Source organism: Scyliorhinus canicula, chromosome 9 (assembly GCF_902713615.1).
Source record: "Scyliorhinus canicula chromosome 9, sScyCan1.1, whole genome shotgun sequence".
Classification (NCBI taxonomy): domain Eukaryota; kingdom Metazoa; phylum Chordata; class Chondrichthyes; order Carcharhiniformes; family Scyliorhinidae; genus Scyliorhinus; species Scyliorhinus canicula.
Window position 1 is genome coordinate 43,913,329 of NC_052154.1, and position 288,358 is coordinate 44,201,686.

Here is a 288,358-nt window from a genome sequence, read left to right on the forward strand (position 1 = left end):
TCATCCCAAATGGTTATGGAGACTGGATCAATCAAAATTTTCAGGAATGAAATCAATTGACTTTTTTTGCAGCGTAAAGGCATCAAGAGCTAAAGAGAAAATGTGGGCAAACTGAGTTAAGATACAGATCAGTCATGATCTTATTGAATGGCAGAACATCGAGGGACTGTATGGCCTATTCCTGCGATCCAAAGTTCGCAGTTTTTGTAGTAATTTGTTGTAAAACTGTCACTTTTTGGAATGCTTTTGGATTCATTTCTTTGCAGAACAGATTTGGAATTCAGTGAAATTTGAATGGTCATGCACACCCTAAATTCCCTTCACAACTATATGTGCTGTGGTTTCTGGGGCAAAAGGTTGAATGGCCAATGGGCCAGATGGTCAAGATGCACTGTACAGTTGGAATTGACCCATTGGAGAATGTTGTGGCTCCTGAATGATTTCAAACTGAAACAATTAAGAGCCAATTAACTCACCAAGTCAGGTAGGTTGCCCGTCAGTTTGAGATAGCAGTAAATTATTTCTGAGGGCTCTCTCCTCAAGGGAGACAGGACGATGGTGGCCAATTTTATTCATGGTCCAGCTGGGAAACAATTGAACAAGAAAGAAGTTAGCGAAGCAACCTTCCGCGATGATGCCCCAAATCAGGCTGGATAACTGCAGAAAATAGGGGGAAATTGGGTGGCCCAAATTAATACTTTTTCTCCCAATCCCAACTAGGAAGGATGCTTGCTGCCTGTTCACTGCCCAGGAATGCCAGATGAAAGTAAAATTCAGATCAATCATTTCGATAGGGATAGTTCAACTTGCTCCCAGAAAATAATGTCTGATCAATTAATTCTGACAAGCTCTGCCCACAATTGACTTAAAAACTGAGATCAATAGATTTTGGTTAACCAAAGTATTAAGGGATATGGGCAAAAGCCATGGGGTTGGATCACAGGTCAGTCATGATCTCATTGAACGGTGGGCAACACTCAAGGGAATAATTAGCATACTCATATTCCTATGTGCCTATGTTCCTATTAATACTAATGTTCTTCCAGTCACAGTGGTGCCATTTAAAACAGCTTTGCTTCTTCGTCAGACTTCTTTGAAAATAGACTGTTAAGAAAAGTTGCTCACAGTATAAGTAATTTGCAAATTGCAGTATTTTCAGCAATGTTGTTTACTGTCTCCCAAATACTCATATTGTGCATATTTAATGGATGTCTTATTCTCTGCAGCCTGGGGGAAAATGTTTGTGAAATATGGAACATAAAAACTTGTAATATTGTGAAAGGTAATTATGAGGTAATTATAAAATTGAGTGAAAGTGTATTCCTATTATAGTCCATGACACCTCAAAGTTGCAGAATAGTTTCCATCTAATAATTGCATTACTAAAGGAATCTGATGGGTTTTTACAATTAATGTTCGATTGAAAATATTGTTGGGTTTTTACAGCAATCAACGGTGACCATCACAGGCTAACTTTCAATTCCGGATTTTTATTAATTGAATTTAAATTCCATCGGCTGTCCTGGTAGGTTTTGAAGCTATATCCCCCAGCGCATTAGCCTGCACCTCTGAATTACTCACGCAGTGATATTGCCACTACACCATCATCTTCTCCCTCCATTTGAAGTGGATACATTTCCCACTTGTTACATCGGCATTAATTACAATGGAATTGGGAATCTGGAGGTTTCTAAAATGAGTGGTCAATCTGTTTATACTGGGGTGTAAGCTAAAAACCTAGATCATGGTATAAATAGATTTTCCAAGGTGTTTCATGACATGTGTATAAGAAACCAGTTGATGAAATGAAGGCACACATTCGGTTAGAAATGTGATAAATGACAGGAAACAGATCAGTGGTCAATGGCTAATTTTTTTGGATTCAAGGAATGAAAGTAACGCTGGAACCTATGGATCAATATTGGAGGCATTGATGTTTTCAAATTATAAAAGCAATTTTACTTGGGTGTGGGTAGAAGATTTACAGAAGATACAAAAACAGGAAATGGTTAACTGTGAAGAAGATTGATCAGTCTTAGAAGGAAATAGACAATTTTCTAGATCAGGCAGATGTCAGAAGAAAATTAATACAAAGCAATGCACGATGATACATTTTGGGAGGATAGTTACGGGGAGGATACGTCATGTGAAACATTAAAAGGAGTACAGGAACAAAACATTAATTTTCAAAATTGTGAGGACAAATTACAAAACAAGGAAAGAAGTACATAAAGGGCGCAATTCTCCACACTCACGACGGTGCGGAGAATAGCGGGGGTCGTAAATTTTTACGGCCACGCTAGTCTGACGCCCTCCCGCTATTCTACCCCCCCCCACGCCCGACTCCCGACACGAATCGCTGCCGCCGTTTTTTTACGGCGAGCAGCGATTCTCAGCTGGCCGATGGGCCGAAGTCCAAGCCCTTTACGGCCGTTTTTACGAACGGCAAACAGACCTGGTCTGGCCATTCGTAAAAACGGCCGTAAAGTTCGGATCTTGGCAACCATGGCACCGATTGGCTCGGCAGTACCACGGCCGTGCCAAGGGTGCCATGGGCCCGCGATCGGTGCCCACCGATCGCGGGCAGCGGGTCCGATTCCAGCGCACTCTTTGTCCTTCCGCCGCCCCGATGTATCAATTCGCGGGGCGGCTGAGGGGCATCCCGGCCCGCGCATGCGTGGGTTTCGCGCAAATGCGCGATGACGTCCTCCGCGAATGCGCGGGTTGGAGTCTTCCAAATTCGCGCATGCGCGGCTGACGTCATGTGACGCGTCAGCTGTCGCAAACTCTGGCAAGCGGGCTTAACGAAATTCGTTAAGCCCGCGATGCCGGAGTTCACGGCCGCGGCATGCTAGCCCCGACCGGGGACCAGAATCGGTTCCCGGTCGGGGGGGGGGGGGGGGGGGGGGTGGGAGGCTGGCGTCAAACCCGCCCGTTTTTGGACGCCAGCCTTACGATTTCTCCCTGTTTGGGAGAATCGCGCCCATAGTATCTGTGATTTTTAAAAATAAGAGTCTAGAGATCAAAAGAAAAGATGCCTCATTCTATGTTGTGTGACAAGCCTCAAATTTCACTGTTTTCATTTACCATCAATGGTATATTTTTCATGTTGTGAGGATTAGCCCAAGGACAGATCCTCTGCTCATTTTTACACACCTCAAAATCCTACCCTTTCCTCTTCAGTTGCTCATAAGCGACCCTGATTTGCAGCTTCAATGAGCAACATGACTGGGGAATGAAACCATGAGGTGGTTCCTTATTGCCTTCCTCCTGTGTGCTTAAAGGAAATATGACTCCTCGCCCCAAAGGATCCCCTGCCCAATAACAGGAGCAACTATAGTTGTCCCACTGAACAGCTCTAGGGCTGATCCCTGTCCATAGTACTATGGTGCAGGTCCCTTTAACTCCCCCTGACTGTGCCTCTGTTTGCAGAGCTGAAGACTATTGCTAATAGGGTATTGGCAATGTTAGTTATGTGAGCACTTCACAGCTCTCAAGTAGTGCTGCAGGATGTGTTTGTTTCTTGCTCTTGCTGTTATTTGAAAATGCCTGGAGGCTGCTGCTGCTGTTTCTTTCTTTTTCTGTAGCCAGGAGTAAGGAAAGGGAGGATCGAAGATGTCCTGCTATTGGGTTGGAGAATGGGGAAGGATGCTCTTTTCTCTTCTGGCATTCTCTGGGTCAGCATGACACTCCACTACTGAGGAGTCTACCTCTGGGAGCTGCAAGAGGGGAGAGAGAGGTAGATTGATTCAAATGAGTGTTGTTTGCTGCTTGTTGCTGCTTGCAACTGAAGCTGCCTGGAGGCTGTGTATTTGTTTGCTGCCATCCATTTGCTTTTGTGGCCCGGAATAATGAAATGGCAGATGGTAAGATGACCTGCTGCCAGCAGTAGGGAAGGGGAAGGGAGCTCCTTCTCTCTTCTGGTGTGCTCTGCGTCGGTGTGATTTTTTTTCCTGCTGAGGAATCTATTGCTCGGAGCTTCAAGAGAGAGATAGGCGGATTGACCTGAATGAGAAACTTGTTGAAGGTGTTGAAGAAATGCTTTTTCAGATTGCTGGTGACTTTATTGTATTGCTGATGGTCAAATGCCTGGAAGCTGTGTGTTAGTTTGCTGCCGCCCATTTCCTTTTGTGGTCTGGAGTAAGTAAAGGGAGAATGGTAACATTATCTGCTGCCAGTGCTGGAGACGGGGAGGGGGAGTTCTTTCTCTCTTCTGGTGTGCTCTGCATCAGTGTGATTTTTCCCTGCTGAGAAGCATCCTGCTGAGGGCTGCAGGAGGGAGAGAGAAAGACGGATCGAACCGACTGAGCAACTTCATGAAGGTTTGAAGAAATGCTTTTGCAGTTTGCTGGTGCTTTTATTGTGAGTGCAGTGAGTGGTGCATGTCAACGAGCACATCGCCGCAAGTCAAACACACTGGACAGCCATGCTGTATTACTGCACCTTGAACACCAGTGGAACACATGGGGCAGGATTCTCCGACCCTCGGTGCCGAAATCGCGCTCGGCGCAGGGGTGGACAATTACCCAAAATAGGCTCCAACGCCGGCACGCGGTTCTCAGTGACCTGAGAATTGCCGTCAGTCACACGTGTGCGATCAACACGGCGCCGGTCGGGGACCATTGAAAGTGGCTCCAGTGGTGAATCTCAGCACTCAATGGGCCGAGTGCCTGCCGAGTCCTGTCGAGTCCCACCAGTGTGGTTCACAGGTGGTCCCACCTAGTGGGACCTCGATGTTCTGGCTGCGGGGCCGTCCTTGTGGGGGGGGGGGGATGGGACCCGACTCCGGGGGGTCCTCCATGGTGGCTACCGATCGGCGGGCGCGCTCATTCCGGGGGGGGGTCTATATTGCTACGCGCCAGACCCCTGTAGGGCTCCGCCATCTTGCGCGGGAGCTGGTGCGAAGGCAGCCGCTGCGCACATGCGCAGCCCCGCGGCACGGACATGTGGTGTAACTGCAGGGGTCTGCCGGCAGTCGAAGCTACGGGACACACACCGGTGTCCTGCTAGTCCCCTTGACGACGTAGAATCACCCTGGACTTTCTAGGAAAAAGTCTGGAGAGATTCCTGCCCGTTTTCCGGAGGGCTACGGGACTTAGTCCCCAGAAGGGTGAATCCCGCCCCGGATACTGAGCTTTGGTTCCAATTAAATTAGGCCATATAAGAAAGCCTTTGCAACGGAGTTTCATGGACAGAAACTAACAACTGCACATCAAGGATCGTCCATTCTGTTGAGGACCTGTGTGGGATGATACAGTGTGTTTGGTTTTCTTTGTACTAATAAACTGTTGTGGCTTTTTGTTTGTACTGATTTTCTGCAATGCAGTGTTTCTTAAACGTTTTTTCCAGGGACCCATTTTTACCAACCCGCCAACCTCCGGGACCCAACGCGGCCGACCATCGCGACCCACGCCGGCTGACCTTTGTGGCCCACGGCGGCCGACCTGCGTGACTCACCATTTTCTCTTACCTTGTTTGTTGCTGACAAAAATGGAGGAAATGGTTTTGGGTCCCTTTGGCCCCAATGGTCCCTTTGTCTCTTTGGTCCCTTTGGCCCCCCCGAACCTGGAAAAAAAAGGCTGAGACCATATTAAAAAAATGCGGCCGCACTGCGCATGCATGCCCGATCATTGGTGCGCATGCGCATAGTTTTGCGCATGCGCACCAATGATCGGGCACGCATGCGCAGTGCGGCCGATTAAAAAAAATCTGTTCCTGGCCATTTTGAAGGCCGCTCTCAGCCAGCATTATTAAAAGCTGTCAGCTGTGGCTGTTGTGCGTGTATTTGCGCAATCGGGAGTGCCACGACGGATGGCTCCGCGACCCTCCCGCCACCTGCCCGCGACTCACCCGCGGGTCGCACCCCTGAGTTTGACAGTGCCTGCTGTAATGGAAACGTACTTGTCGGTGTATGGAATGATGCTTTTTCCTTTTTGATTAATGGATGGTGTGATTTATGGACTGTTAAGTAGTTGGTTTTCATCTTTTTTACGTGAAGGTTCTGTTGACCATTTAATAAACAAAATATTCTCCCATGGTGCTGCGGGTTGTGTTGGCTGCTTGCTGTTGCTTGTAGCTGCCAATGCCTGGAGATCGCTGCTGCTGTTTCCTTCTTTTTCTGTAGCCTGAAAGAAGGACAATTTTTTCTAACATACCTGGTCCTGGAACACTGGGCTCAGGGGGACCAATGAGCCCAGAAGGCAATCAGGTTTGAAGCAAGAAGATGCTGCGGGGTCTGGTGTGCGACATTGATGCACATGGGCAACCTGATGAAGATCTTGAAGAAATGCTTTCGCCGATTGTTGTGCTTTTGTTACTGATGTGGTGACCGCAGGTCATGCATGCTGGAAGTCAAAGATGTTCAATTGCAGGTTGAGCTTCAGTGGAATCTATGGATGCCAAGATTTGGTTCCGGTGAGATTGGGCCGTGTGGGATGGTCTGCATAGCTGCAGCTTCTGGATGGAGAATGGCACTGATACGTGGAACAAATAACACATTGATGGACAGATCATTTCTACGACAAAGTTCTGGACATGATAACACATTCTCAGGCTTATCCTTCAGTTCTGTTGAGGAACCTGTGAGGGGTGATAGCGTATGGGATTTTCTTGTGAAAATGAGCTGAGAAATACCAATATGAAACGGTCATAGATCATAGAATTTACATTGCAGAAGGAGGCCATTTGGCCCATCGAATCTGCACCGGCTCCTGGAAAGAGCACCGTACCAAAGGTTAACATCTCCACCCTATCCCCATAACCCAGTAACCCCACCCAACACCAAGGGCAATTTTGGACACTAATGGCAATTTATCATGTACAATCCACCTAGCCTGCACATCTTTGGACTGTGGGAGGAAACCGGAGCACCCGGAGGAAACCCACGCACACACGGGGAGGAAGTGCAGACTCCGCACAGGCAGTGACCCAAGCCGGAATCGAACCTGGGACCCTGGAGCTGTGAAGCGATTGTGCTATCCACAATGCAACCGTGCTGCCTAGGTGATGTTTCCTTGTTGGTTAATGGTCAGTGTAATATGTGGAATTACCAAATATTTGTTAATGTTGACCGTTTTTGCCAATAAAATATTACTCAAGTGATTCTTGTGGATACACGTACCATCTCTCAGATGAGTGTTATTGCTGAGCATTCCAATCAAATTGTGAGGTCTAGACGTCTGCCCTGGATCCTGGGAGTGTCAGGACCACAGAGACAGCAGCCAATGATCAAAACAGTCTTCAGCACTGGAGATATCCCCGCAACAAGAGGGATCAGGGGAGGGTACCTGTGCTTGATCCCCCTAATGTTCCTGGCAGGGCTCGGGGCTCTAGGGGCCCTACCAGTGACTGGGGAGTGCGTGTGTAGGGCAAGGTTCCCAAGCACAACCAGCTCAGTGGATGCCACTAGAAGAGAAGATGAGGCAGTAAGGTTGAGGGAGGCTTGGGGGCTTTGATGATCCCTGGGTGGAAGCCACACGTGATGGTTGGTGTCTCACCTTCTCCACTTCCTTACAGTTAGAACAATATGGAATGTGTTATCAACCCGCAATGGCATCCTTCAAGTGCTGGTGGAAACCGAGGTGGTCAGATGCCAGGGAAGTTGGCAGCAGCATTGGCACAGGCTCGAGGTGGCACGTGATGTGCAGGGGGACGCTGCTCACCCTGCAGACCCAGCCGCTCATCAGGCCGAGGAGAGACCTGGAGGGAGAGGTCTGTGACGGCCCAAGGCGTACATCCATTGTTGGTTATTTGAGGAGATGTAGGGCAGCATGTACTGCAGGAGGCTCCGTTTCAACAAGGGAACCGTGCAGCATTTGTGCCACGTCACCTCAGCCCTCAACCTTTATGCCACTGGTTCATTCCAGGGCTCGAGCGGGAACTTGTGTGGCATATCACAACTGACAGCCCATATGTGGATCCTTGAGGTCACAGATGCTCCGTATGCTTGGACAGCTGACTATATAAACTTTGAGCTGGACCAAGCCCACCAGGATTCTCCGGCATCACTGGGATGGCCCAGGTTCAGAGGGTAATTGATGGCACGCATGTTTACCTTGGGGCTTCAGGGAACGCCCTTCAGTAATGTTCCACTCCCTGAATATTTAACTTGTATGCGACTACCACCTCCGGACCATGCACGTGTGTGCCTGCTTCCCAGGGAGTGTCCATGACAGCTACATCGTGGGACACTCGAAGTTTCCCGGCACCTTCGAGGACCACCCCAGAATGTCACGTTGGCTCTTCGGGGATAAGGGGTACCGCTGAGCTCCAGCTGATGATGCCAATGCGGAGACTGGTGACCGATGTTGAGACCCTGTATAACGAGGCCCATGTTGCCACCCATGCAGTCATTGAGCGCTGCATTAGACTGTTATAAATGCGGCTCCAATGTCTGGACCACTCTAGTGGTGCCCTGCAGTTCACCCCCCCGGAGGACTGCCTGTTTTGTGGTGGTCTGCTATGCCCTCCACAACCTGGCACAGCAATGGGGTGAAGTGCTAGAGGTGGAGGAGGAGGGACATGCTGCCATCTGAGGAGAAGGACGAGGAGGGGCTTGGAAATTAGCCTGGGGGGCACCCGTGGGACCAGCCGGCGGCAAGGGTCCTGCATGCCCGGAGGGCCAGGGATGCCCCCATACTCACCCACTTCTCATGGGATGAGGCTCCATCTGTTATCCCCACCCCACGTACCCGCCTGGGTCCCCCTTCCCCCCATAGCGCCTCCCCCCTGGGTCAACCCCCTTCCCTCATTGGCCAATCCCCCCCCCCCACCCCCCCCCCCCCCCCCCCCCCCCACCCCCCTCCCCTCAATACCCTGTTCCACCCTCCCAGGGTCTGTGTAACATCACTCCAGGACTTTGTTGGCACGGTCGTTTTTAAAAATAAATTTAGAGTACTCATTTCTTTTTTTTTCAGTTAAGCGACAATTTAGCGTGGCCAATCCACCCACCCTGTACATCTTTGGGTTGTGGGGTTGAGACCCACACAGACATGGGGAGAATGTGCAAACTCCACACAGACAGTAACCTGGGACCGGAATCGAACCCAGGACCTCGGCGCCACCATGCCAACGTTTGTCGGCACTGTCAGCGGGTCATTATACAATGCAGGAGGGTGATGATAACCTGCTGTGCACCGAGCGCCGGTGCACCTCAATCTATGCCATTGCCTGACTCCTGTCTTTCTGCTGACACCTGCACGTGGTATGCATCAGTCTTGATCTAGGACCACTCTGCCTGGGAGGCAGGGGGTGGGAGTGTGCAGACAGCATCAGGGATCGGGGTGCAAGCTGATCCACTATGCGGAATAATGTGACAGAGGCTTCACATATACTAGATATAGAACGTTTAATTCTGCACCTACAAAACACTAACTGTCCCAAGGTAAGAATGGTGCCCCACCCCCTTCCTCCCTCTGCCCACTCAGTTATCCTCAATTTTCTCAAGCTTCCGGTACCCTGCCACTATGTCTCGGTCTATCCCCAGGATGCACAGCAGAGGTGGAGGCAGCCTGCTACTTTCCGCACCATCTGGCAGGCGTCACCTGGAGGGCTTGGAGCCGGACGGCCTGCTGCTTTACCTGTGAGACTGCCATTGCCGTTCCACCTTGTTCTGCCCGCTGACTTTGAGATGCGCCAGGGTAAGGTGGGGGGCGGGGGGCGGAGTTGGACCAGTTGGAGACCGCCGTTGTCTCCCTGCTGGAAGGCCCTGGGTTGGCCTTCAGCTCTCCCTCCTCCTGGATGGTGTCCGTGGGACCCTGGAGAATCCATGGATGGAGTGGCAGCTGAAATGAACTCCAAAGGCCCCTGCGTCATCCATCCTCGTCAGTTCTGGCACCTCACCACTGTTTGCACCATGGTGTTGTCGCCCTCAATGATGCTCCTAAATGTCTGGGCCATGCTCTGCAGTGCCTTGACAATGTCCACCTGCATCTGGGACATTTCCCTTAGCGACTGGGACATGCTGTCGAGGCTATCAGCCATGGCCGTCACTGACTGAGCCATACCTTGGACATCATCAGGTTTTCCACAGCGGTCATCACCCTAGCAGTGTTGGCCTCGTGCCATACATTTCCGACACCATTTCCTGCATCCTATCCTTTGGGATTCTTCCAATCAACTATGCACACACTGGAATGTCTCTAACATCCCCTCCTGTATCCCACGGCTGTGTCCTAGCGTCTGCATCAGCCTCGGTAACCTCGGCATCTAACTGGGACTCAATTTAGTTTTGGGATCCAACAGAACTCCGACTGCTAACTCGTTCAATTATTCCTGCCTCCGCCTGATGTGCATCAGCAACTGTGTGGTGCTCACCAGATTGTGTCCCAGAGGCCTGTCCACTAGTGTCACCCGCCGAGGTGTGTGTCTGTGAGCTTGTGGAGAGTGGGGGTGGCCGCTGTGATGCAACAATGGTGGTCTCCACAGAGCTTTCCTCCAAGGTGTTCTCTATGGTGGTGGGCGGGCACCCAGCATGGCCTAGCCCCATCCAATGGAGATCCTGCGAGAGAAAGGACATGTGGTCAGTGAGAGGGAGGGATCATTTTGTCTGACATGCACAACTCATTTGAGACAGTCTGGGTGAAGGGGCAGTGGATCCTCACGTCTGCAGCACAGGCCAACCTTGCTGTCGGTGAGTGTTCTATCTTCAGTCAGTCCCGCTATCTCCAGGGCCCGCTCCTCATAGGGAGTGAGGACTCTAATGTCCGGCACCCCATCGCTCGTCTGGGCCCTTTCCCTCCTATTATCTGCCAACTTCTCCTGCGGGAACAGAAGCCACACCTTATGCATCGGGTGGGGGGGGGGGGGGGGGGGGGGGGGGGGAGGTGGGGGGTCGATGGCAGGCAACATGTGTGGGCACCACTGCTGGGCAGGGGTGGGTTGTTCTGGTTGGATGCCAGGTTGTGCTGGGGCACAGGCGCGGTAATATGCTCGGGTGGTATGTGTTGTGAGGTATCAGCCATCGACCCATTAGGGAGTGTAGGGTGGTGGTCAGGGGCTGGCAGGCGGGACTGATGCCAGTGGGCCGGTGTCAACATACCCTTGCGACCCAGTGGAGGTTGTTGGTCTTCTTCCTGCACTTGACTGAGGTCCTCCTGGTCACGCTGCCCAAATTGATGGCGCTGCCACTGCCACACAGGTGGCATTGTCGGGCCTTCAGCTGATCCTCCGACCCCTTTGAGGATCATGGTGTCCTATCTCATCTTCCCTGCATCCTGCAGCCTGACCAGGTTGGCACCCCCAAAGTGCAGACCAGGTCTCCGTGTTGGCATGGATCTGTGCTGAGTAGAGTGTGTTCAGAGCGAGCGGTTTATGCGCTGCCCCCCCCTTTTTTTTATAAATTTAGATTACCCAATTATTTTTTCCAATTAAGGGGCAATTTAGTGTGGCCAATCCACCTACTCTGCACATTTTTAGGTTGTGGGGGCGAAACCCACGCAGACACGGGGAGAATGTGCAAACTCCACACGGACAGTGACCCAGAGCCGGGATCGAACCTGGGACCTCGGCGCCATGAGGCGGTTGTGCTAACCACTAGGCCACCGTGCTGCCCCTGCCCCCCCCTTTTTAACGAAGAGTTGCCAGGTGTGGTCCAGGCGAATCAGCTGGCGGGGCGGCAATTTCCACTGTGAAGCCCGTGAGGGATCATTTCCGTCTGCAATGGACGTTAGATACCGGCCTCGGTCTGGCCGGGTTGGCCATCAGTAAGCACTCGGGAAGTCGTGCCCGTTACCACACTCAGTGCTTTGTTCGTTAAATCGTGTCCCAGACCTCTATTTTGCTTTGTGACTCAGAAACCTGAGTATTTAAGTCATGGGTGAATATATCCTATTTGCAATGTGATCTGCTGTTTGTCCTCATCATATATGTGTTAGATATTTAGAAAACAGATGCAGAGGTATGCTTTTGAGGCTGTAATCTCTTGGGGAATTGAAAGGAGTTCAATAAAAAGCAAAGATCAGGCAGGTTTTAATGTTAATATAACCTCTTCAATGAGAATGTGTATGGTACCATGCCTTGCGAGCCATTATTTTTAAACATAATTGCAGAATCTACATCAATTACAAAGTGATTAAGATGCTGTTCAATAAATTTTTATGCGCCGTCAAATTGATGTTATTGAAAGCTTCATAAATATAAAACATGAAACAACCACTTTACCCAAGGTCTGATGGCCATGATAACACACAGATTAAAGGACTTGTATTTATCTCCACAGGAAGCTTGGCTTATTTCTGTGGAGTAGATTCTCAACTTGTTGCCCAGACAAGAATTTAGCTTTGTCGACCGGCCCATCTGCTACCGAAACCATCAAAGTCAATGGATGCCGAGGAGCAACTTTTCAAGAAAAAAAGTAAACTTACTACACAAGGTCAAAAGATAAAACAACTTCGAATATTTTTGTGAGGGCCACGAAGAATCCAGCACGAGTTGAAGGTTAGAAAGAAATAACATTTATTTACAATAACATATCAGCAGCAGCAACTTCCCTTTCTGCTCGCTCTGCTCTCGCTGGTTCCAAACTGGCCAGCTTTATTTATGCAAGGAATCTGCTAATAATTTCTCCGCCCCCCTCATTGAGGAAGCTCATACTCCCAAAGGATTGTGGGATTGCCACTAGTCCCCAACCAGTGGTAAGCAGGCAGGTTATAACATCCCTCCCCCCACAAAGTCCAAGGAATCCACCGAAGATCCTGGTGAAGGAGGGCGTCGGACGCGTTTTGCATGAAGCGCTGGATCGGGCGGCGTGTAACGAGACGGCTTCCGTGATGAATGGCGTAACGGTTGTACCCTGGCCATTCCCAGTGATGTAGGGGTGGGGCCGGTGGAAGCTTCTGATCCTCCTGGCAAATGGAGCAGCTTTGGGCCACCTTCGCAATGTCGGTGTCGAGGCCTGGCCACCAGACATAACTCCGGGCCAACATTTTCATTTTGGTCACGCCTGGATGCCCATTGTGCAAGTTTCTCAGTATCAGCTCCTGTCCTTTTTCCAGGACAATCACACGCGTCCCCCACAAAAGGATGCCGTCTTCCATTTATTTACAATAACATATATATACACAACAGCAGCAGCAACTTCCCTTTCTGCTCGCTCTGCTCTCGCTGGTTCCAAACTGGCCAGCTTTATTTATGCAGGGAATCTGCAAATGATTTCTCCTTCAATTCATTGGGGAAGCTCATAGTCCCAAAGGATTGTGGGATTGCCATTAGTTCCCAGCCAGTGGTAAGCAGGCAGGTTATAACAAATATCTATCTTACACTCTAATATTCGAGTACATGTGAATTAACAGGTAAACTGTGGTCGAACACATCAAACGGTGCAATAAACAGCAAATGTGACCAAGGTAGATCCCACAGATATTTCAGCAACCCACTCAGATGTCAGCATAAACTGTGAGCCAACCAGTCTCATTAAAACACTGTCTCTCTCATTCGGGACTCGAAATATTTCACTTTCAAAGATCAAGGGAGCGATTCTCCGCTGCCCACGACGGGTCGGAGAATAGCGGGAGGGCCTTCCCAACATTTTTCCCGCCCTCCCGCTATTCTCCCCCCCCCCCCCCCACGGCCGCCCCACGACACGAATCGTGGGCAGCGGGTCCGATACCCGCACACTATTTGTTCCTCCGCCGCCCCACAGGATCAGTCCGGAGAATCGCGCCCCTTGGGCAAATGCGGCGAGTCGTAAAGGCTGCCGTGAAAGTGGCCGTGTTTCACAGCAGCCTCCGCGCCCCCTCCTGGGACCTGATTCTCCCCCCCGGGCGGGGCTAGCAGAGCGGCCCCGTGAAGCACGGCATCGCGGGCTTAGCGACCGTCGCTAAGCCTGCGCGCCAAGCGTCACGGCGGCTGACGCGCACGATGACGTCAGCCGCGCATGCGCGGGTTGGACGGTTCCAACCCGCGCATGCGCGGATGACGTCATCACACAGATGCATCAAACCCGTGCATGCGCGGGCCGTCATGCCCCTCAGCCGCCCCACAGACTGACCCTGCGGGGTGGCGGAGGAACAAATAGTGCGCGGGTATCGGACCTGCTGCCCACGATCAGTGCCCACCGATCGCAGGCCCATGCCACCCTTGGCATGGCCGTGGTGCGGCCGTGTCAATCGGTGCCATGGTTGTCCGGGACGGCACTTTGCGGCCGTTTTCACGAACGGTGAGAGCAGGTGTGATTGCGTTCGTGAAAACGGCCGTAAAGGCCTGGGAACTCGGCCCATCGGCCTGGGGAGAATCGCTGTTCGTAAAAAACGGCGAGCAGCGATTCGTGTCGTGGGGCGGCCGTGGGGTGGGGGGGGGGGGGGGGAGAATAGCGGGTGGTCGGGAAAAATGTCGGGAATGCCCTCCCGCTATTCTCCGACCCGTCGTGGGCAGCGGAGAATCGCGCCCATAGTCTCTGAATTCCCTCTAAACTGCTCCAACCCGGACTGCCTGAATGATTGTAATCCTCCCAGGGTTTCAGGCTTGTCTCCAGACTCCATTCCCCTGGATTACCATGCCTACATTCCTGCCGCTACTTCATTATGAAAGGACAGCTCTTTAATAGCCTTCTAGATTCACATGGCTGGCATTTTCCTGGGATTTCACCAAACTCTGGGTAGTTTAGATGGATGAGCGGGGGTCTCACTGAAACTTACAGAATACTGAGAGGCATGGATAGAGTGGTAGTGGAGAAGATGTTTCCACTAGTACATGAGACTAGAAAACGAGGGCACAGCCTGAGACTGAATAGATGATCCTTTAAAACTGAGATGAAGTGGAATTTTTTGAGCCGGGGGTGGTGAATCTGTGGAACTCGTTGCCGCAGAAGGCTGTGGAGGCCAAGTCACTGAGTCATTTAAGACAGAGAAAGGTTCTTGATTAGAGGGAGGAGGTGGTGGTGTAGTAGTATTGTCCCTGGACTAGTAAGCCAGAAACCCAGAGTAATACTCTGGGGATCCAGGTTCAAATCCCGCTACAGCAGATGGTGAAAATTGAATTCAATAAAAATCTGGACTTAAAAGTATAATTTACTGTTGATTGTCGTAAAAAACATTGGGTTCACTAATGTCCTTCAGGGAAGGAAATAGGCATTGCTGGCCTACATGTGACTCCAGACCCACAGCAATGTGGTTTACTCTTCACTGCACCCTCAAGGGCAATTACGGATGGGCAATAAATGCCAGCAATGCCCACGTTCCGTGAACAAAAAAAAACAAAGGATCATGGAGCCAGTGGTCTAACCATCGCCATGACTTCTTCTGAGCCCCAAACACAGAGCTATCAAACAGTGACACTTTTTCCTGTCTGGAACCTGCTAACCTGGTATGACCCTTTCTCCTGCTGCAGAGCTCGTCCCTTCCAGCAAATGCACAGATAAATTGAAACCCTAGAACATTTTTAAGCTCCACCTATCTGCATGCCAATGTAGCATTCCAGGCACACTGAATATTTTTCAATAAATAAATTAAAAGAATTAACTCCCAAAACAAAACAATTCCTTAGTGTTATGAGCCAGGGGTTAGAGAATCCCAAAGTGTACCATGGAGTTCACATGACCCACAACTTTTAATAGATTGTGGTATGGGCAGCACACGGCTTACTCTACAGGTATGGTACAGCAGAAAATGGACCACTGTTTTTTAAAACAAAACAATTTTTATTCTATGAACTCAAGTTAACCTTTTTGAAACACACAGCGAATATTGTTATGGGAGAGCTGTTTTCAGAACCTAACATGGAGTCCAGCCAACCCTCCCCCCCTTTAATGGATTGTTCCTTTTGAAGCACACGGCTTGTTCCCGAGGTGTGGTATTACAATTATGAACACGTGGTTTTTAAAACAAAACAATGTTTATTCCATGAACTCAACTTAACCTTTTAAAATAAACATTGGATCTCTTAACACCCCTTACTTAAAAGATAACCCCAAAAATAATACAACACTACCCAATCCTGCAAACTGTTCTTTTATACATCCAAAACACTTCAACCCTTCAAAAATAGGAGCACAACAGGTTACATTCAATATATTTATAGTCTTTGGATTTGCAGAAATCACCAGACCAGCTCTTTTCCTTCCTGCAGCTCTCAGCAAACCAGCCAGGCACTTTTCAACTGCTCTCTCAAACTGAAACTAAAAACTTCAAAACGGCTGAGCTAAAACTCACCTCCACCCACACTCTGACATCACTGCATTTCTTAAAGGTACATTGCTTAAACATCCATTTCTTAAAGGCGCTCTCACATGACACCTCCCCCCAAGAAAAAAAATAAACCATCAACTTCAAGATGGTTTAATTTTTTCACTTTTGCACCATCCACTAAGAAATGCACACAATAAATATACAGTTTAATTTAAAGAAAACAACACACTCAAACAGGCATAATAATAAAGTCAATTTTCCCTTTCTTCTTCCTTCAACCGAAAACCTTCTCGATTGACAGTCTCTTTGAACAAGAAAATCTCTGCACGATCCATCCATTCCTCTACTCCTCTCACCCTGAATTCCATATATCACCACCTTTTCTGGCAACATTCTTCCCAAACTACATAATACCTCATCTCTTACCATTAAAGATTGACTAGCCCCTGTATCTCTTAAAATTATGACTTATTTACCTGCTCCTCCTGATACACATGAGTGAACTTTACCCACACAAGTAAATTCTTTAAAGATGTCTGGCACCTTCTTAACAATTATTTCTTGAACCGGCTGTACAATTGTTTGCACCTCCTTTGTTTCCCTTGGGCTTTCCTTTACCACTCTAACAAATTCCACTGTCTTATCCTGTTTTACCACATCAGCCTTTCCAGTGCTTTTCTTCAACCACCAACACTGTGACTTTACATGGCCTAGTTTATTACAGTGAAAACATTTGAAACTTTTCGTTTCTTTTCCACCCTCCTCGATTTCTTTTTTAATCTGAGGTACACTATCTTTATTGTCTCCCATCAGATCACCTTTACCTTTCCCACTTGAGTATTTCTCATGTCCCCAGTTACTATCCCTCACTGGCTGAAACTGATGTTGGACACCAATCTTTGATTTATGAACTAATTCATAATCATCTGCCATTTCTGCTGCTAATCTCGCAGTTTTAACCCTCTGTTCTTCCACATGAGTTCTCACTACAACAGGAATTGAATTTTTAAACTCCTCCAAAAGTTTAATTTCTCTGAGAGCTTCATACGTTTGATCTATTTTCAAAGCCCTTATCCACCTATCAAAATTACTCTGTTTGACCCTTTCAAACTCCATGTATGTTTGACCAAATTCTTTCCTTAAACTTCTAAACCTTTGTCTGTAAGCTTCAGGCACTAGCTCATATGCACTTAAGATGGATTTCTGCACCTGCTCATGCGTTTCAGATACCTCCTCCTGTAGTGATGCAAACACTTCACAAGCTCTACCTACCAGCTTTGTTTGAATCAGTAACACCCACATGTCCTGTGGCCATTTCATTTGTTTAGCTACCTTCTCAAATGAAATAAAAAAGGCTTCCACTTCCTTCTCGTCAAACTTTGGCAATGCTTGGACATATTTAAATAGATCCCCACAAAGCCTTCGACTATGACGCTCTTTCTCACTATCCTCATCACTATATCCAACTGTATGTTTCCTTTATGTCTGCCAATTTTAACTGATTGTCATGTTTCATGGCCATTTTCTGAAGTTCAAACTCCCTCTCTTTATCTTTTTCCCTGATCTGTATCTCCCTTTCTTTTTGTTCTGCTAGGGTTATTCTTTCTTTTCTCCTTTCTTCTCTCTCCTCTCTCTCTCTTTCTCTTTCTCTTTCCTCTCTCTCTCTTTCTTCTCAAGCCACTTTAATTGTTTCTCATGTTCCATTTGTTTAATTTGCAACTGAATTTTTGCCATTTCCAAACTCTATCTCAGGCAACTTTAAATGCTTAACCACCGGCATAATTACCTCATCTTTTCGCATTTTGTCAGGTAATGTTAACTGCAATGTTTTTGCCAAACCTAACAGTCTGCTTTTAGTCTCTGTGCGTAAGGTACTGCATGTGATCGTCTCCACCCCCAAAAACTTCTGAGCCTCTGAAAGAGCCATTGTCCACAACACACTCCCCACTTAAACTAAAATACCACACCGGAAAAGCAACAATCCTTCACTGTCTTTAAGTTCACAAAAGCCAATCCAATAGATAGACTTTTATCCCAGACGAGCCCCTAATTGTTATGGGTTAGATGTTTTCAGAACCCCAAAATGTATCATGGAGTCCAACCAACTCCATGAGAATGGATTGTTGCTTTTGAAGTTCATGGCTTGTTCCCGAGGTGTGATATTACAATTATGGACACGTGGTTTTTAAAACAAAACAATGTTTATTTCATGAACTCAACTTAACCTTTTAAAATAAACATTGGATCACTTAACACCCCTTACTTAAAAGATAACCCCAAAAATAATACAACACTACCCAATCCTGCAAACTGTTCTTTTATACATCCAAAACACTTCAACCCTTCAAAAATAAGAGCACAACAGGTTACATTCAATATATTTATAGTCTTTCGATTTGCAGAAATCACCAGACCAGCTCTTTTCCTCCCTGCAGCTCTCAGCAAACCAGCCAGGCACTTTTCAACTGCTCTCTCAAACTGAAACTAAAAACTTCAAAATGGCTGAGCTAAAACTCACCTCCACCCACATTCTGACATCATTGCATTTCTTAAAGGTACATGCTTAAACATCCATTTCTTAAAGGCACTCTCACATGACAATATCTTAAATCAAATCAAATACACCCCCCCCCAAAGAATACAACACTAAATAACCTGCATGCTGTCCTTTTTACCATCCAAAAGACTTAACAAACCTTCAAAATAGGAACACATTTTATACTGAGACCTTTTTACAATTCTGAGTTTGCCAAATGATCCATAGATAGTCTTTGGGTAGCATAGATTAACAGGAGTGCAGCTCACAGACACACCCAAGCTTTTCTGAAACTGAAACTAAAAAAGCAGAACCAGAGCTCAGCTCCAACCACACTCTGACAACACTGCAGTAACATGAGCAGCTCCATTTCTTCTGGGTACATTTCTTACACACCCATTTCTTAAAGGCTACTCTCACATGACACTTAGGTTGTGTTTCCTTCCAAGCAGTTTAGACACGTGATCTCCAATTATCTAGCTAAATAAACCCACATGCTGTTTTATGATCTTACCTTTCCAGTTGTTCACCAGTTCAGTCAACATGGCCTCAACCTTTGAAGTGGGATGGTCTTTAAGCTGCTTTAGTTACATTTATTCCATTTTCTACAGTTAAATTTAACCTTCCTAGAACTAAAAGTTACCTCAAAAATATTACTATGAACCATGAATTAGATATTTATAACAACCAAATGCATGGGAAGCAAGACTTGTAAAAGCTGATTTTCAATGCGAGTGAAATTGTTTGGCAGTAATTAAGACGTAACATTGTTAAATATTCCCAATATATGAATAGACAAGCCCTATATTTTCTGTTATATTTAATGGGTAGTTATAACTATCTAAACTTGAAAATATTAAAATCATTCTTTGTGCAACAGTGTAGACTCGCACTCATTTACGATGATCTGAATTCAGAAGCAATCTTTAAGCCATCATTTGATATCTAATGGCAATCAAGTAAAATCACTGACCTGAAATAGAATAGAATAGAATTTACAGTGCAGACGGACGCCATTCAGCCCATCTAGTCTGCACCGGTTCTTGGAAAGAGCACCCTACCCAAGTCCACACCCCCACCCTATCCCCATAACCCAGTAAGCCCACCCAACACAATGAAATCACATGACACTCAAACTACACCAATTGCTAACATTCAAAATGGTCAGAAGCATTTTGTGTTCAATTGACATCTCTGGTGTTCAACTGACATGAAAAGGCGTTCGCTGACACCTTAAAGTTGTTTGTGGAAATTTTGGTAAATACAAATTCCAATGCTAAGTCTATTGGTGAGAAACTGTTGGATTGAAGCTTGTGGGACAACAAGGATATCAGCCAACCTCTGTATTTACTGCGTGTGTACAGACACCAGAAGTTGTTTTCCAAATTATTCTTTAATAGCAGTGAGCACTGATAGCCTCACCTTTATTTTTACCTCAAAATCTGGGGCGGGATTCTCTCAGCCCGGGCCGGGCCGGAGAATCCCCGCAACCGGGCCATGCTGCTCCGACTCTGCGGAGATTCGGCGCCATTGGCGCCGGCGTGTTTGGAGCGCCACCGGTCGCGGGCTGCTCTACACGGCCGCCCGCCGATTCTCGGGCCGAGCGGCCGTCGTGTAAATGCAGAGTCCCGTCGGCGCCATTCTAACCTGCTGTCAGCCGGCGGGATCTCAGCGTGGAAGGGTCGGGTGGCGGCCTGTGGGGGGGTTCTGATGTGGCCTGGCCTGTGACCGGGGCCCACCAATTGGCGGGCCGGCCTCTCTGGCTGTGCCTTCTTTCCTACGCGCCGGCCCTTGTAGTCCTGCACCATGTTGCGTCGGGGCCGGCGCATTGAAGGAGGTCACTGCGCATGTGCGGATCCCGCGGCGCCCAGTTCGTGCCGGGATCGGCAGCTGGAGCGGCGCAAACCGATCCATTGCTTTCCCCCTGTAGGGGCCAGAATTAGTCCTGGCAGCAGCCCGTTCGCGCCGTTGGAAAACAAGACGGTGTTTACGATGGCGTGGACACTCTGCCGCGGGCTGAGAGAATCCCACCTCTGGCTCCAAGTCTTTGCACCATGACCTTCGCATTATGACTTTTACCATATCTTGGTTGGTCTCACATTGGCCAAGGTGTCCATAAGACCATAAGGAATAGGAGCAGAAGTAAGCCATTTGGCCCATCGAGTCCACTCCGCCTTTCAACGGTATCATGACTAATCTGATATGATAATCCTCAACTCCACTTTCCCGCCTTATCCCCAATACCCTTAATTCCCTTAAAAATCTGTCCATCTCAACCTTGACCTACTTAACCACCCAGCCGCCAGAGCACTCTGCGGTAAGGAATTCCACATATTTACTTTCCTTGTAGCAAAATAACATGCTATTATCACTTTTTAACCAAAAAACAAAGAGATAATATGGAAATTCTGCAAAATATTATTGCCCCTTTATTATAATTATGGATTTATGGTCAAATAAACAAAATGTTTATTAGTTCTCTCTATCTGCTGTTCCATATCATTTTTCTGTGCCTTTCCATTATCTGCTATCGTATTGTCTTTAAGTTTTTTCTTATTTAGTTCTATCTCATTTTGTTATCCTCTTCTTTAATACTGTGCATTTACCGTTTCCAATTTCTAGTTACTTTTAAATAAATACTATTGCAGCTCCTGCTTATAATGTTATCTCCTCCTCCTTCACCCCCACTGACAACATTCCCCGTTCCCAGTTGAATCATCCTTCCCTTGGGAAAATGTCACTCGAGTATATGTCGTCTTCCACGGTGACTCTGCAGCAATCTGCAACTCATGCAATGTTTGTGGAGTGTCAAATTCCTTCTTTTCAGTTTTTCTTTCTTTGTTCGCTCCTCCAGCTTGCCTTCGCTTTTTCTAACTACCCATTCAATCTCTTTCATATTTATTTTTTTCCGCTTATTCATTATTCAATACCCCATAATCACAGATATTTTTCTTCCCTCGTCAGTGACCCCATCCTTCTTTTCAGTCTTTCTCTGTCTCCCAATTCTGTCGCTTTGCTTCTGTAATTTCTTTGCATTGGTTCTAAGGTTTACTTTTAATATTTTACTGTAAGTGCGAAGTTACTAATTTCCGCTAATATGACTTCCACCATTGTAATTTCCATTGTGTTACACTGAGGTAAATTTTCATACTTAATATGCAGGTTATTTGGAGCTAAAATGCCTGAATTGTTACAATTCCCTGTTATTAGCTCAACCAAATACTCAATTAATTCTCATTTTTTTCTCCCTCTGCTCGATGTGCCCCAAGCCGCCTTTAATTGGATTGACTCCAGCTGAATCATCAGGCAACTCCTCCCCACTGAGTACAACTCAATTGTGCAGACTATTTAAGATCCTCAGTGTATCTATCTGAAAATGCTGTGTGATCTGCATTTTTAACATGTATCACAGAATTACCTGGGAATGTATATAAACCTTTGCATAATATGATAATTGACTTTAAATAAGACCACTTTGGTGATTCATCAGATGACTCCAGTTATCTTTAGAACCATAACGAATAATTTTGTTATGGAAGATGGGGAGTGGAGAAAATACTGCAGGCATCTACGATTGCTTAGAAATCAATCTGTTGGCCAGACAAAATATGAATTTCGTTGAAGGGTCAAAGCAGGCTTATGAAAAGCTTCTCTTTTACTTGTGTTAAACGTCTTGTGTGCTAAATTGGGTAAGGCCTGAAATGGACATGGGGGTTGGAGTTTGTGACTAACACCCACTCATTCATTGGGATATAGGCAGCATGGTAGCACAGTGGTTAGCACAGTTGCTTCACAGCTTCAGGGTCCCAGGTTCGATTCCTAGCTTGGGTCATTCTCTGTGCGGAGTCTGCATGCCCACCCCAGTGTCTGCATGGGGATGCTCTGGTTTCCTCCCAAAGTCCAAAGATGTGCAGGTTAGGTGGATTAGCCGTGTTAAATATCCCTTATTGTCCAAAAGGTTAGTTTGAGTTGTGGGGATAGGGTGGAGGCGTGGGCTTAATTAGGGTGCTCTTTCCAAGGGCTGGTGTAGATCTGATGGGCCGAATGGCCTCCTTCTGCACTGTAAATAATATGATACCTGCAGAATGGTAAATTCATGCTGCCTGTTGTTTGCCTGCTTATTGTGTGCAGCGTTGCTATCTGAGCTGTTCATTGGTTGCATGCACTAACAGGATCGTTGATATCATGGGTGGCTTGTGCAGCCTGCAGCTCTTCTAGGTGAAGTGCATTCCAGCTGCAAGAAGTGATGGGAGTCATTTAAAAACTGATTGTGTGCTCTGAAATTTTGAGCAATTGCTGAATAAGTGAGAAAATGTGCAATCGGGCCTTCACACACTGCATGGAGATTTTGAGGGAAGAGGTGGATAGGAGGAGAAAAGACCTCTGGCTGCTAGGTTAGAAGGGGAGGGTGCAGGTGGTCCTCCAGACAAATGTGCAGGAGGTAATGGAAAATAAAGTAGCAGTGGAAGTTAAAGTAATTGGTTTTAGAACATAGAGGCAGTGTACAAAGAGGTTCAGTGATCTCACATGAGTTCAGGTGGATGACTTCATCTTCAAAAAGCATATCTTATCAACTACGCCACTAGCCTGGCCCATTTCTCTATTTACTGCACCCACATTGCACATCTGCTAACAGTCAGGACCTAACTCTAAATTTCAGATGCTTTACATCGCCCTCCCACACCGAAAAATGTTGCAAACCTCACGGCCACATCTCAGCAGTCACATACACTGAGAGTCACATCCTATCAGAAAACACACACTGACGCTACACTTTTCTTGTAGAAAAAGGGGTGTATGACAGTGGGCAGTAGGCAAGAACACCAAAAAAGACGTGTGACTGCATGTTTTAAAATCCATGAAGGAAACAGTGCTGGTCATCCAGGGCAGAGGCAGTGATGAGGCTATGGATACTGGCAGGGCTGAAAGCAGAGAATTTTTTTTAATTGATTTTTCTTATGGGATGTGGGCATCACTGGCTGGGTCAGCATTTATTGCCCAATCCAAATTGCCCCTGAGAAGGTGGTGGTGAGCTGCCTTCTTGAACTGCTGCAGTACATATGGTGTACTTACACCCATAATGCTGTTATGGAGAGACTTCCAGGATATTGAACCAGCAACAGTGAAGGAACGGTGATATATTTCCAAGTCAGGATGGCAAGTGACTTGGAGGGGAACCTTCAGGTGATGGTGCCCCTGTCCTAATAGATGGTAGCAGTCGTGGTCTTGGAAGGTGCTGCCTAAGAAGCCTTGGTGAGTTACTGCAGTGCATCTTGTGAATAATACACACAGTTGCCACTGTTGTCAGTGGTGGAGGAAGAGACTGTTTGTGAAAGGGGTGCCAATCAAGCAGGCTGCTTTGTCCTGGATTGGATTGAGCTTCTTGAGTGTTGATGGTGTTGCACTACTCCAGGCAAGTGGAGAGTATTCCAACACACTCCTGATTATGCCTAATAGATGGTGGAGGGCTTTGGTGAATCAGGAGGTGAGTTACTTGCCACAGGATCCCAGCCTCTGACCTATTCTTGTAGCCACAGTATTTATATGGCTAGTCCAGTTCAGTTTCTGGTCAATGTAGGGATTCAGCAATGGTACTGCCATTGAATGTCAAAGGTTGATGGTTAGATTATCTCTTCATGGAGATGGTCATTGCCTGGCATTTGTGTATTGTGAATGTTACTTGCCACTTGTCAGCCCAGGCCTGGATAATGTCAAGGTCATGCTGCATTAGGACATGGACTGATTCATTATCTGCGAGATTAAAACTGGTGCTGAACAATGTGTGGTCAGCAGCGAACATCCCCACTTCTGACCTTGTGCTGGAAGGAATGTCATTGATGAAGCAGCTGAAGGTGGTTGTGCCTAGGACACTATCCTGAGGAACTCCTGCAGTGATGTCCTGGAATTGAGATGAATGACCTCCACCCATGACAACCATCTTCCTTTGTGCCAGGTATGACTCCAACCAATGGAGTGTTTCCCCCCTGATTCCAATTGACTCCAGTTTTGCTAGGGTTCCTTGATGCCATGCCCCATCAAATGCTGCATTGACGTCAAGGGCAGTCACTCTTGCCTCACCTCTGACATTCAGCTATTTTGTCTGTTGAACAAAGGCTGTAATGAGGTCAGGAGTGGAGGGACACTGGTGGAACACAAACAAAGCATCAGTGAGCAGGTTATTGCTGAGTAAGTACCACTTGATAGCGCTGTTGATGACCCCTTCCATCACTTGAAATGATCGAGAGTAAACTGATGGGGTAGTAATTGGTCGGGTTGGATTTGTCCTTATTTTTGTGTACAGGACATACCTGGGCAATTTTCCACATTTTTGGGTACAAACTAGTCATAGCTTTACTGGAATAACGTGGCAAGGGCGCAGCAAGTTCTTCAGTACTATTGCTAGAATAGTGCCAGGGATGAGGGTAATAGAGCAAAATATAGCTGACGTTGGAAATTTGAAATAAAAACAAAGTGCAGAATGCAGGTCCGGCAGCATCTGTGGAGAGAGAAACAGTGTTCATGTTTCGGGTCCAATATACCAGCTGTTTGGCACTGAACAGAGGTAAAAATATGATGAGTGTGAAGCTGTTGAAAAGGGAGAGGGGGAGGTAGAACAAGAGGGAAGGTCCGAGAAAGGGTAGGAGAGATTAAATAACTAACAAGGAACAAAGAAAGGTACAGCACAGGAACAGGCCCTTTGGCCCTCCAAGCCTGCGCCGACCATGCTGCCCGTCTAAACTAAAATCTTTGACACTTCCAGGATCCGTATCCCTCTATTCCCATCCTATTCATGTATTTGTCAAGATGCCCCTTAAATGTCACTATCGTCCCTGCTTCCACCACCTCCTCCGGTAGCGAGTTCCAGGCACCCACTATCCTCTGTGTAAAAAAACTTGCCTCGTACATCTCCTCTAAAGCTTGCCCCTCGTACCTTAAACCTATGCCCCCCTAGCAATTGACCCCTCTACCTGGGAACAGGACAAAGAGGTGATGAGGGTATCTGCAAACCTTATCTATTCTCTCAATCCACTTCAGCCTTCACTCATTTCTGATTTAAAATCTGGAAATAGAGCAAGAATCCACTTCTTATTTTCATCTTTCCCCTCACCAAAACCCAATCCTCGGGCGGAATTCTCCGCAAAGGCCGACGCCCTTGTGAAACCCGGAGTGATTCACGATGGCGTCGGAGGCCGCTCCTCGCCCCCCCATACCCCCCCCCCCCCCCCCCCCCTTAGGGGGCTGGGAGCGGCGTTCCGTAAATCTCGGCCGCCGGGCCTTGACGCTGGCGTCAAGGCGGTGCGCCGAGAATGACGCGGCCGGCGGCGCCTATTGACGTCAACCGTGCATGCGCAGGTTGGTCGGCTCCAACCCGCGCATGCGCGGTTGCTGTCTTCCCCTCCGCTGCCCTGCAAGACGTGGCAGCTTGATCTTGCGGGGCGGCGGAGGGGAAAGAGTGCGTCTCTTGGAGACGCCGGCCCGACGACGGTGGGCACCGATTGCGGGCCAGTCCCCTCCCGAGCATGGCCGTGGTGCTCAATCCCCTCTCCGCCCCCCCACAGGCGCCATACTCACCTTTTGCGCTGTGTTCACGCCGGCAGCGACCAGGTGTGGTTGCCGCCGGCGTGAACAGGTCGGGAACGTCAGGCCGCTTGGCCCATCCGGGCCAGAGAATCGCGGGTCACCGTGATAAACGGCGATCCGCGATTCTCCGAGCGGCGTGTTGCAACACGCGACGTGCCATTTTGGGGGGGTGGGAGAATCGCGGGGGGTGCCAGAGCGACCCTCCCGCGATTCTCCCACCCGGCGTGGGAGCGGAGAATCGCGCCCCTTGACTTTTTCATTTCAGATAACCAAGATCTGGAACCTTAATGATCAGTGGAGGAACAGGAAGAAGACAGTGAAGATCAATCCCCAATCTCAGACAAGGACACTATGTATATAGAAGCTAGGAGAGGAGGGATCTGTATGTAGTGAGACATCAGGCCTAGGAGCACAGGAATCAGAGTAAAGGTAACATAGATTCCAGCACACTAGAGGGTGCAGTCATACACTTGCTTCACTATAGAGGATTTGATGAGGACTTCAATGGACAAGGAAGGATTCAGAAGGCTTGTCACCAAATGCGTGTCACAATGAGAAGCCTTCTCAAAACTCTGCACTTAATATCAAGAAGCACAGAGGAATCTAGTTCCTATTTGGTCCAGGATTTGAACAGAGCTAGGAACTCATCCTTTTCAACATGGGAAGGTAGTCCCCTCCATCAGCACTCCTGGAACTCACAGTGATGCAGCGTCTGATGGCCCATATTGCAGCACAGACATTTTCCAGCAAAGATCTGACTACTGATTGTGAACTGAAATTGTTGGCATAGGGTACCACTCTTCAAGGCATCATAACAAACTATCCCTATATTCTCTAACAGACATGTATGAGTGCTGTGGTGGGTTAGTGGAGTGATAAAGACTCCCTAAAGCCCAAACCTGCTTTCTTCTAACAGGCTGCTGGTATTTCTGCTCCTACCCGTCACTTCTCAAGTCCCCTTGTTTATGTCTGTCAGCCAGCCACCCTAGACTGCTGCAGTCCAGGCAGAGATGGTACAGAAGAAACTGGGGCCCTTGGGCATAGAGTTACTTGACCTCATCTTCCAAGGCCACCTGCAATATCCTTCCATTACCCATGCCATGGAAGCACCTTGTAGGAGCAAGGGTACAGGTAAAGACAGGTACTAAGTGAATGTACAAAGGTGGTTGGTTCATTTCTGTTTGCATTATGCGTTGATTGAAATTATAAATTGGATTGGAATATGCAATTTTTGGCGGCATTTATTTTGTGTTGTAAGGAGGATGAGGTGATGACAAGTGATAGAGCAAAGGAAATAAATATGGGACTATTGGTGAATGATAATAATGGAGAAATGTGATTGAGGTTCCTGTTATATTGCTCAATAATTATTTAATCACCCACAACCCAGGCAGAAAGGGACTGTCAATCTTGTAGTCTCTCTTCATCTTCTCTTCCTTCTTCTCGCCCTATCCTCTTCCCCATGCTCCTGCTCTGCAATTTCTTGCTTGATAGGGGGTGATGTTTCATATGTTAGTCGTGTGATCTATGTTATCTGAGTTACTGTGGTCCGATTCAGGAGGCTATCCTTCAAACTGCTTTATTTACAAATGATCAGCTACTAAAGGGGCACATCTTTTTTGAGTACAGACTATTACAGCTGCTGTACAGAACCCTGAGCACCTGACTGCCGATGTCACTGTTACATCATGATATACATCACTAACTCTTTATTATAACTTTCTATTAACCCTTTATCCCCCAGGTGATGAATGTGGATCTTTCATAACGGCCAGGTTGTGTGGAATGCAGCGTACTACCACAAAGTTTGATACCCATCCAAACTCGTCCAGCGAGCCCCAGGCCTCTGATGCATTGTATTGCTTGAAGATACAGATGGTAATATTGCTAATGTTCCTTGTGGCAGCATGGCTCTTACTGTAGGCCCGCTGTGAACATGTGTGTGGGCTGTGGAGCAGAGTCCTAAGTCATGTGATGAATGGTTAACCCTTGTCACCTGGCAGCCAGCTTTTGACTTCCTGTGGCAGATCAAATGCAGGTGGCATAGAATGGAGGAATTGTGACAACTGCCAGGATAATGGGTACTCTCTGGCATGATGTACTTACTGCCTGTGGTTGCACATCAGCTGCACAATGAGCGAGTGAAATCCTGTTCAGTTCTGGAAGAGTTCACATGTGGCGCACAAAAGTGTTTGTTGCTAATAATTGTACATGCCGGCTGCAGCATTTAAATGGAAGCTTCACCAAAGATATTCTACAATGATCAAAAATGCAAGCTCTCAACCAAATCATAAACTTACTTTCAAAGTACATTATTAACGCTTTTCAGTTACCATGGTGATGTATCAGCTTTTACTGCAAAATGCGACATGACTTCACTGGCAAGTCGTTGTAAAGCTTCATGTAACTGATATAATCAGCTGAACTGTCCCAATGATTTTCAATTAAGGATCATGCGAATAACCCATTGCAAGTTTATTTCTGAAATTTGGGTGGATTTTAATGTTCCACCACAGCATGTGAGTTTGATCTGGCGAGTGAGGAGCCTGCCACCTACCCCCATCAAATTCAGAGTGGGAAGAGTGAAAGGCAGATTCTCACATAGAGGCCAGTTGAGTCCCTTAAGTAGCAATTTAATGATTCTTCAAGGCCTCACTCCACTGCAGCTAGTATTCAACCATGCAGAGAAACAAAGCAGCAGACCCTGTCTGTGATTGAGTGCGAGATCTCGTGTCGGGAAGGGGGTGGCCTGCTGAAAACGCTTCCCTTAGCCTTGCATCTCACCCCCATCTGTTGCCCTCTCTGCCACCCCCACTCTGCCCACACTCGCCTCTATCTGGGGATCCAACAGCAATCCTCAAAGGTACTGTACTGGTAGTGGCCACTGCTTCTGGTGCATTGCTGGTACTTAAGAGCTGCCATCCTCTGGTTGGTAAGTCTCAGGCAGAATTTCCACCATCATTCCCCTACCCTGCTGGCCTCCGAGAACTCCACAGACTGAAGATCTACTTCCTCCTCAAAAAACAACCTTCTTAGTCTTCAGGGAAGTCTATATGGCATTAGTGCGTCATGTCGCCTCACATCTTTGGTCAGTGCACAAGAGAACACGGTAATCGAGCCCATATCCCTCCATAAATGTACATCTCCATAATTGAGTCTCACTCACCCAGGCAGATTGTAAAAGGTTTTTGAGGTACTTTCTGAACTATATCCAAGTCCTCTCGACTTGACCAAGGCTAGTGACCTCTGCTTCGACCTCCGCACAGGCTGCTTTGATCAGGCTGAGAGGGATCTCTGGCTTGAGGACCACCCTAAGGTGTGCTCACAGAGGGGTGACATTGCACCTTGGGACAGTCCTTAAACTTCTGCCCTAGTATTCACCTCGCTAACTTCTCCCGGCCACCTGTAGCGAGACAATGGGAATAACTGCCTGATATTCAATATCTCCTGCCAATGATTAGGATTATAACAAAGAATTGTACAGCATAGGAACAGGCCCTTCAGCCCTCCAATCCATTTCCGGTCATGCTTCAAATTCTTTTTTATGCCTGCTAAAATTTCTACAATCTTCCCATCCGTAAATAAGCAGACAAATAAAAATTGGCATTTTATCAATGCTTCAGTAAATTTATCAGCAGCATGAAATCTTCCTTCATGAACACTCACACCCCTCATGTGCCTGGCACAGCCTTTCCTCCTTCCAGGTCACAGCCCGCGAGCAGAATGCTGGACATCCCACGCTCAATGGCCATTGGGTGAGCAGTGAATACTCGAGAAACCCAGTTATGAGAACCTGGTAATAGGCCGGTGTGCATATCAGAGTAAGTCTTTCAAGGGAGGGAGTGGGAGAGTGTATACAAACCTCGGAGTCAGCTTCCTGCCCATTACAATGCAACAAAAATTCAGCCCATGGAGTGAGTTGGAGCTACTTTTCTTTGATGGTAAAATTTGCTGGAAAGGGGGGAGTGGCCAGGAAGCTTTGCAGTACAGGTTGAGTGGCAGAGGAAGGCTGGTAGCTAAGAGAAGAAAGGTCAAGGTTGATCAAGCGCAGGTCAGGGGTACCTGGCTTCTGTCCGGTTTCTGGAGGCTACATGGATCTCCTGGGGCCTGGGGCAGAGGAGGAAAGGAATGGGGTGAAGATGTCCTTGGATGCCAAATATCAACAGCCAGAAGGTCAACAAACGTTGGCTGCTGACATGGTCTGCTAACATAAAGGCTGGGGAACCAGGGGCCACTGCAATGATGAGTACAGGTACATCGTAGAGTCTTCCATTAGCACACTAACTACCTGCAGATGACTAAGGAAATGTCAAAGCTGGCAGAGATTGCCCAGGGAAGCTGTCACTGACTCATTTGCATTCCTTCAGAATGATCTGCAGTTCCATGGACTGGGAGGTAACCCACTTCCGGTGTCATTGAAGATGACAGCGGCATTGAATTTTTTCACTCATGAATCCTTCCAGGGTTCCACTGGGGACTTGTGTGGCATATCTCAGGCAACCGCATCTCAGTGCATCAGAGAGGTTATCAATGCTCTATTTAAAAGGGCTGGGGTGTATGTGCGATTCATTTTTAATAATTCATTTACGGGTTGTGGATGTCACTAGCTAGGCCAGCATTTATTGCTCTCCAGGTAGTGGTGTTCCCAGGTATCTGCTGCCCTTATCCAACTAGATCAGTGATAGGCAACCTTTGCTAGTGAATGGGGCGCATAAGATGCCCTCCTTTATCTCAGTGGCCGCAAAGTTGAAATGCCAAATATTTCATAACGAGTTACAAAAAATGCTTAATTATTCATATATTAATAGATAATTAATCAATGTCAAATGGCAAAATCAAAAGAAATATATTCATCTTGGAAGAAGAATGAGCACACGGCACTCTCCATCAATATTGTGTGCAGTCAGCATGCACCTCACTTCATGTCCTCTTGCTGTATGTGTATACGTATCACTTCAATCATACCGGTAGGAAAAGAACGACGCAGACAGAAATGAGCAGAATGTTGCAATCCTGCATGTGGGTAACAGTCAACAAAATGTCTCCTGGGCTGCACACAGAACTCTGATGGGCTGCAGGTTTCCACTGAAAACACAGCTACTTACATCAGTCTGGAACATGTGGATCTCATCCAAGAAGTACAATGCTTCTCGTAGCTCCACAGGGCTCCACAAGGGCAAGAATTAAACAGATGATTGATTTGTTAAAGATGAAGTCTCAATGCCTTGACCGGTCCGATGGTCGCCACAGAAATTGTCTCAGAGTGTCAAGGATTATTGTGGTCTGCTGTGCACTATGAAAATGAAATGAAATGAAAATCGCTTATTGTCACGAGTAGGCTTCAATGAAGTTACTGTGAAAAGCCCCTAGTCGCCACATTCCGGCGCCTGTCCGGGGAGGCTGGTATGGGAATCGAACCGTACTGCTGGCCTGCTTGGTCTGCTTTAAAAGCCAGCGATTTAGCCCAGTGAGCTAAACCAGCCCCTACACAACCTTCCACAACAGATGGACGAGGACCTACCAGCCACTGAGATGGAGAAGCCGCAATGCTCATTGGATGAGGATGATGGGAATATACAAATAAGCAGGAAGGCTTGCACGTTGAGGCTCCAATTTTAGATACCGAGGCCATAGAGAGTTGTGGGATGGAGTCTGAATAGGTTCCAGCAAGGATAATGCTCATGAAAGCCTCGATGTTCTGTGACACTCAGATGAGCTCTACATCTTCACCCAGCTCACCAAGCCTCTTTCAAGACATCCTCCAGCCCCTAGATTATACAACCTTAGGACGATAAGGGCAGCCGGCTTATGGGGACACCATCATCATCTAGAAAATCTCCATCAAGCCACACACCATCCTGCCCTAGAATTAGGCTGCCAATCCTTCACTGTTACAAGGTCAAGATCCTGGAAGTCCCTTCCTAGCAGCAATATCAATGCACGCACACAAAATGCAAAGTAACTGTTTATAGAATGGCGGCACTGCAAATTTGTAAGGACATTAGTGATGTGCCACAAATATAGTCCTTGCCAGTGATACCTACAACCCATGAAAGAGTAAAGGATGAATAAAATAAGAACATCTAATCTACAATGAAAACATCCTTGACACACCATTAAATAAGGTATCACAAATTCCCCTTCATCCATACATGATTTGCACCAAAGACTGAAATGGCAATTCCTGTTGATTCCCTTCCTTCCTATTTCTTTTATTTTGTCTTTATTGTTTTTGGTCCATGGATAGTTAACGGAGCTATACCTTTAAGTCGAGCAGAGGAAGTAAGGAACTCAAAGTATCAAAATCTCCTTTCTGCCCAGTGGTCCTCCTAAATAACTTTTCTCTGCACTCCTGCCTCACCATTGGCAATTGCCTGACCAGCCTGCTCTCCGACCAGATTCACTGTCTCCTCCTCTATAGGGGTGAGAATCCTTAAGTCGGGTACTCCTTCAGCAATCATTGCCCATTCCTTGGCACATGGATTTTCCCATGTGGACAGAAGGGGAGAATGAGTCTCAGGTCATTGCACATCAAATCCCTCATCAGCATGTATCCCTCTGATAGATCATGGTACTCCATGGTTAACCAGCAACAATCCCACTCTCATGCAACTTGCTGTATAATGGCAGTAAGAGCCAGTTACTAGTAGCCCACTAACATTCAGGACTCATGATACATCTGCACATATGTCTGACCTTTCATTCACCTCCTTGCCCATTCTGTCTTATTGCTGTGACACATTGCTTGTTGCCCTGTGAGTCGTATTTATGTACCTGCACCTTTCCACTCACCCTTATGTATGAAGTACACTGTTGACACCTTTCCTGAATTTGAACAAGTTGCCTGTGGATCCCTTGCTCCATAACTTTGCGGCACTCTCCTGCAGGTTTCCTTGGTCAGAAAGGAGGGTTCCCTAATACCACTGATGGCAAAGAGCACCTCCAACTATTCCCAGATAACCTGGAGGAGAACCTGCAGGCAAACATTGCTGAACCATGAGGCCACGTGTTGTCTGAACTGAGACATTTGTCCAGAGAGGAATACAGAGTTAATGCTGCTGGGGTCTCTTTAAGCTGCGGCCAGACCAATGCAGCAGTAGGCACCGAGGTATTGTCCAGGTGCCATTTTAAAGTGGCCCCTTGTCCTCCAAATTTGTCAGCTGAGGGTGGGTGGGGCATTTTTCTGCCCATCCCTGCCATGTCTCATTGGTGCAAATCATTTATGGATAAAAGGGAATTTGTGACACCTTATTTAATGATGTCAAGGATGTTTTCACTGTAGATTAGATATTCTTATTTTATTCATTCTTTACTCTTTCATGGGTTGTAGGTATCAATAGCAAGGCCTGTATTTGTTGCACATCACTAATGTTCCTTTGGTCTCTTACTTGCAGCTTTAGCTCTTCTTGCACTCTGTCGCTCTCTGTCAACTTCTTGCTTTTTTGCACTAGCCTCTTCAACTTCCCTGGCTCTGGGTGCCTCCTGTCATTTTCCCTTACCAATCACCAACGTTCTCAGGACATAGTGTACATGAAACAAATAAAGTATGAGGAAAAAAAAGCAAATGAAATCTGAAAGAAAGTTATGGCTTTACGATATAAATTTATCACATTCTTTCTTGTAATGTGTGGTTCAGGTTGGTTCAGGCATGTCTGAGTGACAGTGTCAGCTGGGACACAGTGCAGACAGGACTGTGAGAACCCTGCTCGAAGGCCACAGCTAGCCCCTGATGGGGGTCTGATTAGATGTCAACTTCCCTACAACATGCCTCTTGGTCTAAGCTCTAAGGTATCATTGCACCAAGTTTGATTGAGAGTGGCCCAAAGATCATGGTAGAGTTTTTCAACAAGCAAATAGTCCAATCTTTTGCTTTTATATACGTAGATTCCGCACATTGTTATTCAATTAAGGTAATACGACCAAACGGATACTGACAGCATTGCCCAAGACTGTAATAAAAATGGAGTGATGATTTATTTTTCTAATAAAACCTCGAGTGGTTGTTGCTCAATATAACAGTGTACTCATTTGGCTTTATCTTCATAATCTTGTAATATTGAGAAACTAAATTGAATTTGAAGCGATGGTGAAAATGAAAAGACTTATTAGATCCATGCTACTCATTGTGAAAGATTACCTGTGAGCTGTGCATCAAATGATAAGACATGATTTCATGCTATTAATTCCTGAATTGAAGTGTTGTCAATCTACACACTGCTGTTACAAAGAGGGACTCTGTTTTCTTTAGGAGTACAAATCAACTTCTGAAAGCAGAGTGGCTGTTTGCCATGATGATACTGCCTTCTCACACAGCTCTTGAAATGGAGAAAGAAAAACATCATGCACTTTAAACACCAAAAGGTGGTTCTGAATATTAGATGCTGACTGCACAGAACATATTGACTCAGAATTTGCAGTCCGAACTTTGCCACTGAAGAAGATGCCCTCAAAGATCAGTTGAGTTCTGCGGAGTGAATTTTAATATTCTTAATGTTAATTTCATTCCAATGCCAGCTATCGTGTATATTTGGTATGAATCAACAGTGATGTTACCTGCAGCTAAATAGCCAATCACATTGAAGAATTCTCACAGACAACAAACCAAGAAATAATAAGCAGTTTGTGAAGTAACAAGCAGGTTGTACCATTTCATTTTTTATAATTTTACTGTAAGTGTGATAAAGATTTGTATATACACATGGGATTAAGCTTAAAATTAAATATCAGAAATAAACTTAGGTTTTTATATCATTTTATGGTGGCAGAATGCCACAAATAAACATTGCCGCCGCTGACCAGAGTTTCTTCGAGAGCACCTTACAAATCCGTGACCTCTATCACCTAGAAGAACAAGGGAAACAGATGCATGGTAACACCACAATCTGCATATTCTCCTCGAAGCCAAACACCATCCTGACTTGGAACGGTATCACCATTCTTTCATTGTTGCTGGCCAAAATCTTGGCAATCCCTCCCTAATAGCACTGTGGGTGTACCTACACCACTTGCACTGCAGAGGTTCAAGAAGGCGACTCACCACCAGCTTCTCAAGGGCAATTAGAGATGGGCAATGGATGCTGGCCTAGCCAATGGTGTCCATATATCATTAAAAAAAATAAATGAAACAGGCAGCATGAAGTTTGCTTGCTTGCTGCAATTCCTGCACCAGTTTTTGAGCCCTGCCCACTTTCGTGCCCATGGCATGAAATGTGGAATTTCACGCCAACACAGTGATCTCATGTTGATTTCCATCTGCAAGGACTTCAGTGGATAAACAGATAATCACTGTCAGCAACTTGTGGATTTCCACCTTTTACCACACACGTGCAGTTGCCAGAATTTGCTCAGTTTCACAAATTAACGATGATGAATGGTGATAGTTTCACCTTCTATACAACTGTAAAAGTTTCGGAAATAGATCGACATGTGTGAAATGGAAGTGTTTTTATTTTTCAGCAGAACACTGTTTCATTCTCAACTAAATCTGTTACAAATTTTAGTTTTACCAAGATGAAAATCTCTTTCTCTTTATCACATGGTGGAAAACTACATCACAAAATTTGGGAGTCAAAACCGCAAAGGTCAGTCCTGGCAAGGAAGGAATGGCAGGAATAACCAGAACCTAGAGACTGAGGTCGAACCTGAATAACTGCCCTCACAAATTGATGAAATGCCAAAACTGTAACACATGCCTCCGGCAGTACTTTGCAGAACTTCAGTAAATAAAAACTACTTCTGCAGCAGGTGACAAGCTGACAGTTTCAGTGGAAGCTGTTCTTCCCTCAGTCTCAGTTTTTCCACATTAAACATAAGTAATGTTGCCCATTGTACAAATATACTGGTGAATAAAGATTTGCTATATTACTGTTTGTCACAACACTGAGATACACTCAGGCACAATAGAACCTTATCAAAATGTCTGTGAAATGAAATACATCAAAGGTCAAATGCAGAATTAATTTGATATTGCACTTTAGATTAGTACTGATGGAAAGCTTGCTTGATAATCGTGGGTTGTTGTATTGCATTGTCGAGTGCAGTAAGCCGGCAGTATAATTGTTCTGTGATTCTCTCCCTGAGGAGGCGAAAAAATCATACACGATAGTACAAAGGAGGGTGGGAGCACAATACTGCCTCATCCAATTTTTCAATTGTTATTCTGCTCCCAAGTAACTCGCACAAATTTCAATGTATTTAATGATCTAAGATTTTGAATATTATTTGATGCGTCTTTCAAAAGTACTGATTTTACAGTGAACCAAGGACGTCAAAGAATGATTAAAGACGAGGATGAGCTGCAGAGTATGATTGAATCAATGCTTCACAGAATGCAACATGTCTCCAATCCTCAGTCTGAGTTTGCAGTGTCTGTATTAATGAAGGACCTATGTTAATATTCAGAAATGGAGCTTTTGAAAATAGATATACATGAATGAAATATTGGGGCATTTATCTGTAGAGAGGATGGGGGTGTAGGCATAAATTTATCGTTCTGAAGAGAAAGATCAAGGCTGCAGGGCACAATTGTGATTTGGGTAAAATCAAGCAGTATTGCCAAGCACGCGACAAGTTATTTTGATAAAAAGGTCAAAACTGTGCTAATTTAATGCTGTGCGAATAAGATACATCTGCTTCAAAGTCTAGTTTTAGCGTGCAACTTTGGAGTTAATTGATTGTCACGATTTTAATGTGCCACCAGGTATGAAAACATACACCTTCAGGTTTTACACACGAGTGCTGATTAAAAGCAATTTTTGTGGAGCTGCTTATGTGAACACCTTGCACCTACTTCCACTGAAGGTGCGGATTGTCATGGTTGGCACATGGCTACATATTATAGGATGGTTCAGAGACTGAGGGAGAGGGCACAAAGGCACTCGGATATGAAACTGGAGGATTTTAAAATAACGGGCTGCAGAGATGATGCATCTTCCAAGATTCCCTTGATTTTTAAAATGTATTTGTGGTAGTCACCACTGTTGTATATAGTGCACGTATGAGATGTAATACAGTAAGGCTCCTGTACTACAGGTACGGGGGAGATCACTGCCTGCTGGCTCTGCCCAGTAGGCGGAGTATAAATGTGTGTGCTCACCGAGCTGCAGCCATTTCAGCAGCAGCTGTAGGAGGCAACACATCTCTGCTTAATAAAGCCTCGATTACTCTCTACTCTCGTCTCGTCGTAATTGATAGTGCATCAATTTATTACGCAGAGATTTTGCAGCGATGGACCTTCGCATTAAGCCAGATCGCCTGCATCTGCACCTTCAAGCAGACAACACCACGTCGGCCTTCGACCACTGGCTAGTTTGCTTTGAAACCTACATAGGATCAGCGACAGAACCACCCTCAGAGGCACAGAAACTACAGATCCTGTACACACGGTTGAGCTCTGATATCTTTCCTCTTATCCGGGATGCACCCAACTACACTGAGGCCATGGCGCTTCTGAAAGAGAACTACACATGGCCGATCAACAAACTCTACGCCAGGTACCTCCTGTCCACGTGGCACAACTCCCCGGTGAGTTATTGGACGATTTCTGGCGTGCCCTGCACGCCCTGGCGAGAAACTGCGATTGCCAGGCAGTTTCGGCCATTCAGTATTCCGAGCTCCTAATCAGGGACGCTTTCGTTACGGGCATAGGGTCGGCGTACATCTGACAGCAGCTCTTAGAAGGAGGTACGCTCGACCTCGCGGCAATCAAGAAACTCGCGACCTCGCTAATGGTAGCCTCCCGTAATGTACAAGCGTACACCCCCAACCGCATGGCGACCCCCTCCTGGACATCATGGACCCTACCAATGACCGCCCCCAGCCAACCCCAAGCCTGCGCCGCGCGGCAGCCAGCCAACCCCAGGGGGTCCAAGTGCCACTTCTGCGGGCAGACTAAACACCCCCAGCAGTACTGCCCGGAGCGGAGCGCACCCTGCAAGGCCTGTGAGAAGAAAGGACATTTGGCTGCGGTGTGCCAGGCCTGGTCAATCGCCGCTGTAACCAGCCATTGTTCCTGCACCCCCACGTGCGACCCGTGGGTGCCGCCATTTTTGCCCCCGCAACCCATGTGCGGCCCGTGGGCACCGCCATCTTCCCCTCATCAGACCTCGTGCGGCCCATAGGCGCCGCCATCTTGCCCCCATCTGATCTCGTGCAGCCCGTGGGCGCCGCCATCTTTAACGCCACCATCTTCGGCGCCATTTTGGATTGCGCCTCAGGACCCCTGCTCGACAGACACCTCATCGGGCTACTCATCGCCCGCAACCGCCGCTGGCCAGCCCGGGGCCCACCAACACCAGCAACCTCCAAAGTCTAACTCTGAAATTCGGTGGGCCCCTACCACCCCTTACTGTATGCGGCCTCAGGACCCTTAAGGTTGACCCACCTTCCCTGTTTGCGAACCTCAGTCCAGATTGCAAACCCGTCGGCACCAGGAGCAGATGGTACAGTGCCCAGGACAGGACGTTCATCAGGTCTGAGGTCCAGCGGCGACTGTGGGAAGGCATCATCGAGGCCAGCAACAGCCCCTGGAGAGCCCAGGTGGTAGTTGTCAAGACTGGAGAGAAACAGAGGATGGTCAGTGACTACAGTCAGACCATCAATCGGTACACGCAGCTTGACGCGCACCCCCTCCCACGCATATCTGATATGGTCAATCAGATTGCACAGTACCGGGTCTTCAGTACAGTGGACCTGAAATCTGCCTACCACCAGCTCCCCATCCGCAAGGCGGACCGTCAATGTACGGCGTTTGAAGCAGACGGCCGCCTTTACCACTTCTTTAGGGTTCCCTTCGATGTCACTAATGGGGGTCTCAGTCTTCCAACGGGAGATGGACCGAATGGTTGATCGGTACGGACTGCAGGCCACCTTTCCGTACCTGGATAACATCACCATCTGTGGCCATAACCAGCAGGGCTACAACGTTAACCTTTTCAAATTTCTCCACACCGCCAAACTCCTGAACCTGACATATAACAAGGAGAAGTGTGTGTTCAGCACCAACCGCTTAGCCCTCCTTGGCTATGTGGTGCAAAATGGAGTTCTAAGGCCCGACCACGATCGCATGCGCCCCCTCATGGAACTGCCTTTCCCCCACTTCCCCAAGGCCCTCAAACGATGCCTGGGGTTCTTCTCATACTATGCCCAGTGGGTCCTTAACTATGCGGACAAGGCCCACCCACTCATCCACTCCACAATTTTCCCCCTGACGGCCGAGGCTCACCAGGCCTTCAACCGTATCAAGGCCGATATCGCCAAGGCCGCGATGCACGCGGTCGACGAGACCCTCCCCTTTCAAGTTGAGAGCGATGCATCAGACGTCGCTCTAGCCGCCATCCTCAACCAGACAGGCAGACCCGTGGCATTCTTTTCCAGCACCCTCCACGCCTCCAAAATCCGGCACTCCTCCATCAAAAAGGAGGCCCAAGCCATCGTTGAAGCTGTGCGGCATTTGAGGCATTACCTGGCCGGCAGGAGATTCACTCTCCTCATTGACCAACAGTCGGTTGCCTTCATGTTCAATAACACACTGCGGGGCAAGATCAAAAATGATAAAATCTTGAGGTGGAGGATCAAGCTCTCCACCTACAATTACGAGATTTTGTATCGCCCCGGTAAGCTCAATGAGCCCCCGAATGCCCTATCCCGAGGTACATGTGCCAGCGCACAAGTGGACCGACTCCGGGCCCTACACAATGATCTCTGTCACCCAGGATTCACCCGGTTCTTTCACTTCATAAAGGCCCACAACCTATCCTACTACATTGCGGAAGTCAGGGCGATCACCAAAGACTGCCAGGTCTGTGCGGAGTGCAAACCGCACTTCTACCGGCCAGACAGGGCCCATCTCGTGAAGGCCTCCCATCCCTTTGAACGCTTCAGCATTTACTTCAAAGGGCCCCGTCCCTCCACCGACTGAAAAACGTGCTTCCTTAACGTGGTCGACGAATACTCCAGATTCCCCTTCGCCATTCCATGCCCCGATATGCCATCTGCCACAGTCATCAAAGTCCTCAATAGCATCTTCACTCTGTTCGGCTTCTCCGCTTACGTCCACAGCGAACGGGGATCCTCCTTTATGAGTGATGAGCTGCGTCAATTCCTGCTCAGCAAGGGCATTGCCTCGAGCAGGACAACCAGCTACAACCCCCCACAGAAACGGGCAGGTGGAGAGGGAGAACGGGACGGTCTGGAGGGCCGTCCTGCTGGCCGTATGGTCTAAAAATCTCCTGGTCTCCCGTTGGCAGGAGATCCTCCCCAACGGCCTCCACTCTATCTGATCCCTACTTTGCACTGCGGCTAATGCAACCCCCCATGAACGTCTCCTTGCCTTCCCCAGGAAGACCACCTCCGGGGTTTCGCTCCCAACATGGCTGGCAGCTCCAGGACCCATTCTCCTCCGCAAACACGTGTGGCTCCACAAGGCGGACCCATTGGTCGAGAGGGTACAATTACTCCATGCAAACCCTCAGTACGCCTACGTGGCGTACCCCGACAGCCACCAAGACACAGTCTCCCTCAGGCACCTGGCACCAGCTGGGTTCCCACCACCCCACCAACTGCCCCGGCGCCACCCATCCTCCCCCCAGCGCACCTGACCACAGCCCCTGCTCCAGGACGATCCGTCCTCCCATTGGTTCCACCTGGGGATGAAGATGAGGACTAGACGCTCCCGGAGTCACCGGTGACTACGTCAGCGCCTGCATCACCACCGGGACTGCGGCACTCACAACGGAGAATCAAGGCACCCAACCAGCTGAATTTGTGAACTTTTCCAGAACTGTACACCTTAAAAAATGCTCAATTACATGTAAATAGTTTTCCACCCCCCCCCCCCCCCCCCGCTGGACTCTTTTTTAACAGGGGGTGAATGTGGTAGTCACCACTGTTGTATATAGTGCACGTATGAGATGTAATACGGTAAGGCTCCTGCACTACAGGTACGAGGGTAGATCCCTGTCTGCTGGCTCCGCCCAGTAGGCAGAGTATAAATGTGTGTGCTCACCGAGCTGCAGCCATTTCAGCAGCAGCTGTAGGAGGCTACACATCTCTGCATAATAAAGCCTCGATTACTCTCTACTCTCGTCTCGTAATTTTTTTTAATAAATTTTTTTCATTCAGTTTTTATGTTTTATATTGAACAAATTACAAATTGTTAGAGAGAGAGAAAAAAAAAAGAACACGCAAAAATCAACATATATATTTACAGGTAAGCATCTTCGTAGTAATAACTGTGGCCTCCCCCCCCTTTAGCCGGCATACATTTTTTACATTCGCCAACATGTTTATTGGCATTTATTTAGTTTGGTTTTGGGCCTTAGCTAGCCATCAAACCCCCGTAACGAGCCCGTAGCCCCCCCGCCCCCCCCCCCCCCCCCCCCCCCCCCCGGCTACCTTCCCCCGACTATTCTTCCTCTTGTACGTTGGCCACAAACAGGTCCCGGAACAGTTGCATGAATGGCTCCCACGTTCTGTGGAAGCCGTCGTCCGACCCTTGGATGGCGAATTTGATTTTCTCCATTTGGAGAGAATCCGAGAGGTCGGACAGCCAGTCTGCAGCTCTGGGCGGTGCTGCTGACCGCCAGCCAAACAGGATTCTACGGCGGGCGATCAGGGAGGCAAAGGCAAGGGCGTCCGCCCTCCTCCCCAGGAATAGATCTGGCTGGTCTGAAACCCCGAAGACAGCCACTATCGGGCATGGCTCCACCCTCACCCCCACCACTTTGGACATGGCCTCGAAGAAGGCTGTCCAGTACTCCACAAGTCTGGGGCAAGACCAGAACATGTGAGCGTGGTAGGCCGGGCCTCTTTGGCACCGTTCACATCTGTCCTCCACCTCCGGGAAGAACCTACTCATACGGTTTCTCGTTAAGTGGGCTCTATGTACCACTTTTAGTTGCGTCAGGCTGAGCCTTGCGCACGTGGAGGTGGAGTTGACCCTATGCAGTGCTTCGCTCCAGAGTCCCCACCCTATCTCCATCCCCAAGTCGTCCTCCCATTTCCTTCTTGTTGCGTCCAGTACGGTGTCGTCCCTTTCTACCAGTCGGTCATACATGTCGCTACAGTTCCCTTTCTCTAGGATACTTGCGTCCAGTAGGTCTTCCAGTAGTGTCTGTCGTGGCGGTTGTGGGTACGTCCTTGTCTCCTTTCGTAGGAAGTTTTTGGGCTGCAGGTACCGTAGCTCGTTCCTCCCGGCTAGCCGAAATTTCTCTGTCAGTTCGTCCAGTGTTGCGATCCTGTCGTCCGTGTATAGGTCCCTGACTGTCAGTCCCCCCCCCGTCCTGCCTCCACCTTTTGAAGGTGGCGTCAGTCAGTGCTGGTTTGAACCTATGGTTGTTGCAGATGGGAGCCTTGTCCGACATTTTGTTCAGGCCAAATTGCTGCCGCAGTTGGTTCCAGGATTGGAGGGTGGCTGTCACCACTGGGCTGCTGGAGTGTTTTTTGGGTGGGGATGGGAGTGCTGCCGTGGCGAGGGCCCGGAGGGAGGTCCCCATGCAGGAGGCCTCCTCCGCACGCACCCACTCGGCTTCTGGCTCCTGGATCCATCCCCTTACTCGCTCGGCTGTTGCCGCCCAGTGGTAGAATTGTAGATTCGGGAGGGCTAGCCCCCCCCTGGATTTTGTTTTCTGTAGGACCTTCTTTGGGATCCTAGCATTTTTACCCCCCCATACGAACGCCATGATAAGTTTGTCCAGCGCTTTGAAGAAGGCCTTGGGGATGTAGATCGGAATGGATCTAAACAGGAAGAGGAACCTGGGCAATACGTTCATTTTGATTGTCTGGAGGGAAAGTGGGAGTGTGTTCCATCTTTGCAGGTCCTTTTTTACTTCCTCCGCCAGGCTGGTGAGGTTCCATTTGTGGATCCCTTTCCAGTCATGGGCTATTTGGATCCCCAGGTAGCGGAATTTATGTCGGGCTTGTTTGAACGGCAGCCCCTTTAGTGCTGCCCCCCCCCCCCTCCCCCCCCTGCTGGTGTACTGGGAAGATCTCGCTTTTGCTCATGTTGAGTTTGTACCCCGAGAAGGCTCCAAACTCTTTCAGAAGCGCGATGATTCCGTCCATGCTGCTTTGTTGGTCCGAGATGTAGAGGAGCAGATCATCTGCATAGAGTGAGACTCTGTGCTCTCTGCCTCCCCTTCGGATCCCCCTCCAATTTTTTGCTGCCCTGAGCGCAATTGCTAGCGGTTCGATTGCTAGTGCGAACAGCAGCGGGGACAGTGGGCATCCTTGTCTGGTGCCCCTGTGCAGCTAGAAGTATTGGGAGTTGGTATTGTTGGTCCGTACACTCGCCATGGGAGCGTTGTATAGGAGCTTTACCCAAGCGGTGAACCCTGTTCCAAGCCCGAACCGCTCCAGTACCTCTATGAGGTATTTCCATTCGACTCTGTCGAAGGCCTTTTCTGCGTCCAGGGAGACGATCACCTCTTGTGTTCTCTCCCCGGAGGGGGTCATTATCACGTTCAGCAGGCGCCTGATGTTCGAGGTGAGCTGTCTACCTTTGACGAAGCCCGTCTGGTCCTCTGTGACCACCTCAGGTGCACAGTCTTCTAGCCTTTTGGCTAGGATTTTGGCCAGTATTTTGGCGTCTGCGTTCAGCAGAGATATGGGTCTGTATGACCCACATGCTGTTGGGTCTTTGTCTTTCTTAGGTATCAGCGAGATTGAGGCCTGTGCTAACGTGGGTGGCAGTGTGCCCCTAGCTAGCGAGTCTGTGAACATCTCCCGCAGGTGCGGGGCCAGCGCTGTCGCAAATTGTTTGTAGAAGTCCGCCGGGAATCCGTCCGGTCCCGGCGCCTTCCCCGTCTGCATGGAGCTAATACTGTCCATGATCTCTCCCAGTGCTAGTGGTGCTTCCAGGTCCCATTTCCTGCCCTCTCCCACGACTGGTATGTCCAGTCCATCAAGGAACCGGTTCATCCCAGCCTTCCCCGTTGGGGGCTCTGAGGTGTACAGCTCTTGGTAGAAGGCCTTGAAGGTTTTGTTAATGCTCTCTGGTTCTGTTTCCAACATGCCTCTGGTACCCCTGATTTGCCCAATTTCTCTGCTGGCTGCCTGCTTTCTCAGCTGGTGTGCCAACAGGCGGCTGGCTTTGTCTCCGTGTTCGTACAGGGTCCCGCGCGCCTGGCGGAGTTGGTGCACTGCTTTCCTGGTGGAGAGCAGGTCAAAGTTCCTTTGTAGTTCTTTTCTCTCCGCCAGGAGCTCTACGGTCGGGGCCTCGGAGTATTTACGGTCTACCTCCAGTATGGAGTCGACCAGCTTCTGCCCAGCCACCCTTTCCTCCCTATCTCTTTGCGCTTTGAAGGCAATGATTTCCCCTCTTAGTACGGCCTTAAGTGCTTCCCAGAACGTGGAGGATACCTCCCTGTTTTGGTTGTTCTCCGTGTACTCCGCTATGGCCCGCGCTATCATTTCGCTGAAGGCCTTGTCAGCTAGTAAGGCACCGTCCAACCTCCATGTGGGGCGTTGGGCCCTGCCCGTCTCCAGCCGCACGTCCATGTAGTGTGGGGCGTGGTCTGATATCACAATTGCGGAGTATTCCACTTTGTCTATCCCTGGAAGCACCGTTTTCCCCACCACAAAGAAGTCAATTCTGGTGAACACGTTGTGTACTGGGGAGAAGAAGGAGAATTCTTTCTCCCCCGGGTGGGCGAACCTCCAGGGGTCCACAGTTCCCATCTGCTCCATAAAGTGACTGAGTTCCCTTGCCATGTTTGAGGTTTTCCCCGTTTTGGAGTTTGATCTGTCCGTCTTTGGGTCCTGTACACAGTTGAAGTCCCCCCCATGATTAGTCGATGCGTCGCTATGTCTGGGATTTCTGCCATGGTCTTTTGGATGAAGCTCGTGTCGTCCCAGTTGGGCGCGTACACGTTGACTAGGACTACCGGCGCCCCATCCAGGGCCCCGCTGACCATGACATACCGCCCCCTGGGTCTGTAACCGTCTTTGTCGCCCTAAACATTGTCCTCTTGCCGATCAGTATCGCCACCCCCCTGGCCCTTGTCCCATAGCAGGAATGGTAGGTTTGTCCCACCCAGCCCTTTCTTACCCGCAGTTGGTCCTGCTCCCTCAGGTGCGTCTCTTGGAGGAAGACTATGTCGGCCCTCACGTTTCTGAGGTGGGTGAGGACTCTAGATCTCTTCACTGGGCCGTTAAGTCCCCTTACGTTCCAGGTGATTATCCTGGTGGGGGGCTTCTGCCCCCTCGTTCCTGTGGGATTAACCATGTTTGTCTGGTGGACGAGCCCCTACCCTCCAGGGTTTCCCTTTGTTAGGGGGCCGTCCAGGATGGCCGCTACCACTGCTCTCCCCATGCGGTCGGGTCTCTGCGCTCCGGGGTTTCCCCTTGTCCTGGGGGCACCCGCCATGGCCGTCCACTGTGTGTCCGCCACGCGGGTAGTCCCCTGCACTCTGGGGGGCCCCTTTGCCCACAGACCGTACTGGGTGGGTGCTTGCAGCGGTTCCTTGTTCCGAGCCCTTGGTTGTGGTACTTTGTAGCCCTGATCCTTTTCTGGCCTCTTTTGTCCTTTTGTCCCTACCTTTCCCCTCCCTGGTCTCTCCCTCCCTGTGTGCCCCCCCCCCCCCCCCCCCCCCTGGTCTCTCCCTCTACCCTCCTCCCCTGTATACCCCTCCTTTGCTCCTTTGCTATTCCTGTCCCCGTTTGCTCTCCCGACTTTGGTGGGTGATCTCCCCCCTCCCCTGCCTGGCGCCTTCCCCCCTGTTGGGGGTGCGCTGCGGCCCTGCTTTGTTGCGTGCACCCGGCGCTAGCTTTCCTGCTATTACGGTAGCTCCCCTCTCGGAGGTTGTTGTCTCGCTTCTCCTCTACCTGGCCTCTACGGTTTTCTGCCCGCTCTTCCCCCATCCTACCCACGTCTCGTCGTAATTGATAGTGCATCAGTATTCACAGGTCGTGAATGCTGCTGTCAATGCCTACATTTATTGCCCATCTCTAGTTATCCTTGAGCGGGTGGCAATGTGTTGCATTTTTTAACTGTTGCAGTCTATGTGGTAAGCTTGGTTGTAGCAGTTTAGTACAACTAAGAGACTTATGAAACCCTAAGTTAAGAATCAACCATATTGTTAAGGCTCAGGAATCACATATAGGCCAGACCAGGTAAGGAAGGCAGATGCCCTTCCCAAAAGGACATTCGTGAACAGAGATGGAGTTTTATGACTATTTGGTAGTTTATTGCTTACCATTACTGATGGATACATATATATATGTTTGTGGACATTCAAATTAAGAGCTGAGTAGGCCATTTGGCCCTCGGACCTGTTCCGTCATTTGATAAGGTCATGACTGATCTGATTGTGGCTTCAACTCTACTTTCCTGTCTGCTCTCTGTAGCCTCTAATCCCTTGTTAATCAAGAATCTATCTCACGGAGTCTTAAAAATATTCAATGACCCAGCCACCACTGCTCTCTGGGGAGGATAATACCACAGACCAATGACCATCTGAGCAGATAATTCTCCTCATCTTCATGTTAAATGGAACACCCCTTATCTTTAATTGTGTCCCTTAGTTCTAGACTCTCTCATAAGGGGAAACATCCTCTCAGCATCCACCCTGTCTAGTCTCCTCAGTTTCTTTTTATTCTCAATGCGATCACCTCTTATTCTTCTGAACTAAAAATGGGTACAGGCACAACCTGTCCAGCCTTTCCTCATAGGATACCCCCTTCCCATCCCAGAAAGCAGTTGTGTGAACTGCCTCTGAACTGCTTCTAATGCAAATATATCCTTTATTAAGTAAGGAAACCAAAACTGTACATAATTCTCAGGATGTGGTCTCACCAACATTCTGTACGACTGCCCAGACTTTTATATTCCTTGCAATAAAAGGCAGCATTCCATTTGCCTTCCTAAACACTTGTTGGACCTAGATACTAGTTTTTTGTGATTTATGTACTAGGACATCCAGATCCCGCTGCACTGCAGAGTTCTGCTATATATTTATATTTAAATAATCTACTCATTTTTTATTCTTCTTGCCAAAGTGGACAACCTCATATTTTCAAGGTATTGTGGTGGGATTTGAACTTTTAAAATGTATTCTTTCATGGAGTGTGGGAGTCACTGGCTAGGCTAGTATTTGTTACCCTTGAGAAGATGGTGGTGAACAGCATTAATGACCTGGTGCAGTACATATGGTGGAGATGCACCCACAGCAATGGAGTTCCAAATTTTTGACTCAGCGATAGTGAAGGAATGGCATTCCAAGTAAGGATCATGTGTGGCTTGGAAGGGAACTTACAGCTGGTGGTGTTACCATTCATTGGCTGCCCTTGGCCTTCCAGGTGTTGGAGGTTGTAGATTTAGGAGGTGCTGCTGAAGGAGCCTTGGTGAGTTGCTGCAATGCATCTTGTAGGTGGTGTATTCTGCTGCCACTGTTTGCTGGTGGTGGAGCGAGTGAATGTTGAAGGTGGCGGATTGGGTGGATTGGGTGCCAATCAAGTGGTTTGCTTTGTCCTGGGTGGTGTCAAATCTTGAGTTGGAGCTGCATTCATCCAGGCAATTGGAGAGTCTTCCGTCTCACTCCTGACATGTGCCTTGTTGATTGTGAACAGGCTTTGGGGAGTCAGGAGGTCAGTTACTCGCCATAGAATTCCCAGCCTCTGACCTGCTCTTGAAGTTACAATATTTATCTGGCTGGTCAAATTCAGTTTCTGGACAATGCTAACCCTCAGGATGTTGATAGTGGAGGATGGGGATGTCAATGGGGAGTAGGTTGGATTCTCTCTTATTAGAGATGGTCATTACCTGGAACTTTTATGGCACAAATGCCACTTGCCACTTATTCCAAGCTTTGCCCAGGTTATGCTGCAAATGGGCATGGACTGCTTGAGTGTTAGAGGAGCCATGAATGATGCTGAACATTGAGTAGCCATCAATGAACATCCCAATTCCTGACCATGATGGAGGGAAGGTCATTGATGAAGCAGCTGAAGATGGTTGGACCTAGGACACTACCCTGAGTAACTCCTAGTGATGTCCCAGGACTGAGATGATTGACCTCCAACCACCACAACCATCTTCCTTTGTACCATGCATGACTCCAATCAGTGGAGGGTTTTCCGCCTGATTCCCATTGACTCCAGTTTTACTTGAGTTCCTTGATGCCACATTCCGTCAAATGCTGTCTTGATGTCAAGGGCAGTCACTCTCACCTCACTTCTTGAGCTCAGCTGTTTTGTTCATGTTTTGACCAAGGTAGTCAGGAGCTGAGTGTCACTGAAGGAACCCAAACTGAGCCTCAGTGAGCAGGTTATTGCTGAGTAAGTGCTGTTTGATAGCGTTGCTGATGACCCCTTACTGATGATTGAAATTAGACTGATCTGGTCGTCATTGACAGGAAGGGTTTGTCCTGGTTTTTCTGAACAGGACACACTTGGGCAATTTTCCTCTTTGCCGGGTAGATGCCAATGTTGTGGATGTATTGGAACATCTTGGCTAGCGGCGTGGCTAGTTTCAGAACACATATTTTGTAAGTACAGGGGCTGTTTAGCACAGGGCTAAATCGCTAGCTTTGAAAGCAGACAAAACAGGCCAGCAGCACGGTTCAATTCCCGTAACAGCCTCCCCGGACAGGCGCCGGAATGTGGCGACTTGGGGCTTTTCACAGTAACTTCATTTGAAGCCTACTCGTGACAATAAGCGATTTTCAATTCATTCTCGGGGCTGGTTTAGCTCACAAAGCTAAATCGCTGGCTTTTAAAGCAGACCAAAAGGCCAGCAGCACGGTTCGATTCCCGTACCAGCCTCCCCGGACAGGCGCTGGAATGTGGCTTTTCACAGTAACTTCATTGAAGCCTACTCGTGACAATAAGCGATTTTCATTTCATTTCATTTTAATTTGCCAGAATGTGATCAGGGTCCATAGCATTTGTCCAATGCTTTCAGCTGTTCTTTGATATCATGTGGAGTGAATTGAATTGGCTGAAGACAGACATCTGTGATGTTGGGGCCTCCTCCTGAGTTGATTATCCACTCGGCACTTCTGACCAAAGAATGGTGCAAATGATTCTGCCTTGTTTTTTGCATGAATATGCTGGGCTCTCCTGTCATTGAGGGTCAGGATATTTGTGGAGCCTCCTTCTCCAGTGAGTTGTTTAATTGCCCATCACCATTCACGACTGATTGTGACCGGACTGCAGAGCTTGGACCTGATTCATTGGTTGTGGTATTGCTTAGCTCTGTCTATCGCTTGCTACTTTCACTGTTTGGCAAGCAAGTAGTCCTGAGTTGTAACTTCACCAGAGCGTCCCCTCATTTTTAGGCATGCCTGTTGTTGCTCCTCCCATGCCCTCCTACTCTCTTCATTGAACCCAGATTGATTCCGTGACTTGATGATAACGGTAGGGTTGCGGAGTTGCTGGGCCATGAAGTTACAGGTTGTGGTTGTATACAATTCTGTTCCTGCTGGTGGTCCACAGTGCCTCATAGATGCCCAGTTTTGTTTTGCTAGATCAGTTTGAAATCCATCACATTTATCATGGAGTGCAGCAAACTACCCAGCCTTCAGAACAGCGACCACGACACCACACAACCCTGCCACGGCAATCTCTGAATGACGTGCCAGATCATCGACATGGATACAGTAGTCCCCCGTTATACCGCGCTCCGCAATACCGCGGTTCGCGATATACTGCGGGGGGGGCTTATGGACCCCAACTGTCAGTTGTGTCAATTTTAGCGGCCGGCTGATTATTTCAGTGAGAGCAGCTTCCCTCTCTGGATCAAAGTGAGCCGGCCGCTGAAATTGACACTGCCGGCTGCTCTCTCCCTCCAATCAGAAACATTAAAACTTAAAAGGTGGATTGGAGGGAGAGAGCAGCCGGCAGTGTCAATTTCAGCGGCCGGCTCACTTTGATCCGGAGAGGGAAGCTGCTCTCTCACGGAAACAATCAGCCGGCCGCTGAAATTGACACTGCCGAGGGGGGGGGGGGGGGGGGGTGTTGGGGGGGAGAAGAGGGGGGGCGGGTGTTGGGGGGGGGGAGAAGAGGGGGGGCGGGTGTTGGGGGGGGAGAAGAGGGGGGCGGGTGTTGGGGGGGGAGAGGAGGGGGGCGGGTGTTGGGGGGGGAGAGGAGGGGGGCGGGTGTCGGGGAGACCCCCCTGTGGGTGTGGGGGAGACCCCCCTGGGGGTGTGGGGGAGAGAGGGTGGACCTGCGGGTGTTGGGGGAGAGAGGAGGGCCCTGCGGGTGTTGGGGGAGAGAGGGGGGCCCTGCGGGTGTTGAGGGGGGGAGAGAAGGGGGCGGGTGTTGGGGGGAGAGAGGAGGGGGGCGGGTGTGGGGGAGACCCCCCTGTGGGTGTGGGGGAGACCCCCCTGGGGGTGTGGGGGAGAGAGGGGGGCCCTGCGGGTGTTGCGGGAGAGAGGGGGGCCCTGCGGGTGTTGGGGGGGGAGAGGTGGGGGGGCGGGTGTTGGGGGGGAGCGGGTGTGGGCGGGTGTGGGGGAGACCCCCCTGTGGGTGTGGGGGAGACCCCCCCTGGGGGTGTGGGGGAGAGAGGGTGGACCTGCGGGTGTTGGGGGAGAGAGGGGGGCCCTGCGGGTGTTGGGGGACGGGGGAGGAGAGGGGGGGGGAGGGGGCGAGCCGGAGGGTGTGGGGAGGGGGCGAGCCGGAGGGTGTGGGGGGACAGGGGGCGAGCTGGACGCTGTGGGGGAGAGCAGGAGGGTGTGGGGGAGAGGGGGAGAGGGAGCGAGCCGGAAGGTGTGGGGGGAGAGGGGGCGAGCTGGACGCTGTGGGGGAGAGCAGGAGGGTGTGAGGGAGAGGGGGAGAGGGAGCGAGCCGGAGGGTGTGGGGGGAGAGGGGTCTAGTGGAGGATGTGGGGGGAGAGGGGGCGAACCGGAGGGTGTGAGGAGGAGAGGGGGCGAACTGGAGGGTGTGGGGGGGAGAGGGGTCTAGTTGGAGGATGTGGGGGGAGAGGGGGCGGGCCGGAGGGTGTGGGGGGGAGAGGGGTCTAGTTGGAGGATGTGGGGGGAGAGGGGGCGGGCCGGAGGGTGTGGGGTCTGGTTGGAGGATGTGGGGGGAGAGGGGGCGAACCGGAGGGTGTGGGGGGGAGAGGGGTCTAGTTGGAGGATGTGGGGGGAGAGGGGGCGAACCGGAGGGTGTGAGGGGGAGAGGGGTCTAGTTGGAGGATGTGGGGGGAGAGGGGGCGAACCGGAGGGTGTGAGGGGGAGAGGGGTCTAGTTGGAGGATGTGGGGGGAGAGGGGGCAAGCCGGAGAAAAAAAAAAGAAATTGACACTGCCGGCTGCTCTCTCCCTCCAATCAGAAACATTAAAACTAAAAGTTGGATTGGAGGGAGAGAGCAGCGGGCAGTGTCAATTTCAGCGGCCGGCTGATTGTTTCAGTGAGAGCAGCTTCCCTCTCCGGATCAAAGTGAGCCGGCCGCTGAAATTTTAATTGGATCCACGATGGGGGTTTTAAATTTATTTAAAAATCTATGCTAGCGCTTCCCATTGTGAGTCTACGGGGGTCTGACCTCTCCCCCCGCCCCCCCGTAGACTCACAATGGGAAGCGCATGCATAGATTTTTAAATAAATTTAAAACCCCCATCATGGATATCCGCGGCTCGGATTCAACGCGGGTGGCTGTCTTGGACCCCAACACCCGCGTTATAAAGGGGGACTACTGTACCACCATTACACATGAGAACACCACCCACCAGGTACGAGGTACATACTTGTGCGACTGGCCAACGTCTACCTCATACGCTGCAGGAAAGGATGTCCCGAAGAGTGGTACATTGGCGAGACCATGCAGACGCTGTGACAATGAATGAACGGACATCGTGCGATAATCACCAGGCAGGAATGTTCCCTTCCAGTTGGGGAACTTCAGCAGTCAAGGGCATTCAGCCTCTGATCTCCGGGTAAGCGTTCTCCAAGGCGGCCTTCAGGACGCGGGACAATGTAGAATCGTCGAGCAGAAACTTATAGCCAAGTTCCGCACAGATGACTGCGGCCTCAACCGGGACCTGGGATCCATGTCGCATTACATTCATCCCCCACCATCTGGCCTGGGCTTGAGAAATCCTCCCAACTGTCCTGGTTTGAGACAATTCACACCTCTTTAACCTGGGGTTACCCCTCTCTCTGGATCTGTAAAGACTTGATTATCTGAAAATGCCCTCATTCTAAGCATTGTCTGGCATCTTTGAATTTGTCTATATATATATGTTTCTGGAACATACCTCTTCATTCACCTGAGGAAGGAGCAGTGCTCCGAAAGCTAGTGTTTGAAACAAACCTATCGGACTTTAACCTGCTTTTGTAAGACTTCTTACTGATTTATCATGGAGTCAGTGCCACACAAAATGATGGCGGGTATTCTCAATATCAATACATGACTTGCGTCTCCACAAGGACTGTGAGGCGGTCACTGCTTCTGAAAGAGCCTTCCTGTTTATTTACTTTGTTCCCATTTACTTTTCTTTTATTATTTTTGGTCTGTGGACCTATATTTGGAATGTGCCTTTAAGTAGAGGAATCAATCTGAAGCAGCCTGCTTGTCAGGACATTGGGAGCGATTTCATGGCAAAATTTCTAAGTGTCATTTTGGACACGATGGTTAGGGTGTTTGTCAACGGGCATGTTGGTGAGGTCGTGGCCCATACTTAATGGCACCTAATGCTGGAAATGAGTTGCCAGGAGCTTCTCGCCATTACTGGCTGTCTAGCTGCCGGATTCGCCAGAATTGCGCCTCAGTGTCTCGCCGCTAACAAGAGGGAGCTGCTTTTAAACGCTCCCTCACCACTCACTCCCAGTCCACACACAAGCATGGCAGTGCACAGGCCTGCTCCTTGCTTTGGGGATACTGACCTGACCAGGCTACTCTGGGGCATCCTATTCCCTCGTGGGAACCGGCAGCAGGGTCACCCATACCTGCTGGGAGGCAGTGGCAGCGGCTGTCAGTGCGGGCAGCATGACAAGGAGGACTGCTGTCCAATGTCAGAAGAAGGCCAACGATCTCCACCGAGCTGTCAGGGTAAGTTACCATCACGCTCCTGGCAGCAGTTCTGCCTGCCACCCCAAAAATTCACAACCCTCTTTCCACAAATCACTGGCAGATACCTCACACCCTCCCCACGTTCGAACTTTGTGGTTGCTCCTCAGAACCCCTGGTACCCACCAGCAAAACCCCTTAATTCCCAGGTGTGGTTCCCTCACATGCCATCTGCTATGTATCCCCCCCCCTCCCCCCCCACCCCCGATAATCAGGCATGTGGTTCACACTGCCCTCTCTTAGTCCCGGCAGGAGAAGATAGCCCATAATAAGCAGGAAAGGACCAAGATGGGGGAGAATGCTAGAGATTCAAGTCCTCAGCCCCTATGAGGAATGGGCACTGGAAATCACTGGGCTACCCAAGGCGAGAGCAGTCACTAACACTGAGGTGGGTCTGTGCCGCAGAGGTGAGGATCCATTGCCCTTTCAACCAGATGACATGTCTCATGAGTTTTTCATGTCAGACAAAATGATTCTTCCCTCTCACTGACTACATGCCCATTGTCTTGCAGGATTGCCCTCTGATGGAGCAGTGCCATCCGGAGCCGTTACCCCCCCCCCTCCCCGTGCCGCCCAAGAGACCACCTCGGATGAGAGCTCAGAGGAGATCACCATTGAGGCATCACAGCTATCACTCCCACCTTCTACCAGTGCAGAGACACACACCTTGGTGGGTGACATTAGTGGACAGGCGGCTGGGGCACAATCTGGTGAGTGCCACTAAATTGCTGATGCACATTGGGTGGAGGCAGAAACATCCAGGGGAGTCAGCAGTCGGAGGTCTGCTGGATCCCAGGAATCAGCTGAGCCCCAATTAGATGCCGAGCCTCTGGACAAGGTTCTCCCAGAGCTGATGCAGGTGATAGGCCAGAGCCGTGAGATTTCGGGGCTGGTTTAGCACAGTGGGCTAAACAGCTGGCTTGTAATGCAGAACAAGGCCAGCAGCATGGTTTCAATTCCTGTACCGGCCTCCACGAACAGGCGCCGGAATGTGGCGACTAGGGGCTTTTCACAGTAACTTCATTAAAGCCTACTTATGACAATAAGCGATTATTATTATTCAGGAGGGGATGTTAGGGACATTCCAGCGAGTGCATAGCCGATTGGTGGAGTCCCAAAGGCTATGTGTCCTGGAGATGATGTTGACACTGCGTGACCCGACCCACCCCCTCAGGGAGATCTGTAATAAGGGGAGACCCCCCCCCCCCAGGACCCCTGTCATAGTGGGACACCAACAGGGACCCCCTGCCAAAAGGAAACCCTTCCACAGACCCCCGCACACACACAGACCTCCCCACCCCACCCACACAGACTTCCCTCCCCCAGAAAAGACCCCCCCATTTGGGAGCTACAGAGCAGTCAGATTTGGGCAGTGGGAAACATTATAGCTGCGGTACTTACCTCGCAGCTCCACGTGTCCATTCCTGGAAGCAGAGTAGCTGTGCCTGCGTCTGAGTCCCGCAGATGCATTATCTGCAAGACATTCATTGCTTTCTAGTAGAGGTCTGTGATTAACTGCACGTAAAAACTTTCTGCAGCTTTGATCCATTCATATCCTTTCACACTTCAGTGGCCGAAGTGCTGAAACCCCAATGTTTGTAAACATTGACCACATCAAAGAGATATAAGTGCAGTAAACCACACTTGAGTGATTGTTGAGACCACCAATGATCCACGGAGACCAGAGAATCATCGGCGGTCAGAGCATAGGGCGCCAGGCCCACATTGTGGACCTCATTCACGCCGCCAACGGTGAGTCGAAGCATCGCGTTCAGGCGCCAATCTGGATTCCCCCCGACGCCCGATTCTCTGTCCCATCGGGGAACATATTTGAGGCATCATGGAATGGAGAATCCCGTCCCATGTTTGGCACCCTGGTAGTGACACTTAGACCTGGGATCAATTTCAAAGCAGAGCTTGTTTTCAATGCAGTTCATCCTCAAATTGTTCAAAATAGTGACATGCATGCCTTGTTATTGTGTTAAAATAATTTTTGCTTGTCACTTATTTTTATTCTTGTGATAGTGACAAAGTTCCCATCGAGAAGGCACTAAATGCTCTTCATAACCTACAGCGAATGTAGGGCCAACATCAGTTAAAAAGAACAGAACCATGGAAACGGGAGTCGGATTCGGATTTAATGGGTGATCAATTGCTATAGATCTGATCAATAGTTTTGTGAGTTTCCAGGTAACCCTCAGGATCCATTCTGGATGTTACATTATTACTGGAGAACTGGAAGAAGCATTGGAATAAAGATGGTACTCATCACTAAAGCTGTGTTCGTTGACAATAGTTGTCTATGCATTTTGTACTTGTAAAAATATTAACTAATTAATAAAACGGACTATAATTGTCTGCATGTGACATGGAAATAGAGCACTGATTTGACTGTTTCCTCAACGTGATATAAAATGATAAAGTTAGCTGATGGGAAACATTTCCAAATAACTGAATAAAGCAGTGGACATTTCTCTTGTTAATGTTGAATCTAGGGTTGGCGCTGCCCAATCTTTTGTGTTATTATTGGGCGGCTAATTTAAAGAAGATTCGGCAATGGTGGAAAGAGGAAGAAGCGGAATGAGTGCAGATGGAGGAAGCATCATGTAAGGGGGCCAGATGATGCCTTTAGCTGCGCCCCCACTCCCATTTACCCCGGGGAAGTTTACAGTAAGTCCAGTAGAGGCATCGTCCTCAAAAATCTGAGCCAATTGAGACGGCATTTTGGTTTGGGAAACATGTCGGTGCTAACCCCTATTTATGGAAACCACCATGGCAAGATTGGATACACCATTTAAACTGCGGCATAAAGAGGGGCTGAGACAGATCAAAATAATTATTCTAGGCAGCTAGATTTGCAATACTTCGAAGAATTGAGGAAGAGACACAAATGCAGAGGGAGAAGTTTAAATATCTTCAATTACTAAATTTGGTGAAAAGGAGTTGTCCTCTTTCCCTCGACTACTAGATAACAACCTCCTTGATAAATTGCTCTTGCCAGGTGAGTTGGGAGATGGGAAAATGACTAACATTTATCGATGGCTGATGGACACAAAGAAAACATTGATTGAAGAAATAAAACAAAAGTGGGAGGAAGAGTGGATGTGGAATTGGAATGGGGACTATGGAGTGCAATTATGCACAGGGTCAATACTACATCTTCATGTGCTAGGTTGAGTTTAATACAATTCAAGAAAGTACATATTGTCCACATGAAACAGGAAAGAATGAGCAGATTCTTCACAGAGGAAGTAGATAAATGTGAGAGGTGTTAAGGAGGACCAGCTAACCATGCCCACATGTTCTGGTCATTGCCACGATTAATGGGGTTTTGGTCCTCAGTATTAAAAAAATTATCAAAAATTGTGGTGGTGGAATATTACCAGGACCTCTTGAGGCAGTTGAGGAAGTATCAGGACTAATAGAAAGGGAAGGGTCTATGTGGTGGCCTTTGCCACGTTGATCATCCAGAGGTGAACTTTATTAGAATGAAAGTTAGTAGATCCGCCAAAAATATCGACAAGATTAGGGGATCTTGCAGAACTCCTTAAACTTGAGAAAATTAAGCTTGCCCTTTGTGGCTCATATAGAAAATTCTGGACGAGATGGAAGACATTCTTGTCTCTATTTACAGATCTGTTTGTTGCCAGCGGGTAAAGGGAAGGGGGCAGGGGAGATGGAATGGGAGGGGGATGGGGGGGGGGGGGGGGGGGGGGGGGGCGGGGGGGGGGGTCAAGGAGGGGAAAAGGAAAAGGCTTAATGGAAAAAAGAAAAAAAAATCTCAAATTAGGAGACGTGTATTTCATTATTGACTGATTATATGTTGTTATGTATATCCTTATTTGAATAAAAATATTTTAAAGAAATAATTTGAGTTTTGGGGGTGCTCTTTTTAAAGGAACAACTGCCTTGAGTAGTTTAGCTAAAATGAGATTAGCGTTGGATTGTAGGTTAGATTAAGGAATTATTGGGAAAGGGTGGGGAGTGAGCTTGGGTGCAGTGCTCTTTCAGAGGGCCGGTGCAGACCGATGGGCCAAATGGCCTCCTTCTGTACATAGATCATACATACAATTTACAGTGCAGAAGGAGGCCATTCGGCCCAACGCGTCTGCATCGGCCCATGGAAAGATCACCCGACCTAAGGCCACACCTCCACCCTATCCTCGTAACCCAGTAAGCCCATCTAACCTTTTTTTGGACACTAAGGGCAACTTAGCATGGCCAATCCACCGAACACGCACATCTTTGGACTGGAAACTGGAGCACCCGGAGGAAACCCACAGACACGGGGAGAACATGCAGACTCCGCACAGCCAGTGACCCAAGTCGGGAATCGAACCTGGGACCCTGGAGCTGCGAAGCAACTGTGCTAACCACTGTGCTACCCTGCTGCCCATACTGAACTCGAGGGATTCTATAATTCTATGATTGGCTTGACCACACAAAGTTTTTTCTGTTTTGAGCTATTCACTACAGGGTATATTTTAACGTTTTATACATATTGTTTCGCATTATCAGTCATCTATGGACATCATATGAGTTCTACAGGATAGTGTCCTAAGCCAACCATCTTCAGCTGCTTCATTAATGAACTTTCCTTTATCATAAGGTCAGAAGTCGAGATGTTCACTATTGATTGCAATGTTCAGTACCATTTGCCATTCGTCAGATACTGAAGCAATTTGTGCCCGACAGTAAGATCTGAACAGTTGTCAGGCTTGGGCTGATAAGTGACAAACAACATTCGTACCAAGCGAATGCCAGGCAATGACCATCTCCAACAAGAGAATTTAACCATCTTCTCTTCGCAATCTAAGGCATTACCATTGCTGAATCCCCCACTATCAACATCAGAAATCAGCTAATGTTGACTGGAAATGTAATTGGATGAGCTAGAAGCACAGGTCAGAGGTTGGGATTTGTGTTTTGGGTAATTTACCTCCTGATTCCCCAAAGCCTGTCCACCATCGACAAGATACTAGTCACGAATGTGATGGAATATGCTTGACTTGCTTGGATGAATGAAGCTCCAACTATGCTCCCAACACCACCCAAGAAAAGGTCAGTCTGCTTGTTCAACACCACCTTAAACAATCAATCCCTCCACCACTAGAGCACAGTAGCAGCATTGCATACCGTGCACAAGATGCACTGAGCCTCCTTCGACAGACTCTTCCAAGCCTCTACCACCTGGAAAAACAAAGGTAGCAGTCACATGGAAACACCCAGTTCCATTTCAGGTCACACACCTTCCTGATTTGGCGCTATATCACTGTTCCTACACTGTCATGGGTCAAACTTTTTTTTTCTAACCTCTCAACACCTACAGCACATGGACTGCAGCAGTTCAAGAAGGCAGCTCCCCCCTCTCCCCCCCCCCCCCCCCCCCAAACACACACACATATTCCCCAGGGAAATTGGGATGGGCAACAAATGTTGGCCTTGCCAACAACTCATATCTCATGAAAGTATTTTTAAAAAATCAACTTCCAAAGCAGGCGTGCAAAATGTTAGATTTTGGGGCAGCAGGGTAGCATAGTGGTTAGCATAAATGCTTCACAGCTCCAGGGTCCCAGGTTCGATTCCTGGCTGGGTCACTGTCTGTGTGGAATCTGCACGTCCTCCCCCTGTGTGCGTGGGTTTCCTCCGGGTGCTCCGGTTTCCTCCCACAGTCCAAAGATGTGCGGGTTAGGTGGATTGGACATGCTAAATTGCCCGTAGTGTCCTAATAAAAGTAAGGTTAGGGGGGGTTGTTGGGTTACGGGTATAGGGTGGATACGTGGGTTTGAGTAGGGTGATCATGGTTCGGCACAACATTGAGGGCCGAAGGGCCTGTTCTGTGCTGTACTGTTCTATGTTAGATACTTAGGACAAATTATATTTTCCATATAGCCTAAATTGAAAGGCTAGAGACGTATGTTGCCACATTCCATGTGGAAAATGCACAAGAAAAACGGCAATTTTTTTTATTATCAAGAACAAATAATTCAATTAAAGGTGCTCATGCTTAATCATGCCATGGACTTAGGATCGGCTAATATCTTATCCTACATCATGACTACATAAATCCTTGCAGTCGCAACTGCAGGCATACCTGTCCTAGACATCTATTTAGCAGGCACACATATACCAAGTAAATTTGTAGATATCTGTACTTGACATCTATACTGTCAAGGTACACTCTTTAACATAAACCCCAGCCAACTGGAAGAGCATCAGAAAATCAGAAATGCACTGCCCCCAATTTTCCATGCTACTTAATCTTGGATCCGACTGAATTCAAACTGTTCAATCTGTAGTAGTCTCATAAATATTTAAAGGTTTACCATCTCTTTCAGAGAGAGCCGAGGAGTACAAGAGTGGACCTGGAATTTCTTGCTATGTGCTTCTTTGTTTAGTCACCACACCAGGGGCGGGATTCTCCGACCCCACGCAGGGTCGGAGAATTGGCGGGAAGCGGCGTGATTTCCGCTCCCGCAGGTCTCCTAATTCTCCCGCCGGTAAAAAACCGGCGTTGTGCAAATCCCGCCGGCAGCCTGTGAAAACAGCTGGCGCCGGCGGGATTTCTTTTTTTAACAACTAACCTTAAATCTCCGGCCCGGATGGGCCGAAGTCCCGCCGCTGGGAGGCCTTCTCCCGCCGCCGAGGTGTACACCACCTCGGAAACGGCGGACTCAGCGGCGCGAGCGGGCCCCCGGGGTCCTGGGGGGGGAGGGGGGCGATCGGACCCGGGGGGGTGCCCCCACGGAGGCCTGGCCCGCGATCGGGGCCCCCCGCTCACTCCGCGGGGCAGTGCCGTGGGGGCACTCTTTCTCCTTCCGCGCCGCCACGGCCTCCGCCATGGCGGACGCGGAGGAGAACCCCGCATCGCGCATGCGCCGGCAGTGAGGTCAGCGGCCAGCTGCCGCTGACGTCACTGCCGGCGCATGCGCCGACCGCCGAAAGCCTTTCGGCCAGCCCCGCTTCCGACTGCGCCGGGTGTTTGCGCCAGTCTACCGGTGCAAACTGCTCCGGCGCGGGGCTGGCCCCCAAAGGTGGGGAGAATTCCCCACCTTTGGAGGAGGCGCGACCCCTGAGTGGTTGGCGCCACTCCCCTACGCCGGCACCCTCCGTCACACCGGGTAGGGGAGAATCCCGCCCCAGATGCGTGCATTTGTAACATCGGACCAATAGCTTTAACGAAAAGTAATGTAATGAATCTGCCATTTTTGTGTTAAGATTGAGATGCACACCAATACAGCTATTGAAGACATTATTTGAAAATTCTTTATTCCAACTTATTTTCAGCAATATATCAATACAATTTATAAATGAATGTCTTACCTTATTTTCCATCTTTATTAAAAATAAATATTGTTGGTGCTAAGTGATATTTATGATGGGATGTGTTGTATCTACTTAAAATTCTCAAAGGGAATCAAATCTAAATACCATAGAATAAAACGGCAGAATGAACAAAGGGATCAATCTAAAATATTCAAATTTCATTATCCTGCGTTATCGCATTAGAATATTGAGAACTGATAGGTGGCTATGGAACAAATTGTGCAGGAAACAAGCAGGTGCAATTTGTTACGAAGAAAATAATCTTATTAATAACAATTGCCATGCTATATTCAGCAAGGCTTTACATTGTGTTTATCGGGAAATTAATTTACCACGTCGAAAACATTTAGAATGTGCAACATTGGACTGCTGAAAATGTTTGAAGTTCATTCTTGGATAAACATTTTATTTCCCTCTTATGCCTTCAATTGCTTCCTTTGCAATTTTTGAAAGGCAATTTGATCAAACCAGTTTTTAAATTCTTCACTCTTCATAGTCTTTTTTTGTGCGTCTCCACGGCACATTTTCTTTGTTGGCTTGAGAAAGGTTACTTTCGGAGAAATCAGTCAAGGTTTACTAATATGTGCAGAGCCTTTGTAAGATCAGCAGAGAGATAAACAGGAATGGGTGAGTTCCAGAAAGTGGTTCAAAACCTGCAGGCAAAATAAGATATTGTTTGTACAGCACTTCAGTTTGAACAGCTGTGAATAACATTTCCTGATCATTGCAATCAATGTACAAAAATTAGGTTGGGTACTATCCCACAATGCTACTGTTGTCTTCTGACTGATCTGTGCAGAACATGGAAATTGCCCTCGTTGCTTTTAAGCTGAAAATATTCTGAACTGAAATTGGGTGCGATTCTCCGCTCCCCACGCCAGGTGGGAGAATCGCGTGAGGGCCGGGCAACTCATGACACGCCGCCCTGGCACCCCCCGCGATTCTCCCAACCCCGCTCGGATGAATCGCCGCTCGCTGTTTTTCACGGCGACCGGCGATTCTCCGGCCCAGATGGGCCGAGCGGCCTGATGTTCCCGACCGGTTGACGACGGCGGCAATCACACCTGGTCGCTGCCATCATGAACATGGGCGGCAAATGCTCATTTGTGGATTGTGGGGGGCGGAGAGGGGAGTGAGCACCAAGGCCGTGCTCGGGAGGGGACTGGCCCGCGATCAGTGCCCACCGATCGTCGGGCCGGCGTCTCCAAGCAATGCACTCTTTCCCCTCCGCCGACCCGCAAGATCAAGCTGCCACGTCTTGCGGGGCAGCGGAGGGGAAGACGGCAACCGTGCATGCGCGGGTTGGAGCCGTCAGCTGTCGTGACGTCAGCCGCGCATGCGCGGGTTGGAGCCGGCCAACCTGCGCATGCGCGGCTGACGTCACTTAGGCGCCGCCGTCGCGTCATTCTCGGCCGCCAGGCCTTGACGCTTACCGAGCGCCGCTCCTAGCCCCCGGGGGGGGGGGGGGGGGGGGGGGGGGTGAATAGGGTGCGAGGAGCGGCCTCCGAGGCTGTCGTGAAACTCGGCCAAGTTCACGACGGTCTTCCCGATTCCGCGCGGGAGCGGAGAATTCCGCCCATAGTGTCAGATCCAAAGTGCTGGACTATCGAACAAGTACAATGGAATATGTGGTAAAGAAATGGAATGGCTGTACTTGGATCAGAGTTAAACTACTGAATGTGATTCGAACCGGTCACCAATTAAAATTCATTAATATATTTAGAGTTGCCAAATCTTCCTTCTGGCCACTGCATCATAGAAACGAACTCCTCCAGCGTTGCTGCTAACATAGCAGTTTGATAAACGAAAAGAGAAAGATATGAATTTACATGGTATCTTTCACAATCTGAAAAGATTCCAGAATATTTTACAGCCAGATAATATTGAAGTGAAGTCACTGCTGCAACGTAGGAAGCAAAGTATTTCATGAATTTGTTTTTCAGAGATAGTCCTCCCATAAACACCCCCAATAATCTGGGATGTGATCCATCACTGAGGTGGGTTTCTCCAGCACAAGTGACAATTCAAAACTTCAGCACTTGGGTTATTTTCTCCGCAAAGTTGGATTTATTTTGTTATAATATCTACTGTATGACAGCCATAGCCTATGGCTAAATGCACTGTGGCTAGCAACAGCTTTTCTCTGACTCTGAACGTACACAAAACAGAAAAATATTTTTGTTGGACTCATTCATTTCTATGTACGGGATACGTGTTCTGTGCACTAATTGAAGATTTCTGCTTTCCTATTTTGTTTTTGTCAGAGAAACTGCTTCAGGTTCTTATTATCAAAACTAACAGCCCCTCAGCCTGACCTTCAGAGAGATGGTTGGGGGAAGGTTATTTAAGCTCTGTTACCTCAGGTACCTATTCATCTGTTAAACCAAATTGTCTCTGCTACCCACAGGCTCACCACTGCAGGAAATTACTGAAAATAAAGCTCTTCCCTAATAGATGCAGGGGTCAGCTCCTGCTCTCTGTGGGATGTCTTTGATTTTTACCATTTAAATTCTTAACTGTTGCTTTCTCTGGTGCTTATGTTTGCAAACCATTCCTGTGTGAAGTCTATTAGCTGGGAACATTCCATTGTGCCAGGAATTGACATCATTTTCTGCTCAGAATGAAAATAACTTCAGTCAAGGTTCTGCAGATGAAAGAATTGTTTTGAATTATTTTTTCTGATTGAATTATGCTGTTTTCGTCTCCATATGCTGGCATTTAAAAATGGTTTAAAAATTACAGACGGCACCTCCATGTTTGGCTAATCCACTCAACACAGTTTACACTGAAATAGCTGGGGAAAGAAACTGGAGATTGCCCAGTATTTGGGAATTGAACCTCACCAAGGAGTTAATGGCAACAGGATGGGAGAGTGGAGAGAAAATGGATAAGAGAGAATAACAAAGTGGGTTTCACCATAATGATACTTCAGTTGGTAGTAGGTATCCCATTAAATGACAATAATCTTTTTATTTCTGACTTGCCTGGGAAGCCAGGGGTACAAGATGTGAAGCACAATTTTTTTTAGCCTTGTCATTTCTGTTAATTCATCTCCCTCACACTAATGGGCTCAGTAACTCTTGTAAAGTAGTTCTCCCAGTAATGTCATTGACCGTCACCCTTTAAATAAATTTAAAATGTCAATCGGTTCAGCTTTGTTTTAATGTAAGCAGTTTAATTACTGTCTGACATAGTTGCCAAAGTTGCCTGAAAAGGGCTCGACGGAATATCGACTTTAGGCAACCTTCGGGTGTGAGGCATTGGTCCCAAAAATTATTGTTTGTTGTGCCCATTTTATGTCCTTGAAGCAATGCAATGAAACCAGGCCAGATCTTATTGAGGCAACGAAGGTCTCAGTCGCAGTATAGTGAGCTGGCAAGATGCCTGCGTCACCTCTTCCCAGGAAGGCCTGCTGCATCTTCTAGCACTCAGGTCAGCGATGGGCCTCCCTCCCCGCCCCCGGATCAAGGATCCTGGGGCGACACTCTCACCTGCCTGCTGGTCAGAGGCTGGCAGCTCTTTTGAACGGGAAGGCCAGTACCATTAGAGAGGTGGAGGCTACTCCCAGTACAACACCCTCCAGAGGGCTAGGATCATTGCTGGATCTCAGACCAAAGGTGGTGGCATGGGTTCGGAATCATGAAGTAAGGTTCCGGTATCAGCAGCAAAGACAGGAAAGTGGTCCTCAGCATTTCCCCCGCCCCTCTCCCTCACCCCTTCCCGATGCCAGATCCCTTGATCAGGCACTGTGCCTACGAACAAGAGGCCAACCCCCCACCCCAGAAGCCTGCAAGTAATCTGCACAGGTTTCCTTGTCGACTTCCCAATTGGCAACTTGCCACTGGGTTCATATGAGTGGTGGCTCGATTAAATCCTTAAGTGGGCATTAATTTCCCATTTAACGGCCTAAATTGGCAGCGGGGCACGAAGGCTGTGCTTGGCCCTTCCCGCTACAGATTTAATCGGGGTGCAGGCCGGAAGGTGGAGCGGTCCACAACCGCCACCCTCCCAAATTGATTAAATGCCTCCCTGCTACCAGCTCAGCATGAAGGAGGACACAAATTTCCAACCCCAATTTCTACCCCATTTTGTTTAAGTCAAAAAATATGATCCATGGACATAGGGACACAGCACTTTCATTATTTTGTATTATTACTTGAGAATAAATTGCATAGAGTGTACGAAGAGACTTTGATCCAAACTACTGCTGTGTGTGTTCTTTTGCAGTGAAATAAGTCAGCTTAAAATTAATATCTGGCTTTGTCTTACCAGGTATTTTCTTGACTCACTTTGAAGATGATTGGAGAAACATGAAGAGGTATGATTCAAAGACATGTATGTGTGGTTCAGATCATAAAGGGAATTACTCGTGTTACTGCTTCAGCTAACGCTGTTGTTTGGTTAAAAATCAGACAATAAGTACACAGCTGTAAATGTAAAATGAACAGACCATTAACAGGAACGACTAGCACTGTTGTATCTGACAATTTTAAGGCTAGACCAAAATTTGTCAGCAACGTATTAACTGGTGAACAAAGCACAATTATCAAAAATATAGGATACTGCATATTGATGAATCATTGTTTCTTTCACAGTTGTCAACATTTCAGGACTTGATGTATTAGTAAGACTGTGTCATAAGTGGAAGTGTGATCAAAATGCCATTGGATACAATAAGCTCTGAATCACGTGGACAGTACTGGCCTTGGAGCTTACACTAGGTCAAGACACACAAGTTCTAGGTAGCATTTTCAGGTAAAAGTAACATGGTTTTTATTATCACTGATGTGAAATATGAGAGTAGATTTTTTAAACTTGCAATTTAAACAAAACACCAATGCTGACCATCTGTTATGGGAATGAAAATTGTAATGCCAGTTGTATGCCTTAGAAGCAAGTTGAAATTCTACTCCGTAGTCTCTGAAGGTAAAAAAAATATAAACCCCAAAATGAAAACACCAATTGGCTAATATAATTGACAAACAAGCTGGTATTGCATGAGACTGTACAATAACAACAACATGCATTTATATTGCTCCTTTAATGGAGCAACACCACCCGAGGTGCCTCACAGAAGCAGCATCAAACAAAATTTGACAGTGAGAAACGTAAGGACGTGCAGTGCAATGTTTCAAATCTAACTGTCCATAAACCAGAGTTGTCCAAAAGAATGGATATTTTTAGAATGTGCCATGCATCAATTTTAAATGAGTAAAGAAAATTCACCGGGGCAATTTGCCCAGGTGCTGCATTGGTGCAATGTGGCGCCTGACTAGCTATCCTCTTTGCCGCTTTTGTACCGGTCTCTTCCTGTGCTCCGAGCGACCCTTGCCTACCTGACCCAGCTTGACCTGAACCATCCATTGCTCCAACTGCACCTGACCCAAAATCTGGCAAGATCTGAAACCTGGCATGTCCTCAGTCCTGTGGTTGCCAGCTGTGAGACACTGTACCTGTAACAGGACAGATGACTAAAATTTTGGTCAAAGATGTAGGTATTAAGCAGAATCATAAAGGAGGAGGGAGAGGCAGAGAGGCTTCAGGAGGGAATTCCAGAATTTTGGACCTCAGCAGCTGAAGGTATGGCTACTAATGGTGAAGCGCTTAAATACAGATGATATGATCCTTCAGACCTTGGGCGGGATTCTCCCCTACCCGGCGTGACCGGGGGACCCGGCGTAGGGGAGTGGCGCCAACCACTCCGGGGTCGGGCCTCCCCAAAGGTGGGGAATTCTCTGCACCTTTGGGGGCTAGCCCCGCGCCGGAGCGGTTGGCACCAGAAGACTGGCGCAAAAAACCAGCGCCAGCGGCAGCGGGGCTGGCTGAAAGGCTTTCGCCGATTGGCGCATGCGCCGGCGGTGACGTCAGCGGCCAGCTGCCGCTGACGTCACCACCGGCGCATGCGCGATGTGGGTTTCTCTTCCGCTTCCACCATGGCGGAGGCCGTGGCGGCCGCGGAGGAGAAAGAGTGCCCCCAGGGCACTGGCCCGGAGTCTGATCACGGGCCTGGTCACCGTGGGGGCACCCTCCGGGGTCCGATCACCCCGCGCCCCCCCCAGGACCCCGGGGGCCCGGTCGCGCATCCGATCCCACCGCTACCAGAGGTGGTTCAAACCTCGGCGGCGGGAGAGGCCTCCCAGCGGCGGGACTTCGGCCCATCGCGGGCCGGAGAATCGCCGCAGGGGCCTCGCCGATCGGAGTGGCGAGATTCCCGCCACCGCCACTTCCCGGGTGGCGGAGAATCTCTGCCACGGCGGCGGCGGGATTTCCGGCGGCCCCAGGCGATTCTCCGACCCTCCTGGGGGTCGGAGAATTTCGCCCCGATAAGGGGCGAAATTCTCCGATGTTCGTCGCAATGCCCGGGACCGGCGGGCAAAATCGGGGTTGATGTCTCAGGCGTCGGGGTCCGCTAAACAGCGCGTATTCTCCAGTCCCGAAAGGGCCAGCAGTGGAGTAACATTTTTCGCGTCGGTTTCAGAGAGAGATGACAAACTGCGAGCGCAGGTGGGTTGGGGTTGGGGGGGGGGGTGTGGGAAGAGAGAGAGAGAGAGATTACAAACTGCGAGTGCAGGTGGGTGGGGGTTGGGGGGGGGAAGAGAAAGAGAGAGACGGAAATGACTAACTGCGAGTGCAGGTGGGTTGGGGTTGGGGGTGTGGGAAGAGAGAGAGAGAGAGATGACAAACTGCGAGTGCAGGTGGGTTGGGGTTGGGGGGGATGAAAGAGAAAGAAATGACAAACTGCGAGTGCCAGTGGGTTGGAGGGAGGGGGGGAGAGAGAGAGATGACAAACTGCGAGTGCAGGTGGGTTGGGGTTGGGGGGGGGGGGGGTGGGAAAAGAGAGAGAGAGACGGAAATGACTAACTGCGAGTGCAGGTGGGTTGGGTGGGTTGGGGGGGGTGATAAGGGCAAGGATTACATGTTGTCTTCCCCACCACCACCACCCCCCCAACCCCCCTGCACTCGCAGTTAGTCATTTCTCTCTCTCTCTCTCCCCCCCCCCCCCCCCAACCCCAACCCACCTGCACTCGCAGTTTGTCATCTCTCTCTCTCTCTCTCTTCCCACCCCGCCCCCCCCCCCCCCCCCCCTCCCGGCACTCGAAGTTAGTCATTTATCTCTCTCTCTCTCTTCCCCCCCCCCAACCCCAGCCCCGCTGCACTCGCAGTTTGTCATTTCTCTCTCTCTCTCTTCCCCCCGCCCAACCCCAACCCACCTGCACTCGCAGTTTGTCATCTCTCTCTCTCTCTCTCTCTCTTCCCACCCGCCCCCCCCCCCCCCCCCCCCCCCCCCCCCACCTTCCCGGCACTCGAAGTTAGTCATTTCGCTCTCTCTCTTCCCACCCCCCCCCCCTCACGCCTCCAGAGATCTCCCTATTTCCCGATGGCAAGACGTTATCCCCGATGCCCTACGTTCTATCCACTCACTCCTCTGTACCGCAACAAATCAGACACCTCATGAACGTCTTCTTGTTTTCCCCAGGAAGTCGTCGTCCGGATCCCCTCTCCCCACGTGGCTGGTCACTCCCGGACCCATCTTGTTCCGGAAGCACGTGCGGGTGCACAAGTCCGACCCGTTGGTGGAACAAGTCCAGTTACTCCACGCCAACCCGCAGTATGCGTATGTGGAGTACCCCGACGTTCGGCAGGACACGGTCTCCCTCCAGGACCTGGCACCCGCCGACGTGCGGCCTTCCCCCCCTTCACCACAGACCCCCCCCCTGTTTTTTTCCCCCAGCGCCCCACCCTGGCCACCCCTTCCCCATCCATGGCGTCTCCACAGCCAGCTCGGGTGACGGAGACTGTTCAAGGACCATCGCTCCCGGACTCCAGGACGTCAGCGGAACCACCACCATCGGCTGAACCGACGTCACCTACTCCATTGCGGCGGTCTGCCAGAACATCACGGGCCACGAAAAGACTGATCGAGTTGATTTAATTTACAACAACTCCATGGACCTTGTTGGGACATTTTGTACTATTGTTAATTGTCTGGGTCAGTGGGAAGCCAAATAAATTTAAAAAAAAGAATTTTTTTTCTCCCTTCTCTGGCTGCTACTCATACCACCAGTCCCCCCCCCCCCCCCCCCCCCCCGGCTTCTTTCTCCGCAAGGGGTGAATGTGGTGGTATGATTTGCATAGCTGTCTGCCATTGGTGCAGAACACTGGCTTACCATTGGCCCTGGTCAGTCATGTGCCTCTCGACCGATTGGTTAAGACCAGTCATGTGACGGCTCTCCGATTGGTCGAGAGGCTGAGTTAACCACGCCTCCAGATCCAGGTATAAATAGCCAGAACGCCCGGCGGTTGTCCATTTACTGTAGTCGACCGCAGGGCTAACTTCTAGCTTATTAAAGCCTAACTTTTGTACAGCAACTCGTCTCACGTTCGATTGATGGTTCATCACATAGTTTCAGTAACAAAACAAGTGATTCCCTTATTTACTTTTAGTTTTTAGATTAGTAGCCAAGGAATTGACTCTGTACTGTTGGAAAGATTTAATCTGAATGAGACATGTGTTGCTTATATCATTAATTTTATAGTTGTATGATCATCTAGCATAGTAATACTGGGAGGTCAAGATCAGGTTCAAAATCCTTACTTTAATAGTTGATACTAATGTGAGATTATATACTAAATATTCTCTGTTCAGATATAAATTTAATGGATTGGCACGGCACTAAAAATCAGTAACCATCACTATAATTCTCTCGCATTCAAATCTGTTATCATTCTGAGACACAAGACAAAGTTACCCCTGCACGTTTCGGTTTCGCCCTGCAACATCATTAACCAATAATCCTAACATGATTTACCAATGTCAGATAATTCTTACAAGCTCAAATCAAAGCATGAATTTAAGGGATTTACAATAGGTTCTGTCAACATACAGATTAATGCAACAAAATAGAACTACATTTGAACTCTTTCAGGTTTTCAGCCAAATACTTACCAACTGCAAAGAACACAAAAAATAATTCATAGTCATGGCCAAAGATTCAACGGACTGGAAACCAGCTGACTTCATGCTGGAGTGGAGAAGGGATACAACAATGCAGCACCAGCTGAGAATGTAGCATTTTAGTTCTCTCGGTTTTGACATTTCAGCATTAAACCTGCTTGAATATATTCCATAGCCATCAGAGGAACATGAACTACTTTTATATATTGTTTGAGTGAGCATTTTTATTTCTGATATTGGTTTAAAAACATTTCTTACAATTTTGCTTCTGTCTTCTGCAGTCTGTTGATGAGGAATTTAGATATGTTCAGAGATCAAAACACTTTTATTCGGAGTTATTGATTGTTGACAATACAATCAGAATTAGAGATTTTATATGACCATGGATTAGTGTGTCAGTAATGGGTGATTTATGCTGAAATGGAGGACAAAGAACTGATTAAGACTGGAAACACTTTAAACACCATGGTGTTCTGTGTTAGCATGAAAGATCATTGTTTATTTCTTCATTACCAGATCGATGACACTGTCTAAAAATACAGTAATCTTTTCATATAATTCAGTTGACAAAATATAATACCATCACTAAAGAAGAGAAAATGGGGAAGCAATAGGTATCGGCATGGTTGCACGATGGTTCGTACTGCTACCTCAAGGTGCCAGGGATCCGGGTTCGATTCCGACTTCAGGTGACTGTCTGTGTGGAGTTTGCACTTTCTCCCTGTGTCTGTGTGGTTTCTTCCAGGTGCTCTGGTTTCCTCCCACAGTCCTAAGATGTGCAGTTTAAGTAGATTGGCCATGATAAAAAAAATTGCTCGTTAGTGTCCAGGGATGTGCAGATTAGCTGTGGATATGGGGGTAGGGTGGGGAATGGGCCGAGTTAGGGTGCTCTTACAGAGGGTCAGTGCAGACCTGATGGGCTGAATGGCCTCCTTCTGCACTGTAGGGATTCTATGGTAACTAAAGAGCATGTGGTCCCTTCTGCATTCATGAACATAAAAGCGAAAGTTACTATAGGCAGTTCTCCTATTTGAGATAGAGCTGATTGGTGGTGATTCAACCTGAGGGTTACCACACCTCAGGTGAAAGACAAGGTTGAGAAGGCAGGGCCTTCACAGATAACCTCAGCCAGTACAGGAATTGGCATCTCTCCGCAACTGAGCTAACTGATCCTCTGGTTTCATAATTAGCTGTTCAACATATATACAGCATAAACAAATTTATTCCCCTCTGCTTACTAACTACACTTTTGACTGTCCAAAAATGTGATGTGGACTGTAGATCATTCAGATAACATAGCAAAAGCAAGAAAAAAATGAGCGGCTTTTACAATGGCGCCTTTTAGCACACTAAACCTCAGAAAGGAAACATTATTCCTTTGACTTTAGAAGTTTGAGGGGTGACTAACCTGTTTGAGGTCTTTAAGGTAATAAACGATAGACACACAGAAAATATATACCATCTGACAAAGAGCCAAAAGGACCATTAACTTTGGACTAAATTCACTGGTCCCCCAGCCCCGTGTTTCTGGGCATTGCGCCGTTTGTTGGCGCCGGGATTCACTACTCCTGCCACTTGTCAATGGGATTTCCCATTGATGCTGCCCCATGCTGCTGGGGAACCAGCGGTCTGGCGTGCTCTGCCAGCGGGAACAGTAAATTGCAATGGCTGGCGAATTCCAGCCTCTGTCTTGCTCCTCACAGATACCGGCAGTCCTGATGAGTTCTTGTTTTAGATCCTAGCATCCTCAGTTTTTGCTTATTTTAAACTATATGGTAAAGTCAACATAGTCCCGCATGACCATAGGCTGCTTTCCCCTTTGAAAGGGACTGATGGTGATTAAACCTGAGGATCACCACACCTCAGGTGAGGGTCAAAGTTGAGAAGGCAAGGCCTTTATGAATAACATCAACCAGTATGGGAATTGAACCTGCCTCACTCTGCATCATGAACCAGCTGTCTAGTCAACTGAGCTAAACCAGCGTCATTTAAAACTTTGCACCAAAGTGGGGAAATCGAGAACAAGGGGTTCTTTAAAATTAAAGCTCGGCTTTTTAGCAGTGAAATCAGGAAGAAAGTTTTGCACAAAGTATAGTGGAACCCTGTCCTCCAGGGATGCAGATTCAATTGAACATTTTCAAACTGAATTTTTATGTTCGTATCCAGTTGTTATTCCTCTCTTCTTGATGTTATATTCTGCAGAAACTTGGACAACAGCTTCGCTCCCATAACTGCCTTGTCCATTCTTCCTTTCAGTTTCAGTGATACTTTTCTATCACATAAAACACCACTGCACTTCTTCCATTTACTCCAAACAGAGCTAATCTGCTGCTTAATTTCCATTTCAGTACTTCCATCATTTGTCACCACTGATCCCAGGCACTTCAAACAACTCACTTTCTCCACGCCTTTACCCATAATCTTTAGATCTTCACGATGAACCCCTTCACCAGGCTCATTCTGACATTCAGCACGGTAGCATGGTGGTTAGCATAAATGCTTCACAGCTCCAGGGTCCCAGGTTCGATTCCCGGCTGATTCACTGTCTGTGCGGAGTCTGCACGTCCTCCCCGTGTGTGCGTGGGTTTCTTCTGGGTGCTCCGGTTTCCTCCCACAGTCCAAAGATGTGCGGGTTAGGTGGATTGGCCATGATAAATTGCCCGTAGTGTCCTAAAAGTAAGGTTGGGGGGGGGGGGTTGTTGGGTTACGGGTATAGGGTGGATACGTGGGTTTGAGTGGGGTGATCATTGCTCGGCACAACATCGAGGGCTGAAGGGCCTGTTCTGTGCTGTACTGTTCTATGTTCTATTCCATATCTTCATCCCCTTCTTCTAGTGCTTTTTTCCAGGTACTCTAGTTATTTTCTCATCACCCCCACCACACACCTCAATGTCTTCTATAAACACCAGTAATCCATAGTACTTGCCATTTTACTTGCTCAGTTTGAACATCCATGATGATTGGGAAGAGGAAGGGGCTCAGTGCAGATCCTTGGTGCAATACAACTTTGTATTATGGGCAGCACGGTAGCATGGTGGTTAGCATAAATGCTTCACAGCTCCAGGGTCCCAGGTTCAGTTCCCGGCTGGGTCACTGTCTGTGTGGAGTCTGCACGTCCTTCCCGTGTGTGCGTGGGTTTCCTCCGGGTGCTCCGGTTTCCTCCCACAGCCCAAAGATGTGCGGGTTAGGTGGATTGGCCATGCTCAATTGCCCGTAGTGTCCTAAAAAGTAAGGTTAAGGTGGGGGGTGGGGGGGTGGAGGGGGGTTGTTGGGTTACGGGTATAGGGTGGATACGTGGGTTTGAGTAGGGGGATCATTGCTCGGCACAACATCGAGGGCCGAAGGGCCTGTTCTGTGCTGTACTGTTCTATGTTCTATGTCTTTGAAACCCACACAGCCTCTTACTCTTGACTGGCACTCTTGTCCATGTCAGTACCTCTCAGGGACTCCATGAATTCTAGCACATGGTCAGACTTTGTCTCGAGGCATTCAAGCTTAAGCCTTCTCTAGATTGATAAATATAACCTTCATGTCGCATCGGCATTCCTAATATTCCTCTATATTCCCCTGCCCCTTTCCATCAAGGGATATGGAGCAAAGGAGAATAAGTGGAGTTGAGGTAATGGTGCTGAGTTGAGTTGAACTATAAAAAGCAGATAATATCTACTTTGATTTATATATGTCATTGGCAGAATATGTTTTCATTCATGATGTAGGAAGAAAAAAGCCCAGAGTGAAATGATTCTGAAAACGGAAGCTGTAAAAGTCACTGATCCTTATAAAAAAACTAAATAAAGCAAATATCAACAAAATAAAGATATCTTCCTTGCAGACCTACTGCAAATTGTTCCATTTCCTTGACTATGCTGTATTGCAAAATATGAATTTTATTTTACTTAATTTTTTCCACATGTATTAAATAAATTTCCAATGACATCAACGCATTAAATATAGATTTGTTTCTACGGCTGTTTAAGAATTCTGGCAAGAATATTGATTTAATACTCATGAAGTATTATTTAGTTTCTCATACACATTCTGCTTATGCCGATTTCCCTGAAGGAGAACATTGAATTATATATTGCTTTATTTGAGTTCTAAATAATTCATGTTTTTCGGCATTGAATCAGATAAGATGAACGTACTTTCTTTATACTCAGGATTTAATACTTCAGCATCAAACTATACCTTTCCTATTTTCCATTTCCACAATATATATGATGTAATGAATAACCCATCTCAGGATAAGTTTGCAACATTCTCCCATAGGTAAAATAGGCAATAATGTGTGTTTGCTTATGCGAAAACACATCACAGAATAGATACTTTTGCTTGTACCATATGTGGCCTATTTTCCAAAAGGTGAGTTTCCTGCAGCATTGCCGGTAACTGGTTGTAGAAATTGTGGGTAATTTTCAACTTCACTGCCTGGGTAGTAATGTCAGTGTGGATTGTCTGCTTGTTATAAAACTCACCCAACTTTCATCCCATCACAAACAAAACTTCAGCAAATTCTAAAACGAATGGACGATCTGCTCCACTCCATTACCACCACTCAGGTGGTGAAGCGGTCCATTTGCTCCCTGGTGTGCAGGCCAATAGAGATTAATACTCTTTTTTTCATATAAATTGAGAGAGTCAAGCATCCAGCAGGGGGCAGCAGAGCAGAGCTTCTGATTGGCTGTTCCGGGGAGATTTGCATACGTGCAGTGCGGTCAGCGTAAGTTGAAGGTGGTTTGTGAAGGGGCTGTTCTCGAGTGACAGCTTTACCCGAAACACTACTTACGTAGTGTCTCCCACCCATCCTCCTCCTCTAACCAAAAAAAAAGTTCTGTCCGTTGGATTGCTAGACTATTTTTCAGTAGTTGGGAAGTTAGTTCAGTGGGAATGGAGGCTAGGGCAGTTGAATGTTCCTCCTGCAGAATGTGGGAGGAAAGGGTCACCTCTAGTGTCCCTTCTGACTACATCTGCGGGAAGTGCACCCAACTCCAGCTCCTCGAGAGCTGCGTTAGGGACCTGGAGCTGGAGCTGGATGAACTTCGGATCATTCGGGAGGCGGAGGAGGTTATTGAGAGGAGTTATAGGGAGGTAGTCACACCTCAGGCAAAAGAAGAAGGTAGATGGGTTACCATCAGGGGAGGGAGAGGGAACCGGCAGGCAGTGCAGGGATCCCCTGTGGTCGTTCCCCTCTATAACAAGTATACCGTTTTGGATACTGTTGCGGGGGACGACTTACCAGGGGTAAGCAATAGGGCACAGGTCTCTGGCACAGAGTCTGTCCCTGTTGCTCAGAAGGGAAGGGAGAAGAGGAACAGAGCACTTATCATTGGGGACTCCATAGTTAGAGGAACAGACAGGAGGTTCTGTGGGAACGAAAGAGACTCACGGTTGGTGTGTTGCCTCCCAGGTGCCAGGGTCCGTGATGTCTCTGATTGTGTTTTTGGGATCCTTAAGGGGGAGGGGGAGCAGCCCCAAGTCATGGTCCACATAGGTACCAATGACATAGGTAGGAAGAGAGATGGGGATTTGAGACAGAAATTCAGGGAGCTAGGGTGGAAGCTGAGAGCTAGAACAAACAGAGTTGTTATCTCTGGGTTGTTACCCGTGCCACGTGCTAGTGAAGTGAGAAATAAGGAGAGAGAGGAGTTGAACACGTGGCTACAGGGATGGTGCAGGAGGGAGGGTTTTGGTTTCCTGGATAATTGGGGCTCATTCTGGGGTAGGTGGGACCTCTACAAACAGGATGGTCTTCACCTGAACCAGAGGGGTACCAATATCGTGGGGGGGAGATTTGCTAGTGCTCTTCGGGGGGGTTTAAACTAATTCAGCAGGGGGATGGGAACCTAAATTGTAGTCCCAGTGTACAGGATGTTGAGAGTAGTGAGGTCAGGGATAGGGTTAAAAGTTCGAAAGAGGGCACCGGCAAGCAGGACGCTGGTTTGAAGTGTGTCTACTTCAACGCCAGGAGCATCCGGAATAAGGTGGGTGAGCTTGCAGCATGGGTTGGTACCTGGGATCTCGATGTTGTGGCGATTTCGGAGACATGGGTAGAGCAGGGACAGGAATGGTTGTTGCAGGTTCCAGGATTTAGATGTTTCTGTAAGAACAGAAAAGATGGTAAAAGAGGGGGGGGTGTGGCATTGTTAATCAAGGAAAGTATTACGGCGGTAGAAAGGACGCTTGAGGACTCGTCTACTGAGGTAGTATGGGCCGAGGTTAGGAACAGTAGAGGAGAGGTCACCCTGTTGGGAGTTGTCTATAGACCTCCGAATAGTTCCAGAGATGTAGAGGAAAGGATTGCAAAGATGATTCTCGACAGGAGCGAGAGTAACAGGGTAGTTGTTATGGGGGACTTTAACTTTCCAAATATTGACTGGAAATACTATAGTTCGAGTACTATAGATGGGTCAGTTTTTGTGCAGTGTGTGCAGGAGGGTTTTCTGACACAGTATGTAGACAGGCCAACAAGGGGCAAGGCCACATTGGATTTGGTACTAGGTAATGAACCCGGCCAGGTGTTAGATTTAGATGTAGGTGAGCACTTTGGTGATAGTGATCACAACTCGGTTATGTTTACTTTAGCAATGGGCAGGGATAGGTATATACCGCAAGGCAAGAATTATAGCTGGGGGAAAGGCAATTATGATGCTATTCGGCAAGATTTAGGATGTATAGGATGGGGAAGGAAACTGCAGGGGATGGGTACAATCGAAATGTGGAGCTTTTTCAAGGAACAGCTACTGCGTGTCCTTGATAAGTATGTACCTGTCAGGCAGGGAGGAAGTTGTCGAGCAAGGGAACCGTGGTTTACTAAGGAAGTTGAAGCACTTGTCAAGAGGAAGAAGAAGGCTTATGTTAGGATGAGACATGAAGGCTCAGTTAGGGCACTTGAGAGTTACAAGTTAGCCAGGAAGGACCTAAAGGGAGAGTTAAGAAGAGCGAGGAGAGGACACGAAAAGTCATTGGCGGATAGGATCAAGGAAAACCCTAAGGCTTTCTATAGGTATATCAGGAACAAAAGAATGACTTGAGTAAGATTAGGGCCAATCAAGGATAGTAGTGGAAAGTTGTGTGTGGAATCAGAGGAGATAGGGGAAGCGTTAAATGGATATTTTTCGTCAGTGTTTACACTGGAGAAAGACAATGTTGTCGAGGAGAACACTCAGGTTCAGTCGACCAGGCTAGATGGAATTGAGTTTCAAAAGGAGGAGGTGTTAGCAATTTTGGAAAATGTCAAAATAGATAAGTCCCCTGGGCCAGATGGGATTTATCCTAGGATTCTCTGGGAAGCCAGGGAGGAGATTGGAGAGCCTTTGTCCTTGATCTTTATGTCGTCTTTGTCGACAGGAATAGTGCCGGAAGACTGGAGGATAGCAAATGTTGTCCCCTTGTTCAAGAAGGGGAGTAGAGACAACCCTGGTAATTATAGACCTGTGAGCCTTACTTCGGTCGTGGGTAAAATGTTGGAAAAGGTTATAAGAGATAGGGTTTATAATCATCTTGAAAAGAACAAGTTGATTAGCGATAGTCAACACGGTTTTGTGAAGGGTAGGGCATGCCTCACAAACCTTATTGAGTTTTTTGAGAAGGTGACCAAACAGGTGGATCAGGGTAAAGCTGTTGATGTGGTGTATATGGATTTCAGTAAGGCGTTTGATAAGGTTCCCCACGGTAGGCTATTGCAGAAAATAAGGAAGTATGGAATTGAAGGTGATTTAGCGGTTTGGATCAGTAATTGGCTAGCTGAAAGAAGACAGATGGTGGTGGTTGATGGCAAATGTTCATCCTGGAGTTCAGTTACTAGTGGTGTACCGCAAGGATCTGTTTTGGGGCCACTGCTGTATGTCATTTTTATAAATGACCTGGAAGAGGGTGTAGAAGGATGGGTTAGTAAATTTGCAGATGACACGAAGGTCGGTGGAGTTGTGGATAGTGCTGAAGGATGTTATAGGATACAGAGGGACATAGATAAGCTGCAGAGCTGGGCTGAGAGGTGGCAGATGGAGTTTAATGCGGAAAAGTGTGAGGTGGTTCACTTTGGAAGGAGTAACAGGAATGCAGAGTACTGGGCTAATGGCAAGATTCTTGGTAGTGTAGATGAACAGAGAGATCTCGGCATCCAGGTACATAAATCCCTGAAAGTTGCCACCCAGGTTAATAGGGCTGTTAAGAAGGCATATGGTGTGCTAGCCTTTATAAGCAGGGGGATTGAGTTTCGGAACCACAAGGTCATGCTGCAGCTGTACATAACTCTGGTGCGGCCGCACCTGGAGTACTGCGTGCAGTTCTGGTCACCACATTATAGGAAGGATGTGGAAGCTTTGGAAAGGGTTCAGAGGAGATTTACTAGGATGTTGCCTGGTATGGAGGGAAGGTCTTACTAGGAAAGGCTCAGGGAATTGAGGTTGTTTTCGTTAGAGAGGAGAAGGCTGAGAGGTGACTTAATAGAGACATATAAGATAGTAAGAGGGTTAGATAAGGTGGACAGTGAGAGTCTTTTTCCTCGGATGGTGATGACCAATACGAGGGGACATAGCTTTAAATTGAGGGGTGATAGATATAGGACAGATGTCAGAGGCAGTTTCTTTACTCAGAGAGTAGTAGGGGTGTGGAACGCCCTGCCTGCAACAGTAGTAGACTCGCCAACTTTAAGGGCATTTAAGTGGTCACTGGATAGACATATGGATGAAAATGGAATAGTGTAGGTCAGATAGGCTTCAGATGGTTTCACAGGTCGGCGCAACATCGAGGGCCGAAGGGCCCGTACTGCGCTGTAGTGTTCTATGTTCTATGTTCTATAGGATTGATGGAAATCCTCAAACTACTGATTTCATATTTGGCGAGATCTACCGGATGTATTGCAACCGAAAGCAGCGCAGTGCAGCTGGTAGATGGTGGGAGATCCCTCTAGTTTCACTCTAATATGCAAACCTGAAATCTAATCAAGGTGTGGGATCTAACCCCCTCGTCTTGGAGACCTCGGGCGAGCGCCATTCAGTACTGGTCTCCACAAATGGGGATTAGATGGAATGGCACTCATGGGGGTCTCCCAGGGGATCACAGGCCCCCAGATGCTTGCCCCCTGGATCGGGTGGCACCCTGGTACTGCCAAGGCACCAGACAGGCATTTTTCACATAATGGGGATCGGGTCTGGTGGGTGCACTGCATGGGTGTGGAAGGGGGTGTCAAGGCTGGGGCTGGGGGGCTGGGGTTGGGGTTGTGGCTTGGAATTGAGAGATTGTGACACCAATTACAAATGGTGCCCCAAACTCTCTCTGCACTGAGGGGTTCCGGAAAGTGGAGCTCCTCAGTGCTGAAAACGGGCCTAAGTGAGGCCTCGGCTGTGCATTCCGCACTGGCCCTGGTTCGACCCAAATGGTTATTTTTCTACCCCTTCTGGCTTGAAGTCATTGGCTCTGGGCTCCCTCCAATACGTTGTCAAATAGCTGCTATTGATTTGTGAATATTGGCAGTGAATGTTTGCATTCAACCATGGGGGGCATCACAACGTGGTACTATTCTGATTCTGACATCCCTTGTACAGCAGGGAATGTAGCATTGGAACCATGAGCAGATATCTGCTCAATCTTTCTGTTCCCTAACCTGAGTGTCATTTTATCTAAGATCAGCACAGATCAGGGATCTGGAATTGTATTGAAATGGCTCAACTGTTCACTGACTAAACCCATGGCCAAATCCAGGGAGCTCCAGTGAACTTGTAATAATGCACAGAGTACTTAGAATTTAGTTTCAGATTAAAACTCATCAAAATTTCAGCAGAGATCTGGGGCGGAATTCTCCCCCCCCACGCCGGGGGGAGAATCGCCGGGGCGCCGAGCGAGTCCCACCACGCCGCCCCGGCACCCGCATGCGATTCTCCCACCCCCCCCAAACCGGCATGTCGAGGTTTGTAACGGGCGAGCGGCGATTCTCCGGCCCGCATGGGCCGAGCGGCCTGCCCAACACGACTGGTTCCCGCAGGCGCTGTCCGCACCTGGTCGTTGCCGGCGGGAACAGCGCGGGAACGCTCTGGAGGCGGCCTGTGTGGGGGGGGGGGGGATCCTGCACCCGGGGGGGGGGCCTCAGAAGGGGTCTGGCCCGTGATCGGTGCCCGCCGATTGGCGGGCCGGCCTCTCTGAAGGAGGACCTCCTTTCCTGCGCCGCCCCGCAAGATCCATCCAACATCTTCTTGCGAGGCGGCAGCAGAGAGGATGGCAACCGCGCACGTGTAATTTATGTGGCGCCAAGGCCCGGCACTCGTAAATGATACGGCGCCGCTCCTAGCCCCCCCGGGGTGGGAGAATAGGGGGCAGGGAGCGGCCTCCGACGCCGGAGTGAAACACTCTGGTTTTCCCTCCGGTGTCAGGACGTAGGGCGCAATTCTCCACTCCCGGGAAAAATCGTGAAGGCCGTCGTGAACTCGGCCGAGTTTCATGACGGCCTCAGAGCCCGCTCCTCTCACCGAATTTACCCTCACCCGGGGGGCTAGGAGCGGCGCTCCGTTATTCTCGGCCGCCGGGCCTTAACGCTTGCGTCAAGGAGGCGCGACGAAAATTACGCGACGGCGGCGCCTATGTGACGTCAGCCGCGCATGCGCAGGTTGGCCAGCTCCAACCCGCGCATGCGCGGCTGACGTCACGACGGCTGACAGCTCGAACCCACGCATGTGTGGTGGCCGTCTTCCCCTTAGCCACCCGGCAAGACGTGGCGGTTTGATCTTGCGGGGCGGCGGAGGGGAAATAGTGCGTCCGATTGAGACGCCGGCCCAACGATCGGTGGGCACCGATCGCGGGCCTGTCCCCTCCCGAGCACAGTCATGGTGCTCATTCCCCACCAGGCCCTCTACAAGCCCCAAAACGGGCAACTCATGGCGATTTCACGACGGCAGCGACCAGGTATGGTTGCCGCCGTCGTGAAACGGTCGCGAACGACAGGCCGCTCAGCCCATCCGGGTCGGAGAATCGGCGGTCGCCGTGAAAAACGGCGAGCGGCGATTCTTCCGAGCGGGGGGTGGGAGAATCGCGGGTGGCACCATGGGGTCGTGAAATTAGTCAGGGGGCCCTCCCGCGATTCTCCCACCCGGCGTGAGGAGCGGAGAATCGCACCCGTCTCCCGATGGGAGAATTGCTCCCCTAGTTGTTTGAATATTGTCAATTGGTTCCAATGCTGGAAAAAAGTCATCCAAGTCCAAATATTCTGCCCTCAGCTTCATGGACTGTATGCTAACCTGCAGTTGTGTATGGGTTCGGGAGTGCACAGGGGAATAAGCCAAAAATTAATCCACTGACTTCCAGGTTTTAGCGCAGCGCATTCGTCTGCATGGGAGCAACAACCTCTGGAGAAGCAAGTTCTCAATTAATATATATTAGTTGCTCAATCAGAGGAATATTGGCATGGATTTTTAGTTTGATTTTGAACTCATCTGTGAAAGCAAGAATTAAACCTTAATCGATGGGGCAAAATCAATCTCAGGAAAAGGACTTGCTCACAGTGCTCGTACTGAAAGATTACTTTATGCACTTTGGAGGTTTCTGCCACTTTTTAGTTATTTGGTGTTCTGACCTGTATTTGGGACTTTGATCCATCGATGCTGCTAATGCTGCTTTAGATTAGACTTCAGATGAAGGCCAAGATGATCATCAGCAGCAAGAAGCACCAGAAAAGATGGCAGCAGTAGGATGAGAGTGGAGCAGTAATTAGCTGCAGCTATCAGGAGGCCATGTCACTGAGGACATGTAGGCAGAGGATACACAGCTTCTCGGACATATCTGAACACCAGTACCTCAGGATGTTCAGTGTGTTATGTCAGATGGTGGCAGCCATTCGCCACCTGCTGGAACATGACCTGCTGCCAAATGGACCTGGTGGTCATGTTTTACCGCACCGGTCAAAGCCACCACGTCCTATACTTTCTTTCCCACAGGATTCCTCCAGGGCTCTGCTTTAGACAGTGGGATCTTGAAATCACACACATCAATGCATAAGACAGCCTGCTGATGGCTTGTTTGCCAGGCTCACCAACTATGTCAACTTTTCCTACAACCATGTCAGTCAGAATGAGTGGATGCTTGGCTTTGTGGCTCTGGCTGGCAGCACGGTAGCATAGTGGTAAGCACAATTGCTTCACAGCTCCAGGGTCCCAGGTTCGATTCCCTGCTGGGTCACTGTCTGTGCGGAGTCTGCAGGTTCTCCCCGTATGTGCGTGGGTTTCCTTTGGGTGCTCCGGTTTCCTCCCACAGTCCATAGATGTGCAGGTTAAGTGGATTGGCCATGCTAAATTGCCCCTTAGTGTCCAAAATTGCCCTTCGTGTTGGGTGGGGTTACTGGGTTATAGGGATAGGGTGGAGGTGTGGGCTTGGGTAGGGTGCTCTTTCCAAGTGCCAGCGCAGACTCGATGGGCCGAATGGCCTCCATCTGCACTGTAAATTCTATGATTCTACAGCCGTACGGTGTCAATGAATACACGCATGTGGCAATTAAGGCACCTTTGAGTGTTTGACAAATACACAGGTTTTCACTCCTATGTTGCTCATGTTCAATCACAAGAACATCTTCATGCAAGTGCCTGTAGGTTTTCCAGGCATCTGCCATAATGGTTTCATCCTGTGCAGTCCACTCTCCCTGAGCCCTTCACATTCAGAAGCAGTGTTAATAGGTGGCTCCTCAGAGAAAAGGGGTATCTAGTAAAATGTGGATGATGACACCTCTCAGATTGCTGAGGAATGAGGAGCATGACAATTAATTCAATCCAACAACCAGATGTGTCATTGAGCAAGACATTGGTATGTTGAACAGAAACTTCAGTCGCTTGGACTGGAGGCAGCCTTCAGTGTATACCAGCCAGGATACCCAGAATAGTCACGGTGCACTACACTGTGCATAATATTGTCCAGCAGCCAGGCTTGAATCGGCAGCAAGACCAAAGCACAGGGCACAGAGACACGCAGGAGGATTTCAAGGAGAAGGGTAAAAATGAGGAAGGGGAGGATGACAATGGGGAGGTTGAGTGTAACAAATGGTGCATATAGTTAACTGGGATGTCCTGATCATTGTGAGGTTCACTTGTATTCCACCCATGTATCCAACTCACAACCCACGAACACAATGCAGTCCTGTAAACAAGAAATCCTTCATTTCGTACTTTCCATCAGTCATCATCAAATCAGGTCTTTCTATTCGGCATCAACAACTGAAAAATGCACTCGACAACCAGCTCTCAACCAAGAATGTGTAAAACAGGAATCAATAATATTCATGTGCTTCATGTGAAGAATAGATGTCTCACTGTAAAAAATACGTACCAATATACTTATCCTCGTGACAATGCAAATCTTAATTCTTTCTTTTGTTACTGCTTCTACATGGTGCAAAACTTGTTTCAGCACAGGTGGAGACAAGCTGCTCACATCCCTGCTCTGACTTTTGAGATGCTCTTGGTTGATGTCCTTTTAGTGACAGGCTCCATGAAAAATTGCTGCCCTTCACCTGTGCAGAGGCAGATTTGACGTTGGGACACAGGCAGCATGGCGAGTACTAACTGTCCAACAGGTGAGGAATGGAAGAGCTTTGAGTAAAGCCCGCACTTCCTTGTCCCCTATCCCACTCATTGCCTAGATGCACGTCCCTGCCACCACTTCAATGGACAGCATTTTTCCAAAAGTAAATAGGGTACCACAAGGTTAAAGTTAAAATATCAGTCATTCAAAATAAGGTGGCAGCCAAAGTCAGCAAGCCCTTGTCAAAGGCCTGTGTGCACTTGGTTGATTGTTGTGTTTGAAATTCCATGCATCTAGCATCTCTATCCATGGAAGAAGACATTATCACAATGGACTGTAACAGGAACTCATTCTTGATGTGGATTCCTGAGATCTGTTTGCAATTGTGGACAGTGTGCTTGGAATGCACAACCTCTGCTACTTCTCAATGATTATCTTTTATATCGATGGTCTTCAGGGTAGAGTTTGGAGAGGCCTGTGTCCTCTGGCATGGACTCTTCACTGCTGTACCCAACTCCATTATCTGCTCTTGTTCACTTGTGAAGTGCAGTTCACAGTGTGACATCCCAACGATCTCACTAACCTGTCCCACAGAATTGTGAGTATTTGAGCTGGTGCAAATTCTGAATGAGTCCTGTGATGATGCACATTCAGAGTGATTGTTTTTCTCTGAGGAATCATCATCAGGGAACTCTTCCACCTCCTGTGGATGCCCAAACCCCATGGATGCATATTGTCAAGGTAAGTATGGTGGAAGTTATCAATATGAACATGATGATATTTCACTCGTTGTTGATGCCAAGTTTACATGACGGACAGTTGTACATCATATGGCTGTGTGATATTTAATACTGTCCTAATCTCTCTATCTTCAATGGCTAGGCACATCAAGACTCCACTGGTCTCCACATTTCTTCCTCTACACTTCTGCGTTATGAGATCAGTGGTGGGCAATCGTTGGTTCTCTCCCTGGTGGTCTCAGTTCTAATTCCCTACAGGATGGAAAAGAAGAGACCTATGAGAGTATTTTTTTTTTAATTTGGTGTATCCAATTGTTTCTTTTCCAATTAAGGGGCAATTTATTGTGGCCAGTCCACCTTCACTGTGCATCTTTGTGTTGTGGGGGTGAGACTCACGCAGACATGGGGAGACCGATGAGAGTAATGGCATTTGTCTACCTGCTAAATGGACAGCCTATGCTGAGGGTGAGTATGAGGGACAACGATGACATTGCATAAGGAAGAGATTGAGTCAGTGGTGGATGTGTAGTTGCAGATGTAAGATGGCGCATTGACAGAGAGAAATGTTTGTACCTTTAAGGTAAATGGGTGTGATGCAAAATAAACTGAGGTCAGCTTGAAAGGTCAGAGTGATGCAGTTGGGGCGATACATGCATGAGGACGTAGGTGAAGTGTCACTGCTCTTACCTTTCCTGCCCTGGCTAGATCATTAAACTGCTTCCTGCATGGCACTACGGACCTACTGCTGGCCTCTTCTGCCACCTCCAAACACACCTTCTTGGTTTGCTCAACAGCCTTCTTCCATCCATTTCTAGAGAATAGCCTCTCACCTCCTACTGTTCAGAGTCTCTAGCAGCACATTCACAGGGGAGTCCATGAATTAGGGCACAGTCTTCGGCCAGCTACATTTCATTGCAACACGCCTTGCTCTCTCCTTCCCAAAATCAGCTACTTCCACTTGCATTAAATACGGGAGTTGAGATTGTGTCATGCGTGTCATCATCATGCCTGCTGCATTCGTTGAATGGGAAACCCGGTCATGAAACAATCATGAGTTGGCCGGGTCAAACGTGTTATCGGGCATCCCAAACCATGTGTGTCAGTGCATAAAAACCCAGCCCCTTGTTTCCATTTACCATTACTGACAGTGGAGCCAAAATTAATTCCTACAAAGGGGTAAATTTAAATAATTAAATTATATTAAATGACACAGAAAACCCACATACACATCCAGACTTACTTTTTCGAGTGGCAGGGCCTTGCAGCCACTCAGACAGAAACAACCCTTGAACATAATGGATGGCAATAATTTCAGGAAACAAAAAGTAATAAGCTTGAAGGTAAAGTCACTAATCGGTATCAAATTGTATCTAAAACAACAAATGGCAGTGAGCAAGTTCTAAGGGGCCACACAAATCCTAGGTTCTTGGCATACATTGCTTGAGATATGCTCTTGTGATTCATGATGCTATCAGAATCTCTCACCCATGTAACTACTTTGAAATTTATTTGTAACCATTTATTATCAGAGTGGTAGTCCCAAAACAAATTTCTATTTCCTTATATTTAGCGGCATGGTGTTCTATAAAATTATGGTGCACTGCGTGTTTCGTCAAAATTGTAATCAATAGACAGTGCAGCATTCTTTTGAATTATTGTCTCAAGCTGTAGATGGAAGACGTTACAGTGGATGACTTATCAGAATTAAATGGTGCAATGTCTCAATTTTTATTGAATTAATAATGATCTAAGAATAAACAAAATCATTATCATCAATCTGCATATGATGGGATGTTGTCTTAAGATATGACAGACTGCTTTATTGTGATGAACAATCTGGACATTAGTGAATTTACATCTGCTAAATTCAAATGAATATTTCTCAGTGGCTCCAACTTGACTTGAAAGTGAGGAAACAACACAAAATTTAACGGGGCCGGGATTCACTGTTCGAAATTGTGTTCGGCAATCGGACGGAGAATCTCCATTCACAACTGAATCGGGGGCGGGGCCACTTTCGTGATGCTCCGCCCCTTTGAAAACGGGAGTGCTCGGAGAGTATGCCGCAAGTCGTATCGACGGCCTCAGGACGTTGCCTGACGCCCAACCCCCGATGCCACGCTCCGACATGCCGAGTTCCCGACGGCGTTGATCGCCTGTGGTTTCATCTGTCGGGAACTTGGCGTGGCGGCTGCAGACTCAGTCCAGCACCACACAGCCGGGGGAGGGCCGATCCACGGGCAGGGGAGACTTTGCCAGGGTTTGGGGGCATTGTTGGGGGGGTGGTCCGGGGCATGCGAGCCGGCCAAATGGGGAGCCATTGCACGGCATGGCCGCTGCAGGTCACTGCTGTGTGCATGCGTAGCCACGGACCCGGAAATTCTTCAGGCTTTAGAGCCGGGCACTCGACGCTGCTTGAGACTTTGGGCAGCACGGTAGCACAGTGGCTAACACTGTGGTTTCACAGCATCCCAGGTTCGATTCCCGGCTTGGGTCACTGTCTCTGCAGAGTCTGCACGTTCTCCCCGTGTCTGCGTGGGTTTCCTCCGGGTGCTCTGGTTTCGTCCCATGAGTCCCGAAAGATGTGGGGCGCGATTCTCCGCACCCACGGAAAATCGCCACGGCCGACTTTTGCGACGGCCTGACATGGCCCAGTTCCCGACGTATTCATGTCCGGGAAATGGGCTAGGAACGGGGCCGCGTCAATGACGTGCGCGATGACGCTGGAACGCGGCGACGATACAAACACGCCCACGTGACGCCGTCCGACGCCGTAAAAAGGCGCGGGCGAGCACAGAAACTAGGCCAGGATGTCGGAGCTCAGGAGAGCAGCCCCACGATTCGTGGAGGCTGACGTGGAGACGCTGCTCGAATCAATCGAGCAGAGAAGGGGCATCATCTGCCCGCGTAGAGGGCATCGCCATGCTGCCAGCGCAGTGTGCCAGGCCTGGCGTGAGGTGGCTGCTGCCGTCAGTGCTGTGGGGCAGACCCCTCGCTCTGCAGAGCAATGTCGGAAGAAGATGCACGACCTCACCAGGGCTGCCAGGGTAAGTGCCAAGAGGGTGCCCCCGGGTCACAACCAACCCTTTACTTAATCACCCATCTCCCCCTCCCCCCCCCCCCCCCACCCCCCGGCACGGAGGGTGGAGGGGGATTGGGGCAGAGTGAGTGGAGGGTGGTTCACTAAGTAGTCACAGACCCAGCGCTCTGGCCCCCCTGGAGAGATGCAATGGTCTTATTACAACTTGACCCCCAAACTGTGCCAGTATCTGAACGGCCTGCTGATACCTGCCGTATTGTAATGATCTACCTATGCCCCCTCCCCCAACAGGACAAGACCGCTCACAACACTCGTGAGCGGAACAAGACTGGAGGGGGTTCGCCCATCCTGCACCCCCTCACCATGTTTGAGCAGAGGGCACTGGACCTTGTTGGGGGATCTGCCACCCGGGAGATCGCACAATGCGAGGTTGGCGGAGCAGCAACAAGTGAGACAACCCTGCATGACAAACACCCCCCCTCCCCCATCCTCTGTCCCTTCACACTCTGCTCACTGGGACACCTCCCCCATCCTCTGTCCCTTCACACCCTGCCCACTGGGACACCTCCCCCATCCTCTGTCCCTTCACACCCTGCCCACTGGGACATCTCCCTCATCCTCTGTCCCTTCACACTCTGCTCGCTGGGACATCTCCCTCATCCTCTGTCCCTTCACATCCTGCCCACTGGGACACCTCCCCCATCCTCTCTCCCTTCACACCCTGCCCACTGAGACACCTCCCCCATCCTCTGTCCCTTCACATCCTGCCCACTGGGACACCTCCCCCATCCTCTCTCCCTTCACACCCTGCCCACTGGGACCGTCCAGCACCTGGCCGAGCGTATCTAAATAACCCGTTTCATTTTCTTCCCTAGGACGTGATGCCGAACGACCAGGGCCGTCTGCCTCCAGGCGGACACAGGCATCTGCCCCCACCTCACCCAGGGCCGCACAACAGAGGGTGCCCGATCAGCGGGGAGTCCCATCCTCCCCAACCGAATCTGTGGAGCAGGACGCCCAGAGGACGGCGAGAGAGCAAGAGAGAGAAATGGCCCGCGAACGCCCTGCGGCCTCTCAGAGGGTCGCTGACATAGAGGAGGCGTCAACCCAAGACGACCTCGAGCTTGCGGCACAGCTATCTCACACACCATCCACCATCCCAGGGACACTCACCCCGGTTGGCCTATTTAGTGATGAGGCTCCTGGGTCACAGTCTGGGTCGCACATCACAGCTGAGCAGGTACAGCAGGTGGAGGTCAGAGCAGCCGAGGGCCCGGACTAGCGGAGGCCAGGCCAGGCCCAGCATGCAGCTGGCTCCCAGACGTTTTCCGAGTTCCTGGACTTTCTCAACCCACCCGCACAGCCTATGCATCAAGAAACCCAGGGACACAATGACGGGATGAGGGCTGTCTTCCAGACTCTGCAGACGCTGTTAGAGGAGTCGAACCGCGTCCACGAGCAGGGAGTGGTGCCGCTCATGGCAGCAACCCAGGCCGACACTGCACGGGTGGCATCCGCCGTGGAGGCAATGGGTCAGGTTATGCAAGGCGTTGGGCTTAATGTGCACGCGTCATCCTCGGCCCTGGACAGGGTTGCCCTCTCACAGGCAGCAATGCGCCAGAGCCAACACGACATTGCCGGCGCGCTGCGGGCCTTGGCCGAGTCTCAGCAGGTCATGGCCCAGTCGCAGCACGCCATGGCACAGTCACAGCAGTCGATGGCACAGTCCCAGCAGTCAGTCGCGGAGAGCATCAACCGCCTGACACATGTGCTGGATGGCGTCGTGCACTCACAGGTTGAGATCGCACAGTCCCTGGTGGGAATGTCTAACTCCCTGGACTCCATCTCTGCAAACCTTCGGATCCTGGTGGATACCGTTGCAGGCCTCCAGGACTGGCAGCGCCACATGTCGGTGGCGCAACGGGACACCTCCCCGCTTGCACCTCTGTCCCAAAGTGAGGCCCGGGGGCCACTGGGCTCCCCGAGGGAGGAGGAGGTTTCGGGGCCTGTCCCATTAACTCCATCACGGGACGTCCCGGAATTCTCGGCCTCCCACCGTCCCATCCCTGGTGCATCGGGTGGGCAGCAGGCAGAGCAGGGTGGCACAACGTCACCCGAGACGCCCGCAGAGCAGCCTGGCCCATCAAGGCCGGGTCGCCCCAGGAAACGCTTGCTGAAGGAGAAACAAGTCGAAGGGGGCGATTCGCAGCAGTCCTCCTCCACTCCTGCTGTATCATCTGGGGAATCACTTAGACGTAGTGGTAGGGCCCGTAAGGCAACAAAGAGAGACACTGAGTAAGTTGGCACGGGTGAAGGGCACAGTTTAGTTGTAGGGGCTAGGGCACCTGTAAATTATTGTTCACATTAAACGCACTGTTCCACCTTACTTGCAATACCGTGTGATTGTTCCACAGCCACAGGAAGCGTGATGGTGACCGAGTGTCGCTGGGGTTGACGAGCGGTGAAACTTCGGTGCCGGGTGTGCAGTCCCTTCCCCCCCACCTCCTCCACAGCTAGCCCACGCGGGCATGTGATGGAGTGTCCGTGACGAACTCAGCGGCCACCAAGGTGGATGGTTCAGCTATTGCCATGGGTCAGACTCTCTCTAACGATTCTGAGCTCACAGATCATCGCAGAGCGGGCTGTCAACATTCCACATGGCACTGATCACAACCGCTGACACAGCCATCAATGTTGTGCCATACCTTCTGGACCCAGTGGTAAGGGTGATGTCGAAGTGGAGCAGTGTACACTGAGAGGGTTTGGGGGGGGTTGGGGGGGGGGGGGGGCTGTGGTGGTGGCAGTTGTGTGTTGACCCTCTGCACGACTAGCGATGCAGGTGGTGGTTTGGTGTTCAGCGGGGACGTCGCATACGACGCGTGAACCGTGCTGCCACCAAGGCGTCGCGTGCCCGCCGTCCTCGCCGGGTCCGTCGTGCCGCCTCCTGGACATCACCAGCACCTGGGTCGTGTCTGCGTGCTGCGCCCGCCACTCCGCCAGCCTCCTCCTCCTCCTCCCTCCTCCCTCTCCTCCTCCTCCTCCTCCTCCTCCTCTGTGCTGGCACCACTGCCACTGGCTTCTTCCTCCGCCTCCTGCAGCAGTTCATCTCCCCTCTGCATCGCGATGTTGTGCAGCGCACAGCAGACCACAACAATGCGAGCGACCCTGTCGGCCTGGTACTGCAGGGCCCCTCCGGAGCGGTCCAGGCACCTGAATCTCATCTTCAGGAGGCCAAGGCAGCGCTCCACCACACCCCTGGTTGCTGCATGGGCCTCATTGTATTGGGTTTCCGCATTGGTCTGAGGCCTCCGTATAGGCGTCATCAGCCAAGACCTCAGCGGATAACCCCTGTCGCCTAGCAACCAGCCCCTCAGCCGGGGGGGGACGTCCCTCAAACATCGCAGGGATGTATGACTGCGCCAGTATGTAGGAATCATGCACATGCGGTCCGCGATGGCATAGAGGGCGTCGGTCACATCCCGGATGCACCTGTGGACCAATGACTGGGAGATCCCGGAGATCTTGTCCTGTGTAATGAGACAGGATTGATTCATGATCTCATAGTTAGGGATCCTCTCGGAAGGAGCGATCACAATATGGTGGAATTTAAAATACAGATGGAGGGTGAGAAAGTAAAATCAAATACTAGTGTTTTGTGTTTAAACAAAGGAGATTACAAGGGGATGAGAGAAGAACTAGCTAAGGTAGACTGGGAGCTAAGACTTTATGGTGGAACAGTTGAGGAACAGTGGAGAACCTTCCAAGCGATTTTTCACAGTGCTCAGCAAAGGTTTATACCAACAAAAAGGAAGGACGGAAGAAAGAGGGAAAATCGACCGTGGATATCTAAGGAAATAAGGGAGAGTATCAAATTGAAGGAAAAAGCATATAAAGTGGCAAAGATTGCTGGGAGATTAGAGGACTGGGAAATCTTTAGGGGGCAACAGAAAGCTACTAAAAAAGCTATAAAGAAGAGTAAGATAGAGTATGAGAGTAAACTTGCTCAAAATATAAAAACAGACAGTAAAAGTTTTTACAAATATATAAGACAAAAAAGAGTGGCTAAGGTAAATATTGGTCCTTTAGAGGATGAGAAGGGAGTTTTAATAATGGGAAATGAGGAAATGGCTGAGGAACTGAACAGGTTTTTTGGGTCGGTCTTCACAGTGGAAGACACAAATAACATGCCAGCGACTGATAGAAATGAGGCTATGACAGGTGAGGACCTTGAGACGATTGTTATCACTAAGGAGGGAGTGATGGGCAAGCTAATGGGGCTAAAGGTAGACAAGTCTCCTGGCCCTGATGGAATGCATCCCAGAGTGCTAAAAGAGATGGCTAGGGAAATTGCAGATGCACTAGTGATAATTTACCGAAATTCACTAGACTCTGGGGTGGTCCCGGTGGATTGGAAATTAGCAAACGTGACGCCACTGTTTTTAAAAAAGGAGGTAGGCAGAAAGCAGGAAATTATAGGCCAGTGAGTTTAACTTCGGTAATAGGGAAGATGCTGGAATCTATCATCAAGGAAGAAATTGCGAGGCATCTGGATAGAAATTGTCCCATTGGGCAGACGCAGCATGGGTTCGTAAAAGGCAGGTCGTGCCTAACTAATTTAGTGGAATTTTTTGAGGACATTACCAGTGCAGTAGATAACGGGGAGCCGATGGATGTGGTATATCTGGATTTCCAGAAAGCCTTTGACAAGGTGCCACACAAAAGGTTGCTGCATAAGATAAAGATGCATGGCATTAAGGGTAAAGTAGTAGCATGGATAGAGGATTGGTTAATTAATAGAAAGCAAAGAGTTGGGATAAATGGGTGTTTCTCTGGTTGGCAATCAGTAGCTAGTGGTGTCCCTCAGGGATCCGTGTTGGGCCCACAATTGTTCACAATTTACATTGATGATTTGGAGTTGGGGACCAAGGGCAATGTGTCCAAGTTTGCAGATGACACTAAGATGAGTGGTAAAGCGAAAAGTGCAGAGGATACTGGAAGTCTGCAGAGGGATTTGGATAGGTTAAGTGAATGGGCTCGGGTCTGGCAGATGGAATACAATGTTGACAAATGTGAGGTTATCCATTTTGGTAGGAATAACAGCAAACGGGATTATTATTTAAACGATAAAATATTAAAGCATGCCGCTGTTCAGAGAGACTTGGGTGTGCTAGTGCATGAGTCACAGAAGGTTGGTTTACAAGTGCAACAGGTGATTAAGAAGGCAAATGGAATTTTGTCCTTCATTGCTAGAGGGATGGAGTTTAAGACTAGGGAGGTTATGTTGCAATTGTATAAGGTGTTAGTGCGGCCACACCTGGAGTATTGTGTTCAGTTTTGGTCTCCTTACTTGAGAAAGGATGTACTGGCGCTGGAGGGTGTGCAGAGGAGATTCACTAGGTTAATCCCAGAGCTGAAGGGGTTGGATTATGAGGAGAGGTTGAGTAGACTGGGACTGTACTCGTTGGAATTTAGAAGGATGAGGGGGGATCTTATAGAAACATTTAAAATTATGAAGGGAATAGATAGGATAGATGCGGGCAGGTTGTTTCCACTGGCGGGTGACAGCAGAACTAGGGGGCATAGCCTCAAAATAAGGGGAAGTAGATTTAGAACTGAGTTTAGGAGGAACTTCTTCACCCAAAGGGTTGTGAATCTATGGAATTCCTTGCCCAGTGAAGCAGTTGAGGCTCCTTCATTACAAGTTTTTAAGGTAAAGATAGATAGTTTTTTGAAGAATAAAGGGATTAAGGGTTATGGTGTTCGGGCCGGAAAGTGGAGCTGAGTCCACAAAAGATCAGCCATGATCTCATTGAATGGCGGAGCAGGCTCGAGGGGCCAGATGGCCTACTCCTGCTCCTAGTTCTTATGTTCTTATGTTCTTATGTCCCCGCTCGGAGACTGGAAGGAGCCGGTCGCTTAGAAGTTAAGAGTGACCGTCACCTTGATGGCAACCGGGATCGCGTGTCCTCCCCCAGTTCCACGTGGGGCGAGGTGCGCCACGAGGTGACAGATATGTATCACCGTCCGCTTACTCAGCCGGAGTCTCCTCCTGCAGGTGATGTCCGTCATTGTTAAGAAAGAGATCCGGACACGGTACACCCTCGGCCTTGGTCGTCGCCTCTGGCGCTGTGGCTGCACCCTCACTCTCTCCTCCTCCCCCCCTCCTCCCCCCCATGCTGCTCGACGACTGGCAACTCCTCGGCCCTTCCCTCTGCTGCTGCAGCTGGCCCTTCATCCACTGCGAGTTGTGGCTGTGGACGCTGCTCCATCTCCAAATGCAGTGCAGCGGCCCCAACCACTGCGCAGAACATAGCCGTTCTGTTCGCAAACATTGTGCTAACCTACAGAAGGGTGGTGGGGGGCAGAGAAACGGGACATGTTAGACGGAGGTTAGTCGACACCTCGGCAGCCGCCTGCCATGGGATACCTGTGTGTCCCGGTGGCCTGGTCTCGCTGCTGACACACGGGCAGCCTAACCCCTGGTCACTTTCTGCATCCAACGGGCAGTTAACTACGTCCTCTTCACCGGTGCGTCAGTGGCCTGTGGCCATAAACCACAGGGCAACCAGCGGCCTTGTCCTCGTGACCAGCACGCCATGGCATGGTGGCAGACATTTTGTAACCGGGGTTGGACGGGTCACTCGCTCACTCTCTCCCTACCCCCCCCACTCCCACTCCCCCCTCCGTCTCCCCCACTCCCCCCTCCGTCTCCCACACTCCCCCCTCCGTCCCCCACACTCCCCCCTCCGTCTCCCACACTCCCCCCTCCGTCTCCCACACTCCCCCCTCCGTTTCCCCCACTCCCCCCTCGTCTCCCACACCCCCATCAGTCTCCCCCACTCCCCCCTCCGTCTCCCCCACTCCCCCCTCAGTCTCCCACACTCCCCCACTCCCCCTCCGTCTCCCCCACTCCCCCCTCAGTCTCCCCACTCCCCCCTTCCATCTCCCCCACTCCCCCCTCAGTCTCCCCCACTCCCCCCTCCATCTCCCCCACTCCCCCCTCCGTCTCCCCCACTCCCCCCTCAGTCTCCCCCACTCCCCCCCTCAGTCTCCCCCTCTCCCCCCCTCAGTCTCCCCCACTCCCCCCTCCGTCTCCCCCACTCCCCCCCTCAGTCTCCCCCACTCCCCCCTCCATCTCTCACACTCCCCCCCCCCCCCCCGCTCTGGACCCCCCTCCCGTTCCCGGGGATGCCTTCCCCGTTGTGGCCAGACACCAGCAGTGAGCTGAGCGTTGCGCTGAGCAGTGCGCCCACCTACACGAAGCTCTCGTCAGCCAGCACGACTGGTTGACGAACTTGAAAAGCAGGTGTGTTGGCCGGCGTGAAAACATGGCGTGATGACGACGGGACTTCGGCCCATCCGGGTCGGAGAATAGTGGGGGGCCAATAAGTTGCGATTCTTGTCGTGTCGGGGGGGCTTTCGAGCCCTTTGCCGGGAATGCCGACGTGTAGTTTGTGCGGGGTTCGGAGAATAGCGGGAGGGCGTCGGACCGGCGTCGCCGTGAAAATATGCGCGGCCCACTATTCTCCGAACCGGCGTGAGAGCGGAGAATCGCGCCCGTGCTGTTAGGTAATTTGGACATTCTGAATTCTCCCTCTGTACCCGTACAAGCTTCGGAATATGTAACCTCATTGCAATGTAAGCCTACTTGTGACAATAAATATTATTATTTTAGCCCCCAGCCAAACGGAGGATCGGTGGCCGTTATACGCCATTTTTCCTGCCGTAAAATGCCACTGTTCACACACTGGCGTGGGGACTTTGCCTCACAATCAGAGAATCCAGCTGCATATATTCAAATGAGATTGTCCGGAATTCTCCGATCGTCGGGATTCACTTTTCCCGCTGGTAGCGCATCCCCCGCCAGTGGATTTCGCGGCAGCGTAGACTGGTTTCAATGGGAATTCCCGTTGACAAGCGGTGGGAAGATAGAATCCCGCCTCCAGCGAATGGGGCGCTGCAGAGAAACACGCTCCTGGGGGACCGTACAATCCTGCCCATCATGTTTGACATTTGCAAAAGGGAAGCAGCAGGTTTGATTGTGAAGAAATGTTTCCATTATTACAAGAAGAACTTTTAGGCTGACACAAACAGCAATTTTGTATTCAGATGAAAATAATGAAAGACGATTTTACAAGTAAGCTTGTGCATTTGACTAATGTTGTTTGCACTGCAATTTCCAACAATTTCAACGTTGAAATATTGAATAGAGCAGGAGACATGGAAAGGGAGAGAGATGTTTAAAGCACAGCACGATAATTTGCTCCTTTGGCAAGTTTTATATTTCCCATTCCAGAATTGAACTTGCTGGAGTGTGCTGCCATCATTGGTTGAGGGGTGACAGTACAATGGCAAATAAAACTGTTTTGCAAATCAAAGCACGGGCCTGGAAATGACTGCAGGGGAATAAATAATGGACGTGATCTCTCAGCTCGTCCCAGCTTGGCTCAGTTGGTGACACTCCCACTTCTAACCTCATGAGTCAGAAATTGTGGAATGGGATTCTTGTTCCTCTGAGAGGTAGAATCAAAACTGTTAAAGATCTACTTGAAAAGAACCAGGAAATTCATCCAGTCATCTGGACAATATTCTTTCTTCAACCAACACCTGTACAAATAGATTAATTGTGCCATATATCTCGCTGCTGTGAATGGGATTGTGCTGTGCGCAGTTGGCTGGATCCTCCGCCGACGGCATTCTACGTTGCGCAGGCAGCTCACCCACGCCCGCGGGTTTCCCGGTGGCATGGGTTGGCCACAATTGTAAATCCCATTGGCAGGAACGGAGAATCCCACTGCCGGCGAGAATGCACCGCCCAGTAAAATGCACCTGGCGGACCGGACAGCCCCGCTCAGTGACTGTGCACACTTCAGAAAAAATCCTTGTCAGTGAATCAGTTTGAGACAGCAACGTGGAAACGTCTTTAACACAGCAAAATGTAGCAAGGTGCTTCACAGGATTATGAGCAAATAAAATTTGACAATCTGAGACACATTATTAACTGCAATATTTATGCATATTCTTTATTTCTTATTCTCTTTTCAACTATTTTAAAATAATGGAGAAGCGAATGAGTATATTATTTTTCGTATGTTAATATTGCAAATAATAATTTATATGCTAATGTTTTTGAAATGATTTATTGGATGGGTGACCTGAATACACAAATTTATCCTCGAGAAATATCAGAAACAGTGATGGAATGGATTAGGAAGCAAGCAGATTCGTAAGGTTTCAAAGGAGGCTCAGTCCTCAGAGGATTAATTACTATCCAGTCAGCTTCAAGGAACCTCAGAGAGCGTGCAATGTTTTTTTCTCTGTCAAGGCAGTGTTTTTTTCAGCCAAGAACAATTAGTTGCTTTTCTTCGAAGAATCGTAAATTATGCACTGTTGGGATGGGCTACTTAGCATTTACATTACTAATTGCTTCCTTTGGTTCCTAACATAACGTTTTTGCCCATCTTATATTTTTTCCACATCTATTCCCCTTTTACTTCCTCCTCTCCGCAGGGTGCTGCCTTATACTGCAACATGGTTCAAAGGGTGATGGCACTGAGACCAAAAGGTCATAAGATGTAGGAGCAGAATTAGGCCACTCGGCCCATTCTATCTGGGCGTCTCTGTATTCTGTAAATTTCAATGAGATCCCGCCTCATCCTTCTGAACTCCACCAAGTACAGACCCAGAGTCCTCAACCACTCTTCATATGACAAGTCCTTCATTCCAGGGATAATTCTTGTGAACCTCCTCAGGGCCCTCTCCAAAGCCAACACATCCTTTCTTAGATACGGGGTCCAAAACTCACTGGGCACGATTCTCCGCTTCCCACGCGGCGTGGGAAAATCGCGGGAGGGCCCCCCGACAAAATTCACGCCACCTGGCGCCCCCCGCGATTCTCCCCCCCCCCACCCCCTCCACTCAGAAGAATCGGCGCACGCCATTTTTCACGGCGAATGGCGATTCTCCGACCCGGATGGGCCGAGCAGCCTGCCGTTCGCGACCGTTTCACGACGGTGGCAGCCACACTTGGTCGCTGCCGTCGTAAAACGGGTGAGATATGCCCGATAGGGGGAGTACAGGGGAAAGAGCACCACGACAGTGCTTGGGAGGGGACAGGCCCGCGATCGGTGGCCACCGATCGTCAGGCCGGCGTCTCAATCGGACGCACTATTTCCCCTCCACCGCCCCGCAAGATCAAGCCGCCGCGTCTTGCGGGGCGGCTGAGGGGAAAGACGGCCACCGCGCATGCGCGGATTCGAGCTGTCAGCGTCGTGACGTCAGCCGCGCATGCGCGGGTTGGAGCCGGCCAACCTGCGCATGCGCGGCGGACATCATTACGCGCCAGCCGCGTCATTCGCGGCACGACGCCCCTGCGGCCGAGATTTACGGAGCGCCGCTCCTAGCCCCGCCGGGAGGGGAGAATAGGGGGCGAGGAGCGGCCTCCGAGGCCGTCGTGAAGCTCGGCCGAGTTCACAACGGCCCTCCCGATTTTTCCCGGGAGCGGAGAATTCCGTCCTCTATATTCCAAATGGGGTCTGACCAGAGCCTTACACAGCCTCAGTTGTACAACCCTACTGTTGTACATTAGCCCTCTTGAAATGAATGCTAACATTGCATTTGCCTTCCTAACTGCCAAGTGAACTTGCAGAGAATCCTGAACTATGACTCCTCAGTCCTTTTGTGCTTCAGACCCCACCCGCTCTGCCCATCTGTCTGCCCTTTCGATAGGACACATATCCTTGGATATTTAGATCCCAGCCCTGATCCCCTTGCAGCCACGTCTCTGTGATGCCCACAACATGGTACCGACCAATTTCAACGTGTGCCACAAGCACATTTAATTTGTTTCGTATACTGTGTGCATTTAGCTACAACACCCTCAGTCCTGCTTACTTGTTGTGCCTGAAGTTAGATTCCTGCCGTTTTCCATACTCTATTCTATTACTTGTTCTGGAAACTTTACTAACCTGTCCTGAGCCCTCCCCCCTTTGATTGGTTAAGTTCTCATCATTGCCCTGCACTCCTACCTTCTCCTTTATCTTTGATTTTCTAATTTTCCATACAACTGAACCCACCCTCCCCCATTTAGTTTAAAGTCCCATCTAAAGACCTAGTTATGCAATTCACCAGGATTCTGATCCCAGCAGGTGAAGCCCGTCCCATCAGAACAGCTCCCTGCTTCCTCAGTACTGGTGCCAATGTCCCATGAATTCAAACCCACTTCTCCCACACCAATCTTTAAGCCACAAATTTACCTCTTTCATTTTATTGACCCTGTGCCAATTAGCTCGTGGCTGAGGTAGTAATCCAGAGATTATTACCTATTTGGTGTTGCTTTTTAATTTAACTCCGAGCTACTCATATTCCTTCAGCAAAACCTCTATCCTTGTTCTGCCTATGTCATTGGTACATACGTGGACCAAGACAACTGGATCTTTACCCTCCCACTCCAAGTTCCTCTGCATCCCAGAGGAGGAGATCCCGAACCCTAGCACCAGGTAGGCAACACAACCTTCGGAACTCTTGATCCTGGTCACCGGGAACAGTGTGCATGTCCCTAACTATACTATCCTTGATTACAACTATATTTATTTTATCTCTCCCCACTTGAATGGTTCCTGCTGTGGTCAGTTTGCTTATCCTCCCCACAGTCCATGCTCTCCTCCACAAGGGAGCAAGAATCTCAAACCTGTCGGACAAGGTCAAGGGCTGAGGCTCCTGTAACTCTACCTCCTGGATCCCTCTACCTACTTAACACATAATCATACCCTATTGTCCCTGGCCACCGGCTGAATTCAAGGTAGTTAATTTAAGGTCTGTGGCTGTCTCTTGAAACACAGCAACGAAATAACTCTCCCCTCCCTGATGTGTCGCAGCGTCCAAAGTTCACACTTCAGCTGATCAACTCTGGGCTAGATTTGCTCAAGCAACCAACACCTGCTATAGTGTTCACTAGGAACCACAAGAGGGTCTACCAACTCCCACGTCATGCAGGTACAACACATCTGGCCTTTCATCTCTATTATATTTTATTTGTTTCCAATATGATTTTTTTAAATTTCCAGCTAGTTTTTAGTATCTCTGATGTCTAAAATTTTTCTCGTTATACTTTCAATCTGAAAGTCTATTTAGAATAGGTAATGCTAATGAGCAGTTACTTACCAGCCAATGTACATACCGTTTTCCGATGACACATTGTTTTCCCCACTCTGCTTATGGTGAAGTCCTCACTCTACCTGCCGGCCCGCCCCTCTCCCCGCTGTTAGAAACTCACCAGCCCCACCTCTCTCCCCGTTAGAAACTCACTGGCCCCGCCTCTCTCCCCATTAGAAACTCACTGGCCCCGCCTCTCTCCCCATTAGAAACTCACTGGCCCCGCCTCTCTCCCCATTAGAAACTCACCAGCCCCACCTCTCTCCCCGTTAGAAACTCACTGGCCCCGCCTCGCTCCCCATTAGAAACTCACTGGCCCCGCCTCTCTCCCCGTTAGAAACTCGCCGGCCCCGCCCCTCTCCCCGCTGTTAGAATCTCACCGGCCCCGCCTCTCTCCCCCTGTTAGAAAATCACTGGCCCCGCCTCTTTCCCCGTTAGAAACTCACCGGCCCCGCCTCTCCCCCTGTTAGAAACTCAGCGGCCCCGCCTCTCTCCCCCTGTTAGAAACTCACCGGCCCCGCCTTTCTCCCCGTTAGAAACTCACCGGCCCCGCCTCTCCCCCTGTTAGAAACGCCACTGCCCCGCCTCTCTCCCCGTTAGAAACTCACCAGCCCTGCATCTCTCCCGTTAGAAACTCACCGGCCCCGCCTCCCTCCCCGTTAGAAACTCACTGGCCCCGCCTCTCTCCCCGTTAGAAACTCACTGGCCCCGCCTCTCTCCCCGTTAGAAACTCACCGGCCCCGCCTCTCTCCCCGTTAGAAACTCACCAGCCCCGCCTCTCTCCCGTTAGAAATGCCCCGGCCCCACCTCTCTCCCCGTTAGAAACTCACCGGCCCCGCCTCTTTCCCCGTTAGAAACTCACCAGCCCCGCCTCTCTCCCGTTAGAAATGCCCCGGCCCCGCCTCTCTCCCCGTTAGAAACTCACCGGCCCCGCCTCGCTCCCCGTTAGAAACTCACCAGCCCTGCATCTCTCCCGTTAGAAACTCACCGGCCCCGCCTCCCTCCCTGTTAGAAACTCACTGGCCCCGCCTCTCTCCCCGTTAGAAACTCACCAGCCCCGCCTCTCTCCCCGTTAGAAACTCACCGGCCCCGCCTCTCTCCCCGTTAGAAACTCACCGGCCCCGCCTCGCTCCCCATTAGAAACTCACCGGCCCCGCCTCTCTCCCCCTGTTAGAAACTCACCGGCCCCGCCTCTCTCCCCGTTATAAACTCACCGGCCCCGCCTCTCTCCCCCTGTTAGAAACTCACCGGCTCCGCCTCTCTCCCCCTGTTAGAATCGCCCCGGCCCCGCCTCTCTCCCCCCATAAGAAACTCACCGGCCCCGCCTCTCTCCCCGTTAGAAATGTCCCGGCCCCGCCTCTCATCCGTTAGAAACTCACCAGCCCCGCCTCTCTCCCCCTTTTAGAAACTCACCGGCCCCGCCTCTCTCCCGTTATAAACTCACTGGCCCCGCCTCTCTCCCCGTTAGAAACTCACCGGCCCCGCCCCTCTCCCCGTTAGAAACTCACCGGCCCCGCCTCTCTCCCCGTTATAAACTCACCGGCCCCGCCTCTCTCCCCCTGTTAGAAACTCACCAGCCCCGCCTCTCTCCCCGTTAGAAACTCACCGGCCCCGCCTCTTTCCCCGTTAGAAACTCACCAGCCCCGCCTCTCTCCCGTTAGAAATGCCCCGGCCCCGCCTCTCTCCCCGTTAGAAACTCACCGGCCCCGCCTCGCTCCCCGTTAGAAACTCACCAGCCCTGCATCTCTCCCGTTAGAAACTCACCGGCCCCGCCTCCCTCCCCGTTAGAAACTCACTGGCCCCGCCTCTCTCCCCGTTAGAAACTCACCAGCCCCGCCTCTCTCCCCGTTAGAAACTCACCGGCCCCGCCTCTCTCCCCGTTAGAAACTCACCGGCCCCGCCTCGCTCCCCGTTAGAAACTCACCGGCCCCGCCTCTCTCCCCCTGTTAGAAACTCACCGGCCCCGCCTCTCTCCCCGTTATAAACTCACCGGCCCCGCCTCTCTCCCCCTGTTAGAAACTCACCGGCCCCGCCTCTCTCCCCCTGTTAGAATCGCCCCGGCCCCGCCTCTCTCCCCCCATAAGAAACTCACCGGCCCCGCCTCTCTCCCCGTTAGAAATGTCCCGGCCCCGCCTCTCATCCGTTAGAAACTCACCAGCCCCGCCTCTCTCCCCCTTTTAGAAACTCACCGGCCCCCGCCTCTCTCCCGTTATAAACTCACTGGCCCCGCCTCTCTCCCCGTTAGAAACTCACCGGCCCCGCCCCTCTCCCCGTTAGAAACTCACCGGCCCCGCCTCTCTCCCCGTTATAAACTCACCGGCCCCGCCTCTCTCCCCCTGTTAGAAACTCACCAGCCCCGCCTCTCTCCCCGTTATAAACTCACCGGCCCCGCCTCCCTCCCCGTTAGAAACGCCCCGGCCCCGCCTCTCTCTCCGTTAGAAACGCCACTGCCCCGCCTCTCTCATCCGTTAGAAACTCACCGGCCCCGCCTCTCTCTCCGTTAGAAACGCCACTGCCCCGCCTCACTCCCCTGTTAGAAACTCACCGGCCCCGCCTCTCTCCCCGTTAGAAACTCAACGGCCCCGCCTCTCTCCCCGTTAGAAACTCACCGGCCCCGCCTCACTCCCCTGTTAGAAACTCACTGGCCCCGCCTCTCTCCCCGTTAGAAACTCACCGGCCCCGCCTCTCTCCCCCTGTTAGAAACTCACCGGTCCCGCCTCTCTCCCCATTAGAAACGCCCCGGCCCCGCCTCTCTCCCCAATAGAAACTCACCGGCCCCGCCTCTCTCCCCAATAGAAACGCCCCGGCCCCGCCTCTCCCCCCGTTAGAAACGCCTCGGCCCCGCCCCTCTCCCCATTAGAAACTCACCGGCCCCGCCTCTCTCCCCTTGTTAGAAACTCACCGGCCCCGCCTCTCTCCCCTTGTTAGAAACTCACCGGCCCCGCCTCTCTCCCCCTGTTAGAAACTCACCGGTCCCGCCTCTCTCCCCATTAGAAACGCCCCGGCCCCGCCTCTCTCCCCAATAGAAACTCACCGGCCCCGCCTCTCTCCCCAATAGAAACGCCCCGGCCCCGCCTCTCCCCCTGTCAGAAACGCCTCGGCCCCGCCCCTCTCCCCATTAGAAACTCACCGGCCCCGCCTCTCTCCCCTTGTTAGAAACTCACCGGCCCCGCCTCTCTCCCCGTTAGAAACTCACCGGCCCCGCCTCTCTCCCCGTTAGAAACTCACCGGCCCCGCCTCTCTCCCTGTTAGAAACTCACCGGCCCCGCATCTCTCTCCGTTAGAAACTCACCGGCCCCGCCTCTCTCCCCGTTAGAAACTCACCGGCCCCGCCTCTCTCCCCGTTAGAAATGCCCCAGCCCCGCCTCTCTCCCATTTAAAACTCACCGGCCCCACCTCTCTCCCCTGTTAGAAACTCACCGGCCCCGCATCTCTCCCCATTAGAAACTCACCAGCCCCGCCTCTCTCCCCCGTTAGAAACTCAACAGCCCCGCCTCTTTCCCCATTAGAAACTCACCGGCCCCGCCTCTCTCCTCGTTAGAAACTCACCAGCCCCGCCACTCTCCCCGTTAGAAACTCACCGGCCCCGCCTCTCTCCCCGTTAGAAACTCACCAGCCCCGCCTCTCTCCCCGTTAGAAACTCACCAGCCCCGCCACTCTCCCCGTTAGAAACTCACCGGCCCCGCATCTCTCCCCGTTAGAAACTCACCAGCCCCGCCTCTCTCCCCGTTAGAAACTCACCGGCCCCGCCTCTCTCCCCGTTAGAAACTCACCGGCCCCGCCTCTCTCCCCGTTAGAAACTCACCGGCCCCGCCTCTCTCCCCGTTAGAAACGCCCCGGCCCCGCCTCTCTCCCCCTGTTAGAAACTCACCGGCCCCGCCTCTCTACCCTGTTTTCTCTCTCTACCTGCCGGGTCTGTCTCTCTCTCTGCTGTTTCGCACTCTGAAATTCCTCTCTCTACCCGCTGGGTCCGTCTCTCTTTCCGCTGTTTCTCACTCTGAAGCTGCTCTCTCTTCCCGCCGGGTCTGTCTCTCTCTCTGCTGTTTCTCACTCTGAAATTCCTCTCTCCTCCCGCCGGGTCTGTCTCTCTCTCCGCTGTTTCTCACTCTGAAGCTGCTCTCTCTACCCGCTGGGTCTGTCTCTCTCTCCGCTGTTTCTCACTCTGAAGCTGCTCTCTCCTCCCGCTGGGTCTGTCTCTCTCTCCGCTGTTTCTCACTCTGAAGCTGCTCTCTCTACCCGCTGGGTCTGTCTCTCTCTCCGCTGTTTCTCACTCTGAAATTCCTCTCTCTTCCCACCGTGTCTGTCTCTCTCTCTGCTGTTTCTCACTCTGAAGCTGCTCTCTCCTCCCGCCGTGTCCGTCTCTCTCTCCGCTGTTTCTCACTCTGAAGCTGCTCTCTCTTCCCGCCGGGTCTGTCTCTCTCTCCACTGTTTCTCACTCTGAAGCTGCTCTCTCTACCCGCTGGGTCTGTCTCTCTCTGTCCGCTGTTTCTCACTCTGAAGCTGCTCTCTCCTCCCGCTGGGTCCGTCTCTCTCTCCGCTGTTTCTCACTCTGAAGCTGCTCTCTCTCTTCCCACCGTGTCTGTCTCTCTCTCCGCTGTTTCTCACTCTGAAGCTGCTCTCTCCTCCCGCTGGGTCCATCTCTCTCTCCGCTGTTTCTCACTCTGAAGCTGCTCTCTCTACCCACCGTGTCTGTCTCTCTCTCCGCTGTTTCTCACTCTGAAGCTGCTCTCTCTTCCCGCTGGGTCCGTCTCTCTCTCCGCGCTGTTTCTCACTCTGAAGCTGCTCTCTCTTACCGCCGTGTCCGTCTCTCTCTCCGCTGTTTCTCACTCTGAAGCTGCTCTCTCTTCCCGCTGGGTCTGTCTCTCTCTCCGCTGTTTCTCATCTGAAGCTGCTCTCTCTACCCGCCGGGTCTGTCTCTCACTCCGCTGTTTCTCACTCTGAAGCTGCTCTCTCTCCTCCCGCTGGGTCCGTCTCTCTCTCTGCTGTTTCTCACTCTGAAGCTGCTCTCTCCTCCCGCTGGGTCTGTCTCTCTCTCCGCTGTTTCTCACTCTGAAGCTGCTCTCTCTCTACCCGCCGGGTCTGTCTCTCTCTCCGCTGTTTCGCACTCTGAAGCTGCTCTCTCCTCCCGCCGTGTCCGTCTCTCTCTCCGCTGTTTCTCACTCTGAAGCTGCTCTCTCTTCCCGCCGGGTCTGTCTCTCTCTCCACTGTTTCTCACTCTGAAGCTGCTCTCTCTACCCGCTGGGTCTGTCTCTCTCTGTCCGCTGTTTCTCACTCTGAAGCTGCTCTCTCTTCCCGCCGTGTTCGTCTCTCTCTCCGCTGTTTCTCACTCTGAAGCTGCTCTCTCTCTTCCCACCGTGTCTGTCTCTCTCTCCGCTGTTTCTCACTCTGAAGCTGCTCTCTCCTCCCGCTGGGTCCATCTCTCTCTCCGCTGTTTCTCACTCTGAAGCTGCTCTCTCTACCCACCGTGTCTGTCTCTCTCTCCGCTGTTTGTCACTCTGAAGCTGCTCTCTCTTCCCGCTGGGTCCGTCTCTCTCTCCGCGCTGTTTCTCACTCTGAAGCTGCTCTCTCTTACCGCCGTGTCCGTCTCTCTCTCCGCTGTTTCTCACTCTGAAGCTGCTCTCTCTTCCCGCTGGGTCTGTCTCTCTCTCCGCTGTTTCTCATCTGAAGCTGCTCTCTCTACCCGCCGGGTCTGTCTCTCACTCCGCTGTTTCTCACTCTGAAGCTGCTCTCTCTCCTCCCGCTGGGTCCGTCTCTCTCTCTGCTGTTTCTCACTCTGAAGCTGCTCTCTCCTCCCGCTGGGTCTGTCTCTCTCTCCGCTGTTTCTCACTCTGAAGCTGCTCTCTCTCTACCCGCCGGGTCTGTCTCTCTCTCCGCTGTTTCGCACTCTGAAGCTGCTCTCTCCTCCCGCTGGGTCCGTCTCTCTCTCTGCTGTTTCACACTCTGAAGCTGCTCTCTCTCTACCCACCGTGTCTGTCTCTCTCTCCGCTGTTTCGCACTCTGATATTCCTCTCTCTACCCGCCGGGTCTGTCTCTCTCTCTGCTGTTTCTTACTCTGAAATTCCTCTCTCTTCCCGCCGGGTCTGTCTCTCTCTCCGCTGTTTCTCACTCTGAAGCTGCTCTGTCTTCCCGCTGGATCCGTCTCTCTCTCCGCTGTTTCTCACTCTGAAGCTGCTCTCTCTTCCCGCCGTGTTCGTCTCTCTCTCTCCGCTGTTTCTCACTCTGAAGCTGCTCTCTCTTCCCGCTGGGTCCGTTTCTCTCTCTGCTGTTTCACACTCTGAAGCTGCTCTCTCTCTTCCCGCCATGTTCGTCTCTCTCTCTCCGCTGTTTCGCACTCTGATATTCCTCTCTCTACCCGCCGGGTCTGTCTCTCTCTCTCCGCTGTTTGTCACACTGAAGCTGCTCTCTCTACCCGCTGGGTCTGTCTCTCACTCCGCTGTTTCTCACTCTGAAGCTGCTCTCTCTTACCGCCGTGTCCGTCTCTCTCTCCGCTGTTTCTCACTCTGAAGCTGCTCTCTCTTCCCGCTGGGTCTGTCTCTCTCTCCGCTGTTTCTCACTCTGAAGCTGCTCTCTCTACCCGCCGGGTCTGTCTGTCTCTCCGCTGTTTCTCACTCCGAAGCTGCTCTCTCTCCTCCCGCTGGGTCCGTCTCTCTCTCTGCTGTTTCTCACTCGTAAGCTGCTCTCTCTCTACCTGCCGTGTCTGTCTCTCTCTCTGCTGTTTCGCACTCTGAAATTCCTCTCTCTTCCCGCCGGGTCTGTCTCTCTCTCTGCTGTTTCTCACTCTGAAATTCCTCTCTCTTCCCGCCGGGTCTGTCTCTCTCTCCGCTGTTTCTCACTCTGAAGCTGCTCTGTCTTCCCGCTAGGTCCGTCTCTCTCTCCGCTGTTTCTCACTCTGAAGCTGCTCTCTCTTCCCGCTGGGTCTGTCTCTCTCTCCGCTGTTTCTCACTCTGAAACTGCTCTCTCTTCCCGCTGGGTCTGTCTCTCTCTCCGCTGTTTCTCACTCTGAAACTGCTCTCTCTTCCCGCCGTGTTCGTCTCTCTCCGCGCTGTTTCTCACTCTGAAGCTGCTCTCTCTTCCCGCCGGGTCTGTCTCTCTCTCCGCGCTATTTCTCACTCTGAAGCTGCTCTCTCTACCTGCCGGGTCTGTCTCTCTCTCCGCTGTTTCTCACTCTGAAGCTGCTCTGTCTTCCCGCCGGGTCTGTCTCTCTCTCCGCTGTTTCTCACTCTGAAGCTACTCTCACTCTACCCGCCGGGTCTGTCTGTCTCTCCGCGCTGTTTCTCACTCTGAAGCTGCTCTCTCTCCCCCCGCTGTGTCCGTCTCTCTCGCTGCTGTTTCTCACTCTGAAGCTGCTCTCTCTCTACCCGCCGTGTCTGTCTCTCTCTCCGCTGTTTCTCACTCTGAAGCTGCTCTCTCTCCCCCCGCTGTGTCCGTCTCTCTCGCTGCTGTTTCTCACTCTGAAGCTGCTCTCTCCTCCCGCCGTGTCCGTCTCTCTCTCCGCTGTTTCTCACTCTGAAGCTGCTCTCTCTTCCCGCCGGGTCTGTCTCTCTCTCCGCTGTTTCTCACTCTGAAGCTGCTCTCTCTACCCACTGGGTCTGTCTCTCTCTCCGCTGTTTCTCACTCTGAAGCTGCTCTCTCCTCCCGCTGGGTCCGTCTCTCTCTCCGCTGTTTCTCACTCTGAAGTTGCTCTCTCTCTTCCCACCGTGTCTGTCTCTCTCTCCGCTGTTTCTCACTCTGAAGCTGCTCTCTCCTCCCGCTGGTGCCATCTCTCTCTCCGCTGTTTCTCACTCTGAAGCTGCTGTCTCTATCCACCGTGTCTGTCTCTCTCTCCGCTGTTTCTCACTCTGAAGCTGCTCTCTCTTCCCGCTGGGTCCGTCTCTCTCTCCGCGCTGTTTCTCACTCTAAAGCAGCTCTCTCCTCCCGCCGTGTCCGTCTATCTCTCTGCAGTTTCTCACTCTGAAGCTGCTCTCTCCTCCCGCTGGGTCTGTCTCTCTCTCCGCTGTTTCTCACTCTGAAGCTGCTCTCTCCTCCCGCTGGGTCTGTCTCTCTCTCCGCTGTTTCTCACTCTGAAGCTGCTCTCTCTACCCGTCGGGTCTGTCTCTCACTCCGCTGTTTCTCACTCTGAAGCTGCTCTCTCTCCTCCCGCTGGGTCCGTCTCTCTCTCTGCTGTTTCTCACTCTGAAGCTGCTCTCTCCTCCCGCTGGGTCTGTCTCTCTCTCCGCTGTTTCTCACTCTGAAGCTGCTCTCTCTCTACCCGCCGGGTCTGTCTCTCTCTCCGCTGTTTCGCACTCTGAAGCTGCTCTCTCCTCCCGCTGGGTCCGTCTCTCTCTCTGCTGTTTCTCACTCTGAAGCTGCTCTCTCTCTACCCACCGTGTCTGTCTCTCCGCTGTTTCGCACTCTGAAATTCCTCTCTCTACCCGCCGGGTCTGTCTCTCTCTCTGCTGTTTCTCACTCTGAAATTCCTCTCTCTTCCCGCCGGGTCTGTCTCTCTCTCTGCTGTTTCTCACTCTGAAATTCCTCTCTCTTCCCGCCGGGTCTGTCTCTCTCTCCGCTGTTTCTCACTCTGAAGCTGCTCTGTCTTCCCGCTGGATCTGTCTCTCTCTCCGCTGTTTCTCACTCTGAAGCTGCTCTCTCTTCCCGCCGTGTTCGTCTCTCTCTCTCCGCTGTTTCTCACTCTGAAGCTGCTCTCTCTTCCCGCTGGGTCCGTTTCTCTCTCTGCTGTTTCTCACTCTGAAGCTGCTCTCTCTCTTCCCGCCGTGTTCGTCTCTCTCTCTCCGCTGTTTCGCACTCTGATATTCCTCTCTCTACCCGCCGGGTCTGTCTCTCTCTCTCCGCTGTTTGTCACACTGAAGCTGCTCTCTCTACCCGCCGGGTCTGTCTCTCACTCCGCTGTTTCTCACTCTGAAGCTGCTCTCTCTTACCGCCGTGTCCGTCTCTCTCTCCGCTGTTTCTCACTCTGAAGCTGCTCTCTCTTCCCGCTGGGTCTGTCTCTCTCTCCGCTGTTTCTCACTCTGAAGCTGCTCTCTCTACCCGCCGGGTCTGTCTGTCTCTCCGCTGTTTCTCACTCTGAAGCTGCTCTCTCTCCTCCCGCTGGGTCCGTCTCTCTCTCTGCTGTTTCTCACTCTGAAGCTGCTCTCTCTCTACCTGCCGTGTCTGTCTCTCTCTCTGCTGTTTCGCACTCTGAAATTTCTCTCTCTTCCCGCTGGGTCTGTCTCTCTCTCTGCTGTTTCTCACTCTGAAATTCCTCTCTCTTCCCGCCGGGTCTGTCTCTCTCTCCGCTGTTTCTCACTCTGAAGCTGCTCTGTCTTCCCGCTAGGTCCGTCTCTCTCTCCGCTGTTTCTCACTCTGAAGCTGCTCTCTCTTCCCGCTGGGTCTGTCTCTCTCTCCGCTGTTTCTCACTCTGAAACTGCTCTCTCTTCCCGCTGGGTCTGTCTCTCTCTCCGCTGTTTCTCACTCTGAAACTGCTCTGTCTTCCCGCCGGGTCTGTCTCTCTCTCCGCTGTTTCTCACTCTGAAGCTACTCTCACTCTACCCGCCGGGTCTGTCTGTCTCTCCGCGCTGTTTCTCACTCTGAAGCTGCTCTCTCTCCCCCCGCTGTGTCCGTCTCTCTCGCTGCTGTTTCTCACTCTGAAGCTGCTCTCTCTCTACCCGCCGTGTCTGTCTCTCTCTCTGCTGTTTCGCACTCTGAAATTCCTCTCTCTTCCCGCCGGGTCTGTCTCTCTCCGCGCTGTTTCTCACTCTGAAATTCCTCTCTCTTCCCGCCGGGTCTGTCTTTCTCTCCGCTGTTTCTCACTCTGAAATTCCTCTCTCTTCCCGCCGGGTTTGTCTCTCTCTCCGCTGTTTCTCACTCTGAAGCTGCTCTCTCTCCCCCCGCTGGGTCCGTCTCTCTCTCCGCGGTTTCTCACTCTGAAGCTGCTCTCTCCTCCCGCCGGGTCTGTCTCTCTCTCCGCGGTTTCTCACTCTGAAGCTGCTCTCTCTACCCGCCGGGTCTGTCTCTCTCTCCGCTGTTTCTCACTCTGAAGCTGCTCTCTCCTCCCGCCGGGTCTGTCTCTCTCTCCGCGGTTTCTCACTCTGAAGCTGCTCTCTCTACCCGCCGGGTCTGTCTCTCACTCCGCTGTTTCTCACTCTGAAATTCCTCTCTCTTCCCGCCGTGTCCGTCTCTCTCTCCGCTGTTTCTCACTCTGAAGCTGCTCTCTCTTCCCGCTGGGTCCGTTTCTCTCTCTGCTGTTTCTCACTCTGAAGCTGCTCTCTCTTCCAGCAGGGTCCGTCTCTCTCTCCGCTGTTTCTCACTCTGAAGCTGCTCTCTCTTCCCGCTGGGTCCGTTTCTCTCACTGCTGTTTCTCACTCTGAAATTCCTCTCTCTACCCGCCGGGTCTGTCTCTCTCTCTGCTATTTCTCACTCTGAAGCTGCTCTGTCTTCCCGCCGGGTCTGTCTCTCTCTCCGCGCTGTTTCTCACTCTGAAGCTGCTCTCTCCTCCCGCTGGGTCCGTCTCTCTGTCCGCTGTTTCTCACTCTGAAATTCCTCTTTCTTCCCGCTGGGTCTGTCTCTCTCTCCGCAGTTTCTCACTCTGAAGCTGCTCTCTCTTCCCGCTGGGTCTGTCTCTCTCTCCACAGTTTCTCACTCTGAAATTCCTCTCTCTTCCCACTGGATCTGTCTCTCCTCCCTCCCCACTATTTCTCATTCTGAAGCTGCTCTATTTTCTCCTGCAGTTTTTTTTAATACAAATTCAGAGTACCCAATTTTTTCTTCCAATTAAGGGGCAACTTAGTGTGGCCAATCCATCTAGCCTGCACGTTTTTGGGTTGCGTGGGTGAGACACATGCAGACACCTGGAGAATGTCCAAACTCCACATGGACAATGACCCGGAATCGGGATCAATCCTGGGTCCTGGGTGCCGTGAGGCAGCAATGCTAACCACTGCGCCCGTGCCGCCCTATGCCCCGCTGATTTAACTCTCCTGGTCCACCTCTCTCCGCGCTGTTTCTCACTCTCCACTTCTCCACTTCCTTGCCCCGGTTCTCCATTTATCAGGAATATATTGAACAAGGAAGCATTAGTGGACTGTTTCACTAAAAGAGAGTATCACCGCTGAGCCTATTGCTGACATCATCAATGTTCACAAGTTCACAGCTTCAAGCAAAAGTCACTTGACAATAACCCCACTAATTCCCGTACCAGCCTCCCCGAACAGGCGCCAGAATGTGGCAACTAGGGACTTTTCACAGTAACTTAATTGAAGCTTACTTGTGACAATAAGCAATTATTATTATTAATACCTCCCTTTCCCACTCTGGAGATATTGTCGTTAACTATAATAACTCAGTACTGCTCCAACTGAAATTAGATCAACTCATCACAGGTAAGAAATCAAAAAAATTGATACCTTTCTGTTGTGTACTGTGTGGTGATCCACTGTGTGCACCTGTATTAGGGGATGTAAGGTAGGACCTGCACTACAGGTTCGCCGGTAGCCCCTGCCGGCTAGCTCCGCCCACAAGGAGCCGTATAAATATGCATGACCTCCTCCTGATCTGCCATTTCGCCAGCTGCAGCAGGAGGCCACGCATCTGACTGTAATAAAGCCACACTTGTACCAATCTGAGTCTTTTGTGCAATTGATGGTGTATCATACTGATCATTATTTTCATAGAATCATGGAATATTGGATCACAATATGGGAGTATTTTATTGGCTCTGAATCACTTTGGGATATCGTGAAAGATGCAGTAGCAATGTAAGTTCTTTCTCTTTAAAAATTGGTCACATACTGATTCATTAATGGAAACTCTAATTCACAAGCTCAAACTAGTGACCTTGGGGCTAGAATTCAACTTGGGCAGGGATATAAGATGAGTAATTTCCCAGTGGTCACTGCTTAAGTGCCCTGCTCAAACTTCAATTTCATTCATTTCGATGGAATTGAACATCAGGTGGTGCATTGTGTTACCTGCTCTTGTCGAAGTTAATGTTATTCTTGGCCACAACAATACTTCAGGAATCAATTCACAAAAGGTTTTGCATTGAGTTGAATTATATAAATTCTTTAAACTCTCAGTAGACTGTACAGTAACATAAACAGCTTATTCATTGATTAATTTAAAATAGATATAAATCTCCCTGCAGTGTACATGGAAACTATTTAGTGCAGGATGCTATTCTTATTCTTAACAAAACTAGAAAATATCATCAATTTTCACTTCAGTTTTCTAACATGCAATAACATATTAAACTTCACAGTTTTACTTGATATTCAACATTTCTTCCATTTTCCTGTTATGTGTTTCTCTGTGAAGAACAGAGTGCCGTAGGAAATAATAGCTTCAAATATAATGGATGGGATTCTCCGTCAGCCAACGGTGAAATTGGGAAAGGTGATTGGGGAGAGAATCGGTTCCAACGCCAAAATCGTGGCAGGAGACGAGTTGACGCCAAATCGCTATTCTCTGTCATCTTGAAAACGGCGTCAATGCGTTTCACGCTGCATGTACAATAGGCACCGTTTGTATATCATTAGTGGGCCCGACCCAGTACTCTCCAGGGCATCCACGATTCTCCGCCTCTGATGGGCCGAGGTCCAACGGCGTGGTTCACTTATGCTTTTAAAAATCATGAAACCGGCATGGGGGATGCTGAGGGAGAGGGAGTACAGAAGGTGTCCAACATCGCCAGAGTTTGCTGACAGTTGTGCTGCTGGCCGGGGGGGGGGGCTTCTTCCGGGGCTGGTGGGAGTAGTGGGGGGTGACCAGGAGCTCTGCTGGAGGGTCGGGATGGATGGGTATGGAGTACCACTGCCACAGCCGGCAAGGCAGCCGTGCAGCTGCGCACATCGCTAACAGCCCACTTCCAATCTGGTGCCATGGGTTGTATAGGACCCCATGCCATGGGTTGTATAGGACCCCCCCCCCCCCCCCCCAGGGCATCCTCCTGAGTCCCCTCTGGCCCCAGACGGCCCATCAGCTGTATGGGTGCAGTCCAGCACAACCAGTGCCATCTTCTTGGCTGGGATAAGTGTGTGTCGGGAATGTAATGTGAATATGCGGCAGCAGCTTGCCAGCCTCCCGAGTGTCGATCACGGACCCGGCGAATCCTGCACTGTTTTTCATTGGAATCGATTGTGTTCCATGCGGCACCGGTTCTTGACCCTCAACGGTAGCGGAATCGGACTAGGTGCAGCGCTGGTTTTTCTGTCGTAAAAGTCCACGGATTCTCCGTTGGCGTCAACACTTGGTCTCAGAAACAGAGAATACCAACCAATCTTTTTGAAAAAAACAATCAAAATAACTGTGAAAGAACTTGGCCAGGATTCTCCGGTATCCGGCGGGCTGGGCTGTACCGGCGCCGAGGACTGGCGTGAACCACTCCGGCATCGGCCCGTCCGGAAGGAGCAAAATCCTCCACACCTTCAGGCGCTAGGCTGGCACCGGCAGGGTTGGCACCATGCCAACTGGCGCCGAAGGGCCTCTGCCAGCTGGTGCAAGTTGGCGCATGCGCAGAACCGCTGGCGTGATCCCAGCGCATGCGCAGGGGGTTTCTTCTCCGTGCCGACCATGGCGGAGCTTCACAGTGGCCGGCGTGGAGGGAAAGAGTGCCCCCACGGCACAGGCCCGCCCGCAGATTGGTGGGCCCAGATCATGGGCCAGGCCACGTGGGGGCACCCCCCCCCCCCCCTCCCGAGGACTCCTCAGGCCGCCCGCAGAGCCAGGTCCCGTCGGCAAGAACATTGTGTAATTTACGGCGGCGGGACTGGCCAAAAACGGGCGGCCACTCGGCCCAACGCGGAGCGGAGAATCACCGGGGGGGCCGCTGCCAACGGCCCCCAGCCGGCGCGATTCCCGCCCCCGGCAAAAATCCAGCACCGGAGAATTCAGCAGCCAGCAGCGGGGCAGCGGGACGGGATTCACGCCGTTCCCCCCCCCCCCCCCCCCCGCCAACTCTCCTGCCTGGCGGGGGGTCGGAGAATCCCGCCCTTTATCTTAATTTCCAAAGAAGACTGATGTTATAACCCCCACGAGACTCATGTGGACAACCCAAGTAATCTCCCTGTGAGCCTCGTGGAGTAAGGGCTCCCCACTGAAGGGTAGAGGACCATCAGCTGGCTCATTGATTCATGGCCATAAATGCCGGCCCAGGTAGGAGCTGGGTTGCAGAGTAGTCCCGGCTAGGTGTAAGCTGTTGAATGTGATTGCTTTCCTTGTGGAAATGAACTATTTTCTAACTCTCCTTTCTGGACTCCTCCTTGACTACTAAATTGGCGATGAGGATAAAGTGGAACTTCATTTGGCGCTGCTAGCAGTTTGGAACACAGCCACTTCTCTTTATGACAGAATAAAGTTTGCACCGTTTTGAAAATGCCGTTCTTTAGCAGACTCGATACATTCGATGTAGGTATAGAGGACTGGGCTCAGTAAGTGGAGCGTGTATGCTATTTTTTTTTACGGTGAATGCTATCATTAGGGATGATCATCAGAGAATAATTCTTCTGACCATCTGTGGGGCTTCCACTTTCCACGTCATAAAGAGCCTAACATCCCATGGCCCCAGACACCAAGATGTTTGCTCATGACAAATCACCAAGACCCTATGCTATCTGTCATTATACAGAGGTACTGATTTATTATAGCTGAGAGAATCCCAGGAGAGTCCATTGCCGGGTTTGTGGCCCGATCGTGCAAACTGGTGTAGTTTTGCAACTATGGGCCATCCCTACCCATAATGCTATGGGACTGCCTGGGATGCGGAGGAAATATTATGACGACCCAGCAGAAATTACTGGCCAAGCCGTTGCTGGATCTGAAAATAGCCATTGAGAGCTTCCTCTCACAGGAGAGCGCAGAGAAGGGAGTCCAAGAACTCCAGGGGATGTCAGTGATGGAGGTAAACAACGTAGGATGCTCCCATTCTGGCCAACAGCCCATTAAGGACTGGAACCTTTGATACTCCAACCTGGCCCAAACACCGCAGGGATCAGGCCTGTTGGCCAGAGGCTGCTGAACCAGGCGGGATACTTTCCCGGAACCGATGGGGGATGATTCAAGGCGGTGTGGCACTAGTGGCCAGTGAAACCACAGGGATAGGAAACCACAGGAGATGCCAGCCCAGAACCAGGACCCTCCACTTAGAAAAACCTGAAGATGAGGAATGTATACAATTGCATTGCCACATCACGAGTTGCATTCATTAGGATTACGGTCCAGATGAACGGCCACCCATTCGAGATGGAGTTGGACATGGGGGCCACAGTTTCAGTAATAGAGAGGCAAACCTTCGAGAAAATCAGGACTGGAGTTCAACAGCTAGGTTTGCGGGACAACACAAGGCTAGCGACCTATATGGAGGAATCCCTAACCATAGCAGGCACGACAATGACCCCAGTTACTTATGGACAGCAGTCCGTTAAGCTCTGGCAGTGCGCGGCCCTGCACCAAGTCTGCTGAATTGCGATTGGCAACAGATCTTAACGATGGCCACTAGAGAACTTCATGAGGTCTTGGGAAAGTACCCAGAAACCTTCTAGGAGGGCCTGGGAAAAATTATCTGGGCCCTGGCCAAGATATATGTAGACCTGGAGGCCCAACCAAAATATTTCCGGCCCCGCCCGATTCCCACTGCATTGCTGGCGAAAGTCGAGGGCCAGCTGATTGGGAGGGCTTGACATTATCCGGCTAGTACGATCTGCTGATTGAGCAGTGCCAGTGGTCCCGATACTGAAATCTGACAAAACTGTACACCTGCACGAAGATTATAAGTTGACCCTTAACAAAGCCTCCCCTCTGGACAGATACGCTATGCTGCGGATAGAAGATCTATACGCAAAGTTAGCTGGGGGCCATTCCTTTTCCAAGCTTGACATGAGTCATGCCTATCACCAGCTGGAGCTGAATGCCAATTCCGATGTTAATTCATCAGTAATATTCACAGGGGCCTCTTTGAGTATCCGAGGTTGCCATTTAGAGTGTCATCGGTTTACGCAGTTTTTCAGCACATTATGGAGAACCTCCTGAGAGGGCTACTGCATGTGGCAGTCTACCTGGTCACTGGAACCACAGAAAGGGAGCACCTGAGCAACCTGGAGGACATCCTCTGATGGCTTTCTGAGATGGACATCCACCTCAAAAGGGGAAAGTGTGTTTTCTACACCAAGGACGTACCCTACTTGGGATATCACGGATCGAAACGGCCAACATCTGCTTGAGGAGAAGGTGCGGGCAATTAAGCAAGCACCCACTCTGGTAAATGCGACAGAGTTGTGGTCGTTCTTACTTTCCTGAAGAATTGCGGCAAATTTATTCCTAACCTGGTGACCATCCTCTCCCCACTACACACATTGCTGAAGAGGCACCAAGAATGGGTGTGGAGATGGCGTCAGAAGGAAGCCTTCACCAGGTTAAAGCAGCAGCTAACATTGAAGGGTTTGTTGACACATTATGAGCCCTCCAAGCCCCTACTGGTGACGTACAAGGCCTTGCCTTACTGAATCGGGGCAGTGTTATGCCACCACAGGCCCAGAGACCTGGCTGAAGGACGGGACAGGCCAATATGGACTTCAGGCGCTGCGCAACACAATTACGACCAAATCGGAAAAGGGCTGGCCATCGAACTTTGGGTAAAGAAATATCATCAGTATGCGTATGGGTGTCAATTCATGATTGTGGTGGACTCCAAGCCATTGCAAGGGATTTCTAAGGAGGACACGGCGATCCGACCCATAGTGTCCTCCCGAGTACACCGTTGGGCCCTATTGCTAGCGGCTTAGGAATGTCTTCGAGCATCACCCAGGCACGCAGATCGCGAATGCGAATTCACTGACTCTGCACCCACTGCTGGCATGATCCTCATCCCCTCCAAGGGCTAGTGAAGTCATTTTGATGATTAACTTCATGGACACCTTGCCGGTCAATGCCACCCAGATATGTGACTGGACGCAAAAAGACTCCACATTGGCAAAAGTACGCGACATTGTCTTGCACGGGGGCCAGAAAGGGGAGCTGCCCAAAGAGCTACAGACCTTTGATGCCAAGATGCAGGATCTCAGTGTGGAAGATGGCATCCTCCTGTGGGAAGTTCGCATCGTGGTCCCAATCCAGGGCAGACAGACTATTCTCCAGGATCTGCAGAAACCCAGGGGTGTTGAAAATTAAAATACTGGCCAGAAGCCATGTGTGGTGGCCAGGCCTGGATGCCATGACCGACCGACTAGCCCAAAAATGTTCCACATGCCAGGAGCATCAGAAGCTCCTGCTAGCTGCACCGCTATGCCAGCTGAATGGCCAGGCTGGTCTTGGATGCATTTGCAAGCCGATTTCTCCGGGCCTGTCCAAGGGTCCATGTTTTTGCTCATGGCAGACACCCATTCCGAGTGGCTGGAAGCCCTTCAGATGTCTCCCACCACGTCGAAGGCTACTGTGGAGAAGCTACGGCTCTCCTTGAGCACCCACTGCATCGCGGAGGTACTCGTCACTGGCAATGGTATCCCGTTCACCAATGACAAGTTTGAGCACTTTGTGAAAGCAAACTGGGTGAGACACATCCACTCAGCCCCGTATCACCCTTCCTCGAACGGGCTGGCTGAGTGAGCGGTGCAGACCTTCAACAGAGGGATGAAGAAACAGAACACGGGATCCGTGGAAATGAGATGATGCACAATTTGTATTTAGCTACCAGACCCTGCTGCATGCCATGACCAGCATAGCACTGGTGGAACTGTTGGTAGGCGAAGGCTCAGGACTTGCCTCAACCTCACGCTTCCCAATATTGGCAGGAAAGTACAATGTGATCAAGACTTTCTGAGGCGAGTCCAAGGCAGGAGGACGTGGACCAGATGCATCCAACCAAGGGGCGCAGTGTACGTCCAAAACTTCGGGGACGGTGCCCGTTGGGTTCCAGGGATAATGGTACAACAGACCAGACTCATACCAAATAAAGACCCCTGAACGGATAGTGCAGAAGCACCTAGATCACATCAGAAGAAAGGGAACACGCACCACCAGAAGAACCATCTTCCAGCCACATCAGCTCAGCACCGAGATGAGTGAGGTGGTGTAATCGGACTCTTTGAGATTGAGACCCAAGTATCCGAGGCTTCCGACAGCTACTTTACAATGATCATTCACCAGTCATCGTGGAAACAACGTTCCCCGACATGCTACTCAACCCCCTCCCCCTCCCCAACCCACCCCCGCAGCCGCAGGCGAAGGTGAGCAGACTCCTCCTACACTTCAGAGGGACTTACGGACCTCAAGGGGAGGAATGTTATAACCTCCCATGGAGACGACCCGATTAATTTTCCCGTAAGCCTCGTGGAGTACGAGTTCCCCTGCTGAGGGCCAGAGGCCCATCACAGGCCCATTAATTCATGGCTATAAAAGTCGGCCCAGGTAGGAGCCGAGTTGCAGAGTAGTCCTGGCTGGGCCTGGGACTGTTATATGTTCCCTAGTGGAAATAAACTATTTTTTGACTCTACTTTCTGGACTTCTCGTTGACGACTCAATCAGAGTTTAAATTTGGAATATTAATTTGGTGGGACTTTGCATGGGTCTCACCTCAACAACCCAAAGATGTGCAGGGTAATTGGATGGGCGCCTTAATTTGAAAAAAAAAAATGTTATGGACTTTAATCAAGGTCCAATAGTAATCCTGCCGTCTCAGTGGAAGACAGGTGTATGACCAGTTAAAACAGCAACAGTAAAATACTCCCTACAATCCTACTGGTAATTTTAAACTGTTCTTTTGAGCACGTAAGAGAAACACCTTCCTGAAAGGCTTCGAGTCCTTCTTTAAATGTGCAGATGAAGACATCGGGGCCTAACTTCAATTTTAACTTGAGTCTTTTCCCGGGAGAACTATTATGAATCCCGATCGAGCGACTACCACCAACGAGTTCACTTCGGGCCCCAAAGATCAGCTTTCTGCTTGTTCTCATCTGGTTAATACTGTTAATGCCAGATATTCCACACAGATTATTAACTGATTTTGGAATGTGATCATTGTAGCTTTATAAATGGGGATGATGGTATTAATGAGGGGACAAAGCAGCAAAACAAAACTTGTAGTTTCCCTTTTGTTAGTTTATCCAAATTTTCATTGAATGAAACAAGTAAATTATAAAATATGTAAATGGTGATTCTTCCATTTTCTAATGAACAAAAAACACTTCAATGGTGATATGACATGAATACTGAAGTAAGGAGCAGAGTGGAGCTTTGGATCGATTGCATGTGGTTTATTGTTCATTTCAATGCCTCTTCAGTTCAATTCAGTTGATCAAAGACAAACCACTTTGCATGAAAGTGATCTTTCACTTTATCCACAATGATGGTAAACGGTGGGGCGGCAAGGTGGCGCAGTGATTAGCACTGCTGCCTCACAGCACTAGGGACCTGGGTTCAATTCCAGCCTTGGCTGACTGTCTGTGTGGAGTTTGCATATTCTCCCTGTGTGTGCGTGGATTTGCTCTGGGCGCTCCTGTTTCCTCCCACAGTCCAAAGATGTGCAGGTTAGGTGGATTGGCCATGTTAAATTGCCCCTTAGTGTCCAAGAGGTTGGGTGGGGTTACGGCGATGAGGCTGGGGAGTGGGCCTGGGTACAGAGAAGGTCATTACAGACTCAATGGGCCGAATGGCCTCCTTCTGCACTATAGAGGTTTTATGATTCTATGATTACAGCTTGTCAGTGTGGACAATTCTTGTTTTTATAGTATTCTTTGGACTATAGTACAGGCTTAAGAAGCATAGCAAACATATTGGCCCTTTTCTCTCACCAACAACAGTCCATTTAATTAAAAGTTGCATTTGATAATTCAATTTCAAGCATAAAGTATCCACTTTGCTGTTTAATTCAAATTATTGGGTAATTCAAATATTTTTTCCTGGTAAAGGTAACTGAATTATTCATTATTTTTGGTTCATTTCTTTGATGTTCTTGATGATTCGTACTTTTAAAAAATGAGATGGGCACCAAACTCAGCCATTCTTATTTGATAGGGTTGCAGCCCCTCTGTATCTTAAATACAGGAGCCTCACGGTAGCATGGTGGTTAGCATCAATGCTTCACAGCTCCAGGGTCCCAGGTTCGATTCCCGGCTGGGTCACTGTCTGTGTGGAGTCTGCATGTCCTCCCTGTGTGTGCGTGGGTTTCCTCCGGGTGCTCCGGTTTCCTCCCACAGTCCAAAGATGTGCGGGTTAGGTGGATTGGCCATGCTAAATTGCCCGTAGTGTAAGGTTAATGGGGGGATTGTTGGGTTACGAGTATACGGGTTACGTGGGTTTAAGTAGGGTGATCATTGCTCGGCACAACATCGAGGGCCGAAGGGCCTGTTCTGTGCTGTACTGTTCTATGTTCTACATCTCAGGTGGACCATTGCTCTGGGGGGGCCACTTTTCAGTTGCAGAATAGGAATCTGCAGTTCAGCAGTCAGGAAACCTAGAAGGATGCGTTATCTTTTTAGAATCAGTTGTCTGGTCAGAGCCTGTCGTCCAGATTAAGAAGTTGACTGGCTGACTGCCTTCAGGCTCTTTGACATCGGACACAGCTGGGAATTGAGAGGAAAAGATGACGGGTATGCGGGGCGAGGGGTGGGGGTGGGGGGAGGGGGAGGTCATGAGGGAATACGGAGCACCTGGAAATATTGTGGCGGGTCGTGGAGAAGATGGAAAATCGGGGAGAGAATCCTAGGTGGAGAATGCAGGCAGGAGAGGACCTCAGGATGTTATAAGATTATTATGATGTGGAGATGCCGGCGTTGGACTGGGGTGAGCACAGTAAGAAGTCTTACAACACCAGGTTAAAGTCCAACAGGTTTGTTTGTTTCAAACACGAGCTTTCGGAGCACGGCTCCTTCTTCACCTGAAGAAGGAGCCGTGCTCCGAAAGCTCGTGTTTGAAACAAACCTGTTGGACTTTAACCTGGTGTTGTAAGACTTCTTACTGTAATAAGATTATTAGGATGAGAGGGGGACCAATCTCTGGGGACTGGAGGAGCAAGTTAGCTCCTCCTGGCCCACAACCAGCACTGGGAAAGCGTAGCTTCAGTAAAATAATTAAATAAGGAATCCCCCTCCTCAGAACAGGAGGTCTTGTGGTGCAATGGGCAGTGTGCTTGCCTGTGAATCAGTAGCTCTGGGTTTGAGTTCCACCCTAGGACTTGATAGCTGGGAAGGTATGTTCACAATACAGCCAATCAGCTTAGCAACCAGCAAATCCTTCAAACACATAGCAAAGGCAGGTGGGAAGAACAGAAGAGATTCCTACTCAGCCATGTGATGAAAAGAAAGTTGAAGCTTCCAGCATCACTAACATAACGCCAAATGCATGTAAAAGCGCATGTTACCACAGCAACTCAGATTCCCTCAGCGAACTGTGACGCACCACCACCACCTCCTGAGAGCGTATGGATCACCTTCCTGCAATCCAAATTGGTCAACTTCTCTCTGAAGTGGGATTTCCTCTCAAGTGAGGGGCGGTGTCATAATATTCCTTTAAGGGATGTCACCATGACATTGTGAGAAGGGAAATGTCTTGTGTGATCTAGTCTTGATATCACTTTTGTTTTAAGCAGTGCACATGCACACAGGTCTGATGCCTTCAAGTACTATGGCCACTGTCATGGTCGAGACGTGAAGAAAAAACTATCTATGCATCAGCTGGGCTTGTTTATGAAGCCATTATTTTTGTGCTTTTCAAAATGCCCAGCTTTTCATCAATTCTGAAAGCTATGTGGCAGCAGTGCACAGGAGCATAGGTTGATGCAGCTGCAGAGCCATGCACTGATTCATACAGACCGTACACAAAGGGTACCTTCAAGTGATAAGAATAATCACCCGGAATCCTGTCAGAAAAAGCTATATGAAGTGACTGACAAACCAGAAATTTTTTCTGAGGTTCACGACGAAACGAAGAGGGGTGTGCACATGTTTCACACCATCAGTCTTGAGAAAAACAGTGGAGCCGTCTCGTCATCCAAAGTGTTTGCCAAGATTCTACCCTAAGAAAGTTGGTGACTATTTGCTATTGGTCAAGATTGACACAGGGGCGGGTGCCACAGCACTACCCCAGAAAATTCGAGAAGACACGTATCCACAGATGTGAAAGGCCATGGTGAAACACACAGCATGCAACAGTTCACTATTACCCTGTGCTGGATCCATAGTAGTGTAGTCAATGCTCCCGGGTGACACAGATGTTCTACATCATGGAACCTAAAGGCCCAGTGATTGAAGATCTACTGGAGTGGTGTGATCTCACACTAATAACAATTCTTGGAATCCGTCTGAATTTACAAGGCAGTTCCAACTCAGAAATTACTCCTATCACCTCAGATCAGGATATAACATTGAAATGTCCAGAATCGTTCAACAAAATTGAATGTTTCATGGAGCTGCTATATTACACTTGCGAGAAAATTTCAGTCCATCAATTGATCCACCACATACCCGCAGCATTCACTTACATGACAAATTGAAGATTGACCTGGACAAAATGGAGAGATACAGAATCATTAGAGAACAAGAGCACTCAGATTGGTGCAGCTCAATCACATGCGTCGTAGAGAAGGATGGATCAATACCTGTCTGCCTTGATCCATGATGTTTAAAATCAAATTTGAAACATCATCCTTATAAATTACCCACTTTGGCAGAGTTAAATCGGAGATTTCCAGGTGCAAATTCTTCTTGAAACTTGATGCCAAGCATGCTTACTAGTCTGTACATCTCGGAACCAAAGAGTCCAAAGAGTTTACCACATTTCATGTCCCATTTGATTGAGGCTGTTTTCAACAATGTCCTTTTGGGCTATCTGTTAGCTAAGATCTCTTTCAAGCTCACATGGACCGCATTATATGCATTGTGCCAGGACGCATTCATATCGTATATGCTAAAGGTGTTGTGGGAAGGACAAAGAAAGAACAAGACGATAATCTGCACTTATTGATGCAGGTGGTACATAATGAAGGATTGGTGTTCAACAGTCTGAAATGTGACAGCAAAGTGCAGCAGATCAACATATTTGGTTCTATTTATTCCAGTGCTGGCATATTTCCCAATCCAAGTTAAACAGAGTATATTAAAGCCATCCCAACACATTAAGATAAGAACAAATTTTGAAGATACCTAGGTCTCTAATTTCTTGACTCTATACATTCCCAATTTTGCTCAAATCGTAATTGTGAAGGGAATTGTTGAGAAATGGTGGGCGCGATTCTCCCAAAACGGGAGAAATCGTAAAGCTGGCGTAAAACCCGGGCGGGTTTTACGGCAGCGCGCCCCTTCCCGACCGGGGACCGATTCTGGTCCCCGGTCGGGGCTAGCAGCCCGACGCCGTAGGCTCCAGCAAGACGGGCTTAACGAAAATCGTTAAGCCCGCTTGCCGGAGTTAGCGCCGGCTGACGCGTCATATGACGTCAGCCGCGCATGCGCAGTTTGGAAGACTCCAACCTGCGCATGCGCGGGTGACGTCATCGCGTTTTTGCGCGAAATCCGCGCATGCGCGGGCCGGGTTGCCCCTCAGCCGCCCCGCGAATGGATACTGCGGGGCGGCGGAAGGACAAGTAGTGCGCGGGCATCGGGCCCGCTGCCCGTGATCGGTGCCCACCGTGGTACGGCCGTGCCAATCGGTGCCATGGTTATTAATAGCGAGTTAGTCACGCCGTTTTTACGAACGGCAAGACCAGGTGTGTTTGCCGTTCGTAAAAACGGCGTAAAGGGCTGGGACTTCGGCCCATCTAACAGCTGAGAATCGCTGCCGGCCGTAAAAAAACGGCGGCAGCGATTCGGGTCGGGACTTCGGCGGGGGGGGGGGGGGGAGAATAGCGGGAGGGCGGCAAAAATGTCGGGAAGGCCCTCCCGCTATTCTCCCACCCGTCGTGGGGGGCGGAGAATTTCGCCCGGTGTGCCTTTCCTGTGGCACGAAAGCCACCAATACCTCTCGAAGTACTGAAACAGCAATCATCAGAAGCATCGATGTGGAGATGCCGGCGTTGGACTGGGGTGAGCACAGTAAGAAGTCTTACAACACCAGGTTAAAGTCCAACAGGTTTGTTTCAAATCACTAGTTTTCGGAGCACTGCTCCTTCCTCAGGTGAATCTGAGGAAGGAGCAGTGCTCTGAAAGCTAGTGTTTGAAACAAACATGTTGGACTTTAACCTGGTGTTGTAAGACTTCTTACTGTGATCAGAAGCATCGACATTGCAATTTTATGATCCTGGGGAGACAACTATCCTGGAGATAGATGTCTCACAGGAAGGTCTCGGAGTATAAAACGGTAAAACAATTTAGCTTGTTTCAAAATCTTTGTCTGTTACATAATCAAACTACTCCAACATTGACTGGGAAACATTAGCGTCAGTGTTTGGAATCATGCGTTTTCGTTTTTTTTAAATTGTGGGACAATTTAATGTGACCACTCCACTTAACCTGCTCATCTTTGGGTTGTGGGGGTGAAACCCTCGCAGACACGGGGAGAATGTACAAATGCCACACAGACAGTGACCCGGGGCCGGGATCAAACCCAGATCCTCAGCGGCGTAGGCATAACCGGCCAATAGACTGTCTCTATTGGCCGGTTATGCAAATTTTATTAAGCATTGGTATGCTTTTTCATACCAATCCATTGAAAAGAAATTTGTGGTAGAGACAAACCACAAACCACTGGAGATTATTTGACAAATGTCATTGACCGGGGCACTGCCAAGGCTTTTAAAATATGCAAGGTTACAGATGTAAGATTAGGTACAAGCCAAGTAACTTGGTGGTCACATTGGATACACTTAACAGTTTGCCTAACCCAGCACAAAGAGAAGATATATCCTTTGATCTACAAGTTGGCTTCATTGACATCGAACTGGAAGATGTTCTCCAAATTGATCTGGTATATTTTGTGCAATGCATATGTCACTGGCTACAATAATGAATGGCAAAAAGATTCTACACTACAGAAATTGTGGAAAACCAGCATCGAAGGATAGCTTGATTCAAACCAGCACGTCCATGAACACTTGAGACTATTTTGGCCTTTGCGTGACAAGTTAGGTATCTTCTGGGGAGTCATTTTTAAAGGCAGACAGGTCATCATGCCAGAATCAATGTGACCTAATATTCTTCAACAACTTCATCACTCAAAAATGGGCATAGATCAAATGAGAACTCGCAGGAGAGACAGTCTATTGGCCGGTTATGGATAATGACGTTGAAATCATTGTCAAGAAGTGTGAGGTATGTCAAGAACTTATGCCAAGTCATCAGAAAGCACTATTGATTCCATTCAAATTTCCTATCCAACCTTGGTTCAAAATCGCAATCCGATCTCTTTCATGTCCATAGCACTTCATCATCATCATTACTTTACCAAGTAAGGGCGGTACATGGCGCAGTGGTTAGCACTGGGACTATGGTGCTGAGGACCCGGGTTTGAATCCCGGCCCTGGATCACTGTCTGTGTGGAGTTTGTACATTCTCCCGTGTCTGCATGGGTTTCACCCCCACAACCCAAAGATGTGCAGATTATGTGGATTGGCCACACTAAATTGCCCCTTAATTGGAAAAAAATTGGGTACTCTAAATTTATTAAAAAAATACTTTACCAATAAACCATTGCTTGACAATTGCACAATACGTCAAGCATAACTGCCGTGCACACCTTAAGTGCTATTTTCAGTTTATTTTGTAAGCCTAGAGAGATCATTACAGATAACGGTCCACAATTAATTGTTAAGCCATTTCAGGATATGTGAGTGAAGTAGAATATTGATCAAACTACTTCTTCTTTTCATTACCTTAGATGAATGAATAATTCACATGGTGAAATGCCTACTGTCAAACATTGACAGACCAAGCAAGATCTACACACTGCACTTTAATGTACAACTATTCCATCACTGGCTGAGCTCATGTTTGGCAGACCAGTGCGTATCAATTTACCTACTCTTATCCGTTCTACTCTATCAGACACTAGAGAACAACTTTTAAAACTGCAAGAGAAGGCAACCAATAGACACAATAAAAATTTGAAGTTTACAGTTGAGACAATAGGTTGAGGCTGTCAGGGTCAATCAGAAAACTGACTTCAGTGAAACAGGCAGGATTCCCATCAAGATCGTCCCACATTTTGCCTTTGTTTTGAATGGGTCCATGCTTTTTGCTTTCATTGGTGAGGGTTGGGGCATCAATACGATGGCAAACCTGGCTTCACAGATCTCTGGGCTTTAACCTGATTACGTCTGCTGGGAGGGCTCTGGAACAGGGTGAACTTTGTGGCGCTTGACGCAAATCCAGTTTCAAGCCTCTCCCAGAGTTTTCAAAACATAGTGGAATTTGCGGCAGACCAGAAAATCGCCCTCAACATCCAAGCACCATTATCAGAGAATTCCGCCCATGCTCTTGAAAGCGTTTATGTAAATGTTGCCGCAGTCACAGAGGACCATTGGCTGCTCTCCCCATAAAGCTGACTGGTGGTGATTTAACCTGAGGGTCACCACACCAAGGTGAGGAGCAAGATTGGGAAGGCGGAGCCTTCATGAATAGCCTTAGCCAGAACTGGAATTGAATCCACACTGTTGGCATAGCTCTGTGTCACGAACCAGTTGTCCAGCCAAATGAGATAACTGACCCCCGGAAAGTGATTAGACTAAAATTGCTTCCCTTAGATTGCTCTTGCTCTTCAAATGGCACAACACTGAATATAACTGACAAAATATAAATGAAAGGCCGACAAGTCCTCTACTGAAAGATGAAATGTTCTTTCCGGGGGGTCAAGATAAAGTCTTCATGGGCATCGTCAATGGCATAGTTGGGCAATTCTTTTTTTAAATTTAGAGTACCCAATTCATTTTTTCCAATTAAAGGGAAATTTAGCATGGCCAATCCATCAACATTGCACCTCTTTGGCTTGTGGGGGCAAAACCCATGCAAACACAGGGAGAATATGCAAACTCCACATGAACAGTGACCCAGAGCCGGGATCGAACCTGGGACCTCGGCGCTGTGAGGCAGCTGTGTTAACCACTGCGCCACCATGCTGCCCCAGTTGGGCCAGTTCTACGACAAGATATCTTTGAATGACATGGGAGTGCTCCTGGCTTGAATGGTTTCCCCTTATAATTGATCCATAAGGGGTCTATTGCAAATTTCAGTTGCGCTTCAAATTTCTTTTCAAATCTCCCACATGTGTGCCCACGATGTTTAATTGCAGCAGGGCGGAAAATATTAATTCGGGCCAGTTCAACTCCTGTCTGCATGACGATCAGGCTGGCATTGAGGTGGAGACGGAGGCTGTGTCCGAGAACATTAACTGATCTCACCATGGTGAATAATTAATTACTCTACATTCAAGGATAAAGCACAAATAATCAAGTTGGTGAAAACATGCCTGAGGTATTGAAATCATTACGCACAAGAGGTATTCTTTGCCCCTTTCCCTCTGGTTATTTAAGGTATTGTGTCTTAACCAAAGACCTATTTCCTGTCTTGCTCTGAGAGCTCTCTGACTGATCCCCACCTAGCAAAAAATGCCCTGCACCAAGAAAACGGAAACATGACACTAACTTAGAATTATTGAATTGCTTACCTTATTTAAGGAGGGATATACTTACATTAGAGGCAGTTCGCAGAAGGTTACTTCCTCGAATGAAGGGATTGTTTTATAGATTAAACCTATACTCATTATAATTTAGAATTAATTTAGAACATTGAAACAAATACAATTCTGAAGGAGCTTGACAGGGTAGATGCTGAGAGAATGTTTTCCCTTGTGGGTGAATCTAGAACTTGGGCATCATTTCAGAATAAAAGGTCTATCATTCAAGATAGAGAGGGGATGGACTTTCGTCTCTCCGAGCATCTTTGGAATTCTTCACCACAGAGAGTTGTGGTGGTTGAGTCATTGAAGATATTCAAGTCTGAGAATGACAGCTCTTCAAACAGTGGGGGAGTTAAGGGTTTTGAGAAACAGATAGGAAAGTGGAATTAAGGGCAATTTCAGACTGGCCATAATCTCATTAAGTGACAGAGCTGGCTTGAGGCTCTGTATAGCTTACTTCTGCTCCTATTTCTTATCCTCTTGATATATGGGCAGAATTTTACATTCTCCCGCTGGTGGGTATACGGGAGGTGGCCCATAAAATTCCTCAGATGGCCTTCCCACTGAGCTCTCAACTGAGGGTCAGAAGTCCCATCTCCAGTACATTAATGCTTATTAGAGAGTTAAATGACTGGGGGATGCCAGTATCTGCAGGATGCACTTGTCGCTAACTCTTCGATGGCTAGAAGCGAAACATTGTTATCCTGAAAATTGCGGTCCGTGGTCTTAATCATCCAGTAGTATCGCATAGAAGGAAGCCATTTGGCCTATCGAGACTGCGCTGACTTTTTCGAAGAGCAATCAAGTAAGTGCGACTGCGCCCGCTCATTTCCCACATCCCTTCAGGTTCTTTTTTACGTCATGTCTTTTCCCAATTCCCGTTTTGAAGGTGACTCCTGAATCTCTATCGGCCACCCTATCAGACAATGCATTACAAATCCTGACCACAGCTTGTGTAAAAATATTCTTCCTCCAGTCACCTCTTCTTCACCAATTACCTAAATTTTTACCCTCTACTTATCACCGTTTCAGCCAATGGAAATAGTTGCTCTTTCTTCTATCTAAATCCTTCATGATTTTAAACGCTTCTTTAATATCTCCTCTCAACCTTCTCTGCTCTAAGGAGAACAACTCCAGCTCTCCAATCTTTCTACTGTAATCTATCAGCCCTGACAATGTTCTAATATATATCTTGTATACCCGTTCTTAAGATTTGGTGCCCTGAAATGAACCTTATATGCCCAGGGGGTTGAATTATTTTTATATTAATTTATATAAGTTTAGTTTAACTCCCTGGCTTTTGTACATATTTCAAAAGCCCAGGATCACATGTGCATTACTAACTGTTCTGCTACATTTTCCTACCGCCTTCAAAGATTAATGCACAAACAATCCCAGGCTTCTTTCTTCTTGCAGTCCATATAAGATGTTGCCATTTAGCGGTACATTATTTCTCCCCATTCTTCATAGCGAAATGCTTTTCCTGAGTTCACAAGCTGATCCACCCAGGTCCAAGTTAGCAGTATCTATTCTCCTGTTAGAAAAATCACACCTCCCATCTAAGGGCAGCACAGTGGCACAGTGGTTAGCACTGCTGCCTCACAGCACCAGGGACCCGGGTTCAATTTTGGCCTTGGCTGACTGTGTGGAGTTTGCACTTCCTTTTTAAAAAACATTAGAGTACCCAATTCATTTTTCTAATTAAGGAGCAATTTAGCATGGCCAATCCACCTCCCTGCACATCTTTTTTGGGTTGTGGGGGTGAGACCCATGCAGACAAAGGGAGAATGTGCACACTCCACACGGACAGTGACCCAGAGTTGGGATCGAACCTGGGACCTCGGCGCCGTGAGGCAGCAATGCTAACCACTGCGCCACTGTGATGCCCTAAGTTTGCACTTTCTCCCGTGTCTGGGTGTGTTTCCTCCGGGTGCTCCGGTTTCCTCCCACAGTCCAAAGATGGGCTGGTTAGGTGGATTGGCTGTGCTAAATTGCCCCTTTGTGTCCAAAGATGTGCAGGTTAGGGGGATTGGCCATGCTAAATTTTCCCTTACTGTCCAAAGATGGGCAGGTTAGATGGGGTTACGGGGATAGGGCAGGGGAGTGGCCCTAGGTAGGGTGCTCTTTTAGAGGATTGGTGATGGGCCGAATGGCCTCCGTCTGGACTGTAGGTATTCTAACCAGCTGGTACAACTTCTGCAAAGGGTCCAGCTTTGAGCACAGTGTAGAAGCCGTCAAGTAACAATAGAAAATGTGATAGATAGCTCCCGGCAAGGATATAGAATTTAAAAGGTAAATTCCAGTCTTTTCTTAAAGTGATAACCTGTGTGGCATAAATGATTGGATGAACATTTACCCCTATAGACGTCCAAAGAAGTGTCAGAAAGACAATGCCTTGCACAGCACTGAAAGAACAGTTTATGCCCATTTGGGAGACAGAACATAACTCACTGTAAATGAATTCATTTTGAGCTGCTGGGTCAGCCTCCAATATAAAACAGTGTTTCATAGTTCATTATAACCAAGGCTTTGATATTTTCCTACATTACCACAGTGACGACAAATAAAAAGTACTTTGTTCACTGAGTGCACTGGGACGTTCTGAGGTTATGAAAGGAACCATATAAATGTAATTCCTTCTTTTTTTTTGCTTTTGTGGAGAAATAGATGAAATTGTGGAAAGCGATTCCAAAAGCACTAATAACAATCCCTAAATCAAAAATAATAAAATGTATGTGACTTAATTATCATAAACTAATGACCCCAATTATGGAAAATTAAAGAAAATAACAACCCTCTCATTTTTATAAGCGGGAGCACAGATTTTCCATTTTCATGAAAACAGGGAATTTCAACATTTAGAAATTCACAAGACAGCGGTAAAATTTCCAGGAATCCCAATATAAACAATATAAACCGTAAATCAGTAGTTCTAAGAATTGAAGGGAAGGACATTGGATACATAACTCTGAGCACCACATGCATGAATCACAGTACTGAGATTTCATGTTCTTAACTTGCTTGACTTGATTGAGCAATTTTGCTTTACAATTTTGACAGCTCTTAAGTGGATCATGAGATGGCAAGCAGTGCATCATTTTATGTGGAAGAGACATAGTTATGAGGGATATGTCGATCTTGAATGTATTTACTCTCTTGTAGTTAGAAGTGTAGCAATGGGAAGACAGTGGGAAAGAGATTAAAAAGCAGATCAAATTGAGAAAACAAAGAAAATAATGAGATTAATGCAATATTTTAAATGTTAAAAAAATCTTCTAAGGACTGAAAATTAATTGGCTTCTATAACATTCATATACACAGATACATACAGACATGCAAATGTACCTATATACAAATATTGCAAAGGACTACTTTTGCTTTATTGAAAATCTAAGGTTTGGGCCATAACTTTTGGCTGCACAAATACCATAACAGAGAAATAAAGAAAAGGCCTGTCATGACTAGCTGAGGTAAGTGCTCAGGTTTAAACTCAGACAATGTTATTTTCAAAGAAGTCAAACAACCTTGTATTATTCACCTTACCTGAAGTTAGTGTCTGTGTTGGTTTCCCACCTGCAAGGAAAGCAAATGCATGACAATGTTTAAGCAGCCATTGTGTTCTCAGACTGTCTCATAACTGCATTGTTTTTCTTCCTCTTCCATATTCAAAACCATCCGTTTTGAGTGCAGCGATATTGAAAAGTCCAAATGATCTGCCCTAACCTTATTGCCGCATTCTACTTTTATGAAGGCAGGGAATGTCAGATTGAGGTTGAGTGGGAGGCTGGTGGGGCTTTAGTGAATTTTATTATACTTTCCATATACATGATTTAGCATAAGGCACACAGAGGTTAGATAGAATATTGTCAGACACAAAGTAAAGCTCCAGTCACATTCGCTCAAATATTTTTCCTTAACTCTAGTCAGAAGAAAAACCCTACTGTAACCACATTTCAATTTCTCATACCAATCATCATTGTGGCTTTTTTGAGTCTGACTGCCAATTTAATGCCAATTACTGCAGAATTATGGGCAGTTTTGTGGTGAGGGCCTATTAACTTCAAAACTCATTTAATTACGGGCCAGACAGTTTTTGAGAGAAAGGAGGCTATCACACCAACAGCTTGGGCTGGATTCAAATCCAGGTTTGAAGAGAAAGACCAGTGTACTAATCAATTGTAACATTTTTAAAAAACAGTCACATAAAACAATCGTGACAAATAATTTAGTGAAAATTGTTAACTTGAGCATGCACGTTACTCTGGAGCAATCTCAGCCTTGAAAGGATATGGCCGAATATTGGGCCATAACTTCCGAGCTCCCCAGCGTCGGATTTGGGGTGTGCTACCCCTATGATGCGTTGGGGAACCCCTCTCGAACTTCACAGGGTAGAGTCTGCTCACTCCCTATTGAAAAGGCCCAGATCGAGCTCCCACAGGACTCGCCACAAACCCTGGCCCCAGGGAATTTCCCCACCTCACCCACTAAATAATCACTTTAAGAAATGTGTGTATAGCAAATAGCTTCAGTGATGTCATTGTGTGGGTGGAGCTGGGCTGTTGTTCTGGCTTTTACTTTCGTTTTGAGCTGGGAGCTGTTTGTGGCTCTGTGTTTTACTTTCGTTTTAGACAGTTGGGAGCTGCATTCAGAAAAAGGTTTATTTTGGTCTTTCTCTCTATATGTTAAAAGGTGTCCAGATCACTTGATAATTTATAAGTGATACCTGTTTTCTGTGAAGAATGCAAACCTACTGTTTTGTGGAAAAAGGGATTGTCGATTTATGGGTGTTGTTACTTGAGTAAAAACAGTAAAAGAAAGTTATTGAGGGGTATGTTTTTCTGGAGAACTTAGCTGTGTGTGGCGGGGAGATGTATGTTTATAGTTGATAAAAATGCTTATTGCGTGTGTTTATAAAATGTTAATTGCATTTGTAGAATAAATTTTGTTTTTGATTTCAAGTGCTTAAGGCCTCTGTTGCATAACACCTGAAAAGTAGGCCCTTGTGCACCTCATAACCAAAATCTATAAACAGTTGTAGGTCAGGTGAACTCCATGATATACTTTGGTGTTCTCTAAACACTGGCCGATAACAAATGAAGTCAGCAGATGACCTACTGGTACCAATCCACCCACTTTCACTTGCCACCACAAAAAATCTCATCAGTATTAATGTTAAGAGTGGAGTTGCCTTTGATGAGACACCAATGAGTGATATCTGACTCCAAGTTGAAGAGTTTTAGTCCCATGTAAGGCTCCACATTGAATAAATCCCCCTTCTTTATTTTCAGCCCCACAAGAGTTGAAAATCTGATCTCACATGTGTATATTGTAACAGCAACATCAACCTTGCCAATAAAACTATACTTTTTTTACTCGGAATTCTGGTTCTGTGATGCCACACGATGGTGGAGGTAAGGATTCTACTCTGTTTGCCTAGATCATGGCATTGGACATCAGTGAGTTGCATTTTGGACCAGTAGTTGGACTACCTGGAGGACCCTTGTGGACTATCCTTTAAGAACCACTGAACTAGAAGAACCAGGGCAATTGCAAGATCCAAATTAAACAAGATTAAATATAGAGCACCTCAATTTTCATCAGGCTTCTTGTACTCGTGATAATGTGTTGAAACATGGCCTTCTGTATCAAAGTCCTAGCCATCAGCTGTCTCAAACATCTGTGGATAACATTTTATCCTGACAAGTAAACACATCACTAACTTCCTTTGCGGATTCAGTTGGCAGATATAATGAGGAGCTGAGTCAAACAGCTCAGGAACATCCCAGATTTGATCTTAGGCCTCGACTAATCCCAGCCAATGCATAAGTACAGCTGTCACAACTGGCCTCACTCTTCAGTAAGAAAGGAGGAACAATCAGCAATGGTCAATATCGAGCACCGTTATTCTGGACATCAGAGCAGGAAGGGACTGGGCTCAGCTGTAACGGCATCACAACTTTTCAATGGCAGTTTATTCACATCTCTCACAAATTTAATAATCAGGCCATAGCTCTTACCTTTGAATACTCCACCTTCATTCCTTTATCTAGCAACAATAATGAATAATCAATTTTCACCCACTGATAAGCTGCAAGTAGTTCCAGAGGTTTGTGAATATGATCTTGAATTTAATTACATTTTGAGAGTAAATGATCAATTTTGTGACACAGTTGACCAACTGGAGTGGAGGTAATAACTACATAGATAAAATAGCAAATCAAAGAATTAAAATAATTTGGTGTAAATTATAAAGCTAAGAAATGTATCAAAAATGTCAAGTTCTGTAATATGTTTCAGCCATGGGAGAGTCCTGCACTGACTCACCTCCCAATTGAATTGCACAGGAACTCACTCGTGTGTGCTCTTTAGAAACACGGCACAAAGTGCACACTTCAGTGGCAGACTGAGGGACAACTGGGTAAGAGCTTTGCTTTCACATGACTTGGCCACTTGTCTTATCAATATTTTTATCATACATTTCAAGAAGTATGATAACACCAATAGCGGGACCAAAACGCATTGTAGCACCATGCCTCTGACAGGGTAAAGGGAAAAGGCAAAAGGGATAGGCCCTGGGTCTGGGTGGAACCAAGTAACCAAGTAACACCTCCAAAACTGCAGAACAATGCTCTAACAAATTCCAGGCCCTCAGCATGGCAGGCAAGGTAACACTATCTTCATGCCCAACCTGGACACTCGCATATTTTACTATCTTAAAGCAACACGTGCACAACTAACACTTTACAATTTTCCCTGGCTTTAATATAACTGCACTTTATTGACTCTACCAACCTCATATCCCCCACATTCCTTCCGCCAACTTTCACATGCCACTGATCACAGATTCCAAAACCTTACCCTGACTTACCATAGAATTGTGCAGGACCAGTTGGCACATAATGCCTGCCATGGGTAGAGCACCTCCTTAGAGGAAAAACCTTGAGAACTTGTGAGAAAGCTGTTCGCTCTTACTGTGGCAGATGGCAAAATTGACAGCAGCTTGAAAGTGCCATGTGTCATATGACAAACTGAACACATACAATATCGCTTTGGCATTCCATGTAGCTACACATTTCTACCATTTAATCCCAGAAGAGTGATAGACGCCCATTCTTAACTTCCACTCTTCCTTCTTGTATATTCACCAAGGTGAAGGTAGTGAAACAAATGACGAGTCACAGTTACAGGATACTGCCAAACCTCTCAGCAGAACGACACTGGTGGATTATAAGACGTGACACCAATTTCCCCACTCAAGACCAAACTAACATGAGACAAGGGCCGCCTCATTCGCATGTACAGAAGGAAGAGCATGATCCTGCTGCTAAGATGGCACTTAGCAGGAGCGTTAGAATAGAAAAAAGGCACTAATAGGAACCCAGGGGAAGCACAGCGTTAGGAAAGATTTGCATAATTGTGTGTATTTCAACTGCTATCACAAAATAGACCAAATGCTGAGATGGTGCTTTGACATTCATAGAGGTTATCCAAACAGGAAAGGATGCATACATTTAGTACTGACTTACACACACTGATGATTGCCATTAACATAATATGGGCAAAGGGGGCTGAGGTGCTGTCATGTAACGGGATGAATGATGGATTGAAAACATGCCCGTTTCAGTACTTGTGGGAGCAAGAGGTCAGGCTGTAGTAGCAAAGGCGAACTGTGTTACACAGAAGGCTTCAAAAGACAATCTGTTTTCCCATTCGCATTACAGTGGTCACTGAGGATTTGCCTGCATCTTGCTCAACTGGATACTATGATGCACGCTGTTCGAGTTCCAACTGAGCAAGGGTCTCCTTGTTACCCGTGTCAAAGTCCAACCCTTCCGAAAGTGCAAAGCTGTGAATAGCACATCATTATGCCTTATCTAAAGTGTATTGCAGTATGCCTCAGAACCTGCTTTGGCAGCAAAAATCATGCTTTTAATATGCGGAGTGTCCTCCCAACATGCCCTATTTTAAGATTCCATTGTTTGCGCACTTTTACTGAGCCCAAGAGCCATGGGAGCAGAAGGTAGAACTTATCAGCCAGAATCTATCAATTGATTTGATTATTTTCCCTGATGAGGCTTGATAGGGCTGAGCTATGAAGGAGAAAAGCATTGGGCCAACTTCCTGCATATCAAGCAGCGACACTCAAAATCTTCTGATTGTTGTCAAACATGGTTTGTACAGTGAGGTGGTAGTAGCTGTTCTTCTTGCTCCAGTTGATTCAATGATCTGAGGACACCCTCAAAGCAGCGTGGGTGATAGTGATTAGATCCTGTGTTTTGAAGAACCCAGTAACCCACAAAACTGTTGAATCTTTCTCACTGTTGTCTTGCTACATTGCCAAAGGTGATGCATTGGTCCGCTCTCTAGTACAGGGTGTCAGTGACCTGATCAATGTTTGCTTCTTAACGCACACTGGTAAATCCTTTGTGGCTGCTTGCAGTGATCCAGTGCCATAGAAACTGAAGGATAATGGTCACGTTCATAACCACTGAGAATTCAAGTCAGGTGATTAAGCATGGCTTGGGGTCTTACTGCAGCACAGGTAGCCGCTCTGTTGTTCCATGGCTGGAATACACAGCTCACCGGAAGCTCAAAAGACCTTTGCTGCCTGTGCATTCCATCGGGGTGTGTGGGGGGAGTGGGGAGTAGGGGGGATGTGGCGGGGAGGCACTGTGGGGGAGGTGGGAGGAAGGATTACCCGATGTGCTGCATCTTCCAGATTGACTGACTGTCTCTCCTTTGCTCTAATCTGTGCTGGCCGTCCTCCTTCGTGATAATTGTCTGCAATTGTATGCCTATAAAAATGTTGTAGCTTCAGTTGCAAGGTAGCATGGTGGCTATGTTACTGGAATGGCCGTCCACGTAAACAAGCCTGCAATGTGAGCTCAAATCCCACTACAGAAATTGTTGAATTAAATCTGGAATAAAAAGCTAGTGCCAAAAATGGTAACCACGAGATTGCTGTAAAAACCCACCTGGTTCATTACTTTCCTGCAGTGAAAGGAATCTACCAGTCTTGGTACCCAGAGGATTTTCACTACAAGCAGATGTTTTCAGTGACACACTTATTTCTGCAAGGTTCCAAACATCCAAAGGTTGATATTATAAAGTACAGAACTGCAAGCTAAGTGTTTACTGGTGGAAATCATAGTTCCATATTTCTAAATGCAAATTAATCAACGGCAAACCAGCAAACGCGTGATTAGGTGTCAGCCTTGGCTCAACAGAAGTATTTTCACCCGTGGGTCAGACGCTTCTCAGTTCAAGTGGTACTGGAGGGGAGTGCACTCTGCAGTACTGAGGGGTTACTACACTGTCAGAGGTCTTTCACCTGAGATCTTGAACTGATACAGACCGTCTCTGTCCCTCAGGTGAATGTAACAGCTCCCACTCTTTCAGGGGGGAACAAAGGAGTTCTGCCCAATTTTTATCCCTCAACTAACGTAAGTGAAACAGATTAAATGTTCATTATGTCATTGCTATTTTGGGATCTTGCTGTGCAGGATTTGCAATTTCGACCTGTGGCTACAGTTCGGAAGTACTTCGTTAGCCAGTGAAGCAGCCTGGAATGCCCTGAATTTGTTAAAAGTTGTGATTGAATGCGCAAGCCCTTCTTTGTTATGCAACCCGGCAGGAATCTGGTCAGACACATCTTGGAAACTGCGGACATAATGACACAACCTGTGAGATATCCTGCTGGCTATTATCGAAATATAAGGCGGCGCGTTTAAACTCGTAAGAACACGTTTGAAAACCGTTCGCACGTCCTGGGGATGAACGGTATGAAATGAAAAGAAAATGAAATGAAAATCGCTTCTTGTCACAAGTCGGCTTCAAATGAGGTTACTGTGAAAAGCCCCTAGTCGCCACATTCCGGCACCTGTTCAGGGAGGCTGGTACGGGAACTGAACCGTGCTGCTGGCCTGCCTTAGTCTGCTTTAAAAGCCAGCTCTTTAGCCCTGTGCTAAACCAGCCCCTAAATCTAAGAAAAGGTAATCCATTAACTGTCTATTTTGTTTTCCACTGATGCCGCCTGACCTGCTGGGTATTACCAGGATTTCCCATTTTTTATGTCAAATCCCCAGCACACCCGGAGTAATGGACTTGCACTTCAGCACACTGCACATCCCACTGACTGCCCACATGGTGGCAATGGAGCTCCACTTACCGGAGGTATGCTGTCCGATCATGGCTGCGTTGCCCGGGGGCGGGGAGACAGAGGTCGAGGCCGGGGTGGATGAGGAGACGGCCTCGCTGCCGGAGCCCGCTTCTGCCACTCGCCGCTTGTCAGGGCCCGGAGCCGGGGTGGATCGCACGCTGCCCCTGCGGGGTCCGTTGCTCTGAATGTGGGAGACGGCTTCGGAAGCTTGCATCTCCGGGCTGTAGCGGGCTGTGACCCGTAAGGTGGCCTGGGCTTTGTGTTCCTGAGTTTGGTCGTCAATAAAGTCGGTGACTCGACATTCGTAGACACCCTCGTCCTGCTTCTTCACGCCAGAGAGCCGCAGCTTGTGCGAAATGTCATTGCCCATCACCCGGACAGTCTGCAGAGGCACAGAAAAGGGGCTGAGAACACAGAGCTACAAGCACACGAAATAAACTATAAACAATCAACATGCAACAAAAAAAGTCAAAGTAAATCGACAATTAAAGCCGCGGTGCCAACACTATTGTGGAAAATTAACGTGGGCGGGATTTTTAATTCGGACACAGATGTAATAGTGCAATTTAACAATAGTGCAAAATAATGGCCAAATGATGACGATGTTTGAATTGTACCAAACGTCTAACTAATTAAGGGAAATGGTAAAAATTGCAGCCGAAGAAATATAAAAAGTCAGATAAAAGCTTCCTCTCTTTGTCCTCTATATTGCTAGCGGGGTATTTCTAGAGGAATTCTGTGCGGACAGCAACCCAGCGTTATACAGATTTCAATGAGAAAGTGCAAGGACGCGGATGGGCCACTCCAGTTTCGTGTCCTCCGCCTTGTTTTCAGGGTAATTATTGCTTCACGTTCAAATGATTGTTTATAGGGCCATGTTTATTAACAACACGTAGTGGAAAATAACACTTACGCTTATCTTGGTAGCATCCTTCTTCAATGGTACCTGGAACAATTAAAGACATTGGATCAAATTCTCCAGGCAAAGGCACCAAAGCTGAAAGTCAAACCTTTCTGACTGATGTAAGCAGAAGGAAAAGGTTATCAGAAACAAGAGTGGAATGTCATTTCTTGATCTTGGGTTTTTTATGGTGTCGATTGCCCTGGGCAATAAATTATGCATTTAACTCGTGCTCCGGTTCTAGCCCAGGTTTTTTTTATATACCACAAATTGAGTGAGATTGATGTAACGTCAGCAATTATAATATAATTAACACACCCGATTGCCAGCACATTGGGGATATTATTAATCCGTTTTCAAATGATCGACTGACGCCATCAACTAGATTACATGTAGCAATGTATTGTTACCACTGGCAGTGTATGGTTGATGAATTACAGTGTCACAGACAACGTTACCGTCCACTATGTCCCCAGCTTGAGGATGATTAATACAGGTCGAGAGGAGCCTGATATTTGGACATGTGGCAGCTTTCCTATCGAGGGGAATAACGGAGAGATGAAACTGAAGCTGCCGTGTTTCAGAAAGCCGTGCCTCTCACTAGAACACCTCTGTCCCCAAACATCCCTCACGCTTGGTCCCCGCTGTTTTGTTCAAAGGACCAACACAAACGCGACATTCCCCAGTCTATATGTATTTTTACTCCTGGTATCGTGTGCGCCCCGCATGGAAGCGGAGTACAGTTCCAGGATGGCTACGTCCTCTTGGATTAGGGCTGGAATCAAAGCCATGATTTCCATTCAGGTACAATACCATGTAGCTCTGGTACATGCCGGAGTATGTTGTTGTTCTCCAGCTCTTCCATATCTTCAATTTCCAGGCTATTTATCCTCATGTCCTTCCCACACTGTCAATCTCGGGGCACTGACAAGTCTACCCACACCTTTTCCTCGATCCCCTCAGTCCATCCCAAGGAACTGCGCGGAATGTAGCCCAGGCTTTTACCCCGGGTTATTGCTCCTTTGCTTTCTCACCCACAATCTACATTTGACTGTCTCAGGAATACGCATCAACCAGTCAGTCCTGGTTCCATTGTAAGCCGACTGTGACAGTGGCAACTCTGAAATTGTGCCTGCACTGCGTTTGAAACCCTATCTCTTGCTCAATGATTGATCGAACCAAGAATATTCCCATCTATCTCTACTTTCCACAAGAAACCCGAAACGGGATCCAAAAAAATCCTAAACTTGACCCCTATAAGTATTTACATTACCTTAGGCTTCTTACTGTTGAGCGAGGCTATGGCGCGCTGTCTTTCAGGGATATCACCTTGAAAGTTGAAACCTAGACTGATAATGGGTTCCATTAGGGACTGCAGTTTGGTGGACTCCCTGGATTACTCGCTTACCCTTGGCCTGTAGTTTACAAGAGTTTTTTGTTGTTTAAGAATAAATGCCTCTGCCATAAGCTTGCCGGAATCATTTCTCTTTCCCGTCTCCATAACTTGGTCCTCATTCCCGCTCTTGGCAAATGCCTTACGCCGCACAGACAGGCACACGAGGGTTTCCTGAAGGTTATCGCATTTTGCTCCAGCACTGACTCCCTGAACGCCCTGGGAGGCCCGCCCGCTCCAAACTCCCCTCCTCGGACGGGTTTTGTCTGGGGTGCTTACCTTTGGCCTCCTCGCCTGGGCACCCAGGGTCAGCTCGTGTGCCAGTTCCTTGGCAGCTTCTTTCAGGTACCACCACTGGATCTCCAGCGAATACGAGGTGGTCCCGCTGGCTCGAAACGCGCAGGACATCTCAATGTCATCGCCTTCTTTCGCGGTTACATCCCGGGGGACTTCAAGAAATTTCGCTGACAGACAAAAGGGAATAATATAAGGCATGGTTAACAGATAAAACAAGTCTTTGGAGAACAGTTCCCCATCATGTCAGTGAAATGTTCAAATTAGATGGGAAGCCTACATTGTTTGAGTTACTTCTATTACTTCTCTTCCTGTGTAAGTAATCATTTGGCTTTGCCTATACAACAGGTATGATAGTTAAACGCCTTGCATCCAACATTTCTTAGATATAACTTTTGCTACCGGTATTTAAAAACAATCGCAATATTATAACATTTTGGATGAGAAACATCCAGACAGCACCCATGTTTCCCAGCTCTCAAAATGCAAGTTTAAGTGAAAATCAAATGTTTATAAATGAATAATGGATGGTCGAAATATTATAGCATAACCTCTGAGTTGGTCTATAAACAGGACACACTGCAACTCTTAAAGCCAGAGACTGATGAGTGAAGATCTGTTTAGAGTCTATCGTCAGCTTTATCAGCCCCCAGTGCAGCGGGTTTGAGACGAAGAAATCTGTAATATACCCAGCCAACACTCGCCAGCTATTTCTGCCCTTTAGTCCAACGTCGCCCGTACACTTTCTCTCTTATTTTTTTTGGCTCATTTGTTGGTTCCAGTATACTCAGCCTGATTAAAACTATTGATACTCATCCAGCTCTGACAATGATAAAGATGCCTGCCATCAGTTATAAAAACAGCACTCACCCTGAACACAGAGCAAAAGTGGCGCGTTCAGCATCAAGTAATAGAGGATATTGGCGATCCCGCGATTTCCCATCTCATCGGGACTTTTAATGTACAGAACAAATGCCAGCGAAGTGTTAGATGTGGAGCCTTCTGCAACGCTGCAATCCCATCCCAGTTTCCAGAGCCTCGCTTGCCAAGGTTACAGATGTGGATCGCCAGGCTCGCTCCCACTGCCTTCAAGAGCAACTACGCGCGATCGACAACTTGATCGGACCTCTTCGATTTCCCCCTGGTGCTGGGAACGCAGCCGCTGGTATCTGAGCGAAGGAGCCCAGCCTCACAAACACGTCTTGCTTGAATTCATATTGGGAATAGGTGGGTTCAGAAGCAGCCGTTACTTGCCCCGCCAGAAGGGGCTGGATGTGGCCTCAGGGAGGAGCTGGGGGCAGGGGAATGATTCCGAGCTGGATTGCTTAGCACCCATTCCCGTGCGGGTCAGAAGTGTCTGCTCGCCAGCAAAGAGCTCACCCAGGCACCTCCAGGGTCCTGCGCGTCTCACAGAATGTGGGGGGGGGGGGGGGGGGGGGGGGGTCTCGCCTTCTCTCTCTGACTCTCCCTCTCGCTGCTGCTGCTGCCTGCCACTTGGTGGGATTTCGCGGCAGCAGAGGTGAAGAGGGCTGCCGGCACCTCAGAGGAACAGCAGCAGCAATGAGCGCTTCCACACAACACCAAGATCAAAGACAGACAGGAAAATCTCAACCAACAGGCAGTCAGAGGAGGGGGGGGGGGGGGCAGAGACGAGCTCGATCGGCTCCTACATCAACAGCCTCCACAACCTGTCCGCACAATAAATGCAACTGACGTGTCACGTAATGGATGCAGCAGCAAAGCAGCCCAAAGGAGCCCGAATTGTCTCTATCTCTTGCACCGTATGTCCCGCGCACACAGAGTAAATATCTCTCAGTCAGGGGGTGCTCACACACTCACACATACATGCTGTTGCAAAACAAGGTGCACGCTGAATGGTGATGCATTAGGGGGTCCTACACTTAGATAGCCCCTAGGCATGATAAGTAAGAGCCGTGCCTCTGCCTGGGTTGTTTTTTTTTCAAAGTTTAATCCAGAATGAGTTTAGCTGCGAGGATTTAGAGGGCGAATTTAAATCAGATTTGTGTTTCCCAGGGTGAAGTTCAAGGGCGTTCTCTTCGAAAATAGCACGCAGCACGAATTAGGGCATTCTCTCCAACCCACAAGACAATGTCGGAAGCTGCATTTTTTGAAAGTTGGTGACACATTCGGCAGCCTCGACTCTTTCCCAGTTAGTAGACCCAGCGGTTAAAATGCTGCTTCCAGTCCAGGCTGTTCATCCTGTTGTCCACGGAGAAGGTGGGGAGATAATAAAGCGCATCATTCCGATACCATCATTTTTGTCATTTGAATTTTGGCTATTCCCCTTGCCCCTTCTGATTAGTTATTTATGGTCCACACCCATTATTACACATCACACGACCCAAACTGGAATATTAACATCTAAACACCGTCTCTTTGAGGTGCATGGTGCAAACTCGAAGCAGTTAGTTATCCCTCTTGGAAAAGTCTCAGTAGTATACTGTGCGTCTCCACAACCCCCTCATTTAGTCCAGCCTTTATTTGCAAGGTCTCTTTCTCATTACGCAGCTGTTTGTTTCAAAGGTCATAAACCACAATAAGATCTGCCAGCGAAAGCAGAATATCCGATTATTTTGGCGTGAGTCGGATATCTCCAGCTCAGGTTTGCAATGATTACTGAATCATTTCACAAATGTCACTCCCGCCATTGCATGGGAACTGGAACATCAAGAGGCTGTTCAATTGAAAAGAGCTCTTGTCCTACTTCACCTTGCTCCAAGGTGGGTCCTGGAGGTGGGGCAGCTGGTGAGGCGGGTGGGTGGGACGCTTGGACTTGTGCACGCTCTTTCTGTTGCTTATGCTTGGCTTCCAAGTGCTTCACTACGTGATGTTCACCGAGGTGGTTGACACCTTTGCAATGCTTCTTCTCCAGTTTATATATTCCAGGGGAAGCCATCCCCACTAGTCGGTGAGAATGTTGCATTTATTTACAGTAAGAAGTCTTACAACACCAGGTTAAAGTCCAACAGGTTTGTTTCAAACACGAGCTTTCGGAGCACGGCTCCTTCTTCAGGTGAAATTCACCTGAAGAAGGAGCCGTGCTCCGAAAGCTCGTGTTTGAAACAAACCTGTTGGACTTTAACCTGGTGTTGTAAGACTTCTTACTGTGCTCACCCCAGTCCAACGCCGGCATCTCCACATCATGGCATTTATTTAGGGAAGCTTTTAGAGTCCGTGTACCATTTCTTCAGCTCTCCTAGTCATTGCTCGGCATTGCGGAGCTGGGAGTAGAGGACTTGTTTCAGGGGTCGTGTGTCAGGCATGTGGAAATGTAAGTCAGTTGGTCGAGCATGACCAATGCCTCAATACTGGGGATATTGGCCCAGGACAGAATGCTCACAGTGTCACACCTATCCTGCCAATGGATTTGCAAGATTTTACAGAGGCAACATTGGTGATAACTGTCCATTTGAGGTGTCCCCGTCTATTTTCCGTGTTTCTGATGCATAAGAAGGCCGGTGACCATGGCTGTTCTGTAGACCATGAGCTTGGTGCTGGATTTGAGGTTTCAGCCTTCACAAATTCAGTTCCTCAGGTGCGCTGCGCTGGTGCATTGGAGTTGATGTTGGATTTCATCGTCCATGTCCGTTCGTGCTGAGAAAAGGCTCCAGAGGAATGAGAAATTGTTCACATTGTCCAAGGGATCTCCATGGATCTTGATGTTTGGGGAAGTGTTGGGTGGCAGGAGCGAGCTGGTAGAGAACGTTTGTTTTCTGGATCTTCAGTCTGAGGCCTATTCTCTCAAATGCCTCGGTGAATGTGTGGACAATGGTTTGTAGCTCGGCCTCTGAGTGTGAATACACACAGGTGTCATCTGCAAATTGCAGCTCAATGACAGAAGTTGGGGTGGCCTTGGTTCTGGTCTGGAGGCATCAGAGGTTGAACAGTTTCCCGCTTCTTCTGTAGGTTAGTCACACTCCAGCCATGAGCTTCATGGTGATGAGGTGGAGTGTTGCAGTGAGGAAGATGGAGAAGAGCATTGGTGTAATGATGCAGCTCTGTTTGTCCCCAGTTTGCATTCGTATTGAGTCTGTGCTGGATCCATTGGTGAGGATCATGGCTTGCATGTCATGCTGGAGCAGGTGAAGAAAGGTGCTGAATTTCTACAGATAGCCAAATTTGAAGAGGATGCTCCAGAATCCCTCACGTTTGACAGAGTAGAAGGTCTTGTGAGATCAAAGAAGGCCATGTACAGAGGTGGATGCTGCTCCCTGTACTTTTCCTGGGTTTGTTGCATGCTGAAGATCGTGGGGTTGTGCAGAGATGGCAATGGGTTGTGTGTTGCGGGATCGTCAGCACATGAATTGAGGACCGTGCCTTGGACAAGAATGTCCTTGAAGTGTACTCTCCAATGGGTGTTGACTGTCTCTCTATCATTGATGACCAATTCTCCATTTTTGGCTCAGTGGTGTAGGTGACTGGGTACTCGGACCGTAAATGGCTTTAATTGAGTTGAAGAAGCCATGTAGATTATGGTTGTCCGTGGCTGCGCATGTCCAGGGTGGCGGCCTGCAGCAGCCGCACCGTATGACATGGTGCTGGCCACGTGCAGACCTGGCCTGCCAAAAACGTCCCCCCTGTAACCCCCTCACCACCCCTAGACCACCCCTCACCAGTCCCCCCAGCCCCTGCTAAAGCCCCTGCTGCCAATGGAACTGCTCCCCCCCCCCCCCCAACTGCTGTAGCGCTGGACGCAGTCCGCAGCCACCATGTGAGGTCTCCAAAAGTTGAGAGGACACGCGCCCTACGCTGCCGGGGACTCAGCCCATTGGGGGCGGAACATCGGGGGAGGGCCTCAGGTGATATCCTGAAGCCATCCCGACGGCATGCAGGGTACTCCTTGAGTATGCCATTTTTTTTTTTTTTTTTTCTTTTTTTTTATAAATTTAGATTACCCAATTATTTTTTCCAATTAAGGGGCAATTTAGCGTGGCCAATCCACCTACTCTGCACATTTTTTTTTGGGTTGTGGGGGCGAAACCCACGCAGACACGGGGAGAATGTGCAAACTCCACACGGACAGTGACCCAGAGCCGGGATCGAACCTGGGACCTCAGCGCCGTGAGGCGGTTGTGCTAACCACTAGGCCACCGTGCTGCCCTGAGTATGCCATTTTTGAGGGGGCGGAGCATCGCAACAATGGCGCCACCTCCGATTCCAGCGTAAAAGTGGATTCTCCGGCTGACCGCCGAACGCGATTTTGGCGTCGGCGATTGGAGAACCCAGCCCCTTGTGTTTACAGTCTTCAAGTTGCTGGATATACTGATCATTCTTGTCAGACCAATCTTGGTGCTTTCTGGTTGAGAGCCCAAGCATTTCCTCGCAGGTGCTGACTACGATGGCGTTCAACATCAATCGCTGTGGGCATTCTGTGGCTCTGGCTAGTTGTTTGTTGTCAGGTTAGCTGTGAGGTGCTGGCTGAGTAGGTCCATCTTCTTGGGGTCTTTGAGTCCAGTGACATGGAATCTCCTGCGGCAGAGATTTTTTTTGCCTCTGTCGGTTTGAGGCTAGTTTGATGGAGATGGTAGAGCGGATTAGTTGGTAGTTAGTCCAGGAGTCTTCGGCTCCGGTCGTGGCTTGGGTAATGTGGGCATCTTTGTGGTCCTGTGCTTGGGTGATGATGTTGTCTGTTAGTTCCCAGTGCTTGGAGCAGGGGCGTTGTTGTGAGTTCTTGTGCTTGTCCCTCTGGCGGAACAAGGTGGTCGTTATGACAAGGTCATGTTCTAGGCATTTCATCAGCAGGAGGACTCGTTAAGATTTGTTTTCCCTACATTCCCTGCCTAACACACCTTTCCAAAGATTCGCATCCCTCTTTGTTCTGGCACTGAAGCTGCCAAGGAGAATCAGCTGTCTCGCTTTGGGACTCGGGACAGTGTTTGGTTGAGGCTGGAGTAGAATGCCCCTTTTGTCTTGTCCCTTGGGTCAGCGCATAGGCATTGGCGGCTGTGCTGTGCTGCTTCTAGGCCTGAGTGAACCATAGAATCATGAGGCACTCACTTACCCCACAGGGAGATTCACTGAGATGGCCGAGAATTCGTTTTTTTACGGCAAAGGTCTTGGCTCAATGGCAGGGAAATCCAAGGCAACTGGAGACCAGGCTCTGCTGTCGGACTGGAACTAACACACGCTCATCACGGGGCAGCACGGTAGCATTGTGGATAGCACAATGGCTTCACAGCTCCAGGGTCCCAGGTTCGATTCCGGCTTGGGTCACTGTCTGTGCGGAGTCTGCACATCCTCCCCATGTGTGCGTGGGTTTCCTCCGGCTGCTCCGGTTTCCTCCCACAGTCCAAAGATGTGCGGGTTAGGTGGATTGGCCATGCTAAATTGCCCTTATTGTCCAAAATTGCCCTTAGTGTTGGGTGGGGTTACTGGGTTATGGGGATAGGGTGGAGGTGTTGACCTTGGGTAGGGTGCTCTTTCCAAGAACCGGTGCAGACTCAATGGGCCGAATGGCCTCCTTCTGCACTGTAAATTCTATGATCTATGATCATCCACCAGTCTGTCTGTCAGCGGTGTCACTTTTGAATGACAATAATATCACAGGGATCACTGAGCTGAAACTTTTGTTTCTCTCTCTACTGGTGCTGCTAGACCCGCTGAGTATTTCCAACATTTCCTGCTTTATTTCAGCTCCATCTCATTGACATTTATCAGGCACAGCGTGGCAGGTTCTGGGTAACTGGAGCCATACTGCAAATCGACTGCACCCCCTCTTTATTTCAGTGTTAACCTGGGTTCACTGCCATTTACCAGGTAGGTGCAAGAGGAAACCTACAGCCAAACATTCCAAATTAAGCTGTTTTGCTTTATTTTTAAAATTCTTTCCTAGTAAAGCCCATGGCATTTTATATTTCTATGCGAGGGAGTATAATCTTTTGATAATCCCTCGTGGGTTATGACTTCAGAGGACTCGCTTTGAATTAATCTCAGAAGCTCAATGGGTTGATCGACACGCCGCTGTATTGCCATTTCAACTCACACGGACCAATGGGCTGAGCACGAATTCGATAATGTAACATTGCAACAGAAACTGCTGAATAACACTAAGCAGGGCAGGCAGCATTAGTGCAGAGAGTGTGTGTGGTGGTGGGGGGGGGGGGGGGGGGGGGGGGCTGCAGTGGGCAGGAGAACTAGAAAGTGATCGAGTTAATCCCGCCTTCATCCAGCTGAATCTTTCCAGCTTTGGTTTGGTTTCACGTTTCCAGCGTCTGCAGCCTTTTGGGGTAAACTCGGCTTTTGGAGCAGCACCATCTGAACTAACATGGATTCAACTGAGGAGTGAATCCCACACTTCTGATATTATCATCCAGAAAACACACACACACACATACAACAGGATTACAAACTTCGGTAGCTAACCCATTCCAAAGGGAGTTGTAAATGAATTCGGCAAAATGACGATGTGGACAAAAAAAAAGTTTAAATTGGTAACCTCTGAACTATGACCTTTTGAGAATGGTTCAGTTTAATGGTTAATGTGAACATCGTTTTATATTCCCAGAGCTTTGAGGCAAGTGATGCATCTCACAGAATTCCTTTCTCCAATGATTTGCTAAACACATATAGAAATACCTTTACAAATAACAGCGTTATGGCGCCAAACCTGTGCTGTACAGCAGTGTGTGTGTGTGTGAGAGTCAGTGAAAAGAATCGTTAACAGAGAGACAGCATCCACAGGCGGCAAACAAAAGAACGGGGTGCTGGAGCCGTTTGCTATCCACAGTTACACTTTATTTCTCTGCAGCTGGTTTTATTGCGTGCACAGGCAATGGTCAACAGTTAGTACAGGTGGCAACTTGACTGTGGCGCTGCTCCTCCGGCGTGGAGTGGGGAGAGTTGAACCAAAATGAAGTGATGAAAACATTGACAGCTGTGATCACCAGGATCAGGCCGGTTACAATATTATTCAGCAGATGTACTCTGTAAACAAAGAGTAAAGAGCAAGGAATCAAATGCATCAAGGTCATGGCGGAAGACATGCTGACATTTTTTACACTTGGAGGCTGAATGAAAGGTCCTAAATCCCTTACGTTACCTGGAGTGAAGGAAGCACTGTAACCAGTTGGGGCAGATATAATTAGCATTTATCCGGTTGTGAACCAGTGGCAGAGTAATTTGGGGGGTGGTGCGGGTGTGTGGCTGGGGCATGATCCCCCATCCAACCATCCCCGCAATCACCTGATGGTTGGTCCATGACGTTTTGGATGACTGTCTCCATTTTACTACCAGGAACCTTTGTCACCAGATGCAGCCATGTGCAATGAGCAATTTCACCCCAATCAGAGAAACATAGAAAATAGGCCAGGAGTCCATTCAGCCCTTCGAGCCAGCTCCACCATTCATTATGATCATGGTTGATCATCCAACTCAATAGCCTAATCCCACTTTCCCCCATATCCTTTGACCCCCTTTGCCCCAAGTGCTAAATCTAACTGATTCTAATATTTTGCCCTGAACTACTTCCTGTGGTAGAGAATTCTACATGCTCACCACTCTCTGGGTGAAGAAATATCTCCTTATCTCTGTCGTAACTAGTTACCCTGTATCCTCAGACCGGGGGCTCGATTCTCCGACCCCCCCCCCCCCTTGCCGGATCGGAGAATTTCCGGGGACCGGCATGAATCCCGCCCCCGCCGAATTCCCGCTGCTGTCATGCCGGTCCTGCCGGCGTGAATCAAACCACCTCCCTTACCGGTGGGACCAGGCAGCGCAAGCAGGCTCCGGGGTCCTGGGGGGGGCGGGGCAATCTGGCCCTGGGGTGTGCCCTCATGGTGGCCTGGCCCACGATCAGGGCCCACCGATCCGCGGGCGGGCCTGTGCCATGGGGGCACTCTTTTTCTTCCGCGTCGGGCATCAGCCTCTACGATGGCCAACGCGGAGATGACCCTCCCCCCCTGCGCATGAATGGGGATGACATCAGCAGCCGCTGATGCTCCCGCACATGCACAAACTTCTGCCGGCCGGCGGAGTTCCTTCGGCCCCGGTCTGGCATGGCGCCAAAGGCCTTTCATGCTTGCCGGCGGCACGCCAATCACTCCGGCGCGGGCCTAGCCGCTCAAGGTGAGGGCTTGGCCCCTAAAGGTGTGGAATCGGGCAGCCCAACGCCAGAGTGCATCACGCCACTCCATTCCGCCGGGACCCCCCGCCCCGCTGGGTAGGGGTGAATCCAGCCCAGGATTCTGGACATACCCACCTTCGGGAACATCCTTCCTGCACGTACACTGTCTGGTCCTGTTACCATTTTATAGATTTCTATGAGATTCCCTCTCATTCTTCTGAACTCCAATCCATAGCTCTGTGAATGTTGGATACACAACAAAACAGTTTGGGAAAACAAATCCCCATTAAATTAACAGCCTCACTGAGAGAGACTGTTAGAATAACGAGCTGAAAAGGTTCAATCTGCTGTGGAATGAAACTGGGCTTTTGGGGGTATGGGGACATTGGTGGAGAGGAGTAGCTGGGGTTCATAACGGTGATTTTCTTAACTCATGTCACTGGAAAACATTTAGTGCAGTTCAGGAGAAAGTGGCAGAATAGGTTATCACCGAGTCTCTATCATTTGATGTTGCCTTTGGATTTTCAAGGATAGAGTTTGTTCCGTGTCTTCGATAGATGCAGGCCTGTCAAAGGCATGTGGTTGAGGCAAGAGAGTGTAACCACCCACCTAATTTTCCAGATCACTGATGGCTGGCAGCCCAGGACAAGGGGCATCAGCAAATGTGGCGTTTTGCCTGCCTATGGACCATTACCAGCCCCAAGGTCCATGACGATCCAAGGGCAGGCCTCTTTGACAACTTTTCTCAGAACACATCTTTTGTTTTAGTTTTTCCAATTAGGGGAAATTTAGCATGGCTAATCTACCTACGCTGCACATCTTTTGGATTGTGAGAATGAGACCCACGCAGACACAGGGAGAATGTGAAAACTCCACACAGACAGTGACTCGGGACGGGGATCGAACCTGATCCATCGGCAGGAGATACAAAAATCTGAGAACACGCACAAACAGATATAAGACAGCTTCTTTCCCGCTGTTACCAGATTCCTAAACAACGCTCTAATGGACTTATCTGATTAATACTACATTCCTGTATGCCGCACCTGATGGCAGTGTCTAGATATCTACATTATGCACCTTATGTTGCCCTATTACATATGTTCTTTTCTTTTCATGCCCTAAATGTTCTGTTTAAGCTGCACGCAGAAAAATACTTTTCACTGTACCTCGGTACATGAGACAATAAACAAATCCAATCCAATCCTCAGTGCTGTGAGGCAGCAATATTAAGCACTGTACTACCGTACCCCCCACTCTTAATATACTTAACATGGAATGGGAGGAAGGGCAGGAATAACGTCTCTCAATTGCTGTACTCATCCTGAGAATGCTTAGGAATTGTCTGATATTGCTACTAGATGCTCAAAGTACGCTGTTGATAATGTTTTAATCAGAACGCAAGTAGAATTTGCAAATCCACAATGGAGGAAGCTACCTGTGCAGTGACCTTGCAAAAATATCTTTACAAATCTTATAATTTTACTGCAAATAATACACAAAGTTCTTCTCTAATATGTCTAATTAAAATGTTCCCAACCCTCAAAACTAGTCAGCCGCAAAACCCCAGCAATGTCACAACAATAAATAAATCAATACATAATGGCATTACTTAATGTGATTAAGCACGTACTGTTATATTTGTTCATGCATCGAGCATAAAAACAGTTCAGTGGCATCACTAAAAATATTAAATCAGGTCTATCTTCTGCATCTAATTCAAATTGGCAGAACCTCTATCAGCTTCATTTAATAAATAATTTAATTTCCCACACAATTCAAAGGATATCTAGTGCATCCACTTGCAAGATTTCTCATTCTAGGCTCCATTAACACAGCAATTGTTTTACAAACACCCTGGAGTGAAATAGTAGCTTTGTGCTGAGACCACAGTTAAAAGATTTACATGTCCAAATACAAAGCAGTAAAAAGCTGGGAGATATAGTTTGGTATCCATTTCGCTGAAAATCACAGTACAAATCTATCGTGGTGATAAAATAATTATTACGCAAAGACAGTGATATCAAAAATCTTACAAAGGTTTTGCCAAAATGAACGAGCTGCTATGTGAACTGGACTATCTCTCTCTCCCTCTCTTCCTGTCTCTCTCATTTTTGAACAGAATTCATGGAACATGCTGGCATGAAATAACATGCTGGTTACGAGAGGTAATTTTCTTCTTGAGACACACTTCAACATTCTTTCGAAAAAGTGTAAGATCTAAACTTGGTTCAAAAGCCAATTACCCTGCACATTTTATTTTGCTGTCTGCAAGGTATACTGTAGACAGGAAACACCAGGTGATCTGTGTGGTAGTCGGTATTAGGGGTATTACGGTACTCAGGTTGATACTGTAAGACCATTGGTGTGGGAGTTACCTGAGACAGTAATATAATTGGTGAAGCCTGCCTGCTGGTTCCGCCCAGTAAGGAGGAGTATAAGAGCCTGTGTCTCCCTAGCAGCATACCTAGGAATTAAAAAAATTCCGCCTCTACTTCCTCCCTCACCTTTGCGCTGCCATGCTCCTAGGGTTAGATTTCCAATGTAACCTCCAGAGTTTAACTTTTAAATTCGGCAGCCCGAAACTCCCCCCTCACTGTCTGCAGCCTTCAACCCTCAAGGTCGATCCGCCTTTCCTTTTTGCGAACCTCACCCCGGATTGCAAACCCGTCGCCACCAGGAGCAGACGGTACAGTGCCCAGGACCGGACCTTCATTAGGTCGGAAGTCCAGCAGTTACTGAGGAAGGTATCATTGAGGCTAGCAACAGTCCCTGGAGAGCTCAAGTAGGTTGTAAAGACCGGGGAGAAGCATAGGATGGTCATCGATTATAGTCAGACCATCAACAGGTATACGTAGCTTGACGTGCACGCTCGCCCCCGCATATCTGATCTGGTCAATCAGATTGCACAATACAAGGTCTTTTCCATGGTGGATCTAAAATCCGCCTACCACCAGCTCCCCATCCGCCTGAGCGACTGCAAATACACTGCATTCAAAGCAGATGGGCAGCTCTATCACTTCCTAAGGGTTCCCTTCGGTGTCACAAATGGAGTCTCGGTCTTCCAATGGGAGATGGACCGAATGGTTGACCTGTACGATTTGCGGGCCACGTTTCCGTACCTTGATAACGTCACCATCTGCGGCCACGACCAGCAGGACCACGACACCAACCTCTGAAAATTCCTCCATACCGCAAAAATCCTTAATCTAACCTACAACAAGGACAAATGCGTATTCATCACCGACCGTCTAGCCATCCTCGGCTACGTGGAGCATGATGGAGTTAGAGGACCAGATCCCAAACGCATGCATCCCTTCATGGAGTTTCCCCTCCCACATTTTTCCAAGGCCCTGAAACGCTGCCTGGGATTTTTTTCACATTATGTCCAGTGGGACCCCAATTATGCGGACAAGGCCCACCCACTAATCCTGTCCACGGTTTTTCCCCTGTCGGCAGAGGCCCGCCAGGCCTTCAGCCGCATCAAAGTAGACATCACAAAGGCCACGATGCACGCAATCGATGAATCCCTTCCCTTAAGTCAGGAGCGACGTTCCAATGTAGCTCTGGTGGCCACCCTCAACCAAGTGGGCAGACCCGTGGCCTTCTTCTCACGCACCCTCCACGCTTCAGAAATTCGCCATTCTTCAGTTGAAAAGGAGTCCCGGGCCATAGTAGAAGCTGTGCGGCACTGGAGGCATTACCTGGCCGGCAGGAGATTCACTCTCCTCACTGATCGACGGTCGGTTGGTTTCATGTTCGTTAATGCACAGCGGGCAAGATAACAAATGATAAGATCTTACGGAGGAGGATCGAGCTCTCCACCAACAACTATGAGATCTTGTATCGTCCCGGGAAGTTAAACAAGCCTCCTGATGCTCTATCCCACGGCACATGTGCCAACGCACAAGTGGATCGACTCCGGGCCCTCCACGAGGACCTCTGCCACCTGGGGGTCACTCGATTCTTCCATTCCATCAAGACCCGCAACCTGCCCTACTCCATAGAGGAGGTCAGGACCGCCACCAGGAACTGCCAAATCTGCGCGGAGTGCAAGCCGCACTTCTACAGGCCAGAGAAAGCGCACCTGATAAAGGCTTCCCGTCCCTTTGAACGCCTCAGTATGGACTTCAAAGGGCCCCTCCCCTCCACCGACCGCAACACGTACTTCCTGAACGTGATTGACGAGTACTCCCGGTTCCCATTCGCCATCCTCTGCCCCGACATGACCGCAGCCACCGTCATAAAAGCCCTCCACAGTATTATTACACTGTTCGGTTTCCCCACCTACATACACAGCAATAGGGAGTCCTCGTTTATGAGCGACGAACTGCATCAATTCCTGCTCAGCATGGGCATTGCCTCGAGCAGGACCACCAGTTACAACCCCTGGGGAAATGGACAGGTAGAGAGGGAGAATGGAACGGACTGGAAGACCGTCCTACTGGCCCTATGGTCCAGGATTCTCCATCTCCCGCTGGCAGGAGGTCCTTCCGGATGCTCTCCACTCCATCCGATCACTGCTGTGTACCACGACCAACCCAATACCTCACAAACGTCTCCTCGTCTTCCCCAGGAAGTCCTCCTCCGGGACCTCGCTCCCAACCTGGCTGGCAGCTCCTGGAGCCATCCTGCTCCGCAAACACGTGCGGATGCACAAGTCGGATCTATTAGTCGAGAGGGTCCACCTCCTTCACGGTAACCCCAAATATGCCTACGTGGCATACCCCGATGGCCGACAGGATACGGTCTCCCTACAGGACCTGGCGCCTGTTGGATCCCCACCCACACCCCCACCACCAACCCCACCCTCCCTCCCACCGGTGCACCCCACAGCCGTCCCCTTCCCAGGTGGATCGGTCCTCCCACCGGTCCCATCAAGGGGTGATGAAGCTGCCGAAGAAGCTGAAGCCACCCTGCCGGAGCCACGGATGCCCGAGCCGGCGCCTGCATCACCGCCGAAACTGCGACGATCGCAGAGGATGACCAGGGCCCCCGATCGACTAATTGCTTATTTTTGAATGTAAATAGATACTGCCAATAGTTGCGACATGTAACGAGGCAAAATACTGTACTAACGTATGCCGGGTACCACCATAACCTCAACCTCTACCACTGTATAACGCGTGACCACCACCCCCGCCGGACTTTTTTAACAGGGGGTGAATGTGGTAGTCGGTATTAGGGGTATTACGGTACCCAGGTTGATGCTGTAAGACCATTGGTGTGGAGGTACCTGAGACAGCAATATAATTGGTGAAGCCTGCCTGCTGGTTCTGCCCAGTAAGGCGGAGAATAAGAGCCTGTGTCTCCCTAGCAGCTGCACTCTGTACCTGCGCTGCTGGGGGAAACATCTAGTCCAATAAAGCCTTCAATTGTCATCCAATCTCGCTTCTGGAGTTATTGATCGAGCATCAATCTGTAATTGTTCACATTCTCACTAATCCAAAGTTTCACATTATTTCAGTCGAACACTCAACATGTCCTCTTACATATTGTAATGATGTGGTGATATAATACACACTACGTTTCATTGTCAACACTCATTACTGCTGAACTTAAGGTTACGCTTGTATGGAGCAGGTGTTTGGTAGTGATTGATGATGGAGTTGGAAATTCATCTAAGGCATTTTTATAATGCTCGTAATCCAACTCTCATCGATTTTTGTTTTCTTGCTTTACATTTTTGGGGGCTCCATTCAGCATCTTGCCTAAAAGTTTGAAAGGTTTCAGTTATCTCTGACCAGTGTGTATCATAGAATCATACAATGTACAGTGCAGAAAGAGGCCATTCGACCCATCAAGTCTGCACCGGCCTCTGGAAAGCGTACCCCACCCATGCCCACACATCCAACCTAGCCCCGTAACCCAGTAACCCCACCTAACCTTTTTGGACACAAAGGGAAATTTAGCATGGCCAATCCACCTAACCTGCAGATCTTTGTACTGTGGGAGGAAACCGGAGCACCCGGAGGAAACCCACGCAGAAACGGGGAGAACGTGCAGACTCCGCGCAGGCAGTGACCCAAGCCGGGAATCGAACCTGGGACCCCGGAGCTGTGAAGCAACTGTGCTAACCACTGTGCTACAGTGCAGCCTTGGGACCGGGAATAGCACTGTGATATTGCCCATCTGGCCTTGCCTTGCTCTCAGTTGCTAAGCTGTCTGAAAACAGTAATTATGGAATGATGATACGCTGAAATTATACCCAACAATATGCAGGTTGTTTGGTAATAGTTGCTTTTTTGGATCAGCGATAAGAGCAATAAAATAGGCACCACACAGATCAAATAAAATTCGATAATTGATAATAGTTGCACTTGATTTTGCATATTTAGTTACAAAAGCTGCATGTTCAACATTTAAAATGTGACACATGTTAACATTTGCAAACCCAGCTTTGTACCAGAATTAAAATAAAGCCAGTACAATATGGAAACCCAACAAAAACAATTCTTGAGGTTTAGAATGCTGGATGCAGTATTAATAACTTTTTTTATTTTAATTGGATGGTTGCTAATGCAGTGAACAGAGGCATTTTCACACATACACATTGATGTCAGAGTTACTAATACTGCACAGCATGATTTCAATGCCTCAGAGATTATAGTGAACACAATTATTGGTAGAATGCACTGTGCTATCTCTCAGTAAGTGACATTTTAATTTAACATTTTAATGTGCCTTAAATTTAGACATTCCTCATTTTCAAAGCCTACAGTTGAAGTTAACTGGGCAATGGTGTTCGGAAATTATAGTTAACTTGCAATCTTTTTTATGCTACTTGACTCAGCGTAACTTGAGTCACTTAGACAGTGACTTAAGTCTTTTGTTAATGGCAAATACATTGCTATTGATGTAGCAGCAAACATGAGCTGCTGTCAAAGAACTCACGGGATGTGGGCATCGCTGGCTGGCCGGCATTTATTGCCCACCCCGAATTGCCCCGAGAAGGTTGTGGTGAGCTGCCTTCTTGTAGCGCTGCAGTCCACGTAGTGTCGGTGCACCCACAGTTTCTATCATTCCACAAAACACATCCAACATCAAACTCAGGGGTTTTCTTTTCTTTTAGCTTTAAAAAAAAATCTTTCTATCACCTCTGTTTCTCCTGAATAATGATTCTGCCTTCCCACCCTGATGGAGCCGTTGAAAGTTAATTTCAGTTTCAGTCAGGTACATTTTCCTCACACCCCAGAGATTTTAACAGTGACTTTGGCTTTAGAGGTAATTTTTCTGGTGACAGTGGCAAAAGTTGCTGACCCTTTATTTTGTTGAGATGTTGCAGTATAAAAGTGTTCCTGCACTGCCATTACAGTTCTATCAATTGTCCAGCTATCTAGGGGTCAATTCTGACAGAGCTTTATTGCAGAAAAGTATTCATCGAAAAAAAAAATAAGAACACATTTCACGCCTGAAGACCTTTCAATAAATTCCATAAAGTCCAAATAAGATCTACAATTATGCAACATGCAGAAGCATATTTTAAATAACTGTTCAATTCTTAATTACTTTAGATCACAGAGGTTTCAAAAGAAATGAACAAAAAAACAAACACTAAATTTTGACAAAATTCTTCTTTTTGTGGGTCGTGGTGATTATCAAATATCGACGATTGTCTGTCAACTCATTTGTGTTGTATCACACTTTTGCCTCTGAATTTTCAGTGGGAGCTGTTGTTGAGCAGTCCTAATTCAGACTTTTTAAACACACAACTAATACATTCAGTGATATCAAAAATTATTGGATGTTTTTTTAAAAATGAATTGGATGGGAAGTTAAAATGATGAAGCCTGAAACAGGAATCCAACTGCTTCAAACCCATGGGACGCTGATTTTAATGGCTATTTTAACACAGGCTCTCAGGTTCACTCACTGAAATCTATTAAAGAAGTGACATGCCTTCATTAAAATAGGATTTCCCTTTTTAACTTATGTTAGTTGGGTTTCCTGGGCCTTGGGAAAACAGGCAGGTAAAAGGAAGTGACGAGCTGGTTCCATCAGCTCAGAGTCCTACTTGCAGGCCAGGAGGAGCTGTCTCAACCAGCTTTGCCACTTCCATGATCCCCTCCAATTCCCATCATTGCTATCCCAGCTTCCACCACCATCCTGATCTTGCACTGAACCCTATCCACACCTAATCTCTGAGTATCTGGTGATCACCAGAAACTGAACTGGACTAGCCAAATAAAAACTTTGGCTACAAGAGCAGGTCAGGACCTAGGAACTCTGTGACAAGTAACTCACCTCCTGACCCCCCAAAGCCCCCAACGTTTACAAGGCACAATTCAGGAGTGCGATGAAACATCCCCCACTTGCCTGGATGAGTGCAGCTCTAACAACACTGAAGAAGCTCAACATGATTGAGGATAAAGCAGGTCACTTGATTGGCATTTCATCCACAACCATTCAATCCTCCCACCACTGACACACTGGCAGGATGCGTACTATCTACAAGATGCACTGCAGGGACTCACCCAAGGTTCCTTAGAAGCACCTTGCAAATCCATAACCGCTACCATCTAGAAGGACAAGGGCATTAGATACATGGGAACACCATCACCTGGAAGTTCCCCTCCAAGTCACTTAACATTCTCATTTGGAAATATATCACCTTTCCGTCACTGTCTCTGGGTCAAAATCTTGGAGCTCCTATCAGCACTGTAGGTGCACCTATGCCACGTGGAATGCAGAAATCCAAGAAGGTGGCTCACCACCATCTTCTTAAGGACAGTTAAGGATGGGCAACAAATGCTGGCCTAGCCAGCAAGGCCCACATCACATAAATTATTTTTTTTAAATTAGAGTTAGGTTTCCTGACTCCCCCCCCCCCCCCCCCTCCCACCCACTCCCCCTCGCCCCTCACCCTCCCCCCCAACATCAACACCTGCTACAATCTCAACATCAACAGCTCCCAAACTTCGGCATAGAAGATAATAATAAGCTTTATTATTGACACAAGTAGGCTTACATTAGCACTGCAATGAAGTTACTGTGAAAATCCCCTCGTCGACACACTCTGGCGCCTGTTCGGGTACACAGAGGGAGAATTCAGAATGTCCAATTCACCTAACAAGCGCATCGTTCGGGACTTGTGGGAGGAAACCGGTTTACCCGGAGGAAACTCACGCAGACACAGGGAAAACGTGCAAACTCTGCACAGACAGTGACCCAAGCAGGAATCGAACCCTGGCGCTGTGAGTAACAGTGCTAACCACTGTGCTACCTTGCCACCCCTATGTTGGGGCCATTGATTTTTTAGACTTGATGTTGTATCCATTCCTTGAAAACAACTACAAAACATAATAAAACCAGCCTTACTCTCATGGTAACAAATATGAAATATTGACAATAGGTAAGGATTAACATAACAAGCACACATGCTGTGCAATAATTGTGAAGCACATTGGTTCTAAGCATGGCCCAGCTCTGACTATTAAACATTCTCCATTGAAAACAGCAGCTACTCAGAACTGGCTCTCTTTAAGTGGATACATTTATGTTTCTGCTTTTAGCAACCTCATAATTTATTTTTCTCATCCCTGGCAGACATAGCTCCCTGTCACAAATTTCTCTCCTTGATTTAAGTAGTTTTTCTGCTGTTTTTCACATAGATTTTCTTTCTGATCCAGATGACCACATTCCACATAACCAGAAAGGTTATCTTCCTACTCCAGGCTGCCATTCACTGCGATTATGCACTTCTGAACCCAGGCACTTGCACTTCAAATTCCCATACAGTTTCCCTTCTGGGTCATTAGCAGTGATTCTTTCTGGCTGCACAAAACCCTACTTCTTACCTTTAGGCAACTACTCCTCACAGACCCAGACTCACAGATTGAGTTTTGTCCTAGGGGGATGCAGTTTCTTGGCTGATGTCTTTTTCTGCTCCGGGAGAGAGTTTACGATCATAAGCAGCTTTTCCAAAATCTCACTTGAGGTCATTGTGCATTGAACAGAGATCACATAAGCAATGCCAATCTTTGTTCAAACCTCTCCGAATTAATAAACTTATTCCTTTACTCCAGTTCTAACATAACTCTCCAATGCAAAAACGTGGAACATGCAGCATGGACCAAATCTTAGCAAAATATATTACACACAAAAGATTTGATTTCCTATGAGTTATGAGGACAGGTCACATATGGAAATATTTTCTTGTTCAGTTGGTCTTTTAGGAATAGTCTGTCTTTGAGGATGGGATGGCGGCACAGTGGCACAGTGATTAGCACTGTTGCCTCACAGCGGCAGGGATCTGGGTTCAATTCAGGCCTTGGGTAATTGTATGGAGTTTGTACATTATTCCCGTGTCTGCGTGGTTTTCCTTTGAGTGCTCCTGTTTCCTCCCACAATCCAAAGATGCGCAGGTTAGGTGGATTGGCCATGATAAATTGCCCCTTAGTATCCAGGGATGTGCAGTTTAGATGGACTAATGGGCTTATGGGGATGGGGTAGGGTGCTCTTTAAGAGGGTTGGTGCAGACTTGATGGGCCGAATGGCCTCCTTCTGAATTATAGGAATTCTATGGTTCTATTATATGAATAAACTGCTTAAACTTTGCTGCGATATCAAACTAAGAGCAAAGAAGATAAAAATGAATGATATTTTCATTCTACTTTTGTGGCCAAAGTTTTCTGTTAAGCATCATAGCTTCTGCTTAAGAGAATGCTACCAACCTTCATATATACTTAGTGGAAAGTAATCTGACCATTTTGGATAGCATTTCATCAATAATTTCTTTTCATTCATGGGATGTGAGTGTCGTGGGCCAGCATTTGTTGTCCATTCCTGAGGGCATTTAAGAGTCAACCACATTGTTGTGGATCTGGAGCCATATATAGGCCAGACCAGGTCAGGACAACAGATTTCCTTCCCTAGAGAACATTAGTGAACCAGATGTTTTTTTTAATGACAATCAACAACATTTTCATGGTCATCATTAGACTTTTAATTTCAGATATTTGTTGAATTCAAATTTTACCATCTGCCATGGTGGAAATCGAACACAGGTCAGAGCATTATTACCCTGGATCTCTGGATTACACCATTACACTACTGCCTCCCCATGGTAAATTAAACCTTGTATTGGAAATTTAAAAAAAACTGAATGATATCACACATTTGAAAGAATGCCCTCAGTTTTGTAAAATGTGGATTGAAATGAAGCATTGTGAATTTGCTCTACAAATGGGAACATTTTCATTACTTGGTAAATTAGTTGAGTGTTCTAATGATAATTTACACAAAAAGTGCCCAAGTGTAAGTTTATCTTTTCTTCGAATTTGGAATAGCTTTAGATAAATTAATCCTGAATCCTTTAGCTAGTGGAACTATGAAGAAAATGTGTGAATCCTGCCAGAGAAGAATCATGGCCCAGTGTTTTCACTTTTGGCAAAATTGGCAAACGGCACAAATTGCATTGAAAATTGCACTTGTTTTCCAAAACTAAGTTACAGTTCAAGTTGCTGTTCAGACCCTTTTGCATGTCAAAATCACAAACTTAACTTCATCATAAAATGCAGCGCAAATGGGCAGCTTTCTCAAATGTAATGATGTAATTGTTTTATTTTTCTTGCATCTAAAGTATTCCTTGGTGTATTTCAGAGTGATAACTCTATGATGTGGATGAAAAAGATTTATCACAAAAAATAAGTTTAGCACAGCACCTGGTGTGAGTAACTAGATCTTAAATAACTGAAAGTGCCTTTAAAAAGAACTATACAAACCACTTACCAGTTTCATTGGTGTACAGTAGCCAGTCTATGTATAAATTAAGTTATTTTGATGTTTGAAAACATTTAAAAGACATCTATTAGTGCCCTGGGCTTAAAATTGCAGTTTAATATGATACCCGCCTTAAAAGCGTGCAAATTGGCACAATTAGCGAAAGCGTATCGTGCTCATTACTTCTATCTGTGACATGGCTAGTTCTGTGGGGAGGGCTATGCTCCAGTGCAATATTTTTAAAACCAGTGCAAAAAATGCAGAAACATAACTTTTTCCTTCAGATTCCGTGATCTTTTGTATTGGTTTGGTTGATTTTGTGGGAATTGCATTGAAACATCCGTCCTCTAATTTTGCCCCACCTTCTTATTCAGCTATTCTACTGACATTTGTATTACGTGAGAACTTTCTTGTCTGCTTTAAGTTAAATCTGAATATATGGGCTACCAAGTGAAAGATGAGATAAATCTTCAAAGAACAAGCTGCACATATATGGTAAGAATCAATATACCTGTCACTGAGCCTGCGCTCGGGATCATCACATTCTATGTTCTTTGATCCTTTATAAATTAACAGGGCTGCAACAATCAACTGAAGTGTGATGGAGATGCACTGCAAAAGCAACAAATATTAACATTGGATAAAACATGTACAGCAGTGTGTGACAATGTCGAAAACCCATTATATCATTTAACATTCATCACACCAGATATAACAATGGTTTAACATTGAAACACACTTTAATTTAGCACAATGCCCTTGAAGCATTTTTAAATATACCATTGTTCTGTTTTAGAATAGAATGTGTTTTTCTGTCTACACATTTCTCCCAAATAAACAGCTTGAGAGGGAATGGATTGTCTTATTTGACAATTTAATTCATTTTAAAAAGGTTGTTCAACAAAAATTGAATAACTGAACTCCCTACTACTTCAAACCTCTCAATAAACAAAGGCCAACCACTGATTCTTTACTGTAACTGAGGCGTGGCAAATAGAACCAACTCAAGTGTTTTAAAAAATTTGTCTGATGATGTGGGTGATACTGCCAAGGTTGCATTGATTACCCAATCATAAATGCCATTGTAGTTGTTTTTTTTCATTGACTGAAATTCCCCGGCAATCCAGTGGGGATTAAGAGTTGGGCCTATAGCACAGGACTGACACCAGGTAGATCAGAACAGGTAAGGGTACTTATTTCCTGCCCTGAAGAATACAACAATCCAGCAGCTCCGACGATCCCTTTTTTGGTTTGATCCCACAAATGGTAGGATTTTACTAAATTCAATTTGACAATTTGCTGTGATGGGTTTAGGAATTATGACTTTGCCTTACCAATAGCCATTATATGACCACCAATGTGGTTTACGATGACATAATGTAAAATTCATAGTTTGCAGGAATAAAGTGATTTTCTTCAATATTTGTACCACCACATTCAATGGATCCTAAACAGTGGGCCCTAAAGCCACATCAACAGCATTATATAATAGAGTTTTTCATATACACACCAACAGAACAAATAGGAAATAGTAAAACTGGATTCCTGGGCCTTGTTGGAGGAGATGTTTCATCTGTGATGCGTTTGCAGTAAATAGGGCTATATCTAGAAAGCCCTGAGCAATGGTCTTTGTTCTGGCATATGTGTTGATGTTCCTTATTACCTGGAACAGAAAACAGGCAGTAAATACAGTGTGTCATTTCAGAATTTAGTAGAATTAGTAGTCGAAAGAATTTGGAACAGAATCCAAACTCACTGCAATAAAACACCTCAAATTATGTTTTTTCTTTTACCCATAGGTACTTAAATGGCCGATTTCATTAGGGAGCGATTTAATGGAAAAGTTTCTGATGTGGTAACAAGTGAGAAATGCTGCGAGCTCCCTGACACTTGGCCTGGCAAGACCGTCACCGCTATAAAACGTTAATTGGTCCAATTAATGAGGCCCCATTAGATTCTTGCCGCAAATCATGGTTCACTGGCTGATTTACTGGGGAGCGTACTCGCCAGCTGCCTGCTAAGACTGCTTCTGCACTGCCAAGCCCACTCCGCTCGCAGCCAGGCCACCATGGAGTCCAGCCTCATGCTTTGGTGACAGCGACCTGGGCCGACTGTTGGACGTGGTGGAGGCCGGATAGGATGTCCTGTTCCCCGAGGGTCCATGACTGTCAGCCACCGGACAGCCACCACTGCCTGGGGGAAGTGGCAGTGGCCATCAGTTCAGGGAGTGTGACCAGGAGGACCTCCATAGGGCCACTCGGGTGAGTTTGCACCGGACGCCCGACGCTCCCCCCCAACCACATACTCTCCCCTCCCATACTCCAGACTTCCCCCATATGGCCCATCCCTCCAAACCCCCTCCCACATTCTCCCCACCCACACAAGTAACCATGTGTATGGCTAACGATGTCACCACAGGAGAAGTTGGCCCACAACCTATGGGAAAGGGCCCAGATCGGCGAGGGGTGCCGGTCATCAGAGTCCTCACTCCCTATCAGGAATGGGCCCTAGAGGTGCTGGGAGTGATGGAAGACAAATCTGTCACCAACGTGAAGGTCAGCGCATGTCGCAGAGTGAGGATCCACTGGCAGCCACCCAGGTGACCTGTCAAACATTAGTTGTTGATGCCAGACAGACTGAACCATCCTTCCCAGTGACAGATGAGGCCACGTCCTATGTGACACGGGCGAGGATGAGGGCCTCCCTGACCCTCTGGGCTTGCCGGACCCTTGCCGCTGCTACTTGTCCTCCATCCTCTGGCTGGTCCCGTGGGTCCTCCCTGGGCTTGTCCTTCAGCCCCTCCTGGTCCGGCGCCTCCTTGTCCTGATCCTCCTCGGAGGGGGCCACATTTTCCTCCCTCTCCACCTCCAGCACGCCGCCCCGCTGCTGGGTACAGAGAGCACCACAATGTGGGCAACCCTCTGAGAGGTGTATAGGAGAGCACTAGGAGAGCGGTCGAGGCATCGGAACCGTATTTTGAGCAGTCAGTGCACCGTGAAATGTCAGCCCAGGTGGCCTCATGGGCCTCATTGTATCAGGTCTCTGCATTGGTCACCAGCCTCCATACTGGCGTCATTAGCCAGGTCCTAAGTGGGGACCTTTTAACCCTAAGAGCCAACCGGTCATCCTGGGGTGGTCCTCGAAGAGGCCAGGGATGTCTGAGTGCACACTCCCCGGGAAGTGTGCATACACCTGCATGATCCTCATCTGGTGGCCACACAAGAGCTGGGTGTTCAGGGAGTGGAAACCCTTTCTGTGATGTAGAGCACTCCCTGTTGAGCCGATGAGTGCAAGGCAACATGCGTGCCATCTATTAGCCCCTGGATCTGTGGAATTCCATCAATGGAGGAGAATCCTGTTGTCTGGGCATCTTGGTGGGCATGGTCCATGTCAAAGTTTATATAGTTAGCTGCCCAGGCAAACATGGCATCTGTGACCTCACGGATGCACTTGTGGGCTGTAGCTTATGAGTTACGATACAAGGCCCTGCTCGAGCCCTGGAATGATCCTGAGGTTCAGTGCCGCAGTGACCTTGACAGCCACCCAATAAACAATAGCCTCCACGATCAGTTATGGGTGGTCAGTGGGACAGAGACAGAAGCTGGGGTTGCTCTGGGAATGGGTACACATGATCCAGGGGTGGGCATGGCAGACCTTTGGGCGATTAGACCACCCCCCAGCCAAGACAATGGGCGGCCATCCCCCTGCTCCGTGACCTCCACCCCCATTTTGCCCCACCCCGACCTACACTGGCCCCCTGGTTGCTCCCCCACTCCTTCCAAGCACAGGGTCAGCAAACCCAGTGCCCCCAGGCTCATTGCCTTTTAGCGAAGGTGGCTACTCACCTCCTCGGGTCCCCGCAGGAGCTCCTCCGCCAGTTTTTAAAAAGGAGTACTAATCGGCGCCAGCGTGACCCCTTGCTGGGGAGACTGTTAGATCATGAGAGGCCGTTAGATAAGGGGTCGCTTCCGTTAATGGTATGGAGATAGGCCTTAAGTGGTGATTATTGGCCTCTTGCCATGCTAAGACGAGATCCGGATTTCGTCAAGGGGAGTGGACCAGTTCGATTACAAATGGATCAGCGCCTGGCACGGGTCTCGTTTGTCACCTTTCCCACTATTTAACGGCCTCATCGTGCTCGCTTAAGTGCAACGCAGCCATTAAATCGCGCCTATAGAGTCCACTCATAAGATGACAGCAGTGTAAAGTTTTGGTTTAATGTCATTAGCATGAATGAACGAATAGCTGATCATGATACATCTATTTTTTTAATAAATGTTTTTTATTCAGTTTTCATGTTTTATATTGAACAAATTACAAATTGTTAGAGAGTGAAAAAAAAACACGCAAAAATTAACATATATATTTACAGGTGAGCATCTTCGTAGTAATAACTGTGGCCTCCCCCTCTTTGCCGGCATACATATTTTACATTCCCCAACATGTTTATTGGCATTTATTTAGTTTGGTTTTGGGCCTTAGCTAGCCATCAAACCCCTGTAATGAGCCCGTAGCCCCCCCCCCCCCCCTCCCCGCCGGCTACCTTCCCCCGACTATTCTTCCTCTTGTACGTTGGCCACAAACAGGTCCCGGAACAATTGCATGAATGGCTCCCACGTTCTGTGGAAGCCGTCGTCCGACCCTCGGATGGCGAATTTGATTTTCTCCATTTGGAGAGAATCCGAGAGGTCGGACAGCCAGTCTGCAGCTCTGGGCGGTGCTGCTGACCGCCAGCCAAACAGGATTCTACGGCGGGTGATCAGGGAGGCAAAGGCAAGGGCGTCCGCCCTCCTCCCCAGGAATAGATCTGGCTGGTCTGAAACCCCGAAGACCGCCACTATCGGGCATGGCTCCACCCTCACCCCCACCACTTTGGACATAGCCTCGAAGAAGGCTGTCCAGTACTCCACAAGTCTGGGGCAAGACCAGAACATGTGGGCGTTGTTGGCCGGGCCTCTTTGGCACCGCTCACATCTGTCCTCCACCTCCGGGAAGAACCTACTCATACGGTTTCTCGTTAAGTGGGCTCTATGTACCACTTTTAGTTGCGTCAGGCTGAGCCTTGCGCACGTGGAGGTGGAGTTGACCCTATGCAGTGCTTCGCTCCAGAGTCCCCACCCTATCTCCATCCCCAGGTCGTCCTCCCATTTCCTTCTTGTTGCGTCCAGTACGGTGTCGTCCCTATCTACCAGTCGGCCATACATGTCACTACAGTTCCCTTTCTCTAGGATACTTGCGTCCAGTAGGTCTTCCATGATACATCTATAACATTCATTCATTGACACTGCTTAAGCTGCAAATGATAAGTAAAGGAAAGTTCAGAAACGTTACCAAGGAATGTAAAATATTGGTGTAAAGTGGGTGAATCACTAATCTGAAAATGCCATTTTATTCATAGAAACATATGACTCAGGAACAGGAGTAAACTGTTCCATCGAAGCTGCTCCGGCATTCAATAAAATCCAGGTTGATCTGATTGTGGTCTGAACTCCACTTTGCCATCTGCTCCCATAACCCTTTACTCTCTTGTCGATACAAATCTGCCTCACTCTGCCTTGAATAAATTCAATGATCCATTCTCCACTGCCTTCTGAGGAAGGCCCTTTGTGAGAAAGAAACATATCTTCTCTGCCTTAAGCGATAGACCTCTGATTTTTAAATTCTGGGAGCAATTCTATGGAAAAATGTCAAAGAGTGGTAGCAAGCGGGAATTGCCGCGAGCTTCCCGGCCCTCGGCCGAGTGAAGTCGGCGACGCAATTCAACATTAATTGGGCCACTTAACAAAGCCCCTCGGGATTCTCGTCACAAATGAAGACATGCCAGCTGATTTGTCGGGACCGCGCTCGTTAGCCTCGTGCTAACAAGGTTGAGCAGCTCTTAAGCTGCACTTGTTCAGCCAACCCCAGCCAGCTTGCAACAGTGGCACCCAAGAGACCGGCCCCAAGATTCTGAGATGCTGACCTGGGGAGGCTGCTAGACAGTGTGGAGACCAGGAGGGATGTCCTGTACCCCCGAGGGTCCCAGAGAGTCAGCCACAAGGCAGCCAGTGCTGCCTGGGATGAGGTGAGCTCAGCAAGTGAGGCCAGGAGGATTGGTCTTCAGTGCCATAAGAAGATCAATAACCTACACCGGGCAGCATGAGTGAGTAGACACCACTGCCCCCCCTCACCTCCCCCCCAACGAAGGGAGCATCCACCCCCCAACTCCATATGTGAACCCCAACCCTTCACCCCCCCACCTCCCTCAAGCTCCACCCCAACCCCTTCTTCACACCCCTCTCCCACCATTGTGAACCACTCGAGTGGCTAACGATGCCCTCTCTGTGTATCCTCAGGAAAGGTTCTCCCATAATCGTCGGGAGAGGGCCCAGACTTATGGAGCGGTGCCGGACATAAGAATCCTCAGCTCCTTCGAGGAGCGGGCCCCTGGAGGTGGCTGGGGTGACCAAGGACAGACCGGTCAGCCATGTGGAGGCTGGTGGATGCTGGAGAGGTGAGGAATCACTGGCTCCACTTGTAGGACCTTTCAACCGTGAATAGTGATTGCCTTACTGGCTGACCCATCCCTCTCACTAACCACATCTCCATTTTCCCGCAGATCCTCCAGCCGACATCGCTGGCCCATCCCGGGTGGTACCCTCTCCTGACTCCGAGGAGAACATCTTGGAGGAGAGCTTCGAGGATGCCGGCATAGTCGCATCACAGCTGTCATCCCCACCTTCCACCAGCGCAGATACACACACCTCGGTGGGACATATTAGTGAACAGATTTCTGGGGCACAATCTGGTGAGCACCACACTGCTGGTGATACGCATGAGGTGGAGACAGGAACCCCAGGACCCAGCTGTGTCCAAGCCTGATGCTGAGCCTGTGGTGCAGAGGTACCCGGAGCGGTTGGAGACGATAGGGATCAACCTGGACATTCAGAGGGAGATGTCAGCATCACTCCAGCAGATCCATAGCCACTTGGAGGTGTCCCAGAGGCTATGGGGGCAGGAGATGGTGCCGGCAATGAGTGGCACCAAGGCCAACACTGCAAGGGTGGCAACCGCAGTGGAGAGCATGGTACATGACGTCGGCACCATGAGTGAAGGTGTCCAAGGCATCGCGCAGTCGGTGACGGCCATGACTGTAGGTCTCAGCAGAATGTCCGACTCACTGGGGGATGTCACCTCGTACTAGGCCGGCCTTGATGAGGTTCAGTCCCCTCTCAGATGGACATGGCCAAGACGCTGCAGAGCTTGTCCCAGTTGCAGGTGGGTATGGCTGAGGCATTGCAGAGCGTGGTCCAGCCACTGAGGAGAATCGCTGAGGGTGTCGGCACTGTGGTGCAGACCATGGGGAACCGCCAGGGCTGGCAGAGGTGATGCAGGGGCAGCTGGGGCTCAAACCAGGTGCCTGTCCATCCAAAGTGAACCCCAGGGACTTATGGGCACCAATCGGGAGGAGGGATCGCTGGATGCCAAGCTGGACCCGTACCAGCAGCTTTCCCACATTCCAGCCGTCTGATGAGGCTGCATCTCAAAGTCAGCACATGGGACAGGGCGGCATGGCTCTGCGTGTGCCGCTGACAAATGAGCCGGGGTTCTCTGGCCCCAGATCCCCCAGAGGATACCCGCCAGGGGCATCGAAGGCTACAGGTCGAGGTAAGCAGCTGGCTGCCTCCACCTCTGATGTGCATCCTGTGGAAAAACCAAGACATAGTGGTAGTGCTCGGAGAACCAAGCACGTTGAGGATCACTGAGGGCACCGGGGTATGGGGGAGGTGGTGGGGGGATAGGTAGGAGGTGGAGAGGAGAAGTGGGGGTTTTGGGGGTGGCACCATCGGGAGTGGGGTTTGTACAACGCATTAAACAACTTTTCGTACAACCATTATGATGTCTCCCGTCTCCCGGGGCTGTCCCCCGGACCCTTTGCCTATCTCTCTAGGCATCCCCCCCCCCCCCACCACGTGGCGCTCACCCAACCTCCGGCCATGGGCATGTCCCTGGAGCTGCGTCCAATCCCTGGGTGTTCAGATGTGTGTGTGGTGTTGCTTCCTGCAGTGTTCAGGCACAGTGTCCAGGCATCAGGCTGTGATTGGGATGCAGTGCTCACATAACCACGACTGCCAATTCCCTTTAGCAATATCTTTCAGCCACGCAGCCAGAGGCTCAGCAGTCGTTGGGGGTTATGGGTGGTCATTGGGGTAGACAGGCAGGGGCAAGGGCTGCCCCCAGAATGGACATACATGATCCAGATGTTGACATGTTGGTGCCACGAGTGGTTGCCCACTGGTTGCCCCCCCCACGCACCCCCCAACGCCCATTGTGACCCACCCCTGTGGAGGGTCCCCTACCTCCAGCCAAAGGTCCCCCACTTCGAACCGAGCACTGGGGTGGCAAGCCCAGCACCCCGGGCTCTTTGCCTGCAAGCAAAGATGGCTACTCACCTCCTCGGCTTCCCACAGAAGCCCTTCTGCCAGGTTCACGTTTTACAAAATTACTGCTAATTGGCACCAGCGTGACCACTTGCTGGGGAGGCCACTGAATGATGGGAGGCCGTTGGATATGGAGTGGCTCTTGTTAATTGTATGGAAATGGGGCTTAAGTGGTAATAATTGGTTTCTCATCATACTACGGCAAGATCCCAATTTTGCCTACAGGAATGGGCCGGTTGCATCGCAAATTGGCACCTGCCGCGGATCTCGTTTTTGGCCTCCTACTAATCACTGGCCTCGTCATGCTTGAGAGACAGCGTAACAATGCCAGAGAATCACGCCCTAAGGTTTGTTGTTCTGGAGTGGGATTTTCTGGCTTCCCTCCGGTCATGTTTCTCAGCAGTGGGAGGCAGAGCGTCATTCGCTGGCACCACGATTCCCTTCTCCTGCCGCTGTCAATGGGGATTCTTATTGAAGCGATCCCATGCCACCGGGAAACCCGCGTGCAGGGATGCGCTGTTGGCAGGACCAGTGAATCCCGCCGCCAGCGAACGGCCGGAAAACTCCGCTCCTGGATTCTCCCACAAGTTGGAACATCCTCCTGGTATCCACCCGATCAAATCCTCTCAGGATTCTCTCCATTTCAGTAAGATCACCTCTCATTCTTCTAAACTCCAACAGATATGGGCCCGACCTGTTCAACCTTTCTTCATAAGATAAGCCCCTCAACCCAGGATTGAATCCAGTGAACATTCTCGAAGCTGCTTCTAACGTAATTACAACCTTTTTCAAACAAGGGGATGAAAACTGTATTCCAGATGTTGTCTCACCAAAGGCCTTTACAGTTGCAATAAAACTTTCTTACTTTTACATTCCATTCACCTTGCAAGGCCCTGCCTGGAAAACCTTTGAAGATAATGGAGAAGCAAAAAGACGTGAGTAAGTGACTGGGAATGAGAGCTCTGCCAAGCTCAGACTTTCTTCCGCAGCATGATTTCCGGTGTAATTTCAGCACAGGAGGATTTTTGTGCCCCTAAAGGAGTTGGCACCAATCTTTTTTTTTTAAATTTAGAGTATCCAATTCATTTTTTCCAATTAAGGGGCAATTTAGCATGGCCAATCAACCTACCCTGCACATCTTTGGGTTGTGGAGGCGGAACACATGCAAACAGGAGGAGAATGTGCAAACTCCACACGGACTGTGACCCAGAGCTGGAATCGAACCTGGGACCTCGGCGCCATGAGGCAGCTGTGCTAACAACTGCACCACCGTACTATCCCGAGTTGGCACTAATCTTAGTGGACTCTCTGGTGTCAGACAATTATAAATATTTTTGGTGTTGCTTGATCTATACTTGAGAGAGCATCATTTGAGGAGTTGGGAGGAAGGGGGAAAGGAATAGGCATTAATTGTTGCTGTGATATCTGGTAGCATCTTAAATCCCCAGGCAGTCTGTCCAACTGCAAACATACCATAGCTCCACTAAGGAAGTGGCATTTTAACTTACTCTTTAAGGTTGTGCTGTTGCCAATTATGCAGTTTGACCCTCCCAATTACCAAGCAATACTGGAAATATGTTTTTTACACGTGTAAATTATATCCAGCATTACCGAGGCGGTAGTGATGGGATATATAATGCATGATGTAAATGTCAGTCCAACCTCATTTAAAAATGTTGAGTTCACCCTGTGCCAGTCAAGTCTCCTGCGGATGTTCACACCTTGAGCCTGCAGATGGCTGCTTGGAGACAAGGACTAACCTCTGAAGATGAAGCTGGTGAAACCTGTGAGGAGTCCTATTGCTGACATGCAGGAAAAGGTACAACAGAAGCCACACGAGCATCACGATTATAAGTGAGCAAACAATTGTGATGTTGAGGATATTACTGAGGAGCCTGGAGCCTTTCAGCGCGCCGTGGTCAGCCTTTACAGAATGGTAGTGATCTGATGCACTTGCGCAACATGGTCCAGCAGGACGAGAGCCCCAGCAGGAAAAATTGATTAATTACTTCAACGGAGGAGTAACAGGCGGAGGATGTGATGAGGGTACTAGTTGCTGTACACACAGCTGCCAGGGATGCCAAGGGCAGCCTCATTCAGCATGTCACATCTAAACAGGCAGTGCAATCACATGGCTCGCAAAACTTGAACCCATTGTTCTCCACTTACCCAGCCCCCAACACAAGGCAGTCAGGTCAGTCCCACAATAAACAATGAATCTCTCTTGTAAACACCCAGTCTTGCTTTTTACTCTTGTCCCACCATTCTTCACAAGGCCACTTAACAGGCAGCAGGCAAAACAGATGGAACAATGGAGTAGTGAAATAAATATTATGGTGCATAACAATTAGTCAGAAATATGACAGATGGTGGTGCAATGGTTAGCACTTCTACCTCACAGCGCTGAGGTCCCACTGACTGTGTGGAGTTTGCACGTTCTCCCTTTGTTTGCGTGGGTTTTGCCCCCACAACCCAAAGATGTGAAGGGTCGGTGGATTGGCCACGCAAAAGTGCCCCTTAATTGGAAAAAATGAATTGGGTACTTTAAATTTATTTTAAAAAGCAATGCGACAGTAGGAACGGCATGGTGGTGCAGTGGTTAGCACTGCTCCATCACAGTGCCAAGGACCTGGGTTCGATCACTGTCCCTGTGGAGTTTGCATATTTTCCTTGTGTCTGGATGGGTTTCATCCTCACAACCCAAAAGATGTGCCGGATAGGTGGATTGACCACGCAAAATTGCCACTTAATTGGAAAAAAACAACAAAAAAAAGTGACAGCTATACAGAAAGTTAAACAACAAATGTAATACCATTGTGCAACTACAAATCATTTGTCTTCCTTTTCTTAGTATTCCTATATGATTCTACCCCTCTGACTTCAGCAGAGTTAGAGGCAGGCTATTCGTTTTCCTGCTCTAAATACTCAGATGTTTGTGACCAATGTGCTCCAGGTTTTGGAGCCTTTGGAGGCCTCGCATAGATTGCCAAATTGCACCTTTGTATGAACAAACCTGGCTGCCAGAAGAGAAGACAGCATGTGAGGCTCTATCTCAGCAGGGTGCAAGGGAACCTCCTGAGGGATGCTTGTTGGCCCTGTGGTAGATGGAAGACATGAATTAGAACTGACAAGGTGAGAAGGTTCCACGTCTTCATCATGCAGATGTTCATAGCTGGAAGAGCCATCTCTCCATCTCCAATGACCACCATGAAGGAACCCAACTAATATATAAAAGATGAGAGGCAAGAATAGACATTGGATCACTGGAAAATGATACTGGAAATGAATTAATAGGAAACAAAGAATTGGCAGAGCAACTGAACAGTTACTGTGCATTAGCCTTCACGGTGGAAAACACCAGTGGGATAACAGAACTTCAGGAGAACCAGGGGGTAGAGGTGAGCATAGTGGCCATCATTAAGGAGAACGTTCTGGGGAAACTGAAATGTCTGAAGGTAGATAAATCACCTGGACTGGATGGAGTACATCCCACGGTTCTAAAGGAGATAGCTGAGGAGATTGTGGAGGCATTATTGGTGATCCTTCAGGAATCACTGGAGTAAGGAAGGGTCCCAGAGGACTGGGAAGTGGCTAATTTTTTAAGATGGGAGGGAGGCAGAAGACAGGAAATTATAGGCCGGTAGCCTGACTTTGGTCATTGGTAAGATTTTTGAGTCCATTATTAAAGATGAGAATGCGGAGTACTTGGAAGTGCACGATAAAATAAGACTGAGTCAGCATGTCTTCGTCAAGCGGAGGTCATGCCTGACAAATTTTATAGAGTTCTTTGAGGAGGTAAAAAAGAAGTTAGATAGAGGAGAACCAGTGGACGTGATCTATTTAGAATTCCAGAATGCCTTTGACAAGGTGACATATAGGAGGCTATTAAATAAGAGCCCATGGTGTTAAGGATAAGATCCTGGCATGGATGGAGCATTGGCTGACTGGCAGAAGGCAGCGGATGGGGATAAAGTTGTATTTTTCAGGACGGCAGTCAGTAAATAGTGGTGTGCCTCAAGGGTCGGTGCTGGGACCACAACTTTTCACAATATACATTAATGATCTGGAAGAAGGAACTGAGGGCACTGCTGCTAAGTTTGCAGATGATAAAAAGAAATGCAGAGGGACAGGTAGTATTGAGGAAGCAGGGGGGCTGCAGAAGGACTTGGACAGACTCGAAGAGTGGGCAAAGAAGTGGCAGATCGAATACGATGTCGAAAAGTGTGAGGTTTGGCACTTTGGTAGGAAGAATGGAGGCATAAACTATTTTCTAAATGGGGAAATGCTTCAGAAATCAGAAGCACAAAGGGACTTATGAGTCCTAGTTCAAGATTCTCTTAAGGTTAATGTGCAGGTTCAGTCGGCAGTTAGGAAGGCAAACACAATGATGGCATTCACGTTGAGTGGGCTAAAATACAAGAGCTGGGATGTACTTCTGAGGCTGTATAATGCTCTGCTCAGATCCCATTTGGAGTATTGTAGCAGTTTTGGGCCCCATATCTAAGTAAGGATGTGTTGGTCTTGGAAAAGGTCCAGAGGAGGTCCATAAGAATGATCCCTGGAATGAAGAGCTTGTCATATGAGGAGTGGTTGAGAACTCTGGGTCTGTACTCGTTGGACTTTGGAAGGATGAGGGGGAATCTTATTGAAACTTACAGGATACAGAGAGGCCTAGATAGAGTGGATGTCGAGAGGATGTTTCCATGAGTAGGAAAAACTAGAACCCGAGGCCATAGCCTCAGACTGAAGGGTCAATCCTTTAAAACCGAGATGAGAAGGAATTTCTTCAGCCAAAGGGTGGTGAATCTGTGGAACTCTTTGCCGGAGAGGGCTGTGGAGGCCAAATCACTGAGTGTCTTTAGGACAGAGATAGATAAGTTCTTGATTAATAAGGGGAGTAGGAGTTTTGGGGAGAAGGTAGGAGTATGGGGGTAAGAAACATATCAGCCATGATTGAATGGCGGAGTGGTCTCGATGAGCCGAATGACTTAAGTCTGCTCCTATGTCTTATGGTCTTATGGCCTAACCTCCATGGCTTCCTCCCCCATAGCTGCCGGAGATGATTTGAGGTTCAACACCCAGCTTCTACCTCTCTCTTGCCTTCTGTATTCTATTCCACTGTGAAATCTGTGAGTGTGAGAATATTTTGAAAGGACGGATGGACAGCATTTGTAGTGAGTCACTGTGAGGGATGTGTATGACACTGCAATAAGATTAAGATGACTGTCGGTCATGGCTAGTCACATGGATGTTGAGAGGTTCCTCATCAAAGAGGAGTGGGTCTACCAGTAAGGTGTGTTCATCTGAGGAGCAGTGATGTGTGGGAAAAGAAAGGTGAGTAAGGGCTGTGGGAGGGGGGGGGGGGGGGGGGGGGGGGAGGTCAGGTTGGGATAGGGTTGAACCTGAATGTGCCATGTCACTCACTTTTCCTGCCCTGATTAGCTCATTGTACCTCTTGTGGTATTGTACCAACAATCCTCTGCTGACCTCCTCAACCACCTCTAACCCTGTCTACTTGTTTTTTGTGGTTACCCTCTTCCTCCTATTTATCAGGAACAAAATCTCCCTGAGTATCCTGATAGCTAGCAGCATTATCTCTCGCGCTGTACCAGAGAAGATTGGTGCTGCACTGCCATGGGAGTGAGGCTGAGGAAGCTGGCTGATATTCTTCACTCTGAGCACCAACCATGATAGCAATCTCAATAAGATTCTACTGCAATGGCAGACAGCTGTCTATAGATAATCACAGGCTTGCCATTTCTACATTTAAAGTTCAGGTTATAAGTTACCCTCCCTGATCTCCCACTGTGCGCTCGGCTGCTATGCGTTGATGAATTCCGGACACTGGGTAAAAATCTGGTTCTGTGAAGTGCCTCTTAAATGTTTCCAAAACAACCTCAATTAGCTTACCACGATTGCCGCATGGGTTGCCAACATCACACTCTGCCCATCACCTGGGCAAAAGGACCAGAGCTGGAAACATTTGGCACCCACAGCCCATGGATTTTCTGGCCAACTCTGCTTTTAATCCTGCTTCCAAGACTGGGAAAAATTTCCCGATAGGGTTAACACATGTCTCAGTGAAAACAGTCATCCATTCTTCCAACATCTTCAAATAACTGTATCATGATTTCCTCAGCACAGGCACTATTGTGTTGCTGGGAATTATATTTTGAAATGTTTGATTTTTTTTGTGGTGCAAACATAGCATTTGCAAATACATACTATAATAATCTTATTAGGCAGGCTATAGGATTTTTATAATGTCCTGTACCTTGTGGAAACCAACAATTTGTACAAACTTCAGTTGTTCCTGCTACATAATGAATGCAATCGGGTGTGTGGTAATACCAGACATCAATTAGTTGTTTAATATGGTGATGCAAAGAAAATTGTTCATATCAGATATGTTCCATGTGGCAGAAATGTTGAAGGCAGTGCCATTTTTAGTGAACTATGTACTACTGCACCAGCAGAGCATTCAGGACCAGGGTCAAAATTCTCCGACCCCCCACCCGGGAATTGGCGAGGGTGGGAATCGCGCCGCGCCGATCGGCGTGCCCCCCATGGCGATTCTCCGGCCCGTGATGGGCCGAAGTCTCGCCGCTGAGAGGCCAATCCCGCCGACGTGGTTTCAACCACTTCTGGTGGCGGCGGGATTGGCGGCGCGAGCGGGCCCCCGGGGTCCTGAGGGGGGGGGGTGCAGGGCGATCGGACTCCGGGGGGTGCCCCCACGGTGGCCTGGCCCGCGATCGGGGCCCATCGATCGGCGGGCGGGCCAGTGCCGTGGGGGCACACCTTTTCTTCCGCCGCCGCCACGGCCTCCACCATGGCGGAGGCGGAAGAGAACCCCCCTACCGCGTATGCGCCGGTGGTGATGTCAGCGGCCGCTGACGCACCGGCGCATGCACGAACCGGCGAAGGCCTTTCAGCCAGCCCCGACGCCGGGTGGCGGGCGTCAAAGGCCATTGGCGCCGGTTTTGGCACCAGTCGGCGTGGCACCAACCACTCCGGCACGGGCCTAGCCCCTAAAGGTGCGGAGAATTCCGCACCTTTGGGGAGGCCCGACGCCGGAGTGTTTGGCGCCACTCTGCTACGCCGGGACCCCCCGCCCCGCCGGGTAGGGGAGAATCCCGGCCCAGATGTCACATCTCAGTTCTAATATTCCTGTTTGTTTGTGTTACTCATGCATTGTTTTTTTGTCACAGTCACGTAGCTAACTCTGTTGTGGTGTGCTTGATTTTGGTGTGCTGTCTGTAACACCTATACCTCTGCACTTCCCTGTATACCTCCTCCATGATGCTTCTGCATGGACAGATATTCAACAACGTCCTATTTATTTATGCTGTGGGGCAGAAAACTCCAATTGTACTAATCACTTTTTTTTTAACTGCTGTGGTGATAACTTGAGTGTTTTGTTAAAAACTCACCAATTTCACTGATCTGAGGTTAGACATTTCCTTTTGATTTGCCTTCTCATGTACTACTGTGATGTTGTACGAAGTAAATAATGGCATGATGGGAAAACTGGTCAACTACTGGGTACAATGTAAAGCTGACTTCGCATGTCCTAAAGCCTGAATAAGATCAGAGAAGGTCAAGCTGATCCGAAATGCCTGGGCTCCGCAAATTCTGATAAGACTAACTCGTCATAACCCAAAGCAGTCTAAATACGACAAGACAAGGTCAGGAAGAAACAAGTCTCCTCCAACTCTTGAACATTCCATCAAAGGACAAAATAATGGTCTGAGTGATGGGACAAAGAGTCCTGAAAGGTCAGCAAGGTGATGCCTGTTTTATGATATTGCTTATGTTTGTACTTCTGATCGAATTCCTGACCAAGCTGTAGTCACGTAATCCTGATTCTGATAATGTATAATACTGAGCTAATTTTCTGTGAAAGTGCTCAAAGACTTGAGTAGGAATCAGCAGTGACACTCCCTGCTCTCCGACCTCAACTTTCAGCCAAAACTGCATGCAGTCTGTTTGAAAATAAAGTCTTGTTATTTTTCCATAACGAGTGTTGTTGAATCTTTCTACCACAATCCAGAAGCGGGAAAACTATTGACTTCTACACTACCCTCAGATAATTCGGAACATTATCAGGATTTTTCTTTAGTAAGGCATTAAAAATATGTGTTTGATTTAACGTCTGTTCATTTTTGGAACAGTGTTACTTATAGACAAAATGAAAATGCTTTTCATTGATTTTGTACCATTGCGTTTGCCTCTCTCTGAAGCCAAACGAAGGAAGTATCGCCCCTTCTGATACCTCAGACAGGGTTAGTAATACAATTAGACTATTGACAATAAAATTGTGTTGAATTTTATTGGACATTACTGAACGCAGACAGCCATTATCAGTTGCGTCAACAGTTCTTGGATCACATTCAGAGCTGTACAAGTATTACACAAGATATATGGGCAGCACAGTAGCACAGTGGTTAGCACAGTTGCTTCACAGTTCCAGGGTCCCAGTTTTGATTCCCGGCTGGGTCATTGTGTGGAGTCTGCACGTCCTCCCCGTGTCTGCATGGGTTTCCTCTGGGTGTTCCGCTTTCCTCCCACAGTCCAAAGATGTACAGGTTAGGTGGATTGACATGTCCTAAATTGCCCTAGTGTCCAAAAAGGTTAGGTGGGGTTACTGGGTTACAGTGATAGGGTGGAAGTGTGGGGTGAAGTAGGGTGCTCCTTCCAAGGGCTGGTGCAGACTCGATGGGCCAAATGTCCTCCTTCTGCGCTATAAATTCTATGATGTTCTATAACATTTCTGCAGAATGATAATTTCAACCCCTGATTGTTATGTGTGATCAGTTGTACACTTAGTGCTTCTCCACTGAAGGTAAGACACTGTTCTATCATTTTTAATAAAAATCAATTTTCACATTTAGTTTCAAATGATGCAATTCCACTTTCTTCCTTGGACACCAAAGCTTGGGTTATGCTTTGAAGCTTTGTAGAAAAGGTCAAATGCTTTTAATCCCAATGTCCTGAGGATTCATTAACATTTTCAGAAAGATGATGCAAATGGGGGAGGGGAGCGAAGTGTTGTCATTATTTCTCTGCATTCTCACTGGCTCGAGATCTTAATTGTTCAGTAAAGTAAACATCAATATTTTCCTCCCAATTAGTAACTGCTGCAAGTTTTAGAAGTAAATGCCTCGCATTACTTCCTTTGTGTGATTCAATCACTCTGGGATATTTCTGACCTGGTTTATCAGGTTATGTTCACGAGTGCACATCGTTGTGAGAACTCCAGGAACTGTCTCGGTTCAAAATAAAAAAAAATCTCAAATTTTTCACTTCCTTGCTATTAGATTGCATTCTGCAACAAAGCAGACATAATACATTTTTAGGCAGCAAATTGAGTGGATACTGTGCATGAGACTTATGCTGTCGTGGGTCCTGCCATACACATAACAAAGTCACCATCAACACTTCCCAGACAACATAAGATTGCTCAGAGCATGTCTTAATGGACTAATTGCAAAAGACCAAATAATTGGTTACCTGTGACAAATCTGACTTATTTCCATCACCTGAATGGATTTGGTCGTGGTTTAATCAGAAACATATGCTTGATAGCAATTACTTATTTAATCCTGACAATCTTGATTGTCTATGCTCATTATTACAAAGCTCGCAGAGCCACAGTTGATTGTCTCTTGGATTCAGCAGAGCCAGTGGGCATGAGGAAAATCTTTTTCATGCTGTGAGAGATAGTAGGATCTGGAATGCACTGCCTGAGAATGTGGTGGAGGCAGGTTCCAATGTAAGCATTTAAAAGAGAATTGGATTACTATTTGAAAAGGAAGAATGTGCAGGGCAATAGGGAAAAGGCAGCAAATTGAACTCAGTGAATTGCTCTTTCAGAGCAGCAAATTGAACTCAGTGAATTGCTCTTTCAGAGAAGCAGCTCAGATCCAATAGGCCAAATGGCCTCCTTCTGTGCTGTAACTGGTCTATGAATCTATGGGTGGGATTTTCTGGTTTCACCTGTCCCGGGACCAGATACTTTTGCCCGAGGTCAATGGACCTTTCAATGGGTAATGAAATTGTCCGCCTCACCTGTGACGATTCCCGTCGCAGCCGGGACTGGAAGATTTACCCCATGACGATTGTCTCATTAAACAATAGCTTGTCTCAAGGTCTGCAATAATGAATCCTTTGTGATGTTTATTAGATAATGTGCTCTTGCAAATGAAGCAAAGCACAAATGCTCCGTCTCTACAGAAAGTGGAACAAAACATTCTATTGAGAGATGGCCTAATGCATATCAACAAACTGGGTTGCTTACTGCCAGCCCATGGTCTATTCTGAGCCATTTGACTATTTATTTAGTGGTGGTTTGTCATTGTCTTCCATTCTCGGGGACAGGGTAAAGATGCAGATCCCAAGTCTACCTCCTGTGCTATTGGTGTTAATCTGAATCACCATTGATGCTAACCAATGATCCATCTCATCAACCAGCCCTCATATAAATGAACAGAATATAGTTCTCTAGCAAAATGCATCTATTTCCTACCATTTCTCTCACACTAAAATAATAAGCTACAAATCATTACCACTGTTCTGTGTGGAACCCATTTAATTGCTAATTTCCAACTACCATTTAAAAGGTGTTAAATGTTGGTCACTTGATGGTGTACTCTGTCATATTGGAAGATGAGATTCTTCTCATTGCGTCCAACCCAATGACTAAAGATTGAGATCTGTGTCTGTCTGTTCCAGATTATTTTTTTCAGTACAGACACTCTTTTCTAGAGTTCTGCAAAACAGGAACATTATTAAAGATGATAATGGGATCTGTGAATGCCTACCACAGGAATAATATTCACACCATGTGAGAGTGTCCCATTGCATCTAGACTTAACTGGGAACTGCACCACATTTGCCTTTTTGGCAAGTTACCACTCCTTATAATTCGCAATATTTCAAAACTCATGGAGCAAGATAAGGCAGCAGAAGTGGACTGGCTGAATTCACCATGAAGTGGTGCACCTTGGGAATGATTTTATTCTGTGCATAGTAAATTAGGGGTGTGTGAGGAGGAACAGCTAAGGCGCTCAGCAATTTTCTGCAGGAGACAGTGGACTCCGTGTGAGTTTAGTGCCCACCACTATTATTCGGTGGCTGGAAGCTGCAGACATTGAAGATGATTCAAATACATAACTTGCCAAGTTGGAGGTGCAAAGTCAGGCAGTGCGACAGCTTTTTGAAGGACTGTGGCACCATAACAGGCAGGGCAGACCAGGAAAGATACAACACTGCGTAACAGAAGGCAATAGGAGTGCAGCACCTGCCGCAGCAAATTCATCAACTTTAAAACCCAACATGGTGGATAACTCACATGCAACTGTCAGAAAAATGTTTCCAATAACTTTATGCCATTTTTACCGGTCAGCAACTGAGGATCTCTTTAACTATTTCCTGAATACCACCTCCTAACTTGTACTACCCACAGTTGGTGGGCAGCAGTTGGTGGTAGTCAGTGAAAGAAATGAAAACAGCATAAGGGGCTACGTTATGTTAACTGACCCCTATTTGTGTTTTTTGTTAAGTCTACGAGAACTCCTACTGTTAGGATTTAAGGCTGCCTGAAAATTGGAACCAATGTCAAAGCAGCAGTTGGTTGGCGGAAGTGGAAGTCTCATTATTTTGATTTGGGTACTGTTCCAATTTTTCAGGGAGCAGTAGAAAAATGAAAGCTGCGTCTCATGTCTGCAGACTCTGGGACTCTATAGGTTTCAGACAGCAGGCAAGGCTATGGCCACTCATTGTTTCTGCTTTTACCTCCTGGTCTATCATGCTTTCCCCTTTCAGAGGGAAATCTGGCCGGTGGTGATTTAACGTGAGGATCACCACACCTCAGGCAAGGAGCAAGGTTGAGAAGATGGGCCTTCATGAATAACCTTAGGTACAGGAATTGAACCTTTCTCTGCATCACAAACCAGCCACCCAGGCAATTGAACTAAACCAGTATGAAACAACTGACTGATGTACTAGTTAGTATAATTATCTCCTTTCTTACTGGCCAGCAGCAAGAAAGCAACATGCATTGCTAAAATTCCCCAAATATAGGTCACACAGCCTGGCTTTGTTTCTCTTCTTTCCCTCTGATCACCTCATCACCTGCGCACAGTGAATGATCCGACGCTCTCTTATCCTGCAGGGTGAATGTAGTTTTGCTGGAGACTGCAAGGGTTGTTGACTGGATTGCAGGTGCTCTGAGGAGCTGTCTTGTTCTAGCCCTTTGCAAAGTTAGCTGCTTCAGGTATATAATACGAGAAAAGTGACCAAGGTAACCATGATGTCGAGAGAGCTTCAGCGGTTTGCCTGCTTAGAGTACTTGCCATCACCAGATTCATGCACTTCTATGTCCAACTGAGCCTGTTATTATTTGTTCTGATCTGACAGTGAAGCAGTCACAACTTGTGAACTATAATTGCTCTTAATATATCTGTTTCCTTAACTGAAGTAGTATTTAACTCTTTTGTTCCTTTATCAATGTCCAGGGAATCCTCGACTTGAAATCTTTCCCTATGGGTGGCACTAACCATTCAGCGATGGTCTTGAATTTATTAGTGAATCTTCTAATTCTGAAAATATATTTACTTCACACGTATACCGTCAAGATTGCTCAGGCATAGCTGTTTTCAGATATTACAGGTAGCCCTTGCCTGTGCATTCCGACCTCTTTTACTGCATTGCTGTATTTATGATCTGTTGAGCTGTAATGGTGATTGAAATGTTGATTAACAACTAGAGCACTGTCAGTATCCAACAATGCAGATTTGGCAGTTTCCATTCGGCAAAAGTATCAAATTTACGAAGGGGAGACCAAAATGTTGAATTAATAGTTAATCGTAAAGAAACTGAATTAGCTAGACTTTAAAAATTTATTCCAGAGTGAAAATTTTTCCCAAGTTATTTATAGAAAAAAAATTGCATTTTAATGTTTTCATTGCTTTTAATAAGAAAATAGTTTGTGTGAATTGCATTACAACCCTAACCACACTTCAACAAGTACATCATTGACTGTGAAGCACCTTTGAGTTGTCTGGTGCTGGCAAAACATGGTAAATAAATGCAAATATTTCTTTTTAAAAATAATCAATAGCATTAACGATTGCAAATCGTCAAAGAGAAGCCTGACTTTACATTTCTCAACGATCTTTACACGGAAAATATGTTCTGCTTTATTTACATAGACAAATTGTCTTAAATGCAATTTAATGTTTTCATTTGTTTCATCTACATTGATAAATTGATTGATAAAAGCAATCCTCACAAAAAATATGTCTTCACCATTCATTTTCTCAGAGGAACTGTTTATTCATTTCATTCATTCATAATTCTTTCCAATTTTGTATTAAATATTTCTGGTTGTATCTGACAGAAGCATTTTGGGCTATTGATGCATTCACAAAGGTTACTTTCAACATGAATCTTCATTTAATGGTAAACAGCATTAAAACAGTGGCAAGCTAACCCCAAAGTTTGTGTTGGAAAATGCTTTTGCACAGTTGGATATATTTTCTCAGTAAACATCAACACATAATTCAAAGGATTATGTAAAAGTCAATCTCAAAAGGTGGCTTTATAATGGCAATTTTTTGGATTAGTGATGACAGAGAGCATAGTTAAATAGTTTTGTGAGGAAGGTGATTCAATTCGAGGGTGGGGTGGGTGGTTGCGGGGGGGGGGGGGGGGGGGGGGGGTGTTGGACCAGAGAGGGGGGGAGGGGAGTTTGGATTGGAGAAAGCGGTTGACATTCCGGGAGTTGGGGGGGTGGTCGGACCAGAAGGGGGGATTTAGACTGGAGTGAGGGGGATGTCATTTTGGAAGTGGGGGGGGTCAGACCGGAGTGGAAGAAGGGGTCAGTCAGGACGGGGGGGCGTTTAGTCTGGGAGGAGGGTGTCAGTCTGGATGGGGAGGTTCAGTCTGGGAGTGGGAGGGTCAGTCTGGGAGCGAAAGGACATTCTGGCAGGGAGGTGTCAGTTCAAGATGGGAGGGGGAATGTCGGATCGGAGGCAGGGTCAGTCCGGGAGGATAGGGAGTCCGGGAGAGAGATTGGACCGGATTTTGCGGGGGAGGAGAGGGGTGGGATTTCAGTCCAGAAAGGGGGAGGCCAGATCAGTCTGGGTGGGGGTGGTGGTGTGGTGTGGTGGGTTCCTGCGGGGTCATATGCATGGTGGGTGTTCCGTGCGAGGCTGGGTTTGGGTTTTTTAAACAGTTACTCTGGAGTTAGAAGCGCTTTTCTTTAATTCTCACTGTTTCAGAGTAACTATTACAATAAATCTGACAGAACCATCCAAAGTTAACAATTTAAATCGCTCTGTTGGATGGCTCCCAGCCCAGTGCAATCGTGCAGAGAAAGTTATCACTTCTGGGAAATTGCTAGGTAAACCATTCAGGGAGATCTTCCTGCAGGGATCGGCCAGTGTATCATTGGGTACCCCCTAAATACAACACAGGGGAACCAGGAAGTTACGGGCTAGAATACAATTCCCCGGCCGATGCTCAAGACCAGCCATGTGGCTTTAGTCTACATTTCCAATGCTTGTTTCTCAGCAACCAGATTTGGATACAATGCTCAAGGTCCACAGCAGTATATCGCTATGTTGCAACTTCTCTTGATTTGCATTCAAATGTTTTGGCTATGTAATTCAATATTCTATTCACATTCCTGATTTTTTTTTCTCTGCATTGGTTGGACATAATTAAGTGTTGAGTCTGATCTGACTCTCAGATCTTCTTTAAACCTTATTCCTGGCTATTTCAATACTGTTCATGGAATATGTGCGGAACTCATTTTTCTTTCCTATCTGCAGTGTTTTACACTTGTGTGTATTAAGTTTCATTTGCTATTATTCAGCCTGCTCACATACTTTGTTTAGTTCACTCTAATTCCTATGCTGCTTCTTTCAATCCTTTTGAGCCTACAAGCTAGATGTCAGCTGCAAAATTTTATGAATTTACATTGAGTTTCTCAATTCAAGTACTGATGTAAATTAGAAATAGAGTGATCCCAATCCTGAGCCCTTGACCCCCCATTCCATAATTTCCACTCTGACATTAACCAATCATTCATAGATTCATAGAATTTACAGTACAGAAGGAGGCCATTTGGCCCATCGAGTCTGCACCGGTTCTTGGAAAGAGCACCCTACCCAAGGTCAACACCTCCACCCTATCCCCATAACCCAGTAACCCCAACACTAAGGGCAATTTTGGACACTATGGGCAATTTATCATGGCCAATCCACCTAACCTGCACATCTTTGGACTGTGGAAGGAAACCGGAGCACCCGGAGGAAACCCACGCACACACGGGGAGGATGTGCAGACTACGCACAGACAGTGACCCAAGCTGGAATTGAACCTGGGACCTTGGAGCTGTGAAGCAATTGTGCTATCCACAATGCTACCGTGCTGCCCCTAATCAGTATGTTTTCTACTTTTTAGCTAATTATTCTAATCAATTTAATTGTTTTCATTGAATTGAAATAAGCCTAATGGGTCTGTAGTTGCTGGTATCTTCTGTATTATATACTTTGAATATGGGCATCATGTAAGCCTGTGTCCAATCTATCGATACCTTCCATAGACTCGGAATGTGTTGAGTACTTCCCATACCTTGGCAGTCATCTCTCTCAGAAGGCCACCATTGGCACAGAGATAGGAGATCCAACACTAATTCAGCTGTGCCATCACAAGCTTCTACAAATGACACCAGTGAGTGTTTGACAACAAAGACCTCCACAAGTCAACAGAAGCCCGAGGGTGAGATTTCCCTGCCCTTTCTGGTGGCAGGATCTCCCGGTCCTGCCTGTGGTCCCCACAGCGAGTTCCCCGATGGTGGGGCCAGCAAACAACGCAAATGGCCATTGAACTTGGCGGGATTGACTAATGGCGAGCGGCCTCCGCTGCCAGAAAACCCCCGTAAAATCCCGGTCCTGTGGTACAGAACAGTTCTCACCATATTCGTGTACTGCTTTGAGACTTGTCCTGAATGTATCAGTGTCATTTTCACCAGTAATGCCTCCATTGTACCCTCTGTGTTCAATGTGAGCAATTTGAGCATTGAAAGCTAGCCAGCTCCACAAATATTCAAAAACTGTAAAATTCACTTCGATGGACGGAGAATCCCACTGTGGGTGTACTCTCCGGCCTCTCAACTGTGTGTTTCTCGATGATGGGGCATTCACTGGCAGCGGGATTCTCTACTCCCACTGTTTCACAATTGGATTTCCCATTGAAGCCGCCCCACGTTGCTGGGAAACCCATGGGTGGGGTGTGCTGACGTCTGGAAAAGAGAATCACAACGGCTGGAGAATTCTGGCCTGTGTCTTGATCGAGAAATTAATCTCCTCCTAAGGTTCTGTTTTTGTAGCTCTTAAATGGACAGCATTCCAGGGGAGGACAAAGAAAATACTTCAAAGACACTCTGAAGTTCTCCTTGAAGTGCAGCAGCATTGACATTGTGGAGCTTCCTGCCAATTGTTCAAAATGCCAACAACTTGTCCATCAAGCTGCATCATACTTTGAGTCAGGGCAGTGGCAGAGGAGGAAAGAAAAGGAAGAAAGTGCTGCTTTTTGGATACCACTTCCTCACATCCTGACCCATGGGGTTGAGAGTTGGCCTGGTCAGTCACATGAAGACCCATGGCAGAAATTTATGACACTGAGCAGATATCATCCTCGAATCAAAGGGCAGGGATCCCCCAGTGTACACAGAGTGCCTCAGAATTGTTGTTAATAACTTACAAATTACCGTTGTATTCTTCATCAATACTCTGGGCTAAATACAATCCATCACTGGGAATTTATTTACTCGAAGCATTTTAGCTTGGCCAGGAAATCCATCATTTATTGGGCGGGCTTTTCCACGCAATTTGCCTTGTGTTTCATTGCGGCGGCGGTGGCTCAACATTGGCCAGTGGTGGGATCTTCTGTTCCCGCCATTGCCAATGCAGGTTTCCATTGAATGCACCCCTCATCGCCGCGAAACCCTTAACAAGGACATACTGTCAGAGGGACCAGAAGATCTCACTCACACGAATGGCCAGAAACTTCCAGTGTCTTGAATTTTAGCTTAATTTGTACCCACATTAAAATAACCAAGTAAAATCTAACAGTCAAAAGAAAGAACTTGAATTTATCGATCACCTTTCATATTTCAGGATATGACCAAGTGCTTTGCATCTAATTAAATAGTTTAAAAGTACAATCACTGTAAGGAAGTAAACATGGAAACCTTGACACACACATAGTGACATAAACGTCTCGATAGCTTGATATTGATGGTACTGGGATGTTAAAGATACATTTGGTGATATGGAGGTTTGTACATCCAACAGCGAGGTCAGGGAGTGCTTGGATAGAACCTCTCATTTAAAAGACATCACCTCTCACTGCTGTATTGAAGTATCAATCTTAAGCATGTGTTCAGACCTGGGAACATATGAACACCTGATTTAATGGTGGGAGTGCTGCCACTGAGCCATTTCCTAAATCTAACCCACACAAAACTTCCAGAACATAATATTCCAGCAGCCCGATGGTTAAAATGCAACATAAATGGTTCTTGTGTATTTTGCTTGCCTGGCAATATTTGTTCCAGATGGTTCCAAATCTTAATGGCATTTTTGTCTACTTGTCAGTTTCTTTTGAATCAATGTAAATGCAGTTGGATACACATTTCAAAGAACCTGGGAAAATGTCTAAGAGCTGTTCAGCATATTTTCTGCATAAGTGCACTTTGACATTCGGCGCAGTAAAGCTGCCCTGACATCTGTAAGAGGCTGCCCAGAAATACGATTGTGGAATATTGATGACGTCATTAATGCCAGGTTGTCAGGCACTGTTCGAAAATACTGAACTTTTACAAAATAATATTTGTATTTGATTTGGGGAATGCGGCCCTGTGAGATCAGATAAAGCAAAATAAAAACTGAAACTATAATGACAAACAGCAAATCCATTAAAACTGCAATTGCACCTCTTTCATTGAAATAAATGGGAAGCACAGTCTACCGTGGGTATATCAGCAGAAACTGCAAAAAGAAGCTTGTCGGCACAAAATTGCCTGATGCCTTTTTCTTAGATATCCTTGTGACAGATTTTGATGCCTGCAGTGATGTATATGAACAAAAGAGTGAGCTTCAACTGTTCCTATGTTAATTTAGAAAGCATTGCATTGCATTGTGGAATGGTGTCCAATATTTATCTAAGCATGTTCCCCTCTATCAAACCATATTTTACATGATGACCAATCTCTTTCACCATAAAGCGGAACAGTAGATGATTCAGCCTTTAAACATGTTCGCCCATTAAATCAAATCATGGCTGATTTGCACCTCAACACAATTCATCTGAATCAGGTATCTATTTCTTGATACCCTTACTTAACAAACTTCTATTAACCTCAGTCTTGATAGTTTCAATTGACTGCCATTCACAGCCATTTGGGGGAGAGAGAGTTCCAGATTCCTATTGTACTTTATGTGAAAATGTGCTTTCTGATTTCACTCCATTAGCATAGCAGTGAGCTTTTCATTCACAACAGATCTCCGGGTGAACAGATTGTGACTTACAGGAGAGATCTTTTGCCCCACTTTTCTCAAAACAAAAATGAAGTATGCTGATTTACCTCCAATGCTTTTGTCTAACTCCTTATTTTCATGATTTCCCAAAGATCCTCATTGATATGCACCCAATTATAACAGCTATTTCACTAAATAACATGGATTGCAGGCCATCTGGTTACAGACAGCATTAATTATGGAGATCTTTCAATGAAACCATTCATTTCCTTATCACAGATTATAATTGTTCTTAAAATTTCCTCCTTTTAAAAAAAAACCTTTTAATTCAAAGAGTCAGTAATTAAAGGGCTTACAAACTCTTTGGCCTGAACTTTTGCACAGATGACTGTCCACCATGGCAAAAATAGTGGCAGAGCCCCGAATTTGGAAGTCCCGCCCCAAATTTGCGCCCCGCCATTTCAATGCCGGCGAGGGTGGGGGAAGTGGAACAGGTGGTTGCACTTTGTAATTGGTGGTTCATGGAATAGTTGCACATCTTAAAATGCAGGGAGTGTGTGCTGGATGTGTGTTGGGGAGGGGCGGTGTTGGGGTGAGTGTTTTAAAAAAAAGATTATTCACTGAATGTGGGTTTGGTGGGTAGGCCAGCATTATTGCCTATCCTTAATTGCCCTTGAGGAGTGGAACTGCCTTCTTGAAACTGCTGCAGCCCATGTATTATAGAAACACTGAGACTACTGTTCGGAAGTGAGTTGCAGGATTTTGATGCAGTGACAATGAAGGATTTGTGATATATTTCCAAGTCAAGATGTTCAGTGGCTTGTAGGGGAACTTGGAATTGGTACTGTTCCAATGTATCTAATAAACCTCCTGTTCTAGGTGGCAGAGGTGGGTTTGGAAGGTGCTGCCAAAGGAGCCTTGGTGAGTTTCTGGAGTACATCTTGCAGAAGGTACACACTGCCGCCACTGTTCATTGGAGGTAGAGGGAGCTAATGTTGAAGTTGGTGGATGGGCCGCCAATCCATCACACTCCTGACTTGTACCTTGTAGATGGTGGACAGGCTTTGGGGACTCTGGAGGTGAGTTACTTGCCGCAGGATTCCTAGCTTCTGATTTCCTTTTGTAGTCACGGTATTTTTATGGCTGGTGCAGTTTAGTTTCTGGTAAATGATAACACCCAGGATGTTGATATTGGCGGATTCAGCGATGGTCATGCCATTAAATGTCAATATAAGATGGTTGGATTCTCTCTTGTTGGAAATGGTTGTTGCCTGGCACTTGTGTGGTGTGAATGTTACTTGCCACTTGTCAGCCAAAGCCTGGATTTTGTCCAGGTATTGCTGCATTTGCACATGTTCTGCTCCAGTATCTGAGGAGTCACAAATGGTGCTGAACATTGTGCAATCATAAACAAACATCCCCACATTTGACCTTATATTGGAAGAAAGGTAATTGATGAAGTAGCTGAAGGTGGTTGGGCCGAGGCCACTACCTTGAGGAACTCCTGCAGTGGTATCCTGGAAATGGGATGATTGATCTCCAACCACCACAACCATCTTTCATTGTGCCAGGTATGACTCCAACCAGTGGATACAGGTTATATAATCATTGCAATTCTGCTCTCGTTGTTTATTTGTGTCTGCCCAACCAGTTTTGTAACAGCGTTCCACTCCTGTCTAACTGCCATTAAACTTAATGATATATATTTGAGGATCACTCTATTTTTGGTGCTATGGCTGCCATTTCAGAACTAAATGACACTGCACTGCATGCACACTTCAGAGATAGGCCGTGTTGGACATCATTTTGATGAGCTTATGAGCATAAGCGCTGAGAGTAGGAATGTGTCACCCGGAATAGACTCCAGAGGCTCCCCCAGCTGGGGCTCGTAGATTTGCCCTACACAAGCCAGCCCAGATTGGGACCGACACTTCCGATAGTCCCGACTGGGACCTTTAAGCTTTAAGCCATGTTGCGGCCTTTACTTTATGTTGACTTATTAAATGCTGTTTAATTTACCTTCTCGGATTGGATTGGATTGGATTGGATTTGTTTATTGTCACGTGTACCGAGGTACAGTGAAAATTATTTTTCTGCATGCAGCTCAACAGATCATTAAGTACATGAAAAGAAAAGGAAATAAAAGAAAATACATAATAGGGCAACACAAGGTAAGAGAGAGGTTAGTAATAATGTTAGTCTTAGAATTAAATTTTAAAAGATTAGAACGGGTGTAAGATAAACAAAAAGAGGATCTGTTGGGGAGAGCTCGTAGAGAGTTGCCTCGCTCCAGCTGCATCTTGCAGTCCATCGGGCCTCCTCAGCATTTATACATTGCTTCAGTTTGAGCTTCTCGTGAAGCACTCTGCCTTCTGCTTGTGCTCCAAAGGAAGCTGAGATATAATAATAATCTTTATTGTCACAAGTAGGCTGACATTAACACTGCAATGATGTTACTGTGAAAAGCCACTAGTCACCACATCCCGGCGCCTGTTCGGGTACACAGAGGGTGAATTCAGAATGTCCAAATTACCTAACAGCACGTCTTTCGGGAGGAGACCGGAGCACCCGGAGGAAATCCACGCAGACACAAGGGGAACATGCAGAATCCGCACAGACAGTGACATAAGCCGGGAATCGAACCTGGGACCCTGGAGTTGTGAAACAACTGTGCTAACCACTGTGCTATTGTGCCGCCCATCAACTACTGCCTATTGACGAGCCATTCTTGGCTGTTGCAACTCATACTGTTCTGGTGCAGTCTACAACCGGGCCCTCTGGAGTGGGAGCTACACAATGTCATCCTACGAGGTGAACTGTGTCTCCCCCACTGAAATTCAGGGATCTTCCAACAACCATACTGCAACCACCTTAGGTTTCACTGAATTGAACTAGGACAGGCAAAGACACATGAAAGACTGGCAGTAAGGGAATGCATTAAGGTATTGACCATCAGCTGCTGAATTGTGGCTGGATCCACAAGTGTTCTCATTGAGTTGACTACCAATTCCACCCTGGGAAGGGTGGGTACAAGGTCTGTGCATAACCCTATTTAGGTTGTTGCCAGAATCCTTCATGCTGCTTGGCAATGACTTCAAACCTTCTGGCAACACTTGTCAATGCACCCCTCATTTCTGTGCACACGCCCATTCCTGTATGTTGCCCATCGAGATCCTCCTCGAAGTCTCTGCAGCAGAACTCATGTGTGAGCTCACTCTCCAGTTAGCTGGAATCTGCTCGTCCTTTCCCCAATACCAGGTTCCAAACCACCCACATTCCTTATGTCATGCTGTGCACAGATTCTGCCTCTAATCTACCCTTTGAAATATGTGCATTGTCAGTATCTGAGCTGGTGGCTGCAAGTGTGAAATCAAGTGATGATGTTTTTTCATCATCAGTCTTTCTTCTTCTTCTTCCCCCTCTTGTTCCTCTACCACTATCTGGCCTGGTTACTTGGGGTATCTAAATGGAGAAAGGTGCAAAGTGGCATTGTGGTTTCAGCTCTGCTGCTGTTTGCTGATTTAGTGTGACTGCCCAAATGGGAGTAAGTATATACATTCATATGTGTCTCCCACTAGTGAGGTGCTGCTGCCTGTTATGTGCCACCTTGTTGTGAAAGAGAGAGGGAAGTGTGCCAATAGGTGTGTCTGCCATGTTTGAATAGCTGCCAGTGTGCCCAAGCTGTGACTTGTGGGTATGAGGCTTGCAGTAGTGATCAATGTGTAATACCGAGGCGAAGTATGAGCGAGGACTGAGATTATTGGTAGCTGAGTGAGGTTAGAGGTTAGGTGCTGAATTGAGCTGTGCCTGTAATAGGAGTCCCTCCGCAGGAGCCTCTTTAATAGGGAGACGCCCCCCCACAGGGACCCCTGTAATAGACTGACCCTGCACAGGGATCCCTGTGGTACGGAGACAAACCACAGGGTGTCCTGACGAAAGGCATTCCCTCCCCCCCCCACAGGGGCCCCTTGACTAAAGAGACCTCCCAGGGACCCCCTCACTAAGGGAACATCCTCACCCCAGAAAAGAGACCACTGTCTCTAAGCTAGAGAGCAGTCCAGACAGGGGCTGTGAGAAGCAATTTCGCTCTATTAATTGCCTTGTAGCACCGCGTGTCCATTCCTCAAAGGTGAGCAACTATACCTGCGGCAGATTGCCACAGATCCATTGTCTGCAAAATATTCATTCCATTCATGACTTTCAAGTGGTGTCTGTCATTGACAACTCGTAAAAACCATCTGCAGCTTTGAAGTAAGAGAGGTAAGTGCAGTGAAATCACACGCTTGAATGCACTTAGTGCACTCTCATCTCTTTGATGTGGTCAAGGTTTACAATCATTGGGGTTTCACCACTGAGGCCACTGATGTTGAAGGGAATATGAATAGTTCAAAGCTGCAGATTGGGCCAATTTACAGTGTGGGGAGGGTGCCTGCCACAGGACCTTGCTATCAGGCCGCCCATTCAAGTTGGCGGCCAGATATCTGGATTCACCCGGGAGTCCTTCGTATTCCAAGTCTTGCATAAATTTGCTTGGCGTGAAACACTGAATTGCATCCTGCTTTATGACAGCAAGGGTATTGTAAAACTAGTCCAATTCAGCTCCGGCAGGAAAACATGGGGCGGTATTCTCTGTAGCCTGATGCCAATATCGCAATCGACAATCGGGCGGAGAATCGACTCTGATGCCAAAATCGGGGCCGGCCCCTCTGAAATGGTGCCGTGTGCCATTGCAATGGCATTGCTGTGTCATCGGCCGCCCCTGATGGGCCGAGTTCTCAACGGCGCGGGACACGTGTGGTCTCAGCTGTGCAGGAATCCGGCGTGGTGGCTGTGAACTGTGTCACACTTGGCTGGGATCTGTGCCGCTGGCCTGTGGCTTCTGCAAGGGCTGAGGGGACTGGTGGGGGGGTGGCCAGGTGGTGGGCTGTGGGGTTGTGGATGGTGCGTCAGGTCCGCGCAGGGCCGGCGCCATGCTGTACGGCACGACCACTGAGGTTTTCATGCAGATTTTCTGGTCGTAAAAGATCGCACATGCTCCACTGGCGTCAGCCCTTAGTCGCTGAAACGGAGAATCCTGCCCAAAGTCTCGCAAGTGGAGAGTCCAGCCTGTGACACTGAGTATAAATTCATTGACTTTGACCACTTGAGTGAGGTCACTAAACTGTTTGGGGCACTACATCCAGACCCTTGGAGCAACAGAACTCACGTTGGACATGATAGGTATCTGCTCTCATTGCGTTCTGAGAGTTGGCTGGGTGCGCTTCCTGACCTGCTGTGTATAATGGACCTTTCTCCTCTCCATCTCCAAGGCCTCCAGTGCTCCACTTGAGAACCTTTTTTTTTTTTAAATAATTTTTATTGAAAAAAAAATTTTTTAACATGAAAATATTTACCCCAACTAACTATAGAATATTACAAAATATTCCCTCTTACCAAATATCCCCCCCCCCCCCGCCCGAACTCGCGCGCGCGTTGTCCCTCCCCCCCTCCCCCCTCCCCAAAACAAACAAAGCAACAATCAACATCAAACATGAACTGCGAACAAATTTGCCCGCATTTCAACCGTAAATAACCCACCACACCCGTTGTTGCCATCCCCCCCTCCCCCCCCCCCCCCCCGGGTTGCTGCTGCTGCGACCTCTGTACCCTATCTCTGAGCCAAAAAGTCGAGGAAAGGCTGCCACCGCCTGAAGAACCCTTGTACCGAACCTCTCAGGGCGAATTTGACCCTTTCCAACTGAATAAAGCTTGCCATGTCATTAATCCAAGTTTCCACGCTTGGAGGCCTCGCGTCCTTCCACTGTATTAGTATCCTTCTTCGCGCAACTAGGGACGCAAAGGCCAGTACTCCGGCCTCTCTCGCCTCCTGTACCCCCGGCTCCACCCCAACCCCAAAGATCGCTAGTCCCCATCCTGGTTTGACCCTGGATCCCACCACCCTCGACACCGTCCTTGCCACCCCCTTCCAGAACTCCTCCAGTGCCGGACATGCCCAAAACATATGGACATGGTTCGCTGGACTTCCCGAACACCTGACACATCTGTCCTCACCCCCAAAGAACCGACTCATCCTTGTCCCCGTCATATGGGCTCTATGTAGCACCTTAAATTGAATGAGGCTAAGCCTCGCACACGAGGAGGAAGAATTAACCCTCTCCAGGGCATCAGCCCATGTCCCATCCTCTATCTGCTCTCCCAGCTCCCCCTCCCACTTGGCTTTCAGCTCCTCTACTGATGCCTCCTCCGCTTCCTGCATTACTTTGTATATGTCTGATATCCTCCCCCCTCCGACCCAGACCCCCGAGAGCACCCTATCGCTCGCCCCCCTACTGGGGAGCAAGGGAAACCCTTCCACCTGGCGTCTAGCAAATGCCTTCACCTGCAAATGTCTAAACATGTTTCCCGGGGGGAGCCCGAATTTCTCCTCCAGCTCTCTCAGGCTCGCAAACCTCCCATCTACAAACAGATCCTTCAGCTGCCTGATGCCCACCCTGTGCCAGCTCTGGAATCCCCCGTCCATGTTCCCCGGGATGAATCTATGGTTCCCTCTTAACGGTGCCTCCATCAGACCTCCCACTTCCCCCCTGTGTCGCCTCCACTGCCCCCAGATCTTGAGGGTGGCCGCCACCACCGGGCTCGTGGTGTACCTCGTGGGAGGGAGCGGCCATGGCGCCGTTACTAGGGCCCCCAGGCTTATGTTGCCACAGGACGTCCTCTCCATTCGTTTCCAAGCTGCCCCCTCCCCTTCCATCATCCACTTGCGCACCATCGATACATTGGCCGCCCAGTAATACCCCGAAAGATTGGGTAATGCCAGCCCTCCACTATCCCTACTCCGCTCCAAGAAGACCCTCCTCACCCTTGGGGTGCCGTGCGCCCACACGTAGCTCATGATGCTGCTCGTCACCTTTTTGAAGAAGGCCCCAGGGAGGAAGATAGGCAAGCACTGAAATAAAAACAAAAACCTCGGGAGGACCGTCATTTTAACGGACTGCACTCTGCCCGCCAGCGACAGCGGCACCATGTCCCACCTTTTAAATTCCTCCTCCATCTGTTCCACCAGCCTGGAGAAGTTCAACTTGTGGAGAGTCCCCCAGTTCCTTGCCACCTGCACCCCTAAATATCTAAAACTCTTTCCTGCTCTCTTCAACGGGAGTCTCCCGATTCCCTCTTCCTGGTCCCCTGGGTGTATCACAAATACCTCACTCTTGCCCAAGTTTAGCTTGTACCCCAAAAAGTCCCCGAATTCTGCTAGCAGTTCCATCACCTCCGGCATTCCCCCTTCTGGGTCTGCCACGTATAGCAGCAGGTCGTCCGCGTATAGCGATACCCGGTGCTCCTCCCCGCCCCTTGTCAGCCCTCTCCACCCCCCTGAGCCCCTCAGTGCCATCGCCAACGGTTCAATTGCCAGTGCGAAGAGCAGGGGGGACAAGGGGCACCCCTGTCTGGTCCCCCGGTGGAGCCCAAAATACTCCGATCTCCTACCATTCGTCACTACACTTAGCGTCGGGGCCGAATAGAGCAGCTTCACCCATTTAATAAATCCCTCCCCAAATCCAAACCGTTCCAGCGTCTCCCACAGGTACTTCCACTCCACCCTATCAAATGCTTTCTCCGCGTCCAATGCCACCACTATCTCCGCCTCACCCTCCACTGCCGGCATCATGATGACGTTTAGCAGTCTCCGCACGTTCGTATTAAGCTGCCGCCCTTTCACAAAACCCGTCTGGTCCTCGTGTATCACCCCGGCACACAATCCTCTATCCTGGTAGCCAGGATCTTTGCCAGCAGCTTGGCGTCCACATTCAGGAGCGAGATAGGCCTATATGACCCACACTGCACGGGGTCCTTGTCCCGCTTCAAGATCAGAGAGATCAGTGCCTGCGACATTGTCGGGGGCAGAGCCCCCCCCTCCCATGCCTCGTTGAAGGCTCGTACCAGCACAGGGCCCACCAAATCCGCATATTTTTTGTAGAATTCCACCGGGAACCCGTCTGGCCCCGGCGCCTTCCCCGACTGCATATGCCCAATCCCCTTGACTAGCTCCTCTAACCCTATCGGCGCCCCCAGCCCCTCTACCAGCTCCTCTTGGACCTTGGGGAACCTCAATTTGTTCAAGAACCATTCCATACCCCCTCCCCTCGTCGGCGGCTCTGACCGATACAGCTCCTTATAGAAGTCTCTGAAAACCCCATTTACTTCTGGCCCCTTCTGCACTACGTTCCCACCCCTCTCCCTCACTCCCCCAATTTCTCTAGCCGCATCCCGCTTGCGGAGCTGATGCGCCAATATCCTACTCGCCTTCTCCCCATATTCATAAATCGCGCCCTGCGCCCTTCTCCACTGTGTCTCTGCCTTTCTGGTGGTCAACAGGTCGAACTTAGCCTGCAAACTGCGCCGTTCCCCCAACAGCCCCTCCTCTGGTGCCTCCGCATATCTCCTATCCACGTCCAAAAGCTCCCCCACCAGCCTCTCCCTCTCCTGTCTCTCCCTCCTTTCCCTATGTGCCCGTATGGAGATCAGCTCCCCCCGGATCACCGCCTTCAGGGCCTCCCATACCATCCCCACCTGCACCTCCCCCGTGTCATTAATGTCCAGATATCTTTCAATGCTCTTCCGGACCCTCTTACACACCTCCTCATCCGCCAGCAACCCCACATCCAGGCGCCACAGCGGACGCTGGTCTCGCGCCTCCCCCATTTCCAAATCTACCCAGTGCGGCGCGTGGTCTGAGACCGCTATGGCCGAGTACTCCACTTCCCGTACTTTCGGGATCAGTCCCCTGCTCAATACAAAAAAGTCAATTCTAGAAAAGACTCTGTGGACATGGGAGAAAAAGGAATACTCCCTCGCCCTCGGCCTCCCAAACCTCCAGGGATCCACCCCTCCCATCTGCTCCATAAACCCCTTTAACACTTCTGCCGCTGCCGGCCTCCTACTCGTCCTTGAACTCGATCTGTCCAGCACGGGGTCTAGCACTGTGTTGAAGTCCCCCCCCATGATCAGGCCCCCTGCCTCCAGGTCCGGAATGAGGCCCAGTAGGCGTCTCATGAAGCCAGCGTCGTCCCAATTCGGGGCATACACATTAACCATCACCACTTTCTCCCCCTGTAGCCTACCCTTCACCATGACATATCTACCCTCTTTATCCGCCACCACCTCCGCCGCCACGAACAACACCCTCTTCCCTACCAGGATCGCCACCCCCCGGTTCTTTGCGTCCAGTCCTGAGTGGAACACCTGTCCCACCCACCCCCTTCTCAGGCGGACCTGGTCCGCCACCTTCAAATGGGTCTCTTGTAACATTGCTACATCCGCCTTCAGTCCCTTCAAATGCGAGATTACTCTCGTTCTCTTGACCGGCCCATTCAGCCCCCTCACATTCCAAGTGATCAGCCGGGTCGAAGGGCAGCCCGCCCCTTTCCCCTGCCGACTAGCCATATCCTGTCACCTGCTCGCCCCGAGTCAGCCCTCCCTTTCTGACCCGCTCCCCATGGCGATGACACCCCCCCCCCCCACCCCTCCGGTCCTCAACTTCTCCTCCCTGGCCTTTTCAGCAGCAACCCGGTAGCCCCCCCCTTCCCCCCTTCCCCTCCCCCCCCCCCCACCCCCCTCCCCCCCCAGGCTAGGACCCTTCCTAGCCGCGATGCACCCTCCATAGTACTTCCGTAAGTCAGCTGGTTTACGCTGACCCGGCTGCCCCTGCCACACTCCGACTCCTCCCGGCATGGGGGACATCCCCCCCTTACCACCCCTCCTTGACCCCGCTCCAGCGTGGGAAAGGGAGCCATTGCTGACCACGCCCCTTACTCCCACCCTCCTCCCTACTCTGCCCCTTGCGCGGGAAACCAGAGGAAAGCCCGCGCTTTCGCCCTGCCCCTCCCCGCCCCTCCATCTTCAGTTCCACCCCCGTCCCCGATCTCACACCGATAAATACAAAACAACCAGAAACCCCACAAGAAACACATACCGCCGGCACTCCCCCCCCACCCCGCCCCCCCAACATAACATTATAAATAACAGAAAAAAGAAAAGAAAAAACTGGTAGAGAGAAAAAAAAAGGGGTCCAAAAATACGGCCAAGTGAAAATCCAACCGAAAGAAAGCCACGTGTCCAGCTTAAAGTACCAGAGCGGCAACGACCGCCAAGTATCCCCTGGTTCTAGTTCGAGTCCAGCTTTTCTTCCTGGACAAAGGCCCACGCCTCCTCCGGGGACTCGAAATAGTGGTGCTGGTCCTTATAGGTCACCCACAAGCGCGCTGGCTGCAGCATCCCGAATCTGATTCTCTTGGCATGCAGCACCGCCTTCGTCCGGTTGAACCGGGCCCGCCGCTTTGCCACCTCCGCACTCCAGTCCTGATAGATCCTCACCGTCGAGTTATCCCATTTGCTGCTCCTCTCTCTCTTGGCCCACCTCAGCACCCTCTCCCGGTCACTGAATCGCTGGAACCGAACCAGCACCGCCCTCGGGGGTTCGTTTGCTCTTGGCTTCCTGGCCATTACTCTGTAGGCCTCCTCCAGTTCCAGGGGCGAAGGGACGGCCCCTGCCCCCATCAGTGAGCCCAGCATTTCTGCCACATACCTCGGGAGGTCCGACCCCTCCAGCCCTTCTGCCAGGCCCAGGATCCTCAGGTTTTTCCGCCTCATGTGGGTATCCATCTCCACCAGTTGGTTTTGCCATCTCAGGTGGAGTGCCTCGTGCACCTCCACCTTTCCCACGAGGACCGTGGCCTCCTCCTCCCTCACAGCCATCTCCTGCTGCAGCTCCCGAATTGACGCCTCTTGGGTCGCCTGTGCCCCCATCAGCCTGGTGGTCGTCGCGTTCATCGACTCCAGCAGCTCCACTTTCAGCTCCGTGAAGAAGCGCAGGAGAACGGCCTGCTGCTCCTCCGCCCATTTCCTCCAGTCCTCGGGTGCGCCGCCGGCCGCCATTTTGGATTTCTTCCCCCGCTTTTTTCGGGGAGCTGCTGCCGCTTTTTTTCCTGCCCCACTTCGGGTAACGACCATAAATTTTTCAGGGTTCTCCTCTGGGAACCTTCCCCCACCGGGAATCGCCGTTCCAGCGCCGTTAGGGGCCCTCCAATCGGCCCGAAAACACCTTCCTCGCAGGAGCAGCCAAACGTGCGACTTAGCTGGTCATAGCCGCAACCGGAAGTCACTTGAGAACCTTTTAACATGCTCTCCACCCTGTTCCATCATTAGGCAGTCTTCTACCTGCCCAGAGTGATTTCCGCAGCCACTTGCAGCACCTGCTCCATCCAGAATGCACATCCTCTTGAAGAGGTGCAAGCTGATTTTAAATATTGCCTGCTCACTTTAAATGGCACATATTTACAACCGCTGCTGAGATGTGCAGTCACTGCATTCAGTAGGGGATTGGATGCAGATATTTTTATGTTATTCATTCAGGGATCTGAGCATCGGTGGCTGGACCAGCATTTATTGTTCATCCCTAATTACCTTTGAACTGAATGGTTTACAAGGCCATTTCAGAGGCATTTAAGAGTCAATCATGTAAATGTGCTGGCAGCATGAAGTTTATGTAAAATTTAGAAGGAAAAGTTAATTGCCCCTCACATCCCTACGTCCATTTTTTGGGGGAGTGGTAGGCGTTCGATCCAATTTTGCCTCCCATATGCTTCCTCCTTTTTCCTTACCTCGCTTCCTTTGTTGCCTACATTTTCTTTGTTCTTTGGAGGGTGCTAGCTATGAAGAAAGGTTGAGTAGATTAGGATTGTTTTCGTTGGAAAGACGGAGGTTGAGGGGGGACCTGATTGAGGTCTACACAATTATGAGAGGTATGGACAGGGTGGATAGCAACAAGCTTTTTCCAAGAGTGGGGGTGTCAGTTACAAGGGGTCACAATTTCAAGGTGAGAGGGGGAAAGTTTAAGGGAGATGTGCGTGGAAAGTTTTTTACGCAGAGGGTGGTGGGTGCCTGAAACGCTTTACCAGCAGAGGTGATAGAGGCGGGCACGATAGCATCATTTAAGAGGCATCTAGACAGGTATATGAACGGGCGGCAACAGAGGGAAGTAGACCTTGGAAAATAGGAGACAGGTTTAGATAAAGGATCTGGATCGGCGCAGGCTGGAGGGCCGAAGGGCCTGTTCCTGTGCTGTAATTTTCTTTGTTCTTTGTACATTGGTTTCCTTCAATTTTTCTCTCAGTGATAAAGTTGAATTCAGATTTGTTGCATGTACCTTCACTGTACCAGCTCTCCTTGTCTCTCTAATAATCGATTCCAGCTCCTTCAGTTGCTTCATAATTTGTTTAAAGTCTCCCAAAATTAAGGTTTTCATTTGAGCTTTCCTTATCTATGCTGACTCTAACACTAGGCTCCACTGTGATATGATGCAGTTTCTAGAATTCTTCCTCACCTTAAGCTGTTCAATGCAAAACCAGACCTAGAATTAGCTCTCCCATCATGTGATCCTTAACCATCTGATTCAAGAGATAGTCATGACGATGGACAGGAAGTGAATCTCATTTACTCCTGCTCACATTAATAATCCTCCCTGTTAAATCCCAGTAGATTAAATTTCCCAATTGTATTTGTGCCTAAAAATATCTCACAAACCTTTTTCTATAATTCCAAACCCAGAGGATCACTCAAGTTTGTGACCTGAAATAGAGCCTAATACCAGGCTCTTTATAATGTTATTTCTTATCTCAATCAATTCAGCTTCTACTTTTGACATAGAGAATCGAGGATTCATTATTTCCATTCATATAAAAAGCAAGACACCTTCCTGGCCTCGCTTCTCCAGCCTTACATGTCAATCAATGTCCTTTGAGGCGCACCTCTCACGCGTCGAAGAGACAAGTCATAAAATGTTGTGGGGTCGATTAAAGATTTGCTTGCTGTCAGGCAGATGTTGGTAGCCAACTCCGTGAAACTATTTGTAAACATACAGGCCTTGATTTAATATGTGAGGTGATGTAAATTAAGCTTTTTGGGGTTTTTTTGCGCACAGAGAATTCAAATACCACTACAGGCACGGTGGGTATGTTGGAAGGAAAGGTGGAGGATCAATGGGGTGAATCAGATGGTGGCATAGTGGTATCGTCACTGGGCTAATAGTCCAGAGACCCACGATAATGTTCTAGGGACCCGGGTTCGAATCCCACCACGGCAGATGGTGAAACTTTAATCCAAAAAAAAAATGAAATCATTGTCAATTGTCATAAAAACCCATCTAAATGTTCTGGAATGAAATCTGCCAACTTTTCCTGCTCTGGCCTGCTACTCCCGACCCACAGCAATGCCTTAGGATGCTGGCCTTGTCATTGACGTTCATACACCATGAACAAATAAAAAGGCATTATTAGCATAGATATTGAGAGACTCATTGGAAACGCATTCTCAGCACAGTCTTGGTGCATGCAAGGAATGTAACTAGATTCCGGTCACAGCAAGAGGGTAAGTCAAAACATCACAAGATGAGATAACTTCTGTTAAAGTTAATTAAAACCTTCTTTGCCCGAGGCTCATTTGAATCCCAAAAGTTACCATCCTGTTCCGGCTGGGAAGAGTCTGGCTGCCAGAAGACCAGCTGACAGGTCATTCCGAGTTAGGTCCTGCGATCAGGACAGGGAATTAGGAATCAGTGGCAGGGTGAGTCAATGAATGATAAATGGGTGTGGAGGAAATGCTGCACCTAGACCCGGACTTGAACTTTCCGGGAGTTCATGCTGGCAGGATCTTCCAGTCCTGCCGATTGGCTCATGCCCGCCACATGTTTACCGGCAGTGATTGGTGTATTCAGTAAGAAATCCCGTTAACAAAGGCGGGACGAGAAGATCCCTGGTGGGATTCTCCGAAATGGAGGCAGAGTGTCCGCACCGTCGTGAACGCTGTTGCCCACACCACCGATTCTGCCCCCCCCCCCCCCACAGGCCACCCCCTGACCCTTCGCGCAGAGTTCCCGCCGGCTGTGAGCAGGTGTGGATGGCGCTGGCGGGACTCTGCTGTTTCCGCATGGCCGCTCGGCCCATCAAGGCCAGAGAATTGGTGTCCCGGCCATGAACAGCAGCCTGCGACCAGTGCCACGCCAAACGCGCCGGCGCAAATTGCGCTGATTCACTGCTCCTCGGAGAATCGCCTGCCGGCGTCGGGGCAGCGTGGCGCGGTAATGGCGTTTCTCCGTCCCGGCGTGGGGCTCGGAGAATCCCGCCCCCTATCTCCGACCAATGGTTTTGCGGAAAGTCACGCTCCAGGTATCTAACCTGAACTGATTGCATTGCAATAGGGTGGAGTAGATTAAAATCAATGCTAACAACCCAGGTTGTCAAGTATAAAGTCATGCAAAGTACTTGAAAGAGAACAAATGATTTACAGTGGTAATACTTTAAATATGTATTTGTTTAACAGTAATAAAGCATTTTGTTTGAATTACATTGTGGAAAAGTGGCCATGTATGGCCTGTCCACAAAACACAGGACAAGTTAAATCCAGCCAATTACCAATTTATCAATCTGCTTTCAATCATATGTAAAGTAATGGGTGTGCTGCTGGCAGTACTATCACGTGCCACTGACAATAATTTCCTGACTTATACTCAGTTGGATACCAGCAGGATCATTCAGCTCCTGACCTCATTCCAACCTTGGTCCAAACATGGACAAAAGAGTTGAATTCATAAGGTCAGGTGAGAATGACTGCCCTTGGAAACAAAGCAATATATAACTGGGGGTGTCACCAAGGAACTCTAGCAAAACTGAAGTTAATGGGAATCAGGGGAAATTCTCCACTGATTGGATTCATACCTCGCACAAAGGACAGTGGTTTTGGGTCAATCATCTCAGCCCCTCAGCCCATCGCCACTGTAGGAGTTCCTCAAGGTAATATCTTAGACACAGCCATCATCAGCTATTCCATCAATGACCTTCCCTCCATCAAAAGGTTTGATATTCCCTGATGATGGTATTCAGTACCGTGCACAACTTCTCAGATATTGAAACAGTCTGTGCCTGCATGCAGCAAAACCTGAACAATATTCAGGCCTGGACTGACAAATGGCAAATAGCAATCGCATCACACAAATGCCAGGCAATGACCATTTCCCACAGGAGAGGGTCTAACCATCTCTTCTGAACATTCATTCCTTAATTATCTCAATCAATATCACAAATCGTTTATGTTGGCCAGAAACTGAACTGGACCAGCCATGTAAACACTATGGCTAAAAGGCTAAGTCTGAGGCTGAGAATTACGCAGCAAGGAAGCCCGTCCATGGTCGAAAAATTGCAAGTAAGTTGTGAGATACACTATTCTCCACTTGCTTGGCTGAGTGCAGAGCAAACAAAACTAAGTAGTCCAACATGATCCTGGACAAAAGAAGCCCACTTGAATGGCACACTATCCACCAGTTTAAACATCCACCATTGGCACACAGTGGCAGCTTTATGTGCCATCCATAATATTCCCCGTAGCAATTTGTTAAGCCTCTTTCCACAGCACCTTCCAAACCGACAAGTCTCTACCAGCTACAAGGACAAGACAGAGACATAGAAAATAAGGAGCAGGAGGAGGCCATTTTGCCCTTCAAACCAGCTCCGCCATTCATTATGATCAAGGCTGATCATACAACTCAGTAATCTGTTCCGCTTTCCCCCCATATCCTTTGATCCTTTTAGCCCCAAGAGCCACATCTAAGTCTTTCTTGAAATCATGCAATTGTTTTGGCCTCACCTGCTACGTGTGGTAGCGAATTCCGCAGGCTCACCACTCTTTGGGTGAAGAAATTTCTCCGCATTTCAGTCCTAAATGATCTACTCTGTATGTTCAGACTGTAACCCCTGGTTCTGGACGCTCCCATCATCGGGAACATCCTTTCTGCAACTACTCTGTCTAGTCCTGCCGGAATTTTGTAGGTTTCTATAAGATAATAATATTTTTTATTGTCACAAGAATGAAGTTATTGTAAAAAGCCCCTAGATCCCCCTCCTTTTTCTAAACATCAGCAAATATTATCCTAACTGACTCAATCTCTCCTCATACATCAGTCCCGCCATCCCAGTAATCAGTCTGGTAAACCTTTGCTGCACTCCCTCCATATCAAGAACATCCTTCCTCAGATAAGGACACCAAAACTGCAGGCAGTATTTCAGGTGTGGTCTCACCAAGGCCCTGTATAATTGCAGCAAGACATCCCTGCTCCTGTACACAAATCCTCTCACTATGAAGGCCAATGTACTGTTTGCCTTCTTCACTACCTGCTGCACCTGCATGCTTACGTTCAGTGACTGGCATACGAGGACACCCAGGTCTCATTGCACATTCCCCACTCCCAATTTATAGCCATTTAGATAATCAGCTGCCTTCCTGATGTTGCTATCAAAGTGGATAAACCTCACATTTATCCACATTATACTGAATCTGCCATGTATTTGCCCACTGACTCAACTTGTCGAAATCACACTGAAACGTCTCTACATCCTCCCAACAGCTCACCCTCCCACCCAGCTGTTGTGTCATCTGCAAGATCAATGGAACATTACCAGCTTAGGTTCCCCTCCAAGCTACGCATCATCATAACTTTGAACCGTACCTCCATTTCTTCACTGTCACTGTCCCTTCCGAATAGTACCATGGGTGTGCCTTCACCACACGGAGTGGAGTGGTTCAAGAAGATGGCTCACCACCACCTTCCCAAGGCAAATCAAGGATGGGCAATAAATGCTGGCCTAGCTCACATACCATGAAGTATAAAAATAATCTGAATACTTGATTGCTTGCAAAGGAATTGAGATAATCAAGAAACAATTTCTTAGATTTCATAGAATTTACAGTGCAGAAGGAGGCCATTCGGCCCATCGAGTCTGCACCGGCTCTTGGAAAGAGCACCCTACCCAAGGTTAACATCTCCACCTTATCCCCATAACCCAGTAACCCCACCCAACACTAAGGGCAATTTTGGACACTAAGGGCAATTTATCATGTCCAATCCACCTAACCTGCACATCTTTGGACTGTGGGAGGAAACCGGAGCACCCGGAGAACCCATGCACACACGGGGAGGATGTGCAGACTCCGCACAGACAGTGACCCAAGCCGGAATCGAACCTGGGACCCTGGAGCTATGAAGCGATTGTGCTATCCACAATGCTACCGGGCAGCTGTGGCGTAGATTAAACAATAGTAAGGTGCATGGGAGAACCTCTTGGGGGAGTGGGTGAGCTAAGTGGGTGCAGAGGAGCAAAAAAGCAATGAGCTCTGCAGAAAGGGTACTCACTTACCTGAGAGACCCTGCTTCCCTCCCATACCGGGAGGTGCCCCTCACCCATGCAGCCTGGTGCAGAAACATTCAGAGTGGCTTGAATTAGGGAGATGAGAAGATGCAGGGAGAGGCAGGGTGGTGTTGGTGATGGTGAGGGAAAGGGGAGTGTGGTGGCGGTGAGGGGAGTATGGGAGCTGGGTGGGCAGAGACATGGGTCAGAGGTTTCCCTTGACTTGTGGCACCTGTCTGCTGAGATAGGGCAGTCTGCTGCCTGCACTGTGTAGAGGGAGCTCTGGAACATCCTGGTCTCATCTGTATCAGAGAGCTCAGTGGGAGAAAGCCAGAATCCTGACAAACAGCAGCATCTCCTTTTGGGACGTCGTCTGTGGTCTGGGATATCTGTGGTGCTGGGAGCTTATTATTGCATGAGCCATTGTATGAAGAGTAAGAATCAATTACTTAAATCACCTTTTCTGGGATCAGCCAATGCTGGTGAACATTCTGAACTTGGGAACCTGCAGCTGAAAAACTTTCAAGAGTCATTCTAAAATTCACAGAGCTTTTGTAGATTTTTGCTTTGGCTTTCCACCTGAATAGAGCTAATTGCTTTCAACACCCGGAGAGTAAATTATTTCACCTGCCCAATGTAAGTGGTTCTGAGTTACAACTGTCGGATTCTTAATGTTGCCAATTCCCTTGTTGCCAACTTGCTTTGGAAGAGGACAAGAAACAGGAAGGAAAGAAGGATCAGTCAGCATTGTTGACGTGGATGTGTCCGACTGCCCCAAAGAATTTGCAAATATTTTGAAGACCTTAGTGAGGAGCACTGCATGACAAGACTGCATTTCACCAAAGAGGACATGCCACCTTCTACATGAAGACCTGCCAAGACCATTCACTTGACAGCCATTTCGAGTGCTCACCCAGAAATATATGACTTAAATCAGGATTCAGTTGAGAAGTGGAAAATGGGCCAAGTGTATTCTATTTTTGCCTTGATCAACTCTATGGAGAACTCTGAGCAGCAAACTTCTGAATGTTTTGAATATGCGTCTGTGCCTGAAATTTTTGTTTGACTTGTGTCGGTCCATGGTTATGCTTGTCAAGGTACTGCAGTGGCTTGCTGTTGCTTACTGCAGGTTGAAGTGCTCAACTAAGAACTTTCTTCGGCACATAATAAGAAATCATGATTTAGAGTGTGATGCTGTTGGGAAAGGTCGATGGTAAAAGGGAACAAAGTAGAAAAAACGTGACCTTTCTAAAAGCCTCATGAAGTGGATAAATGTACCACCAACAGGGATGATATACTCCTCCAGGGCAGGATTAACATGGAAGTTCATGGTCGCCTATGTCCTTTTTGAGTACAGTACTTGATGAAAGAGAGAAGAGTCCAAACTTTCAATCAACCTGAATCATAAGGGTAAGGTAGTCAAGGAGGTCTTTTATAGCCTGAAGTTGGAAATGTAACGAATCCCAGCTTCTGCATAGCCTCAGGCAATGTAACGATCAGCACGTTGGGTGTTTCTCAAATGGATGTTCATACTGTCCCTATGAAACAATGACTGTAAGCATGGAAGAGTAGTGGCTTTTCCCTACTCATTTGGAAGAAAACTGCAAGCTACCATACAAATACATCATTCTGATACAATCTACTGATATGTCATTCTGTCTCTTAATACTGTACACCCTACACCATTGCCCAGTTAAAATTATAAAGGAGGGCTGATTTTTCCCGGCCTCACAGAGGCAGTTTTGGAGGCAGGTGGATCCCAAGAAAATAGTGGTAAGATAGTTCCCACTGCCTGGTTGGGAATTGAATCAGCTACACATGCCACAAAGGTGGGCAGCTAGTGACCATTGTTTTGGCCCTAATTAGGTTAGATTTTGCACACTCCTTACCATTTTACTGCTGGCAGAGTGGGCCACCCCCACTGCACGATGAGGCTGGCAGCTCAATGGAGGCAGCCACCCTGCAGCAGGCCACGTGACCATCTGAGACAGTGGCTGCGTACTCTAATAAGGGGCCACTGGGAGGGAAGACTGCACCCGTGGACCAACAGTTCTATTCTCCGGAGGTGGCCCTGTGATTGAGCCTGCAGCCTCAACAAGATAGTGAGCACATAGGTAGCCAATTTGGAAGCCATCTCCCAGAAGATTGCCGAGCCAATCTCGCTGCTGCTAAGTGTGGCCTCGGGACCCACATTCAAAGTCCAAAGCCTGCGGCAAATCTAGCCCAGTACATCTACTGACAGGCAGCACTAACGCTTCCTACCCATTTGATTACCAACCCTCATGGGTGCTAGGAGCAGAAATCTATTTGATTATCTCCATTCAAAGCCAAGCAATGAGTTACAACAGCATGGTCATGAAAAGTATCCTTACAAGCATTCTACTGAAGAGAGCTTGTAAATAATTGATCCCATTTTCTGGATTGAATAACTTCCTCAGTATGGGCAAAAAGAATTTTATCCATTTTGCAAAACTCTGAAAGAGTGAGTAAAATGTTTTGTTCAATTTTTTAAAGGTATTTTAACATTTATTTCAGTTCTAGAGCAACGACTGCATAAACAGGGTGCAGATTTTAACAGGAAATACAGTTGTATGTGACACATACATATTTCAATCTGCATCAAAAGCCTTGCACGTGGAGGAAATGTGCACCATTTCAATAGTTGTAGTACTATGAGGAGCTGAATAAATCTAAATCTGATCCTCCACAGAGCAACACTCCTTTTCCAACTTCATCTGCTGTTTACAGATTGACCAATTCAGACATACATCAGATGTACAGCAGCTATTCAGAAAAAATGTCATATTTCAATTGCAACCTGCGTCAGATTGTAATGCAGAAACCCACGATAAAACCTTCAGAGCTTCTATCAGAGAAACACAAAAGCAGAATGCTGCTGAAGGGATCAGAGCAAATTATCTCTGTGACCTGCTGAAATTCAGATGAGCCACGCACTTACGACATGCATTCTGATTTGCCCTTTAAGCAGTTTCTCTAATGTATAGAGAAAACACAAATCAGAGATTTTATTCTGGTAGGTTTATTGATGTGGGACAACGTCTGTGAAGATGCATCCATGTGTACTTGCATTCATGCACAACTGACTTGGATTTCTAGCTCGACTTCATAAACATCCATCACAATTGTCACGCACAATGATTTTGATATTGTCACACTCCTGGAATGCAACTCTGATTTTTTTTCTACTTCATAAACTATTAAAGTTGTTTCATGCTCTACAGAAGCATTACAAAAAACTGTTTCAGAACTCCTATTGTAATAAATACTCACATTTATTCTGCTTTCTTCATTGGAGTTTTGCCGAAAGAGAGGCTCCTCATCAGCGGATGTATCACTACCATCGTAGGGGGAATTATGGTGCATATTTCTCCAAATTAAGGTGCTCATCCTGTTCTTATGAAAAAACTTCCTATCAGAAAATCATAAGGAAGCATGAGGTTTTATGGATGCACACTCAATTTCTAAATCCTTCTGGAATTTTTATAACCAGCTGCTAACAGTAGTGAAAACAACATGCTTTATGGCTCATGTCCATTTCAGGAACTTTAAGCCGTGCTTACCATTCATTGTATTAGTGGCAGTAAATACAAGATATGAATGTGCTGTAATTCTGGTAGTCTCTTTATGCATCATGGTGTGGAGTTTCTCTTTTGCAGTCACAGTGAATGAAAGCTCCAGAGTTGCTGATTCATGCAAGCTGTTGAAAGCTTTTAGCTGCCACTTACACTTTTTTTTGTGTTCTTTGCTTTCTGTTATTAGCTTTTATTTACATATTTATTAGACATGACGAATATCAAATTAACTACAAATGTAAAGGCTTGGTGTTCTCAGGAAATATTTTTGACAAATCTATCTCCATTCCTTTACAAACATAGCCGGTAACAATATTTAAATGCATTCAAATGTACTCTCATGGTGATTTGTGTATTGTTTTCATAATGATAACAGTGACACATACTTTTGTCCCATCCTCCTTCCCAAGCAATTTGAAGTTTGATAATAGCCTTTTTGTGAAAACTGTGTTATTTTGAATGTTTCTGAATTGATTTAAGCTCAGTGAGGAGTTTTCAGGAACCAGATTTATTCTGAAAGCAGGGACGATCTTATAACCGTGGGTGAGCAAATAATGATTATACTGAAGGCTTTCTCAATGGCCGAACCATTATTCCAAAGAAGTAACTGAGCCCTGAAGGCTCAGATATTGCCAGGTTAGATCACAAGTCAGTTAATTAATTATTTTATCTCATCCTAGGACTGGTAGACGCTCTATAATTCAGGACTGTGCTTCAGGGAAGGGAAAGTTGATCAGAGTTTCTGGCTAAAATTAGTATCCAGTTACCTCTGTTGGGAATATATGACTGTGGGCTACAGGTGAAGGCAGGATCAGGCTAAGCCCTTAAGTCCACCATCGGGGAATAACTACCAGTCTGCAAAAAGGCAAACATTTCCCTCAGGAATTAGCCAGTACCAATTGAACTGTATGGCGATCCAGATGGTAATCCTGCAAGACAATGAAAAGGAAGGGTCATTTGTGCAACGTCAACAACTCACTTGAAACAGGTCATCTGGATGCAGGGACAGTGGATATTCACTTCTCTGGCGCAGGCCATCCGTGCTGTCAGTCACTGCTCTCTTCTTGGGCAACTCTGTGATCTCCAGCGCCCTTTTCTCATAGTGCTCGGATCTCTGACACCCCGCCACCCCTGTCTTCGCCCTTTCCCTCTTATTATCAGCTATTTTCTGCGTGGACAAGGAGAGGGCTTTGTGAGCTCTATGCTTGATTGGTCAAGGGCTCAACACCTGGTAGTATGTGTGGGCAACGCACCTAGACATTGATGGGTTATGATTGCGGTGTGCCAGGGGGCTCTGAGGAATGAACTTGGAGATCGGACCTTGGGAGGGTGCGAGGTGGCAGCCAGTGGATTGGGCAGCGGAGGGGTTTGGAAAATTGAAAGGTGGCAGGCGGGACTGATACCAGGAGAAATATGCTAACTTACCTTTGTGGCTCTTTGGAGGTTGTTTATCTTTTTCCTACATTGAACCACGGTTTCCTGGTCATGCTGCCTGCAATCACTGCAGCTACCACTGTCTCCCAGGTAACACAGCTGACTCTGCTGCTGGTTCTCTGACCCTCAAAGGGGAACAAGGTGTCCCGCCTCTCATCCACTGTGTCAAGAGGTCTGGCCAGGTCAGCATCCTCAAAGCGAAAAACAGCCGCTGGATTCTCTGCCCCGCCGCGCCACATTTCTATTTCACCCCCCGGCGGGATTCTCCGTTACACTGGCTGGTCAATGGGGTTTCCATTGTGGGGCAGCCCCACGCCTTTGGGAAACACCGGACTGCCGGCAAAACGGAGCATCTGTCAGCGGAGAATCCAGCAGCAGATCTCCACACTGCCATCCTAATGCAGTTGGGAGTGAGTGCTGAGGGAGCATTTAAAAATTGCTCCCCCTTGGTAGCGGTGAGCAGCTGAGGCACGAGTCGGGTGAATCAGACGGCGAGGGATCGAGGCATGGCGAGATTCATGTGGGAGTTCCTTTTTTGCACTAAGTGTGGTGAATGCAGGTCGCGATCTCACCATGACAGATAGCGCGTTTCCTACCTGCCAAATTCGGCCAAAACGTCACTTCGTTATTTTTTGGGTGAATCACATCCCATACTACACTGCAGTTACTGTTAGGGGGCGTAGAGCTACTCCCATAAGTACAGCTGGATTCTCCTCTGGTGGGGTCTTCCATTTCGCCAGCAGCGCACACACATCTGTGGATATACCGACGGCGTGGGGGTGCCCACAATGGGAATCCCTATTGGCTGGCTGCCGGGACAGAGAATCCCGCTGCTGGTAGGTGAGTGTTGCACCAGAGAACAGGTGCGGCAGGATGGAGAATCCTGCCCGTGGTCTCTTATTTTTCTACTTCTTTTCTCAACCAAACTAATTCAATGGTGCGATTCTCCCCAAAGTATGAATATGGGTGCGATTCTAGAAAACATGTGCTGTTTTCGGCGTGTTTGACGGTGTGTTTCCCGGCAGCTACAGTGCCGGGAATAACCCCACCATTCAATGGCACTTTGCCATTTTCAGTTGGCCTCCGGGATTTCTCCTCTTCGAGGCTACACTTAGGCAGCCGCTCTGCACTGGTGAGCTCACCGGCTCCTCGTAGATCTGGGCGCCATTTTGGAAGGATGTCCCGATCTCTCAACCCCACCACTTTCCAGACCCCCACAGGCTTTGAGGACCCACCCCTTCACCTCCCAACCTTTTTGGGGCTCTCAAACCATCCCCTTACGCTCACTTTTATGAACAAGGCCCTCCCTCCAGGCCCGACCCTGGCACTGCCACCAGGACAATTTGTCAATGCCAGATCTAAGCTGCCAAGCTGGCTGTGCCAATGTGCCCAGGTGCCAGTGGGAGTGCCAAGGTGCCACCTTTCCCTATCATTGACCACCGGGGGCACTCTCATTGCCTGAGAAACCCCCAGAGGTGTTATCATGCCATGGCCAACTTTGTGAGAACCAATACTGAACGGCACCTGGTTGAGACTTCGCAGGCATGGCCATTGAATCGTGGGCGCCGGGTGAATTCGATGAATGCATATGTCGATGAGCCTAATGGCTCATTTGAATATGCATTTCAGGATGGTGCCCAGCTAGAACGAGATTCAGATCGCGCTGGGCCTTGCGAGTCTGGTAACTCTCGCGTGGTTTATCACCCGGTGTGAAGCTCACCTGGATTCAACTGTCACACCTCGATTCCAAGTCAGGTGTGATGAGGTTGTTGAATTGTGCCCCAAGTGTCATTTTGGGTGAGGTTGGTGTGGTAAGATCAAGACCTGCATTCACCCACACTTAAGTCACTTTTTTGTGCCTTGGGAAGCTTCTCCTTGGTCTAGCCCACAGTGGGGAGCTGAACCCGCCGGCATGACTGGCTCCCTAGAGATTGGGGCACCATTTTGAAAGGGTGTCCTGATCTCTAACTGAGCTTTGAGGCCCCCCACACCATCACCAATGGACAATGCCACCCCCGCAGACATGGGCATTACTCTGCCCCTCTCCTAAGTGAGCACACTTTGCTACGGGGTTACTGAGCAGTCCTACTTTTCTGGCCACCCAATGACCTTTCAGGACTCCCCTTTCCAGATGCCCTTACTTCACCGCCCCATCCTTTATGAAACCCCTTATACTCACTTCACCACACCGCACCCCCCCCCCCCCCCCACCACTGTTCATTTTAAAAATAAATTTTTACCAATTAAGGGGCAATTTAGCATGGTCAATCCACCTACCCTGAACATCTTTGGGTTGTGGGGCTGAAACCCATGCAAACACGGGGAGAATGTGCAAATTCCACACGGACAGTGACCCAGAGCCGGGATCGAACCTGGGACTTTGGTGCAGTGAGGCAGCAGGGCGAACCCACTGTGCTGCCCCCCCTACCCCCCACCGTTCATGCCCCATATTCACCTCCCGCTTTCTTGGGCATGGCACCCTCAGACCCTGGCATCCTGGCACTGCCAGCCTAGCAGGTGGGAGGTGGCCCTGGCACTATGAACTGGGCACCCTGGCAGTGTTAGGTTGGCATTGCCAGGGTGCTAGGTTGGCACTGTAATTGTACCAGAGTACCATTGTACCACTGTCAGAGTACTGCCCTGCCCTGTCACTGACCACCCAGGGGCCGACAATGGCTTCCAAGACCCGCCGGAGTGATCAGTGGTCTCTGCTTGTGGAGACCAGTACTAATCGGCGCCTGGTTGACTTCTCGCTGGTGCAGCCGGTGACCCTCTGAGCGCCGGGAGAATGTGGCTTCAAATAGGCTGCATTTCATATCTTGAAGTACTAGTTCCCGTGCCCCATGAATCAAAACCCCTTTCTCCTACACCAATCTTTGAGCTATCCATTTAAATCTCGAACCTTGTGTCCTATGCTATTTGCTTCAGAGGTTCTTACTTTTGAGATTCTGCTTTTCAAGTTGGTTGCTCATATTTTCTAAGCAGAACCTCTTTCCTAGTCTTACCTATGTCATTACCAACGTGGACCACAACTGCAAAATGCTATCCTTTCTACTGCAAGCTCCTCTCTAGCAGGGGACCCACATTCTGGCACTGGGCAAGTAACAGCTGTCTGAACTCTTGCTCGCAGCTACACAGAACTCTGTCTGTCTCCCTCTCAATACTACTACCATTACTTCTTAGTAATTTCCCTCACTTGAAATACTTCCCGTACCACAGTAAATTCACTTATCCCCCCCCCCCCCCCCCCCCCCCCACCCCCCATAGTCGTCTCCGCTTTCATTCATATAGGTTGTGAGCACCTCAAACCTGTTGGACAATTGCAAAGGCTGAGGTTCCTTCACTTCTATCCCCCAGTTCCCATATGGCCCTCACTTACAGTCACGCCATCCTGTCCCTGGCCTCTTACCTAATACCTTCATTGCAGAAAATCCTTAGGCTTCAGATCAGTCCTGAATTAAAAATTCTACCTAGAATGTAGGGAAGGTTTGAAAATAGCTCTAACTGTAGACCAGAAAATGTCTCAAAATTGCCATTACATTAATACTAAAACACACTGTGCAACTTATAGCTTCAAACCATTGACACTGATATTGATACTTGCAGGAGATGCAGATTTGCCAAAAAGTGATCCTGCGCACAATGGGATTTGTATTGCAATGTCTCGCGAGATCACAGGTGCAGCATGGCCATTGGATCGCGCCTTAAGTGTGGGATTGACTGGTGAGAAACTCCCCAAGCGTCCAAAAAATTACTAAGTGTGGGTGAATACAGGTCTGGATCTCATCCAGAAAGCCAGCAGAAAATACCGTCCAAACTCACCCAAAACGACACTCGTGTTTTGATGTATTGCGGCCGCTGGAAGGGAGAAGCTTAAGAAATGATTATGTCGAAAGATGTGGGCAGGATTCTCCGTCCCGCTACAACCGTTTCCTGGTGTGTGCAGCCCCGCCAGCAGTGGGATTCTCCGTCCCATCAGCCGGCCAATGGGGTTTCGCATTGTGGGCACCCCCATGGTGTCGGGAAATCCACGGGAGTGATTGCATTGCCGGCGAAGCACAGGATCCTACTGACGGAGAATCAAGCCCATAATATTTAAGGCACAGGAGGTGCTATTTAGTCCAATAATGGCAGCGTTGATACTCCACACGAAGTTCCTCCCTGATAGAGCGGATAAGGGGCAGGTTGCTTTTTATCGATGGAAAGTCAAAGCCATCATTCCTGACTCCCAAAGGATTGTTCACCAAATTCCACCTGAGTTATCCCAAAGACTGCCTATGACTGCAGTTGAAACTGTGGACCCACAATTTTATTGTGCTCCTCTATATTGTTTAGAAACAAATTTAGGGGCAGCACGTTTCCTATAGCTTTGAGAGGATGCAATTTATTTAATTATTTTACCCCATTAAGACTACTTATGCCATCATGTTGCTCATTGCTGTTCTTTTTTCAGGTTTTATTAGCCCATTCCTCAATTCATTTAAAATACACTCTGACAGCAGGGAATATGTAACTGTCATCTTATGATCCAGGTTTAGAATATATTGCATGACATTAAATGATGCCAAGTTGGTACATAATTCGTATTTTATGTGCTTGCATATATTTTCTGCATACTTTCATGATGAATCAATCTCTGTTATAGGTTGTTTATAAAGGGCATCCATTCTCTTTTCTGTTTGTTGGTGATATTCATTATTTTTGTACAATAGCCTAAGTATCAAGCATCAAACAGCTTTTATAAGTTAAAGCAAATTATCAATAACCTGTCACTCCAGTATTGTTATTCACAGAAAGTGTACAAAAATTGAGCACATCTGAAATTATATGCAACAAAAGTAACAGATGGAATGATTTTAGCTGCTGCAGGGGCATTAATCAACATTACTGAAACCAAATCCTCCTTTTCGTTTAACCACTGCAATATTCTCCTGTTCTGCTTTCTTACATGTCTACCCTGAAACCGATTACTAGATGGAACATTATTGTACCGTCAGCACTTCTCCTTTCTCTTCTGTTTCTTTTAAAATGTAATTGCAAGTGTTCTTACAGTAATCAATTTGCATTTCTGATTCTAGTTTGTTTGCAATACACAGGCAAGTGACTGGAGATTGACACGTAGATGTTTGAAAAAGGAGAAGTGCCATCTTAACAGCAGTGTGCGCTAGAGCTATTGGTTAAGACAGCACTGACCGATAGAAATCATCGACTAGTCACAGATGTGGCTGGGAAACTCCAGTTTAGCCAGTAGCACCAATTTTAGTCGAAACGTGTCAACATAGAAAAACATAGTTCAAGTGTATATTTATGTAAAAGACATATAAAACCATTCAATATAACAGTTAAATAAAAGCAAAATACTGCAGATGCTGGAAATCTAAAAGAAATACAGAAAATTCTCAAAAAACTCAGCAGGTCTGGCAGCATCTGGGAAGCAGAGTTGGCAAAATGTCAAGGTCAGAGTGAAGACTGGCAGTAACTCTCCAGTTGCACAGGTCAGCTTTCTCTCCATATTTTGAGCTGGGCGTGGTATATGCCATCACTCAGTCGGGGCCTCATAGTGCCAGCAACTGGCTACACAGAGATCTGGGCGCCAGCTTTGAAGGGCGTCTCGATTATCTCTTCAGCGCAATGGCCTCCATCACAAAGGCATTGGGGGCTTTCGCCCCCCCCCCCCCCCTGAACAATCTTCATCTGCATGCCAATGCCTTCTTCCCCCCCCCCCCCCCCCCCCCCCCCCCCGACAATCACCATTGGCATTCCAACAATGGCATATGAATATTTAATGACGGGGGTTATGTGGCTGAGGGCCCGCTAATATTTAAATACATGAAAATCTACTAAAATGAGGTTCATGGCCTTTGTGGGTGTTAACCTCGTGACTTTGCCGGTGAGGATTCTTGCAGGACTTTCCGCTTGCACCACTGACCCCGCACAAGCCTAGCACGGGCTCCAAATCGCCCCTAACGTTTCAAGTCTGTATGACTCCTCGTCAGAATCTCTGAAGCTGTTCTGAAGAAGAATCATATGGACTTGAAACGTTTACTCTGTTTTTTTCCAGATGCTGCTGGACCTGCTGAGTTTTTCCAGAATTTTCTGACTTTATTTCAGTGTAAAACTTTGCAACCTTTTTTCTTCACCAGATTTGGAACCCTGGCACTAGATTACCAAACATAACACACCTTAATGCAGTGACTTGGTTTTTGTCCAGTAATTATGAGCAGCACTTTGACTTTATCAGGGTGATTGCTGAGAACTTTGGCTTACACAGTGAGATGTCCACACCTGTCCCTGTTCTATCCCTTGACCTTTGTCATGATGTGTCTTCTTGGAGCTGCTCATTATTAGTTGAACCTGCTTTCTTTGACTTGTCTGACACAGTTATTCTGATTGGTGAGCTGAGCACGATGGCAACTCCCCTCTCCATAAAATATTATTGGTTATCTTGGTGCTGAAATCTGGCATTTTCTTTTTTTAAATAAATTTAGAGAAAACAATTCTTTTTTTCCAATTAAGGGACAATTTAGTGTGGCCAATTTACCTACCCTGCACAGCTTTTTGTGTTGTGGGGTGAGACCCACGCAGACACAGGGAGAATGTACAAACTCCACACGGACAGTGACCCGCCCGGGGCTGGGATTGAACCCGGATCTTCAGTGCCATGAGGTAGTAGTGCTAACCTTTCAGCCACCGTGCCGGCCTAAAAATCTGACAATTCCAATCATCTTATACACCACTTTAGTGTATAACCAATCACAGAATCCCTGCAGTGCAGAAGGAGACCATTTGGCCCATCGAGTCTGCACCGGCTCTGGGAAAGAGCACCCTACTTAAGCCCACGCCTCCACCCTATCCCCGTAACCCAGTAGCCCACCTAACCTTTGGACACTGAGGGGCAATTTAGCATAGCCAATCCACCTAACCTGCACATCTTTGGACTGTGGGAGGAAACCGGAGCACCCGGAGGAAACCCATGCAGACACGGGGAGAAAGTGCAAACTCTACACAGTCACCCAAAGCCGGGTCCCTGGACCTGTGAGGCAGCAGTGCTAACCATTATGCCACCGTGCCATGCCATAATAAGCAGTAAACACAGAAATAAACCCCATATAGCAATCAGAAACACTAACTGACTCTGATTTCTGCCATACTACTTTAGCAATAACCATACAAAATGATCGAAGTGCACAGGTATACGTCATTCAATATCAAAAATAAATTCTTAATAATGATACTTACATAAGAACATAAGAACTAGGAGCAGGAGTAGGCCAGCTGGCCCCTCGAGCCTGCTCCGCCATTCAATGAGATCATGGCTGATCTTTTGTGGATTCAGCTCCATTTATTATGCAACTGGCAACATCTTCTATCTAATTAGCCACATGTGGTTATTGATCATTGTATTGGATAACATTGGGATAAAATACTATGACCAAAATTAAAAACAAAGTTTCTGTTTACATGAATAGCTTAAAATAATTTGAGATGATGAAGTTCTTTTGATTTTACCAAGGAGCTCGAATTTAGTGTTCTGTTTTTATTCCTAATTTCTTTATTAGTATCTTACATTAGTATTTTTTAAACAAAAATTGCATTTTTCTCAAGAAATATGGTTATAACATCCAAAATGTATAAAGTTATACATCTGTAACTAACATTGGATGATATAGTGATTATTTCCATTTATCTATAATTGTTTCACTTCAATGTAACATTTTAGCAAGGTCACTCACTGTTGGTGGGAACAAAGCAGATAGATTACAAAAATGTGCGTGGTTTCGATTCTCAGTCCTGCCATTCCATCAATATCAGCATCATTTTGAAAGTAACAACCACACTTTTATCAGTTGTATTATTCCTCCAGCGAGAATTTTCTTGGCCTTGAAAAGATGTTCACCTTTATTGTCCCTGTTGCTTTCAATTTTACTTGAGAAAGCAGTTCGAAAATCTTCAGTCACAATGTCTAATGAAAGGCTTCTCGGGGGAATTACTAACTGCTTATAACATTAAATCTTTTCAGTCTATTGAATAAAATGTATTCCTCTGTTGCAATTCTTGTATTAACAAGATATGGACCAAATACGTTTTCTTGCTTGGGATTAAAAGTGCAATTGGACACTTTGACAGGATTTGTGATTTATGTCTTTTAGATTTACTGCAAACCATCTGAAGATTTTTCTGTAGTCAGATTGGAATCAGCTCCTGCTTGGACTTCTTTCAATTCAAAGATCAGTAAAGGGTCAGAATCATACCCCAAAACTGATTAATGTTAGACTCTCCAGTTAGGTCTCTGTGCCAGTAAGTGAACAAAATGGCATTTTTCAATCTTAGCACCATTCTAGCTAAAGCCAGTCACGGAATGATCCAAGCCTCAGCCAGTTTCAGTGAGCCCTCCAGTTAGAAACACTCATTCAGTCGACTATTGACATTTTGAGCAAAGGTACGAAATGTATCTATTGCTGTATGTAAATAATCTGTAAAATGTCGTTCTTCATCTACTTGGCATTTTTTGCAGACTTGGCTTGTCATTGATATTTAACTAAATAAACCTGTCTTGCACTAAAATTGCATTGATTTGCATTACATTACAACAGATTAATGTCAATCCATTTGTTCAATGTAATTTAGGATTTACCAGATGATTGGATACATACTTCACATTTCACCATTACCTGATTAGGCCATCGTGTGGGAAACACAGTGACCTTTCCCAGATTCCAATGGTTCCTCTGTCGACATCAGAAACACTTGGGGTTGGATTCTCCATTTGTTGGATATTTTTCAAATTTGGATTGTCATTTTTGACACCGATTAAAGGAGTCAGAGATTACAATTAATTAATTTGTAAAACTCAAATGGCGCAACGGTGCAATATATTTTTGGAATAGTTTCTGAGCAGACCCATGTATTTTGTGAATGACACATACATTTTTCTTCAAATCACCCTCTTGTACCCAATGAAAGTTTGCCTTTGATTGGCTGTCATACACAAATCGTTTTACTTTTGAATTGAGCTTGTCTCTCTTTTCAGAAACTAATATCTTTTTCCGTTTAAATAGAAACAACTTGGTTTGACTACAAGTAAATCAGTGGTGGAAGCACCTGGATTCTGTCCATAAAAGAATGGCTGATAAGATCTATAGCATTGTGAAAGGCGGGACAACTGGAGTAGCAGAGGGCTATCTGGGAGGTAAGTTAAATTGTACTTTTATGTTCCATATTATCCCAAGCAGCACCTGTACCAGCCAGACCTAGCTACCTTATTGTATGAGTAGAAAATTCTTGCCTTTAGATATTAGCAGCGGTCATTGGGGATGATTCTCCGGGGCCGTTAGCCCGAGCTGCGATTCCTGCTGGCCAGTTGAATCGGGCATGAGGACCATAACAGGATTCTCGCCAGGCATCAAACTAGCCGGCCCACTCCCTTGGTAAAATTAGGTTTTCACCCAGAAATGGCGCGAACCTCATCAGAACTTATTAGCATCCCTTTCAATCTCATTAGCGAGATTGATGTAGAACCTCAGCGAGCTCCCACTGCCCCTGCTCCCTCATCTGGAGGTCCCACAGGTGCAAATTACTACTAGTCCCACAGGGCGGCACGGCGGCACAGTGGTTAGCACTACTGCCTCACAGTGCCAGGGACCTGAGTTCGATTCCGGCTTTGGGTAACTCTCTGTGTGGCGATTGTACATTCTACCCGTGTCCGCATGCTCTGGTTTCCTCCCATAGTCCAAAGATGTGCAGGATAGGTGGATTGGCCATGCAAAATTGCCTCTTAGTGTGGAGTTGCAAGAATAGGGTGGAGGATTGGGTCCAGGTAGAGTGATCTTTTGGAGGATCGGAGCAGACTCGATGGGATGAATGGCTTCCTTCTACACTGTTGGGATTCTATTACATTTCATTCCATTCTATTCTATTTACCAAGGACACGGAGGAGTAGCAAGGGGGTGAGAAGTTTCTCAACACTTACCTCCAAGGTACCGAAGGAGTTCTTTGGAGGAGGTGGGGGTTGAAGGTGCTTGAGCTGGGCTGCAGGACTCAGGTCCGGATCTTTCCCAGGATGGTGGAAATGTGGTAAGTCTTCCCTCTATACCTTTCAAAACCTTCAAACTCACTCCCAGCATGTCAATTTTAAGTGATCTGTCAGATGAAGTTAAAAGTCTTCCCTCTATCGCTTGGAAAAATATTGATGTCTCTCCCAGCATGTCAAGTTTAAAGATCTGGCAGATGAAGGTAAAAATATTCCCTTTGACATGTTGGCGACCTTTGAAGTGCTTTTTCATATTCAATTTCATTCGCCTTTAATACTTTCAAGCCTCTGGGCTTACCAAGAAGCCTAACAGCTTTGAACTGCATTGTTTACATTCAATTTCACGATCCATTACCTTTTACAAGCTTCTTGATTGACAGGTCCAGGCTATTTCAGCAGAGCGTTTAGTTTTGTTTGCTTCTATACTTCACGGCCCATTAAATTTGACAGGCCTCTAGATGGACTGATCTTGTCTATTAGGAAAGACACCCCAATCTCTGATAATCTGGCATTGCCGGTTTCTTTGGCTCCCATGGCGTGAATCACCCCTGGCTCCAAAAGTATTTTGAAGTGTCAGTGGATTGCGATTTGGATTGCACTGATCCACTCAGCAGGAATCATATCTCGTTTCCCACTGTAGACCACATTTAGAAATTGCTTGGGAAAATTGTGCACACTCGGTGGGATTCTCTGACCCACCGCCGGGTCGGAGAATCGCCGGGGGCCGGCATGAATCCCGCCACAGCTGTCTCCCGAAGTCTCCGGCACCAGAGATTCGGCGGGGGCGGGAATCACGCCGCGCCTGTTGGCGGGCCCCCTCCCCCCGGCGATTCTCGGGCCCGCAATGGGCCGAGGTCCCGCCGCTGTCATGCCGGTCCCGCCAGCGTGAATCAAACCACCTACTTTTCCGGCAGGACCAGGCGGCGCGGGCGGGCTCCGGGGTCCTGGGGGTGGTGGGGAGCGGGGTGATCTGGCTCCGGGGGGTAGCGCCACAGTGGCCTGGCCCGTGATCGGGCCCACCGATCGGCGGGCGTGCCTGTGCCGTGGGGGCACTCTTTTCCTTCCGCGTTCACCATAGTCTTCATGATGGCGGAGGCGGAAGTGACCTCCTCCCCTGCGCATGTGTGGGGATGACATCAGCAGCCACTGACGCTCCAGCGCATGCGCGGACTTCTGCCGGCCAGCGAAGTCCCTTCGGCCCCGGCTGGCGTGGCGCCAAAGGTCATTCCCGCCGGCCAGTGGGGTGTCAACCACTCTGGCGTGGGACTAGCCCCTCAAAGTTAAGGCTTGGACCCTAAAGGTGCGGAGACTTCCGCACCTTTGGGGTGGCCCGATGCTGGAGTGGTACATGCCACTCCATCCCGCCGGGACCCCCCGCCCCGCCGGATAGGGGAGAATCCCGCCCACTGTCTTTGATCGCCATCACTAACTTTATTTCCTCACTAACAATTTCCATCCCTCTTTCTGGCAGTAGTCTGAGGCCAAATCAAACTGTTCATAAGTTTTGTATTATATTTGACCTGCCTATTGCTATCTCCATAACATAGCCTGACTTTAGTCTTGCCTCAACTTATTTGCTGCTGAAAATTTGACCCGTGTATTTCTTACCTCTGGACTTTATTATTCCAACACACGCCTGACTGGTCTCTCAAATCCTATCCGCTGCACTCTTTTTTTAAATAAATTTAGATTACCCAATTATTTTTTCCAATTAAGAGGCAATTTAACGTGGCCAATCCACCTACTCTGCACATTTTTTTTGGGTTGTGGGGGCAAAACCCACGCAGACACGCGGAGAATGTGCAAACTCCACACGGACAGTGACCCAGAGCCGGGATTGAACCTGGGAGCACAGCGCCGTTATGCGGTTGTGCTAACCACTAGGCCACCGTGCTGCCCTTCCACTGCATTCTTTAGGTAATTCAAAGTTCTGTCCTAACTCAACCCAAGATCTGCTGGCCCATCTCCCCTGCCCACATGGACCTGCATTAGCTCCTGGTCAGGAAAGATCGTGAGTTCAAAATGCTTATCCTTGTTTTCAAATTGCTTTATGGCCCCACTCCTCCATATCTCTGAACTTCCTGCAGCCCTGCAACTGCCCATATCTCTGTGCTCTGCAAATTCTGGTCAATTGAACATTCCCACTTTTAATTACTCAGTGACTGAGACAGTAAATTCTGGAATTCTGTCCCTATCAGCTGGATTTTCAGGAGCTGACACTGTTTTTCGTCCTGAACCTGACACCGGGGGAACTTTCTCGGACATGCCCGTTAATTGGCGTAGAGTTAAACTATTTGTCCCCTTTAGACGGACTGGCAGGTTCTTGAAGCTGTGAGTCATTCAGAGGCCTTCCAACTTGAGATGAGCAGCGGGCTGTGATGGCATGTAAGTAACAGAGAGATGCCCTTGTAGAAATCTACCATGCAGATCTAGTGGCACTTGCGAACACTAAAATTCAGTAGAAATTTGAGTTTGCACTTCTCAGGTGCAAATATGAATTGTTTTATTGACTCTAGTTGATTACAATTCAGAATCACTTAAATCTTATTCTCTAATAAGTCCAGCTAGCAAAAGGACTCAAAGAGAAGCAATTTGTAAACAATATAACTTTCAAATAATACAGAAGTGATTTTCTTGCTTACATCAAAACAGCTTGCAATTACTTCGAGAGTTAGAGTTAGAAAGTGAAAGTATGAAAGATAGAGACAGCGAATAGCTTAGATCAAAGAATATAGAATGATTCAGATAAAAAATGGCCTTACGATCTATCACGGTTATACTAAATCATATCTGTCTTTAGCCATCTAGCTATACCCCTATGTAATCCTAATTGGTTTGGGTTAGAATCAAATAAGTTTGATTTGATGGTTAGCTGTTTGTCTTTAATGTGCAACATTAACTTGAAATGTTTCATAAATGGATTCTTATATGTGTTATGGAATGCGATTTGGTGTCGTTATCGTAAGCGGCTTGAACTGGATTCTTGCTGACTTGATTGTTAGGACAATGGCTCCTTTAGGTTACTGTACCATTGCTATGCTGCTGTCATGGAGCCTGTCCTTGGACTGCTTAGTGTTACATTATCTTGCAAATGTATTTGTTAGCTGAATAAGAATGCCATTTTAATCTACAATGAATTATGCTGTTTCTGCGTTCAGTTGAAGCTATGTTTTAAAATGACCTGAGGTTATGAGAGTGCTGAAATCCTTCATTTAAAATGGGTAAAAAACTGGGGTTTAATATTTACGCTATTACCTATCAGGTATATTAGAAAATAGTTGGTTTCTACAACACTCAATTTGTTTTTGAAAATTGAAATAAAAGGTGGTTCTTACAGCCAGGTTACCCTTGTGAAAGGTGAGTGGAGTTTATCAGAATGGGTGGTTTATGCACCTATAATAATAATATAATCTTTTTATTGTCACAAGTAGGCTTATGATAACACTGGATGAAGTTACTGTGAAAAGCCCCTAACCGCCACATTCCAGCGCCTGTTTGGGTACACAGATGGAGAATTCAGAATTCTCAACTGGTACGTGAATTGAACCTGCGCTACTGGCCTTTGTTCTGTATCACAAACCAGCTGTCTAGCCCACTGAGCGAAACCAGCCCCACGTATCTATATCCTTCCCGCCACCCCTCTTTCACAAAACTGGAGGCCAACTGGAAAATGGCACTTAACCTCCTTCAATTGCTATTGATCCTAATCTGTTACCTGCCCTGCGGGGTTGGAGTGCAGTGAGCAGGCTGGGTGGGGGGGGGGGGGGGGGGGGGGGGTAGCCTTTCTAGATCCGAGCCTGTCTCTGTAAAAATATAGCCATGCTGGAAATGGCATTAGGAAGTCAGAGTGCTGTTGTTCCCTCCTGGTGGGGCCAAAAGCTTCATTCCTGTATTTCTCTATATCCCTTCCTCTCTTCCTTCCTTTCGGAAAACTACTACTTTGAACAAACCATTGGTCACCTGGTCAAATATATTTCTAAATGGCTTGTTGTCTAATCTTTTCCAATAATGATCCTGTGAAGAGACTTTGGATGTGAGCCATTATATAAATGTAAGTTCTTTTTGTTGAGGTCCTGGAACCATTAGCATGTTACTGTCCAAAGTCAGTGCCTGTCAGACATGCTGGCTGTAGCTTTTTGATATGCATTAGCAAGTATGTAAGACCCTGGAAGTGGGAGGGGTCCTTAGAAAATGTACTTTTCACTAGCCCCGATTTTCCCGGTGACTTGTGCCACTGTCTATGAAATGTGGAGCATTGAACAGTGCAAACGGGTGAGGAGTTTATGAAGTAAGTGACATACACCATTATTAAGTAACTCTATTCCTGGAATAAGAACAGAAAATGCTGAAAATACTCGGTAGGTTGGACAGTATCTGTGAAAAGAGAAACAGAGTTAACATTTCAGGTTTTGAACTGAACTGAGGAAAGTTAGAAATGTAATAGGTTTTGAGCAAGTCAACAAGGGAGGGATAATGGGACAAATAAAGAAACAAAAGATGTGTCTAGATGAGGTATGAATAGCAGCCTTCTGAATGCAAACTAAATGGATTAAGAAAGACACGAGAGAAAAGGTTGAACCAGCTGTCATGCTCACACAATATGGATTATGAAGTATCAACTCAAAGGGGTGAATTTTCTGCCTCCCCACCCGCGTGTTCCTCGGCAGCACGCTGGCATCAGAATTCTCCGTTTCCGCAGCCAGCCAATGGGATTTCCCATTCTGGCCACCCCACGGAGAATTCACCCCAAAATGGACACTTTGGGGGAAAAAGAGGAGTTCAGTGGTCAGATCGTGTTTTTGGGATCCTTAAGGGGGAGGGGGAGCAGCCCCAAGTCGTGGTCCACATAGGTACCAACGACATAGGTAGGAAGAGAGATGGGGATTTGAGACAGAAATTCAGGGAGCTAGGGTGGAAGCTGAGAGCTAGAACAAACAGAGTTGTTATCTCTGGGTTGTTACCCGTGCCACGTGCTAGCGAAGTAAGAAATAAGGAGAGAGAGGAGTTGAACACGTGGCTACAGGGATGGTGCAGGAGGGAGGGTTTTGGTTTCCTGGATAATTGGGGCTCATTCTGGGGTAGGTGGGACCTCTACAAACAGGATGGTCTTCACCTGAACCAGAGGGGTACCAATATCCTGGGAGGGAGATTTGCTAGTGCTCTTCGGGGGGGTTTAAACTAATTCAGCAGGGGGATGGGAACCTAAATTGTAGACCCAGTGTACAGGATGTTGAGAGTAGTGAGGTCAGGGATAGGGTTAAAAGTTCGAAAGAGGGCACCGGCAAGCAGGACGCTGGTTTGAAGTGTGTCTACTTCAACGCCAGGAGCATCCGGAATAAGGTGGGTGAGCTTGCAGCATGGGTTGGTACCTGGGATCTCGATGTTGTGGCAATTTCGGAGACATGGGTAGAGCAGGGACAGGAATGGTTGTTGCAGGTTCCAGGATTTAGATGTTTCTGTAAGAACAGAGAAGATGGTAAAAGAGGGGGGGGTGTGGCATTGTTAATCAAGGAAAGTATTACGGCGGTAGAAAGGACGCTTGAGGACTCGTCTACTGAGGCAGTATGGGCCGAGGTTAGGAACAGTAGAGGAGAGGTCACCCTGTTGGGAGTTGTCTATAGACCTCCGAATAGTCCCAGAGATGTAGAGGAAAGGATTGCAAAGATGATTCTTGACAGGAGCGAGAGTAACAGGGTAGTTGTTATGGGGACTTTAACTTTCCAAATATTGACTGGAAATACTATAGTTCGAGTACTATAGATGGGTCAGTTTTTGTGCAGTGTGTGCAGGAGGGTTTTCTGACACAGTATGTAGACAGGCCAACAAGGGGCGAGGCCACATTGGATTTGGTACTGGGTAATGAACCCGGCCAGGTGTTAGATTTAGATGTAGGTGAGCACTTTGGTGATAGTGATCACAACTCGGTTATGTTTACTTTAGCAATGGGCAGGGATAGGTATATACCGCAAGGCAAGAATTATAGCTGGGGGAAAGGCAATTATGATGCTATTCGGCAAGATTTAGGAGGTATAGGATGGGGAAGGAAACTGCAGGGGATGGGTACAATCGAAATGTGGAGCTTTTTCAAGGAACAGCTACTGCGTGTCCTTGATAAGTATGTACCTGTCAGGCAGGGAGGAAGTTGTCGAGCAAGGGAGCCGTGGTTTACTAAGGAAGTTGAAGCACTTGTCAAGAGGAAGAAGAAGGCTTATGTTAGGATGAGACATGAAGGCTCAGTTAGGGCACTTGAGAGTTACAAGTTAGCCAGGAAGGACCTAAAGGGAGAGTTAAGAAGAGCGAGGAGAGGACACGAAAAGTCGTTGGCGGATAGGATCAAGGAAAACCCTAAGGCTTTCTATAGGTATATCAGGAACAAAAGAATGACTCGAGTAAGATTAGGGCCAATCAAGGATAGTAGTGGAAAGTTGTGTGTGGAATCAGAGGAGATAGGGGAAGCATTAAATGGATATTTTTCGTCAGTGTTTACACTGGAGAAAGACAATGTTGTCGAGGAGAACACTCAGGTTCAGTCGACCAGGCTAGATGGAATTGAGGTTCAAAAGGAGGAGGTGTTAGCAATTTTAGAAAATGTCAAAATAGATAAGTCCCCTGGGCCAGATGGGATTTATCCTAGGATTCTCTGGGAAGCCAGGGAGGAGATTGCTGAGCCTTTGTCCTTGATCTTTATGTCGTCTTTGTCGACAGGAATAGTGCCGGAAGACTGGAGGATAGCAAATGTTGTCCCCTTGTTCAAGAAGGGGAGTAGAGACAACCCTGGTAATTATAGACCTGTGAGCCTTACTTCGGTTGTGGGTAAAATGTTGGAAAAGGTTATAAGAGATAGGGTTTATAATCATCTTGAAAAGAACAAGTTGATTAGCGATACTCAACACGGTTTTGTGAAGGGTAGGTCATGTCTCACAAACCTTATTGAGTTTTTTGAGAAGGTGACCAAACAGGTGGATCAGGGTAAAGCTGTTGATGTGGTGTATATGGATTTCAGTAAGGCGTTTGATAAGGTTCCCCACGGTAGGCTATTGCAGAAAATAAGGAAGTATGGAATTGAAGGTGATTTAGCGGTTTGGATCAGTAATTGGCTAGCTGAAAGAAGACAGAGGGTGGTGGTTGATGGCAAATGTTCATCCTGGAGTTCAGTTACTAGTGGTGTACCGCAAGGATCTGTTTTGGGGCCACTGCTGTTTGTAATTTTTATAAATGACCTGGAAGAGGGTGTAGAAGGATGGGTTAGTAAATTTGCAGATGACACGAAGGTCGGTGGAGTTGTGGATAGTGCTGAAGGATGTTATAGGATACAGAGGGACATAGATAAGCTGCAGAGCTGGGCTGAGAGGTGGCAGATGGAGTTTAATGCGGAAAAGTGTGAGGTGGTTCACTTTGGAAGGAGTAACAGGAATGCAGAGTACTGGGCTAATGGCAAGATTCTTGGTAGTGTAGATGAACAGAGAGATCTCGGCATCCAGGTACATAAATCCCTGAAAGTTGCCACCCAGGTTAATAGGGCTGTTAAGAAGGCATATGGTGTGCTAGCTTTTATAAGCAGGGGGATTGAGTTTCGGAACCACAAGGTCATGCTGCAGCTGTACATAACTCTGGTGCGGCCACACCTGGAGTACTGCGTGCAGTTCTGGTCACCACATTATAGGAAGGATGTGGAAGCTTTGGAAAGGGTTCAGAGGAGATTTACTAGGATGTTGCCTGGTATGGAGGGAAGGTCTTACGAGGAAAGGCTCAGGGAATTGAGGTTGTTTTCGTTAGAGAGGAGAAGGCTGAGAGGTGACTTAATAGAGACATATAAGATAGTCAGAGGGTTAGATAGGGTGGACAGTGAGAGTCTTTTTCCTCGGATGGTGATGACCAACACGAGGGGACATAGCTTTAAATTGAGGGGTGAGAGATATAGGACAGATGTCAGAGGCCGTTTCTTTACTCAGAGAGTAGTAGGGGTGTGGAACGCCCTGCCTGCAATAGTAGTAGACTCGCCAACTTTAAGGGCATTTAAGTGGTCACTGGATAGACATATGGATGAAAATGGAATAGTGTAGGTCAGATAGGCTTCAGATGGTTTCACAGGTCGGCGCAACATCGAGGGCCGAAGGGCCCGTACTGCGCTGTAGTGTTCTATGTTCTATATGTTCTATAACCTTCACGTTTCTGCCAAGCACATGGAACTACAAGGCTCCCTAATCTAATCTTCATGTATGGACAAGTCTTAACAAAGTCATTGGAAAGCAAATGAACATTCCTATGGTTAATGGCCACCTTTCTCCAAATAAGGTGCCAAGCTGGCATTTTTTGCATGTGCGCGGTCGGGCTGGTGTTGCCCGGTGTGGGTGTTGGTGGGGGACGGTGCTGAAGGATCCTCCCATGTTGTGTTTGGTTTGGGGAGCGGTAGGGGTTTCTTTTCGGGGTCTCGGAGATTTAAAAATGGTATCCCGATCTCTCGCTACAATGGAGAGTTCTGGGAGCGGATCTCTCCATTGTAAAAAAAATGGGGCTACATGTGGCCTCGGCTGTGGGCTCCTCGTTCAGGCACCTTATTCAAAGCAAGTCACAACGAATTGCTGTGAGTCTTTCAGCACGGCGAGTGCCGGGAAACACGCGGCTAAACATGTTCACTCGGGGTCTTTCTTCCCTTTTGGGAAGATCGCGCCCTAAGTTTCTCTCACGTGAACAGAGTTTTTTCCATTTCCCTCATAAATAGTTTCTGATGGCATGATCACTGTCAAACAATGGGGTCCGAGTAGCACCCATTCACAAAGCATAGCCATAGTTTTTTTCCACGTTCATTTTCCGGATTTCAGTTCTGGAGTCTGTCTGCAAACGGTATTGTGCAACCAATTTCTCAGATTCTCGGTGCTGCCGGATTTTTTTAGGCCTCATCCTTTCAGCTGGCAATGTGAACCACACATTACTTTGGAAAATGAATAGAGTGCCGTTATATTTGGTGGGAAAAGCTGACTGTGAAACCTGTAAGGCGTGCCTGATCCAGCACTCTTCTGATTTTTTGGGAAGGTTGCACCCAACCTTGTTTTATCTCCACAGAAGCTGCCAGACCTGTTGTGTATTTTTAGTATCTTTTGGTTCCATTTCAGATTGGCAACATCGCCAGTATTTTGCTTTTCATTATTTCCTGCAACTTTTGAGCCACTCCTCCACTTCCCAGCCAAAAACAATGGGAAAGTCATTACCATTATTCCTCACCCCCAGATCAAAAGCAATGGTTGCTGTCATTTTCATGGATTAAATAATCTTTACATGCTTCTTTAAATTAAACTAAAAATAATAGATTTAGTGACCCATGTGGCAGGGAGATTTATTGCCCCAGATTACCTCATATTATCTTGAGCCTTTTCGCTTGGCTCCTGGTAACTTTCAAAGATCCTGATTTATTTCAAGGCATGCATTCTATATTAATGATAATTTATTAGCTATTGTTACCATTTATCGCTTGTGACATCAGGGCTGGCGTTTTATCTGTCGGTGATCTGCCAAAGGTTCCCTGATTCTGTTATCAGAGTTGGAGCTTGGAGGAGGATCGATGACAATCTGTTTTACTTCCTATCCACCCAGTAGAATTGCCCGACACTCAATTTGTCAAGGAGTTCACCATGGGTACGTAACAAAATTAAATCTTTATTCTCTGCATTGTTATCAATTTATATCTTTCACCACAATATCACCAGATAGCAGGGAGCTTTGTGCCAAATAGACAGGCAGGAGTCCTATCCTGCTCCAATGTTCGGTCATTATTTGTAAAAAATCTGAATTAAACATACTGGTTGTTGGCTGTTCTAATTCTTTGCCATACTCACCTGACATTGCCTGTTTCTCCACTACCTCAGTTGCTGAAGCCAGCACCCATGCTTTTACAACGGTAGAATCATAGAATTTTAAGGGCAGATCATGAGATACATCCTGCAACGTCCTACCCTCTTTAAACTTCAGCTCATCCAAAGGCCTGTTGCCTGATTGCTAAATTGCACCATAAGGCCTGTACTCCTAGTCCAATGCCTCGATTTTAAAAGTATCATTCTAACTTTTAAATCTCTCCATGGCTTTAACCCTCCCTATTACTATGCTTTCCTCCAGCCCACACCTCTCCGAGGTATCTGTGCACCTCCAATTCTGGTCTCTTATGCACCCCCCATTTTAATCGCTCCAACATTGAGGGCTGCTCCATCAGTTGGCTTGGTCCTCAACCCTGGAATTTCCTCCCTGAACCTTATTCCCTCTCTCTCTCTCCTTTAAGACACTCCATAAAACCTACTACTTTGGCCAAGCTTCTTGTCATTTGTTCCAATATTTTCTGATGTGATTCCGTATCAGCAGTGGAGGAAGCAGTCAGGAGACAGACAAGTGGTGGCCAGTAGCAGCCTGTAGTTTTATTGTTGAACACCTTGGAGTACTCCTGCTTGTAATAACTTGAGTGATTTGTTTTGTTTAAAAGGTCTTGGACAAGTGTCTGGGCACATCCATTTTTTTCCAGTGTGCTTTCCGAGATTGGTTCAAGATCGATTTTCAAAGTTAACCCTTGTTTGTTTCCTGCCATTAACCTTCTGAGTGATAAATTTGTCAATAGATTTGTTTAGCATTTTGAACCAATTATTTTGTTGACCATCATCATACTCAGAACACCAATACGAATTCAGGCCACTAAGAGTGAACTGGGTTGCTCAACAAAATCGGAGCACAGCACAAATGGCCCATTCCTATCCCACCAGCCGACATATTCTACAGGGCATGCTGTTTAGTGGCTCAGGCAGGCTCCTGAATCAGCCTCATTACTATACACAATTTGGATACTAGGATATAAATTGGACATTGATACAATTTAAAGGGAGCTGCTCAACATAGTTGTACTAGTAAAGGTGCCAGCATCATTTCTATGGGGCCAGAGGGAGCAGGGGTTCTTTTCTGAGTTCATTGAATCACAGCATTTACTGTGCAGAAGGAGGCCATTCGGCCCATCGAGTCTGCACCGACCCTTGGAAAGAGTACACCACTCAGGCCCACACTCCCACCCCATCCCTGTAACCCAGTAACCCCACCTAACCTTTTTGCGCACTCAGTGCAATTTAGCATGGTCAATCCACCTGCACTGCACATCTTTGGACTGTGGGAGGAAACCAGAGCACCCGAAGGAAACCCACGCAGACACGGGGAGAGCATGCAGACTCCGCACAGACAGTGACCCAAGCCCAGGAATCGAACCTGGGAGCCTGGAGCTGTGAAGCAACAGTGCTAACCACTGTGCTACCGTGCCGCCCATAATGAAAGACCGGTTCTCCTTGCATTGGCCGGGAATCAAACCCCAGCCTCCCGCATGGCAGGTAAGAATTCTACCACTGAACCACCAATCTGCTCGAAACCACCAATATTGCTCTATAATCCTGTGGACAGCCGCCATCTTGGTTTGTCAGAGGCATGGAAATCAGACCATGGGGCGGTATTCTCCCCTACCCGACGGGGCGGGGGGGTCCCGGCGTACCAGAGTGGCACCAACCACTCCTGCATCGGGCCTCCCCAAAGGTGAGGAATTCTCGAATTCTCCGCACCTTTAGGGGCTAGGCCCGTGCTGGAGGGGTTGGCGCCCCGCCGAGCAGCCTTTGGCACCCCGCCGGCCGCCGCAAACGGCTTTTCCTCCCCGCCAGCTGCCGCAATCAGCTGGCTGAAAGGCCTTCGCCGGCTGGGCGTGCATGCGCCGGAGGGTCAGCGGCCGCTGACGACATCCCGGCGCATGCACGGTAGGGGGGGGTCTCTTCCGCCTCTGCCATGGTGGAGGTCTTGGCGGCGGTGGAAGAAAAAGAATGCCCCACGGCACTGGCCCGCCCGCCGATTGGTGGACCCCGATCGCGGGCCTGCCCACCATGGGGGCACCCCCCAGGATCCGATCGCCCCGCGCCCCCCCCAGGACACTGGGGCCCGCTCGCGCCGCCTGCTCCCACCGCCACTAAAGGTGGTTTAAACCACATTGGCGGGAGAGGCCTGACAGCAGCGGGACTTTGGCCCATTGCGGGGGGCCCGCCGACCGGCTTAGCGTGATTCTCGCTCCTGCCGATTCCCAGGTGGCGGAGAATTCTTGCCACGGTGGGGGCAGGTCGTACGAAGGCCCCGGGTGATTCCCCGACCCTGCGGGGGGTCAGTGAATTCCACCCATGGTCTCTAAATGGCTTTGGTCCATTGCTGGTGAGCTTTGTCCATTGTCCCCCCTCTTCTGGCCCATTTTTCTGCCAGTAGTAGATTTCAGTTTTTACTGGTCATTACATAATCTGTTGAATTTGTTTTGAAGTCTTTGTTTAACAGAATGCAGGATGGGAACTGCTGAGTTTTGCACCAAAGGCATTCCTGATATATCATTCACAGTAACATAAGTATGAATTGTTGCGGGGCTGTAAGGAACCTCTTTTAATCCTTGCCTGACCCAAGATAATTTTGGTTCTGCTAGCTGTTACAATTCTGCAGACTTTGGTTTTAAACTGAAACTGAGCAGCCAATCAACTCGTTTGGAATTCTGGGACTTGTTCAATTGTTGATTTTGATTGGTAGAGTGCTTCAAAGGTTTCTGGGAAGAAGAAGCACAGACTCCATTTTAATTCAGTTCTGCTCAGAACTCGAGATCAGCAAGAAGCAGATTTAAAACACTCTATCAGCTAAGGCCAGGCCTGTGAATGTTTAGTCTCTGATTAAAAGGCTGCAAGCAATCTCCAGCCAGATCTGTGAAAGCCTAACCTCTGTTTGAAAGGCTGAGGAAGGCCTGGAGCTGAAAGTTCTGTCCTGAGATCTCTAGAGGCTTGGAAGAAAATACTTATTTTCTTTCTCTCACTTCATTACAGTTAATCTTGACAGTAGAATGAGTAGCCAAGCATCCCAGAGGTGGAATGGACGGAAAACCTTCTTTTAAATTCTGAGACAGAGAATTCTAAGATTGTCTCCGTGAGACTGAGAGCAACCTGAGGTCAGTCAGGTGAAGGTGACTCCCTAGAGGACCTGCTATAGCCTGCAGGCTTTAATTGAAAGTATGAGCTAGATGGTACGATCCAACCGGTGGATTTCAACACCTCGAATCCTGAGAAAATCACCACCTACGAAGACCTCAGCAGCAAAGATACTCATCTCTCATTCCCAGTTTAACCCGTGGTATTTTGAACTTTCCCTACCCCCACTGTGTGTCTGTCTTCTGTGTGGGTGAGTGGAGGGTGGGAATAATTAGATTAGTAGACCTGTGTTATATTATCGCCATTATAGGTTTATTTCTTTTCCTATTATAAATAAGCAATTATTATATTTTACTTATAAATCTGGTGCCTGTAGGTCATTGGACCACCCTGGGGGGTGCCCCCACAGTGGCCTGGCCCGCGATTGGGGCCCACCGATCGGTGGGCGGGCCTGTGCCGTGGGGGCACTCTTTTCTTTCCGCGTTCGCCATAGCCTTCACGATGGCAGACGCGGAAGTGACCCCCTCCCCTGCGCATGCACGGGGATGACATCAGCAGCCACTGATGCTCCGGAACATGCGCGGACTTCCGCCGGCCGGCAAAGTCCCTTCAGCCCCGGCTGGTGTGGCGCCAAAGGCCTTTCCCGCCGGCCAGCGGGCACCAACCACTCTGGCGTGGGCCTAGCCCCTCAAGATTAGGGCTTGGCCCCTAAAGTTACGGAGAAATCCGCACCTTTGGGGCGGCTCGACGCTGGAGTGGTTCACGTCACTCCATTCCGCCGGGACCCCCCGCCCCACCGGGTAGGGGAGAATACCGGCCCTGGTCTCTTTATGCAACCTGTAATGGCTTTGGCTTTCACTGTGGACTCATTCAGGACTCTGCAGTTTCAGAAATAGAACAACTGACAACCTACCATTCCACTTGAGTAGACCCAATTACCACATGTCACCAAACAGAATACAGCCTTTTGGCCAATTCATTGGCCACCAGCCAACCAATCAGACCATGTCCCACCCCATACCTTGGGTGCCGTTAAGTCTGGGTTTTGCTGTCCAAAGCTAGCAGCAGCATAGACTATGTTGCAACTTCTTGAATACGTCCTTCTCTCTGCTGCTTGACTTAAAGATAAATGTCCAGTAAGCATCCATGGATCAAAATGATAATAGCAAAAATAAAGAAAGGGGAAATAAGGGAATCATCAGGAAGGACCCTTACAGCATACAGGAAAACATATCTTCAGAACACCAAGGAACAATGCAGAGGGAGGTTTCCATACTCTAGAAGTAGTGAAAGAATTATTTATTTATTTTTTTAAATTTAGAGTATCCAATTACTTTTTTCCAATTAAGGGGCAATTTACCGTGTTCAATCCACCTAGCCTGCACATCTTTGGGTTGTGGGGGCGAAACCCACACAAACACGGGGAGAATGTGCAAACTCCACACGGACAGTGACCCAGAGCCGGGATCGAACCTGGGATCTCGGCGCCGTGAGGCACCAGGGCTAACCCACTGCGCCACCGTGCTGCCCGTAGTGATAGAATTATCTGCAGCCGAATTGCCAGAATTAATATAGCACTACCTTCTGCAGTTAAATTCATTGCAGCCTTCAATTACTTTGCCTCCAGCTGCTTCTACACCACTACAAGGTTTATCAGTAACATCAGTCAGTTTGCAGTTCATGCTTACATTGAGCATGTGACCAATGTTGTGGAACAAACATTTCCATCATTTTCTCCATTGTCATCTGGCTGAAGCAGAATGAAGCTCTAGGAGTTGTACAAAACATTTATCCAAGTCCAGAGTCTCATCAACTGTTCTACCACCCCCTGTGGACTCCCCCACATGGCTTTCTTACCTTCAAGAATCACAAGGACATCCGCCCCATTAAAGTGTAACTTGTGTGTGATCACCAGTAGGCCATCTTGTCAGCCAGCATTCATTTTCTTGGCAGCCGCCATGATGCTTTTATGCTGCATCGCAAGTGAGAAGCTTGCTGCTTGGTGATTCGAGCTATATCCATCATATTAAGGTCACAAAGTGATGATGGTGAAATAAGAAGGCCCAGCAGGATCATCTCAGGATCATCAGTGATGGCTAAAAGGTGCACCTTTTCCCTCATTACTCATATATCCAAGGGGAGAAAAGATGAAATAATAAATCCTCCACAATGAACTAATCTGCAGTTGAAGATGTCAAAATGACTTATGGTTTCACCCTCCACACAGAATCATCTCACTGGGGTAAGTAATCAATATGGAGTAGCTTTACCTGTAATCAAGTCTATTCTTCTCATGGTATCCAATTATCGCACTCGGTTATTGTTGTGAACCAATTAAAATATCTGCAGATTATTCAATCACATGGATTGTTTGTGTCTAAGTGTTCACTAATCACCTTGAATAACTTCTCATTAATTTAAGAACTTTACAAAAAACTATTTAAAACCTTTATTATAATTCCTATGCATTTTCAGAGCTCCCAGGCAAAGTACTTATGGATATTCACAGACCTGATGTGCAATGTCCAATATTTACAATGGTCTTGCTACAGTTGAAAGTGCAGTGACAGCAGTTTCTCCATAATTTAAATACAGTGAATTAACTGAAGCAATATTTTATGACTAGGTTAGGAAGGGTGAGCTGATTTCTGTCTTGTCCTACTCCTGGGTTGGTATCAATTTTTGAATTTAAAAAAAGATGTGATACTGCCAATGTGTGCTTAACTGTGTATAGCCTGGCGTAAGAATTAAATCAGCTAGATTCTTTGAGTTAACAAGGAAGGAGTGGGTTTTATTACTAAAACTCATTCAGGTAAAGATCCAGAAATTTTAAAAAGGTTTTAAAATGTACGCATATGTGGAGCTTCCCACCAATGCAAAAAAACACACAATACAACTTCCTCAAGCATGCACAAAATAAAAAAAACAGAGTATCAGATATTAAAACTTGGCACAGTCAGAAAAATGATTCATGGATTTTCTGAATGCTTGCTCACAGTCAGAGTCACTTTGAAAGATGGCAGCTGATACTTTGACTTCTCAATGCAAAAGTTCCTCTGAAGTCATGGCTGGTTGATTCTCTTTTATCTTGAAGACAGTGCTATTGAGTTGGAATCCTCCTTAAGTGTTCTTACTTGAGAAAGGACGTACTCCTTACTTGAGAAAGGACGTACTGGCGCTGGAGGGTGTGCAGAGGAGATTCACTAGGTTAATCCCAGAGCTGAAGGGGTTGGATTATGAGGAGAGGTTGAGTAGACTGGGACTGTACTCGTTGGAATTTAGAAGGATGAGGGGGGATCTTATAGAAACATTTAAAATTATGAAGGGAATAGATAGGATAGATGCGGGCAGGTTGTTTCCACTGGCGGGTGACAGCAGAACGAGGGGGCATAGCCTCAAAATAAGGGGAAGTAGATTTAGAACTGAGTTTAGGAGGAACTTCTTCACCCAAAGGGTTGTGAATCTATGGAATTCCTTGCCCAGTGAAGCAGTTGAGGCTCCTTCATTACATGTTTTTAAGGTAAAGATAGATAGTTTTTTGAAGAATAAAGGGATTAAGGGTTATGGTGTTCGGGCCGGAAAGTGGAGCTGAGTCCACAAAAGATCAGCCATGATCTAATTGAATGGCGGAGCAGGCTCGAGGGGCCAGATGGCCTACTCCTGCTCCTAGTTCTTATGTTATGTTCTTATGTTCTTGCTTTGCAGAAATTAGGTCTTCTGGTTGGTTTTCAAACTGCAAACAAGGTTGAGCTTTATTAAGATGGAGAGTGGGGGAGTGCGGGTAGAGGGTTAGTAAGGCCATTGTTCCTACTGTCCCTGATCAGTCTCTGCCTGCTAGTTCAAAATTAGTATATCTTACATCCAAGATTAGCACGTTAATAGTATGAAAATAGGTCAAATTGACCTATTTGCATCCTCCTGCTGGTGTGGGGCATGAACCTTGATGGATTGGGTTGGGATCAGCACTCTGCTTTTTGCCCGACGTGGATTTTCTGTTGCATCGGGAACTCCGCTACCAGTGGCAAGCGGAGAATCCAGCCCGTGATCACTCAACAGTCTTGGCAGAGTGTTCTGTCAGGACACCACGACACTGAAATCCGCCTGGGAAAATGTCACACTGGCAGTCTATCAACATTGATGCTTTTAAGACCAAGTTGCACAGATGACCTAACCGTTTCTCAACAACTTTCCTGCATCCAACATAGTGGACAAGAACTGGAAGGTGTTTGCCAAATATGTAAACCACATTCCTCAAAAACTCTACTCTGGAAAAGATGTACTCCATGGTTTACAAGTCAACTCAAAAAGAAAATTTGCAAGGAGGGAAAACTGTGTACCTTTTCTTTACATTCTTGGTGGAATGACAGTCCTTTAAAGAAAGTGGAAGTCCGAATCAATTTTGAACAGTATCGAACTGTGGTTAATAGGGAGATTTGATGCAGCAAGAGTAAATACAAAATGGAATTGGCCAGTACAGAAAACCACAGGAAAGCATCAAGGTATATTCAATCAAAATGAAAGGATAATACTAGAATGCCAGTTCTGCATGTCGGGGATACGTTACTGCTGGATAACAGGGAAAATAAAGCTCTGAAGCTCTGAGTTTCGAATTCCAAAGCATCTTTGAGGAAGAAATCAGAACACCTGAATCTATAAAACCATAGAATTCCTACAGTGCTGAAGGAGGCTCTTTGGCCCTTCAAGTCTGTGCCGACTCTCTGACAGAGCCCCCTTAGAATGAGGTCAGACTGATAAGCATATGCCTGATGTTATCATTACAATAAAAGGTGTTGATAAATGGTCTCCATAATGTTGGTCCATCGAAAGCTTGTGGTCCTGAAGACATCCCAAACCATGTATTTTATATTGCCGCAAGTGAAATCACACCATGTTGCAATATATTCTTCAACAATCCATAAACACAGTTGACTGACTACAAGCTAACATCTCTCCAGTTTACACAAACTGAACCCTTATTATTCCAGGAAACTGTTTGCTGTAAAATATTGTGTAAACACACAATAGATAGTTAACAATTAAGATATATTGAAGGGTAGAATAACCTTATTGATGAAAAGAGTGCATTTTGTAAAACTAGTTCCACAGAATCACAGCTCAATCTCACCATCTACTAAAGGACATATAACCTTGACAATCACATCACCACAGATCTAGATATTTTAGATTTTTCCAAGGTTTTCGACCAGGTACCAGCAAAGCTACTGGATGAACAAGATCATTATGGAGTCCGTGGAAAAAACAAGCAACAGTCAACAAAAACATTCCAAATAGTCACCGTAAATGGGGAATCCTCAAGATGGAAACCTGTTTGCCCAGGTACTCTCATGGGCCCACACTTATTTCTACTCTTTGTAAATGGCATCCAGGATGGAGAATCAACCCAGATCTGACTCTTTACTGCTGACCGCCGAGTCTGCAGAACCACCGTGCTGCTTCATCACATCCATCACTCTTTATCTACAATGAAGGAAATGCTGCATCAAATACTATTCAGACCACACTTAGAATATGGCATATCCACTTGGGACCCATATATTGCTAAAAGCATTACTCTCCTTGAGAAATCCCAATGCTGGGCAGCTCTCTTTGGTATCTTGCGAGTAATTGTAACTGTGTCTCCCAGTTGGTCACGGCGCTAGGCTAGTACAGACTTCAGAACTAACGAAAGGTTCACGGGTTGACATACATCCATAAAATTTTGAATGGGTAATTAAATAATTCTAAGCCCAAAAGTGACCAAGTTCAAATAGTTCACAACCAACAGCACAAACTGGACACATCCCAATGTACTTCCTTTGCTCACACATTTTCCCTCAAGAAAAATTGAGGACTTGGACAACCTTCCATAAACCTTAAATCTCCTTGACCTCACAGGACTCATTCAGGAAATCTGTTCAATTATTAAAATTAATGCGAACACCGACTGCACCCATTGCACATCTCTTGTGGAAATTCCCTGGTGGGAGACTACAGAGGGAAACCTTTCCACGTACCAAATGAGTCATTGAATATATTTAATGTTGAGAGAAACAGATTTTTGAACTACAGGGGAGGTGAGTGTTATGGGGAACAGGCAGGAAAATGGAGTTGAGGCTAAGATCAGATCACCCATGACATTATTGAATGGTAGAATGGGTTCAAGGGGTCATATGCCTCACACCTGCTCCTATTTCTTATTAATTATTTTGTCCTGTCTCCAAGTTGGATTTGCAACATTCGCTTTGGAAGCAAATGCTCACTTGTCCGGTTATTCTGTCTTCCTGATTCTCCAAATCTTGCACCTTCTCAGTTATTTACATGATTAAAAAAGAAGGACCTTGCTCCAAAACCCCAAGCTAGATTTATAGTTCTTGCTGCATCCGAAGCTGTAGTTGGTTTCGTATTGCCAAGGGACGTTTCCCGCACTGTTGAGACTTCAATAACCAGTATCTGATTGAGTGATTGTCTCTTATGGTCTAGGACTGCCTGTCTCTAACTGCAATATCTGAAGTCAGCATCAAAGAGCCGCATAAACATTCTCATCTAGCCCTGAAGGAAACATCAATTCACCTCAATGGCACAGACAAATGGCAGCCCAAACAAAATTGTTATCTGTCCTATTTTCACTCTCCTCTCATTCTAATGCTGTTATTATAAACATTTCTTTGAGCAATTGCTAAATCTAAATGTAGTTCCTGCCTTAGTTATAGTGGCTGATTGGGAGGAATCTGGAAGACATTTGCAGTATTAATTTTGAAAGGTAATTTCTTTCTTTAAAGAGTGGTGGCTAAAATTGCAAAACTTTTATATTCTCACAATTGATGGCTTATAAATGGATGATGTATTCAAACATAAGAATGTTAATGGATGTAGCCTAAATAAATGTTAGACAGAATGATTATATCCAAAATGAAGTGCTTCTAATTACAAAAGTTTCTTTTTCCCTTGATAATACATCCATTGGCCTTGACATTTATCTGCAAAATTACAAGTATCACCAGTTCATCACACCTTCAAAATTAATATTCTTCTTTTAATCCATGTGATTGCCTTAAGTGTATGTTATACCTGAGAGGTAAATGACATGTCAAAAGTAATTGGCAATCTTCACATCATTCATTTTGGGATGAGAAATTCTTTCTGTTGACTGCCTTTTACAATGATCATGATCACATTTACAGAACAATATCAAAGATTATCTGCTTATCCCCAAATATCTGTGTTAACAGCTGAAAATGCAGAATAAACAAAAAATCTATATATTTCCTTCATATTATATATCTGTGCACAATATCAGGAAGCAGGAAAGTGATGGTAGACTCCTCGTTATTCAAGGTTGCTCAAGCTGTCACTGATTTCATTGGCTTCTGTGGGTCCTCTCTTGACTGAAGAGTCTGATGTGAGATTGGCATGGATGCCCACAGAACAAGTATCATTGTTGTAGGAATTTCAGCCGCTGTGCCAACTCCGGCCTTCCTCTGGGCATGCCAGGTGATGCGAATTTGACGTAGATGTTCTGTGAAACATGCTGAGCCATTTTCAGTGCTTGCTTCCAAGTGGGCTGGTTGGCTGCAGTTTTTTTTCCCAACCAGAGGCTTGAAATACAGAGGGTTTTTCGGACTCTGGGCAAGGTTCTCTGATCTGAATTTGCCCCGCCACCGCTGTCAATGAGGACAGAGAATTACATGCTCAACCAAAACTCCATTGACTGTAGCAGGGCCGAACAATCCCACCAGCGTGACTGGACGGAGAATTCCAGCTTCTGTATTTTTGTTTAGGGTCTCCATATATCTTTTGTTCTGACCATCTTGATGTTGTGGAAAAGTAGCATTCTTTTCAAAAGTACCATGGTTTAAACAGGGTGAAGAGCTTTTTAAAAGCTTTTTGTGGGCGCCACGGTAGCATAGTGGCTAGTACTGTCGCTTCACAGCTCCAGATTCCCGGCTTGGGTCACTGTCTGTACGGTGTCTGCACGTTCTCCTTGTGTCTCTGTGGGTTTCCTCCGGGTGCTCCGGTTTCCCCCCACAGTCCAAAAATGTGCAGGTTAGGTGGATTTGTCATGCTAAATTGCCCTTAGTGTCCAAAAAGGCTAGGTGGGGTTATTGGGTTATGGGGAAAGGGTGGGGTGTTGGCTTAGGTAGGGCACTCTTTCCAAGCGCCGGTGCAGACTTGATGGGCCAAATGGCCTCCTTCCGCACTGTAAATTCTATGATACTATGACATTTTTAAAAATCAATTCTTTTAATTGTTTTTGTCATAACCTGTATCCATATGATACTTACATCAGGGATCTCGTATTCCCAGAACCCTTGGGGAAATACGCGCATCCCTGTTAAAGGGTGTGGCGACTCAAGTGCTTCTGATATAAGGCCGGCTGGTCCCCACTCACTCAGTTGGGTAGCGCTGAGTGCCATGTATCCAGGGATCCTGAAATAAACAATTGTTATTTCACTCAACTGAATGTGGACTCCCCTTTCCTGCAGATACAAAAGTTTTGTCTAATATATTGGCTATTGAACTACTTGGATTGATGTTTAAAGTCATTTAGCTCCCATTTTGTGCCTGGGGAAGAATATTCTGAAAATTTTACTGCTAACAAATTTAGGAAAGGCAACAGTGCATCTGGATTTATAAAGTAAGTCGATAAAAATGTCAAAACAGCTAGAAGCAGAAAAAAGGGAGGTTTGTCATGCCTTCTTGCTCTGGCTAATTTACTCAATTGGAAAACCACTCTGAAGCAAGCTGCACTTGAAATTTAGAGCAGAGATGAACTTGCTCTTTGAATTCTCTTCATCCAACCAAGTCAGGAAGGCAAATAGTTTAGTGGGTGAACAATAACTTAAAGAATCACAAATAAATCAGACACTATGAAGAGGGAACCTGCAGCTTTTCTTATTTGACTCGTTCATCAACTTGTCTGGTAGTTATCAACTTCAAGTTGTGAGTATCTGTTGGGAATTGATCGATATATTCACCGTATTAAGAACTTTAAGGAGGAGCACATTATTACATCATTGCATCAAAGCCATTCAAACTAGACCAGTATTTTTTACAGTCGTAGTTTTCATAGTGGTGGAATGGTTGGAGATGTTGTCCAGAAGGATGCAATGACTGGCATCAAATCCCTGCACTTGTAAAAATAAATCTGGAAAAATAGGAGTGAGTTATCACTTTTTCAAAGCACTATGACAGCTCCTGGGATCCTTGCATGAAACTATATTCCTCTATCATCATAGGATCCCAATTAATGAGGCCCCCACCTGCCTCCGACAAGAACCCTTGGTGACTAAAATGGCAGTTAATGTGAAAACAGCGGGATTCGTGGTAAATATTCTGAAAGGATTTTAACAATTCGCATGTCCCTTTCCTGCTTGGAATGGTGTTGAAATCACTCTTCAAATTCTGGAGACCCAGCTGTGAGAAATGCAACAAAGAAGAGTGGCTCTTATATGTGGCTCTTGGTATTGGGACGAGGACATTGAATCTTGCGAAAGGCCTCTATCGGGAATCGCGAGGCTCATAACTTCTCACGGGATTCAACGTAATCTCGTACGGCGCCGTGATCTGGATCTCGTTAGGCATTAGGCTTATTCACACATGCGTCTGCCCAATACACCCAGGGCCAGGGTTTCACTATCCTCCTCAGCGAGGCCTCAACCGGGCTCCATTTGGTACTGGTTCACTAAGTCATGAACCAGTCGTGATGGCAAATCAGGGAGTCTCACTAGGGAATTGAGGCCCCCAGGTGGTCAGGGACTGGGTAGAGTGACACTCGAGCACTCCCCCGGCACCTAGGAACTGCCACCCTGGCACTGCAAGATTGCCCAGTGTTTTGTTATGCTCTTGACGTAGCATAAACCGCTTCGTTGATGTACATTCTGACAAAGGAAGGTTCAGACTTGGAGATAGCTTTAACACATTTATTAAACTGTTAACGATTCTCCTACTTGGATTCGACTCTCCTGTTAATCCTGCTATAGTTACTCAGAATACCTAACCAGTCTGCTACAATCCACGTGGTGGTGTGATGTGTTTCAAATCAACCCTCTCTGTACTCACTAAGTGCCTCCACTGGAAAGAGGAAGATGATATGTGCTGTGTTCTTTTATATGGGTTGGTGTAATGTGGTAGTGTCACCTCTGTGTGTGTCGTGAATGCCCATTGGTCATGTCCTATCTTACTGACCTATTGGTTGACTGTCTGTGTGTCATGTCTCTGGTGCTCCCTCTAGTGTCTAGCTTGGTGTAGTGTGTTCACATTAACCCCTTGTGTATTTACAGTGTCCTAGTGTATCTACATTAACCCCTTGTGTATTTACAGTGATGCATATCACCACACTCAGGTGGCACTGCCTGGCTGGCAGCGGTACTGCCTGGGTGGCAGAATGGCTGGGCCCATGTGCCAGGTTGCCCATGCCAAGGATCAGGCACAGGAGGGCATTGTCCATAAAAGGTGGGGTGAGGGGGGTGCATTGAGGAAACCCAGAAGAGGCCAGCTGGGTGAATTGGTGGGGGCTGGGCCTGAGGCCGAGGTGGGGGCTCAGAGAGGGGTTGAAAGATCACCAGTGCAGGAAATGTCTTAAAGAATGGCCTTGATGAAGAGTTCCTTGCCGAGGTAAAAAAAAAATCAAAAAGTTTTCCTATACTGGGTCTGGCCTACATGTCACTCTAGACCCACAGCAATGCAGTTGACCCTTAACTGCCCCTCTGTTCAAGGGCAATTTGGGGTGGACAACAAATGCTGGCCTTGCTGGTGAAGTTCACATTCTATGAAAGATAACAATGGGCGGGATTCTCCGTTTCTGAAACTAAGGGCTGGATTCTCCGACTTTGAGGCTATGCCCAGAGGAAGTGTCTAGTTTTACGATGGAAAAGTTGGCGCAGTGTCGCACCGATGCTCCACCTGGTGGAGGGCTAGTAGCCTCGCCACGTAAAACCCCCGGGATTCCCGACAGAAACGGGCAAAGAATTGCTGGGTCCGTAGCCGCGCATGTGCACGGCGGCGACCTGCAGCGGTCGCGCTGTACAACATGGTGACGGCTGCGTGCGGACCCGGCCTGTCAACTAGTGACCCCCTGTCCCCGCCGAAGCCGCCACGGCCAGTGGAATGACTCCCCCCCCCCACCCCCCACCGACTGTGTTGGCGCTGATCAATGTCTGCAGCCGCCACACCAGGTTGACAAAATCTCAGAGCACACGTGTCCCGCGCCGTGTCCCAATCGATTCCAATGAAAAATGTTGCGGGATTCGCCGTTTCCATGATCGACACTGGGGAGGGTTATGGTTGACAAGCTGCAGCCGCACATACATATTACACTGCATACACACACTTATCCCAGCCAAACCGATGGCACTGGTTGTGCTGGAGCATGCCTATACAGCTGATGGATTGTCTGGGGCCAGGGGGGTGCCCTGGGTGGATACCTATATGACCCATAGCACCAGATTCAAAGTCGGCTGTTAGCGGTGTGCGCAGCTGCATGGCTGCCTTGCCGGCTGCGGCAATGGTGTTCCATGTCCGTCCGTCCACCCCAGCCTCACAGCCCACCTCCTGGCCACGCCCCACTACTCCCCCCAGCTGCACCTGAGGACCCCCCGGCCAGCAGCACAACTGTCACACTATGGCAATGTGGGACACTGTCTGTACCCCCTCTCCCTCCCTCAGCAGCTGCCACGTAAAAGCACAAGTGAACCACGGGGTCGGGAACTTGGGCTATCAGAGCGGAGAATCGCGGAGACCCTGGAGAGTACCATAGGACATAAGACATAGGAGCAGAATTAGGCCACTCGGCCCAGCGAGTCTGCTCCGCCATTCAATCATGGCTGATATTTTCTCATGCCCATTCTCCTGCCTTCTCCCCATAACCCCTGATCCCCTTATTAATCAGGAACCTACCTATCTCTATCTTAAAAACACTCAGTGATTTGGCCTCCACAGCCTTCTGCGGCAAAGAGTTCTACAGATTCACCGCCCTCTGGCTGGGGGAAGTCCTCCTCATCTCAGTTTTAAAGGATCCCTTTAGTCTGAGATGGTGTCCTCTGGTTCTAGTTTTTCCTACAAGTGGAAACATCCTCTCCACGTCCACTCTATCCAGGCCATGCAGTATCCTGTAAGTTTCAATAAGATCCCCCTCACCCTTCTAACTCCGAGTACAGATCCAGAGTACTCAACCATTCCTCATACAACAAGTTCTTCATTCCAGGGATCATTCTTGTGAACCTCCTCTGGACCCTTTTCAAGGCCAGCACATCCTTCCTTAGATACGGGCCCAAAACTGCTCACAATACACAAAATGGGGTCTCAGAAATGGATCCCTGGTCTTGCATTCTAGCCCTCTTGACATGAATGCTAACATTGCATTTGCCTTCTTAACTCATAATCATTACCGGCTCAGGCTTGCTTATGATATGAAAATGGTGCCTACTGTACCTGCAGAGTGAGAAGCATTGGTGCCGTTTTCGAAGTAACGGAGTATTGCGATTTTCTGTCAAATTGGCGCCTGCCACGATTTTGGCGTCGGAAACTATTCTCCGCCCAATCGCATTTCCTGATTTTGGCGTCGGCTAACGAATCCCGCCCAATGTGTTTAGCTGTATCTGTGCATCCAAGATAAAGGGAGGATTTATCAACCATAGCTTGAGACTATAATCACTGTTATTATGGTCCGATCCTGATGTCTTCCATCTGTCAAATAAATTTGGCTCACAGACGATTGAACTGTAATGAAATGATACCAAAATAATTGACATAAATATATGTTTTTAATGCTTTGCCATCATTCACTACTTATATACTCATGCGACAAAATTCGTTCCCATTTAGGCACACTAAGATATTTTGAGACATATATTTGTGAATGCCCTGTCAATAATTCATAATATCCTCTCATAACCCCATAATGCACAACCTATTGTTGGGTTTCCAGAGACTGAGATAGATCTTGATTTTGTGATACTGTAAAGTGAATGATGGAAGGTCAACAGCCTGTTTTTCACTTCTGCTGATTTTATTTCCACAATGCGAATAAAAATTGGGGAAAATGTGAAAACGACTTGCCCTTTGGCTAACATCCATTTGACACCGCTGCACAAAGCAAAGATCTTCCTCATTGCGTCTAAAATCAGGATTTTCCAGCCCTTCCCATTGGTGAGATCATCCAATCCTGCTGTAGGTGACCCAAAGTGACAGGTTCCCCGGTGGCAGGCTGGGCAAGCTAAACAAAACGGCATTGACGCAGGCGGGACTGGAATATCCCACCGGCAGCTAATGTGCTGTCTCTGCCGCCGGAAAACACGCCGTGGTGGGGAGCCCAGAAAATCCCGGCCTAGTCTACTGTACATGATGTGCAGGTTTCAGAAAATCCGGTTCCTTCAGATATCCAGAAGGTTCACAGAAAGACCCAAGGGCAAAAACATTGATGTTTGTTGTGACCATTGTGACTGTTGCAAGGAAAATTATAGGAACAGAGGAAAAAGCTGTCACATCTTTCTACAAAACACAGTTGAGTCAAACCTTTCCTCCTTCCTTTCAAGCAATGATTTTCTGAAGTACCCAGATAATTAATGGTTAACAGAGAACTTCTGTTTGCGAAGGTAAGGTCCTTCCTGGTATATCTGAGTTTTTGTTTTATATTGTTGCTGCTCCTGCCAACTGTAATTATATTGGTATGATTCCTTTGGGAACTGCTTCAGAAAAATTGCTACGTCTGAGAATAGTTTTGTATGATTTTGGTAGTATTAAACTCATCTTGAAATTGGGTTAATTACTACTAATTTTTAATACCGGGGTGAAAGAGTAAATATTGTTTAACCGATTGTGCAATAGGAATACAAGTTTGGGATCACAAATTTTAACATGAAATGTCTCCTGGAAGTATGGCAGGTGCCAAATTTTAAACCGTTGACTTCTAGGCGTGCAGGACATCTGCTTGAAATGAGGAGTCAGGTGCCGTACATGCGCAGTTCAGAATCCTAATCGTATATCTGGGATCTTAGTTGGTCAGTAAATAAGTAGAGCTTGCAGCTGTTTGTTCTGCCCAGTTGTTCTGGGCTTTGGGCATGTGGTAGTCACCACTGATGTATATATTGTATGCTGTGGAGATGCCGGTGTTGGACTGGGGTGAGCACAGTAAGAAGTCTGACAACAACAGGTTAAAGTCCAACAGGTTTGTTTCAAACACGAGCTTTCGGAGCACGGCTCCTTCTTCAGGTGAAATTCACCTGAGGAAGGAGCGACGCTCCGAAAGCTAGTGTTTGAAACAAACCTGTTGGACTTTACCTGGTGTTGTAAGACTTCTTACTGTATATATTGTATATAGAGGATGTCAATGTAGGTGCTTTATGGTAAGGCCCTGTACTACAGGTACAGGTAGTTCCCTACCTGCTGGTTCCGCCCAGTAGGCAGAGTATAAATATGTGTGCTCCCCATACAACAGCCATTTTGCCAGCTGCTGGAGGAGGCCACACATCTTAGTGTAATAAAGTCTCAATTGCATCCAACTCTCGTCTTTGTGTAATTGATCGTGCATCAATTTATGACACTATGTTTTCAGAAGATGGACCTCCGCATCAAGTCGGATCGCCTGCAGCTGCATCTGCAAGCAGACAACGCCAAAAAGGACTTTGACCATTGGCTAGCCTGTTTCGAAACATACATCGGGTCTGCGCCAGACCCAATCCCATAAGCACAGAAGATCCAGATCCTTTACACGCGGCTGAGCTCCAATGTCTTCCCACTTATCCAGGACGTGGCGACCTACGCAGAAGCCATGGCACTACTGAAGGAAAACTACGCTCAGCAGCCTAACACACTCTACGCCAGGCACCTCCTCTCCACGCGTCGTCAACTTCCTGGTGAGTCAGGGAAGATTTCTGGTGTGCCCTGGTTCCCCTAGTTAGAGATTGTGACTGTCAGGCCATTTCAGCCATGCAACACTCGAATCCGCTCATGAGAGACGCATTTGTTATGGGCACAGGGTCCGATTACATCCGCCATCTCCTCTTAGAAAGGGCCACGCTTGACCTCGTGGAAACCAAAAAGATAGCGCTCTCACTTACGGTCGCTTCACGCAACATCCAGACCTACGCGCCCGACCGTGTGGCCTACCCCCATGTGCATCGTGGACTCAGCAGATGGCCGCCCCATCGTGGAACCCATCAGCGACCGCTCTCAGCCAACCGCACGCCTGTGCTGCGCAGCAGCCAACCAACCCCGGGGGACCTAAATGTTACTTCTGGGACAGTCCAAACACCCCCCGACAGCGCTGCCTGGCCCAGAGCACCCTCTGCAAGACCTGTGGCAAGAAGGGACACTTCGCTGCGGTGTGCCAGGCCCGCTCAGTCGCCGCTATTGTTCCGGCACCTCCCGCGAGCGGCCAGTGGGTGCCGCCATCTTCCCCTCCTCGGACCACGTGCGGCCCGTGTGCGCCACCATCTTCCCCTCCTTGGACCACGTGCAGCCAGTGAGCGCCGCCATCTTACCTGACCCACGACCCATGCCCCCCGGGCACCTCACCCGGCCGCTCGTTGCCTGCAACCGCCAATGACCAGCCGCGTCTCGCCTCGGTCGCGATTGACCAGTCTCGTCCACACAACCTTGCAACTGCTTCAACCAAAGTGAAGGTCGATGGGCACGAGATCTCCTGCCTGCTGGACTCCGGGAGCACCGAGAGCTTTATTGACCCCGATATGGTAAGGCGCTGCTCCCTCGCGGTACATCCCGCTAACCAGAGAATCTCCCTGGCCTCCGGGTCCCACTCCGTGGAGATCCGGGTGTATTGCATCGCCACACTCACTGTCCAAGGCATGGAGCTCAGCGGCTTCCGCCTCTACGTCCTTCACACCCTCTGCGCTGCCTTACTACTCGGCCTGGACTTCCAGATTGTACAGTACCGGGTTTTTTCAACTGTGGACCTGAAATCTGCCTACCACCAGCTCCCCATCCGCAAGGCAGACCACCCATACACTGCCTTTGAGGCAGATGGCTGACTCTACCACTTTCTTAGTGTTCCCTTTGGCGTCACCAATGGGGTCTCGGTCTTCCAATGGGAGATGGACTGAATGGTTGACCGGTATGGACTGCGGGCCACTTTCCGGTACCTGGACAATGTCACCATCTGCGGCCATGATCAGCAGGACCATGACACCAACCGTGCCAAATTTCTCCACACTGCCACTCTCCTCAACCTGACCTACAACGAGAAGTGCGTGTTCAGCACGAACCGCTCAGCCACCCTCAGCTATGTGGTCCAGAACGGAGTTCTGGGGCCTGATCCCGACCGCATGAGCCCCCTCATGGAACTCCGCCTTCCCCAATGCTCCAAGGCCCTCAAACGATGCCTGGGGTTTTTTTCTTATTACTCCCAGTGGGTCCCAAACTACACGGACAAGGCCCGCCGACTCATTTAATCCACTGTTTTTCCCCTGATGGCCGAGGCTCACCAGGCCTTCAACCGTATCAAGGCCGACATCGCCAAGGCTGCGATGCACGCGGTCGACGAGATGTTACTATTCCAAGTCGAGAGCGATGCATCAGACTTCACTCTGGCCGCCACCCTCAACCATGGCATTCTTTCCCCACACCCTACATCCCTCTGAAGTTCGGCATTCCTCCATCGAAAAAGAAGCCCAAGCCATCGTTGAAGCTGTGCGGCACTGGAAGCATTACCTGGCTGGCAGGAAATTCACTCTCCTCACTGACCAACGGTCAGTTGCCTTCATGTTTAATAACACACAGCGGGGCAACATCAAAAATGATAAAATCTTGAGGTGGAGGATCGAGCTCTCCACCTACAACTACGAGATTTTGTATTGCCCCGATAAGCTCAACGAGTTCCCTGGTGCCCTATCCCGAGGTACATGTGCCAGCGCACAGGTGGACCGACTCCGGACTCTGCACAACAACCTCTGTCACCCAGGGAGTCACACGTTTTTACCATTTCATCAAGGCCCGCAACCTGCTGTTATGGGAGAGGTGTTTTCAGAACCCCAAATGTATCATGGAGTTCAACCAACCCGCACCTTTAATGGATTGTTGCTTTTGAAGCACACGGCTTGTTCCCCAGGTGTAGTATTACAATTATGGACATGTGATTTTTAAAACAAAACAATGTTTATTCCATGAACTCAAATTAGCCTTTTAAATAAACATTGGATCTCTTAACACCCCTTACTTCAAAGATAACCCCGAAAATAATACAACACTACCCAATCCTGCAAACTGTTCCTTTACACATCCAAAAGACTTAACAAATCCTTCAAACAGAAGCACATTAGATTTATATTCAATACTGAGACCTTTTTACAATCACGATTTCACCAAAGGATTAAGAGATAGTCCTTCATGACAGGGATCACCAGCAATGCAGCTCACAGCCACACCCAAGCTTTCTTCAAACTTAAACTAAAACTCCCAAAAAGCAGAAGTGAGCTCAGCTCCCCCCCGTGACATCACTTCAGTAATATGATCAGCTTTATTTCTTAAAGGTACATTTCTTAAACATCAAATTCTTAAAGGCACTCTCACATGACACTGCCCTACTCCATCTAGGAAGTCAGGGCAATCACCAGAGACTGCCAGGTCTGCGCGGAGTGTGAGCCGCACTTCTACCGGCCAGACCGTGCGCGCCTGGTGAAGGCCTTCCGCCCCTTTGAGCGCCTCAGCATGGACCTCGAAGGGCCCTTCCCCTCCACCAACCATAATACGTACTTTCTCAGTGTGGTCGATGAATACTCCAGATTCCCCTTCGCCATCCCATGCCCCGATATGATGTCTGCCACTGTCATCAAAGCACTCAACACCATCTTCGCTCTGTTCGGCTTCCCCGCCTATGTCCACAGCGACAGGGGATCCTCATTCATGAGCGATGAGCTGCACCAGTTCCTGCTCAACAGGGGCATTGCCTCAAGCTGGACAACCAGCTACAACCCCTGGGGAAACGGGCAGGTGGAGCGGGAGAATGGGACGGTCTGGAAAGCCATCCAACTGGCCCTACGGTCCAGGAATCTCCCAGACTCTCGCTGACAGGAGGTCCTCCCGGACACCCTTCACCTCATTCGGTCGCTCCTGTGCACCGCGACTGATGAAACCCCCCATGAACGCCTCTTTGCCTTCCCCAGGAAGTCCACCTCTGGGGTTACGCTCCCGACGTGGCTGGCAGCTCCAGGACCCATTCTCCTCCTTAGACACGTTCGACTCCACAAGGCGGACCCGTTGGTTGAGAGGGTACAGCTACTTCACGCCAACCCGCAGTACGCCTATGTAGCGTACCCCGACGGCCACCAAGACACAGTCTCCCTCAGGGACCTGGCACCAGCTGGTTCCATGCACACACATACCCCCGACCCGGTGCCACCCTCCCCTGGCGCACCCCATCGCAGCCCCCGCGCCAGGACAATCCGTCTTCCCCCTGCTCACACCTGCTGATGAAGAGGACTTCGACACGCTCCCGGAGTCACCGAAGACCAAACCGATGCCGGAGTCGACGCCAGCACTGCAGCGCTCTCAACGACAGATCAAGGCTCCGGAGCGCCTGAATTTGTAATATTGTCTGTACTTTGAAAACACATCTTTCTGTATATAGTTCTCCACCACCCCCACCGGACTCAATTTTTTAATAGGGGGTGAATGTGGTTGTCACCACTGATGTATATATTGTATATAGAGGATGTCGATGTAGGTGCTTTATGGTAAGGCCCTGTACTACAGGTACGGGAGTAGTTCCCTGCCTGCTGGCTCCGCCCAGTAGGCGGAGTATAAATATGTGTGCTCCCCATACAGCAGCCATTTTTCCAGCTGCAAGCCTACACATCTTAGTGTAATAAAACCTTGATTGCATCCAACTCCTGTCTTTGTGTAATTGATCGTCCATCAGGGTAACCTAACCAGAGGTCCTTCGATACTTTGCCGGCTGAATAAAGATAAGAAAAATTTTCTTTGAACATTTTCATTTCTGCGGAACCTATAGGAGCAGCATTGTTCCTCCAGACTCTCTCAAGCTTTACATTATTGTGCAGCAACCCCACCCCCCACCCCCACCTGGCCCTATTTGTGCGCTGATTCAATGTGGGATCTGGCTGCAATTGGTCAGGGCTTGACAAATGGGACAAATTGTTGAATCTGATTGGTGGAGCTTGCTTGCCAATTTAATTGAAGTGAAGATTGAGGTCCAATTTTGCTCTCCCATCACGCCAATATCTCCAGTTGCAAAGTATCATCATAGAATTTAAAGTGCAGAAGGAGGCCATTCGGCCCATTGGGTCTGCACCAGCCCTCGGACAGATCACCCGACTTAAGCCCACGCCTCCACCCTATCCCCGTAACCCAGTAACCCCACCTAACCTTATAGACACAAAGGGGCAATTTAGCATGGCCAATCCACCTAACCTGCACATCTCTCGATGGTGGGAGGAAACCGGAGCATCCGGAGGAAACCCACACAGACATGGGAGAAAGACAGTCACCCGAGGCCGGAATTGAACCCGAGTCCCTGGAGCTGTACAGATGCATGTTTGGTTCGCAAGTAATTTTGCTTCCCCCAGTAGTTTTACCTGAAAATTGTACTTTGTGCTATTGCCAGACACCCCCCCCCAACTCTGTGTCCTAATACAGATATTTTAGTGCATCTTAATGTTTTCCATTACACCGTAATGCTAAATCGAAGATTGTGATAATGATGGCACCAGCGATTAACCAGAAAAAACATATTTTCCCACCATATTGAACCTAATCAAATTCCAGCATTGCTAAGTAAATGGTAGTTTAATTGGCAACCTTCCAGACAGGAATAGAACTCCAGTGAATCAAAATATTACCTTTTTTTAAATCTGAAAGCAATATAGCAGGAATGGAAGATAGGGTATTTTGACGAGATACTGGTAGATTTATCTAAGCTGATGTGATTTTCATTTCACATGTGATTAAGGTGGGAAAATTCCATGGCTGCACCCCAGTTACAACTGTTACATCCCCTGCCTGGGAGAGCTCGCTCACTGTGTCAGTGCATTTATAGAAAATCTTTCTATCATTTTTGAACAAACTGTTAAATGTATTCCATTTTTTAAATTAACTTTCTAATAGACAAAATGGGGGCTGGATTCTCCATTCCTGACAGTGTTGATGCCGGGGCAGGATCATGGACTTTTACGACAGCAAAACTGACGGCAACAATGGACCGATTCAATGACTGTGGAGAGGCTTGCACCGGTGCCACGTGGAACACAATCGATTCCAATGAGATAAGATGTAGGATTCGCCAGGTCCATGATTGACACTCGGGAGGCTGACAAGCTGCAGCCACACATACACATTGCAATCCCCACACACACTCATCCCAGCCAACAAGATGGCACTGGTTGTGCTGGCGCGAGCCCATACAGCTGATAGGTTGGCTGGGGCTTGAGGGAACCAAGTAGGGTGGTCTGCAGGGACACTCATATGACCCGTGACCCTAAGTTTGTGGTATGGTCTGTCAGCAGTCTGCGCAGCTGCATGGCTGCCTTTCCCGCCGTTCACCCTGACCCCACAGTCCATCTCCTGGCCACCCCCCGTTACTCCCCCTGGCCCTGGCAGAAGTCCACCGGCCAGCGACACAACTGTCAGAAAACCATGGCGATGGTGGACATTTTTTCCATACCCCCTCTCTCCCTCAGCAGCCACGACGCTGGTTTCACGATTTATAAAGTGAGCTGCACAATTTAGAACTTGGCCCATCGGAAGTGGGCAATCCTGGAGGCCCCGGAGAATACTTGGTCAGACCCGCTAATGAGATGTGTAGTGCAGGTGTGTTCCGGACTGTATTGATGCCGCTGCCAAGGTGATGGAGAATTGTAATTTGGTAAACCCGTCCGCCGCGTTTTTGGCATCGGAACCTATTCTCCGCCCAATCGCGTTTCCCGATTTTGCCGTCAGCCTACAGAGATTCCCGCCCCACATCTTTATTGTGTATCTTTGGGAAGTCCTGAGGTCATGAAAAATGCTATACTGTCATGTGAGAGTACCTTTAAGAAATATGTGTTTATAAATGGGTGTGTATATAAATATCTGTAGTGGGAGTACCTTTAAGAAATGGGTGTTTACTACTGCAGTGATGTCAGAAAGTGGGTGGAGCTGGGCTGTCTGTCAGCTTTTTACTTTCATTTTTGAACAGGCTGCAGGGTGTGTTTTAGTTTCATTTTCAGTGTTGGAGCTGAAGTCAGACCAAGCAGGTATTCTGCTGTTCTCTCTGGCATCAAAAGACGATCTCTTGATCATTTGGTGAATTCAGAATTATACATGTTCTCAGTAGTGAATGTAAACCTAATGTGCTTCTGTTAAAAGGTGTTTCTTTTGTCTGGATGTTGTTTGGGAGGTTATTAAGTATTTCTTAGTGTTGCATTCTTTGGGGGTTGTATTTGAATTAATGGTTGCTAAGATGTGCACTGTATGTTTTAAAAAGGTTAACTTGAGTTCATAGAACAAACATTGTTTTGCTTTAAAAAATACTTTTCCATTTCTGCTGTACCACACCTGTAGAGTGGACCGTGTACTCCCCATACCACAATTTATTAAAAGTTGTGGGTCAGGTGAACTCCATGATACACTTTGGGGTTCTCTAAACCCTGGCCCATAACAATACAAATGCAAGATATTCCATTTCCTTTTATTTTTAATGATGGTTAAGTGCCATTAATTGCCTAAGTGGATTTTCGAAAATCCAATTTTTTGCCAAAAGTGACCAGGTTCACCCAAGAATAATGAATGGAAGCAGTTTCAAGATTCACATTTTGAATTTGACATTTCCACTCTTTTTCACAAAGTAGGACATTTTTCTTCCCCGCTGGCATTCACAACATATTCACATTGATGGTGTTTCTTTGTACGAATCTATTTATAGCACAGTCAGAGAATAGTCTGGTAATGTGTGGGAGAATGCTTGTGGTATAAGTTTTATGGCATTGTTTCATTGTATAATGCAGAGAGAGATTGGAAAACAATATCGGTTCCAAGGGTGTGCTGTGAAGATTATTTCCTGATTACATGTAACTGCTCCTTTGGAAAATTTAAGTTTAAAAAGCCGTATTTATCCAGTACATTTTGGTGGTTTGACTACAAATTTATTCTGAATATGACAAATGTATTTGATAGGTTGCAGTTTTTTTCAATTTGGTTTGATTTTTCCAGTACCCTTAAATTTCAGCTCAATCAATCACAGAGAACGGAATTGGTAAATGTACCCATTGATATACAGAAAGAACTTAAAGATGATGAGCGGGATTCTCTGATCCTGAGGGTAAGTATTGACCCCATTGTAAACGCCGTCGCGTTTTACGATGGCATCAACAAGCCCCCAAGATCAGCGATCCTGTGCCTCACAGGGGCCAGCATGGCACTGGAGTGACTCACACAGCTCCAGCTGCCGATACCGGCATCAAACGGGCACCGTGGGTTTGCGCATGCGTGCTGCGGCTGGCGCAAATTTGCGCATGCGCATTACGACTGCCGCAAACTCGCTCATGCGCGCTAATTGCCTTCTCCACGCCGGCGCCAACGCAACATGGCGGAGAGCGACAGGGGCCCAGCGCGGAGTAAAATGACCCCGGCCCGGGGTCGGAGAACCCTGCCCGAGATTTTGACTATGGACAACATCATTACAATGGGCAACGGCGGCTCTGCTGCTTGTTGAACACTTTCCCTGATTTTCACTTCCATGGACTTCTGAAGTGATGCTTCATGGATGACCAAGTCAATATTTCATGTTTTACACTGTTGTTCAAAGACAAAATCACTCCCAAACAGATTAATTCTTCTTTGGCATCATTCAATGGATAGTACTTACTATCCTGAGTTTTTATATATTGGCTGCGAGAAAATCAAAAATAGACTAGCTGCTTATGAAGTCCGAAAACTACTGCTTGGGGATCTCATTTTTAATCTTAAAACATAGTGACACTTTCAGTGATCAACTTAATCCGGGAACCCCTCAAAAGTCACTCAAGGAAGAGAAGCGGCAGCCCGGACCGCGAAGCCACAGACACAAGTGCTTGGAAGCGGAGCCAGCAGGGTCAACGACCAGGAGAGAGAGAGAGAGAGAGAGAATCCCCCCTCCACCACAACAGACCGGCAGCGACCACGTGGTGAGCGGCGAGACAAAGAGGGACTCCGGTCCGCACCAGGAATCTTCTCTCCCAAACCCTCCTGAGAAGTGAGAAGGATGGGGAGAAAAAAAGAGGAGGAGAAGGGGGAAAAATAAAAGTAAATAAATAAAAAGACAAGGAAAGAGAGAAAAGAAGGAAGGGAACCAACCCCAACAAACCCCCCCAACAAACAAAAAAGAAGCCCGAGGCCGACCCAGCGAGAGCAGAGGAGCAGGTGGGGGTGGAGGGGGGGGGGGGGGGGTGGGGGAGTGAGAGGAACCCCAGGGGAAGGAACAGCAGGAGACAAGCTGGGCCCAGCGCCCCACATGGAGGCTGGACACGGACCTCCTGGCCGACAAGGCTTCCTGCCAAAAAATATCGCAGGCCATAGGCGATTACGTTAGTAACAACCAATACGACCCTCCACGTTTTGGGAGGCACTGAAGCCGTGATCAGAGGAGCGATCATAGTTTACAAGGCAAGTAGGGATAGGGATGAGAGGGTGGCCAGGCAACAGCTAGTGGACTCCATTCTGGAAGTGGATTGAAAGTACTCTGAGGCCCCAACCATAGAGCTGCTGGTGGAGATGAAAAAGCTGCAAATGGACTTTAACCTGCTATGCACTAGGAAAGCATTGTACCAACTCCACCAGACACAGGGGACCTTCTATGAACACGGATACAAGGTTGGCCGCCTATTGGCTCACCAGCTGAGAAAGCAGGCAGCCACGAGGGAAATAGCGCAGGTTAAGGATAGCAAAGGCAGACTGGTAACAGAGCCAAAGGAGGTCAATCGGGCATTCGAGACCTTCTACCGGAGACTGTCCACCTCCGAGCCCCCCGACGGGGATGCGGGAATGAAACAGTTCCTAGACAGACTGGAACTGCCAGTGGTGGGGGAAGACAGACGGAGGGGGGGGGGGGGGGGGAGCTGGAAGCACCAACAGACCTGAGAGAAATCATGGAGAGCATCAGCTCCATGCAGGCGGAGAAGGCACTAGGACCCGAAGTGTTCCTGGCGGATTTCTACAAAACATTTGCACCAGTCCTGGCCCCACACCTAAGGGACATGTTCACGGACTCACTTGCAGGGGGCACCCTGCCCCCAACGCTAGTGCAGGCCACAATCTCACCAATACCCAAAAAAGATAAAGACCTGATGGAATGTGAATCATACAGACCCCTTTCACTGTTGAATGAGGATGCGAAAATACTCGCAAAGGTCCTGGCCAAAAGGCTGGAAGGCCTTTTACCAGAGGTGGTCGCAGAGGACCAAAGGGGTTTTGTCAAGGGCTGGCAGCTCACAGCAAACATCAGGCGGCTGCTGAATGTGATAATGGCCCCCTGGGGAGAGAACACCAGAGGTGATCGTCTCCCTGGACGCAGAAAAGGCCTTTGACAGAGTCGAATGGAGCTACCTCCTCGAGGTACTGGAACAGTTTGGGCTAGGAGCGGGATTCACCGCCTGGGTGAGGCTCCTGTACAACTCTCCCAAAGCGAGTGTCCAAACTAACACCACCAGCTCTGAATACTTCCAGCTACAGAGAGGAACAAGACAGGGCTGCCCCCTTTCCTCACTCTTGTTCGCGCTAGCGATCGAACCCCTGGCGATAGCCCTGCGGGACGTAAAAAGCTGGAAGGGAATCTGGAGAGGAGACAGAGAGCACAGAGTCTCACTCTCTGCAGATGACCTGCTCCTCTGTGTCTCAAGGCCACAGGAGGGACTGAAGGCAATAATGCAAATACTGAAAGAGTTTGGAACCTTCTCGGGCTACAAACTTAACCTGGGCAAAAGTGAGACGTTCCCGGTGAACCCAAAAGGGGGAGGGACAGAGCTGAAGGGGGCTCCCATTCAAAACGGCCCAGAACAGTTTCTGTTACCTGGGATCCAAATGACCAGAGATTGGACACAGATCCACAAGTGGAACCTGACCAGCCTGGAGGAGGAAGTAAGAAAAGACCTTCAACGGTGGGGCTCACTCCCACTCTCCCTGGCAAGAAGAGTGCAGACAATCAAGATGAACGTACTGCCAAGGTTCGTCTTCCTGTTTAGATCCATCCCGATCTTCATCCCCAAGGCCTTTTTCCAAAACATAGACAGGCTAATCATGGCGTTTGTGTGGGGGAATAAGAACCCAAGAATTCCCAAACAGACACTGCAAAGCGGGAAAGTCAGAAGGGGCTGGCTCTACCAAACCTACAATACTACCATTGGGCAGCAACGGCAGAAAAAGTGAGGGGATGGGTACAAGAACCCGACACAGAATGGGCACAAATGGAGTAGGCATCCTGTAAAGGAACAACCCTCCGGGCCCTGGCCACAGCAGCACACCCATCCTCCTCAACAAGGTACATAACAAGCCCAGTGGTAGTGGTCTATCCTAGATAGACTGGAACTACCAGTGGTGGGGGAAGCTGAAAGCACCCAGAACGTGGACCCAGTTGAGACAGCACTTCAGGATAACCAAAATGTCCTTTATGGCCCCCATCTGCGGCAATCACAGATTACCCCAGCCATGCTAGATACCACCTTCAAAAGATGGAGGCGGGACGGAGGCACATTGACGGTCGGGGCTTCTACATAGGGGGCAGACTGGCGACACTGGGCGAACTGACGAGGAAGTGGAAACTCGCAAAAGGACAGGAATTGAGACACCTCCAAATAAAGCACTTCCTCCGCAAAGAGACGGTAGGGTATCCCGGGGCCCCAAAAGCACACTACTAGAGGACCTGAGAGGCACAAGCAGCGAGAAGTGGGGGGCTATATGGAAAAATATACGGACTGCAACTGGACAGAGCCCGGACTCCACTGGATGAGACCAGACAAAAATGGGAGGACGAACTGGGGACAGAGGTAGGATGGGGACTCTGGAGCGAAGCACTGAGCAGGGTGAGCTCCAAATCCTCCTGCGTAAGGTTCAGTCTAATGCAGCTCAAAGTGGTGCACAGAGCGCACCTGACCAGAACCTGAATGAGGTGTTTCTCCCAGGGGTGGAGGACAAATGTGAGAGGTACCAGAGGGGCCCGGCCCAAACTTGCTGGGTTCTGGACAGCCTTCTCCGAGGCAATGTGTGGGGGTGAGGGTGAAGCCATGCCCAATAGTGGCAACCTTCGGGGTATTGGAGCAGCCAGAGTTACACATGGGGAAGGGGGCCAATGCCCTGGCTTTCGCTTCCCTAATTGCACGCCGGAGAATCCTGCTCGGCTGGCAATCGGCAGCACCACCCAAAGCTGCAGACTGGCTCGCTGACCTCTCGGAATTTCTCCACCTGGAGAAGATTAAGTATGCCACCCGAGTGTCAGAGGAAGGCTTCCTGGATACTTGGGGGCAGGTTGTCGGCCTGCCTGTTCGAGGCCAGCAACGAAGAGTAAGCCAGGGGAAAAAAAGATGAAGAACCAAAGGATTGTGCAACTCAGCGGGGATGGGGCAGGGAGGAAAATGGGGAAACCACAAGAGAAGAGGAAGGGTGCTGAAACCAATGGTGGTGGTGGGGGGGGGGGGGGGGGGGGGGGGGGAGGTGGGGAGGGGGGGGGGGGGGTATCATAGATCGATCCAGAGAACAGTTAGTTAAATGAAGGACAAAACAAACCTCTCTGTAAAATAAAGCAAATTAGCACGGGCAAGAAAAATGAATATCAGCAACAACTGTTTATAAATATGAGAAAAGCCAATAAAAAGATTTTCAAAACAAATTAACCCAAAAGCGTTGAACCTTTTTTAATGAGTTTAAAGTAATCAGAACTTACATATTTACATTCTGCTCATATTGTTGGCTCATGTGTTCATTTATATAGGCTGAAATTCTCCGGCCATTGTGATTCACTTACCCTGCCAGCAGTGCACCCTGGGCCTGCAGGTTTCCCGCTAGCATGAGGTAACTTCAATGGGAAATCCCACTGACAATCGGTGGGAGGCGGGAATCCCACCACCAACGGTGCGCCGCCGAGAAACACGTGGCTGAGGAACCGGAGAATCAGCCTATAATATACTTATAATTAACAGTAAATCTGTGTCATCAAACAAATTAATGGAGAAAATTCAACACGATGGCCAGGATTCTCCCCTACCCAGCGGAGCGGGGGGTCCCGGTGTGTTGGAGTGGCATGAACCACTCTGGCATCGGGCCGCCCCAAAGGTGCGGACGTTTCCGCACCTTTAGGGGCAAAGCCCTCACATTGAGGGGCTAGGCCCGCGACGGAGTAGTTCCCGCTCCGCCGGCTGGAGTGAATGGCCTTTGGCGCCACGCCAGCCAGGGCCGAAAGGACTTCGCTGGCCGGCGTAAGTCTGCGCATGCGCCAGAGCGTCAGCAGCTGCTGACGTAATCCCGGCGCATGCGCAGGGGAGGGGGTCTCTTCCGCCTCCGCCATGGTGAAGACCATGGCAAAAGCGGACGAAAAAGAGTGCCCTCATGGCACAGGCCTGCCCACCAATTGGTGGGCCCCGATCGCGGGCCAGGCCACCATGGGGTCAGATCACCCCGCGCCCCTCCAGGACCCCGGCTCCCGCCCATGCTGCCAATCCCACTGGTACGGTAGGTGGATTAATCCACGCCGGCGGGAGAGGCTTGTCAACGGTGGGACTTCAGCCCATCGCGGGCCGGAGAATCGCCGCGGGGGGCCCATCGACCGGCGCGATTCCCACCCCCTCTGAATCTCAGGTGGCGGAGAATTCGGGACATGGTGGGGGCGGGATTGGCGCCGGCCCCGGGTGTTTCTCCGACCCGGCAGGGGGTGGGAGAATCCCGCCCTATGTACCACTTGTGAAAAGTTGGTCATGAACAAACAAGAGCAATTCTGAATATTTCTGAACCAAATAAGTCAATTCGTTCATTTAAAAAAAGGAGAGCATTGTACTCTTTTACGCACTTATCTTTTACTACATGTTTTTCGTAATATCTTGCTGTCTTGTGCAGAAGTTCAATTTACAAACTTACAATTAGACAATAGAACATAGAACATTACAGCGCAGTACAGGCCCTTCGGCCCACGATGTTGCACCATCCTGTGAAACCCTTCTAAAGTCCCTCTACACTATTCCCTTATCGTCCATATGCCTATCCAATGACCATTTGAATGCGTTTAGTGTTGGCGAGTCCACTCCTGTTGCAGGCAGGGCATTCCACGCCCTTACTACTCTCTGAGTAAAGAACCTACCTCTGACATCTGTCCGATATCTATCTCCCCTCAATTTAAAGCTATGTCCCCTCATGCTGGACATCACCATCCGAGGAAAAAGGCTCTCAGTGTCCACCCTATCTAATCCTCTGATCATCTTGTATGCCTCAATTAAGTCCCCTCTTAACCTTCTTCTCTCTAACGAAAACAGCCTCAAGTCCTTCAGCCTTTCCTCATATGATCTTCCCTCCATACCAGGCAACATTCTTGTAAATCTCCTCTGTACCCTTTCCAATGCTTCCACATCCTTCCTATAATGTGGCGACCAGAACTGCACACAATACTCCAAATGCGGCCACACCAGAGTTTTGTACTACTGCAACATGACCTCATGGCTCCGAAACTCAATTCCTCTACCAATAAAAGCTAACACACCGTACGCCTTCTTAACAACCCTCTCAACCTGGGTGGCAACTTTCAGGGATCTATGGACATGGACACCGAGATCTCTCTGCTCGTCCACACTACCAAGAATCTTACCATTAGCCCAGTACTCTGCCTTTCTGTTATTCCTTCCAAAATGAATCACCTCACACTTTTCTGCATTAAACTCCATTTGCCACCTGTCATCCCAGCTCTGCAGCTTATCTATGTCCCTCTGTAACTTGTAACATCCTTCTGCATTGTCCACAACTCCACCGACTTTAGTGTCATCTTCAAATTTACTCACCCATCCTTCTACGCCCTCCTCCAGGTCATTTATAAAAATGACAAACAGCAACGGCCCCAAAACAGATCCTTGTGGCACACCACTAGTAACTGGACACCAGTCAGAGCATTTCCCATCATCCACCACTCTTTGTCTTCAATCAGCTAGCCAATTTCTGATCCAAACTGCTAAATCACCCTGAATCCCATGGCTCTATATTTTCTGCAATAGCCTACCGTGGGGAACCTTATCAAACGCTTTACTGAAATCCATATACACCACATCAACTGCTTTACCCTCATCCACCTATTTGGTCACCTTCTCGAAGAACTGAATGAGGTTTGTGAGGCACGACCTACCCTTCACAAAACCATGTTGACTATCTCTAATCAAATTATTCCTTTCCAGATGATTATACATCCTATCTCTTATAAACCTTTCCAAGACTTTTCCCACAACAGAAGTAAGGCTCACTGGTCTATAGTTACCAGGGTTATCTCTACTCCCCTTCTTGTACAAGGGGACAACATTTGCTATCCTCCAGTCCTCTGGCACTATTCCTGTAGACAAAGATGACTTAAAGATCAAAGCCAAAGGCTCAGCAAACTCAGTTCTTTTTCCTTCCTCCAGTTGATAATGCCCAGGATTGCATCACAGGATTGTTCTGCATATAGCTTGTTTGTCTGATCACAACCTTTAATTGCACTTTATCTCATGAAGTGAAACTCTTTGTAACGGACAACTAACCATGGTTGGGCTAAAATATCTTCCTCTCTCCAGGACCCAGTCTGACCATAGGTCTGTGTCACACACTACCCTCTTTCAAACTGCTCCATCGTAAAATCACAAATCATTATCTGGTACTTTAATAGAATAGCTAATCATTACTGACACTTAGTAGAGTACCTGTAAAATATTAAACCCACCTCAAGGTATATAGAGCTTGCAGTGCAGAGCCAAGTTTAACTGGCGGAGTCAAAAGTAACAATGATCACCTAACACACTAAACATTCAATACCGTGGATCAGCAATGCCACAATCCAGTTCCAGATCCGTGTGACAGGATTGTTTTTTTTTTTGTGTTATTCAGATCACTGCACATTTAGAAATTAATGCACTAATAATTCCACCTCCTTGCCTACAGTAAGGCTGATTGAGAGTGATGTGGGTTGAATGTAGCCCTGATTTAGGGTATGCTGGAGCAACATAGTAGCAGTATTTTTGAACGATGTGTCGGACTTGCTTTATGGTGTCCTTTGAATGTTGCAGAAGGCTGCTGTATACTCCTATACTCAGTATTCCTTGTGTCATAACCTTACCTTTCCTGTGTAACCGTCTGTAAGGATCTAAGGGCTTTACTTTTATTTAATCACCAAATAATATTTGACTCCACATTGGGAGGACTGGTATGTAGTTTGCTGTATAATGCTTGCTTCATTACCATTTCGAGGATTCTCGGCATTCACATGCTGTACAGGGCAATTGACGTCACACATATTACACAGAATTATAAAATTGAGGTAGCTCTCATATAGAGCCTTCAGTGTTCAATCATCTGCACTTTTTATCTGAGGCAACCCTGACCATCTGTAGAATTGGATAGCTCTCTCTTAAATTCTACAGTTGCCCTGAATGGAGCATCAGTTGCCTTCCTGATACAGTATTGACCTGCTGATTGTCGAATGTAGCAATTGCTGCTGAGTAGGATCCAATTGAAAATGTATTTGCAGTGTACAGGTCTTAATCCAGCAGTTGCCACATCTTCACAATCATGTCAGGTGGAGGAAGGGGTGGGGGGAAGAGTTAATTTACAGCCTTCTCAGGTTCAAATGTTCAAATTGTGGCTGATTTTGGTATGCAGCTTTTTGCATGCTAAGAAGAGATAGCTACCATGACGCTTTATGTTAAGAACCCACAATATAGCCACTTCCACTCCTCATTCGTGTCCTCTTCATAACAGAAATAGAGGGATTCTTTTTGGAAAATCTGTTTTCCCAGTGCAAAACTCTACTTTCTGCGAATGAAACAGGGCAGTAAAGATTTTGATAGATTCTGTAGAGCACCAATTCAATATGCAGGCCAATCTTCAACAAGAAAAATGCCCTCTACAGAGTTATATTCATCTCTGGGATACCAAACTCAAGCTCCATATTGCCACATATACTGTTGGACAGGTTTAGGATAGGGATTGGGGAAAATAGAAGTGGGCAAGGTGAGTCACATCCACTTGACTCCATTTAACTTTAAGAAATGGCTCACCAATGCTTGTTACTGGCAATTGTCAGATTTTCCAGTGAAGTGTTAGCTTTCTTTTGTGGTGGGTTTCAGGAATGGGTAATAGTCCGAAGGATGTATTGCCCACGTGTCCATTTAATAATTCTGGTCAGCTCTCATTTACAGAGTCCAGCTCTGGTTGCCGGCGGGGCCCTGCTGTCCAGACTGCGTGGCCGTGCATGTGCACGGCGGCCGCAAATGGGAGCACGCATGCGTGTGGCGGCCCAGTTCGTCGCGAGCGCCACCGACATGGTGGAGCCACACAGCGTGCCCAAGCGGAGTAAGGTAGGTCCCCCCCAGATTGTGATGGCCCACCGATCGGTTGCCTCTGATTTCTGGCCTGGCCACCGCTGAGGCCCCCTCCGGAGTCAGATTCCCCCCGCCCCCCCCCCCCCCCCCCCCCCCCCCCCCCCCCCCCCCCCATCAGGACTGCCACTGCGGCCGCGGGTCTGAGCTCCCACCGGGTGATACCAGGTGTAAACCACGCCGGCGGGAGTTCGGCCGGTCGACCGCGGAGAATCGTCGTGTTGACCGCGCGTGTACAACTGGCGGGTATGTGGAAAATCGCGGCAGCGCCATCAAGCCGGATTTCCAGCATGTCTATCAGAGACATGGATAGAGCAGGGACAGGAATGGTTGTTGCAGGTTCCGGGGTTTAGGTGCTTTAGTAAGGTCAGAGAAGAGGGCAAAAGAGGGGGAGGTGTGGCGCTGCTAGTCAAGGACAGTATTACGGTGGTAGAAAGGATGCAAGATGGGGACTCTTCTTCCGAGGTAGTATGGGCTGAGGTTAGAAACAGGAAAGGAGAGGTCACCCTGTTGGGAGTTTTCTATAGGCCACCTAATAGTTCTAGAGATGTAGAGGAAAGGATGGCGAAGATGATTCTGGAAAAGAGCGAAAGTAACAGGGTAGTTGTTATGGGAGACTTTAACTTTCCTAATATTGACTGGAAAAGATATAGTTCGAGTACATTGGATGGGTCGTTCTTTGTACAATGTGTGCAGGAGGGTTTTCTGACACAATATGTTGACAGGCCAACAAGAGGTGAGGCCACTTTGGATTTGGTTTTGGGTAATGAACCAGGCCAGGTGTTAGATCTGGAGGTAGGTGAACACTTTGGAGACAGTGACCACAATTCGGTGACCTTTACGTTAGTGATGGAAAGGGATAAGTATACCCCGCAGAGCAAGAGTTATAGCTGGGGGAAGGGCAATTATGATGCCATTAGACATGACTTAGGATGTGTTGGTTGGAGAAGTAGGCTGCAAGGGTTGGGCACACTGGATATGTGGAGCTTGTTCAAGGAACAGCTATTGCATGTTCTTGATAAGTACGTACCAGTCAGGCAGGGAGGAAGGGGTCGAGCGAGGGAACCGTGGTTTACCAAAGAAGTGGAATCTCTTGTTAAGAGGAAGAAGGAGGCCTATGTGAAGATGAGGCGTGAAGTTTCAGTTGGGGCGCTTGATAGTTACAAGGAAGCGAGGAAGGATCTAAAGAGAGAGCTGAGACGAGCAAGGAGGGGACATGAGAAGTCTTTGGCAGGTAGGATAAAGGAAAACCCAAAAGCTTTCTACAGGTATGTCAGGAATAAAAGAATGACTAGGGTAAGAGTAGGGCCAGTCAAGGACAGTGGTGGGAAGTTGTGTGTGGAGGCTGAGGAGATAACCGAGATACTAAATGAATACTTTTCGTCAGTATTCACTCAAGAAAAAGATAATATTGTGGAGGAGAATGCTGAGACCCAGGCTATTAGAATAGATGGCATTGAGGTGCGTAGGGAAGAAGTGTTGGCAATTCTGGACAAGGTGAAAATAGATAAGTCCCCGGGGCCGGATGGGATTTATCCTAGGATTCTCTGGGAAGCCAGGGAAGAGATTGCTGAGCCTTTGGCTTTGATTTTTAGGTCATCATTGGCTACAGGAATAGTGCCAGAGGACTGGAGGATAGCAAATGTGGTCCCTTTGTTCAAGAAGGGGAGTAGAGATAACCCCGGTAACTATAGGCCGGTGAGCCTAACGTCTGTGGTGGGTAAAGTCTTGGAGAGGATTATAAAAGATACGATTTATAATCATCTAGATAGGAATAATATGATTAGGGATAGTCAGCATGGTTTTGTGAAGGGTAGGTCATGCCTCACAAACCTTATCGAGTTCTTTGAGAAGGTGACTGAACAGGTAGACGAGGGTAGAGCAGTTGATGTGGTGTATATGGATTTCAGTAAAGCGTTTGATAAGGTTCCCCACGGTCGGCTATTGCAGAAAATACGGAGGCTGGGGATTGAGGGTGATTTAGAGATGTGGATCAGAAATTGGCTAGTTGAAAGAAGACAGAGAGTGGTAGTTGATGGGAAATGTTCAGAATGGAGTTCAGTTACGAGTGGCGTACCACAAGGATCTGTTCTGGGGCCGTTGCTGTTTGTCATTTTTATAAATGACCTAGAGGAGGGCGCAGAAGGATGGGTAAGTAAATTTGCAGACGACACTAAAGTCGGTGGAGTTGTAGACAGTGCGGAAGGATGTTGCAGGTTACAGAGGGACATAGATAAGCTGCAGAGCTGGGCTGAGAGGTGGCAAATGGAGTTTAATGTGGAGAAGTGTGAGGTGATTCACTTTGGAAAGAATAACAGGAATGCGGAATATTTGGCTAATGGTAAAATTCTTGGTAGTGTGGATGAGCAGAGGGATCTCGGTGTCCATGTACATAGATCCCTGAAAGTTGCCACCCAGGTTAATAGGGTTGTGAAGAAGGCCTATGGTGTGTTGGCCTTTATTGGTAGAGGGATTGAGTTCCGGAGCCATGAGGTCATGATGCAGCTGTACCAAACTCTGGTACGGCCGCATTTGGAGTATTGCGTACAGTTCTGGTCGCCTCATTATAGGAAGGACGTGGAAGCTTTGGAACGGGTGCAGAGGAGATTTACCAGGATGTTGCCTGGTATGGAGGGAAAATCTTATGAGGAAAGGCTGATGGACTTGAGGTTGTTTTCGTTAGAGAGAAGAAGGTTAAGAGGTGACTTAATAGAGGCATACAAAATGATCAGAGGGTTAGATAGGGTGGACAGCGAGAGCCTTCTCCCGCGGATGGAGGTGGCTAGCACGAGGGGACATAGCCTTAAATTGAGGGGTAATAGATATAGGACAGAGGTCAGAGGTGGGTTTTTTACGCAAAGAGTGGTGAGGCCGTGGAATGCCCTACCTGCAACAGTAGTGAACTCGCCAACATTGAGGGCATTAAAAAATTTATTGGATAAGCATATGGATGATAAGGGCATAGTGTAGGTTAGATGGCCTTTAGTTTTTTTTTTCCATGTCGGTGCAACATCGAGGGCCGAAGGGCCTGTACTGCGCTGTATCGTTCTATGTTCTATGAATGGCTATTCTCCGCCCCTGCGCCGGGCACGATTCTGGTGCGGATGGTCGGAGAATAACGTTCCCTCATTAGTTGCACCAATTGATCGACGGATTTGGAGTCGGGTGGCTCAGGAGATGTTAGGCTTTGGATGAGGTTATATGATTGTGGGTGGCACACCGTAAATAATATTACTTCCTGTCCATTTTCTGCCATGATTTCATTGACAGCAAAAAAGTATCGAAACCTTTCAACATATTGGCCCCAACTTTCAATCTCCGGATCAAATGGATCGTTTTTCCTGAATAATGACATCATTATTCGACTGCCGATGGTCCTTTACCCTTTCATGACTTGAGAGTCCGCTCTTGACCCTTCCACCCCCTTTCAATTTTTGATGATTTTCCTTCGGCTGGATTCTCATCGCCAATGTTGTAATGTGAGGTGAAGTGTTGATTTATTTAACAAAGAAGAACTTTCTATACTGAACAGGAAAACTCCAACACAGGTCCAGTCACCTCGACTCCCAAGCTTACTCTGACGATACCCCAACAGTCAGTTCCTTGCCTAGCCACCTGATTGGCTGAGGTTCACGCATTCCCTCCACATAGGTTCTGGGCAGGTGGATCACCAGGCCTGTGAAGGAGCACCCCTTAAAGGGACCACACTACCACACTTGCACATTTCTATTCAGACAGATAATCACCTAATACCCTCTTTAATGGCTCAATTGAACCTGTCTGCAGTGCATTCCAGACTCGAATCACTCGCTGTGTGAAAAAGTTTTTTCTCACATCACATTTGGTTCGTTTGCAAATCACTTTAAAACTGTGCCTTCACGTTCTCAATCCTTTTATGAGCAGGAATAGTTTCTCCATATCTATTCTGTCCAGCTCCCTCATGATTTTGACCGCCTCTATCCTTTTAGCTTTGGTAGCCTAGTTTTCTCCTTTCCAAGGAGAACAGGAACAACTTTCCAATCTATCCTCATAACTGACGTTTGTAATCGCTGGAACCATTTGTGTAAACCTCTTCTGCTGCCTCCCCAATGCGTTCGCATCCTTCCTATAGTGTGACACCCAGCACTGTACACAATACTCCTGCTGAGGTCTAACTGGAGTCTTGTGTGAGTTCAGCATAACTTTGTTGCTCTTATATTCTGTGCTCCTTTTAAGAAGGCCCAAGATATTGTATGCTTTATTAACTGATCTCGTCACCGGTCCTGCTACCTTCAATGATCTTTGAACATATTCACCTGGACCTTCTGCTCCTGCACCCTCTTAAGAATTTACCCCCTATTTTATATTGGACAATACCTTCTGGCTGTTCATACCAGCAGACCTTCTAGCCCCACTGATGGCGCACCCCAGCTGTGGGTTTTACAGCAGCTTGGGGTCAGCGCCGGCCCTAGGGTTGCTGGCGCCCCGGGCAAGCTGAACTTCGGCGCCCTTACCAGTAGAATTTTTTTAAATTTTCACAAGGAGAAAAACTGAAAATATAGAATAAAGAGTTTCAAAATTCAGCAGTTACAATACAACTTGGCGGCGTTCACAGCTCAGCCACTCTGTACAGTAACGCAAACCGCTTCCCGGACCCACTGCTGGACACACGAGTCACCCCAGAGCCATTTGGCAAATAGTTCTCATTTAGCCTCACAACTTTTAATGGGTAGAAATTGTTTTGTTTCTATATTCTGTCCGGGACCGATCTTCAATTCACTGTGTACACAACTAACCTGTCTCTCATTTAAAAAACAAAAACTGTCTGCCCCTCAAAACATACCATGATGGTCAGGACAGGACCCGAACGCTGTCCAATTGATAACAAATGAAATGTTTCTGAATCACCCGAGCGACGATCCGCGAAACTTTCTCCCTCAGATGCATGTGCTGCACATTCAGTAACTTTAACCAGATGTCAGACTTTTCCCTTTTCGCGGCTGCAAAAGGACGTCTGAAGCGAACTCGTGATAGTTGGCCTCTGCACCGTCAAACGGTCTCAGGCGTGTGGTCAAGGGGGGGAAAAAAAGTTGGAGCAAAGTTTCGCAAGAGTTTTGAGACTTCAAAGGACAGACAGCTGAAGCGACGCCGGCGCTCCGGTGAAGCTCTGGTTTCTCCGGCGAGTTAGGGAGCTGATTGGCAAACAGCAAGACCGGGGTAAGGTCAGTTGCCACTTGGTGGGAGTCGTTGCCCTGGACCTTGAAATGCCCGAAGTGCAGCAACGCCGCTCGTGTGAAATGGACGTGGCCGTGGCATTTCAGGCTGGGTGCGCGGGACTGTGAGCCAGGGGCAGGTTAATCAATACCAACCCTGCAGTGATTCCGGGAAAAGTGTGGGAACGATTCATTTCACCCCCTCCCCGCGGTGAGAACAAGAGGAGTGAGATAGAGAGAGAGAGAGGAAGAGAGGGGTGGCTCGGAATGCGGAAGGAGCTTACCTGAAGAAGAGTTTGGAGAAGGCATTGGCTTTTTCAATGGGTGATCTCTGCATTGTTGTCCAGTGGAGGGTTTGGAGTACCTGAGAACAGACTCTGCCCGCACACCCCACCTTATTAACACTGTCTGATGATGCCACTACTGGGCACTGAGAAAGAAGAGAGAGAGAGAGGAGAGAGAGAGAGAGAGAGAGGCTGAAAGTTGACAGCATTGTTACCTTCTCCTCCCAATGACAAAACGGAATGCTCTGCCAGAACTCAGATTGCTACAAATTGGTGTCCATTTCTCTGTAATCATTAACGACAGTAAGAAAATGTGATTTACTAATGGTTAACACACCAAATACACTGGCAAACGCACCTGTGATTAATTCTTATTTTACTCTACTCATCTACTCATTGGGTGAGACAGTGTATAATTCAGGGAATTATCCACCCCCCCCCCCCCCCCCCCCCCCCCCCCACCCCCAAACCTGTCTGCCCCGTCCAGAGAGGGAATCTCCGCTGACAGAATCACTTCACCTTGTTCTCTTGTCTCGTCAATATGTTTGTTGTTGTTGCAGATTTCTTACAACAGAATTAGTATTTCCCCGAGCCAAGGCTGTTGATTCAGGCGACTGGAACTCTTAACCTTTTTTTTTTGGTGGGGGGTCACACGAAGTGGAGAGAGAACCTCGGAGTTAAGGTTTGGAGTCTGGATCATTCTTCGTCCAGTGAACGGGAAGCAGAACTGCAAATACAAAGCTAATCCCATCTGCAGATCTCTGTCTCCACAGAGGCTGTCAGACCTGCTGAGATTGTTCTGTCTGTTCTGGGTGGGGTGGGGGGATGGGAGGGTGGATTGTCTCCGTCTCCGGCATCCTCAGTGATTTGCTTTGATCTAAGAGGTGGTGGAATGCTGCAGGTATTTGATTCTAACAAGACGTTATTGACATTTATAGGTGGCGGGGCAGCCCTGTGGCCCCAGCAGCAGGCCCGCCGGTTGTGTTTACCAATGCCCCCCCCTCCATATGTGAACCCAAATGTAGAACCGGGCTTGCTTCACTATCTCGGCAGACATCAAAGCAAATATGCGTCTTCCCTTCCCGTTGAGGACTTGATCAAAAGTCACTAAAGAAATCTCACTCTACCAGCAATTCACAACAATGACTGAACATTTGTAAAGGGTTCCTAGCGCCCCCTAGCACATGGCGCCCCGGGCGACTGCCCGAGTTGCCGGTACCTTGAGCCGGCCCTGCTTGGGGTGGTTTCAATTGGAAATCCCGTTGACAGCGGCAGGATCTGAAGATGTATGTTGTGTGGCACCGTATCAAAGGCCTTTTGAAAGTCTGTGTACACCACATCGACAGCATTATCCTTAGCGGCTCTTTCAGTTACTTCTTCAAAAACGTTCGACCAAGTTAGATTAACAATATTCCCCCTTTAGAAATGAATACTGGATCTTCCTAAGCAACCCACATTTTTCCATGTGACTACTAATTCTATCCTGAATAATTGTTTCTATAAGTTTCCCCACCACTGCATTTAAACTGGCTGGTCTGTAATTGCTGGGCTTATCCTTCCAACCTTTGTACTACAGAAAAGTGGACAAATTCCCAAAGACTTGGATTATGGCAAAAACCTCGGAAAATAATTCACCTTCCAAAAGGTTTAAATCCCAGAGAAATGGTTGACCCTAAATGATGCCTTGGGTGAAAAGGTAAACACAACCAATCTAATGGTGGAGAAGAACTTAAGGGAATGCATGAAGCTTTCATGCACTAGTGTACCACAATATAATTTCCAGCCTTTTGTCTTTGTATCTGCCAGCTGTGTTTCAGTTAGCCGCACCTTCATCTCTGAATTAGAAGATCGTGGGTTCAAGCCCCACTCCGAAGTCTTAAACACAAAATGTAGGCTGACACTCCAGTACAGTGCTGAGGGTGTACTTCACTGACAGAAGTGGCATCATTCAGATGAGATGCTAAAACTAAGTCTGCACGCTCTCATTTAGATGCAAAGGCTTCCGGGGCACTCTTCAAACAAAAGCAGGGAAGTCCTGCAGTGGCTGCCCAACATTTATCCCTCAACTGATATCATCAAAGCAGATTATCTGGAGCAGATCTCATTACTGTTTGTGCAACCTTGCTGAATACAACTTTGCTGCTGTAACTTCTGTAATAGAGTAGGGATTATACTTTAAAAACACTTGGGGCACAATCTACCTGAATGGGAACAGAGTCCCATAACTCTATTAGCTGGGTCTTTCCCAGCACTCGGAGTGCTGAGAAACACCGCTCTCGAACAGTCATTCGGATAGATAAGACCTCAACGGGGGACCGTAGGCCAAGGCCGCACTTAGTCCCGTTTCCGGCACTGAGGAACTCCGCTCGCTGGAACTCCTTAGTGCAGGGAGAGATCAAGATGCCATTTTTAAATAGTGTCCCAATCTCTTGATTCTCCTCCCACCCCCCAACACCTCAACTCATCTATAAAGGGGTTTACACCTTGACAGTGCCAGGCTGGCACACAGGTGGCAGTGTCACAGTGCCCATATAGCAGCAGGGCAAGAACCTGGAGCCCCCTGATAGACCCCCATGAGTGCTATTCCATTTGTGGAGAGCAGTACTGAACAGTGCTTGCGAGAGCTCTCCAAGGTGAGAGAGTTAGATCCCACGCCATGGTTAGATCACGGGAATACATATTAGAGTGAGACTAGCTATCTGACTTTAATATAGATTTTCCAGAGAGCGAACACGCCCACAATGGGCGGGATACACATTGTAAAATCTCGCAAAATCACGTGAGGCGTGGCGAGCTGGGTAGATCCTGGAAGAGGGATCTCCTGGCATCTACTGGCTGCGCTGCACTGCTTTTCGGGAGCTACACGACCGGTAGATCTCGCCCTTGATTGGCTGCAAAGGGTTTTGGGACATCTTGAGTTTGTGAAAAGTGCTGAATAAATGCAAGTCTTTCTCTCTTTAAGTGTTTTATATATTAACACATCTCATCAGTGATTTTTATTAACGTACAAATTACAGCATTTCTCACTTAAGGATTCTTAATCGGCAAACGTTCTACAAACAATTGTACAATTGGGCTATATTTTGAAGTCTATCCTGTTGTCTGGGAGAAGACATTGCCCAGTTATAGTTACCAATTGAATTTCTGCACAAACTGCAGCATATTATTGAGAATACTTGGCAGACGGCTGTGTTTGTAAGTAAACTACTTCAATTTTCCATTTTTAAAAATAGTATTTAGCTGCCCTTTAAAAAGACCTATATTTATCATCTTTTCTATACAGAATTAAATCAGGCAACGTAATGTTTATAGGATAGATACCATGTTGAGCTCTGTGCAACCTATCAGTGTGATGAATGTGTCAATGCAAAAATGTCACAAACTTGGTGCACATTTGCAGCCGTGTACTAACAGCATGATGGCATTCCTCTGTGTATTTTGATGTATTGCTGAAAATATTTAAACTTGTCTGAAAGATTAATGGTGGCAAAACATATTTTAATCACAATAACTTTCTGAGGAGCTCTAGGATAACAGATTGAGACTCAGTAAATTTGGTACCCAGGTTCAATGATGAAAAATTCTGTTCACTTGCTATGCATAATTTGTCATTTAGCATTACTTCAGAAGGGAACATTTCCATTTCATCTTTAGAAGAGGTTGTTTTCACACAAGGTGAACTGCTACATTAAAACCAGTTGCATAGAAAATGAATTACTGTTGCCTTTATAGAATGAATAATCTGTATAAATATACACACACAAGGTGTAAAAACAGATGCATTTGCATTGCAATGTGTGCTTGTTTCATTTCAATAATTACTTGCAAGCCAAACAGCAGCTGGGGAAGAGAGGTTACCTCCCCCACAGACACAAAACACAAATTATAGTGCTATGATCTTATATCAGTATGTTGATCATTTCAAATAAAACTAAATAAATTCACCCTAGCCTAGGTCAATTAAAATTATAGAAACACTTTTGTATATATTATTGTTATTACTCTTGCCATAATAATGCAATCCAGACCTCAGTGATCACTTTCAATTATTTATCCTGGGAGACACTGAATCACATGTGTGCATTCCTTCTTTGTTTACACATTTTTATCTTCAATCAGCAATGATTCTTCTTTGGTGTTCCATGCAGCCAGTCAGGCAATACACCTTTTTATAACACAGGAGCACAATGTAAGAAACCAAACTATCTGAATTCACTTTGTTAGATATGATGGGCAAAGTCTACCATAATAAAAAATATCACTGACGAAAATCATAATATACTATGAGCTTTATAGATGCTTTAAATCAGTGTTTTTCAAACTTTTTTTCCCGCGATCCACTTTTTCCAACTGGTTAGCCTTCGACACCCATGCTCGTCAAACTTCGTGACCCATGCCGGCCGACCTTCACGACCCACAGCAGTTGACCTTCACGACCCACGTTCTGACTGCGTCGGTTGAAAAAATCAAGAGGATTGTCCTCGAACTCGCCATGCCTTCAAATGCCTTTGACGTTTTGAGGGTTTTAATCTTTCATTTGCAAGTACTTCCCTGCATATAACACACATAGGCTTTGCATCCTGATTTGCATTGGCACAATTAATAAACCTATACCTCAAGAAAATTTATTTTCACTGCTTTGTTCCCGATTTCAGCTTCTTCTTAATGGGTTGTTCACTCGAGGCTCCAGAGCACCCAGAGCACGCGATGCCAGTGTACGGGGAACGTGATCTGCACCCTGCTGCCGCTTCTGGAGGGAAGTCGCCATTGATTTTCGAAAAGAATCTCCTCTGGATCAGTGCGCTGACATTAGGAGGAAGCGGTCTGCCCCGCTAGGCTCCTGGTCTGCGCACTGCTGAGAGAGCACGCATACACAGGACGGCTGGCATTCTGAAAGCCAATTGTGCCCGGCATTTTTAAAAGCCGAGCATGGCCGTTGGGCACTTCTTCCCATGATCAGAAATGCCGCGATCGATGGCCCCGCGACCCTCCCGACACCCACCTGTGACCACCCGCAGGTCGCGAGCCTGAGTTTGAAAATGACTGCTTTAAATGATGGTAGCAATCACCATAGAAACCAATGATTGAAAAGTAACAAATCCAATCATTGTTGGATGAGATTGAGACTATGAGCGGGATTCTCCAACTCGCCAGCCAGCCAATGCGGTTTCCCATTGTGGGGAGCCCAACGCCGTCGGGAAACCCCCACGCTGCTGGCGAAATAGATAATCCCGATAGCGGATAATCTAGCCCCTATATTTTTTTGTCAACATAAAGTACTTCAATGACCCTACAGCAACTAAAATCCTTTCATAGCTTTTTAAAAATTAAAATAGTGTTTTAGCATATTAAAAACAGGGCTGATTTTACAGTACAAAGAGACAACAACATACATTTCTATAGCTCGCATTTGCAGGAAGTTAGCTCAAAGTGCTTTATATTGAGGAGAACGCAGCGAAGGCTCAGCAGAAATAGTAAACCAAAAATTAGAGAGAATTACAGTGAGCGGCAAAGGCTGGTTCGATGGAATGATAACATTTTATATTACACAAGGTCCATTGAGCCCATCATAGGTTTGCTCGCTCACTGAAAGGTATCTGTCAGTCCCAATCATTTACTTCTTTTCCACAACCTTTTAAGTTTTCTTTTTCAAAAGCTAATCTGGATTCTGTTTTCACCACTATTTATGCGTTCTCTGTCTCAACACAATTCAGCGTGATGAAGAAATTCTCCTTTAATTACTTTGGTGACATTTTTAAATTTATGAACTCTCTTTAGCAATTTCCCACCTGGTAGAAACAGCTTTGCCCAGTTTCCCTTATCAAAACCCTCCTCTGTCAAATCTCCTCTTTACTCTCTTTTGTTCCAATGAACAGGGCAGCAGTTTCTCTAATTTCTCCTCCAAAGTAAAATCCAATGTAATAACTTCAAGAATTCACTTCACCAGTTAATTTCTAAGACATAATGATTTATAACAACTATAAACAACTATTTACAGGGTGCTTAAAACAGTCTTTCCATCCTCAGCTCTAGGGTCCAATCACCACCCACCATTTCCCAGTGAATTCCCAACTCCGTCACTGATTAGACCAGCGAGTCACATGACTCCTCCCTCAGCAAACATCCCTTAAAGGGATGTCACCTCGAACTCAGTGGTCTGTCACTAGTCCGCATACGTTGTCCGGGTTTTCTTGGTTGGCGGAGACAAATCAATGGTTCTCTGGGTCTCTATGACAGTGGGCCTACGTTCCTGCGGTAATGGCCCCAAGGTCGGGAGCTCACTTCTTTGGGCTTTGGAAGGACCATGCGGCATTGTTCGGGTTCTAAGTTCAGGCCTGCCATGCCTTGAAGCTCCTGTTCAGCACTTTCGGGGGAGACGGATAACTCAATCGCCCTCTGTACATCTAAGTGAGTTTCCACTAGGAGCTTCTGTTGTGTTGCTGTGCTGCGGATTCTACAGACCAAACAGTCACTCAGGACTTCATTCAACATCGCTCCAAACTCGCAGGACTCAGAGAGCTTCCATAGACAGGCCAAAACGTTGATAGTAGATTCACCATGAGCCTAGGTAACCGTGTGAAATCAGAACCAGCGAACGTTTATCGGAGGCCTGAAGTTAATATGTTCCCCCACTAAGGCCGCTAAGGCGGTGAATAGCACAGGGCTAAATCGCTGGCTTTTAAAGCAGACCAAGGCAGGCCAGCAGCACAGTTCAATTCCAGTACCCGCCTCCCCAAACAGGCACCGGAATGTGGTGACTAGGGGCTTTTCACAGTAACTTCATTTGAAGCCTACTTGTGACAATAAGCGATTTTCATTTCATTTCGAAAGGCTTGGTATCAGGTGCATCCGGGTATGTCAGACTTTTGATGATACTATAGGTGGGCCTGCCATAAGCTATGAGCAGTATTACCATTTGTCATTCATACCCGATTACAGCGTTGATTCGGAAAAAGTATTGCATTCATTCAACGTATTGTCCTCAGTCATCAGTACCGCTAGCATATGGCTCTAATTTTCCAATGTGAGACATCTCTGCCGGATAAAGAGAGGCCTCCTGAGGCCTATGCAAAGTGGTCTGAGTACGCAGCACTTGGCGCCAACAGCAGCTCCTCTTCGTCCTCGTCGCCTGTGTAGAATTTGTACAGAGTGAACATGGAATGAAGGGTCGGATACAAAAATACAGATTTATTGACACATACACTAACTTTTTCCACTCATCGGAGGGGCTCCCACCCCTATCTACACGAAGGTTGCCATTTTTATACCATGTGGGCTTCCCTTGTTAAAGGGCAAGCCCCGCCCATTACTGGGGTAGGTCGTACTCTGTGGAGGTCAAGGGCACGAGTGTTGTAACACCTCGATAAGTTTTCATTTTCATCTTCAACTAGCGTTATCTTTGTTCTTTACACTTTTTGTGTAATATGAATAGAAATGTTTTGACGAGGTTTTGAAAGCTTGTGGAAGGTGGCAAACCTATTGAAACAAATGGAAAATTCTAGAGAAATGAATGTAAGTAGTTTATCTGTTTTTATTATGTAAATAATTTAATTGACTGACAATAATAATGAAGGAGAGAGACAAGGAGAATCCCAGTTACAGGGGATGGAGGATACATTAGAGGGCATGACAATGGGGAGTTGACTTTGTGGGATGAGTCATTGGGGTATCTTAAAAGTAGGGATGGGAATTCAAAACTGAATCATGAGGGAAAAGAGCAGAAGGAGATTTGAGAGTATAGGGTTAAAAAAGTGCAGTTATTACACTTTCAAACAAATTAATTGGTTGTAAAGTGCTTAGTGACATTGAGGAATTGATAAAGTACTGCTGTGGTGAACATGGATGTATTTTTGTCCATGATTCGAGTTAAAGACTATCAATCTGTCAGCTGAAAAATGTTGCCAACTACCATCTCCATCTGAAGAAGGTTTTCTTCAAAAACATTTGGCATCAAATCAATTTTTAACTTATCGTTTTACATCAATAATTGTAGCTCAGAGCAAGACATCTGAACTCATGCTTCCATTGTTTTTGGATAGAATTCCCAAACAATTATTTGTTTGGATAAAGTTTTGATGGGGAATTTGTGCTTGCTGTTTCACAATCACAACTTGCAATATCTTGCCACTTCCCACTGTTCCCAAGCCATCAATTACCCTTCATTGCTGCCTTAAATTCTCATCCATTCCAGCTTTGTTTGGTTCTCAAGAGCTTCCCACCTCTCATAGTGTAGTCATTGACATTTTCCAGTTCAACATTCCCAAGAGTGACCAAAACCTTGGGTTCTTCTGGTCCTTAGTATTGCCTTAGCCTGAAATTTCCTTCCACACCCCAGTCCTAACATATCCTACACTCTGCCAACATTACAGAAGATGTAACAAAAACAGGAAATACTGGACAATCTCAGCAGGTCTGACAGCATCTGTGGATGATTCCATGTCAAAGTGACAAAGATGTTCTACATATCTATCCTTAGGATTCTCTGTTGCGGTGCACACTGTAAACAGGTGACTGTTCTCCCTGTCATTCTCTTACTTGCCTATTGTCATTTTGTTAGCTTTCTCTGTTACTTTCTCTGCCTCTGCCCCCTACTTCTGTTCTTTTTCTTCCAGCTCTATAAAGTGAAAGCCTTTCTGCCAAATAAGATGGGTGGCATATGCATGTTGATTGTACACTGGAATTGGTTTGGCTCTTCCCCCGATGACCAGTCTTGTTATCATGTTTAAAAAAGGGTCTTACACTTGCTGGAGAACCTTTTTTGTGACATTGCAACAATGTGAGCTGCGATGGCAGCTGTCAGGAGACACTCGATCATGGTGAGTACCACTATTGTGTACATGGCGCTGGCCACTCACTCCATGTTGGGTAGAAAGGTCAATGGGCTCTGCACAAAGCCCTGTTACGAGTTAGAGATGGACTCTCCAACTCCGAATCACTTCAGATAAACTCGCTGGCAGCCAGATGAGTGCACCTAACATTCCTTGGTAGGTGCCCATCAAACCTCTTCAGTAGCCTAGCTTCTTGATGTCTTCTGCAGCAGAGTTAGTATGTGACTTTTCCTTCCAGTAAGATGGTAACCTGTGACATTCCAGTCCCTTGTCACAGCTCCTGCACACACACTTAGCCACTGACAGTATATGTGGAACAAACCTCTAAGCTGGCACCAAAGAAGGGAGATTTTGATTGAGAATGCATCTTTAGGAAAGGTAGCCTCCTCCTCCTCCAGTGCCAATGGTGCTTCCATATCTTCAGCAGCTAGATTGAAGACAGAACAAGGGTTAGCTGTTCATGCAAAGGAGAGCCATATGGAGAAGTGGCTGGTGAAAACAGCTGAAGTTCATCTTGCAGATTGGGTAGGGTAACGTAGAAGTAAGAAGGGAAAGAGGGCAAGGTATGAAAAAAGCCTACACGACAACTCCTTAACCATTACTCCTGGTCACGTTTTCATCCACAGGGGGCAGGGTATTCAGATGGACGTGGCCTCCTGCAGCTGCGGTCGTCCCTCGCAAGTTGTACGTGGCCATCTAGTTCAAGAAAAAAAGGAAGTGTGTTCGTCACATCCTTGTGAGATGTTTATAGAGTGTGCCTATTGAGGAACAAATCAATAGGAAACTGGGCGAAACTGATGTAAAACATTCCAGCATTCCACCTCTCTAAATGGCACTGAATCATCCTGGGAAATTTGGTCCACTGCACTTGTTCAAATTGCACAATGCACATCCAAACTAACCGAGTCTTGCTCTGGGTAATGATATCCATTCTATGGCAAGGGTTCTGACAGGCTAAGGCCAGAACCTTAATGAAAGCATCACAAGGCAGAAAATAGAAATCAATAGAAAATTGAATTGTCATTATGGAACCTGATTTTTACAAACATTTTTATTTATTTCAATTCTTATGTTATTAATTTATGCCACTGAGGAAAATGGTGGATCTTTTTTTCTGAATGGATTTGAGTGATAGTGGGGTAGAGATTACTCAATGGCATGACAAGCAATCTTGATTATCTTGTTCCAAACTTCACATCTTACAACTTCAAATACTGCAATCCCTGCAGTATTCAGTTTTCATTTAACAATGGCGTTCACATTGATGCCTGACATTGCAACAAATAGTGGTACATGTAGCAGATAAATTATACCATTTGAATGCTTGTGAGAAATGAGTGTGCGAGCTGCAAAATCATTTTAATCAATCAATCACTCCTGTGTGATGCACCTCAAAGAATGGATTTGCTCCCACAAAACTTTACCGACAATATGTATTTCCCCCATTAATGGTGCACTTGGTCTCGTCATTGTCAGGACCACCCCAAGACTCTTTGATAAAAATAAATGGCTGCTTTCCAAATAATTAAATTGGACCCTTGTTAGAAAAAAAATAAAGCACAGAGGTTTCAAACTTCACAGCTTGCACATCCAAACGTATCCTTTGTTATTTTGCTCTTATACTGTCTATGGCATCTATTAACTGTGAATAGATTTCTGATGTATTTTTTTACTTCCCACTTGTCCTTGTCACTCTGCATCTATTAAATAAATAACCAAATGCTCCTTCCTGACCAATGGAAATTTTTAAAAAGGCTATCTGTTCCATGAGCGTATGAAGAAGAGGAGACCATTCAGCTCCCTTATGCTGGTTCTGATGTTCCCGTATTTGCACAAACATTGGTTTAGGGGACAGGCTTTGGGAATTATGGCTACAAGGGCAGCCTCGAGTGACTGGGATGGTTTCGTCTGGCAATATCGTGGAGGATTTTAAAAATACTTAGGGTGATGTTAAGGGAGAATCAGGAAAGAATGGTCACTTTCATTCCTTATCTTAACATGGAGCATTCAATAACTGATAATGACAACATTCAATCAACTGTGATTTGGAAATGACACTTTTGGGACTTATGCCTCAAACATTCTAGCCACAGACAATCTTGTGCAGGACCCAACTATTCCATTTGAGGTCAGAAGTGCTTTGTACAATTGTTCTGGCAAAGACGTGTAGCTTGGCAGTATGACTTTTCATTTTTAAGGTTGTCTTCTGTGCATGTTTCTGGGACAGACAAATGTATTTCAATGCTTGCAACACCTCTTGGCTTTTTGTAAAGCCTGTGCAAACCTACATTGTTTTAAAATAACTAAAACTTTGTTTAATTCTACTTCTTGTTCAGCTTGTTTCATAATCTGTGTTATATCATTAGACATGACAATGCTGGTCATCAATCAGATTGAACCAATCGTCAATCCATTTGATTTCTAGTACATACCTTGTAAAAGTAATAAAAGGTTGATTGTTCACCTTTAGATTTACTATCCCAATTTCTAATGAACAAAGGCTTGTCTATGGAAGCAGACCTTTGAATTGAGCATGAATAGAAAGTATTGGGAAGTAGTACAAAAATGTGAGGGAAAAAAAGTATCGCTGAAATCAAAAGGAAGAATCTGCAGGACAGTTGTGAGACCAACCTCGTTCTATAGTGTAGAGACTCGGGGAACAGCAAGAAGAGAGGAACAATGACTAGATACTAATAAGATGTGGATGCTAAGTTGGATGCGTGGAGTAACAAGGACAAAATCAGGAACCAGCACATCAGGGGATCAGTGAAGATTGTAGGAGCATTGAAGAAAGTAGGTGAGAAGAGATTGAAATAGCATGGTTATCTGTTGTAGAGAGAGAGATGAAATGTAGTGAGGTGTATGAGGGGATGGGACTGCCACGAAAAAGGAGAAGAGGATGGTCTAAGACCAGAATGCAGTGGCAAAAGGTTTAAACACAATGGGATTGTAAGAGAAATGGATGACTGATAGGAGGAGATGGAGAAGAGGGTGATCAAGCAGCATTTTGATGACCCCGAGTAAAGTGGAACAAACCGAAAGAAGAAGCGAAGTAGGGCAAACTGTAAGTCAAACTCTCAACCATCTGAACTCCTGGCTATTTGGTTAATATTTATGGACAAATTTACCTCCTCTCCCTGCTCCTGTACATGGCTACAAACATGTATATGAGGGGCTGTAAAGTCCAGCTCACCAGGGGCTGAATTTTGTTTCCTGGTTTGGGATCCTGACATTGTGACTATTTCTGGGTCCCAAACCCACATAGCATCACTGCTGGATATCTGACTGTATTTTAAAGAAGGCAGCTAATTAGTGTCTTGCTGTTAGATTCATCATCCAATTAAGGACAGTGTTAGGATATAGAGGTAGTTTAAGCAATTTATATTTGTTTTGTGGGTATTAGATATAAGGGATGGGATGCTGCCATCCCCCAGCTGTGTGTTTCTTGGCACTGCACTGTTAGCTGGCGGTGGGATTCTCTACTCCAGCCTCTTGTCGATGATAATTCCCATTGATGCCACCCCATGTCGCCCGGAAACCCACGGGCGAGGGTGCGCTGCAACTGGGAAAAGAGAATCTCAATGGCCCGAGAATTCAAGCCAAGTTATAGCTTGAAGTCAGTTTAATTTGTACTTCTGTAGTTGTCTGTTTAGAAAAGGTTAATAACTTCAGTTTAGCTTAATGTTAAGAAAGGATAGCCTGAAAATCTGTGGGTCCATTTAGATGCCTGCATTGTAATAACACTTTACAACCCCTTAAGATAAACACAAGGGTATAAAACACTAAGCTGTTGCTTAGCAGCTAGAGGCATATAATGGAAGGCAGAAACCAGTGGCGTGCAGAGGTCTGGTGATGCCCGGGGCAAATCTTGATTGTATACCCCAAAGACTCAAGTATAAGGCCTAATAATATACTGAGAAATATTATGAGAAAGGAAAACATTTTGAATATAACTTCCCGTACCAGCCTCCTGAACAGGCGGCGGAATGTGGCGACTAGGGGCTTTTCACAGTAACTTCAGTGAAGCCTACTTGTGACAATAAGTGATTTTCATTTCAGTGTAGATGATGTTCTAAACCGCTGTGTGCAGAGAGCAGTGAATGGTCTCTCCCCAGTGTGAACTCGCTGGTGTCTCAGCAGTTGGGATGAATGACTGAATCCCTTACCACACAGAGGGCAGGTCAATGGCTTCTCACCTGTGTGAACTCACTGATGTCTCAGCAGGATGGATGGCTGAGTGAATCCCCTCCCACACACACTGCAGGTGAACGGCCTCTTCCCGGAGTGAACTCTCTGGTGTATCAGCAGGTTGGTTAATTGAGAGAATCTCTTCCCACACACAGAGCAGGTGAACAGCCTCTCCCCAGAGTGAACTCGCTGGTGTGTCAGCAGTTGGGGTGAATGACTGAATCCCTAATCACACTCAGAACTGAGGGGGTGCTGCACTGTCAGAACAGCCTTCTTTCAAATAAGTTGTTAAACTGGGGCTCTGTCTGTCCCTATCAGGTGGATGTTGAAGATCCCACAGCCACTATTTTGAAGAAGAGCAGGGGAGTTACCCCCGTGTCCTGGTCAATACTAGGGGCTTTTCACAGTAACTTCATTTGAAGCCTACTTATGAAATGAAAATCGCTTATTGTCACATTCCGCATTCGCCACATTCCAGCGCCTGTTTGGGGAGGCTGTTACAGGAATCGAATCGTGCTGCTGGCTTGCCTTGGTCTGCTTTCAAAGCCAGCAATGTAGCCCTGTGCTAAACAGCCCCTGACAATAAGCGATTTTCATTTCATTTCATGTGTCAAACTGAGGGAGCAAAGGATGTCAATATATTTAAGAGAGAGGCCTGGGCCAAGCTTTCCAGAGTCTGAACCCTCCCTGGATTCACTTCCTTTCCCTTCAGTTGCTGCAAGTGACCAATTGATGGTCAGAATGAAAAAAGAAATGGAAAGGGGGAGAAAAGAAAGTGTTTTACTCACAGATGTTGGAGACAGGAAGAAGATTCCGTCGGTGTGAAAGCTCAATTATCACTCACACAAAGCCCGCGCTCTGATTGGCTGGAGAACCACAGTCCCTCCGGTTCTCAATCTTTTTTCATTGGTCAACATCTCAGCACGCAGATCAGGGGGCGGGGCCTTTCCCTGCATGTGAGGAGCTCCCCCTCCCTTGGACATGCGCAGTCCCGGGCCGCCCGCCCGCGCGGCGGATAGAGCGGTTTCCCCACCGCGGGGGAGTCTGGGAGCGCAGTCACCTCACCCTGACACAAGGTACATGTCGGTAGTCACTGGATTTGATTGTGACGCCACCCCCCTTAGCAAAACAATTTGTTAAATTCAGGTGGAAAAATTTAGGCATCTGGGTGACATTGGGCAGAGCAATAGCCTCTGATTGATGCCCCCATCCAATGGATGCCCGGGGCCAACGCACCGTCGCCCCCCCCCCCCCCCCCCCCCCCCCTCTGCACGCCACTGGCAGAAACACCCAATTTTCAGTTTGAGCCAGGTAACCCAGAGGCAAGGAACATGCCACAGACACTGCCACTATAAGCAGGAAAATCCAGAGGGATAGAAAGCAATTCTCAAAAGCTAAAAGAAGAGTTTCAGAAACCAGGGAATGAGACAGAAAAGAGTTTCAGGAAGTTATGGGAATGAAAAACAGGAAGTGAAGAGGAGGAGAGAGAGAGCCTCGTAGTTAAAGAGAGAGCTACAGTGTATCTGTAAACGTATAACTGGAGTGAAGGAGCAGTGTATTATAGTGAAGCTTTTCTTGTTTAATGAATATTTATTCTTTTGTTAGAAGTTCAGCAGCAGTACTGTGGCTTTGTTCATCCACATATCTAAACAGAACATGATAGTTAGGATCTTTCAAGCTGGGTTCCATCCTCGGATCTGACTTGACCAGTAGTTACTTCAGCTGGGATCTTAATGACAGTGGAAGTGTGAGGAGGCAGCTTGCATACGTGATGGGCCTGACTTAAAGGCCATCCAGCAATCATGATTGTGGGCACCTGCACTCTGGGTGATGGAAGAGGCTGGAATATAACGTAGCAGCGCTGGCATATGACTACATGACCTCATCCATTGAAAGAGTGGTCAACCTTGCGGAGAGTAATTTGCAGCATCATGCTGAGTGGCTGCACGAACACGGCACTATGATGCAGCAATGACTCATCGGTTGCAGTGATGCCACAAGGTTTCACGGACAGACAATCAGATGCCTCCCCTGACGCTGCTCCCCTCAGAGGCACGTGCAGGCCATGATAGGGCTGGGGCAGGCAGGGATGATGGCAAAAAGTTAATCCGTTGCCCTCTTGGCCACTCTGGCTGAGGCACTATCATTACTGCCTGTGACTGAAGCTGCCCTGGGATAGCCAATGGCAGTGCCCCCACTGGCACTGTGATGTTAAAGATGGGTGCCACAGGCATCTCATATGCAGAAACAAGCGAGCCGGCTTCCTCCATTTCTGCCAGACCACAGGAGGAACACCCTGTAGCAGCGTCCGTGAGTGGATGGTGCTGAGTCAATACTTTCACTTTGAGGTTCACATGAGTGACTTTTCTAATGTGTCTGTTCACTGGTTAACCCTAAGTGTCATGTGATGACTCATCATTTGAGGGAGTAATGGGACCAAAGTGAAGTCGATGTCTGACACTATCTTGCAGGCATTGTGAGGAAACAGCAGATTGTGAGAGAAAATTTGAATGCATGCACTGCTCATGGGGAATGTGGGTGTACTGGACCAAACACAATCCATGATGTGCCGTCCTCAGGAGAGGTGTGCCTGGATTAGTGCTGCTCATGATATCCTGGTTAAAGGTTGAACACCTCAGCTGGATCTCTGCAAGGCTTTGTAATGCTCCATTACCTCTTCCTCTTCCTCCAATGAATGTACCTCCTCTTCCACCAATGTATGTGTGCCAATCATCTGCACCCAGAGTGCAGCACAATGCAAGAAACCTTTGAGGGAGGAGACTGGAAGGCACCTCCTTACAGTCAAGGTGCCAAAACTACATCTTCAGGAATCCAATTGTTTGTTCTATGATGGCTCTTATGCTGAGATGGGATCAGTTGTACCTCCCTGGTAGGGCTGCATACAGTTATCATCATTCATTTCTTCAATGGAAAGCCCTGCACCCTCACAGCCACCCATTTCCTTTCTCTGGTGGCATGACATCTTCAATTTCCTCAGGATGAGAGTGTCATGGAAACTGTCAGGAAAATTTGCATACCCCTGCAGAAACCTTGTGGCAGTTGCACATGAGCTGGACGTTCAGGGAATTCAATGACTTCCTATTGATTCATGCCCCTAGCTGTTTGCTGTGCCTTGTTGATCACATGGCTGCAGTCTGTTTCTATATTTACTCGCTATAAATATGGCAGTCAGTAAGGTTGCCCTTCTTTTGTCTAGATATTGATATTATATTGCTCAGAGTCGCCAGGTATCAAGTGATACCACCACAAGGTTCAACCAGACATCGATCAAAGACCCAACAACCTGTTAGTTAGTTCAAGTTCAATAATACTTTATTTACATCCAAGATTAACGTATACATGCAACATAAACACTACGAGCTAAACTACACCTAACAACTATGACAACCTGTACTTAACGTTGGGCAACCGGCTTAGGTAAAAGGAACAGTGGCCTTTGTTCAAATTTGGATCTGCTGGGTCTGGAGAAGTAACTGGTAGCGAGCGTTGAACTTGGATTTATTTCTGGTCGTGGTGCTGCAGTTGGAGATAGACGTTGCCAGAGCGCCAGGTCCAAAAGAGATCGAACACATAGCAGTGTCTCTCTTTATCCTTGGGGGGGGGGTTTCACGATCTTTTGGGCGGTCCTTAGGTTTGGACCCAATTCATTGGGCAGTTTTCGATCACTGCCTTCGATCTGAGCCAATAAAGGGGAGGGTGCCTTGATGGCTGGGTGTGCCCTAAGCGGTCATTGACCTTGCTGTTCATGCTCCCTGATTAAAGGGAGTGGCACCGATGTGTCTGGAAATGTATCGGTTACCTGAGTATCAGTCCTTTGTCTTATGGAGATGGGACATTAAAATGCTAATCGGTTGGGGGTTTCGATGCTGTCTGGATTCTCTGCTCACGAATATACATGCAGGCTCTGTGCCTGCCTGAATCTTACATTGTCCATATTTCCCTTTAGGCTTTCCGAACTTCCATGTTTCTTGTTGTAAGTGGCCATCCCAGATGGCTACAAGTCAATCATACCTGCACCTGAGGGAATCCAAATTCCTCATCCCTCCGGGCCCGAGTAGATTTATCGACCTGGAAGTCAATCTGTTCCGATTCCTCTCGTATCGGCAACCCTCGCCTGACTGATGTTATAACGGACAACTGTTATGAGATGCCAAACTGGTCTGCTGCAAGCCTTTGAAGCATCCCCGAGGTAAAGATATTCTAAGCTACTGTCATATTCATAGCTACTGGCAAAGTGTATTATAGAATCATAGAATTTACAGTGCAGAAGGAGGCCATTCGGCCCATCGAGTCTGCACCAGCCATTGGAAAGAGCACCCTACCTAAACTCACACCTTGACCCTATCCTCACTCCTCCACCATATCCCTGTAACCCCACCTAAACTTTTTTGGACACTAAGGACAATTTAGCATTGCCAATCCACCTAACCTGCACATCTTTGGACTGTGGGAGGAAACCGGAGCACCCGGCGCAAATGCACACAGACACGGGGAGCACGTACAGACTCCGAACAGACAGTGACCCAAGCCAGGAATCGAACCTGGGACCCTGGAGCTGTGAAGCAACTGTGCTAACCACTGTGTTAACATGTGCCCACGTGACCGATGAATGTCGTCTTCCCTGAGAGTTCACGCAAATCAGCAATCGCCTCGGTCACAACCTGTAGTGTCACTGCTGCTCTAACATGTTCAGGAATCTGAGTCCTTGCTGCTATACACTTTGATGTATGCCTTTGTGCACTTCTTTGCCCTCCGGCAGGGTCTCTGCATTGTGCCAATGTGCTGCTGGTTCAGTTGCTCCTCATTGCTATCATTGCTATTCATTGCCACCCCTGAGAAACGGAATCCCATGAACAGAGATGACAGCACTTGCCACTAGCTGGAAGCAAATGATTCACTGTATCTCAATGATGTGGTTCACTAATCCCTGCAGGTACACAACCCAACAATAGTCTCAGTGCCTTTACCTGAAATACTCTATGAGCTTTGGCACTCTGTCTCAATGCACAAGTTCATCTCTGTTTATTGAACCATGTATGTTGTATCAGGAATGGCTCCCACCTCTCTGATGGACTGCGCAGTTTCCTCATATCCTTAGACATGCTGTCATTTGAGCGTGTTCACCATGCATTACCTCAAAGATTTAATCCAGCCTGCATAGAGCTCTCAAGTGGCTCGTTAACTTGCTGAATTGATTAGCTGCCACTTTTAGGCAGGTTGCCCTAACCCCTCTCTGAGAAGATGCCTCCAAGATTGCTGGAAGGCAGGAATGTATTGAGAAACCAGGATACCTGTCTCCAAACCTGCCTCTGCTTTGCGAGGTAAAATCAGTTAAAAACCTTCAAAGCTAAACACGGTTCATATTGCTAAGGTGTACACCACTCATAAAGGATGCAAGAATGTAATATGAAATTCTGCTTGATTCAACAATTATTTTCAACCAAAACACAATTTTATTAACAGCAGGGGGAAGTAATATTGATGGGACCTTAAAGTACAATAAGACATTTAAATGTAAATAATCACTTCAAGTAGTTTTTTTTATCCAAGGTGAGTCTTTTGACAGATTATAGGGGCTGTGACAGATTAATTAATTTATTATTATTGTATAAGAAATTGAGATTGATCTCCAGAAATGGATGCCTTTTTCCTATTACCTGTGTAGGAGAGAATCCACAATATTTCATCAATATTAGAATCCTGCACATTTTTATTGAGGTACTTAAGGCAGTGATTCTGATAACATCTTTAGTTTTCATTTAGAAATGAATACAAAACATTATACAGCTGACTCCCCATCTCCCAGTAATTGGCACGTGTGAAGCTTGGCGGACCAATGCAGCATTAATTCTGCACTTTACTTAATTTCACCGGAAGTCAGATTAGCTCAATATTCATTCTGGGTAAGTTCGAGGAGACAGTAAGTAACATGGGATAAAATTAACATGCACATAGAAAATATGGGTTAACTAAGGAGAGCCAAAATTGATTTTAAAAGACGTGCCTTGCCTGAAGAATTGAAAAGAGTTCTTTGAGGAAATAACGGAATGTATTGACAA

General features: G+C 47.9%; 2 protein-coding genes across 5 annotated transcripts; both read right to left on the reverse strand.

Annotated features, from left to right (window-relative positions):
• Window positions 1-61,040: 61,040 nt before the first annotated feature.
• On the reverse strand, window positions 61,041-141,611 carry vstm2b (V-set and transmembrane domain containing 2B). Of its 3 annotated transcripts, none has more exons than XM_038806629.1 (6): window positions 140,128-141,597; window positions 139,243-139,427; window positions 137,583-137,615; window positions 136,679-137,051; window positions 130,049-130,083; window positions 61,041-61,216 (listed from the first exon to the last, which is right to left on the reverse strand). In XM_038806629.1, the coding sequence occupies exons 1-6, from the start codon at window positions 140,198-140,200 to the stop codon at window positions 61,166-61,168; spliced, it is 750 nt and encodes a 249-aa protein (XP_038662557.1). In that variant the 5' UTR covers window positions 140,201-141,597; the 3' UTR covers window positions 61,041-61,165. The 3 variants fall into 3 exon arrangements, with proteins under 3 accessions (XP_038662557.1, XP_038662555.1, XP_038662556.1); XM_038806627.1 differs by having other exon boundaries at window positions 130,054-130,083; window positions 140,128-141,561; XM_038806628.1 differs by lacking the exon at window positions 61,041-61,216 and adding an exon at window positions 121,328-121,407 and having other exon boundaries at window positions 130,054-130,083; window positions 140,128-141,611.
• A 5,379-nt stretch (window positions 141,612-146,990) lies between these two features.
• LOC119970971 (ninjurin-2-like) lies at window positions 146,991-217,099 on the reverse strand. Of its 2 annotated transcripts, none has more exons than XM_038806080.1 (5): window positions 217,020-217,099; window positions 207,551-207,689; window positions 161,571-161,723; window positions 160,572-160,672; window positions 146,991-147,201 (listed from the first exon to the last, which is right to left on the reverse strand). In XM_038806080.1, exons 1-5 carry the CDS (start codon window positions 217,082-217,084, stop codon window positions 147,054-147,056), a joined length of 606 nt encoding a protein of 201 aa, XP_038662008.1. In that variant the 5' UTR covers window positions 217,085-217,099; the 3' UTR covers window positions 146,991-147,053. The 2 variants fall into 2 exon arrangements, with proteins under 2 accessions (XP_038662008.1, XP_038662010.1); XM_038806082.1 differs by lacking the exons at window positions 146,991-147,201; window positions 217,020-217,099 and adding exons at window positions 157,894-158,221; window positions 207,841-207,941.
• Window positions 217,100-288,358: the final 71,259 nt, after the last annotated feature.

What these genes read in the sequence shown, in the direction of transcription:
- LOC119970971 (XM_038806080.1), bottom strand. Translation starts at nt 217,084, where the DNA reads ATGGCAGGACTGAGAATCGAAACCACGCACATTTTTGTAATCTATCTG. An exon ending in ATTTCCTATTTGTTCTGTTG is followed by an intron (nt 160,673 to 161,570) that starts GTGTGTATATGA and finishes TTGCTTTTGCAG; the next exon opens with TGCATCTCCATCACACTTCA. An exon ending in GAGCGCAGGCTCAGTGACAG is followed by an intron (nt 147,202 to 160,571) that starts GTATATTGATTC and finishes CTTTGTTTACAG; the next exon opens with AGTACATCTGCTGAATAATA.
- vstm2b (XM_038806627.1), bottom strand. Translation starts at nt 140,200, where the DNA reads ATGGGAAATCGCGGGATCGCCAATATCCTCTATTACTTGATGCTGAAC. An exon ending in AGGATGCTACCAAGATAAGC is followed by an intron (nt 137,052 to 137,582) that starts GTAAGTGTTATT and finishes GTGCCTCTGCAG; the next exon opens with ACTGTCCGGGTGATGGGCAA. An exon ending in AACACAGACACTAACTTCAG is followed by an intron (nt 61,217 to 130,053) that starts GTAAGGTGAATA and finishes TTTTGCCTGCAG; the next exon opens with GTTTTGAACCACTTTCTGGA.